The sequence below is a fragment of the Hyla sarda genome, chromosome 6 (assembly GCF_029499605.1).
Source record: "Hyla sarda isolate aHylSar1 chromosome 6, aHylSar1.hap1, whole genome shotgun sequence".
Lineage (NCBI taxonomy): Eukaryota > Metazoa > Chordata > Amphibia > Anura > Hylidae > Hyla > Hyla sarda.
This window is the reverse complement of record NC_079194.1, coordinates 36,210,690-36,473,211: the sequence shown is the minus strand read 5'-3', so window position 1 is coordinate 36,473,211 and position 262,522 is coordinate 36,210,690. Positions and strand designations below refer to the sequence as shown.

Sequence of the window (262,522 nt, the reverse complement as noted above, 5' to 3'; positions counted from 1 at the left end):
CCAAAGGACCCCCGTGATCTCCCTGCTGCTGCACCCTGCGTTTTGGAGCATTGGGTGCAGCGCCAGAGGCTCATGATGTACAGGCCTCGCCCCCCTCAATGCAGGTCTATGGGAGGGGGCGTGACTGCCGTCACGCCCCCTCCCATAGACTTACATTGAGGGGGCGTGGCCGTGACATCTCAAGCAGGGCATTGCCATGAACTCACGAGTCTCGAGTCCACATTGTCAGTCATCCAGCACAGAGCGAAGTTTTCTCCATGCACCGGATGTCTGAGGTTCCCTTTTGGATAGGGGATAAGATGTCTAGGGGCGGAGTACCCCTTTAACCTCCTATAAATATAGTGAATGTAGTCCGCACGCTTCTTTGTGCTATCTTCAGATCACCGAATTATGAACGCAGCCGAGACTAGCTATCTCCAGTGTGAAGGTGTAGCTCTGTGACACCCTATTGATCTCACATATGGAAGACGCAGTTTTACAAGGTTCTTCTCCCCTTTTGTCTCCTTGTTCTGCTCATCTTGTAGGACCTGGATGTGAAAGCTGGCGGAGGCTGCGTGATGACAATAGGAGAGATGTTACGTTCATTCCTTACCAAGCTGGAATGGTTCTCTACTCTGTTCCCAAGAATCCCTGTCCCAGTGCAAAAACACATAGACCAGCAGATTAAGAGCAAACCAAGAAAGGTCAAGGAGAAAGCTGCGGAGGAAGTAGAGGAAGTTCAGCGTCATGTGGAGAGGAGACGGTCCAGGTGATGTTTGTTCGCAATCCCCTTTAAAAAGAGCTGCCCGACTTTAACCTAACACTGTTTTCTTACCAATGTTTCTCAAGCTGATGCAAAACTACAACTCCCAACATCCTGGTTTTTGGCTGACCTGGCATTCTGGGAGTTATAGTTTTGGAACAGCTGAAGGCACCCTGGTTTGGAAACACTGACCGAACGTGCTGAAATGATATACTCTAAAAGGGGTATTCCTGACTCTTATTAAATCTACACATACTTACACACTACTGTGGCAGGGGAAAGGGGGGGGGGGTGGTAATACTTACCTAGTCCCAGTTCTCAGCAGCTCCTGTTTCTCAGTCTGGTCCCCCAGGACTTTTTTCCTGCTTTAGAGACGAGCATTTGTTGCAAGACCTGCCAGCTCAGCCAATCACTGGCCAAGATGTGGAAACTACCATGACCAGTGATTGGCCTGGCAGGTCCTGCGCTTGTCTCTGAAGCAGGAAGACAACAGATTCGGCGAACGAATGTCAACTGTGGGGGCCAGGACTAAGTGAGTTGTGTTTTTTATTGTATTTTTTTTTTTTGTTTGACAACTAGAATACCCCTTTAAAAGGGGTATGGGTTTCCCAAACTTATATATACATGCATTTTTATTGTGTGTGTATGTATAATATATTTTTTTCAAATTTAACTCTCTTGTTTTAACATTTTGTGTAGGTCTCCGAAAAGGTCCGCAAGTCCTCGAAGGTCTCCCAGGAGATCAAGGAGCAGAAGCCATCATAGGGAACATCACGGAACAACAAGTTTTGACAGGGAATTAGAGCGAGAAAGAGAACGACAGCGGGTAGAACGCGAATCCAAAGACAAACGACGATCGCGAAGCAATGAACGTAGACGAAGCAAAAGTCGAGAGAGGCACAGGACTAGGAGTCGGAGCAGAGACCGCAAGACAGAGCGCAGAGACAAGGACAGAGAAAAAGAAAACGAGAGAAGCAGAAAGCGGGACCACGAGAAAAAGGGCAACTGCAGGGAAAAGGATATGGAGAGACCCAGAGAGCGTTCCAAAGAGCGCAAGAGGAGTGAGGAAAAGAAAGATCGAGAGGAGCGACGGCACAGAGAGGACAGAGAATCGCGTAAGGAAAGAAGACACAGCCGGAGTAGGAGCAAAGAACGGAAGCAGAGAAAGAGTAGGAGCCCCAGCAAAAACGCCCGCGGGAGGAGCCGAAGCAAAGAAAAATCAAACAGGCAGAAAGATAAACCGAACAAACGTAGTAGAAGCAGTAGCCACGGGCGGGCGGACAGCGCAGAGAAGTCACGAAAGAGAGAACAAAGCTCAAGTAGGGAGAGGCCGCGGAAGAGAAGTCGTAGTAAAGACAGAGGCCACAAACGCGAGTACGACAGCAAGGACCACGACCGTCACAGCTCTGACAATGAGGAGAAGCAAAGAGTCAAAGATGACGCTCTGTGATAGTTCAACAAATGGATCACATTGAATCCTATTTTGTTTTTTTGTTTTGTTTTTTTCCCTAAAGTTCTACCCTGTTCCGTAGCACTCGTTTTTGTTCTGTTCTAAACAAGTTGCGATATCACTTGTATGTAGGGAAGTGCCTTTTTTTGGAAGCCTCCTGTAATTTTGGACAGTACTTCTACCTTCCCTACATTCGCTGAAGCTCTCATGAAGCCACCGTTGCGTTCTTATCAGTTCAGTGTTCCTGACAACCCACAGACTTGTACTTGGAAATGCCCTGATGTTTTAATTCTTTTTTTTTTTCTGGCACAATAAACCTGCTGGTCCAGTTTGTAAGCGGCATTAAATTTGTCACTTTTCTCATCCCGATGCTCGTGAGGTCATGGTTTACCTCCTGACGCTGCGTGCATGGCTTAGCTGACATTTCGATAGAATGGCTCTTTGTGGGGTTTATGTTTTTTTTTTTTTATTTTGTTGTTTTTTGTTTTTTTTTTGTTTTTTTTCTAAACTGATATGATTGCAAATATAACATTTAATTTTGTGTCATTGTCTAATTGTAAACAATTTTTAAAAAATACATTTTGATCTATTATATGATTGTTTTTCCTTGGTCTGACTTTTAATACGATTTTTTTATTTAAAAAAAAAAATATTCTGGATTTGGCTCAAACTGCATCAAACACCCCAGACCAGTAGTCTGAAAACTACAAAAACTACAACTTCCAGCATGCCCAGACAGTCATCGGCCCTCCTGATAGCTGGTGGCAGGTTCTCTTTAACCCCTTCCCACAATAGGATGTAAAGGTACGCCGTGGAAGGGGGAACCACTCTGACCCGTGGGACCACGGCCTGAATTAACAGCCAGGGACCACAGCTAATAACCTGCCACTGTTAGGCTATTAACCCTTGTGATCCCACAATAAAAGTCCATCGCGACACCTAAAGCCGGTTACTGTGTTGGTTGATATTGCTGATGAGACCACTGCGAGAGAGCGTTATAGATTTAACTAGTAAATTAAAATGAAACTCATAAGGACTCATTCATGATACCATTAGGACACGGTAGTGTGATGGCCCTCGGGGATGCCAGGGAAAATAGCGGGAGAAAAATACAGCTTGTGCTCATCAAAATGACGGCCATCAAACTCGGAGGGGGAAAAAGAGTTTGACAACCGTTTTTGACAGGTGCAATGACAGTGGGAAAGAAGCCTAAATTGGGTATTGTTGTAATCGTATGAATCTACAGAATAAAAAGAACGTGATAATTTTACCATAAAGTGCACTGTTAAAAACAAAAATAAACTAAAAGTTGCGTAATGGCATTTTTAGTTTTTTACTCCACAAAAAATTTTTCTTCATTGTACATATTGTGTTAAAATTAGTGATGATTGGGAGAGTTATGGATTTTAAAAAGCAAGAAGAAAAAAATGAGAGTTCCAGAAATGAAAAATGAGACATTAACCCCTTAAGGAACCAACCCATTTTCACTGTAGGACACGGCCATTTTTTTGCACATCTGACCACTGTTACTTTAAGCATTAATAACTCTGGCATGCTTTTACCTTTCATTCTGATTCCGAGGTTGTTTTTTCGTGACATATTCTACTGTATGTTAGTGGTAAATTTTTGACGATACTTGCATCATTTCTTGTTGAAAAATTCCAAAATTTGATGAAGAAAAATACAAAATTTCGCATTTTTCTAACTTTGAAGCCCTCTGCTTGTGAGGAAAATAGACATTCCAAATAAATTTATATATTGATCCACATATACAATATGTCTACTTTATATTGTCATCATAAAGTTGACAAGTTTTTACTTTTGGAAGACACCAGAGGGCTTCAAAGTTCAACAGCAATTTTCAAATTTTTCACAAAATTTTCCAAATCTGAATTTTTCAGGCACCAGTTCAGTTTTGAAGTGGATTTGAAGGGACTTCCTATTAGAAATACCCCATTATAAAAACTGCACCCCTCAAAGTATTCAAAATGACATTCTGTAAGTGTGTTAAAGGAGAACTCCAGAACACAAAAATTGTCCCCCATATTGCCGGCAGTAAAAAAATAAAGATGTACATACCTTCCTCCGCTCCCCCGGGGCATCCGGTAACCGTCTCCGGTCTCCGCCGTGATCCTCTTCCTGGGTGCCGGTGGTCGGAGAGTCTTATTGCACTCAGCCAATCGCCAGCTGCAGTGAAGTCCCGACTCGGCTGGCGATAGGCTGAGCGGCAGTGTGAGAACGTTTTGGGACATAATTTTTTACTACACCGGCACCTGCTGCCGGGGCCGAAAACGTCACTGCCGCTCAGCATACTGCGCTCAGCCAGCGATATGACTCGCCGACCACCGGCAACCAGGAAGAGGATCACGGCGGAGACTGTTACCGGAGGCACGGGGGAGCGAAGGAAGGTATGTATCTTTATTTTTTTACTGCCAGCAGTATGGGGGACAATTTTTATATTCTGGAGTTCTTCTTTAACCCTTTAGGTGTTTCACAGTAATAGCAGCAACACGAAGGAGAGAATTCAAAATCTTCATTTTTTACACTCGCATGGTTTTGTAGTTTTTGAATTTTTACAAGGGGTAATAGGAGAAAAAGCCCTCCAAAATTTGTAAACCAATTTCTCTCGCGTAAGGAAATACCTCGTGTATGTCAAGTGTTCGGCGGGCGCAGTAGAGGGCTCAGAAGGGAAGGAGCGGCAATGGGATTTTGAATTTTGATGAAATGGTTTTTGGGGGGCATGTCACATTAAGGAAGCCCCTATGGTGCCAGAGCAACAGAAACCACCCTCCCCCCCCCCCCCACGTGGCATACTATTTTGGAAACTACACCCCTCAAGGCACGTAACAAGGGGTCCAGTGAGCCTTAACACCCCACAGGTGTTTGACGACTTTTCGTTAGTCGGACATGTAAATGAGAAAAAAAAATTTCACCAAAGTGCATTTTTTTCCCCCAAATTTACCCTTTGTAAAAATGGTAATGGGAGAAAATGCCCCACAAAATTTGTAACCCCATCTGGAAATACCACATGTTAGGACTTAAAATGCTCTGCGGTAGAACTACAATGCTCAGAAGAGGAGTCACATTTGGCTTTTGGAAAGCAAATTTTGCTGAAATGGTTTTTGGGGGGCATGTCGCATTTAGGAAGTCCCTATGGTGCCACAACAGCAAAAAAAAAAAAACACATGGCATACTATTTTGAAATCGACACCCCTCAAGGAACATAACAAGGGGTACAGTGAGCCTTAACATTTCACAGATGCTGGACGACTTTTTGTTTTAAGTTGGATGTGTAGATGAGAAAAAAATATTTCACTAAAATGATGGATTTTTCCCCAAATTTTACATTTTTACAAGGGGTAATAGGATAAAATTACCCCCACAATTTGTAAACCCCATCTCTTCTGAGTATGGAAATGCCCCATGTGGGGGACATCAAGTGCTCTGCTGGCGCACTACTATGCTCAGAACAGAAGGAGCACCATTGAGCTTATGGAGATAGAATTTGGTTGGAATAGAAGTCGGGGGGCCTTGTGCATTTACAAAGCCCCCCGTGGTGCCAGAATAGTGGACCCCACACATGTGACCTCATTTTGGAAACTACACCCCTCACAGAATTTAATAAGGGGTGCAGTGAGTATTTACAATCCACTGGCATTTGACAGATCTTTGGAACAGTGGGCTGTGCAAATTAAAAATTAAATTTTTCATTTTCACGGACCACTGTTCCAAAAATCTGTCAGACACCTGTGGGGCGTAAATGCTCTCATCACCCCTTATTACATTACATGAGGGGTGCAGTCTCCAAAATGGGGTCACATGTGGGGGTCCATTGGCACTATGGGGGCTTTGTAAACACATGTGGCCTTCAATTCCGGACAAATTTTCTCTTCAAAATCCCAATGGCGCTCCTCTTCAGAGCATTGAAGTGCGCCCGCAGAGCACTTTACATCCACATATGGGGTATTTATATACTCAGAAGAAATGGGGTTACAAATTTTGGGGGGCTTTTTTTTCCTATTTTCCTTGAAAATAAAAAAATTTAGGGTAACACCAGCATTTTTGTGAAAATTTTTTTTTTTTTTTCATTTTACCGTCCAACTTTAACGAAAATTCGTCAAACACCTGTGGGGTGTTAAGGCTCACTATACCCCTTGTTACGTTCCGTGAGGGGTTTAGTTTCCAAAATGGGGTCACATGTGGGTATTTGTTTTTGTGTTTATGTCAGAACCACTGTAAAATCAGCCACCCCCTGTGCAAATCACCCATTTAGGCCTCAAATTTACATATTGCGCTCTCACTCCTGAGCCTTGTTGTGCGCTCGCAGAGCATTTTGCGCCCACATATGGGGTATTTCCGTACTCGGGAGAAATTGCGTTACAAATTTTGGGGGTCTTTTTCCTTTTAGCGATTGTGAAAATAAAGTATGGGGCAACACCAGCCCCAGTTAGTGTAAAAAAATTACAAAATTTTACATTAACATGCTGGTGTAGCCCCCAACTTTTCCTTTTCGTAAGGGGTAAAAGGAGAAAAAGCCCCCCAAAATTTGTAGTGCAATTTCTCCCGAGTACGGAAATACCCCAAATGTGGCTCTAAACTCTTTCCTTGAAATAAGACTCCGAAGTGAGAGAGCACCATGCACATTTGAGGCCTAAATTAGGGATTGCATAGGGGTGGACATAGGGGTATTCTACGACATTGATTCCCAAACAGAGTGCCTCCAGCTGTTGCTAAACTCCCAGCATGCCTGGACAGTCAGTGGCTGTCCGGAAATGCTGGGAGTTGTTGTTTTGCAACAGCTGGAGGCTCCGTTTTGAAAACTATGCTGTACAATACGTTTTTCATTTTTTTTTTTTTTGGGGGGGGGGGGGGAGGAGACAGGGTAAGGGTGTATATGTAGTGTTTTACCCTTTATTTTGTGTTTTAGTTTAGTGTAGTATTTTTAGGGTACATTCACACTGGCATGTTACAGTGAATTTCCCGCTAGGGGTTTGCGCTGCGGTGAAAAATGTGCTGGAGCTCAAACTTGAAGCAGAAAACTCACTGTAAACCTGCCAGTGTGAATGTACCCTTTAAACTTTAACGTGGTCATGGCAGAAAACAATCAACCCCAAGTGCAGTTGTGCACCTAAGCTGGGATGGTGGTCCTGCACTTGTGATCCGTTGCTATGGGTGATGCCCAGCATAATATGCATACAATGGAGGATGCCTGCAGACGGTCATAAGTACCACAATGACATCCTACACCAGATATATGTGTATGTGGATGCGTATTACATAATTTAGACATTAAACAACTACATTAGTGTGGTCTAAAGTGATAAGAGGTGCTCAACCCCAAGTGCAGTTGTGCACCTAAGTTGGAGTGGAGGTCCCGCACTTGCGGACCACAATATGGTTTCACTCCTTTGGTTGATGTAAACAATGATATTAACTAACCCTCAAAACTGATGTAAAATTGAGACATTCGCCAGTATATCCTTATAAGAAGTACACATCAGAGCCCGCACACCAACGCCAAAGGTTTCTCATGCTGGGAAATGTAGTTATGCAACAGCTGGAGGTATGCAATTACAACTCCCAGCATGCCGAGACAGCTGTTTGGGCATGCTGGGAGTTGTAGTTTTGCAACATCTGGAGGGCTACAGTTTAGAGACCACTGTATAGTGGTCTGACTGTAGCCCTCCAGATGTTGCTAGGCAACTCACCGGCTTCCGTTGGATCTAGGGAGCCGTCCTCTTCTGCCGCCGATCACTGCCTGCTGCTGCCGGATGGGTAAGTGGACTTCGGCGCTAGTCCCCTTCGGTTTCCCCGTTCTGCACCGCCTATTGTGGGTGAGCAGAACAGGGAAACCGAAAGTTAACCCCCCCACCGGCAATTTGTGCGGAGTGCCTGCTGATCGATATCAGCAGTCACCCCGATACGGTCCCCGCCTGGCACGCGGTGGGGACCGAAATGCCCACGGGCGTACAGGTACGCCCTGGGTCCTTAAGTTCCAGGGAGCGAAGGCGTACCTGTATGCCCTAAATGGTTAAAGGGGTACTCCGGTGGAAAACTTTTTTTTTTTTTTAATGAACTGGTGCCAGAAAGTCCAAACAGATTTTTAAAGTACTAATAAAAAATCGTTATCCTTCCAGTACTTTTTAGCAGCTGTATGCTACCAAGGAAATTCTTTGCTTTTTGAATTTCTTTTCTGTCTTGACCTCAGTGCTCTCTGCTGACACCTGATGCCGTATCAGGAACTGTCCAGAGCAGGAGAAAATCCCCATAGCAAACCTCTCCTGCTCTGGACAGTTCCTGACACGGACAGCGGTGTCAGCAGAGAGCACTGTGGACAAGACAAAAAAAGATTCAAAATGTCCTCGGTAGCATACAGCTGCTAATAAGTACAGGAAGGGTAAAGATTTTTTAATAGAAGTCATTTAGAAATCTGTTTAACTTTCTGGCACCAGTTGACTTATAAAGATCTTAAAAAAAATAAAATAAAAATGTTTTCAACCGGAGGTGATATGGTGATATTAACTTCCTGTTTGTGGCACATTAGTATATGTGAGGGGGGAAACTTTTCAAGATGGGTGGTGACCATGGTGGCCATTTTGAATCCAACTTTTGTTTTTTCAAAAGGAAGAGGGTCATGTGACACATCAAACTTATTGGGAATTTCACAATAAAAACAATGATGTGCTTGTTTTTAACGTAACTTTATTCTTTCTTGAGTTATTTCCAAGTTTCTGACCACTTATAAAATGTGTTCAAAAACACAAAAAGAAAAATAGCCAGCACAACTACCTGATACACGGGTGCATACTGCTCTGGCACATACAGAGTATATAGACAAAGAAGGTCAAAAAAAATGGAGGCTCTCAGCGCACCTTTTGTATGCTGCTGCAACCTTCTTTGTCTATATACTCTGTATGTGCCAGTATGCACCGTGTATCAGGTAGTTGTGCTGGCTATTTTTCTTTTTGTGTTTTTGTACAACACAGGGGGAATGGCACCTTCTGTAGCTGTGCACCCCTCCCCTTTTTCAAAGGAGGTGTTTTAATTTGGATTGGTAATGGATCCAGCATGTCACCCAGTCAGAGGCTATATGCCTAGCAGAGGTGAGTGGATACGAGCGTTAGGCTCAGAATTTGTGTTAGGGTCTCATCCTAAATGAGGCCACCTCCCCGTGGTGGATGGGGGGGGGGACACGTTTTGATCAAAAGGTGCGCTGAGAGCCTCCATTTTTGACCAATGTGTGCTGCTGCTGCTGCAACCTTCTTTGTCTATATAAAATGTGTTCAATGTGCTGCCCATTGTGTTGGATTGTCAATGCAACCCTCTTCTCCCACTCTTCACTCACTGATAGCAACACCACAGGAGAAATGCTAGCACAGGCTTCCAGTATCCGTATACACTGCTATATACTACTATATACACTGCAGGAGAAATGCTAGCACAGGCTTCCAGTATCCGTAGTTTCAGGTGCTGCACATCTCGTATCTTCACAGCATAGACAATTATCTTCAGATGACCCCCAAAGATAAAAGTCTAAGGGGGTCAGATCGGGAGACCTTGGGGGCCATTCAACTGGCCCACAACAACCAACCCACTTTCCAGGAAACTGTTCATCTAGGAATGCTCGGATCTGACACCCATCAGGGGCGGATCCAGAGTCGAGTCTCGGGAGGGGCACTATTAGAGTATTTTGTGTTGGCGGACAGAAAAAAAGATTACAGAACTTACAATATTATTAAATGTATCATACAGTCCTAACCTTGTTTAAGACTTTTTGCCCATGCTCATATGTCAGAATAATAATCAAATATACCAATTGCCACAGAATGGGAAAGTGCTAAAGAAATTTTTACCATTTAAAACTACAGCTCCCAGTATGACCTAAGCAGTGGTAAGGGGATGCTGGGAGTTGTTGTTTCACCCATCATAACTGCAGAACTTACAAGTAACTCCAGCTCTGATGGGACATAGTGAGGAGAATACACAATATCAGTGATTACAGATGACCTCTTCTCTATAGTGAGGAGAATACACAGTGATATCAGTGATTACAGGTGACGTCTTCTCTATAGTGAGGAGAATACACAATGATATCAGTGACTACAGGTGACGTCTTCTCTATAGTGAGGAGAATACACAATGATATCAGTGACTACAGGTGACGTCTTCTCTATAGTGAGGGGAATACACAATGATATCAGTGACTACAGGTGACGTCTTCTCTATAGTGAGGAGAATACACAATGATATCAGTGACTACAGGTGACGTCTTCTCTATAGTGAGGGGAATACACAATGATATTGACTACAGCTGATGTCTTCTCTATAGTGAGGAGAATACACAATGATATCAGTGATTACAGATGACCTCTTCTCTATAGTGAGGAGAATACACAATGATATCAGTGACTACAGGTGACGTCTTCTCTATAGTGAGGAGAATACACAGTGATATCAGTGACTACAGGTGACGTCTTATCATTGTGTATTCTCCTCACTATAGAGAAGATGTCACCTGTAATCACTGATATCATTATGTATTCTCACTATAGAGAAGATGTCACCTGTAGTCACTGATATCATTGTGTATTCTCACTATAGAGAAGACGTCACCTGTAATCACTGATATCATTGTGTATTCTCCTCACTATAGAGATCAGTGATTACAGGTGACGTCTTCTCTATAGTGAGGAGAATACACAATGATATCAGTGATTACAGGTGACGTCTTCTCTATAGTCTTTCCTTATCTAATTCAGCTGGTACATACCGCCAGGATTTGTTCCAGCTAAATCTTCTCTCTGCAGAACTTGATGCCCAGACGTCTCCTCACTATGTCAGCACATTCTGATCCTCTATATGAAAACAATAATTATTATAATACTGCCAAACACTGTATTCTTTGAATATAATACTGGCACACACCCTCTGAATATAATTCTGACACACTGTACCCCCTGAATATACAACACACTGTACCCTCTGAATATAATACCGCCATACACTGTACCCTCTGAATATAATACTATCACACACTGTGCCCTCTAAATATACTACCACACACTGCACTCTCTGAATATAATACTACCACACACTGCACCCTCTGAATATAATACTACCACACACTGCGCCCTCTAAATTTAATACTACCAAACACCGCACCCTCTGAATATAATACTATCACACACTGCACCCTCTAAATATAATACTATCACACACTGCACCCTCTAAATATAATACTATCACACACTGCACCCTCTAAATAGAATACTATCACACACTGCACCCTCTAAATAGAATACTATCACACACTGCACCCTCTAAATAGAATACTATCACACACTGTACCCACTGAATATAATACTAACACATACTGTGCCCTCTAAATCTAATACTATCACACACTGCACTCTCTGAATATAACTTGCTGTGCAGTGCACCCTCTGAGTAAAATACCGTAATGTATTGTGGCCCCTAAAAAATGTATCACCCCAGAAATTCCTCATAATATACACTATACTTCTGAAAGGCAAAACACTCTGTGCCTTCACATATAGTAATAATGCCCCATCTTGTACCCCTACATATAATAATTATGACCCGTCCTGTTCCCCCCACATAATAATGCCCTCTGTGCTGTGCCCCTCACATATAATGCTCCTGTCATGTGCCCCACACATTTAATGTCCCCTGTGCTGTGCCCTTCACATATAATGCCCCCATTCTTTGCCCCTCACATATAATGCCTCCATCATGTGCCCCTCATATATAAACCCCCCATCATGCGTCCCGCACATATAATGCCCCCATCATGCGTCCCGCACATATAATGCTCCCTGTGCTTTGCCCCTCACATATAATGCCCCCATCATGCGCCCCTCACATATAATGCCCCCTGTGCTGTGCCCCTCACATATAATGCCCCCATCATGCGCCCTTCACATATAATGCCCCCTGTGCTGTGCCCCTCACATATAATGCCCCCATCATACGCCCCTCGCATATAATGCCCCCTGTGCTGTGCCCTTCACATATAAAGCCCCATGTCCTGTCCCCTCAGGGGGCATTATATGTGAGGGGCACAGCACAGGGGGCATTATATGTTTGGAGCGCATGACAGGAAAATTATATGTGAGGGGCACAGCACAGGGGGCATTATATGTGAGGGGCGCATGATGGGGGCATTATATGTGAGAGGCACAGCTTAGGGGGCATTATATGTGAAGGGCGCATGATGGGGGCATTATATGTGAAGGGCACAGCACAGGGGGCATTCTATATGAGGGGCGCATGATGGGGGCATTATATGTGAGTGGCAAAGAATGGGGGCATTATATGTGAGGGGCACAGCACAGGGGGCATTATATGTTTGGAGCACATGACAGGAACATTATATGTGAGGGGCACAGCACGGGGCAATATATGTGAGGGGCGCATGATGGGGGCATTATATGTGAGGGGCACAGCTTAGGGGGCATTATATGTGAAGGGCGCATGATGGGGGCATTATATGTGAAGGGCACAGCACAGGGGGCATTCTATATGAGGGGCGCATGATGGGGGCATTATATGTGAGGGGCAAAGAATGGGGGCATTATATGTGTGGGGCACAGAACAGGGGGCATCTGTCCTGTGCCCCACACATATAATGCCCCCTGTGATTTGCCCCACACATATAATGCCCCCTGTGCTGTGCCCCACACATATAATGCCCCCTGTGCTGTGCCCCACACATATAATGCCCCCTGTGCTGTGTGCCCCACACATATAATTTATATGTGTGGCACAGCACAGGGGGCATTATATGTGAGGAGCGCATGATGGGGGCATTATATGTGAAGGGCACAGCACAGGGGGCATTATATATGAGGGGCGCATGATGGGGGCATTATATGTGAGGGGCACAGCACAGAGGGCATTATATGTGAGGGGCGCATAATGGGGAATTATATGTGAGGGGCACAGCACAGGGGGCATTATATGTGTGGGACACAGCACAGGGGGCATTATATGTGTGGGGCACAGAACAGGGGGCATTATATGATATAATGCCCCCCTGTCCTGTGCCCCACACATATAATGCCCCCCTGTCCTGTGCCCCACACATATAATGCCCCCTGTGCTGTGCCCCACACATATAATATATATGTGTGGCACAGCACAGGGGGCATTATATGTGAGGGGAACAGCACAGGGGGGCATTATATCATATAATGCCCCCCTGTGCTGTGCCCCACACATACAATGCCCCCTGTGCTGTGTGCCACACACATATAATTTATATGTGTGGCACAGCACAGGGGACATTATATATGAAGGGCACAGGACAGGGGGGCATTATAAATGTGGGGCACAGAACAGGGGGCATTATATGATATAATGCCCCCCTGTCCTGTGCCCCACACATATAATGCCCCCTGTGCTGTGCCCCACACATATATATATGTGTGGCACAGCACAGGGGGCATTATATGTGAGGGGCACAGGACAGGGGGGCATTATATCATATAATGCCCCCCTGTGCTGTGCCCCACACATATAATGACCCCTGTGCTGTGTGCCCCACACATATAATTTATATGTGTGGCACAGCACAGGGGACATTATATGTGAAGGGCACAGGACAGGGGGCCCCCCTGTCATGTGCTCTTCACATATAATGCCCCCTATGCTTTGCCCTGCAGACCCTCATGAAATATTCCCTTTTCTCTGACCCCCCCCTCCTAACAATGGCGCGTATCCTGTTTCCCTAATCCCTGAGCATACCTTTACTTCCAGTATGCAGGCCGCGGGGACGGGTCCTCCAGGCGCCGGCGCGATGATGTGACGTCATCGCGCCGGCCTTTAGTGGATCTCGTCCCCGCAGCTCACACGCTGTGTACGCACAGCGTGTGTGTAAGGTTAGTGAATGGTGGAGCCGGAGCTTACAGCTTTGGCTCCACCATGCTAGGGAGCGGGGGGGGGGGCAATTGCCCCGTTGCCCCCCCTCCCCCCCTGGATCCGCCACTGACACCCATAATGTGGTGGTGCACCATCTTGCTGGAAAAACGGAAAAACTCAGGGAACGTGCCAGCTTCAGTGCATAAAGAGGGAAACACATCATCATCTAGCAATTTCGCAGATCCAGTAGCCTTGCGGTTTCCATTGACGAAGAATGGCCCCACTATCTTTGTACCCCATATACCACACCTACCATCAATTTTTGTGTTCCAACCGTCTTGGAGGGATCTATCCAATGTGGGTTAGTGTCAGACCAATAGTGGTGGTTTTGTTTGTTAACTTCACCATTCACATAAAACTTTCCCTCATCACTAAACAAAATCTTCTGCGTAAACTGAGGGTCATGTTCCAATTTTAGTTTTGCCCATTCTGCAGCACCTGAAACTACGGATACTGGAAGCCTGTGCTAGCATTTCTCCTGCGGTGTATATAGTAGTATATAGCAGTGTATACGGATACTGGAAGCCTGTGCTCGCATTTCTCCTGCGGTGTATATAGTAGTATATAGCAGTGTATATGGATACTGGAAGCCTGTGCTAGCATTTCTCCTGCGGTGTATATAGTAGTATATAGCAGTGTATACGGATACTGGAAGCCTGTGCTAGCATTTCTCCTGTGGTGTATATAGTAGTATATAGCAGTGTATACAGATACTGGAAGCCTGTGCTAGCATTTCTCCTGCGGTGTATATAGCAGTATATAGAGAAGAGGGTTGCATTGACAATACAACACAATGGGCAGCACATTGAACACATTTTATAAGTGGTCAGAAAATTGTAAATAACTCATGAAAGAATAAAGTTACATTAAAACCATGCACATCATTGTTTTTCTTGTGAAATTCCCAATAAGTTTGATGTGTCACATGACCCTCTTCCTATTGAAAAAAACACCCATTTTGAAAAGTTCCCCCCTCACATATACTAATGTGCCACAAACAGGAAGTTAATATCACCAACCATTCCCATTCTATTAAGGTGTATCCCTATAAATGGCCCACCCTGTATATGCACGATCAATAGCTGTGAGTATACATATATTAACAGCTCAAACATAATATATCTGTCACGCCCCCTCCCATAGACTTGCATTGAGGGGCGGGGCTATGATGTCACAAGCTCCCGACTCCAGCGTTCAGAACAGTTTGTTCCAAACGCTGAGCAGCGGAGTACCCCTTAAGTGAAGTAAGAATAGTCAGGCAATGAGTATTAAGGAAAAACCAGAATCCATCCCTCATTGTCTACCTTGTAATAATCCTACATATACTCTTAAGTAAAACTACTTGTGTTTTCATAACTGTTTTACCCTCTAATTTGTAACATTAGTACCAAATCCTTGTGGTGAAGACCGGAGTCTTTATGGCTTTTGAGGACTGTCTTTCTTTTTTTTTTTTTTCATTTTATACTAGCTATTATCTCTGGTCATCTTTGGTATTGTTGGCCTCTAACAGTTAACCTCGAGCTATTTGTGTTGTGAGCTTCATGAGTCCTTTTTGTTTAAAAAGTACCTGTCCCCAAATAAACTTTTTCCTAACACTCCCCCCCCATCCATGCAGGAGAAAGTGAGTGTTTCCCAGCAGTCATGACATGACTGAAGCCTGCTGGGGGGACCACTTCCGCCCTCCCATCGTTGCAGCGCTGTGATTAATAGAAGACCTCAGGCTCTATGCAGCTTTTAATGAGGCTCTATGTAGCAGTCAATCATGCTCAGTGCAAAGAAACACTACCTGAGTTTGGACTCCTGCCAGGCTGGGAGGAGACCAAACGCACTGTATTAATTGTGGCAGGGAACAGAACAGAGCCACCTAGTGGCCGTTTTTTATATTACATTTTAAACCTATTCAAGTTGATAATTTTAAAAGCAAGTGAATGGGAAAGTGTCTGCTAATTACACAAGGAATTCTATATTAAAAGTTTTATTTGGTGAAAGGTACTCTCTAAATTTAATATAGTGAGTTTGGTCTCCTCCCGGCCTGGCAGGAGACCAAACTCAGGAAGTGTTTCTCTGCACTGAGCTAAAAGCTTGTCACAGAACTAGAGACTATAACCAAAGTGTCAGTCTAAACCAGAATCACAGAAAGACACTAAAATATAACTTTTAATGATCATCACTAAAACAACAAAATCAAAGAAAACCACCCAAAAATTATGAATGTTAATCCAAAACAAACTTGGAAAAATGCACGCAGTTATACAAAGATTACTCAGAGAAAAGCAGTAGAGAATTGATAACTATACTAAATATAAATAATATCAACGGACCATATGTGAGAATAATGGTAAAGTAGCCACACACATCACTCACTTGGTATAGTCCTTGACTACAATAGGTCAAAAGGTATAAAGCAAAGGGCACTTTTTCGTGCCAATGGACAAAAAAGGCTGGGACAGGAACACCAATGGATCCATATAGGACAGCTGGATCCGTCCAATAAAAGTGCCGGCCTGCTACATTCTCTTGGTTCAACTTATAATGTGCTAAATAAAAGATGTAAAAGAGAACTTCATTCATACCCAAAGGAGTGGACGATTTGAAACGATAAATCCAACGGGTCTTCTATTGAAGGAGTAGTCTGTCATAGTCGCCACCTCTCGGTGGGGGGCTTATGACTTCCAAAATTGAGAACCTAAGATTCTTTGAGTCACCATTATGTTTTTCATGTATTTGCCTAGACACTGGGGTGGAACGATTGTGTTCAATATCATTAATGTGCTCACACACCCTCCTGCGGAGTTTACGTATAGTCTTGCCAATATAGTCTAGGGGGCAAGTGCACTGGCACAAATAAACTACCCCTTTGGTTCGACAATTCCCAAAGTCCCTGATCTGGTAAGACGTACCAGTGACCAAGCTGGTCACTGTTTTGGTTCGTGCCATAAATGGACAGGCACGACAGCCACTGCACGGAAAATTGCCAGAGATTTTACCTTCTAGCCATGACCCAGGTGGAGTTGGGTGGGAATAATGGCTATGCACTAGACGATCCTGGAGACTTCGACCTTTACGATATGTGATAAGAGGTCGAGATGATATGACTCTATCCAAGAGTGGATCTGCCTGCAGGATCGACCAATGCCTCTGTAGAATTTGATAAATGGAAGCAGAATGATCATCATAAGTGGCTATAATGCGAGTGGCTGATTCGTCTTGTTCACGAACTTTAGGTACCAGTAAATCACTGCGAGATTGACTCTGTGCATGTTTAAATGCCAGGACAAGAACAGTGTCCGGATACCCCCTTTGACAGAAACGGTCCCTTAATTTTTTGGCCTCCTGGTGGAATTCAAGGTCTGAGGAACAGTTTCTCCGGACTCTGAGGTATTGGCCCTTGGGAATGCCTCTACGTGAAGCCTGGGGATGAAAAGAAGACCAGTGCAGTAAACTATTGGTGGCGGGGCTCTTGTGGAATAGAGTTGTGGATAGAAATCCATTGTCATCCTTGCAGACCATGACATCAAGAAAAGGTAAGCAATGTAGGTTCATCTCATAGGTAAATCTTAAACCCAGATCATTAGAGTAAAAAAAATTCAAAAAAGTGATGAAAACCTCTCTAGAGCCCGACCATAACACAAAAATGTCTTCTATATATCTCGCCCACAATAAAATGTGGGGAGTCCAGAGATTGTCATCTGGTGGGAAGACAACGGTGTCTTCCCACCAGCCCAGGAGGAGATTTGCGTATGTGGGGGCACACGGGCTCCCCATAGCTGTCCCCCTGAGCTGGTGGTACAAAAAGCCTCACTTAAAGATACACGGACTAAAAGCTGCCGCACAGAGCATAAGGTCTTATATTCATCACAGCACTGCAACCATGTGAGGGCAGAAGTGGTCCCCCAGCAGGCTTCAGTGATATCATACCTGCTGGGAAACACCCACTTTCTCCTGCCGGGAGATTGCACTAGGTGAGCAAGAAAAAAGGTAAGATACACTGCTTTTTAAAGGGGTACTCCACGGGCCAGCGTTCAGAATATTTAGTATTGAATGCTGTGCTCGCGCTTCGGGGGTTAGCCATGCCCCCTTGTGCCGTCAGGCCAGGCCCCTCCAATGCAAGTCTATGAGAGGGGGCATGGTGGCTGTCACGCCCCCTCCCATAGACTTGCATTGAGGGGGCGGGTCGTGATGTCATGAAGAGGCGGGGCCGTCCCCAGAAGAGCGTGCACAACATTCGGAACTAAATGTTCCGAACACCGCCAGTGGAGTACCCCTTTTAAAGCTCAGAATTTTTTATTTTAAGGTTGGGAGGGGTGTTAGGAGTAGTTAGGGAACATAGCCTGAGGTAGTTTAGAAAAGTGTATTTGGTGACAGGTACTTTTTAACCCAATAAAAGGAGGGTGGTTTATATCATGGGTTGGCACCCAAGGATTCATTAAAGAACTAATTTAACGATCAGACTGTATTACACATTTTGTGTGACGGGCGATAGTAACGGGAGAATTAGTTCATGCACTTTTTCTCCCGTTCATTCGCCTGTCACAAAATAACGGCCGTTATTAATAACGGGCGATAACGGGTTAAAATGGCTATTAGAAAATCCCATTATAGTCTAATTAGTGATTTTGTACCAGCCTAACAGGCGCTCAACACTCAACACTCACACAACACTCTTTGGCCGCAACAGGGGTCGCACAACCAAAGATTGCCATATCACACTGTGTGGATCACACTCCATCCCATCTAAGGTATGCATTGAGGGGGCGGGGCTATGACATCACGAGCCCCTGGCGCCGACTCCAGCATTCAGAATAGTTTGTTCCAAGCGCTGAGCAGCGGAGCACCCCTTTAACATACAGAGAGTCCACCACGTGCCTAGAATGAAAAATTTATTGAAATGTTTTTGTTTTTTTTATACAATATTAGATTAAACTTTAATAAAAACAATTCTAATTTAAAAGTAGTCCCGATGTTACAATAGTTTATTGATTTTCTTCATAGCAGCAATAAAGAAAAGATTCCACCGGAAGACGACTGGCGAATTATTAACGCATCGTTCCACCGTAACCTATAACAGAAACAAAATCCATGGTTAAGGAATTAATTATTAATGGTAAGCAATTTATTATTCAGATTTGGAAATCTATGTGGGATGCCGCAGAGGGAATATTAAAGGGGTACTCTAGTGCTAAGACATCTTATCTCCTATTCAAAGTATAGGGGATAAGATGCCTGATCGCGAGGGTTCTGCCGCTGGGGACACCCGTGATCTTGCACGCAGCACCCAGTTAGAATCAGTCCACCGGGGCCGGAGCATTGTGATGTCACGCTCCGCCCCCTCAATGCAAGCCCATGGGAGGGGGCGTGACAGCATCACGCCCCCTCCCATAGGCTTGCATTGAGGGGGCGGAGCATGATGTAACACGGGGGCGGAGCCGTGACATCACAATGCTCCATCCCCGTGATCGCCAGTAATCAGACCCGGAGTGAACGCGCTCCGGGGACTGATCCTACCGGGGTGCTGGGTGCAAGATCATGGGGGTCCCCAGCGGGATAGGGGATAAGATGTCTTAGCGCCGGAGTACGATCACGCTGATGCCCACCATTAACCCCTCAGATGCCGTGATCAATAAAGATCACGGCTTCTGCAGCAGTGCGGTACTTTAAATGGATGATCGGATCGCCCGCAGCGATGCCCTCACCTGCCTCCACCGTCTCCAGGGGTCTCCTGCTCTGGTCTGAGATTGAGCAGGCCAGAGCAGAAGATGACCGATAACACTGATTAGTGCTATGCCCTATGCATAGCACTGAACTGTATTAGCAATCAAGTGATATAAATCCCCTATAGGGACTATTAAAGTGTAAAAGAAAAAAAAAAAAGTTTAAAATAATGTAACAAAATGTGAAAAATCCCCTCCCCCAACAAATATGTAAATCATCCGTTTTCCCCATTTTACCCCTAAAATAGCGTAAAGAAATAATTAATAAACATATTTGGTATCACCACGTGCGTAAAAGTATGAATTATCAAAATATATTGTTAATCATCCCGTATGGTGAAGGGCGTAAACGTTAAAAATAAATAAATAAAAGCCCAAATTGCTGCTTTTTTGTCACATTTTATTCCAAAAAATATAAATAAAAAATGTATAAAAAAGTAAAATATAAGCAAAAGTGGTACTGATAAAAACTACAGATCACAACGCAAAAAATGAGCCTTCATGCCACCCCATATACGCAAAAATGAGAAAGTTATAAGTGGTCAAAATAGGGCAATTTCAAACATACTAATTTTGTTAAAATAGTTTGAGATTTTATTTAAAGCGGTACAATTATAGAAAAGCATATAACATGGGTATCATTTTAATCATATTGACCCGCAGAGTAAAGAACACGTCATTTTTACCGTAAAGTGTACGGTGTGAAAACAAAACCTTAAAAAATTTGCTAAATTGCGGTTTTCTTTTCAATTTCCCCACATAAATAATAATTTTTTGGTTGCGCCGTACATTTTATGGTAAAATAAGTGATGTCATTACAAAGTACAATTGGTGACACAAAAAAACAAGCCCTCATGTGGGTCTGTGGACGGAAATATAAAAGAGTTTTGGATTTTTAGAAGGCGAGGAGGAAAAAAACGAAAATGTTAACATAAAATTGGCCTGGTCCTTAAAGGGGTACTCCGCCCCAAGACATCTTATCCCCTATCAAAGGATAGGGGATAAGATGTCAGACCCCCGGGATCTCCTCTGCAGCACCGCGCTATCATTACTGCACAGAGCGAGTTCGCTCTGCACGTAATGACGGGCAATACAGGGCCCGGAGCATCGTTACGTCACGGCTCCGCCCCTCATGACGTCATGGCCCGCCCCCTCAATACAAGTCTATGGGTGGGGGCGTGGCGGTCGTCACGCCCCCTGCCATAGGCTTGTATTAAGGGGACGGGCCGTGATGTCATGAGGGGCGGAGCCATGACATCACGCTGCTCCGTCCCCTGTATTGCCCGTCATTACGTGCAGAGCGAACTTGCTCTGTGCAGTAATGATAGAGCGGTGCCGCAGAGGAGATCCCGGGGGTCTGACATCTTTTCCCCTATCCTTTGGTTAGGGGATAAGATGTCTGGGGGCGGAGTACCCCTTTAAGGCCAAAATGGGCCTCGTCCTTAAGGGGTTAACTATTTCGTTGTTGTTTTTTTGTGTCTATTATAGGGTTCATGTGTTGCGCCAATTTAAACCATTTACTTTGTGTGATCAATAACAATATATTTTAATAGTTCTGACAATTCTGCACACAGTGATACCAAATATGTATGTTTATTTTTTATTTTTTTTACAATATCTTTATTTGGAAAAGGGAAAAAATCTCAACTTAGTAGAAAGTAAAGTACGGTATAACTACACTTAAACCAAATTTATCAAAAATTGCAGTGTTCACTCTGGCCACTTAGTCTTGTAATAGGCTGCAAATTCCTGTTCTTCTCAGCAGTAATCTGTGTAGTCAACCAGGGGCTGTTACGCCGAGCGCTCCGGGTCCCCGCTCCTCCCCGGAGCGCTCGCAGCGTTTACCTGCTCGCAACGCCCCGGTCAGACCCCCTGACCGGGAGCGCTGCGATAGTGTCCCTAGCAGGGATGCGATCCGCCATGCGGGACGCGCCCGCTCGCAGTTCGCATCCCAGCCTCCTTACCAGCCTCCGTCGGTTCAGTCCCGACGCGCGCGGCCCCGCTCTCTAGGGCGCGCGCGCGCCGGGTCTCTGCGATTTAAAGGGCCAGTGCGCCGCTGATTGGCACCTGGCCCAAATTAGTGAATCCACCTGTGCACTGGTCTATATCACCTCACTTCCCCTTCCCTGTATTGCCGGATCTTGTTGCCTTGTGCCAGTGAAAGCGTTCCTTGTATGTCCCAAGCCAGTGTTCCAGACCTCCTGCCGTTGCCCCTGACTATGATCCTTGCTGCCTGCCCTGACCTTCTGCTACGTCCAACCTTGCTCTTGCCTAATCCCTTGTACCGCGCCTATCTCAGCAGTCAGTAGAGGTTGAGTCATTATCGGGTGGAACGACCTGGAAGTTACCTGCCGCTGCAAGTCCATCCCGCTTTGCGGCGGGCTCTGGTGAATATCAGTAACCCCTTAGACTCTGTTCCCCTGGTACGGCCCACGTCATCACCCCACTGACACAGAGGATCCACCACCAGTATCCTCACAGTACCTGGATCCTGACAGGGGCAATTCTGCCATGAGGCAAGTTGAATGGCTTGCCTCATGTAGTACAATCTGACTTCTTCTCCCAATTATAATCTGATTTGGTGCTCTCTGGCTAATGGGGACACCAGGACAACTTGATGCCCCCAACACTCTCCCACAGAAGTCAATGAGTCATCCATCTTCACACTAAGGGGGAGATTTATCAAAACCTGTCCAGCGGAAAATTTGCTGAGTTGCCCATAGCAACCAATCAGATCACTTTCATTTTTGAAAAGGCCTCTGAAAAATGAAAGAAGCGATCTGATTGGTTGCTATGGGCAAATCAGCAACTTTTCCTCTGGACTACTATCAGCAACTACAAGGGATAAACACATTATGGGGGAAGATTTTTCAAAAATTGGAGGAGCAGTGATGCAGTTGCCCATTGCAACCTGTCTCCAGTCTTAAAGGGGTACTCCACTGCCCCAGCGGCCCGGAACATTTTGTTCCGAATGCTGGGTGTGGGCTATGGGGGTCGTGACATCACGGCCACTCCCTCGTGACGTCTTGCCACGCCCCCTCAATGCAAGCCTATGGGAGGGGGCGTGGCTGTCACCACGCCCCCTCTCATAGGCTTGCATTGAGGGGGCGTGGTCATGACATCACAATCTCCCACACCCAACATTGAGAACAAAATGTTCCGGATGCTGGGGCAGGGAAGTTCCCCTTAAATTTTTTAAAACGCCTCTGAAAAATGAAAGCTGGAATCTGATTGGTTGCTATGGACAACTGTTTAACTGTTCCTTTGCCTATATACAGTATTTCTTGATAAATCCGTCCCAAGGACCAGTAGGATATATAAATAAGTTTTGGATGTTACCTGAGAGGTACGCCGGAGGGCTTTGTCCTGCTGCATTGACAGCGATGACCTGAAATGCGTTGTATGAGAGGTTGACCTGACAGGAAAGTCCTGGCGTTGTGCAGACGATGGTCGTGTTATCCGCCATCAGCACTCGGTACTCATCTGCATACGGGATCGGCTCCCAAGAAATCAACATTCTTCCTTCTGTTACTTCAAGTGGTTTTATTTGGGGAGTGCAAGGAGCTATGGGGAAAAAAAACAGCACCAGATTACGGCGAGTAATGGAACGTTTATTGATGCGCTAAGAATTTAATCTAAAACGTAGGATGTATCTAAAAATCATACAATTCTCATATTCTGTTTAGAAAAACATTTAGAAGGAGGAGATTTGTCAAGCTCCGTAGTAGATTTTTTTGCGTAAAAAAAGTTGCACGTACGACTTTTCTATACATGCTGCGACTTTTAGATTTTTGCTTATTCCAAAGCAAATTTCTGAAATCTGCTCACGTAGTAATTATTATTATTATTTTTTTTTTACTTTGCAGCGGTCGTGTATTTCTCAAATTCGATAGTCGCTATTTATGAAGAAAAAAAGTTGCATCTCCATTTAAGAGTTGCATATGTATTCCAGGTCCAACCTGGCTTACAGAAAGTGCATACGTCCGCAGAAAAGGAAATTAACACCCACTTTAAAGGGGTACTCCGATGGAAAACGTTCTTTTTTTAAATCAACTGGTGCCAGAAAGTTAAACAGATTTGTAAATTACGTCTATTAAAAAATCTCAATCCTTCCAGTACTTATTAGCTGCTGAATACTACAGAGGAAATTCTTTTCTTTTTGGAACACAGAGCTCTCTGCTGACATCATGACCACAGTGCTCTCTGCTGACATCTCTGTCCATTTTAGGAACTGTCCAGAGCAGCATATGTTTTCTATGGGGATTTTCTCCTACTCTGGACAGTTCTTAAAATGGACAGAGATGTCAGCAGAGAGCACTGTGCTGGTGATGTCAGCAGAGAGCTCTGTTTTCCAAAAAGAAAAGAATTTCCAATGAGTAGCCAATAAGTACTGGAAGGATTAAGATTTTTTAATAGAAGTAATTTACAAATCCGTTGAACTTTCTGGCACCAGTTGATTTAAAAAAAAAAAAAAAAAAGTTTTCCCCCGTAGTACCCCTTTAACAACTGTTCTTGTTCTGCATCATGCAACACATTAATGTTAATTATAGAATAAATAATTATATAACTAATAACTTAATTTTAAGGTTGAAAATACACACTGCACGCCTTGTTAATTTTAGGACACGTACATGCTGGTGTACCCACTACATTTTAAAATTAATGTTGTGTTAAAATAGAATAAGGCACAAAATAATTGTGTAAGAATTTTTACAGACTACGTAAATAATCCATAAGTGGCACTAAAATGTTTCCTTAAAAAAAGAAACCTCCATAGTAATACAGCTTCATGCACATTTTGGGGTGGGTAATGTACCGAGCAGTGTTTTTTTTTTTTTTGGGGGGGGGGGTTCACTATTGTTTATGTGCCTGTTGGTGCTGCGCTGTCTTCCTTCCTGATGTAAACTCCAGCCTCAGCGCAGCGACACGAGACTCCGCCCACCAACGTCACAAAATGCGGGCTCAAAATTAAACCAAAAAAAATCCTCCAGAGTACGGATATTCATGGACATCTTATCCCCTATCCAAAGAACAAAGAATAGGGGATAAGATGTGCGATCACGGGGTGGGGGGGGGGGGGGGGCCCTCCGCGATCTTCCATGCAGCACCCGGCCTTCTGAAAGTTATTTTCACAACGCTGGATTTGGGCAGCCATGTTCTTGACGCCACGCCCCCTGCATTCATGTCTATGGGAGGGGGGGTGACGGCTGTCACCCCCCCTCCCATAGACATGAATGGAGGGGCTGTGGCGTGACACCACGTCCGCCCAAACCCAGCATTCTGAAAGGTTCTGCACGTAGATCCAGCGGCAGGACCCCCGTGATCAGACATCTTATCCCCTACCCTTTAAGGAGATTTGATTTAATCTACTCCGTTTCATATGCACAATGCTACACCACAAATATACCATGTAAGCGTCTATGTATCTTGCCATACAAACCTGTGTAGCCTATTATGGGATCGGTTGGATAACTGGGTCCTGCTGCGTTCCGAGCAGTTACTGTAACATTATAAACTGAACTGCACGGCACAGGGATGTAAAAGTCCATGTATGATGTCCAGTACGAGTTCAGAACAAATGCAGATTCGGGATCATATCCTATTTGTCCTTGAATTGTGGCCATGTAATCGGAGCCGCAGTGACTCTCGTTCCAAGCTACCTCCACCTCCTGCGGTTTCACGCTCCCACGGTAAATGGACGACTCTACTTCACTTGGAGGACAAGGAACTGTGGGAAATAATCATAAGAAAGGAAAAAGAAATACAAGTCTTTCAGTTGCAGAGGATTTATATTAAGGGGGTATTCCAGGAAAAAACTTTATATTAAGGGGGTATTCCAGGAAAAAACTTTATATTAAGGGGGTATTCCAGGAAAAAACTTTCATATATATATATATATATACATATATATATATATATATATATATATATATATATATATATATATATATATCTTTACTGGCTCCAGAAAGTTAAACAGATTTGTAAATTACTTCTATTAAAAAATCTTAATCCTTCCAATAATTATCAGCTGCTGAAGTTGAGTTGTTCTTTTCTGTCTGGCAACATTGCTCTCTGGTGACATCTCTGCTTGTCTCGGGAACTGCACAGAGTAGAAGAGGTTTGCTATGGGGATTTACTTCTACTCTGGACAGTTCCCGAGACAGGTGTCATCTGACAGCACTTAGAAAAGAACAACTCAACTTCAGCAGCTCATAAGTACTGAAAGGATTAAGATTTTTTAATATGTCATTTACAAATCTGTTTAACTTTCTGGAGCCAGTTGATATATAATTAAAAACAAAGTTTTTTCCTGGATAACCTCTTTAAACTATTAGTAAAATAAATTACTGTCACCAATGGATGAGAGTGTGTTTACACCACGATTGTGCCTTCCGAGACACATCTACGTGGGCAACCAAGTATAGGATCCCTACGTATCTAAGCATGGACACTTGTGGGGCATGTGAATGTAGACACTTGGGGGGCGATTTATCAAAACCAGTGTGGAGAAAGTGTGTGGGGCAGTTGTCCATAGCGACCAATCAGATCGCTTCTTTCAGTTTTTAAAGAGGCCTGTGAAAAATGAAAGTAGTAATCTGACTGGTTGCCATGGGCAACTGTACCCCTCTTCCTCTGCACAGGTTTTGATAAATCTCCCCCTAGATGACTACATAAGGGCCATAGTATAAAGGATAAGGTGCAGAAAATGCAAGGTCTTTGGCGCAATCCGTGGTATAGAATCACAGCACGTGATATGTAGATTAAAGGTCCATTTATTAAGTACCAGAAACAGACGCGTTTCGAGGCCCAGCCAGCCTCTTTATCAATGTTACAAGTAGTATTTTTTATTTTAATTTAAAGGGCTGTCTGGACATACTGGGAGTTGTAGTTTTGCAACACCTAGAAGCGAACTGGTTGGTATAATATGTGAGAGAGGGGTTTCTAATCTGGGGCATATATATATATATATATATATATATATATATATATAGTCTTGCAACAGCTGGAGGCAAACTGGTTGGGATAAACCACTCTAGACCTAGAGGTGTTTCTTTGTACAGGCCTAGAGAAAGGGGATTCTTTACTGTAAGAGCAGTGAGACTAAGGAGTTCTCTGCCGGAGGAACTTGATAGGATAGTTTTAAAGGGGCCTGGATACATTTTGGTAGTGAAAGGATATTACCAGTAAGAGTTACTTGATTCTGCTGATCCAGGGATTTATCCTGATTGATAGATTTGGAGTTGGGATGGAAGTTTTCTCCCTAAAATGTGTAAAATTGCCTCTACCCTCCCCCCCCCCCCCCTTCTCTGGACCAATACTCTAGGTTAAAATAGGCTGCAGTAGATAAATGGGTGTTTTCTTTTCAGCCTTACAAACTATGGTACAATGCGATGTTAAATACAATTTTAAATGTATATAAAGGAATTACTATTCTTAAAGGGGTATTCCGAGTTGATTTTTTTTTTTTACTTAATGTGCTCAGCTTAAAGGGAAACTGACAGGCTGTTCACCCGCACTAAACCAAATATACAGGGTAGTAGTGCAGGTGAACAGCATTAAATTGCGGGGGTCACTTACTTGAATGAAGTATTGCAGGAGTTATAGCGCTTTTATCTTCCAGCTGCATTACATAGCTCTGCACAATGGAGGTCGGGGAGCCGACTTGCCGCGCTCCCCTGCCTCCTCCGTATCCACGCTCTGGCCCGCCTCCGTAATAAATATTCAAAATATTCACTAGGACGTGAGAGCCTGCGCTCGGATGCAGAGCTACACAATGCGACTGCAATATTTAATTAATACAGGTAAGTGACGCCGCAATGTAATGCTTTTTACCGGCATTATAACCCAGTTTATTGGGTTTAGTGCTGGTGGTGAACAGCCTGTCAGTTTTACTTTAAGGGTAAACTTAAAAAAGCATAAATTTACCTTGCTAACTCTCACCACCATTCTCCAGCAGCCAGTCCCATTGCAAAGCACATTCTGAGTTTAGAGTAAGGAGATAGGCGCATGTACTGCCCAGTAATTGGCTGTGTGAGCAGCGCATGTGCCATCCCAAAACACAGCAAGCACTGCGCAACAGGAGAATTGGGTTGGTTGCAGGAAAGTAAGTATATGTTTTTTTAGGTTTCCTCCTTAAAAGTAAAAATTTACTCTGAATACCCCTTTAAGCCATGCTTGTATAAGTACTGTAAACTAGACAATAAACCAAGAGTTCTCAAACTATGCCCATGAGGACCTCCTCTGCCAACCCTACTGAGCACCACAACAACAAAGACAAATTCTGTGGCATTACCATTAAAGGGGTACTTCGGGGAACTGAACTTTTTAAACACTTTCTGTACACGTTCTCGGAGCAAAGCATCCCCCACCTTCCTAGATGAACGCAAGGGGCGGCCTGCTTGGCCATTCACTGGCTGGAAGCCTCACAAACCCTTGACAAAGCCAGTGCTCTGGCGAAACATCGGGGAAGCTGATGATAGGTTTTAGACAGTGATCTTTAGGAATAATGTGACTCCAAGGAAAGGGATATATAGGGAAGAAAGAGCTGGTGTGATCTAATATAAAGAGAGCGAGCAAGAGACCCGCTCGGATAGGGAATGGTGTGAGAGACCGCCAAATAATTGTTACGTTATTTATCCACCAATTATACACCTGTTAGAGTTGAAGTAACAGCCATCCTAAGGACAGTCCATTTCAGGAAGATCACTAATAGTTTTAATAATATCTTAAGTATAAGAATACTTATAGTTCCTAGAGAAAGGGCTTTTTTCCCGTAGGGGGGGGGGGGGGGGGTCTCCCCCGAAGGGTTCTGTAATTATACTATTACCCTGGGACTCAGGGACTCTTAAGGGATGAGTTTTGATTAATCACTGGCTGCAGCTATTTTCTCAGCCGGTGATTGTCTGAGAGCGCCATCATTTGTCTGTCCAAGAAGGGGGGGACAAGTAGGTAAGATGGGCAATGTACAGGAGATTGTGTGGGGCCCCAGCAGTCGGATGCACGTACTACAATCAATAAGTATACAAAAAAATGTACCTGCACCAAAACCAATGGGTGTAGTATGTGAACTGTTGCATTCCACGTCTTTAGCCACCACAGAGAAGGAATAAGAAGCTCCACAAGTTAGATCTGGGACCATACAGCTTGTTCCTTCAGTGTCACAGGAGTGTACCAAGTCCTCATCATGCTTCACTGTGGCAACATAGTCCACGGCCCCTCTGCTTTCCTCCCAGGATAACACGGCCGAGTTGTTTGCACAGTTAACCTTTACTGCTGCATTCTGTGGTAGACAAGGGGCTGCAACCAACAAGCAACATCTGAGCTAAATATAGTAATGATAAAACCATTGCCTGTAAGAGCATTAAACTGTTCCTGTCACTGAAAAAAAGACTTTTGACAAGTCACACAGACATGTCTAAAGTCTTGATCTGTCGAGATCTGGTTGTTCAGACCCCCACAGATTGTTTGATATAGCCGGGAGAAGTGTGCAGCTGATGCTGCTTTCCTTGGCTCACTGTGCTCCCTATGTTGCTGCATGAGACAGTTCCGTAGACTTACAATGCAGCCCATCTCCTGCAGCAAGACCCGATTAGCAGTGAGCCAAGGAGTGAGGTGCACAGACATACGCTTCTCCTGGTTCTATATAGTGATTGCTAGGGGTCTGAGCACTGATGTGATACTGCCTGGAGCCTATTATGTGTGATACTGCCTGCAGCCTATTATGTGTGATACTGCCTGCAGCCTATTATGTGTGATACTGCCTGCAGCCTATTATGTGATACTGCCTTCAGCCTATTATGTGTGATACAGCTTGCAGCCTATTATGTGTGATACAGCCTGCAGCCTTTTATGTGTGATATAGCCTGCAGCCTATTATGTGTGATACAGCCTGCAGCCAATTATGTGTGATATAGCCTGCAGCCTATTGTGTCCGATACTGCCCAGAGCAGTGTTTCCCAACCAGGGTGCCTCCAGCTGTTGCAAAGCTACAACTCCCAGCATGCCCAGACAGCCTTCGGCTGTCTGGGCATGCTAGGAGTTGTAGTTTTGCAAAAGCTAGAGGCGCCCTGGTTGGGAAACACTGGCCCAGAGCATTGTACCTAAACCGATTCAGTGTGCTACTGCCCAGAGCCGTGTATGTAAACCTATTCAGTGTGATTTTGGGAGTTGTAGTTTGGCTACAGCTGGAGGCACACTACTTGGAAAACACTTCTCTAATGGTCATTTCATAGTAGAGCTTACCTGTGTTCAGAACCACTAAAGAGCTGGTGTTACTGGCGCACATCTGCCCTACAGCTTCCACTTTTACATTATATGACAATCCACAGTCTAAGCCCATGAGCCAGCAGCTGGTGTCGGTGCTATTACAGGACGTCTCCAATCCCCCAGCCGCGGTGGCCATTACAGAATACATGACAGCTCCTTCACTTGCTGACCATGTAACAGAAGCCATCGAAGTCGGGCAATTTCTTATGTATGTGACATTGAGTGGAGCACAAGGAGCTGGAAAACCAATAAAAACATTAAAATAGTTAAATATTATTCCATTATATAATTTCCTTTTAAATAACATATTTAAAAAAAAAAATACTATCACACAATTTAAGGGTTACAATCACTATTTCAATTTCAGTAATAAAAATACTTTAAAGGAAATGTTTCTTGTAATTAAAGGGGATTTCCAGGACTTTCTTTTTTTTATTGTTATCCTATCCTCAGTTTCCTGTTTGCCAGAGCTGCGTCACCTGCATATACAGAGAACATAGACTGAAAAGAAGACAGCGCCAGGCATTGTTTAGTGGCCATGTTTAGTGGCACATTGAAGTAAATGTGAGTTGAGCTGCAGTAACTTAGCACAACCGCTATACAGTGTATGGCATTCATCTCTTTTCACTGTCAAACAGCTGATTTGGACCTGCACTTACCAGATATTGACTACCGATTGGACCCCCACTTACCAGATATTGACTGCCTACTGGACCTGCACTTACCAGATATTGACTACCGATTGGACCCCCACTTACCAGATATTGACTGCCTACTGGACCTGCACTGACCAGATATTGACTGCCGATTGGACCCCCACTTACCAGATATTGACTGCCGATTGAACCCCCTTTTACCAGACATTTACTGCCTACTGGACCTCCACTGACGAGATATTGATTGCCGATTAGACCCCCAATGACCAGATATTGACTGTCGATTGGACCCCCACTTACCAGATATTGACTGCCTATTGGACCTGCACTGACCAGATATTGACTGCCGATTGGACCCCCTATTACCAGATATTGACTGCCGATTGGACCCCCACTTACCAGATATTGACTGCCGATTGGACCCCCACTTACCAGATATTGATTGCCGATTGGACCCCCTATTACCAGATATCGATTGCCTACTGGACCTTCACTAACCAGATATTGACTGCCTATTGGACCTGCACTTACCAGATATTGACTACCGATTGGACCCCCACTTACCAGATATTGACTGCCTACTGGACCTGCACTTACCAGATATTGACTACCGATTGGACCCCCACTTACCAGATATTGACTGCCTACTGGACCTGCACTGACCAGATATTGACTGCCGATTGGACCCCCACTTACCAGATATTGACTGCCGATTGAACCCCCTTTTACCAGACATTTACTGCCTACTGGACCTCCACTGACGAGATATTGATTGCCAATTAGACCCCCAATGACCAGATATTGACTGTCGATTGGACCCCCACTTACCAGATATTGACTGCCTATTGGACCTGCACTGACCAGATATTGACTGCCGATTGGACCCCCTATTACCAGATATTGACTGCCGATTGGACCCCCACTTACCAGATATTGACTGCCGATTGGACCCCCACTTACCAGATATTGATTGCCGATTGGACCCCCTATTACCAGATATCGATTGCCTACTGGACCTTCACTAACCAGATATTGACTGCCTATTGGACCTGCACTGACCAGATATTGACTGCCCATTGGACCCCCTCTTACCAGATATTGACTGCTGATTGAACCCCCTATTACCAGATATTGACTGCCTACTGGACCTGCACTGAGCAGATATTGACTGCCGATTAGACCCCCACTTACCAGATATTGACTGCCGATTGGACCCCCACTTACCAGATATTGACTGCCTATTGGACCTGCACTGACCAGATATTGACTGCCTATTGGACCCCCACTTACCAGTTATAGACTGCCTATCCTGAAGACAGGCCAGTAATAAAAAGAAGGATTAGAAACCCCCTTTAATTTTTGATTAAAGTGCAACTCTAACTTACAAAAACTTTTGACAAGTCATAGAGACATGTCAAAAAATGTGATCAGTCAGATATAGGTATTCAGACCCGACTGATTGCCAGAACCAACCAGGAGAAGCACTTGGCTTAGCGCTTTTTTCCCCACCTGACCGTTTGCTGCATAAGAAACTTTCTATAGGATCCTAAAGGAGAGAGATGGGAAGAAAAGGGCTTAGCCAAGCACCTCTCCAGGTTAGTTCTTGAGATTGGTGGAGGTCTGAATATCTGCAGTTGCAATAAATGGAAGTTCACAGACAAAAACAGGTCAATACACTAAAGATGCTCGTACACAATGGCTAAGCCCGATAATTTCGGAGGGAGGGGTGGTCTTAACTCCCCGCGATGTTAGTAAAAAGATGGAAAGGACATTTTGGTTTTTAGCATGCCCCATCCTTTTGTTCTCAGGGGAGATAAGCCACCACCAATGGTGTCTAACAGTGGCCTAATTCCCTTTACTCATCATGTACACTTGGTCAAGATTTCCTAAGGCCTTTAGGAAATGCCTTAGAACAACTCGGGTGCTTCCCCATGACACACACATTTTGGCAGGATTTACTGAAACCACACTCATTCATCTGGGCCAGTTCCTGTCTGCCCTAGCAAAATCAAACTGTTGGAAATTATATACCATCTAAAATAAGCCAAACAAGCAAAAAATTGTCCAGTTTCACCCATTGATATTTCTCACAAGCCGTACTTCAGTACCTGAGTATTCACGCATGGTAAGACTCCTTGAGCTGTTACACGTTCCCCCGATAGCCACCACAGAAAACATGTAAGTCCGGCCACAGGCTAGTACATCTGAGCGAAAGAAGGTACTAGGTGTATATGGAGATACCGCCCCATCCGTGTCTTCAATGAATACGGTATAACCTTGGGCTCCATCGCTCACTTCCCAGGACATGGATGCAATTTGGCTACTGCAGTCAAGATCGGTGATCAAACCTTGCGGCTGGCATGGAGCTTGATAAAAAGAGCAAAATAGTAAAAATTGTAAATGGTATGGAGTAGATGGGGGAAGTAACCAAATGAAGCGATTACAAAAATCATCTGATCTGCGGAGATATTTTCACATCCAACCTCGGTTATTGCTACGTAAAATTTCTGTATGGCATATGGCAAATTTGGGTAAATAGCAAATTTTGCTACCACTGGAACAAACATTTGACATAAATGAATTTTATGGTAATGTCAGTGCTTGGGAATGGTAAGTTCAGAAAATAACTTATCCTTATGCCAATCTTGGGTCATAAAACTCATACATAATCCAAGCCCAAGTATTTTTATAAAGGGTAGGGCCATATAAAACCTCTGTAAGGAAACACGTGACCTTTTCCGGTCCATTGATGACAACGTTAATCTTCAGAAAAAAAGGGGTTCAGTGGTGTACATAGATAAAAAGGGGCCGATAGCAAATGCTGAAATAGACCTCCTAATATGGCATCTGATTTCCCCCCAAAATCTCTGTTGTTTAGTTGCTTTTGATGACCCATTGGTCAATACCCCCTCTTTTTATTTGTTGACAATTTAGTTCCCTTGGAGAGAGGCCTTGCATAGTTTTTTTTTTTTACCAGTAGACAAAGCAAAAGGACCAACAATGGCTGGGCCCTCTCTCTCTCTCCAAGGGCCCCACGGCAGTCACATGGTTTGTCTGTTTGGTACATACACCCTTGGTGGTGTTGGCTTTGGACAGTCTTGATTTGTTATGTGGATCTTCCCAACTATAATTTGTTCCCAGGGTGTCCTGGAGGTTATGAATGAAGACCCACCCTCTGATAACTCAGAATTCCCGACCCTTTGATAAAGATTGCCTACTCATACTTACCTGTTTCGAACGTGCTCAAAGGGGAAAGTACACTGTCACACTTGTCATTTACAGCCATTACTGACACATTGTAGGTTTGTCCACATTGCAAACTCAGGTACGAGCAGTTTGTAGTAGTAGTATTGCAACTAGAGATTGTCCCATTTCCAGACAGTGTGGCCAAATAGTATATGGCGCCTCTGCTCTCTGTCCATGATATCAAAGCATCGTTGTTTTCACATTGCACGTTTGTTGTGATATTTCTGGGCTGACATGGAGCTGTATTTAAAATAAACATAATACCATTGGTGCATATGGATTAGTGGTTAATATCAAAATGTGCCTCCTAATATTTCATATGGTAAATTTATGTATATTATATATAGAATGTAGTGTATGCATGGTTAAATCATAATTGCTACTTGTAGCCTTTCCTCTAAGTATTGCGCACCTATACTTATTGAGTACTATATTCTTTTTGTTTAGTTACTTTAATGTATGCACACCCTAAAGGCATTCTATTGGGTAAAATCACTGGCACTGTCAGATCCAAAAACTTTTTATATGTTGTTACTGATGAAAATGAAATACCTTTTGTGATATGGTTGTTTAATAAAGAAAACAGCTCCTGAAAATCCCACCGCTAGGGGTCTCCATACCTACTGGGACACTAACCAGTCCTGCAGCAGCATCAGCTTGTCCATGAGTCATGGACAAGAGAGGACTCATGAACAAGGCTGCATGAGCAGATACACCAATCACATCCCACCTCCACAAGGAAGGGACACGCCCCCTCACACCACACACCAATCACCTCCCACCACCACAAGGGAGGGACACGCCCCCTCACACCACACACCAATCACCCCCCACCACCACAAGGGAGGGACGCACCCCCTCACACCACACACCAATCGCCTGACACCACCACAAGGGAGGGACACACCCCGTCACACCACTCACCAATCACCTCCCACCTCCACAAGGGAGGGACACGCCCCCTCACACCACACACCAATCACCTCCCACCACCACAAAGGAGGGACACGCCCCCTCACACGACACACCAATCACCCCCCACCTCCACAAGGGAGGGAAACGCCCCCTCACACCACTCACCAATCACCTCCCACCACCACAAGGAAGGACACGCCCCCTTCCTCAGAGAATTTCTAACACTGAGCTAATGAAAAGTGATTTTTATAATAAACATAAGAGATAGAGGCATAGAAATCAGATGTGAATTGTCAGGCTAAGGTGACAAATTACATTTTTTTTTGGGGGGGGGGGGGGATTCTGACAGGTACGCTTTAAAATGAATGTCAGCCCATAGTCAATATTCTTTGAGGATTCATTAAAAAATTGCCACAGCAATTTTGGGGGCTTGGGGGAGCGAAAACCGGGCGCTCCCGTATCCCAGACGGATCTGGCACGAACCCCATTCATTTCAATGAGCCAACCAGAATCAAACACTGATTCCAGTCGGCTCATTTTTGCCCCGTATACGATTTTCTGACTGGGCCTAAAACAGTGGTATACCATGGTTTTAGGTCCGGTTAGAGAACCGTATACAGGGAAAAAATGAGCCGACCAGAGTCAGCGTTTGACTCCGGTTGACTCATTGAAATGCATTACATACGGGCTGGGTCCGGCTGGGATACGCGAGCGCCCGGTTTTCGCTCTACCTAGCCGTATCCGGTTCCCGTATTGTCAAATCGTAGTGTGAACCGGCCCTAACTCAATGGGTGTCTGATTTTGCCCCTCAGGACAGAAGGTTCTCTTGTTTATTTCCCTTTACTTTCCATAACCCATTGGTCATTCCCCGCATCAATTAATTTGCTGACTCTTTGGCACGGACATGCCCTTGGACATATGGTAACAAAAATATTATTACAAAATACCTTCAGTACTGACCTGTCATGGATTTGTACACTGCGCTGTTCAGTGACCTGCATCTCCGGGTGGAAGAATACACATGAAAGCTGTACTCCAGTCCACACTCCAGGTCTGAGATTAGACAAGAGGTAGAAAAGCCACCACAGATGAGCTCGTTCCCAGAGGGGTCAATGGCGACTGCTGTATCATAGCCTGCGTAAGTGTTGTTTTCATTCCAGGACAACAGGGCTTCATAGGTCAAACAGTCGATGGTCACCTCCTTTATATTCGGAGTGCATGGAACTGCGTATAGGCCACAAACATAAGTAAATAGGTAACAGTAGCTGCATCATAGTAAGATTATAGTAAATTAGTTATGTGTTGTATTTAGGATCAGTCGAAGCAGGAAAAAGATCTGCGTTTGCTTGTAACTCGTGCAGTGAGATGGAACAGAACTAGGTTAAAAAAAAAATCTTTTTTGCAAACATTAAGCAGAACTAAATTATATGTGATACCTTTTATACCTTTCTATAGAGTTTGTTATCCTTGTATATATTTATGTGGAAGAAGCCCTCGAAGAATAAGAATATATCATCTAATACTGTCTAGTGTCTGAATCCATCCAGTTGTTCCCCAGAAGTTAATTCCATTCCAGATTCTTAAAGGGGTACTCCGCTGCTCAGCATTTGGAACAAACTGTTCCGAACGCTGGAGCCGTGACATCATAGCTCCCCCCCCCCCCCCGATGATGTCACACCATGCCCCCTCAATGCAAGTCTTTGGGAGGGGGCGTGACGGCTTTTTTTTTAAGCAGGGACCAATTTATGTAGGCGGGCAGGGACCTAAAAATGGAGCCGACAATATAAAAAATGTATAAAGGGGTCATTTAATTGTAAAAATAATGGATTTTTTATAATTTATTTTGTGAAACTTTTTATTAGTAATTAATTTTAATTATGTGTTTAATAAAGTGTCTGTGTTTTTTTTTACCTTTTTTAAAAAAATTTTTAGGTACAGACTGTTCCATGCTGGGAGTAGTAGTATCTGAACTAATAGACAGATCGTTCTGGGTGTCACTTCTGACACCCATTGCGATCCTCCTGTATAAGCTATAGAAGTGGGTGGCACAGCTGCACTTCTCCGCTCCCCTGCCCGGCACTGTACTCCTCTGTGGTGTGAAGTTCTCTTCACATCACAGAATCATATATGTAGCTCAGAGTGGTGATTGGCTGGCACCATCCGGCCAATCACCACTCTGAAAGGCAAATATGAATCAGTGATATGAAGAGAACTTCGCACCACAGAGAAGTACAGTGCCGGGCAGGGGAGCGGAGAAGTGCAGCTGTGCCACCCACTTCCATAGCTTATACAGGAGGATCGCAATGGGTGTCAGAAGTGACACCTGTTGCGATCTGTCAATAATGCAGGTACCACAGCTCCCAGCATGGAACAGTCTGTTCCATGCTGGGAGTAGTAGTACCTAAAAAATTTTTTAAAATGAAGAAAAAAAAGTAAAAAATACACACACTTTATTAAACACATACGGTAATTAAAATAGATTACTAATAAAAAGTTTTACAAAGTTAATTATAACAAATATATTATTTTTACAATTAAATGACCCCCTTATACATTTTAAATATTGCTATATTTTTATATCCCTGCCCGCCCACATAAATTGGTTCCTGTTTAAAAAATTTATAAAAATCTCGTTCTAAAAAATATAAATGTCGTTAAATACAATTTTTTCCATCCCTACTGTATCCCTTTTTGGATCGCTGAAGTCCAAAAAAGAATAAAAACAGCCTGCAAAAACGCCAAAGTTAAAACCTACATGCCGTTTTTTTCACCCCCATAGACTTCTATGGGAGAAAAACACCACAATCTCAGTGAAAAAAAAGTCCAAAGTCTCAACATGCTGCGATTTTGAAAAACTGCCAAGGATCAAGAAAATGTGAAAAAGTGAAAAAACACCAAAAGGATAAAAAAAAAAAAAACACCAAACTGAAAAACACCAAGTGGAAAAGGCATTTTGCATTTTCTTATTGACTTTTCACTGAAAAAATGCCATGCGGCAGAATGGGCGTTTTTATTGGCGTTTTTGAAAACTTAGCCATAAAGGAGTTAGCCAGGATTAGAAAAACATGATGGTTTTTACCAGGAGCAGCACCACTCTTATCCTCAGGTTGTGTGTGGTATTGCAGCTTAGCTCCAATTATGTAAATGTAGCGGTGTTGTAATACCGCACACAACCTGAGGACACTGTTTTTGGAAGAAATCAGTTTCCAAATCAGTTTTTTCTAATACTGGATAACCCCTGAAATCCTCAAGGGCATACTGATATATTTACATTGAGGGTCGATATATATAAGGGTATGTTCCCTTGACAAAATGTCAGTGGGGAATTCCGACGGAATTTTCTGCACGGACATTCCGCTGCAGCAGAGTCTCGAAAATCCTGGTTCCGGTGTGTGCAAAAAGAATAGACTTGTCTTTGTGAACATGGCCTTAAAGGATTTATTTTTTATTTTTATTTACTGGTGCCAGAAAGTTAAACAGATTTTTAAATTACTTCTATTAAAAAATCTTAATCCTTCCAGTACTTATTAGCTGCTGAATACTACAGAGGAAATTATTTTCTTTTTGGAACACAGAGCTCTCTGCTGACATCTCTGTCCATTTTAGGAACTGTCCAGAGCAGCATATGTTTGCCATGGGGATTTTCTCCTACTCTGGACAGTTCTAAAATGGCCAGAGATGTCAGCAGAGAGCACTGTGCTCATGATGTCAGCAGAGAGCTCTGTGTTCCTATGTAGTATTCAGCAGCTAATAAGTACTGGAAGGATTAAGATTCTTTAATAGAAGTAATTTACAAATCTTTGACTTTCTGGCATCAGTTGATTTAAAAAAAAAAAAAGAAAAGTTTTCCACTGGAGTACCCCTTTAAAGGGGTACTCCGCCCCTAGACATCTTATCCCTCATCCAAAGGGGATCTCAGCTGCAGCACCCCAGACATCCGGTGCACGGAGCCAACTTCGCTCCGTGCCAGATGACTGGCGATGCGGGTATGAGGCTTGTGACCTCATGGCCACGCCCCACTCCTGATGTCACGGCCCTGCCCCCACAATGCAAGTCTTTGGGAGGGGGCGTGACGGCCCTCACACCCACTCCCATAGACTTGCATTGAGGGGGTTTGACCGTGACATCACGAGCCTCCGGCGCAGCACCCAACACTCTAAACGAACACCAAGTGCAGCAGGAGAGATCGCGGGGGTCCCCCTGCGATCAGACATCTTATCCCCTATCCTTTGGATAGGGGATAAGATGTCTAAGGGTGGAGTGCCCTTTTAAGGCAAAATTCTTTGGGCCAAAAAAAAGCCAACACTGCCGCACAGCATTTTTTTTGCAGTGGGCAGATGTTGGCAGGGAGTCAATAAGAAACCCTTAAAGACCTAAATTTCCTGAATGTTTTGGGCTTAGACCAGTGTTCCCCAACCAGGGTGCCTCCAGCTGTGGCAAAACTACAACTCTCAGCATGCCCGCACAGCCTTTGGCTGTGTGGGCATGCTGGGAGTTGTAATTTTGACACAGCTGGTGGCACCCTGGTTGGGGAACACTGGCTTAGACAATAGCCTTTTTTCAGGCAAAAAAAAACAATAGTTTCAGCATCTATGTAGGTAAGCCTTTCGCTGTCTGGGAATGCTGGGAGTTGTAGTTTTGCACCAGTTGGAGGCTATCTGTTTGAGAAACATGGCCAAAAAATGTCCGTTCACATTATACATTTTTAACATGCCTTTTTTAAACAGAGCATCACTTGCCACCCCCGTTTCTGTCTGTAGTCCCGCTCCTAGTGATGTCATCACTAGAGGCGGGGCTACACCGGACCATGAACGAAGATGAGCAAGTAAACTTCTGCTCACTGTATACAGTATACAACCCTTTATAGCGCTGTTAACTCTTTCCTTTTCTTGCTGGGCCAGTGCATAGCGCTTAGCATAGCAAGGGGTTAAAGAAAACCAGCAATCTGCATTATAGTAAAGAAAATTCTTAAGTCCAGATCCATGTTAAAGGGGTACTCCGGTGGAAAACTTTTTTTTTTTACTTAAATCACCTGGTGCCAGAAAGTTAAAAATATTTGTAAATCGCTTCTATTAAAAAAATCTTAATCCTTCCAGTACTTATTAGCTGCTGAATACTACAGAGGAAATTCTTTTCTTTTTGGAACACAGAGCTCTCTGCTGACATCACGTGCACAGTGCTCTCTGCTGACATCTCTGTCCATTTTAGGAACTGTCCAGAGCAGCGTATGTTTGCTATGGGGATTTTCTCCCACTCTGGACAGTTCTTAAAATGGGCAGAGATGTCAGCAGAGAGCACAGTGCTCGTGATGTCAGCAGAGAGCTCTGTGTTCCAAAAAGAAAATAATTTCCTCTGTAGTATTCAGCAGCTAATAAGTACTGGACGGATTAACATTTTTTAATAGAAATCATTTACAAATCTGTTTAACTTTCCGGCACCAGTTGATTAAAAAAAAAAAAAAATTATAAGTTTTCCACCGGAGTACCATTTTAAATTCAGACAATACAAGACCACCCCTTTGAGAAGACCACCCAAAATTGCATTAAAAAGTGGTCACTGGGCATCATAAATGATGGACTGTAAATCTGTCGCACAAAATATGGTCTTGGTAATGGGGTGGTCTTCTCAAAAAGGTGGTATGTATTTTTGTTTGTCCTTAGATGGTAAGTGTTCACCTGTTTCAGTAGTAACTTCGGTGGAGGCGTTACTGCTGCAGTATATATTCCAGGCTGTAACCGATACCGAATAAGTATATCCACAGCGCGCTCCTTGGATAACACACATACTGGTAGTTGTATTACACGACAGCGTGTGGCCATTGTTCCCTTTGGCAACGACCACGTAGGATTGTGCTCCTCTGCTAGGAGACCAGGTAACATTCACAAGGTCCGGTGAGGAGCAGTCTATGTTGGTTTCTATGTCGGCGGGCGTGCACGGTGCTGGGAAGGAAAGAAAACCTTGTAAAAGCAAGAAAAACATGTAAAGTATCTAACATTTTATATGGCTGTAAACATTGCTGTCACCCTTGTTAGGCTGGGTTCACATCACGTTTTTGCCATACTGTTTTCAATCCGTTTTTCTAAAGAAAACCGTATGGCAAAAAAAAACGGATGGAACAGTATGGAAAAAAGTAAACAGTATGCTTTTTAAACCGTATACTGTTTTTAAAAGTGCATACAGTTCCGTCAGTTTTTATTTAAAAAAAAACAAACATAAGTTTTTGATAATTTTGCCCATTTTTAATGGGAGGGGTGTTGGGTGGGGACTTTAGGATGCACATGCACATGTGCAATATAAAAAATGTATACGGTTTCCCGTATGGAACCGTATACATGTGCGTTTCCCATTGACATCCATGTTAAAAAAACGTATGCGATTGCAGTACGGTTTTTAAACCGGAGTCAAAACCGTGGTATACGGTTCCATACGGGAAACCGTATACGGTTTTTACATTGCACATGCGCATTTGCATCCTAAAGTCCCAACCCCTCCCATTAAAAATGGACAAAATTATCAAAAACTTATGTTTTTTTTAAATAAAAACTGACGGAACTGTATGCACTTTTAAAAACAGTATACAGTTTAAAAACACATACGGTTTACTTTTTTCCCCATACTGTTCCATCCGTTTTTTTCCCATACGGTTTTCTTTAGAAAAACAAATTGAAAACAGTATGGCAAAAACGTGATGTGAACCCAGCCTTATCCCCAGTAAATATATATTTTATTGTACATATGCAACCACTTGTGTTGGTATTAATTTAGTATTGTATTTAAAGGGGTACTCCAGTGAAAAACATACATTTTTTCATATCAACAGGCTCCAGAAAGTTAAACAGATTTGTAAATGACTTCTATTTAAAAAATCTTAATCCTTCCAGTACATATCAGCTGCTGTAGTTGAGTTGTTCTTTTCTGTCTGATACCAGTGCTCTCTGCTGACACCTCTGTCTGTCTCAGGAACTGTCCAGAGTAGGAGCAAATCCCCCTATCAAACCTCTCCTATTCTATACAATTCCTGAGACAGACAGAGGTGTCAGCAGAGAACACTGTGGTCAGACAGAAAAGAACAAATCAACCTTAGCAGCTGATAAGTACTGGTAGGATTAAGAGTTTTTTTAATAGAAGTAATTTACAAATCTGTTTAACTTTCTGGAGCCAGTTAATATCAATATTTTTTTTTTTTTTTTTTTTACTGGAATACCCCTTTAATGAGAGATGTAAGAATCCCTGTGCAGTATACAGCTCCCCCTCTGCTCATTTTTATTTTAGCATTTTCGTTTTTTTTTCTCCCTGCCTTGTAAGAGCCATAATAATAATAATAATAATATTTTTTTCTATCCTCAGACCCATATTATGGCTTGTTCTTTGCGTGACCGATTGTACTTTGTAAAGACACCTTTTATTTTACCATAAAATATATGTCACAATCAAAAAAAGATTATTTGTGGGGGGAAATTGAAAAGAGAACCACAACTTTGCAACTTTTGGGGGGGGTTGTTGTTACACAGTGCATTTTACGGTAAAACATATGTTTTTTTATTCTGTGGGTCAATATGAAACCCATGGTTACACGCTTTCCTTTTAGTGTACTGTTTAAAATTGCCCTATTCTAACCCCTATCATTCTCTCATTTTCTCGTATACAGGGCTGTATTGTGCCGGAATCTGGAGTTTTTATCGGTACCACTTTTGTGTATGTCTGACATTTCGATCACTTTTTATTCCTTTTTTTTCTGTGAGGGGCTATCACCAAAAATCTGCAATTTTGAACTTTGGTATTTGTTATTTTTATGTTTACGCCGTTAACCGTGAGGGATAATAAACATGTTTTAAAAGGTTGGACATTTCTGCGTGGAAATACTAAATATATTTATTTATTTATTGTGTAAAATGTGAAATGGGGGGGGGGGGTCTAATTTTTTTTTACGGCGGGAGGGACTATTATTCATTTTTATTAATCTTTTTTTACTTTTTTTATTTGTTATATTACTTTGATTGCATATATACAGATCAGTGTTATCTGCAATCTATTTCTATGGTCTGAAGAAGGCAGAAGGCAGACCATAAAAGAGCAGGCCGTAAAATAGGATCGCGGGAGCTGCCATGGAGCTGGTAAGTGACGGCCATCTTGACATCTTAATACTTCAGATGCCTTGATCAGTATTGTGGGTCAAAAGGGTACGCCGCTGCTCAGCGTTTGGAACAAACTGTTCCGAACGCTGGAGCCGGGAGCTTGTGACGTCATAGCCCCGCCCCTTCGTGACATCACGCCCCGTCCCCTCAATGCAAGTCTATGGGATGGGGCCTGACGGCTGTCACCCCCCCCCCCCCTCCCATAGACTTGCATTGGGGGGGTGGGGGAGTGACGTCATGAAGGGGCGGGGCTATGACGTCACGAGCTCCCGGCTCCAGCGTTCTTAACAGTTTGTTCCAAACGCTGAGCAGCGGAGTACCCCCTTAATAGGGGCATCAGTGTAATTGCTGATGTCCGCCATTACTGGTGGTCCCTGGCTGCTGATAGCCCCAGCGCTCATTTCATAGTCTGAACAGCACTCAGGACGTACCTGTACATCCTGGTGTGCCAAGTACCAGGAGGCCAGAGCCTATCTCGTCCATTGGCTTTTTTTGGCCCCCTCCGGCCTGTTTACAGCAGCTGGAGGTGGTCAGGAAAGCCAAAAAGCAGCTGAAGCGGGGAAGTTGCGCAATTTGTGTAACTCCCAGTCACTTTAATACAAAGACCTCCAAGGAAACCACAGGATCAAGCAAGGCGCGTGGGTCTCGTGTAGAGTAAAAAGGTTTATTACCCACAATGCAACACGTTTCGCGGAGGACCGCTTCATCAGGCATCAGGATGCCTGATGAAGCGGTCTTCCGCGAAACACGTTGCATTGTGGGTAATAAACCTTTTTACTCTACACGAGAGCCACGTGCCTTGCTTGATCCTGTGGTTTCCTTGGAGGTCTTTGTGTGAATGCTGTTTTTTCCCAGGAGCGGCTGCCGGATCTGAGAGATCACCATCTCTATTTCCTTTACCATTGTTGTACGTGGTTCAGTACAACCACCAATGGTGAGCACCTGAACAACTGTTCATCTTTTCATTTCCATCTACGTTATCACACTATGGAGCACTTTCCTTTGTTCTAGTCACTTTAATAGGAACTATGCTATTCACATTCTCCCGGACTTCCTTTGCGAGTGATTTTGCTGAGAATTGTCCCTTTGGTGTTGTTCACGCTATCTAGTCAGCAGATTACCTACAAAAATAATCCTCTTCTGTTTTTTGTAGACAAGCATAAAAATACCGTATTTTTCGCCGTATAAGACGCACTTTTTCTTCCCCAAAACTGGGGGGAAAAGTTGGTGCATCTTATAAGGCGAATACACCCCTATCGCGGCGGTCCCTGCGGCCATCAACTGCCGGGATCCGCGGCTAATACAGGACATCACCGATTGCGGTGATGCCCTGTATTAACCTTTCAGACATGGCGATCAAAGCTGACCGGCGCGTCTGAAGCGAAAATAACACTAACCCGGCTGTTCAATCGGGCTGTTTGGGACCGCCGCGGTGAAATCCCAAACAGCTTACAGGACACCGGGAGGGACCTTACCTGCCTCCTCGGTGTCCGATCGGTGAATGACTGCTCAGTGCCGGGATCCCCTGCATGGCCGACGCTCTCCTTCGTCGTCATCATTATGGCGGCGACGGAGAGCGAGGATACCCGGCAGCAGAGACGTTCCGGAGCGATGGGGACACCCCGGTGACGCGGCGACAGCGATGGAGGGCGACATCCAGGGCAGCGGTGACGGGTCCGGAGAGGTGGGGACATGTGAGTACTACCTCCTATACCAGAGATCTTCAACCTGCGGACCTCCAGATGTTGCAAAACTACAACTCCCAGCATGCCCGGACAGCCAACGGCTGTCCGGGCATGCTGGGAGTCGTAGTTTTGCAACATCTGAAGATCCGCAGGTTGAAGATCACTGTCCTATACTTTACATTGTATTTGGTTCAGAATCTTTATTTTCTAGATTTTTATCGTATAAAATTAGGTGCGTCTTATATGACGAAAAATACGGTAAGTTACCTGTTGTAACAGTTGTGGCATTTGTTGTTATGCTGTGGCAGCTGCCATCGAATGCTGTGACGGTGACATTGTAATGCTGTCCGCACTGTAATTCAGACACAGAACACGATGGGGTCGAGGACTCACAGGAAACTTCACTTCCATCGGGCCCAAGAAATACTGCAATATATGACACTGCCCCAGCGCTTGGCTCCCATTGGGCTGATGCTCCATTTATTCCGCAATCTGGTGTCACAGTAAGGTGCATGGGGCTACATGGGACTGCAAGATTCAGGAAAATAGGTTAACCCAATCATCCCAGTCAACATATACAACGTATTCGAAAGTCTTCAGACCGTTTAACTTTTGTGACATTTTGTTATGTTGCCATCTTGTGCTAAAATCTACAAAATTCAAGTGCCCCTGAAAAAACTTAAATCCAGCAGTGACCTAATTCAGACCTTTTCCTCAGGACTCAGTTGAAGCCCCTTCAGCAGTGATTCCAGCCTCCAGTCTTCTTGAGGATGAGGACACAAGGTTTATACACCTGGATTTGGGGATTTTCCTCCATTCTTCTCAGCAGATCCTCTCAGCTCTGTCAGGTTGGATGGAGTCCATTGGTGGAAGCCATTTCCAGGTCTCTCCAGAGATGTCCCATTGGGTTCAGGCTCTGGCTGGGGCCACTCAATGACATTCACAGAGTTGTCCCTAAGCCAATCCTGTGTTGCCTTGGCTGTGTGCTTAGGGTCATTGGGGGATATGTATCAAAGATTTTACCCATGTTTTGTGTTAAAATTTTTTGCACAAACTGCTTCTACCATACACAAATAATGATACATGTCCCCCATTGTCTTTTTGGAATGTGGACCTTCGACCCAGTCTGAGGACCAGTGCACTCTGGATCCGGTTTTCATTACAGAGATCTCTGTCCTTTCCTTCATTCATCTTTCCCTCAACTCATGCTTCACTGTAGGGATGGTATTTGGCAGGTGATGGGCAGTACCTGGTTTCCTACAGACATGAACTGGCTTAATGTAGAGATGGTACAAGGTAAGTTAAGTAAAGTAAATGTAAGCAAATCTCCAGGGCCGGATGGACTAGACCCAAGAGTTCTTAGAGAGGTAAGTTCAGTAATATCTGTACCCTTGTTCATGATATTTAGAGATTCTCTGGTGTCTGGTATTGTGCCAAGAGACTGGCGCAAGGCTAATGTGGTACCAATCTTCAAGAAGGGCTCTAGGTCTTCGCCAGGCAATTATAGACCGGTAAGTCTAACGTGCATTGTGGGTAAATTGTTTGAAGGACTTATAAGGGATTACATACAGGAATACATAGGGGATAATAGTATTATAAGTGATAGCCAGCATGGGTTTACTAAGGATAGAAGTTGTCAAACCAATCTAATTTGCTTTTATGAAGAGGTGAGTAGAAGCCTTGACAGAGGAATGGCTGTGGATATAGAGGGGGGCTGTGTATATAGAGGGGGGCTGTGTATATAGAGGGGGGCTGTGTATATAGAGGAATGGCTGTGGATATAAAGGGGGCTGTGTATATAGAGGGGGGCTGTGTATATAGAGGGGGGCTCTGTATATAGAGGAATGGCTGTGGATATAGTGTTTCTGGATTTTGCTAAAGCGTTTTATACTGTCCCTCACAGACGTCTGACAGGTAAATTAAGGTCCTTGGGCTTGGAAACTTTAGTTTGTAACTGGATTGAACACTGGCTCATGGATCGTACCCAGAGAGTGGTGGTCAATGATTCGTACTCTGATTGGTCCCCGGTTATTAGTGGTGTACCCCAAGGTTCAGTACTGGGCCCGCTGTTGTTTAATTTATTTATTAATGATATAGAGGATGGTATTAACAGCTCTGTTTCTATCTTTGCAGATGACACCAAGCTTTGTAGCACGGTACAGTCTATAGAGGATGTGCATAAGTTACAAGATGACTTGGATAGACTAAGTGTCTGGGCATCCACTTGGCAAATGAGGTTCAATGTGGATAAATGTAAAGTTATGCATCTGGGTACTAATAACCTGCATGCGTCGTATGTCTTAGGGGGGATTAAACTGGCAGAGTCACTGGTAGAGAAGGATCTGGGTGTACTTGTAGATCACAGACTACAGAATAGCATGCAATGTCAGGCTGCTGCTTCCAAAGCCGGCAGGATATTGTCATGTATCAAAAGAGGCATGGACTCAAGGGACAGGGACATAATACTCCCCCTTTATAAAGCATTGGTACGGCCTCACCTGGAATATGCTGTTCAGTTTTGGTCGCCTGTTCATAAAAGGGACACTGCGGAGTTGGAAAGGGTGCAGAGACGCGCGACTAAACTAATATGGGGCATGGAACATCTTAGCTATGAGGAGCGATTAAAGGAGTTACAATTGTTTAGTCTTGAGAAGAGACGTTTAAGGGGGGATATGATAAACGTATATAAGTATATAAATGGCCCATACAAAAAATATGGAGAAAAACTGTTCCAGGTTAAACCCCCCCAAAGGACGAGGGGGCACTCCCTCCGTCTGGAGAAGAAAAGGTTTAGTCTAAAGGGGCGACACGCCTTCTTTACCGTGAGGACTGTGAATTTATGGAACGGTCTACCTCAGGAACTGGTCATAGCAGGAACAATTAACAGCTTTAAAACAGGGTTAGATACATTCCTGGAACAAAATAACATTAATGCTTATGCAGAATTATAAAACTTTATCCCTTTCCCTTATCCCCTTACACCCTTCCCTTCAATTCCCTGGTTGGACTTGATGGACGTATGTCTTTTTTCAACCATACTAACTATGTAACTATGTAACTATGATGCTGCCCCCACCATGATCACTGTAGGGATGGTATTGGGCAGGTGATGGGCAGTGCCTGGTTTCCCCCATAAATGATGCTTCCCCCACCATGATCACTGTAGGGATGGTATTGGGCAGGTGATGGGCAGTGCCTGATTTCCTCCAGACATGATGCTGCCCCCACCATGATCACTGTAGGGATGGTATTAGGCAGGTGATGTACAGTACCTGGTTTCCTCCAGACATGATGCTGCCCCAACCATGATCACTGTAGGGATGGTATTGGGCAGGTGATGGGCAGTGCCTGGTTTCCTCCAGACATGATGCTGCCCTCACCATGATCACTGTAAGGATGGTATTGGGCAGATGATGGGCAGTGACGGGTTTCCTCCAGACATGATGCTGCCCCCACCATGCTCACTGTAGGGATGGTATTGGGCAGGTGATGTGCAGTTCCTGGTTTCCCCAAGACATGATGCTGCCGCCACCATGCTTCACTGTAGGGATGTATTGGGCAGGAGATGGGCAGTGCCTGGTTTCCTCCAGACATGATGCTGCCCCCACCATGATCACTGTAGGGATGGTATTGGGCAGATGATGGGCAGTGCCTGGTGTCCCCCAGACATGATGCTGCCCCCACCATGATCACTGTATTGATGGTATTGGGCAGGTGATGGGTAGTACCTGGTTTCCTCCAGACATGATGCTGCCCCCACCATGATCACTGTAGGGATGGTATTGGGCAGGTGATGGGCAGTACCTGGTTTCCTCCAGACATGATGCTGCCCCCACCATGATCACTGTAGGGATGGTATTGGGCAGATGATGGGCAGTGCCTGGTGTCCCCCAGACATGATGCTGCCCCCACCATGATCACTGTATTGATGGTATTGGGCAGGTGATGGGTAGTACCTGGTTTCCTCCAGACATGATGCTGCCCCCACCATGATCACTGTAGGGATGGTATTGGGCAGGTGATGGGCAGTACCTGGTTTCCCCCATAAATGATGCTTCCCCCACCATGATCACTGTAGGGATGGTATTGGGCAGGTGATGGGCAGTGCCTGGTTTCCTCCAGACATGATGCTGCCCCCACCATGATCACTGTAGGGATGGTATTGGGCAGGTGATGGGCAGTGCCTGATTTCCTCCAGACATGATGCTGCCCCCACCATGATCACTGTAGGGATGGTATTGTGCAGATGATGGGCAGTGCCTGGTTTCCTCCAGACATGATGCTGCCCCCCACCATGATCACTGTAGGGATGGTATTGGGCAGATGATGGGCAGTGACTGGTTTCCTCCAGACTTGACGTTTATGAGACCAGAAAATCTTGTTCCTCACAGTCTGAGAATCCTTTAGGTGCATTTTTGCCAACTCCAGGCAGTTTTTATGTGTCTTTTACTGAAGAGAAGATTCCTTCTGACCACTCTGCCATAACCCCAGATTGGTGGAGTGCTGAGCAGTATGTCAACCACAAGAGCAAGGTGCCATACCACGTCCATATATTATATCTTAGAAAATACCACAGATGGAGAATTCTGGCTACCTAAGTAAAGTGATTATTTTCTTAAACAGATTTCTAATATCTCAAATATCATCCATTGTGCTGCACACTTACCAGATTTGACTTCCCTGGTCGCGCTCTCTGCGCTCTTACATTCATCATTCGAGGCCAGAATAGTCAAGCTGTAGACCTCTCCACACTGCAGGGGGGACAGCAGGCAGTAGTTGTCTGATACATCCGCGGTGACAACATCACCCTGTGCGCCCACAGCTGTAGCGGAATAGCTAGAAGCTCCATGACTCATGTCCCAAAACACATTGAGGGCATTTTCCTGGCACGTTACTGTAGTGTTGATATTCTGCGGAACACATGGCACTAGAATCAAAGGGAGATTACATTAACATTAGACAATAATTTGGGTCCTTTCAATTATATATATATATATATATATATATATATGTGTGTCTTCTACAGGGTGGACCATTTATATGGATACACCTTAATAAAATGGGAATGGTTGATGATATTAACTTCGTGTTTGTGGCACATTAGTATATGTGAGGGGGGAAACATTTCAAGATGGGTGGTGACCATGGCGGCCATTTTGAAGTCGGACATTTTGAATCCAACTTTTGTTTTTTTATTAGGAAGAGGGTCATGTGACACATCAATCTTATTGGAAATTTCACAAGAAAAACAATGATGTGCTTGATTTTAATGTAACTTTATTCTTTCATGAGTTATTTACAAGTTTCTGACCACTTATAAAATGTGTTCAATGTGCTGCCCATTGTGTTGGATTGTCAATGCAACCCTCTTCTCCCACTCTTCACACACTGATAGCAACACCGCAGGAGAAATGCCAGCACAGGCTTCCAGGATCCGTAGTTTCAGGTGCTACAGAATGGGCAAAACAAAAATTGGAACAGGACCCTCAGTTTAAGCAGAAGATTTTATTCAGTGATGATGCAAACTTTTATGTGAATGGTGAAGTTAACAAAACCCCCGCTATTGGTCTGACACTAACCAACATTGGATAGATCCCTCCAAGACTGTTGGAACACAAAAATTGATGGTATTGTGTGGTACATGGGGTACAAAGATAGTGGGGCCATTCTTAATCAATGGAAACCTCAAGGCCACTGGATATGCAAAATTCCTCCATGATGATGTGTTTCCCTCTTTATGCACTGAAGCTGGCACGTTCCCTGAGTTTTTCCAGCAAGATGGTGACCACCACATTATGGGTGTCAGGTCCGAGCATTCCTAGATGAACAGTTTCCTGGAAAGTGGATAGGTCATCGTTGGACAGTTGAATGGCCCCCAAGGTCTACCGATCTGACCCCCTTAGACTTTTATCTTTGGGGTCATCTGAAGGCAATTGTCTATGCTGTGAAGATATGAGATGTGCAGCACCTGAAACTACAGATACTGGAAGCCTGTTCTAGCATTTCTCCTGTGGTGTTGCTATCAGTGTGTGAAGAGTGGGAGAAGAGGGTTGCATTGACAATCCAACACAATGGGCAGCACATTAAACACATTTTATAAGTGGTCTGAAACTTGTAAATAACTCATGAATGAATAAAGTTACGTTAAAACCAAGCACATAATTGTTTTTCTTGTGAAATTCCCAATAAGTTTGATGTGTCACATGACCCTCTTCCTATTGAAAAAACTAAAGTTAGATTCAAAATGGCCGACTTCAAAATGGCCACCATGGTCACCACCCATCTTGAAAAGTTTCCCCTCTCACATATACTAATGTGTCACAAACAGGAAGTTAATATCACCAACCATTCCCATTTTATTAAGGTGTATCCATGTAAATGGCCCACCCTGTATAACTCTTAAAGAAGACCTGTCATCAAATCATATTTTCTAAACTAGCTCCGAGTGTATTCACTAACTACTCCTAACACCCCTCCTGCCCTTAAAAAATTTCCGAGCTTTAAAAAGCTGTGTATCATGCCCTTCTCCTTGCCCAAATTGTGTGAGCTCCCGGCAGGAGAAAGTGGGTGTTCCACAGCAGGGGCAACGTCACTGAAGCCTGCAAGAGCTGTGACTCACCATGCCCCGCACCCACTTCCTGAGTTTGGACTTATGCAAGTCCGGGTGGAGACCAAATGAACTGTTTGGGAACAGAACAGAGCCATCTAGTGGCCATTTTTTCAATCACATTACAAACATATAAAGGTTGAGAATTTTCACAGCAAGTAAATAGCAAAGTGTCTTATAATAAAATAAAGAGCAATATATTAAAAGTTTAGTTTGGTGACAGGTACTCTTTCACCCCTTCCCGCTATAGGACGTATGCATACGTCCCAGCACCCGACACATTCGCGCGATAGGACGTATGCATGCGTCATAGTGCTCTCCGGCACTGCCGCGGGCAGCGCAGGAGATCGGTGGAGGGACCCGGCTGTCAATCACAGCCGAAGTCCCGCCGCAGCTGCCAGAGCCGCGATCGTGCTGGTCCTGGCAGCATTAACCCAGTAGATGCCGTGATCAATCCTGATCACGGCATCTATGGTGTTGACAGGGGGAATGCTCTCTCCCTGTTCACCAACGGCGGAGCCGCGATACAATCGCGGGTCGCCGTTGGTTGCTATGGCAGCAGGAGGTCAGACCTCCTGTCTGTCTGCTACGGAAGCCTGTGAGATCCAGCCAGAGGCTGTAGTGTGTGCAGCTGATCAGGTCATACTGTGCTGCAGTACAAATGTATTGCAACATAGTATAACCTGTAAAAAGTGAAAAAAAAAGTTCAAAAACACAAATCATATACATAATAGGTATTGCCATGTCCATAATGACGTGTACTATAAAACAATAATGTAAGTTATCCTGCACGGTGAACACCGTAAAAAAAAGAACGCAAAGCGCAAAATTCGCCAATTTTGGTTCAAATAGCGGAATAAAAAATATCAAAAGGTAGCATGTAGCACAAAAATAATAACAATAAAAAGTTCAGCTCATCCCGCAAAAAATAAGCCCTTACTCAATGTCGTCGGACGAAAAAGAAAACAGTTACGGCTGTTGAAAAATGAATGGCAGAAAAAGAATTTTTGCTCAGAAAAGGAAAAAGAACATAGAAAGTGATATAAAATGGGTATCGCCATAATCGTACCGACCCACAGAATAAATATAACATCACTTTTACCGCACAGTGTACACCATAAAAATAAAATAAAAAAAAAACGTCACAAATTTTCCAGTTTTTCACAATATTTTGGAGTTTTTCACAAAAAATGCTGCATGTGTCAACAAAAATGCACCAGTTATATAAAGAACAATATGTCACGAAAAAACTCTCAGAATCGCTCCGCTCAGAAAAAGCCTTCTAAAGTTATTACCATTTAAAGAGATACATGTCAAATAAAAAAAATATAAAAAAGAGCCTGGTCATTGAGGTAAAAAATGGGTCCATCCTTAAGGGGTTAAAGGGGTACTTCCGTGACCCATCGTTCTGAACATTTTGTTCAGAACGTGACATCACGCCACACCTCCTCTATTCATGTTTATGGGAGGAGGCGTGTTGGCCCGCCGCTGGGGCCCCCTCGCGATCTCCCGCAGCACCTGGTGTCCTAAACAAATGGCGGGTTCCAGCAGCAGTGGTCGTGACGTCACGCCAGAGCCCCTCCATTAATGTCTATAGGAAGGGGCGTGACGTCACGACCACTGCTGCTGGAACCCGCCATTTGTTTAGAACACCAGGTGCTGCAGGAGATCGCGAGGGGGCCCCAGCGGCGGGACCCCCACGATCAGACATCTTATCTCCTATCTTTTGGTGGTCGCCCCGCTCGTAACGTCACGTCCATGCCCCCTCAATGCAAGTCTATGGGAGGGGGCGTGACGGCCGTCACGCCCCCTCCCATAGACTTGCATTGAGGGGGCTTGGCCGTGATGTCACGAGCCTCTGGGCCCTGCACCTGACGCTCTAAACGAACGCCGCAGTGAGATTGTGGGGGTCCCCAGCGGCGGGACCTCGGTGATCAAACATCTTATCCCCTATACTTTGGATAGGAGATAAGATGTCAAGAGGCGGAGTACCCCTTTAAGTTGTACTCCAGGGTTTAGTAATTATTTGCATTGATATCTCACCCATGGCTTGTTCACTCTACGTCGTTCCGTACACTTACCTGTTTTAAATGTAGTTGTTGTACTATTGGGCCCTGTGCATGTTCCATCCTCAGTCCAGACCGTCACTGTGTAATTCTGTCCACATTCTAGTTCAGGGGTCTCATACGCAGTGTTAGTTGTGTTTGAAGCCCAGGTAGTAACTCCTTCCACTACAACCCTATAGGACTTGGCATTGGGGCTAATCTCCCATTGTATAAAACCCAAATTATTATCACACGATGCATAGGCCTCTAATACCCGGGGAGGGCAAGGAACTAGAGAAACAAGAACAAAAAAAACAATAAAGATAGTAAGAAAACAAAATAGTTTTTCATCAATGTGGAGATTTTTCTGTTCCTTACTGACTTACTTGTCTTAATCTGGACAGAATTATTCCCGTTGCTGATGCAGTGTGCAGATCTGCTGGTCAGGATGACGTCATACTCCATGTCACATAAGAGGTGGTCAAACTCACAATACGTGTTTGTGGTTGTAATGGACGTCTCGTTCTCTCCTACACGAGCAGTGACGGTGTATGTCGTTGCCCCAGGAGCCACATCCCATGATAGAGATACAGAGGGATTCTCACAGGTCACAGATGTCACCAGATTGGTAGGAACACAGGGAGCTAAAACGAGACAACGAATGGTTAACACTGAATATAAAGGGGTTTTCCACCTTGGACAATGCCTAAAAGGGGTACTCCACTGGAAAACATTTTCTTTTAAATTCACTGGTGCCAGAAAGTTAAATAGATTTGTGAATTACTTCTATTAAAAAAAATAATAATAATCCTTCCAGTACTTATCAGCTGCTGTATAATACAGAGGAAGTTCTTTTCTTTTTGAATTTCCTTTCTGTCTGACCACAGTGCTCTCTGCTGACACCTCTGTCCATGTCAGGAACTGTCCAGAGCAGGAGAGGTTTGCTATGGGGATTTGCTCCTACTCTGGACAGTTCCTGACATGGACAGAGGTGTCAGCAGAGAGCACTGTGGTCAGAAAGAAAGGAAATTCAAAAATAAAAGAACTTCTTGTGGAGCATACAGCAGCTGATGCTTAAATGAAGAGATAAAAATGTACAGGGAGCACTCCCTGATGAGGTGTATCCGCTGGTGTGTACCCATCACCACACCCAGGTGATATATACCGACCTTATTTGGAGGCTGCACCGTAGTTGGCAGCAAGTTGCGTAAGTAACGGTAAATGCGATAATAGGCTGCTGCTCTCTTACCGGTATCGGACACCAGTAGTGGTGACCGATGTGGACAGACGAGAAGACGAAATGGGGTAAAGATACCGGTTTAGCAGAGGTGCTGCACAATTGTAGCCATGAAGAGAAGACTCGAGCAGCAGAGGACAAAATAACTTTTATTGATAGAATTTGGGATAACGCGTTTCAGGATACCCTAATGCCTTCCTCAGGTTCACTTATAGTTCCCAAGAGTTGATTAAGTTCTGTTCTGGGTCGCTGGTGGTGGACGTCCTGTCTCTTGCTGTCTCTGCCGCGGTCTCTTGCTGTGCTGCCGCGGTTGCTGTGCGACCGCGGCAGCACAGCAAGAGAGAGGACGTCCACCCCCAGCGACCCAGAACAGAACTTAATCAACTCTTGGGAACTAAAAGTGGACCTGAGGAAGGCATTAGGGTATCCTGAAACGCGTTGTCCCAAATTCTATCAATAAAAGTTATTTTGTCTTGTGCTGCTCGAGTCTTCTCTTCATGGTCTCTGCTAAACCGTTTTCTTTACCCCATTTCGTCTTCTCGTCTACACCAGCTGATAAGTACTGTAAGGATTAAGATTTTTAAATAGAAGTAAATCACAAATCTGTTTAACTTTCTGGCACCAGTTGATTTAAAAGAAAATGTTTTCCAGTGGAGTACCCCTTCAATGTTGGAGGGGCCCACTGATTTCAATATCATCCAATAACTATCTGTAATCTGTTGGGTAACACGTCAGTAAGTATTCAGTTTTCCTGCAGCGCCACCACAGGCAAAATGAATTATTACAAAGTGCCCATGTATATCAATGAGTTGTCTGTGTAATGTCAAGTCCTCCAGATCATAATGCTTTATGTAGCCGCTCTCTTCTCTGGCCAAGAGTAGAGGGTCGTAAACTGAGGACCCCCTCTATTTACTCAGAATTCACTTATAGGGTATACAAAAATTGGTTGTCTAAACCACACAACCCCTTTGAGCTGACATTCAGGTGGAGAGAGCATGAAAAGTGGAGAGAAGGCGTTTTACTCTAATCAGTACAGCAGGTATTTACACTCATATTACAGACACAAGTCCCAGCCCGACCGCAGGTCTACGGACTGGAACTAAAAGCATCATAGGTCCCAATGACACTGTCAATTTGGATCATTAGACCTGCGGTTGGGCTGGGATTTGCAGCTGTAATACAGATGGAAAGATGCAGCTATATTACGCTCGTCTGAAACCTGCCTAAGGGTGCGTTCACATTTTTGCTGCAGATCTGCAGCAGATTTGCTGCTGCAGATTTTGATGCCCATTGACTTCAATGGGCTGCAAAATGTGCTAAAACAAATCTGCAAAAAATAAGCACATATGAACGCACCCTAAGGGTACCTTCACACAGGCGGATTTTTTTGCGGGTTTCCCGCTGCGTATTTGAAAGTGGGTGGGCTCTTCTCGGCTGCCCGCAGCAGATTTTCTGCGGCGGAATTTACGCTGCGGAAAATCCGCCACAGTCCCTACTGACTTCAATGGGGCTTGTGGCGGATTTTCCGCAGTGTAGATTCTGCCACGAAATCTGCTGCGGATAGCCGAGAAGAGCTCGCCTACTTTCAAATACGCAGCGGGAAACCCGCAAAAAAATCCGCCCGTGTGAACATGCCCTTAGGGTACGTTCAGACGAGCGTATCCACAGCGTATTTTACGCTGCGGATTAGCCGCCAAAAGACTGCTACAAGGTGCCTTTCAGATGTGCCTGCTCAGAGCAGCAATATGCCACTACGAGCAGACACACTGTGATGAGCGAGTCACTGCGCGCATGCACAGTATACTCACACATCGCGGCTGCTCTGGCCCTAGCTCAGGGAGCAGGGGGAGTGGCCGCGATGTGTGCAAGTACACCACGCATGCGCGGCGACTCGCACATGAAATCAGTGTGTCTGCTCGTAGCGGCGTATTGCCGCTCCGAGCAGGCATATCTAAAGGCACCATGTAGCGGTCCTTCAACAGCGGATCTGCAGTGTACAATAGGCTGTGGATCCGCTTGTCTGAATGTACCCTAAGTGTAGGGACACATGGGCGGATTACATGCTGAATTTCCGCAGAGGATTTTGCAACCATTGGGTCCAAAGGAAAATCTGAAAATCTGCCTCTATTGCCGGATTTTCTCCTGACCCATTCAAGTCAATGGTAGAAAAATCCGCTGTAGAAATTCCGCAGGTAATCCACCCATGTGAACATACCCTAAGGGTATGAATTCGGGTAGAAAACAGGCATGGTCGCACATCTACAATCTTGTATAATGATCTGATTGCTTCTCAGCATAATATCAGAAACTAACATGTAGTTAGTATACATTTTTGATCAAAAAGTACAAAGCCCACTCGCCACGTCAAGGCCACCTATTTAGAGTGGGTCCCTAACGTCCCTAGCATAAAATGGCGTAGCATCGGGCGGCGACCACCACCGCCGCGACACCAGTGCCCATGGGGGGGGAACGACCCACTGGCAGAGCGGCCCCAATGCCACTCAAACCAGTCCATGGGTCAGCCTCCCAGTCTGACTGGGAGCACATGATAAGTGAGCTTTTGCACCCTGTTCACACTGGTGTGGAGCTGTGCGGTGTCCGTTGCTGCCGTGGCGCTGTGTCTGCGGGGAGGTGCGACCCATAGACTGGTTTGAGTGGCATTGGGGCCGCTCTGCCAGTGGGTCGTTCCCCCCCGTGGGCACTGGTGTCGCGGCGGTGGTGGTCGCCGCCCAGTGCTACGCCATTTTATGCTAGGGACGTTAGGGACCCACCCTAATTAGGTAGCCTTGACGTGGCGAGTGAGCTTGTACTTTTTGATCAAAAATGTATACTAACTACATGTTAGTTTTTGATATTATGCTGAGAAGCAATCAGATCATTATACAAGATTGTAGATGTGCACCATGCCTGTTTTCTACCCGAATTCATACCCTAAGGGTATGTTCACACGGGCGGATTACCTGCGGAATTCCCTCTGCGTATTTGCTGCGGAAAATCCACAGCAGATTTTGCTACCATTGACTTCAAAGGGTCTGAGGGAAAATCTGCAAATCTGCCTCTATTGCAGATTCTCTGCTGACCTATTAACCCCTTAAGGACAATGGACGTACTCCTACGCCCCCGTTTCCGAGTCCTTAAGGACCGAGGACGTAGGAGTACGTCCTGTCCTTTCCCGGCCCCCTGCCGCTAGCCGGAGGGGAGCCGGTGCCCGATGCCTGCTGAAATGGTTCAGCAGGCATCGCGGCATATCGCCCAGGGGGGTCATTATGCCCCCCCATGTCGGCGATGGCCGCAGATCGCTGGACAATTCAGTCCAGCGATCTGCGGCGATTCCGGGTCAATCGGGTCTCCAGTGACCCGGTGACCCGGAATTACTGGCTGATCGGGGCCGTCAGAGACGGCCCCGAACAGCCATAGCCAGCAGGGGTGAGGTGGCACTGGTGCCACCTCACGATCGCCCTGATTCGTCGGCCGGATTACCGGCCGACGAATCAGGGCGCCTGCTGCGGGTGTCACTCCCGCACCCGCTCCGCCCCTCTTCCGGAGGACGTGAGCGGGTGCGGGACGTGCACCCCTGGTGCTGGGGACCCCGATCCCCGGCGTTAATGTTGGGATCGGGGCCCCAGGAGCCACGACGGCGCCGGCGGCGGGACTGACCTGTGCGGCGATCAAGCAGCAGCAGGAGGTGAGTGACAGCCTCCTGCTGTTGCTTAGCAACAGCTCCCAGCATGCAAAAAGGGCATGCTGGGAGCTGTAGTTATGCAACAGGAGGAGGCAGACCACCACAACTCCCAGCATGCACTTATGGGCATGCTGGGACTTATGGTTTTGCAACAGCTGGAGGCACATTCTTTCTATGGAAAAATGTACCTTCAGCTGTTGTGTAACTACAACTCCCAGCTTGCACAAACAGCTTAAGTGCATGCTGGGAGTTGTAGTGGTGCATCTGGTGGTTGCATAACTACAACTCCCAGCATGCCCGTTGGCTGTCGGTGACTGCTGAGAGTTGTAGTTTTGCAACAGCTGAAGGCACAGAGTGAAGTAGCAAACCAGTGTGTCTCCAGCTGTTGCATAACTACAATCCCCAGCATCCCCAGCCAAAGTAGTATGCCTCCCGCTGTTGCATAACTACAACACCCAGCATGCCCTTCCGCTGTCCGTACATGCTGGGGATTGTAGCTTTTGCAACAGCTGAAGGCACACTGGTTGCAAAAGACTGAGTTTGTTGCCAAACTCGGTGTTTCACAACCTGTGTGTCTCCAGCTGTTGCAAAACTACAACTCCCAGCATGCACTGATAGACCGTACATGCTGGGAGTTGTAGTTTTGCAACAGCTGGATGTTCCCCCCCCCCAATGTGAATGTACAGGGTACACTCACATGGGCGGAGGATTACAGTAAGTATCCGGCTGCAAGTTTGAGCTGCAGCAAATTTTCTGCTGCAGCTCAAGCTGCCAGCGAGAAACTACTGTGAACCCCCCGCCCGTGCGACTGTACCCTAAAAACACTACACTACACTAACACACAATAAAATAAAAAGTAAAAAAACACTACATATACACATACCCCTACAATAAAAATGAAAAACGTCTGGTACGCCACCGTTTCCAAAACGGAGCCTCCAGCTGTTGCAAAACTACAACTCCCAACATGCACTGATAGACCGTACATGCTGGGAGTTGTAGTTTTGCAACAGCTGGATGTTCCCCCCCCCCCCCCCCCCCAATGTGAATGTACAGGGTACACTCACATGGGCGGAGGATTACAGTAAGTATCCGGCTGCAAGTTTGAGCTGAGGCAAATTTTCTGCCGCTGCTCAAACTGCCAGCGAGAAACTACTGTGAACCCCCCGCCCGTGCGACTGTACCCTAAAAACACTACACTACACTAACACAAAAAATAAAATAAAAAGTAAAAAACACTACATATACACATACCCCTACACAGCCCCCCTCCCCTCCCCAATAAAAATGAAAAACGTCTGGTACGCCACTGTTTCCAAAACGGAGCCTCCAGCTGTTGCAAAACAACTACTCCAAGTATTACAAGATAGCCACTGACTGTCCAGGCATGCTGGGACTTTTACAACAGCTGGAGGCACCCTATTTGGGAATCACTGGCGTAGAATACCCCTATGTCCACCCCTATGCAATCCCTAATTCAGGCCTCAAATGCGCATGGCGCTCTCACTTTGGAGCCCTGTCGTATTTCAAGGCAACAGTTTAGGGTCACATATGGGGTATCGCCGTACTCGGGAGAAATTGTGTTACAAATTATGGGGGGGTATTTTCTGCTATTACCCTTTTTAAAAATCTAAAATTTTGGGGAAACCAACATTTTAGGTAAAAATTTTTTTTTTTTTTTACATATGCAAAAGTCGTGAAACACCTGTAGGGTATTAAGGTTCACTTTACCCCTTTTTACGTTCCCCGAGGGGTCTGGTTTCCAAAATGGTATGCCATGTGTTTTTTTTTTGCGGTTCTGGCACCATAGGGGCTTCCTAAATGCGGCATGCCCCCAGAGCAAAATTTGCTTTCAAAAAGCCAAATGTGACTCCTTCTCTTCTGAGACCTGTAGTGCGCCAGCAGAGCACTTCTCACCCCCATATGGGGTGTTTTCTGAAGCGGGAGAAATTGGGCTTCAAATTTTGGGGGGTATTTTCTGCTATTACCCTTTTTAAAAATGTAAAAATTTTGGGAAACCAAGCATTTTAGGTAAAATTTTTTTTTTTTTTTTAACAGATGCAAAAGTCGTGAAACACCTGTAGGGTATTAAGGTTCACTTTACCCCTTTTTACGTTCCCCGAGGGGTCTGGTTTCCAAAATGGTATGCCATGTGGTTTTTTTTTGCGGTTCTGGCACCATAGGGGCTTCCTAAATGCGGCATGCCCCCAGAGCAAAATTTGCTTTCAAAAAGCCAAATGTGACTCCTTCTCTTCTGAGACCTGTAGTGCGCCAGCAGAGCACTTTTCACCCCCATATGGGGTGTTTTCTGAATCGGGAGAAATTGGGCTTCAAATTTTGGGGGGTATTTTCTGCTATTATCCTTTTTAAAAATGTAACATTTTTGGGAAACCAAGCATTTTAGGTAAAACATTTATTTTAATTTTTTACATATGCAAAAGTCGTGAATCACCTGTGGGGTATTAAGGTTCACTTTACCCCTTGTTACGTTCCCTGAGGGGTCTAGTTTCCAAAATGGTATGCCATGTGGTTTTTTTTTTTCTGTCCTGGCACCATAGGGGCTTCCTAAAGGTGACATGCCCCCCAAAAACCATTTGTCGCTCCTTCCCTTCTGAGCCCTCTACTGCGCCCGCTGAACAATTAACATAGACATATGAGGTATGTGCTTACTCGAGAGAAATTGGGCTACAAATACAAGTAAAAATTTTCTCCTTTTTACCCCTTGCAAAAATTCAAAAATTGGGTTTACAAGAACATGCGAGTGTAAAAAATGAAGATTGTGAATTTTCTCCTTCACTTTTCTGCTATTCCTGTGAAACACCTAAAGGGTTAATACACTTATTGAATGTCATTTTGAATACTTTGGGGGGTGTAGTTTTTATAATGGGGTCATTTATGGGGTATTTCTAATATGAAGACCCTTCAAATCCACTTCAAACCTGAACTGGTCCATGAAAAATAGCGAGTTTGAAAATTTTGTGAAAAATTTCCAAATTGCTGCTGAACTTTGAAGCCCTCTGGTGTCTTCCAAAAGTAAATAAATCATAAATTTTATGATGCAAACATAAAGTAGACATATTGTATATGTGAACCCAAAAATGTTTTATTTTGAATATCCATTTTCCTTACAATCAGAGAGCTTCAAAGTTAGAAAAATGCAAAATTTTCATTTTTTTCATCAAATTTTGGGATTTTTCACCAAGAAAGGATGCAAGTTACCATAAAATTTTACCACTAAGTTAAAGTAGAATATGTCACGAAAAAACAATCTCGGAATCAGAATGATAACTAAAAGCATTCCAGAGTTATTAATGTTTAAAGTGACAGTGGTCAGAATTGCAAAAAACGCTCTGGTCCTTAAGGTGTAAAATGGCCTGGTCCTTAAGGGGTTAAAGTCAATGGTCGCAAAATCCGCTGCGGATTTTCCGCAGCAAATACGCTGCAGAAATTCCACAGGTAATCCGCCCATGTGAACTTACCCTAAGGCTGGTTGTAGAAATGCGATGGTGAAAGCGGAACTCAAGCTAAAATCCTGAAATGGGAGCCTAATAGTTACCTGTTACAATGGTGACAGCGGGATTGTTGCCCCTGTGACACTGGTCATTATGTGCTGCAGAGGTCACAGTATACGGGCTACCGCACTCAATGCCGCTAATGTCACATCTCAGATCTGTAGTGTTACATGTCAGGGTCTTCCCGCTTAGATCAGTTAACGTTCCGGTGTAATAGTCGGCTCCTGAGGCGGCGCTCCACAATAGTGTAATATAGTCTGAAGCGCATGCAGGATCCGTGTCCAGGTGTTGAGGTGCGCAGGGACCTAGGAATGAGACATGAATAGTTAGCAAGAACAGTAGACATTAATAGTGTTGGGCGCGAATATTCGCATTTCTAATTTTTATCGCAAATTCGCGAAATTGCGAATATTGCGAATATATTCGCTATATATTCGAAATTACGAATATTCATTTTTTTTCTGCATATGCGCATATTCCTTCTTTTTACTTGTGGGCCAATTAGAATGATGCAAATACACTTGTCAGAGGTTAAAGAAGGAATATGCGAATATAGCAAATACGCAAATATAGTACGAATATTCGTCAGTATATTCGTGAAATATCGCAAATTTGAATATGGCCAATGCCACTCATCACTAGACATTAACAAACCAAGATCCAAAATATGGACCTAGCACTGATCGGTGATATCGGAGATCTACTTGTAAAGACTATACAAGATCCTCGAAGTGGTACAGAGCAGGTAAGTAGACCTATTGAGTCCATCCGTCCTCAGAAGCATTTAATTAACTCAAATCTGACACTGGGAGAGCAACAAGCCCTGGAGACACTGAGGGCGGACCCGTCCATAGTCATCAAGCCCTCTGATAAGGGGGGGAACATGGTGATTATGGACCGGTCTGACTATGTCTCCATGGCAATGGATCTCCTGAATGATAGGGGAAAATACGAAACACTATCAGTGGATCCTACTGGTGAATACCTGGCCCAATTTAAAATTTTACTGGCAGATGCCAAAGAACAATTACTTATTTCCACGGATGAACACAAATACCTCTATAATGCACATCCCACGATTGCAACGTTCTATGCGTTGCCAAAAACGCACAAGGACACTACACCTATTCGCAGGAGACCCATAGTGTCAGGCAACAGTTGCCTCACCCAGGGTGCCAGTGTCTATATTGATAAGATACTGGCCCCCTTTGTTGTCACTTTACCATCGTTTCTGAAAGACACCAAGGATACTGTATTAAAACTTCAGGACTTATCAGTAACAGAATCTATGACTCTAATGAGCTTAGATGTAGAGAGTCTATACAGTAACATTAGACACGACCTGGGTCTCACAGCTATTTCTCATTTTTTGAGCACTAAGAGCACTTTTTTCACAGCACACAACACTTTTGTTATTAATTTACTCCAATTTATCCTTACTCACAATTATTTTCTATTTAATGGCACTTTCTATCACCAAACACAAGGCACAGCTATGGGGGCTTCCTGTGCACCGACATATGCTAATTTATTTCTTGGGTGGTGGGAAGACACTATTGTTTTTGACGAGGTTTTTAGTTTTTTCACTGATCACATTATTTTTTGGGGGCGCTATATCGATGATGTCCTAATCCTTTGGGACGGAGATATTTCACTATTCACAGATTTTGTTCACCAACTTAACACTAATAGTATAGGCATGGTATTCACCAGCGAGGTAGGAGGCAGATCCATTAATTTTCTTGATTTGCACATCTACATAGATGAAGACCTCAAGATACAGACGGAGGTTTTTCGCAAACCTACATCAGCCAACTCACTCCTTCATTGGAACAGTTGGCACCCGGATCGCCTCAAGGCCAGTATCCCCATAGGACAATATCTACGAGCACGTCGTAATTGCTCAGAGGACGTTAAGTTTGAAGAGGAAAGTAAGAGACTTTTCTCCAAATTTAGACAACGACAATACCCCAGGAAACATCTAAAAAGAGCATACCATCGGGCAAAAGAAACAGACAGAAATTACACACTTAGGTCTGAAACCCGTAGAGATCAAGAAAACCAAATACGATGCATAGGATCCTATGATGGATATACCAACAAGATCATGGGAATCCTTCGCAAACACTGGCATTTGTTGTCGAATGATAGGGATTTGGCACCTGCGATAGGAGCGAAACCGAGCATAACTTTTAGGAGGGGACCTAATTTAAAAGATCTGTTGGTGCATAGTCATCTAGATGTATCTAACACAAACAAAAATTGGCTGAGCAACAAGACGGTTGGCTCATATGCATGTGGACATTGCACCTTTTGTACATATATCATTAAAGGCAAGACTTTTACGAACCCCATAGACTCTCGGACTTATGAGATTAGGCAATTTATGAACTGCAATAGCAAAAACATTATCTATGTGGCCGTCTGCTCATGCCCGAGAATCTATGTGGGTAAAACGACTCAAGAATTTAAGAGACGAATTTCCCAGCATCTAAGCTGCATAAGAACAGCAAAGGACACCCCTATATCTCGTCATATGCAGGCTTGTCATAACAGCAGTTTGAAAGACATATGCTTTGTAGGTCTCTGTCAGTTACGTCTAGGTCCCAGGCGGGGTAATATAGACTCATTACTACTGAAAGAAGAGGCGAGATGGATACATAGACTTAAAAGTATGGCCCCTTTGGGTCTAAATGAAGGGTTTTCCTTCGCCGCTTTTCTAGATCCGCAATAAGTTATTATGGTTTAAGGCAAATTTGAGATGACAATAAAACACCCCCCATGTATATTATGTCCACTCTGTTAATAAGATGGAAGGTCCCATGGAAACAGGGACTTTGAATGAAGCAGGAGTTAGAACTCTACTCTAAAATTGTTTGCCACTGGTCATTGATCTCCCCAGCACTAAAATTCGATTGAACAACATAGATAATACTTACCTTTATGTTTATGTTTATGTATGGTCATCCCATCATCTTTAAGATCGCATGATGTCGTTAACTAACTATAGGATCATAACCTATTGATTGTGTAATTAACTATATATATGAATATTCAATGCAGTTAGTGACTGAAAACACCAGTTGACCATATGGTGGTCTTATCCTATGGGACAAATATCCTCCGGGAAAATTTGATACATATGAGTCAGAGTAACTGTATATCTATGCTCCGGAACAGTAACATACATAGAAAATGAATGGACTGTAGATTTCTAAGTCCTAGCGCATGCGCCGCATCTGTCATTGAGTTACACACTGGAAGCGAGCGGAATATTTTCTAAGTCCCCGCGCCTGCGCACCAAATAGGAGGCGATGTTTAAGTCCGGGCGCATGCGCGGCAACAGGACAAGCGATCAACCGATCATGTGACTACTAGTGTTGCTCGCGAATATTCGCAATTCGAATATTATTTGCGAATATCGCGCTATACATTCGTAATTACGAATATTCGTTTTTTTTTTTTCTTCACAGTACACATCACATTGATCACCCCTCTCTGCTTCCAGCTTGTGTGGTGTAAAGAAGGCTGTAATACTACTGTGTGAGACTGGCGTGCGAAAATTCGCATATACGAAAATTAGCATATGCTAATTTTCGCATATGCGAATTTCCACATATGCTAATTTTCGCATGCGTGTATTTTCGCATACGCGAAAATAAAACGAGAATATAACGAATATGCGAATATTCGCGAATATATGACGAATATTCGTCCATATATTCGCGAATATTCGCGAATTCGAATATGGCCTATGCCGCTCAACACTAGTGACTACACACATGATCAGGACATCATAACAATGGCGCATCGTGATGATATTAGCTTACGTCATCAGATACGAACAGGTAAACATCAACCTGGTTGGCCATATTCCACACAGGTAAGTGAGGTGGAAAGCACCCATTGGATATAAGGAAAAGAATCAGGGATTGGCCCGGTAGAGTGTCGGGGAGTGATGAGGTAATTAACCTAGGATATAAAAGACAGAGTGAGACACGTGGACGGGTGTTTGCCGCATATTCCTCCTGAGGACGGCGCAGGTGCGCCAAAACTAGTAGAGGAGGCAAATTTCAGATTTTAATCTATTTCACAGATTCCATTTGTTTGGGTACTGCAGACCCATAAGACAGGAAACTACTGGGTTAATCCCAGAATTCATTACTTATCTGGAACTGTGAAATTTGGGGTTTTAATCACTTGTCATCATTTTATATGATAATACAATAAAAGTTATATTTTATTTTGGGGGGTTCACCCTATAGGGATTTGTGCTCTGGGCTTAGGCCCCAGGTTTGTGTGATATATAAAGTAGACCTCTGGCCACCATTTTCATTAGACCAGTGTTTCCCAACCAGGGTGCCTTCAGCTGTTGCAAAACTACAACTCCCAGCATGCCTGGACAGCCGAAGGCTGTCCAGGCATGCTGGGAGTTGTAGTTTTGCAACAGCTGGAGGCACCCTGGTTGGGAAACACTGCATTAGACACATGTGTGATGTCCCAGTGATGTCTACAGTCCTGTCAGGTTGAGTCCCTGTACGTCCTCAGGGCTCACCTGCAGTGTTCCCCCATACGTTATATATTAAGGGTAAAAGAACCTTTGATATGGTCACATGATTGTTAGTCACATGATAAGGGTTGTCACATGTTCACGTCAGATGTTTTGTTACCCAGAGAGCACCAGGTGACCAGGTGACCCGCAGTTGGCCTATGGGCTCCTTGCTCAGCCCCCCTTTATAATAGGGGGAGGTGCTACCATCTTTATCTTGTGTTTCACTTTCTGCTTTGGTCAAGTCCAGTCCAGACATCTCAGAGCCAGTGTCCAGCACATCTGGAGGCCTCAAGCCTAAATTACAGCCACAAGTCAGCAAGTCAAGTCATCTCTGTCTGCTGTCACTATCTTCAGTCAAGTCAAGTCAGTTATAGTCAGCGTGGCTGTGCTAGAGTCTGTAAAGTCACTGCAAGTCCCAGAAGGCTGCGAGGTCCCTTGTGTAACTGGTCACCTCTCTGGGAACCTCACTACCCTGTAAAGACTGTTTGACCTGTTCAACTTCAGTAAAGCTACCGTTAACCTTAACCTGGCCTTGGACTATTATTTGCCCCTGCCTAACCTAGGAGTAACAGGATTACCTTCGGCTGGTTACATAGGTAAACCACGCCCTGGCGTCACGAACACTAAGGAATTAACACCATCTACCCCTGGGAAACACCATCTGCCCCTATACCTCACATCGCACCCCCCTGTGGCTCACCACACATGCGACCTGCTGAAGGTGGTCCAATGAGTGTATTCAAGTAACAAGTAATATAACTACTTAGGTGCCCCATCCTTTGCTTTTTTTTTTTTTTTTTTTAGAAAAACGCTTGTATGTTTTTTTGTTTTTTTTTTACAGCTACAAACATGGCCTAAAATACAATACTAAGAATTAGACTTTTAGTAAATCTAGGCCACTGTTTTTTTTTATTAATATATGGATACTATTCCCTATTGTGTTTATGATTTATGAATTGTACTTTTGTATTTATGTATTTAATTATTATTAATGTATTTATTTATTTAGTTAATAAGTTAGTTATTCTTAATTTAATCAGGATTTATTTACTCTTCATTCACCATTCATTTATTGACTTATTTTATTGGTACATTTTTTGTCTTTTCTCTTTGGTATTATTTGTATATCTCACTTTGACTACCCTCCAGTTGCTATTTTATGTCCTATATGTGGCTGGTGCTACCATTTTGTCCTCAGCTGTGATGCCGACAGCATGAGAAATTTTATTAGTTATTTATTTTTCAATTCGTGTTTTTTTATGAAGATTTTTTTTAATTTTAAGAGATACAGTGCTCCCTCAAGTTACAATATTAATTGGTTCCGGGACGACCATTGTATGTTGAAACCATTGTATGTTGAGACCAGAACTCTATGGAAACCTGGTAATTGGTCCTGATGCCACCAAAATGTCATCCAAAAATAGGAAAAAGTGAGAATTAAAGAAAAATAAGTAGATAACTAATACAGATAAAGCAAATCCTTACATATAAAAGTAAGAAAGATCTGCTGGGAGCTGTAAATAATTGTCTATGTCAGTGTTTCCCAAGCAGGGAGCCTCCAGCTGTTGCAAAACTACAACTCCCAGCATGCCCGGACAGCCAAAGGCTGTCCGGGCATGCTGGGAGTTGTAGTTTTGCAACAGCTGGGGGCACCCTGCTTGGGAAACACTGGCCTATGTAGAGGACAGGAGCTTCTTCAAGGTCCTGTACAGTACAGGCAATGTCCTAAAAAAGTAACATGGAGCCGCCCTCACCTGGTGTCCAAAGGAGCAGCTAACCCTGGTACAGGTAAAGAGTACAGAACATGTAATACCTACCTGTACTGTAGGGGGCGCTACCAGACATCAGTCAGTGCATACGCTTCAGTAATACAAGTAAAGAGTACAGGACAAGTAATACCTCCCTGTACTGTAGGGGGCACTACCAGACATCAGTCAGTGCATACGCTTCAGTAATACAGGTAAAGAGTAGTACAGAACAAATAATACCTCCCTGTACTGTAGGGGGCGCTACCAGACATCAGTCAGTGCATACGCTTCAGTAATACAGGTAAAGAGTAGTACAGAACAAGTAATACCTCCCTGTACTGTAGGGGGCGCTACCAGACATCAGTCAGTGCATACGCTTCAGTAATACAGGTAAAGAGTAGTACAGAACAAGTAATACCTCCCTGTACTGTAGGGGGCGCTACCAGACACCAGTCAGTGCATACGCTTCAGTAATACAGGTAAAGAGTAGTACAGAACAAGTAATACCTCCCTGTACTGTAGGGGGCGCTACCAGACACCAGTCAGTGCATACGCTTCAGTAATACAGGTAAAGAGTAGTACAGAACAAGTAATACCTCCCTGTACTGTAGGGGGCGCTACCAGACACCAGTCAGTGCATACGCTTCAGTAATACAGGTAAAGAGTAGTACAGAACAAGTAATACCTCCCTGTACTGTAGGGGGTGCTACCAGACACCGGTCAGTGCATACGCTTCAGTAATACAGGTGTTTTACCAGTAAATTGCCCATTCTGATTGGTCAGTTCTTCCGGCCATTGACACGTTTCACAGATCTGGACTGTCCGTAACATTGTATGTTGAGTCTGGTTTCAACTTAAAATGGTCCAGAAAAGACCATTGTATGTTGAAACTATTGTATGTTGAGGCCATTGTAAGTTGAGGGATCACTGTATAGGAAAAGACATTTCTTCCCCATCTACTTGCATCCCATCTAATCCCATATAATGTAATGAAGCCATAGATGTAGACATACATTACCTGTATGGAATTCCACCGCTGTACTCTCGGTTTGACATTGTTCCCCGTGTGAAGTGACAATAACTTGGTAGGTTTGCCCACAGTTCAGACTCTCAATGTCACATGTTGTGTCTATTGTGGTGCAGGAATGTGTTTCTCCATCGCCTCCTGTGACTGTCGCAGTATAGTTTGTGGCTCCTGCCGTCTGATCCCACGACACTTTTGTTGTGTTTGACTCGCACATAACTGTTGGCTTAATGTTTTGTGGAACACAGGGGGCTAGAAAATGACATAAAGAAGCGAGTATGATTCACAATTTTCAGTTTAAAGGGTTAAAGGGTTACTCCGGTGGAAAACTTTTTTTTTTTTTTTTTATCAACTGGTGCCAGAAAGTTAAACAGATTTGTAAATTACTTCTATAAAAAAATCGTAATCCTTCCAGTACTCATTAGCTGCTGAATACTACAGAGGACATTCTTTTCTTTTTGGAACACAGAGCTCTCTGCTGACATCTCTGTCCATTTTAGGAACTGTCCAGAGTAGGAGAAAATCCTCATAGAAAACATATGCTGCTCTGGACAGTTCCTAAAATGGATAGAGATGTCAGCAGAGAGCACTGTGGTCATGATGTCAGCAGAGAGCTCTGTGTTCCAAAAAGAAAAGAATTTCCTCTGTAGTATTCAGCAGCTAATAAGTACTGGAAGGATTAAGATTTTTTAATAGAAGTAATTTACAAATCTGTTTAACTTTCTGGCACCAGTTGATAAAAAAAAAAAAAAAATGTTTTCCACTGGAGAACCCCCTTTAAAGGGGTACTCCGCCCCTAGACATCTTATCCCCTATCCTTTGGATAGGGGATAAGATGTCAGATCGCCGCGGTCCCGCTGCTGGGGAGCCCCGGGATCCCCGCTGCGGCACGGCGCTATCATTACAGCACAGAGCGAGTTCGCTCTGCACTTAATGACGGGCAATACAGGGGCCGGAGCATCGTTACGTCACGGCTCCGCCCCTCGTGACGTCACGGCCTGCCCCTTTCAATACAAGTCTATGGGAGGGGGCGCGGCTCCGCCCCTCGTGACATCACTGCCCGCCCCCTTAATGCAAGTCTATGGCAGGGGGCGGGCCGTGATGTCACGAGGGGTGGCGCCATGATGTCACGCGGCTCCGTCCCCTGTATCGCCCGTCATTATGCACAGAGCGAACTCGCTCTGTGCTGTAATGATAGCGCTGTGCTGCAGCGGGGATCCTGGGGCTCCCCAGCAGCGGGACCATGGCGATCTGACATCTTATCCCCTATCCTTTGGATAGGGGATAAGATGTCTAGGGGCGGAGTACCCCTTTAAGCTTCTGTTCAAATATTCATTGCCTGATCTAATAGCATAGACATGGCCATCAGGCTGCCAGCTGGTATAATGCACTACACGTAATCATGTGACTGGCACTGAAGTCACCCAGGAATAGAAAAACAGCTGATTTCTTCTGAAAACCGCACCACCCCTGTCCTCAGGTTATGTGTGATATTGTGCAATAGCGCACACAATCTGAGGACAGGGGTGGTGCTGTTTTGGAATAAAACAACTCTGTATTTCTATTTTTGGATTACACATTTAATCTGTGTGCAATAATAATACTAAGCAGCACCTACCGAATTTTACATGTGTAAAAGGACAACAATAAAATAAAACATGATTTTTCGATTTGCTGTCAGGAGTTGTGTCTATATGTGGCCACCTAGTGGTTGTGATATGAGTTGCATCCTGTTGGGGGCTTTTGGAGTCCTTAAATGGGCACTGTCAGATACAAAAACTTTTGATATGTTGTAAAGCATGTATAACCAATAGGTTTTGCAATTGCTTTCATTAGAAAATGGTCAGTATTTCCTACTGAAAAAGCCAGTCAAACAAATGCCCCCCCTGCCTGCTTGGACACATACTAGTCCTGCTGTGTCCATGCATCATCACCTATGTCATGGACACACTTCCTTGATTGACAGCTGTGAGTGCAGGGTTCACAGCTGGAGGAAAAATCCTCCCACTGTCATCTTGTGTCCGGCTACTGTCAGTGAGGACAAGCTGGGAGTTGTAGTTTTGCTAATGCTAGGGGAGATGTGAGCAGACAGCATAATGAGGGAGGGGGCGGAGACCTGCACAGTGAGGCCACGCCCCCTCCCTTTGAGAGGAATTCAGACTAGTGAGCTAAATTAAAAGTGTAATAAATAAATAAACAAAGGTGCTAGACACATAAAAATTAGATGTACATGGTCAGGATTAGGTACTGAGTGATATATTAAAAAAATGTTTTTTTGTTGGATCTGACGGGTACACTTTAAGGGGTTATCCAGCTTATCAAAATGTATCTTCTGTCTCCAGAACAGGGGCCTGAGACTCTCCGGTGAACCCTTTCACCCCCTCAGCAGTGACAGCCCACTTAGGCAATCCAATGGGATCCCATTTCAGTCAGTGATTGGCTGAGCAGGTTGGCAATCCTGGGATAAGTACATCTCAGAAGGTGGGGGCCGGAGGGTCCACCGTTAGGCCCTGTCCTGTGGATGGGGAATATGTTTTTAATAGCTGAATAACCCCTTTAATTAAATTTTCACACATCTAATTGTGGACACATCTGTATTTTGTACCTGTGTCCACTCCTCTGTATAAGGGTGCACGCACACCACGTTTTTGCTATCCAGTTCCCGTATACGGTTTTCCTTCAAAAACCGTTCTAAAACGTATTGAAAACCGGATGTAGTGACTTAACATTGCAAACCGTATTGCAAACGCATCATACGGTTACGTCCGTTTGGCGACTTTTACGGTTGGGCCCGGTTTTTCAGCCGTGTTCGCAACCGGAGTCTACAGCGTTTTTATTAACACGGAAGTCAATGAGAACCGGACTGAACCGTATGAATGTACGGTTGCATCCGTTTTAATCCCTCCGTTTTTATTATTGCACATGCGCAATGCAAGACGAAAACACCACCCACCTTCTAGAATGTTCTTTCTGGAAAAACTTTATTTAAAAACAAGGCGAACATTGACAGACGTATACGTTTTTTTAGAGTGAAAACGGATACAACTGGATTAAACCCTACGTCACGATTCAAACCGGATACAACCTGTGCACCTGATCTATGTGCAGACGGTTTAATACGGTTGAGTCCGGTTTTTGCCTATCCATTTTTTACAAAAAACCTGATACGGGAACTGGATAGCAAAAACGTGGTGTGCATGCACCCTGACATTGTCTGCATCCTGTTATTTTTTTCCACCAAACAACCGCTATAGACTTCTTTCACACTGACGTTCATCGGGGGAAACGGGGGTGAATAGCTGGAGATAAAATACTACTTGCGCCATCTTTTTCTCCCGCTGCAAAATAACGGCGCCCGAAGGATCCCATAATAGTAAATGGGATCCATTGGGACCCGTTATTGCCCGTTGTGCCCAGTCCTAATTAGGGCCGTAAAAAAAAAAAAGGGCCTAACAGCCGTTTAAGGACGGGGCACAACGGCTGTGTGAAAGTAGCCTTACATATACTGTCCAGGGAACATAATAATAAATCTTTATTTATGTAGAACACACAGATTGGTCCCTGTCCCCATTAGGGCTCACAATTTAAAGGGGTACTCCGGTGAAAACCTTTTTTCTTTTAAATCAACTGGTGCCAGAAAGTTAAACATATTTGTAAATTACTTCTATTAAAACATCTTAATCCTTCCTGTACTTATTAGCTGCTGAATGCTACAGAGGAAATTCCTTTCTTTTTGGAACACTGATGACATCACGAGCACAGTGCTCTCTGCTGACATCTCTGTCCATTTTAGCAGCCGTGCATAGCGGATGTATGCTAAGGGTAGTATGGTGGCTCAGTGGTTAGCGCTGCTGCCTTGCAGTGCTGGGGACTTGGGTTCAAATCCCACTAAGGACAACAATAAATAAAGACTTATTATTATTACAATAACGTCAGCAGAGAGCACTGTGCTCGTGATGTCATCAGAGAGCATTCCAAAAAGAAAAGAATTTCCTCTGTAGTATTCAGCAGCTAATAAGTACAGGAAGGATTAAGATTTTTTAATAGAAGTAATGTAAAAATCTGTTTAACTTTCCAGAGCCAGTTGATTTAAAAGAAAAAAGGTTTTCACCGGAGTACCCCATTAAATCAGCGGTCTTCAAACTGTGGCCCTCCGGATGTTGCAAAACTACAATTCCCAGCATGCCCGGACAGCCTTTGGCTGTCCGGGCATGCTGGGAGTTGTAGTTTTGCAACATCTGGAGGGCCACAGTTTGAAGACTGCTGATTTAAACCTATCAGTATGTTTTGAAGTGTAAGAAGAAACCCACTCAAACACAGTAAGAACATACAAACTCTTTGCAGATGTTGTCCTTGATGGGACTTGGCCCCAGGACCCCAGCGCTGCAAGGCACCAGTGCTAACCACTGAGCCACTGTGCTGCCTTCCTTTCTCTTTTTCAAAACAGTGCCACAACTGTCCATGGGTCAACTCTGGTATTGCAGTTTAGCTGGTTTTTTTTTTTTTTTTTTTTTTTGTAAGAGCAGGAAGGTCTCTAGTAAATCCTAATTTTACCTGTGTAAAAATCCAAGGTGCTGGGTGCGCTGCTGCAATGTGCATTTGATGCTATGAGGGTCACTCTGTACCCCTGTCCACACTGGAGGTCGCTGATCTCGCAGGTTGTGTTGCTCGAGCTGCAGGTCCCCCTCCAGGCATCTGACCCGGTCACCAGCACAGAATACGTTGCGGCTCCTTGTGCAGGATCCCACAGTAAAGTTGCAGAAGTGTTGCCACAAAGAAGCTCAGCCCGCAGGTTAGTAGGAATGCAAGGACCTGGGGTGAGAAAGAAAACAACTGAGGATCTCCCTTATAAAGTGTAGGGTGAGCGTCTTTTTCTGCATTAAAGGGAAGGGGGTTGAGCCCTATTACCACTCTTACTGTGCTCAATTTTAGAATTTTTGTCTTTGCACCTTGTGCAACTTAAAGAGTACCGGTCATGATCTTGTTAAATTTTATAATCCTCCCAGTTAACCGTTTTCTATCTTGATATTGCTCTGTAGTTTTTGCTCAGTCTCCGTCAGATTCACAGACCGGGAAGGGGCGTTTCCCAGCAGGAGTGACATCATCTGAAGCCATACAGGGGAGAACTTCCTCCCTCACTCTGCTAAACACAGCCCAGAGGAGTTCAGTGTGAGATGAGCTATGACTGGCTAAGGCTGCACACACACCCTCTTCAGCACTCCAGACTGCATTTCCTGCTTTTGGACTTCTGCCAGGCCAGCAGGAGTCCAAAGTCTGTGCAGGAGATGGGGGGAAATGTGCTCTGGAAAAGTAGGGAGACACCTAGTGGCAGCTTTTTATGGACTCAGCCCATTTGGGCCTTAAGGTCAATTTTATTTTTACGTTTTCGTTTTTTCCTCCTGGCCTTCTAAAAATCATAGCTCTTTTATATTTTCATCCACAGACTAGTATGCGCGACCAGTTTTTTTTTTTTTTAATCACTCGTTTTACCATAAAATGTATGGCGCACCCAAAAAAATACTATTTGTGTGGGGAAATTGATTTAAAAAAAAAACGCAATTTTGCTAATTTTGGAAGGTTTCATTTTCATGCTGTACACTTTATGATAAAATAGACATGTTTTCTTTAACGCAAACTTTTTAAACAAATTAGTACGTTTAAAATCCCTCTATTTTGCTGACCCATTACTTTTGAATTTTTCCGTATAAGCGGCGGTATGAGGGCTAATTTTTTGCACTGTGATCTGTACTTTTTATTGATACCACATTTGCATATGTAAAACTTTTAATACATTTATATCAGTTTTTTGGGGGAATAAGATATTGTAAAAAAGCATCAATTTAGAACTTTATTTTATTTTTATTTATTTTTTACGTTTACGCTGTTCATCGTACCGGATCATTAACGTTATATTTTAATAGTTCTGCTATTTACGCACGCGGCAATACCAAATATGTTTATCAGTATAATCTGCTATCTACTGCTCTGGTCTGCTCAATCTCAGACCAGAGCAGAAGACGCCGGGAGACGGCCGGAGGCAGGTGAGGAGACCTACGTCCACCATTATGGATGATCGGATCAGTGCTGCGGGCGATCCGATCATCCATCTTAGTGACCGCACTGTCGCAGATGCCGTGATCTGTATTGATCACGGCATCTGAGGGGTTAATGGCGGCCATCCGCACGATCGCGGATGTCGGCCATTACCGGCGGGTCCCTGGCGAGCTGCCACGCATGACACGAGCATCGATCCGAAGCTCGCGGTCATGTACAGGACTTAAATGTACATCTTGGTGCATTGAGTACCACCGCACCAGGACGTACATTTACACCCTGCGTCGTTAAGGGGTTAAACACAAATAAAACACGGAAAACTTATTTTTATTTATTTTTTAAGCCAAGTATAAAAGAGAGATTTTTTTTATTTACCATGAGGAGTGCAATAGCAAAAATTAGTTTTAATGACTAACGAGCACTAATTTAAAGGGGTACTCCGCCCCTAGACATCTTATCCCCTATCCAAAGGATAGGGGATAAGATGTCAGATCGCTGCGGTCCCGCTGCTGGAGAGCCCCGGAATCCCCACTGCGGCACCGCTCTCTCATTACAGCACAGAGCGAGTTCGCTCTGCACGTAATGACGGCAGTACAGGGGCCGGAGCATCGTTACGTCAGGGCTCCGCCCCTCTTGACGTCGTGGCCCGCCCCTTTCAATAAAAGTCTATGTGAGGTGGCGTAGCGGTAGTCACGCCCCCTCCCATAGACTTGCATTAAGGGGGCGGGCCGTGATGTCACGAGGGGCGGAGCCATGACATCACGCTGCTCCGTCCCCCGTATCGCCCTTCATTACGCACAGAGCGAACTCTCTCTGTGCAGTAATGATGGCGGGGTGCCGCAGCGGGGATCCCAGGGGTCCCCAGCAGCGGGACCGCGCCGATCTGACATCTTATCCCCTATCCTTTGGATAGGGGATAAGATGTCTAGGGGCGGAGTACCCCTTTAAATGAGCACAGTCTGAATCCAAAACTTTTTATAGGTTGTATAGCTATTTACATCAGTGTTTTCTAAACAGTGCGCCTCCAGCTGTTGCATAACTACAACTCCCAGCATGCCCGGACAGCCGAAGGCTGTCCGGGCATGCTGGGAGTTGTAGTTTTGCAACAGCGTGAGGCACACTGTTTGGAAAAGACTGACCTAAATAACTGTGACTGTGCCTCTGTATAGTGGTAGCACATTTCTCTCCTCCCTGCACTATTTTTTTGATCAGTTCAGGGAGAAAACAGGAAGCTGAACTATTAGCATTCAGCTTCCTGCTACAGATCTTGCGGTATCTTACTCGTGCTAAATGTCTGCTGCTCTAGGCTGACGTTAGCCAGATGGTCATTGAATACGGTGACGGTAACATTATACGTCTGTCCACACTGAAGTCCCCCAATGTCGCAGGTGGTGTTAGTCGTGTTGCACATATAATGTGTTCCATTAGGTGATATTACATTGGCCTCATAGCGCACAGCCCCTGCGGATGCCACCCACTGCACCTTGACCTCACTCGAGTTGCAGGGAGAAAATATCGACATATTTTGTGGGACACAAGGACCTAAAAAAAAGAGAGAACGAGTTACTTTTGGGACTCGATAATTTGAATTTTATGTCATATTTCAACAACAAATCTATTCGGATTTTAGACGGTAGACTAGAAAGTCTCTTACACGTTTGCAGCGTGGCGTCGCTGTTTTTTACACTGCGACAGATGTCGTTCTGAGCCATCATTGCTACGGTATATTCACCCCCACAGGGGACGTCTGTCACCCAGCACGACGTCTCCTGACTGCTGCAGTTGTACCTTTCTCCTTCAGGTCCGACCAATGAGGATGAATAATTTAAGGCTCCTTGAGATTCGCTCCAGGAAATCAGCGCTGAGTTACTAATGCAGTCCAGGGCTGTGTTCACACTCATTGGAATACAAGGGGCTGCAGATTTCATGATAAAAAATAAAATAAAAAAATAATTAAAAAAAAAGAGGACATAACCTTAATGTTATAGAATATAAAAAAAAAAAAAAAAAATGTCCTCTAGGTGCTATGATACTCACCCAAAGCCTCAAACATGTCCGTCCCACAAGTCCCTGGTCTCAGAATAGTAACATGCAGGAAACACCTGCTCAGCCAGTCACTGGCCTTAGCGGTAACACAGTGATTGGATGGATGGGTGCTTCTTGCATGTCAATAGGAAAGTTGCTTAGCCGGATCGGTTGAGTGGGAAGAGGTGGGGGATCAGGGCAGGTGAGTACATTTTTTTTTCTATGCCAGCTGGAGCCTGTTTATCTCAATTGTGTGGCATTGGAAAGAGTCCCGCTGGGATAGAAATAGCTAAATATATATAAGGGATCGACCGATTATCGGTTTGGCCGATATTATCGATTTTGGGCATTATCGATATCGGCAATTACCTTGCCGATAATCCGATAATGTCCCGCCCCCCGCACCGCCCCCACCGTACCGCGACCGACCCCTCCACCGACCCACCCCACCTCGCCACACCGCGTCGCACCCCCTTCTGGCTCCTGCTGCGTCCCGCGTTACGCGGCATCACCGTCAGTGCACACAGTGACAGCTCAGGAGGACGCCACCGGAGCCAGATGTAGAGTGGACCCCGGGCCCCGGGAACAGGTAATTATAAAACAGGGCATGGGGGAGGCAATGGGGCCGGGGCGGTGCGGTGGGGGGTGCGATGCGGGGCGGTGGGGAACGTGGCGCGGGGCGGTGGGGGGTGCGATCACGGTGATAGGACTCAGGAGGACCCCCGGACAGGCAGGGGGAGAGAAGCGGGTGGCGGTGTCGGTCTCTGGCCCGCAAAAGCCGCTGCAGTTCATTGATTTAAAGCGCCCGCTTTAAATCAATGATCTGCAGCGGTGTCGCCGGGGGGGATAAATAGCCGATAACTTATACCGGAATATTGGTATAAATTATCGGCTATCGGCCCTAACCGCCACAGATTATTGGTATCGGCCTTAAAAAAATCAATATCGGTCGATCCCTAACATATATATATATATATATATATATATATATATACACCCACCCAGATTCCCTGCCTCTTCCCCTCAACTGTTCCGGCTTAACAAAATATTCAATACAACAAGCCTTGAAGTGAAAAGGCTAAAACCGAAGAAGCCTACACTAGGCGTCAATCCTGGCAACTACAGACATAACTTACAGCGTATGGGTTGGATATCTGCCATCGCCTTAATCAGTGTTTTCCAAACAACATGTTGGGAGTTGTAGTTATGCAACAGCTGGAGTCACACTGTTTGGAAAACACTGACCTAAATGGCTGTGACTGTGCATCCGTAGAGTGGTAGCACATTTCTCTCCTCCCTGCACTAATTTCTATGATAAGTTCAGGGAGAAAATACAAAGCTGAACCATTAGCATTCAGCTTCCTTTTTATTTATTTATTTTTTCCTATGCCAGCTGGAGCCTGTTCACCACAATTGTGGGGCATTGGAATGGGTCAGACTGGGATAGAAATGGCAGGGAAAAAATAATAATATATATATATATATATATATATATATATATATATATATATATATATATATAACCGATTCCCTGTCTCCCCCACCCCAACTGTTCTGGCTTAAAGGAGTACTCCAGTGGAAAACTTTTTTTTTTTTTAAATCAACTGGTGCCAGACAGTTAAACAGATTTGTAAATAACTTCTATTAAAAAATCTTAATCCTTACAATACTTATTAGCTGCTGAATACTACAGATGAAATTATTTTCTTTTTGGAACACAGAGCTCTCTGCTGACATCACGAGCACAGTGCTCTCTGCTGACATCTCTGTCCATTTTAAGAACTGTCCAGAGTAGGAGAAAATCCCCATAGCAAACATATGCTGCTCAGGTCAGTTCCTAAAATGGACAGAGATGTCAGCAGAGAGCACTGTGCTCGTGATGTCAGCAGAGAGCACTGTGTTCCAAAAAGAAAAGAATTTCCTCTGTAGCATTCAGCAGCTAATAAGTACTGGAAGGGTTAAGATTTTTTTTAAATAGAAGTAATTTACAAATCCGTTTAACTTACTGGCATCAGTTGATTAAATAAAAATAAATAAAAATAAAAGTTTTCCACCGGAGTACCCCTTTAACAACATATCAAGCTTTGAAGTGAAGAGGCTAAAACAGAAGAAGCCTACACTAGGCGTCAATCCTGGCAGCTACAGATGTGACTTACAAGGTAGCTACCTATAGGTGGCCCTAGAGAGAGAATTTGTACTTCTGGAAGAAAGCTAATTTGCAAGCATTTCCCATGAAGCATTGCCTGAAGGACTCCCTGTACATCTGGCTCAGCTCAGGAAGAACCTCTTCCCTCCTCAGAGCACCTTTCAAAATCATTTTTACCCGTCTGGGCCTTTGCAGATGTGCTCATCGGTCCTCTACAGAGGCTGTTGGCGGCCCACACAGACACCATGAACTCATGTCCACACGGCAGGTTATAGAAGGTGCAGTTCATCTGGTCGGATATACAGGTCATGTTCCCGGTTGGTGTCCTTAGAATGGAGGTGAAGTTGTAGGTTCCATTATTCTGCATCCAGAAAAGGACAATAGCATTGGTGGCACAGTCCGTCTCTGCATGGACATGTTCTGGTGCACAGGGGGCTGTAAAAGGGTTAATAAAAATAAAATGACAAGAACAATTTTTCACATACACTTTTTCACATACACATTTATTATCCCCTTAAAGGGGTATTCCGCCCCGGGATCCCCGCTGCGGCACCGCGCTATCATTACAGCACAGAGCGAGTTGGCTCTGTGCGTAATGACGGGCGATACAGGGAACGGAGCAGCTTGACGTCATGGCTCCGCCCCTCGTGATGTCACGGCCCGCCCCTTTCAATACAAGTCTATGGGAGGGGGCGTGGCAGTTGTCACGCCCCCTGCCATAAACTTGCATTAAGGGAACGGGCCGTGATGTCATGAGGGGCGGAGCCATGACGTCACGCTGCTCCGTCCCCTGAATCACCCGTCATTACGCACAGAGCCAACTCGCTCTGTGCTGTAATGATAGCGCGGTGCCGCAGCGGGGATCCCGGGGCTCCCCAGCAGCGGGACCACGGCGATCTGACATCTTATCCTCTATCCTTTGGATAGGGGATAAGATGTCTAGGCTCGGAGTGCCCCATTTGGGCATTAAGGACTCAGACAATTTAATTTTTGTTTTCATTTTTTCCTCCTCACCTTCAAAAAATCATAACTCTTTTACATTTTCATCCACAGACTAGTATGAGGGCTTGTTTTTTGCGTGACCAGTTGTGCATTGTAATGCCATCACTCACTTTACCATAAAATGTATGGCGCAACCAAAAACATACTATTTGTGTGGGGAAATTAAAAAGGAAACTGCAAATTTGCAAATTTTTGAAGGTTTTGTTTTCCCGCCATACAATTTACGGTAAAAATGACCTGTGTTCTTTATTCTTTGGGTCAATACTTTTCTATTACTGTTGCGCTTAAAAAAAATTGCAAACTTTTTAACAACATTAGTACGTTTAAAATCCCCCTATTTTGAAGACCTATAACTTTTTCATTTTTGAGGGTATGAGGGCTCATTTTTTGCGCCGTGATCTGTACTTTTAATTGATACCATATTTGCTTATGTAAAACTTTTAATGCATTTTTTATCAATTTTTTGGGGAATAAAAAAGCAGCAATTTTGGCCATTTTTTTATTTTTTTTATTTTTTACTTTCACACTGTTCACCGTATGGTATCATTAACATTATATTTTAATAGTTTGGATATTTACGCACGTGGCAATACCAAATATATATATTCATTTTTTTTCACCCTTTTTGGGGGTGAAATAGGGAAAATGGGGCAATTTACGTTTTTATTGGGGAGAGGGTTTTTCAATTTTTTATAATTTTTTTTTACTTTTTTACTTTTATTTTTGCACTTTAATAGTCCCCATAGGGGACTATTTATAGCAATCATTCGATTGCTAATCCTGTTCAGTGCTATGTATAGGACATAGCACTGATCAGTGTTATGGGCTATCTTCTGCTCCAGTCTGCTCGATCGCAGACCAGAGCAGAAGACCCGTGGAAGGCAGTGGAGGCCGGTGAGGGGACCTCTGTCCAGAGCAGGATAGGTTTGCTATGGGGATTTGCTCCTGCTCTGGACAGTTCCTGACATGGACAGAGGTGTCAGCAGAGAGCACTGTGGACAGACAGAAAAGAAATTCAAAAAGAAGAGAACTTTCTCTGTAGTATACAGCAGCTGATAAGTACTGAAAGGATTAAGATTTTTTAATAGAAGTAATCTATAACTTTCTGGCACCAGTTGATTTAAAATAAATTATTTTCCACCGGAGTACCCCTTTAACTCGCTGAATCTGCTTTTCAGGTGTAGCAAAGTTGCAAACAAGATACTGCAGAGAGCTGGTACATAATGTAGCTGAAGGAGCTGGAGTAGCTCTCAATAAGCAGCATCACAGCCAACATAGGTGTGAACCCGTCCTATATATTTAATCAGCATAATATACATTGTCCCATACAGGGCCATAGCTCTAGATAATACCTGTGATCACTTCCACCTCAGCGCTGCTTTCACCCAGACACCGGTCATTACAGGCTGTTACAGTCAGGGTATAGGTGGCGCCACAGTTCAGCCCAGTGATGTTACAGGCAGTAGATGTGGTATGACAGGTATGGATGTCGCCGTCCGATGTAGTTATCAGTGCGGTATAATTTGTAGACCCTGGAGAGCTGGCCCATGATACAGCGACACTGTTAGTCTGACAGTCAATATAAACAGAGACATTCTGAGGCACACAGGGTCCTGGAGACATGAAAAAGAGTATTTATTATTCATTGCGCTAAGAATATAATATATTCATTTCAACATTATCACAAAAAGTAATACAGCACTATATTTAAACTTAAAGAAGCACTCCAGGTTGTTGTTGTTGTTTTTGCCCACATCATGCAAACACACCGTCATTAGTCCTACAGAACCATCTATTTTATTCCAGCACAGCTGCATATATGTGTTTCCTTACAGTAACTGGGTTATGTGATCACTAGTCTGACCCACAGAAATTCATTGTTTAATGCATTAGAGGAAGTGGTCAGTCCTGGGTCAGCTGACTTCTTGTGAACTACAGGAAGACTTTGCCACCTATCAATTTGCTCCTGCTAACTTCCATACCCGTCCCCACCAGCTCTATCTGTATACTGCTGCTGCTATCTCTATGGGACCAGGATATATAATAGTTATTCACCTCCTGTCCAACTCTGTTTGCAACTCTGTTTGCTGCTGCTATCTCAATGATATCAGTATAAATAGTAGTTATTCACCTCCCTCTCAGCTCTATCTGTATACTGCTGCTATCTTTATGGGATCAGGATTTATAGTAGACAAACACATTGCATGTCTTGTTGATTTTTTTCAGTTTTTGCCACGATTGTTCCAAAATACTGTATGTGGTGTCCCAGCACCAAAGGTTGTCCTGTGGGCTAGAGAGTGCCTCGGGCAGGCCTGCTGCTCCTGTGTTAGGCTCACTGCTCTGTTGTTTCATATGAGATTATGTAATGTGGAGTATTAATGTTTTATATGTGTTGATATGTGTGCTGTACCCTTAGGAGATAATGCAGAGTAACCAGGTGACCCTGATACCCAATGGGAGACCCCTAAATTGCTCTTATATAAAGTGTGTGGGGGGGGGGGGAGGGGGGTATTTAGTTAAAGGGGTTATCCAGGAAAAAAAATATTTTTATATATCAACTGGCTCCAGAAAGTTAAACAGATTTTTAAATTACTTCTATTAAAAATCTTAATCCTTTCATTAATTATCAGCTGCTGAAGTTGAGTTGTTGTTTTCTGTCTGGCAACAGTGCTCTCTGCTGACATCTCTGCTTGTCTCGGGAACTGCACGGAGTAGAAGAGGTTTGCTATGGGGATTTGCTTCTAAACTGGGCGGTTCCCGAGACACGTGTCATCAGAGAGCACTTAGACAGAAAAGAACAGCTCAACTTCAGCAGCTCAAAAGTACTGGGGACCTGGGACCGCCCGCATGCATCTAACCGCTTCTAGCCTCTGCCGGTGACTGCAGTGACAACACTTACCTCTAGCCACGCATCATATCTGGCGGCAAGAAGGAATACATTAAGGGATGCCTCATCACGGCACCGGGACCTGAAATCATCAGGCTCTGTATTATAAAGTATTCCATCCCTTATCTACCTATTTCTAAGGTGGCGGCTTGTGTTATATTATGCTACATCATCATCAAGCTACGCTGTATCTCCTCTTTTAGAGATCAGGCTACAACTGGATGCGACTCCTAGGTCATTTATTTTCAACAGGCATTCCATACCGTGACCCAAGCACACGCTTGTATATCTACACCTCCTTCATATGATCAACTTGATATTGTCTAAGTGAGAAGTTGGATCTAGATGTTGGCATCTTCCCATAGCATCTACCCCATCTGCACTACTCCCTGATGAGTTGTGCCGCTTTGTATTTGGCAACAACGAAACGCGTTGGAATTTATGCATTGTATAACTGTGTGCAAATATTACATATTATGCAAACTTTGTAAAATTGCAAGTTATATACCTCACTAGTGGTTTGGAGGTCTAATAACTATACACCACTGTTGACCAACATATCCTCCTGTCCTATTCCTAAATAAGGGTGAGGTAGGAGGTTCCAGCTGCAGGCTGGCCGTCGCAAGGAGAGCCTCCCTGCAGTAATAGGCAGGGGGCCTTGTGCCTAGCAGGGTCAGGTTAGTTGTGGTCACAGTGTTTGGCCAATATTTATTTGGCTAAGTACGGTGCCTTATAGTACTTGATTAACTTTGTGGACATTATATATGTTTTATGCCTGTTTAAATTAATAAAAGCTACATTTTATATCTGTGTTTTTCCCTAGTTTTTAATAGAAGTTATTTACAAATCTGTTTAACTTTCTGGAGCCAGTTGATCTATAAAAAAAAAGTTTTTTCCTGGATAACCCCTTTAATTCAATTTTTTTGTTCAGTGTGTGCCGAGCTCAGTGTGAGCTGCAGTGTGGAAAGGAGTTGGAAGGAGAGTGAGGTGATCCAAGGAGAAGCCTAAAGAAAATCCTAAACAAGCGACCAGGCTATTCTGAAAGTGTTCCCCACCCTCGATGAGTCAGAAATCCTTAACTGTGTGCACAGGAGCTGGTGAGTCGATGGGCCACCTTGTGCTAGTCCGGGATAGATACAGTAGAAAGCCACCGGCAGCTGGATCTCAAGGGCTAGTTCATACCCTGGCGGTGTCAGTTAGATTGGACCTTAGAACCCTAGTCAGCGTGGGATATCTCAAAATCAAGTCTAAAGTCTGTTCAATTCAAGTGGGTGTAAACCACCAAAAGTCCCAGCAAGGCAACAGGGCTCCAAGGGTTACACTGCATCCCTTCTACTCTATGATGTGCTGTAAGTATTGTACCATCTGCTCCTGCCTCAGTAAAAGACAGTTATCTGTAACCTGGCATTGGTGTGTTTATTGCCCCGCGCCTGGCCCAGGAGAAGCTGTCTCCACCTGAAAAGTAAACCTTGCACCCCCCTGTCACCACATTTACAAAGTATCGTATACAGAAATCAGATACATATTTTAGCGGGACAGTTCTTCAATATAACTATGTTAACCACACTATAAAAGTTACCTGTTTGAGTCAGTCCTGGAGAGACAGATCTGCTGCTGCTTTGCATCCCAAAGGAGTCCACGATCACGGAATAGACCTGTCCGCACTGCATATCGCTAACAGTACAGTTTGTGCCTGCAGTGCTACAGGTAACCACATGGCCGTGCTGCGTGCTGATAGAGGCCGTGTAGTTCATCGCACCGAGGGCTGCATCCCAGGCCACCACTGCATATTCCGCACCGCACTCATAATGTAATTCTATATTATCCGCCAAACATGGAGCTGTAGAAGAAAAAGTAAATGTCCTAAAATCCTGAAACTGCGTGTATATAGGTCAGGCCTTCCTTACCAAGAATTACCATAAAAATGTATATAATAAGTAAAGCATATGCAGTGTCCCACTACAAATATCTGCCGTCTCTACCATATCACACTGAGTATAAAAAGGATTGTACTGTAGTTACATTGCACTTTACATAAAACCGGAGATTGTTACTGTCATTTATATAAACTTATGACACTGCGGAATTATGCAACTTTGGGAAGTCAAAATCTTCAAGAAATCCACAGATTCTGCTGCAGCAACGCTTTCAAGTACCTCAGCGAAATTCCAATCTGCCGATTATTACTTGTATTTTCATCCTAATTTGCATAATCTGCAGAAAAGGTAGCGGCAGAAAATCCACAACAAAATCATCAAATTTAGTGTTAATTTTGGTGCAAGGTGTGTATGTTCCCTTAAAAAATCCAGATATTCCAGTACAAATTTTTTTTTTTAATTATCTGTTTTAAAGGGGTACTCCGGTGAAAAACTTTTTTATTTATTTATTTATTTATTTATTTATTTTTTTTTATCAACTGGTGCCACAAAGTTAAACAGATTTGTAAATTACTTCTATTAAAAAATCTTAATCCTTCCTGTACTTATTAGCTGCTGAATACTACAGTGGAAATTATTTTCCGTTTGAAACACAGAGCTCTCTGCTGACATCATGAGCACAGTGCTCTCTGCTGACATCTCTGTCCATTTTAGGAACTGTCCAGAGCAGCCTATGTTTGCTATGGGGATTTTCTCCTACTCTGGACAGTTCCTAAAATGGACAGAGATGTCAGCTGAGAGCACTGTGGCCATGATGTCAGCAGAGAGCTCTGTGTTTCAAACGGAAAATAATTTCCACTGTAGTATTCAGCAGCTAATAAGTACAGGAAGGATTAAGATTTTTTAATAGAAGTAATTTACAAATCTGTAACTTTCTGGCACCAGTTGATAAAAAAAAAGTTTTTCCCCAGAGTACCCCATTAAAGCATAACTGTCAGAACATAGAACAAAAATGCTTCTATATGTCACTCCAGGGGCGGACATATTGCCTATGCAGCCGGTTCAGCTGCACAGGGCCCAGTGTGTGAGGGAGCCCGCCGCCCTTCGCTGCACCGCCGCTGCTCACTGTTCTAAAGCGGCCGCAGCGCATAACAGCACCGCGGGCACTTTAGACAGTGAGTCTGCAGCCGGCCGGCCCGAGTCTGACGAGGGACGTTGCTCTGCGCAAGGAGAATGTCAATGACGCCACTCGTCAGGCCGCCACCGGAGAGGAGAAGCGCTGCCCAGGCCAGGTAAGTTTGTCTATGTGTGTGTCTCTGTGTGTGTGTATATCTGTGTGTGTCTGTGTCTTTCTGTGTGTGTGTGTCTGAGTGTGTGTGTGGGGGGGGGGGGGAACTGCTACCTAATGTGGGGAAACTATGCTACCTAATGCGGGGTAACTGCTACTGTCTGTGTGTCTGAGTGTGTGTCTTTGTGTGGGTCTGTGTGTGTGTGTGTTTGTGTGTGTGTGTGTCTGTGTGTGTCTATCTGACCTAATGTGGGAATGTGTGTCTGTGTCTGTGTGTATTTGCGTGTGTGTGTCTGTCTGCGTGTGTGTGTGCGCGTGTTTGTGTGTCTTTGTGTGTATTTGCATGTATGTCTGTGTCTGTGTGTGTGTGGGGGGTGGGGGGGAACTGCTACCTAATGTGGGGTAACTGCTACTCTCTCTGTGTCTGTGTTTGTGTCTGTGTGTGTGTCTGTGTGTGTGTCTGTGTGTGTCTGTGTTTGTGTGTGTGTGTGGAAACTGCTACCTAATTTTGGGAATCTATGCTACCTAATGTGCGGAAACTATGCTACCTAATGTGGAGTAACTGCTACCTAATGTGGGGAAACTATGTTACCTAATGTGAGGGAACTGCTGTGTGTCTGTGTGTGTGTCTATGTGTGTGTCTGTTTGTGTGTCTGTGTGTGTGGGGGGGGGGGGGGCTATGCTACCTAATGTGGGGAAACTGCTACTTAATGTGGGGAATCTATGCTACCTAATGAGGGGAATCTATGCTACCTAATGTGGGTAAACTATGCTACCTAATGTGGGGAAACTGCTACCTAATGTGGGGAAAGTGCTACCTAATGTGGGGAATCTATGCTACTTAATATGGGGAAACTGCTCCCTAATGTGTGGAATCTATGCTACCTAATGTGGGGGAACTGCTGCATACCTAATGCTGCAGATTAAAAGGAAAACTGTCAACTTGCTCCCCCACACTAACCAGCGGTACTGGATGGTAGTGCGGGGGTTGCTGATCAGTTTGATGCCTATCGTACCCAGATGCGCCGCCCAGCCGTTCGGCCGAAATCTTAGTTTTTCCATCTATGCTAATTAGGTGCTAACTGGCATAGGCGGGGTAACTGGCACTCTGATATCAGCACCACTCATCCGCAGCGCCTCCCAGCTCATCAATATTCCTCTCCTCCCTCCGCGTCTCCCTTTTCTCCCTGCTCTGTAATGAAGAGGGAGGGGAGGAATATTGATAAGCTGGGCGGCGCTGCGGACGAGTGGTGTTGACATCAGAGTGCCAATTACCCCGGCTGTGCCAGTTAGCACCTAATTAGCATAAACGGAAAAAGGAAGATCTCAGCCGGCTGAGCGGATCCGGACACAGTAGGCATCAAACTTATCAGCGTCCCCCGGCACTATCAGCCAGTACCACTGGCTGACCGTTTTACTTTAATGTGAGTTGTAGTGCAATTTTATAGCATTTTTTTGCACAGGGGCCTTCTGCTGTCTGTGTCCGCCCTTGTGTCGCTCACTAGGTGATGCTGATTTTTTATGTGTGTAGCTTCTGTATTTGGCTCACAAATCCCACTGCTCTGCTGCTCACTCATATTGTCATCCACTGCTCAGTAGTGTTGCTCGCGAATATTCGCAATTCGAATATTATTCCCGAATATCGCATATTCGCGAATTCGCGAATTTCGCGAATTCGCGAATTTCGCGAATATAGCGCTATATATTCGTAATTACGAATATTCATTATTTTTTTTTTTTTCTCACAGTACACATCACAGTGATCATCCCTCTCTGCTTCCAGCTTGTGTGGTGTAAAGAAGGATCTAATACTACTGTGTGAGATTGGCAAGTGAAAATTCGCATATACGAAAATTAGCATATGCAGATTTTCGCATACGCGAATTTTCGCATATGCTAATTTTGTATATGTTAATTTTCGCATATGTTAATTTTCGCATGCGCGAATATTCGCATATGCGAAAATAAAACGATAATATTACGAACATGCGAATATACGCGAATATATGACGAATATTCGTCCATATATTCGCGAATATTCTCGAATTCGAATATGGCCTATGCCGCTCAACACTACTGCTCAGGAAGGGGCATGTCTCAGGCAAGCACTGAGCTCGCCCTCACTTACCACCATACATTCACTTTCTCCCTGAGTCTGCTTTCACTGCAAGCTGCTCTGTAACCTCCTCCTCTATATTTTCATGCAGTCTGACAGGACAGGAGTGAGCTCAGAGGAGTGCTAGTCCCGTCCTCACTTTCTAGACTTTGTCCCAGCCTGTGCTTCAGCTAGGACGAAGATAATACTGCAGCCGGACAGGATTATGTTCTGGATGGTATGGGGACCCCTAGTGGTCTTTCTTATAAACCATGATTTCTATAAAAAGGAGCTGACATTTTCTAATGAAGTATATTATAAAGGTTAATGTTTTTCCAAGATGTACAACGTATAAAAATGTTTTGTTTTTGACAGCGCCCATTTAAGTAATTTTTATTAAAAGTTTATTTTTTTTCTTTGTCATTTTAATGTTCAGGCATTTTTTTTTTCTCATTGAGAACCGACGTGTTTTTTTTTTTTTTTGGTGCACTGTGATGTTTGGTTGGACATTAAAGGATTTTTTGGCTTCAGGCTTCATTTTAGAATTTAACACTATTAGATCACATAACGGTAACAGTTCTCTATTTAATTTGAAGTCCATATCAAGTTCTCCTTTGATGTTTCTGACCTACATAATAAATGTTGTGTTCTCCCAAGGGCAGTGCTGGTACAGGCCATTTACGTCACTTTTTTTTCAAGATTTTAATTCATAAGGAATCCATTTACATTAATAAGACCCTATCACATTTTCCGATGATAACATCAACAGACAGACATCTAAAAGAACATGTGAACACATTAGATTTTTCTTTTTACTCGGAGTTCCATCCCTGCACGACCCTCTTAAAATACATATACAAACACCTTTCTCTTTATGCTTTACACCTGATTGACCTGTTATGTGATCTGCAGAGCAACAGTGAACAACATCCAGTGCTGAGATATAAGCTATTTTCTTATTATGCAAATGATAACAGTCTGTCATTGCTTGGCTAAAATGATCTTTCTTTATTAAAAGGGTTGTCAGGCAAAAGAAACAACATGTGAATTGTGTCAAAAAGCAACTTATTAATATAATGTTATTAGCCCTAGTGCAGAAATATTTCATATAAGCTGTGCTGTCTGGTTTGTAGCTGTGACATCCCATCACACTCTCTGAAGGCAGAGCTACAGTCCCTGCTTCCCCTTCCCTCCTGTCTGCTCGGGATGAGACCAGAGATGTGAAGAGGGGAGCTTGTATTACTGCTTATTAGATTTATAACTCATTAGATAAGGCAGCAGTGAGTCTGTTTTGATGGAAACTACGGTGACTGAGAACAGCTTCTTGCTGCCTTATCTAGTGATTAATCAATCTAAGGAGCTGTAATAAGAGCTCCCCCTTCACATCACTGGTCTGGCCCGAGCAGACAGAAAGGGATGGGGGGGGGGCAGGTACAGGAGCTCTGCATTCAGAGAGTGTGAATTGACATCATAGCTACAAGCCAGACAGCACAGCTGATATGGAAGATCTGTGTACTATGGCTAATAACATTATAATAGTAACTTGCTATATTATACTTTTAGACACAGGTTGTTTTTGACAGGTTGTTTCAACTGACGAACGACAATTTTCAGTTGAAATTTTATATTTTCATTAACTTTAATCTAAGATGTATGGGCACCCTTAGACTCATTCACTGCTAATCACAAACAAATTCAAATAACTCATTGGCTCATATTGACACTAAAAAGGACACCACTTTAATTTAAAGGGGTACTCCACTGGAAAACATTTTTTTTTATTAACTGGTGCCAGAAAGTTAGACAGATTTGTAAATTACTTCTATGTAAAAATCTTAACCCTTCCAGTACTTATCAGCTGCTGTATGCTCCACAGGAAGTTCTTTTCATTTGGAATTTACTTTCTGTCTGACCACAGTGCTCTCTGCAGACACCTCTATCCATTTTAGGAACTGTTCAGAGTAGGAGAAAATCCCCATAGCAAACCTATCCCTGCTCTGGACAGTTCCTGACATCGACAGAGGTGTCAGCAGAGAGCACTGTGGTCAGACTGAAAAGAAATTCAAGAAGAAAAGAACTTCCTCTGGAGCATACAGCAGCTGATAAGTACTGGAAAGAATAAGATTTTTTAATAGAAGTCATTTACAAATCTGTTTAACTTTCTGGCACCAGTTGATTTAAAAAAAAAATGTTTTCCAGGGGAGTACCCCTTTAAGTGCAATTGCTTTAGATATCACTGTCACCATCTGCACCAAACATCATCTTTTATAGCTGTTGCCCAGTATGGAGAGTAGGATTAGTTGTGCATTTATGCCAAGAACAGTCTATTGTGTATGGCTAAAACATGAATTATAAACTCCAAGCTTCATTGCACCAACAAAGCAAAATGTAGTGAAAAGTTAATAAAAATAAAAGTGCTACAAAATGAATTCCTAAATGTAAACTAAAGATGTATAAAGAATTGACACTTTATAAACTACAGGCATGATGTATACAAAATAGTCTGTAGGTCCTTAAAGGGTACCTCTCATCAAATAAACTTTTGATATATTTTAGATTAATGAATGTTGAATAACTTTCCAATAGCATGTTAATGAAAAATATGCTTCTTTCTATTGTATTTTTCCCGATCAGTCCTGTCAGCAAGCATTTCTGCCTCATGCTGGGGTCCTAAACACTCAGAGCTGCCAGCCTGCTTTGTTCACAGCCAAACAGGCTGTGAACAAAGCAGGCTGGCAGCTCTGAGTGTTCTCCTTTGTGGACAAAGCAGACTGGCAGCTCGTAGTGTTTAGGACTCCAGCATGAGTCTGAAATGCTTGCTGCCAGGACTGGTAGGGAGACCCCTAGTGGTCATTTCTTCAAAGTGGAAAATTAAATAGAAAGAAGCATATTTTTTAATAACATGCAATTGTAAAGTTATTCTGCATACATTAATCTATAATATATCAAAAGTTTTTTTGATGAGAGGTACCCTTTAATATAAATAACTGCATATAAAATCTCCACTTACCTGTGTAAAATGTAATGGCCGGGCTCACTGTACTGCTGCATATCTTTCCGTTTGCAAGAATAGTTGCTTCATATTCCAGACCACATGATAGCTGTGTAAAGTTACAAGAGGAGTGGATTGAATTACAGTAATACCGCTCCATCTGAGGGCCGGTGACCACTGCGGTATAATCTTCAGCTCCAAATACAGTAGTCCAAGACACGGATGCCCAATGCGAGTCATAATCAACCTCAGCTTGTAGATTAGTTGGCACACAAGGCTCTGAAAAGAACAGACTTGTTTAACATTCATGGTTGTCGCCCCTCATCGGTACAACGCAAGATACTGGTTGGCTGGGTAAAGGGCCTTTGAAGTGCATATGAAGAAAAACATGTCTCCGTGTGAAGGCAAGAACCCTAAAACCGCTGGTGGGTCCTCTTCCTTTAGAGGGGATTCTAGTTTAGCTGCAAATCTTGTCATTTCAAACCTCTTTTATAGGGTGGCCATTGGATTACAGGGTAGCTATCTCAAATAGGTGGCACTAGAGGAGGCATTGCTTGGCCTATAAGACCATCTATACCATCCAAGGGGTCTCCACAAGGAGAAATACTTCCCAATCAGACCCACAAAGACTTCTGACCCAACCTGATGACCTGAAAAGACCCAGAATCTGCTGTCTACTGACAGGTACCGCCTGATGTCTGAGCAGTATTACACTGCGCACATTCACTTATTATTTATGTTTTTGTCACTGTGTCCACATTTGTGTTCTTTTTATGTACACTTGGAATGGTCGAGGTGCGGTAGCCTTCTGGGTGTCCCTCCTGCCGGTCTAGGGAAGGTGTGTGTGGCCATTAGGTTCCTAACCTTCCTGCCAAGCTTCGGGTATCCCTGCTTCGGCTGGAATGCCAAACCTGTTTTACTGGCTCCTTGGTAGCAGCTTGGTTAACGCCTAGTTGTTCGCCAGTAGCACATTCCATCCCTGAGTAGCTTCAGCGGAAGGGGACATTGTACCTTGGAACCTTGCAGGTGCTTTTTGTCCCGGAGGCAAAGGGTTTTGGTTATTGGGGGGCTTCTCTCCTTTCGGAGAAGGGCTCGCGATGGACCGCATCCTCGTGCACGGTTTTTATGTGAACACATTTTGCACTTTTTGCTTGCACTTAGGTGACTTGAGAACACGTACCGAGGCTGTTAAAAAAAAAAAAAACACTGGTCGTAGCAGTGATGGCGCCCTCAGCCAATTATCTGCTGAAGGGGGACACCGCTGTGGCTGGTGATTGACAGATAGATGGCAATTGCCCTAAACTAGAAGAAAAATTCTATCATGACCAGAAGAAATCCCAGAAATCTAGTACCCATAATTTGTAATATTATATTCTTCAAGGAAGGCATGCAGGCACCTGTTTAAAGGGGTACTCCACTGCTCAGCGTTTGGAGCAAACTGTTCCGAATGCTGGAGCCGGCGCCGGGAGCTCGGAACGTCATAGCCCGCCCCCACATACTTTAGAGGTGAAACCCATGCTGCAGCACATTTAAAGGGGTTATCCAGGAAAAAAACTTTATATATATATATATATATATATATATATATATATATCAACTGGCTCCAGAAAGTTAAACAGATTTGTAAATTACTTCTATTAAAAAATCTTAATCCTTTCAGTACTTATGAGCTGCTGAAGTTGAGTTGTTCTTTTCTGTCTAAGTGCTCTCTGATGACACCTGTCTCGGGAACCGCCCAGATTAGAAGCAAATCCCCATAGCAAACCTCTTCTACTCTGTGCAGTTCCCGAGACAAGCAGAGATGACAGCAGAGAGCACTGTTGCCAGACAGAAAAGAACAACTCAACTTCAGCAGCTGATAATTATTGAAAGGAGTAAGATTTATTAATAGAAGTGATTTACAAATCTGTTTAACTTTCTGGAGCCAGTTGATAAAAAAAAAAAAGTTCACAGCATCAAAGATGTAAGCCTACGTGTTGTCATTTTTTAACGTGCAAGTGCACCTTCTGCTATGGCATGCTTTTTTGTGCCAGAACATGGACTTTTCTACAATTTGTTGCCCTAATGGCGATGCTGAATCTCAGTTAGTCAGGTTGTATAAATGTAATGGTTAAATCTGATCACCTGTGTAATGTACAACTGGCACGCTGGGTGCACTCTGACATTCACTGCTGAATGCTGTCACCGTCACATGGTAGCTCTGTCCGCACTCCAAGCCAGGGATTTCACAGAAGCCGTCCGTACTATTACACCCAAAATTATCTCCATCAAGTGATGTCAACCTGGACACATAAGTCAGCGCTCCGGGGGCTTCATCCCAGGTCAGAAGAGTTGAAGAATTAGAACAACTGATGTTGGAGACCACATTCTGAGGTTCACACGGACCTGTAATAATGGATATCCATTAGATATTGAAAGAAACCCCCCGTAGTGGACAGCATGGGAGGGGGCACATGACAGGGGGTGTAGGTAGTGGTAGGGAATGGGTTAAAGTGGGTAGTTAAAGGATAGGGCAGGGTTAAGTGTGGGTTGGGGGGAGGAGCTTGTTCCAAGCCCAGGGAAAATACCCGGGAGCAGGAAGAGGAGGGACCAGTCGGGCTGAAGAAATCGTGTCCCACCTGCCCGCCCTGGCACATGTTGTTGTTCTGGGTTAGGTTGGGGGGGGATTTGGTCGTCGCAGCGGCGGGAGCTGGAAGGGGATTTGGAGGCATGCTGGAAGGTTGGTGGAGGTCCTGGTCATAAGGACCCGGGGGGGGGGGGGGGGGGGAGCTGGGTCGGTAGCCAGCTAATTATAGGGGTCCCTGGCGGAAGGGACCTGGGGTCTCCGAAGGTGGTGCCCTTGGGTCAGGTGCTGGTCAACCAAGGGCAAAGTAGGAGACCGGGTCTGGAACAGAAGCTGCCTTCAGGTCTCCTTCCAGAACGGGGAAGGTTGGATACATTTGGTTGGGAGGGTATGTTAACCCTGATTGTTTGGGAGAAATACTGTTTATGCTGTTATTTATTGTATTGTTATTTATATTGGAGGTTATTTATATGAAGATGTTTATTATAGATTTTGTATTGTTAAATAAAAGTTGGGTCCGCTGTGGCCTTTGCGCCATACTTCGAGTCAGTGATTCTTAAGGTAAAGGTTAAGGACTGGGGGAAGGAGGGGAATGGTTGGGGTGCATCGGTAGCGGAACTCTACACTCTCCTAGTCATGTATTATCCATTGAAAAAGTTGTCATAAAAACAGATGTGATCAGTTGTTACCAGTTGTAAGTGTAACCGGGTCAGACGCCGGACTGCTGCATTGTTCATTAATGGCGGTAATTGTCACAATGTACGGCTGACCACACGTTAACCCACTGATGGTGCATGTGGTGTCTTCTGTTTCACAGGAATATATGTCTCCTTCTGGACCAGTCATATTGGCAACATAACTGATGGCACCAGACGTGTTACTCCAAGCCAGAAAAGCAGAAGCATTATAGCAGTTGGGTTGGGGTATTTCCTGTACCGGGACACAGGGAGCTGGAAAAGAGAAAAATATAAAACATATGTTGCCCAAATAATATCCAATATACAAATAATACACTTTTCCAGAGGTATCCTCAGTTTTCCTGACATTTCTGTGTAGTAAATTCTCGCATTGCCAATAATTAAAGAAAAGTCTATGATTCGGCACAAATAAAAAAAAATTAAAATTTTTCATCACTTCAAAGAATCTGAAGCCTCTCAATATGGAGGCTGCTACTATAAGGCCTACACAGACACCGTCTTCTGTCTTGTCTATTTGGGTCCATACTGTCAGAACCCTTAGGGTTGATCTGGCCTGAGAGTTTTTTGTTTGCCTTGGTTGCTGGGACTATCCCTCTGTGTTTTGGTGTGGCAGCCTATTGGAGTCCTCCTGCTGGATACACAAGAAGCCTTTTCCATTCATGCTTCGCCAGTAAAAGAGCTTGTCTATGAGTAACCAGCATCATTTTCCTGTGTTTCCTGTTATTGATATTGATCTCGGCTTGGCTTTCTGACACCTCTTCTGTATTAGCGAATTTGTACCTCGACATATCCTGTTGCTGACTTGGTTAGTTTTTGACCCTGGCTTCATTGCGTGTTTGTTTAGTTTGATTTGTGTTAGTTTTGTGTGCCTCTAGCTTTTCCCGACCTTTATCTGTTTTTTTTTGTAGTTTATTGTTTTGACTACTGACTGCCATCATTTATTTAGTAAGGGACTTGCACCGTGGTTGTGGACCCTCTGCCTAGGGTGGTACACAAGTAGGGAGGGACAGAGAGAGTGGGTAGTTCAGGGCTGCACTCTATCCCTGCTCAAATGTGACACATCTTATGTGTATGGCTCCTGACTCTTCCCCCTGACACATTGGACAACAGGAGCCAGGATAGGTCTGAACTGAACATAGGAGGTACCCTATAGCTAGGTGTTTACACTTTTCTGCAACTGAGTGGTCTACCTAGCAGGAGCAGAGCTAGAAGATACTCACACTACTCTGGCTAGACTGCACTTGCTTTTTGAGTCAAGCCCTCTGGGGAGTGGGGGTTGGACTAGGTACTCCTCCCCCTCAGCTTTTCTAGAAACCTCTACTTAGAAGCTGTCTTGGGAGCATGTCATGTGACCAGGGATTCACTCATCTTATACAGGATATGCAAATATTAAACAATTACAGGTTTGTGATACCTCATGTTGTTATGGCAGTGAAAAAACAGTAATACGGGTGAACTTGCGATACTCCACTTTCAGATTTAGGCTATTTTCACGTGTCAGAATGTCACGTGCAGAAATTCTGCAGATTGCGGGTGCCGGCATGACATGCCAGCAATAGGACTGCTCGGAAATGCGCTGTCTCATAGATGGCAATGCATTCCGTGCAGAGTCTGCAAAAAGAATGAACATGTTCGTTCTTTCTGCGGACACTGGAATTTGAATTTCTGCGCTAGATGTTTCCAGCTCGGAAATTTTGCTATGTGCAGAGCGCAGCAGAATCCCCTTGAAAGCAATGGGACTCTGCTGCTGTGGAATCTCCGTGCAGAATTCTGCACGAAAATTCTGGTGTGCACGGAAATTAGGCTTAGATTTAATATTAAAACTCATAACATGAACTTGAATTCCTATATTTATGTATGTGTTCCACAGCCAGTCATTTATATTATAGAACAATCTGTAATTCTCCATTTGCAAAATAGTCAGCAATGGGTATGAGGTACTAAACTATGGCAAACTTACCAGTTGTGATTTCAATAGGAAAACTCGTCTCACTACTGCTTGCTTCATTGTTTGCTGTTACAGTAACCAGGTACAGTGTTCCACATGTCAAGTCAATGAAGTCACAGGATGTAGTTGTGGAGTTACAGATGGCTTTGGTGCCATTTGATCCAACAGCTTCAGAATAGTACCAGTCAGCACCTGAACTTATGTTCCATGAGACTGTTACTAAATTAGTTGTGCAATCCAGCTCTGTTAATACATTCTCAGGACAGCAAGGAGCTTAAGGGAAAAAAGGAATACAGTAAGAATAATATTATTAAAAATAATATATCAAATAGAAAGAAAGACAATGATCAGACCTGTGATCACAGCAGCCTCAGCACTATTTCCGGTAGGCAATCTTTGCAGTGTGAGAGGGGCTTGACCTTAGGAGTATACCAACAGGAGGAGGGAAAATGTAGTGACAATTGGAATGGGAAGGAGCAAGTATGTAGAATTAAGAAATCCAGTGAACTCCTGCACTGGAGGTGGATTAATTTAGACGGGAATGTGATTCGCTTGTCTTGATAAATCAGCCATAAATATGAATTTCAATGGAATGGGGGCATAGTTTTTTCATATATATTCTACAGCAGTTTCTAAAGCAGTTATGGGAGACTGTGGCTGTGGAGGTGTTCCTGTGTTCACTCTCACACAGTAAATTCATAGTCAAGGAATAAACATTCAATATATATCCAAATAAGGCTGAGAACTGTTGGCTGTTATATTCCGATCCAGTCAGGGTCCATTCGGCTCTTTTTTCTTGTGCCAAATGGACCCAGAAGGGGTCAGAGTACAACTGACACTGCCGGTGTAATGAAGAAAACTGTGTCCCTGTAGCGGAATGTAACCCACCGCACAGGGACACACTTTTCTGCTCTACGGCCAGCTCCCTCTCACTCCCTAACCTCTAATCCTAACCCCTATTGCTAATCCTAACCTCTAACCCTAATCCTAACCCCTATCGCTAATCCTAACCTCTAACCCTAATCCCTAATCCTAACGCCTAATCCTAACCCTTAAAGGGGTACTCCACTGGAAAAAAAATGTCATCAAGTGATGCCAGATAGGTAAACAGATTTGTAAATTACTTCTATTTAAAAATCATAATCCTTCCAGTATTTATCAGCTGCTAAATACTACAGAGGAAGTTTTTTTCTTTTTGAACTTCCTTTCTGTCTGACCACAAGTGCTCTCTGCTGACATCTCTGCCCATGTCAGGAACTGTTCAGAGCAGCATAGGTTTGCTAAGGGGATTTACTCCTACTCTGGACAGTTCCAAACATGGACAGAGGTGTCAGCAGAGAGCACTGTGGTCAGGCAGAAAGGAAACTCAAAAGTACTGGAAAGATTAAGGTTTTCAAATAGAAGTAATTAACAAAATCTGTTTAACTTTTTGGCACCAGTTGATTTTAAGAAAAATATTTTCTAGTGGAGTACCCTTATAATCCTTACCCTAATCCTAACCCCTAACCCTAATCTGAACCCCTAACAGTGATCGGCACTGAGAAGGGCTGGGAATGATGAACTCACACACATTCGGCTATAGGTCACAGGTTTTTCTCACTTCATCGGGTCCCGATGAATCCCATTGACTTGAATAGGGTCTGTCTGGTGTCCGGTATTTTACAGGAGTTGAGCGGAGAAAAACAATAGGACATGTAGTAAATTTTTTTCAGCTCAACTCCCATCCTTCCAACGGACTGACGAACGGAGCTCCCTCTAGTGGTGCAAGCCGGCAGTGTGAACGATCGATCCCTAATACAGCCATATAATTCGCATTCCATAGCATTGCACCAGGGTCAGAACAATGTTGTATTTAGTTTACATGACACAGCAACTCAGGGAGAATATAATCCAGATATAAAGTGGAGTTTCCATTAGATGTTAAAGTGTACCTGTCGTCAACATAAACTTTTTATATAATGTAGATAATACCATTATATGTATATTTGTAATATAACTTGATTAAAAAATGTGTATATTTTTTCCCTGCAGCTATTGCCTGTGTGTCTCTATGAGGAGTCCAAATACAGGAAGTGAGGGCGGACAAGCAGGACTCTGTGCAGCAAGAAAAAGCAGGACAGTGTGCACTGAGGCTCTTTAACATGCTCCTGGCTCATACAAGAGGATGATTAAAGGGGTACTCCGGTGGAAAACTTTTTTTCTACTGGTGCCAGAAAGTTAAACAGATTTGTAAATTACTTCTATTAAAAAATCCTAATCCTTCCAGTACTTATTAGCTGCTGAATACTACAGAGGAAATTATTTTCTTTTTGGAACACAGAGCTCTCTGCTGACATCATGAGCACAGTGCTCTCTGCTGACATCTCTGTCCATTTTAAGATCTTCCAGAGTAGGAGAAAATCCCCATAGCAAACATATGCTGCTCTGGACAGTTCCTAAAATGGACAGAGATGTCAGCAGAGAGCACTGTGGTCGTGATGTCAGCAGAGAGTACCAAAAAGAAAATAATTTCCTCTGTAGTATTCAGCAGCTAATAAGTACTGGAAGGAATAAGATTTTTTAATAGAAGTAATTTACAAATCTGTTTAACTTTCTGGCACCAGTTGATTAAAAAAAAAAAAAAAGTTTTCCACCAGAGTGCCCCTTTAACAAGTCAGGAGGCTGCACAGATCCCTGCTTCCTTTCCTGCCCTCACTTCCTGTATTTGGACTCCTCATTGAGACACACAGGCAATAGCTGCACGGACAGCATTGCTTCACCCAAAAATATACACAATTTTTAACCAATGTATATTACAAATATACATATAATAGTATTATCTACATTATATAAAAAGTTTTTGTTGATGACAGGTACACTTTAAAATAATGATCACTTGATAAATCCTAGGTAACATTTTCTATTCCCGGTAAATAGTAATAATATATAGATGTATCTTCCTCACCTGTTTGGAATACGTGATTCTCGCTGACTTTACTGCACCGGGGTCCAATAGCTGTTGCGGACATAGAGTACTGATGGCCACACTTGAGGTCTTCCGTTTCACATGACGTGTTGGACGTATGACACGTGTATACCTCTCCGTCAGTGCCTGTTACCTCCGCGGTGTAATTCACAGCACCATGCGCTTCACCCCAGGTCAGGACAACCAAACCAGAAGTAATATTGACTTGTAAATTCACCGGAGAACAAGGGGCTGAAAGATGAGCCAAAACACAATAATTTGTAGACCGTAACTGTGATATGAAGGCATAGGAAATCCAGAATGTGGTCTGAACCAATTACATTTATTGATAACTTGGCGGGATCGGTGGGAGTCCTCCACCTATAAGAACAGAGGTCAATTAATATTGGTGAATGGAGTAGCAATGAGCATGCTCCACCACTAGAGATGAGCGAACTTACAGTAAATTCGATTCGTCACGAACTTCTCGGCTCGGCAGTTGATGACTTATCCTGCATAAATTAGTTCAGCTTTCAGGTGCTCCCGTGGGCTGGAAAAGGTGGATACAGTCCTAGGAGACTCTTTCCTAGGACTGTATCCACCTTTTCCAGCCCACCGGAGCACCGGAAAACTGAACTCATTTATGTAGGAAAAGTCATCAACTGCCGAGCCGAGAAGTTTGTGACGAATCGAATTTACTGTAAGTTCGCTCATCTCTATCCACCACCATTCCATTCACCAGGGACTATTGACCTCCATTCTCCTGATCTTGACCCCTATCCCCAATCCTCCAGCTCAGTGTTTTCCAAACAGTTTGTCTCCAGCTGTTGCAAAACTACAACTCCCAGCATGCCCGGACAGCCTTTGGCTGTCCGGGCATGCTGGAAGTTGTAGTTTTGCAACAGCTGGGGGCACACTGTTTAGAAAACACTGACCTAGCTATAGCCTGACCTGTGGATAGGTAATAACTTTTAATTCCTTTTAAAGGGGTACTCCGGTGGAAAACATTTGTTTTTAAATCAACTGGTGCCAGAAAGTTAAACAGATTTGTAAATTACTACTATTTCAAAATCTTAATCCTTCCAGTACTTATCAGCTGTTGTATGCTAGAGAGGAAGTTGTATAGTTCTTTCCAGTCTGACCACACAGTGCTCTCTGCTGACACCTCTGTCCATGTCAGGAACTGTCCAGAGCAGGAGAAAATCCCCATAGCAAACCTCTCCTGCTCCTGACAGTTCCTGACATGGACAGAGGGGTGAGCAGAGAGCACTGTGGTCAGACTGGAAAAAAAAATATTCAAAAAGAAAATAACTTCCTCTGGAGCATACAGCAGCTGATAACTACAGGAAGGATTAGGATTTTTAAATAAAAAAACATTTACAAATCTATTTAACTTTCTGGCACGAGTTGATAAAAAAAAAATGTTTTCTGCCGGAGGACCCCTTTAAAGGGGTACTCCCATGAAAAACTTTTTTTTTAAATCAACTGGTGCCAGAAAGTCAAACAGATTTGTAAATCACTTCTATTAAAAAATCTTAATCCTTCCAGTACTTTTTAGGGGCTGTATACTAAAGAGAAATAAAAAAAAGAAATGCATTTCCTCTGATGTCATGACCACAGTGCTCTCTGCTGACCTCTGCTGTCCATTTTAGGAACTGTCCAGAGCAGGAGAAAATCCCCATAGCAAACATATGCTGCTCTGGACAGTTCCTAAAATGGACAGCAGAGGTCAGCAGAGAGCACTGTGATCAGGACATCACAGGAAATGCATTTCTTTTTTGGATTTCTCTTTAGTATACAGCCCCTAAAAAGTACAGGAAGGATTAAGATTTTTTTAATAGAAGTCATTTACAAATCTGTTTAACTTTCTGGCACCAGTTGATTAAAAAAAAAATTTAAAAAAAAGGTTTTTCACCGGAGAACCCCTTTAAGAAAGTTATTCTTACCTGTTAGAAGCTCGGTGACGCTGCTTTCCTTACTGCTGCAAACCTGATTCCATGCAGTGACTGCGACAGTGTAGACTTCCCCGCATTGCAAATCCGGAACCTGGCACATTATGTCCTCAGTGCCGCAGTAGGATCTGTATCCATAGGAGTCGGCCATTGACATAGTATAGTTAAAGGCTCCAGATGAAGGACCCCAAGACACCAGAACTGAGTTATCTGTACAGTTTAGGGAAGGGTGTATGTTCTCGGGTGCACAGGGGGCTGGAGATTAGAATAGACATCAGGTAAGCATAGGTAAAGTAAAGGCATTAGATGTAATAATATAACCTTTATCTATTACTACTAAAAAATATATACATGAGGACTTCAGAATTTCTGCTGTGTATTTCGTGTGGACATACCCTTAGAGTTAAAGGGGTACTCCGGTGGGAAAAAATTTTTTTTTTCAATCAACTGGTGCCAAAATGTTCAACAGATTTGTAAATTACTTCTATTTATAAATCTTAATCCTTCCAGTACTTATTAGCTGCTATTTGCTCCACAGGAAGTTCTTCTTTTATTTCCAGTCTGATCACAGTGCTCTCTGCTGACACCTCTGTCCATGTCAGGAACTGTCCAGAGCAGGAGTAAATCCCCATAGCAAATGTATCCTGCTCTGGACAGTTCCTGACAAGGACAGAGGTGTCAGCAGAGAGCACTGTGGTCAGAAAGAAAAGACATTCTAAAAGAAAAGAACTTCCTCTGGAGCATACAGCAGCTGTGAAGTACTGGAAGGATTAAGATTTTTACATAGAAGTAATTTACAAATCTGTTTAACTTTCTGGCACCAGCGGATTTAAAAAATATTTTTCCACCGGAATACCCCTTTAATGCACACTAGGCAGATTTGCTGCAGATATTTTGTGAACAAATCAGACGGGTTTTGATGCTGGGTTGTTGCATCAGACTTTTCTATTCACTAATAAAAGTACGTTTGAACTTCCTAAATAGCCAATTGTTATAAATACAAGGAAATCATATAGGAGTCTTTGTAAATCTGTGAAGGCTGGGGCTGTAACTAACATTCAGATTATTAAGATTTTCATCTAGAGAAATCCCCACAATACCACTTTTGTATTGTTTGTATTGTCCTTTCTAATAGTGGCTACAGCAAGTATGTCACACAATAAGAAGAGCTCTGTCAGATGAGGTAGAACTCCACTGCCTTACCGGATTGGATCTGGACATTTGTACTCGTTGGCCCATCACAGTATTTGTTGGTGCCATACACGGCCGCAGTGTATTCTCCTCCACAGGGCAGGCCAGGGAAGCTACAATTCGCTCCCATAGATTTGCATGTTCTGTTGACACCATCAGGTCCCATCAGGTTAGAAGTGAAATTTTCAATATCAGCCATCAGATTCCATGACAGAACCAATGATCCAGTGTCACAATCCATTTCTGTCACAATGTCATCCGGGGCACAAGGAGCTTGAAAAAAAGAGACGTGGATGTTTCTAAACCCTGCGCACATGTGAAGAGACTCATACTGGCACTTATACAGATCTAAGTAATATTACTCTTTAATGGCCTAACCACAATTTACCTTCACATCATGAGCCAATGTATAATATTATCTGAGCCTCATACACATGTCCCTTAAAGAGGTACTCTGCTGAAAACATCTTATTCCCTATGCAAAGGATAGGGAATAAGATGTCTAATCAATGGGTACCCCCGTGATCTCCGGGCCGGCGGCGGCGGCGCCTGGAACATGGATGCTTGGAGCTTCCGCGTTCATGATGTCATGCCACGCCCCCTCCATTTAAATCTATGGGAGAGAACGTGACGGTTAGTACGTAGCCACCACGCCTCCTTCCATAAAAATGAATAGAGGGGCGTGGTGGCCATGTTCATCAGTCATCGGGCACGGAGCGGAGTTCGCTCCATGCACCGAACGACAGTGGAGATCACGGGGGTCCCCAGCGGCAGGACCCCCACAATTAGACATTTTATCCCCTACCCTTTGGGGATAAGCTCTTTTCAGCGGGGTACCCCTTTATGGCCAAATCTTGGAGCCCAAGTTACGACCCACACATCGCATTCAAGCAATAGATTGAGGATGGGTACTGAGCAAATTGCAGGTGGGTTCAGTCCGCAACACTGAAATGGGTCCTAGTACCCCACAAGGAAGGAGAGGAGTCTCGGACCTACGCTGTCCACATTGCCCTTACCCTTTTAGCACCTGCCCTGTTGCTGCACATGGAAAGGACAAAGCTTAGTGGCTAGTAGGGAATTCTAATGGCACTGTTGAGGGGTGCCCTATTGATACTGTTAAAGCCAAAAAAAAATACAGTAAGAATATTCTGTCAAGTGTGAATTTGTTTTGGAGGATGAGGAGAAATAGCAACAAGTGTCCCAAGTCTCCCCAGATGGCAATTGGGGGAAGATAGATCAGGATTGTTGGCTTTTAAAAAGTACCTGTCACCAAATAAACTGTTCTCAACTACCTCAGGCTATGTACCCTAACTACTCCTAACAACCCTTCCACACTTAAGGACAATTTCAGGGCTTTAAAAAGCTGTGTATCTTACCTTTCTTCTTGCTCGCATAGTGCAATTTCCCAGCAGGAGAAAGTGGGCATTTCCCAGCAAGCCTGACATCACTGAAGCCTGCTGGGGGACCACTTCCGCCCTCACATCTCTGCAGCGTTGTGATGATGAATAGAAAATCTAAAGCTCTGTGCATGTTTCAGTCCTTGCAGTATTCATTGAGGCTCTCTTGCAGCTTTCAGTTTGTGCAGCTTTCTGTGAGAATCTGTGGAGCTTTCACTTTCTATGCAGCTGACAATCAAGCTCCGTGCAGAGAAACTGTCACGATGCCGGCTGGCAGGTAGTGGACCCTCTGTGCCAGAGAGGGATTGGCGTGGACCGTGCTAGTGGACCGGTTCTAAGCCACTACTGGTTTTCACCAGAGCCCGCCGCAAAGCGGGATGGTCTTGCTGCGGCGGTAGTGACCAGGTCGTATCCACTAGCAACGGCTCACCTCTCTGGCTGCTGAAGATAGGCGCGGTACAAGGGAGTAGGCAGAAGCAAGGTCGGACGTAGCAGAAGGTCGGGGCAGGCAGCAAGGATCGTAGTCAGGGGCAACGGCAGAAGGTCTGGAAACACTGGCAAGGAACACACAAGGAACGCTTTCACTGGCACTAAGGCAACAAGATCCGGCAAGGGAGTGCAAGGGAAGTGAGGTAATATAGGGAAGTGCACAGGTGAAAACCCTAATTGGAACCACTGCGCCAATCAGCGGCGCAGTGGCCCTTTAAATCGCAGAGACCCGGCGCGCGCGCGCCCTAGGGAGCGGGGCCGCGCGCGCCGGGACAGAACAGACGGGGAGCGGGTCAGGTAGGGGAGCCGGGGTGCGCATCGCGAGCGGGCGCTACCCGCATCGCGAATCGCATCCCGGCTGGCAGCAGGATCGCAGCGCCCCGGGTCAGAGGACGTGACCGGAGCGCTGCAGCGAAGGGGGTGAAGCGAGCGCTCCGGGGAGGAGCGGGGACCCGGAGCGCTCGGCGTAACAGAAACACTTCCTGAGTTTGGACTCCTGCCAGGCCGGGAGGAGACCAAACTCACTGTATTAATTGTGGCAGGGAACAGAACAGAGCCACCTAGTGTTCTGAAAGTGTATGCTAATTACACAATTTTATTTGGTAAAATGTGCTCTTTAACTGCTCAATCCATTTGTTTTCCGGGAGATAAACCACTTTCTGAAACATGCTGCAAAGACTTTCTCTATATTCTCCATTCAGAACATACTCAACTGAGTGTGCATGTGTTCTGAATTAAGGGGGGATTCTGGCAGGAGCTTATTCTCCCTAAAAATTGGGCATGTTGAAAATACAACTGCCCAAACCTTCTCTCCCTCCTATATTTTCCGTCAAGGAAGAGTCAAAAAGCCTTATAAAAATTCATTGGCCAGCCCATCCCAAAATCTGGTTTCAGTGGGACCCGATGACTATCTTATGTGTATGGAGGCCTCCTGACTCTACCCTAGCAAACAGTATGTGTAGATGCCAACAGTTAGGGAGTCACGTGCAATGAGATGGAAGTCCACTGGCTGGGGAACCCCGGATTATCCTGCCCTCTCCAGAAATGGTAGACAAACTCCAGTATTTCTACTGTTTGTACCTGTGACAAGTTGTGTGACGACGCTGCTTTCACCTTCACATTGTGCGTTGGATGCTGTGACAATGAAGTCATATGTGAGTCCACAGGTTAAGTGATCAATATTACAGGAGGTGGATGTTGTATTACAGGTAGGACCATCTACTTCTGGTCCTATAATGGATGCGGTGTAGTTGGTTGCCCCAGGTGTCCTGCTCCAGGACAAAGCAGCATGGTTGGTCTGGCAGTCAATGTCTGCGGTGACATTCTGGGGCTTACAGGGTGCTGGGAAGGAAATGATAAAGGAAATTAAATACTATATGTGAGTTTATAGGAAAAGGGACTAAAATAATGTATGCACGTTCCATATCCAACATTAACACTCCATCATACACCATATGTAAAATAGGTACATAGTAGATATGATTCCAATACATTACAGCATTATTATTATTAAAGGCTTTTCCCATGACTATAAAGCAGTTCTAGACCCATCAAGCAATGGAAACAAACTGTGAACGATGGACCCCAACAACTTATAATGGGGTCTGACGTGTTCTGTGTGGTTTTCGCTGTTTTGATGGAGGCTCTAAACAAAGTTCTGACGATAGTGTGGACAAGATTCCATCATTAGGGTATGTTCACACGTACAGGATCCTGCACAGATTTGATGCGCAGGATTTGTAACTGCAGATTAGAAGCTGTGCTCAGTCATTCAGTTTACATTGAAATCTGCAGCGTTCGTGTGAACGTACCCTTAAAGAGTACCTCTCATGATCTTGTTAAATTTTATAATCCTCCTAGTTCACTGCCCCATCATGATAACCCACCCCTTTATTTTTATTATTTGTTAGTTTTCTACCTTGATATTGCTCTGTATTTTCTGCTCAGTCTTCACAGACTGGGAAGGGGCATTACCCAGCAGGCGTGACATCATCTGAAGCCATACAGGGGAGAACTTCCTCCCTCAATCTGCTAAACACAGCCCAGAGCAGTTCAGTGTGAGATGAGCTATCATTGGCTAAGGCTGCATGCACCCCCCTTAACATTTCCTGAATTTGGACTTCTGCCAGGCCAGCAAGAGTCCAAAGTCTGGGAAAAAGATGGGGGAAATGTGCTCTGGACAAGTAGGGAGACACCTAGTGGCAGTTTTGATACAGCTGGAGACACAATGTCTGGAAAACACTTCTTGTTTTTAGTTGGCTAATGGTAGTAAGGATCAACCATTTCTAACATATATTGCCAGAAAGTTAAACAGATTTGTAAATTACTTCTATTTAAAAATCTTTATCCTTCCAGTACTTATCAGCTGCTGTATGTTCCACAGGAAGTTCTTTTTCTTTTTGAATTTCCTTTCTGTCTGGCCACAGTGCTCTCTGCTGAAACCTCTGTCCATTTTAGGAACTGTCCAGAGTACAAGCCAATTCCCATAACAAACCTCTCCTGCTCTGGACAGTTCCTGACATGGACAGAGGTGTCAGCAGAGAGCACTGTGGTCAGACAGAAACAAAATTCAAAAAGAAAAGAACTTCCTGTAGAAGTAATTTACAAATCTGTTTAACTTTCTGGCATCAGTTGATTTAAAAAAAAAATGTTTTCCAGAAGAGTACCCCTTTAAGGGTATGTTCACACTGAATTTCTGGATTCACCATTGAAATTAACCCCTGAAAATCGAAGTCCCAATGACTAAGGGTTTATACACACTATTGAAATCTCTGCCTGGATCAATTCTGCGCAGGCATTGCCAGTCTTCATAGCCAGTAATGCATTCCACATAAAATAGGATTGTACATGTTTATTATTTCAGTGGGTAAATTTCAGCCCTAAAGGGCTTTTCCAGGCAGATTGTGCCGAAAGAATGAACATGTTAATTCTTTCAGCGGAATCAAATTTCTCATAGAAAGTTCCGCTATGGAGCTTCCCTAATTCTAAGCGTAATGACTATAGTGTGCAAAAGCCCCAAAGCTACGTGGACACAATTGCACTGTGGCTTGATCCATCCTCCCAGCTGTACCGATCCGCAATACGGCTGCCATGGCATGTATGGGTGTTGTGGTGTTGTAGTTTTTTTTTTTTTCCTGTAAAATACCAAGTAATTTAGACGGAGAAAGCTTGTAGTATGATCTAAATAATCTTGAGAAACTTTTATAACTTTACAGGTACATTTTGACATAACTTGCTTGTACACAGGCTGAAGCTGTTTTACATCAGTCACTGTTCAGATGAAAATTGTGATACATAACAATATAATAGAACATATAGATGATTCACTGGAGTCTACATATTGATCTATGGATGGGGTGAGAGATTTTGAGATATAATAATGAAATTACCTGTAAAGACAAACTCTGTGGCGTTGACTGTACTGCTACAACTTGGCCCAAATGTCTCCACGGACACCGTGTATTTCTGGCCGCATTTTAAGTAATAAACAACACAACTGGAGACTGAGCTGTTGCATATACTTCTCCATCCGTCCTCACTGATGAGCATAGCGGTGTATGTGACTCCTCCTGGGGCGGCCTCCCAGGTGACATCCGCATAGTCGCTGCCACATTGGTACTGAGCGTGAATATTTCTTACTGCACAGGGAGCTGGAAGAATGGGAAAACAAGTACATTGTTACTAAAAAAATAAATAAATAAATAAATAAATAAAAAAAAAACATTTGACCATACATTCAGTCTACAGTAGTCCCTCAAGTTACAATATTAATAGGTTCCAAGACGACCATTGTGTGTTGAAACCATTGTATGTTGAGACCATAACTCTATGAAAACCTGGTAATTGGTTCTGAAGCCACCAAAATGTCATCCAAAAAATAGGAAAAAGTGAGGATTAAAGAAAAATAAGTAGATAACTAATCTAGACAAAGCAAGTCCTTACATATAAAAGTAATACAGAGCTGCTGGGAGCTGTAAATCACTGTCTATTTCAGTCATTTCCAACCAGGGTGCCTCCAGCTGTTGCAAAACTACAACTCCCAGCATGCCCGGACAGCCTTTGGCTGTCCGGGCATGCTGGGAGTTGTAGTTTTGCAACAGCTGGAGGCACCCTCGTGTGGAAACACTGGTCAAGGTAGAGGACAAGAACTTTTTCAGGGTCCTGTACAGTACACAAATTTCCCAAAAAAAAATTTTTAAATGGAGCCGTCCTTACTTGGTGCCAAAGAAGCAGCTAACCATGGCATAGGTTAAAAGTAGTACAGAACATGTAATACCTCCCTGTACTGTAGGGAGCGCTACCAGACAGGAATTCAGTACATGCACTTTAGGAATACAGGGGTTTTACCAGTGAATGCCCATTCTGATTGGTCGGATCTTCCAGCCATTGACATGTTTTGCAGATTCCATAGCATTGTATCTTGAGTCTGATTTCAAGTTACCGTACAATGGTCCAGAAAAGATCATTGTATGTTGAAACTATTGTATGTTGAGGCCATTGTAAGTTGAGGGATCACTGTATTATCCTAAAGTGTTGATTCAGAGGAAGGGAAAAGACTGTCCAGGCATGCTGGAAGTTGTAGTTTTGCAACAGCTATAGGCACACTGGTTGGGGAATACTGCACTAGACATGTGTTATATTTACAGTATTTATTCTTCTCTGTTCTAGAAGCCCTGCTTTCAGGGGTCCCTGTAACCCCCTGGGATTATTGTTATGTATCCAGCAATGACATAAAGTGTCCAGTAGATGGCAGACTGCACAAGAAAATAAAATGAACAGTGATTTTAGCTTGGGAAGGAGGAGTGTTTGTACACATGTGCGTGGGGCCATCTTGAATTTTTCTTCAATTCCAGCAGAGCCAGAAATGAGAGAGACAACCGAGAGGAAGTAGCCGACCAAAATTTGGTCCAAGAGTACTCCAGCAGCTGAAAGAAATCTGCTGGCAAGTAGGAAAGATCCTAAAGTGTTGATTCAGAGGAAGGGAAAAGACTGTCCAGGCATGCTAGAAGTTGTAGTTTTGCAACAGCTATAAGCACACTGGTTGGGAAATACTGCACTAGACGTGTTATATTTACAGTATTTATTCTTCTCTGTTCTAGAAGCCCTGCTTTCAGGGGTCCCTGTAACCGCCTGGGATTATTGTTATGTATCCAGCAATGACATAAAGTGTCCAGTAGATGGCAGACTGCACAAGAAAATAAAATGAACAGTGATTTTAGCTTGGGAAGGAGGAGTGTTTGTACACATGTGCGTGGGGCCATCTTGAATTTTTCTTCAATTCCAGCAGAGCCAGAAATGAGAGAGACAACCGAGAGGAAGTAGCCGACCAAAATTTGGTCCAAGAGTACTCCAGCAGCTGAAAGAAATCTGCTGGCAAGTAGGAAAGATCCTAAAGTGTTGATTCAGAGGAAGGGAAAAGACTGTCCAGGCATGCTAGAAGTTGTAGTTTTGCAACAGCTATAAGCACACTGGTTGGGAAATACTGCACTAGACGTGTTATATTTACAGTATTTATTCTTCTCTGTTCTAGAAGCCCTGCTTTCAGGGGTCCCTGTAACCCCCTGGGATTATTGTTATGTATCCAGCAATGACATAAAGTGTCATGTAGATGGCAGACTGCACAAGAAAATAAAATGAACAGTGATTTTAGCTTGGGAAGGAGGAGTGTTTGTACACATGTGCGTGGTGCCATTTTGAATTTTTCTTCAATTCCAGCAGAGCCAGAAATGAGAGAGACAAGTAGCCGACCAAAATTTGGTCCAAGAGTACTACAGCAGCTGAAAGAAATCTGCTGGCAAGTAGGAAAGATCCAGAGCTGCTTACAGGAAAACTGTAAAGTGCTGCAAAATCTGATGGCGCTATATACATAAATATTATTATTATTATCTATGAGGTGGAAACAATCGAGACCACGTTAAAATTGCAATTAGAATACAAATAAACAAACCTGTATAAAAAGGAACCGCTCCACTGAAACCACTGCTACAGCTATTTCCCACTGCAACAACTGAGACGTCGAATTTTAGGCCACAGGAAAGTTGTGTGTAGCTGCAGGAGGTGTTGCTGGATTGGCAGTAGAGCTGCTCTCCCTGGGGTCCGGCAGCGACTGTAGTATAATTCACCGCCCCTGCCGTCTGCGCCCATGATACAGTTACCACGTTGGACTCACAATGTATATCTGCTCGAACTAGACTTGGAACACATGGGACTGCACAAGAGAAACTTTGTTATTGCACAGAATTACCCAAATATTAAATGCATGTTTAAAAAAATTCTGTTCCAAACTTAAAATTAAATGGGTTCTGGTTGCTCCCAAAAACCTCCAGCGTACTTGTGTGTTCATCTCCTTTTGGCATTGGTTTGTTATCCTAGTCTATATGGCCCAGTCTGCTTTAGTGTCCAGTAGCTTAGGGGGAGATTTATCAAAACCTGTCTAGAGGAAAAGTTGCTGAGTTGCCCATGGCAACCAATCAGATTGCTGCTTTCATTTCTGAAAAGGCCTCTGAAAAATGAAAGAAGCGATCTGATAGGTTGCTATGGGCAGGTTTTGATAAATCTCCCCTTAGTGTTCCTATCCCAATCTAGTGGACCTTTTCACCTGTTTCTAGTGTTGGGTGTTTTAATGTCTTGGCTCCTGGTACCTTGTTGTTTTGTCTTCTTTTTTTTTCTATACTTATACAAACTGTTGCCCCTTTGTACTGCTGAAAAGTCATCCCATTCTGGCACGTTTTGGATGCTCATCCATTAAAGAAAATGTGCAGTACTAAGAAATTTATCCCCATCGCAGGATAGGGGATAAATGTCTGATCGCGGAGGGTTCCGACCGCTGGGACGCCCCGCGATCTCTTGTACGGGGCCCCAGCTCTGCGCTGCTAGAGTTTGGTTCGTACCCAGCGCGTCAGCTAGTCAAAACACGCCCCCTGAATTTATGAATTTGCACACGGCGAAATTTCCAGCATGGAAAATTCCATTTTCCGTGTTTGAACCTGTTCTTTCTTTCTGCAGACACTGCACAGAATGCATAGCTGTCTATCGACCGTCAATTCCTGTTCGGCACCCGCATTCTGCGTAATGTCCGCACAGAGATTTTCCATGCGAACTTTCGGATGTGTGAACATAGCCTTATGTCGCATGCTGGTGCAGCCCTGGTGGATACATGTCGTAAACAGCTTGGGACAAAAAAAATAAACTAAACCTGTTTTAGGGTCTATTCACACGTACAGAGTTCTGCGCAGGTTTGATGCACAGGATTTCAAGCTGTGATCAGTCATTCAGTTTACATTGAAATTTGCAGCAGAAAATCCTGCGCAGAATACTGTACATGTGAATAGATCATTAAAGTGCTTACTAAATAAGGGCCATTGTTGTTTAACAGCCCTATATTTTTTTTAGCCCACTTTTTTAAACTTTTATTTTAGATTTGTATTTCTGTTGTTGGAGTTGTAGTTTTGCAACATCTGGAGGTCCGCAGGTTGAAGACCACTGTTAGAGGAAGTTGTACTCACCTGTCCCCGCCGCTCCGGACCGTCACCGCACGTCACCGCTGCCCTGGATGTCGCCTTCCATCGCTGTCGCCGCGTCCCCGAGGTGTCCCCGACGCTCCGGCAATGCCTCTGCTTCCCCGATATTCGCGCTCTCCGTCGCCGCCATCACGTCGCTATGCACGCCGCTCCTATTGGATGATGGGACGGCCTGCGCAGCGACGTGATGATGACGATGGAGAGCGGCGACGATGCAGAGGATCCCGAAGAGGACGCGCCGGAGCCCCGAGGACAGGTAAGTGATCGTCAGCGGACCACACGGGGCACCGTAAACGGCTATCCAGCGGCAGCTGAAGCAGTCTGCGCTGCCGGATAGCCGCTTATGCGATGGCCCTGACATACAAAAGCATCGTATGTTGATGCTGCCTTCAACATGCGATGGCCTCTGAGAGTGATCGTATGGTGAAATGATCGTATGTCGGGGCCATCGTAGGTCGGGGGGTCACTGTACATGGATGGATATATATATATAGTTCCCATGTGGCAGTTCATCTTTTATAACACTGGTTAGGTATATCTACAATGTGAAGAGGTAAGACACATCCAACATACCTGTATACAATGCGGATGGAGAGCTGGGTTGACTCTCACACCGATCATTGACTGCCGTCACTGTCACGTCATAGGCCTGTCCACATGGTAGACCAGGGATATCACAACCAAGCTCGGTACTGTTACATATAAGATACTGGTTATCTGGTGTCCTCAGCATTGAATAATAACTCTGAGCTCCCAGAGACTCTTCCCAGTTCAGCTTGACCATTGAACTGGAGCAATTTATATCTGTAACTACATTACGAGGCTGACAAGGAGCTGAAATGACACAGCAAATAGAAAAGTCATCATTTCGCCAATGGGAAATACTCAAAATGTTTCATTGAGATGTCAGTAAAATGCATTGAGGAAATCACGTCACATGGGGATACAAACAAGAATCTTACCGGTTGGGATTTTAGCCGGGAGGGCAGCCGGACCCTTGCATTGTTGGTTGATCGCCGTCACTGTCGCATTGTAGGTCTGTCCGCATTTCAGCTGATGGATGATGCAGTTTGTGTCTGTTGTATGACAGGACAACTCATCTCCGGGACTGGACACATTGGCAATGTAGCTGATGGCACCGGAAGTCGGACTCCAAGACAGTGACACTGAATTGTTGGCGCAGATAAGCTGGGGTGTCTCCTGTAATGGGACACAGGGAGCTGGAAAGGCCAGGATATTATTAGAGTTTACCTGTTATTGTCCATTATTGCTATATATGCTGTATATACCTGCAGATGTTATCAAATACAAGAAGAATCCCCGCTATATCTACAACATTTAATATATACACTGGCATGATAATGCATTTTATTCTACGAAGACAGCAGAAGAAAGGTCAGCTTCTCCTAATCCAAGCGCACGGCAATCTCCACAAATAACAAGAAAGGAAAGGCAGGGACCAGCGCTGTAGAATCCTAAAGGGGTATTCCAGGAAAAACAATTTTTTATATATTAACTGGCTCCAGAAAGTTAAACAGATTTGTAAATTACTATTATTAAAACATCTTAATCCTTTCAGTACTTATGAGCTTCTGAAGTTGAGTTTTTCTTTTCTGTCTAAGTGCTCTCTGATGACACCTGTATCGGGAACCGCCCAGTTTAGAAGCAAATTCCCATAGCAAACCTCTTCTACTCTGTGCAGTTCCCGAGACAAGCAGAGATGTCAGCAGAGAGCACTGTTGCCAGACAGAAAACAACAACTCAACTTCAGCAGCTGATAATTATTGAAAGGATTAAGATTTTTTTAATAGAAGTAATTTACAAATCTGTTTAACTTTCTGGAGCCAGTTGATATAAAAAAGAGTTTTTTCATTGAATACTCCTTTAAGATTTATTGGAGGTTAAAACACAGAGAAGGATAAGAACACATACCAGCACACAGAAGAGGCAGTGACGCGTTTCAGGTCTCGTGACCCTTCAGCTGACAAAGGGTCACATGACCTGAAACGCGTCACTCCCTTTTCTGCCTGCCGGCATGTGTTCTTATCCTGCTCTGTGTTTTAACCTCCAATAAATCTGAAGATTCTACAGCGCTGATTCCTGCCTTTCCATTTTATTTTACATGTAAGATAACATTCAAAGGGGTACTCCGGTGGGGAAAAAAATGGTTCCAAAAAGTTAAACAGATTTGTAAATTACTTCCATTTAAAAATGTTAACCTTTCTAGTACTTATCAGCTGCTGTATACTACAGATATACAACAGAGAAATGTTTGAAGTTCTTTCCAATCTGACCACAGTGCTCTCTGCTGACACCTCTGTCCTTGTCAGGAACTGTCCAGAGCAGGAGAGGTTTTCTATGGGGATTAGTTTCTAATCTGGACAGTTCCTCACATGGACAGAGGTGTCAGCAGAGAGCACTGTTGTCAGTCAAAAAGAACTACACATCCTCTGGAGCATACAGCAGCTCATAAGTACTGAAAGGATTAAGATTTTGAAATAGAAGTCATTTACAAATCCGCTTAAAGGGGTTATCCAGAAAAAAAACACACATATATATATATATCTCGACTGGCTCCAGAGAGTTAAACAGATTTGTAAATTATTTCTATTAACCTCTTAAGGACCCATGACGTATGCATACGTCATGAGTCCCGGTCCTGCGATATAACGCGGGGTCACACGGTGACCCCGCATCATATCGCGGCGGGCCCGGCGTCATAGTGAAGCCGGGACCCGCCTCTAATAGCGCGCGGCACTGATCGCGGTGCCGCGCGCTATTAACCCTTTAGCCGTGCGCTCAAAGCTGAGCCGCGCGGCTAAAAACGAAAGTAAAAGTGCCCGGCTAGCTCAGGGAGCTGTTCGGGATCGCCGCGGTATAATCACGGCATCCCGAACAGCTGTAGCACAGGAGGAGGTCTTCTTACCTTCTCCTGTGCTGTCCGATCGCCGAATGAATGCTTCAAGCCTGAGATCCAGGCTTGAGCATTCAATCGCCGAAAACACTGATTGATCCATTCCTATGGAGATGGATCAATCAGTGTAAAAGATCAGTAAATGCAATGTTATAGCCCCTTATGGGAGCTATAATGTTGCATAAGAAAAGTGTAAAAAAATCATTAACCCTTTCAATTATCCCTTCCCCTAATAAAAGTTTGAATCACCCGGCATTTCCAAAAATAAAAAAAACATTATGTAAATAATAATAAAAATAAACATATGTGGTATTGCCGCGTGCGGAAATGTCCGATTTATAAAAATAAACCGCTTTTTAAACCGCTCGTTCAATGGCGTACGCGCAAAAAAATTCCAAAGTCCAAAATAGCGCATTTTTGATCACTTTTTATACCACAAAAAGGTGAATAAAAAGTGATCAAAAAGTCTTATCAGATCAAAAATGGTACCGCTAAAAACTTCAGATGATGGCGCAAAAAATGAGTCCTCAAAGCGCCCTGAACACAGAAAAATAAAAAAGTTATAGGGGTCAGAAGATGACCATTTTAAACGTATAAATTTTCCTGCATGTATTCATGATTTTTTTCGGAAGTGATACAAATTCAAACCTATACAAGTAGGGTATCATTTTAACCGTATGGACCTACAGAATAAAGATAAGGTATCATTTTTGACAAAAAATGTACTGCGTAAAAATAGAAGCCCCCAAAACTTACAAAATAGTGTTTTTTCATCAATTTTGTCGCACATTGATTTTTTTTCCCGTTTCACCGTAGATTTTTGGGTAAAATGACTAATGTCATTACAAAGTAGAATTAGTGACGCAAAAATTAAGCCATTATATATAATTTTAGCTGAAAATTTTTAAGAGTTATGATTTTTTAAAGTTAAGGAGGAAAAATTGAAAATGAAAAAACGGAAAAAGCCCGGGTCCTTAAGGGGTTAAAAAATCTTAATCAGTACTTATGAGCTGCTGAAGTGGAGTTGTTCTTTTCTGTCTAAGTGCTCTCTGATGACACGTGTCTCGGGAACTGTACAGAGTAGAAGCAAATCCCCATAGCAAACCTCTTCTACTCTGTGCAGTTCCCGAGACAAGCAGAGATGTCAGCAGAGAGCATTGTTGCCAGACTGAAAAGAACAACTCAACTTCAGCAGCTGATAAGTGCTGAAAGGATTAAGATTTTGAAATGGAAGTCATTTACATATCTGTTTAACTTTCTGGCACCAGTTGATTTGAAAACATTTATTTTCCACTAGTTTCCACCAGCGTTCCCCTTTAATAATGTAACATACACTGATCAGCTATAGCATTAATTCACCTGTCTAATATTGTGTACCCTCCCTAGCTCTGACCCATGAAGGACTAGCCTCCAAGTGACATCTGAAGGTGTCCTGTGATATCTGCACCAAGATGTCAGACGTCAAGTTTTGAGGTGCGGCCTCCATGGATGGGACTTGTTTTTCCAGCATATTCCAAAAATGGTTGATCACATTGGGATCTGGGGAATCTGAAGACCAAGTCACCACCTTGATCTCTTTGTCTTGTTCCTCATTCCTGAACAATGTTTATGGTGTGTCTGGGGCATTAACCTGCAGAAGGAGGCAACTGCAATAATGGGATCCTGCTGCCATAAAGGGGTGAACTTAGCCTTTACGATGGTTAAATATGTGGTTTTAGCCAGACGTTGCCCATCACTAGAGATGAGCGAAGTTACAGTAATTCGATTCTGCACGAACCTCTGCGAAGTACTGTAACTTCGCTCATCTCTACCCATCACACTTCTTCTGACAGCTTGTCTTCTTCCCATAGTACATATTGGTGCCATCTCTTCCCCAGGTAAGTAGAGTCTAGAGAGAGGGAGGAAGGCGCCTCATGTGCGGGATCAGCAGGTCTTGTTAGTGGGGGTGGGGGACGGTAATTCCCAAGCCGCTTACCACAGTTGGTTGTGCGCCCAAAGACAACAAGGTAAAGTATAGAATGAATATATGTATTGGTCCACTGCAGCCCTCCTGGGTAGAAGTAGAATCAAAACAGGATGACCGTAAATTCAGGAGTTAGTCCGGCGCAGAGAGGAACCATCAGGGAGCCAGATAAAATCAATGGATTTATTAGATGCAACGCGTTTCGCTGCGCATGCGCAGCTTCCTCAGGCAGGATGATGAAGCTGCGCATGCGCAGCGAAACGCGTTGCATCTAATAAATCCATTGATTTTATCTGGCTCCCTGATGGTTCCTCTCTGCGCCGGACTAACTCCTGAATTTACGGTCATCCTGTTTTGATTTCCGGTAAGTAGAGAGAAAGGACTTCGTAATACCAGGATTTCGTGGCGCTGATCAGGACCCAGGACTCACAGGTTAAAAGTAACGACCATCAGGTTTATTAACAATAATGCAACCCGTTTCGCTGCGCATGCGCAGCGAAACGCGTTGCATTATTGTTAATAAACCTGATGGTCGTTACTTTTAAAGGGGTAGTCCAGTGGTGAAAAACGTATCCCCTATCCTAAGGATAGGGGATAAGTTTGAGAGCGCGGGGGGTCTGACCGCTGGGGCCCCCTGCGATCTCTCTGTTCGGGGCCCCGGCTCTCCGGCCAGATAGCGGGTGTCGACCCCCGCACGAAGCGGCGGCCGACACGCCCACTCAATACATCTCTATGGCAGAGCCGGAGATTGCCGAAGGCAGCGCTTCGGCTCTGCCATAGAGTTGCATTGAGGGGGCGTGTCGGCCGCCGCTTCGTGTGGAGGTCGACACGCCCCCTTCCCATGGGCTGTCGGGGCTCCGTACAGGAGATCGCAGGGGGCCCCAGCGGTCGGACCCCCCGCGATCTGCAACTTATCCCCTATCCTTAGGATAGGGGATAAGTTGTTCACCACTGGGTCACCACTGGACTACTCCTTTAACCTGTGAGTCCTGCGTCCTTACTCCACAGGGACTGCCTTGGTTTTTTCATTTTCCCCCAGATAAGTGACACACAAGCACCCGGCCATCCATATGATTCATCAGACCAGGCCGCCGCCTTCCATTGCTCCTCGATCCAGTTCTGATGGGTCACATGCCCATTTTAGGCCCTTTCAGTGGTGAACAGGGTTGTCTCCGGCTACACAGCCCCATATACAGAAAGCAGAAAAGTCCTGAGTGATCTGACATCATACGCAGCAGGAACTTTTTCAGCAGTTTGCTTTACAGCAGCTCTTTTGTGGGATCAGACATACCCTCACGAACATCAATAAGCTTGGGCACCCATAACCCTGTCACCCGTCCTTTATTGTCCTCTCTTGGACTCTTTTGGTGGGTAGTAACTACTAGTGTTGAGAGGCAAAGGCCATATTCGAATTTGCAATATTTTGTGAATATATGGACGAATATTCAACATATATTCGCAAAATTTGCCTATTCACAATATTCGCAGCCTTTTTTCACTATGCGCCATAAAATTCGCCGGCGCATTCGCCATAAAATTTGCATGCGCATGTGCAATATCGCGTGATCTTCAGCAAACATGATCATTCTCATTGGCCCACAAGCTAAAAAAAGGGAGGGATCAATATTCGTGAATATTTGCATGTGCAAATTTTTGCGCGCACGCCAGTCTGACACAGTAACTAGTATTGGAGCCTTGTTTAGACCCCAAGCTGGATGTGTACTGTGGAAAAATAAAAAAAATGCGAATTTCCGTAATTGCGATATATATAGCGCTATATTCGCAATATTCACGATAAATATTCGAATTGTGAATATTCGCGCCCAACACCGGTAACTACTACATATCAGGAGCACGCATTTGTCTACACATCACAATTTCGTCCTTGTCAGTCGCTCAGATCCTTACACTTGTCCATTTTTTCTGCTTCCAACATCAAGTTTAAGAACTGGCCGGTCACTTGCCCCCCTGATAGGCGCTGTTGTCCACAGATCATTCATGTTATTCACTAGAGATGAGCGAACTTACAGTAAATTCGATTCGTCACGAACTTCTCGGCTCGGCGGTTGCTGACTTATCCTGCATAAATTAGTTCAGCTTTCAACTGCTCTGGTGGGCTGGAAAAGGTGGATACAGTCCTAGGAGACTCTTTCCTAGGACTGTATCCACCTTTTCCAGCCCACCGGAGCACCGGAAAGCTGAACTAATTTATGCAGGAAAAGTCATCAACTGCCGAGCCGAGAAGTTCGTGACGAATCGAATTTACTGTAAATTCGCTCATCTCTATTATTCACCTATAGTATTATGGCTAATCTGTGTACATACAGTAAGGGTTGGGACCAAAAATTCTGTATTTTTTATCCTAATGCTGGGCTACAGAGCCTCTTGTATAGAACCTTTGGTTACTTACATATCCACCTTGTACATGCACTCACCAGTGAGCAGCTCGATGGGCAGGCTTGCTTTACTGCTGCCGTAATTATTGGCGGCAGAGACAGTTATTTGGTATTTCTGTCCACAAGTTAACCCCGCAATGTCACAGTGTGTCGTGGTGGAATGGCAAACATAATTTCCCCCATCTGGTATCATTGCTGAAGCAGTGTAATTTTCGGCTCCAGGGCTCGGACTCCATGCAATAGTCGCAGCATTGGTCACACAATCCAAGTTTGCAGTCACATTTTGTGGAGTACAAGGGGCTGAGGAGCAAGAACACAGATAATAAGAAAAGAGATATGGAACAACATAGTCTAATATTTTTGCGATAAAGTGGTAAGAAATTATCTATAACCATCTATATAACATCTCACATGAAAAAATGAATTTTATCAATATTATGGATAATATCGACAATCTACAGTAAACTTGCCTCCAGTATTCACAGAATATAGAATGTGGAGTCCAGTCAGGTTTTAAAGGGGTACTCCACTGGAAAAATAAAATTTAAATCAACTGGTGCCAGAAAGTTAAACAGATTTGTAAATTACTTCTATTAAAAAAAATCTTAATCCTTCCAGTACTTATTAGCTGCTGAATACTACAGAGGAAGTTTTTTCTTTTTGAACTTCCTTTCTGTCTGACCACAGTGCTCTCTGCTGACATCTCTGTCCATGTCAGGAACTGTCCAGAGCAGCATAGGCTTGCTATGGGGATTTACTCCTGCTCTGGACAGTTCCTGACACGGACAGAAGTGTCAGCAGAGAGCCATTGGACCCATTGCATCGGTTCTTAAAATCCAACTTGTTTCTCTCTGTAACAATTTCCTGTCTCGCTGTTCTCCTGGCCTAGCATGTACTTGCTCTATACCAGCAAACCTAAGTAATTCCGGGTTACCTCTGTGAACATCGTTCACGTGGGACAGGAGACGAGGCGCGCCTTTACCAGAACGGAAGGAGTAAAAATGCTCCCTAATGCGGATCTTCAGTTGCCTCGTCGTCTTGCCCACGTAATAATATCCACAGTGCTCTCTGCTGACACCTCTGTCCATTTTAAAGGGGTACTCCCGTGGAAAACTTTTTTTTTTTTTTTTTAATCAACTGGTGCCAGAAAGTCAAACAGATTTGTAAATCACTTCTATTAAAAAATCTTAATCCTTTCAGTAATTTTTAGGGGCTGTATACTAAAGAGAAATCCAAAAAAGAAATGCATTTCCTGTGATGTCCTGACCACAGTGCTCTCTGCTGACCTCTGCTGTCCATTTCATGAACTGTCCAAAGCAGGAAAAAATCCCCATAGCAAACATATGCTGCTCTGGACAGTTCCTAAAATGGACAGCAGAGGTCAGCAGAGAGCACTGTGGTCATGACATCAGAGGAAATGCATTTATTTTTTGGATTTCTCTGTAGTATACAGCCCCTAAAAATTACTGAAAGGATTAAGATTTATTTTAATAGAAGTGATTTACAAATCTGTTTAACTTTCTGCACCAGTTGATTTAAAAAAAAAAAAAAAGATTTCCACGGGAGTACCCCTTTAAGAACTGTCCAGAGCAGGAGAGGTTTTCTATGGGGATTTGCTCCTACTCTGGAAAGTTCCTAAAATGGACAGAGGTGTCAGCAGAGAGCACTGTGGTCAGACAGAAAGGGAATTAAAAAAAAAAAGAACTTCCTGTGGACAATAACAGCAGCTGATAAATACTGGAAGGATTAAGATTTTTTAATAGAAGTAATTTACAAATCTGTTAAACTTTCTGGAATCAAGTGGATTTATAAAAAAAAAATGTTTTCCAGCGGAGTACCCCTTTAACCCCTTAAACAGGGGTTTTCTGTTTTTGCACTTTCGTTTTTTCCTCCTTACCTTTTAAAAATCATAACCCTTTCAATTTTCCACCTAAAAATCCATATTATGGCTTATTTTTTGCGTCGCCAATTCTACTTTGCAGTGACATTAGTCATTTTACCGAAAAATGCACGGCGAAATGGAAAAAAAAATCATTGTGCGACAAAATCGAAAAAAAAACGCCATTTTGTAACTTTTGGGGGCTTCCGTTTCTACGGAGTGCATATTTTGGTAAAAATTACACCTTATCATTATTCTGTAGGTCCATACGGTTAAAATGATACCCTACTTATATAGGTTTGATTTTGTCGCACTTCTGGAAAAAATCATAACTACATGCAGGAAAATTTATACGTTTAAAAATGTCATCTTCTGACCCCTATAACCTTTTTATTTTTCCACGTACGGGGCGGTATGAGGACTCATTTTTTGCGCCGTGATCTGAATTTTTTATTGGTATGATTTTTGTTTTGATCTGACATTTTGATCACTTTTTATTCATTTTTTAATGTTATAAAAAGTTACCAAAATACGCTTTTTTGGACTTTGGAATTTTTTTGCGCGTACGCCATTGACCGTACGGCTTAATTAATGATATATTTTTATAGTTCGGACATTTACGCACGCGGCGATACCACATATGTTTATTTTTATTTTTTTTACACTGTTTTATTTTTTTTATGGGAAAAGGGGGGTGATTCAAACTTTTATTAGGGAAGGGGTTAAATGACCTTTATTAACACTTTTTTTTTTACTTTTTTTTTGCAGTGTTATAGGTCCCATAGGGACCTATAACACTGCACACACTGATCTCCTATGCTGATCACTGGCGTGTATTAACACGCCTGTAATCAGCATTATTGGCGCTTGACTGCTCCTGCCTGGATCTCAGGCACGGAGCAGTCATTCGTCGATCGGACACCGAGGAGGCAGGTAAGGGCCCTCCCGGTGTCCGATCAGCTGTTCGGGATGCCGCGATTTCACCGCGGCGGTCCCGAACAGCCCGACTGAGCAGCCGGGATACTTTCAGTTTCACTTTAGAAGCGGCGGTCAGCTTTGACCGCCGCTTCTAAAGGGTTAATACCGCACATCGCCGCGATCGGCGATGTGTGGTATTAGCCGCGGGTCCCGGCCGTTGATTAGCGCCGGGACCCACGCGATATGATGCGGGATCGCGGCGCGATCCCGCTTCATATCGCGGGAGCCGGCGCAGGACGTAAATATACGTCCTGGGTCGTTAAGGGGTTAATGGAGTTACGCCTGTCATTTGGACAACATAAAAGGAGCAGCCCATCATCTTCTCCTTTGTGTACCAGATACCAGTCAATGGCCCTGATTTCAGGGCTGGTGCAAGGATTTTTGCCACCCTAGATGAAGGCTAATTTTGCCGCCCCATGACCCCGCCCATTGGCTCCACCTGATGTATGGAGGCGTGCGCGATGTCCGGATGTTGGACTGACTTGACCTTAGTGATCGCCCCTGTCTGCCTCAGAGGTGGCGCTGAGCTCCTCCAGCAGGCTGAAAAAAGCAGATTATTATAGTACGGGTGGGGTGCGGTTAGGGTGGCAGGGTTTTGCTTGATGGGCAGGTGCTTCAGATGGGCGGATTCTTCGAATGCTGGCTAAGTTTATTGTTTATTGCAGCAAGCAGAGGGCGCTCTAGGCCCATCAAGAGGGCGCTCTAGGCAGATGCCTATTTGGCCTATAGGCAGAGCCAGCCCTGCCTGATTTACTATTGTAAACCTGACATGTTTTGTCAGGTTGTGCACCAGATTCTGCCGTATTGCACCAGAAATTCTGTCCGGCCCAGAATGTGCGCCAGAATTGAAAAAAAAAAAACGACTAACTCTCCATTTTACTGAGAAAACCCAGAAAAAAGGGCGTGGGCGTTGGGGAAAGTGGGCATGGTCACTGAAGAGGGGGCGTGTCCCCGACCTTTTCACAAAAACCCAACATATTTACTAAGGTTTCCACAGAAAATGTAATAGATTTGAGCCGAGGAAAATCCCACAGATGTGTAAAAAAAAAAAGCAAAATGTAGGAAAAGTGCAAAATGTAGGGAAACCTTGTAAATACCGTGGAAAAAAAATTGTAGGGAATTAAAACCCACAAAGAAAACTACACAACACTCTTAGTAAATGAGGGCCAATATGTATAGGTATTCCTCTTACCCCCAGTGACATAAGAACCACTGCTCACAGTCCAGTTAGAATTGATATAAAGATTATTTCTAGTGCATATGTTCTTACCCGTTTGGAAGGCTTGTGTGTCACTACGGTTACTGCTGCAGTATCGGCCATTCGCTGTCACAGTCATACTATATTGGGAGCCGCACATCAGTTCTGTCACCGAGCAGCTTGTGTTGGTAGTGTGACATTCATATTTGTCACCACTGTCTCCTGTAATGACGGTCGTGTAATTCATTGCGCCATTTGAGCCCAGCCAGGATACATCCACAACTTCAGCACTAACCAGGGGTCTCATACTAGTGGGGGTGCAAGGTGCTGGAACAAAAGCAAAAAACGATCAGTCAGTAGGTGGAGAGAACACACTATATATATGATGCACAGTTGTCGTTATACCATTTCATATTGAAAAAACAAGACAAGGCAATGTTTCCAGTTGGGAAATAGTCCAATGCATGTGCAGTGTCCCACTGCATACCCTGTGTGACTAGAAAATTGGTTGTTGGATATTCGTCCTTTGTATTCATACATATTCATGTTGTTTTTCAGTTTTTTGCACTGTTTAATATTGTTTTTGTGTTATTCTACTGGTTTACCCTCCCATAAGACAGAAAATTCAGAACATGAATATTTACAACATGACTGTATACTATGCTGTACACTGCAACCCCTATAGAACAGGAAAAATGGGAACAGAGCCTTAGCAATTATTACAAAATACACTGTCATTTAAACAAACTGTGCATTGATTAAAAAGTACAATGAAACATAAGAAACTTTGTAATACATCCTATTGGACATAAATGCTTCTTTCTTCAGGTATTAAGCTTCTTCTCTAGCCCCACTTCTGTAAATCTGTATTCCACTCTGAAAATCAGCTCCGCTTTGTCCTGTGTCTGCATGAGGAGCCATTACAAGTCTATGGAGGGGTGAAGAGGGAGTTCCCCGTTCACCAGCTGTGGGAAAACTCTGAATTATAGATGAAGCCTGCAGAGCAGAAATCTGCTAGAAAACACAATATATATATATATAGAGAGAGAGAGAGATATTATGGGCAGCATTGGTGCTGCTAATATATACACACAGGTCAGCTAATCCTAAAAAGTTGCCTGAAGTGAACATTTACTTGAATTTCGCATAGAACTTGTCATGTACAATATAAGGAGTTATAATATAAATATATAATTAATCATTGTTTATACACAATATATTCAATTTGGGAGCCTACATGCACTCACCAATTAGCAGTTCTACTGGCAGGCTCGCTTTACTGTTGCTGTACTTGTTAGCTGCTGAGACAGTTATTACATATATCTGGCTACACATTAACCCCGCAATGTCACAGGATGTTGTAGTGGAACGGCAAGTAACATTTTCCCCATCAGAAGCAACGGCCAAAGCGGTATAATTTTCTGCTCCCAGGCTCTCGTCCCATGACACGGTTGCAATATGATTCGTACAATCCACTTCAGCAGTCACTACCTGTGGACTACATGGTGCTATGGATATAACATACAGATTATTGTTACGGATAGTCAATGGCATACATTTTAGCCAACTAGTAACTGAGCAATAATAAGCTGTACTGTTTGTGTCTGTTATTGTGTATGTTGAGTAAACATCCATAGTGCAGGGAGAAAAAAGTAAGTGAAATGTTTGGAATTACCTGGATTTTTGCATTGATTATCAGTAAAATGTTCTCAATATAACTAAGATAAAGAGCTATAATGTATATACTGTAACTACAATGTGGAAACTGTACTGTAACAGCGAATACAGATAGAGCAAAGCTCACAAAGTACATGTAAAGTGGTACTCTGGGAGGAGGGGGGGGGGGGGCAAATGTTTTCAAATCAACTGGTGCCAGAAAGTTATACAAATTTTAGTTAATTACTTCTAGATAAAAATCCTAATCGCTGTATGCGCCAAAGGAAGTTGTGTAGTTCTGTCCAGTCTGACCACAGTGCTCTCTACTGCCACCTCTGTCAGTGTCAGGAACTGTCCAGAGCAGGAAACGTTTGCTATGGGGATTTGCTCCCACTCTGGACAGTTCCTGTTATGGACAGCGGTGGCAGCAGAGAGCACTGTGGTCAGACTGGAATGAGCTACACAACTTCCTCTGGAGCATATAGCAGCTGATAAGTACTGGAAGGATTAAGATTTTGAAGAAGAAATAATTTACAAATGTGTAGAACTTTCTGGCACCATTTTTCTCCTCCAGAGTACCTCTTTAAAGGGATTTTCCAGGCATAGGATTACTATCTGATTGTAAGGTACCACTACCGTTCATCTGTACTACAGAGCTGCCATGGCCAGATCTATGCTGTGAATAGGACCAGAAGCAGTCGGCTCCATTCACATAGTGGCTGTCAGCAGAGAGCACTGTGGTCAGACTGAAAGGAAATTCAAAAAGAAAGAACTTCCTCTGTATTATACAGCAGCTGATAAGTACTGGAAGGATTAACATTTTTAAATAGAAATAATTTACAAATCTGTTTAACTTTCTGGCACCAGTTGATTAAAAAAAAGTTTTCCAGCGTAGTACCCCTTTAAGTACTGGATCAGGATATGAAAATTCTCACCTGTATTAAAGCTTTGGGGGTAACTACTGTTACTGCTGCAGTACTGGCCATTGGCTGTGACAGTCATTCTATACTGGGAGCCGCACATGAGATCCGTCACTGAGCAGCTTGTGTTCGATGTGAGGCATTCATGGTTGTCTCCATTGTTTCCCGTGATGACGCTGGTGTAGTTGACAGCTCCAGTCGAGTCTGACCAGAGTACGTGCACAACTTCAGCACCAACCAGAGGTGGAAAGTTCGTGGGGGTGCAGGGTACTAAGAGTAAAGCAAGAAGAGTTACAGGTAAAATTGCTAAAATATAGTGCAAGCCAAGGGATAGGGGACAAGATGTCTGATCATGGGGGTCCCACCGTTGGGGACCCCTACAATCTTCACCACGGCATCCCAGTCATTCAGCCACCACGCCCCCTCCATTCATGTCTATGGGAGGAGGCGTGACGGCTACGTAGTAGCCGTCACACCCCCTCCCATAGACATGAATGGAGAGGGCATGGCATGACGTTACAAACACAGTAGCTCCAAGCTTCCGTGTCCCTGACTCCACCGCTGCGGGCCCGGAGATCACGGGACACCTGCGATCAGACATCTTATTCCCTATCCTTTGGATAGGAAATAAAATGTTTCCTGGCAGAGTACCCCTTTAAGGGAAAATGACGCCTTCATTCAGGCACTTAGGCTATGGCGCAGGGTACTAAGAGTAAAGCAAGAAGAGTTACAGGTAAAATTGCTAAAATATAGTGCAAGCCAAAGTATAGGGGACAAGATGTCTGATCACGGGGGTCCCACAGTTGGGGACGCCTACGATCTTTGCTGAGGCATCCAAGTCATCCGGCCCCCTCCATTCATGTCTATGGGAGGAGGCGTGACAGCTACATAGTAGCCGTCACACCCCCTCCCATAGACATGAATGGAGAGGGCATGGCATGACGTTACAAACACAGTAGCTCCAAGCTTCCGTGTCCCTGACTCCACCGCTGCGGGCCCGGAGATCACGGGACACCTGCGATCAGACATCTTATTCCCTATCCTTTGGATAGGAAATAAAATGTTTCCTGGCAGAGTACCCCTTTAAGGGAAAATGACGCCTTCATTCAGGCACTTAGGCTATGGCGCAGGGTACTAAGAGTAAAGCAAGAAGAGTTACAGGTAAAATTGCTAAAATATAGTGCAAGCCAAAGTATAGGGGACAAGATGTCTGATCACGGGGGTCCCACAGTTGGGGACGCCTACGATCTTTGCTGAGGTATCCAAGTCATCCGGCCCCCTCCATTCATGTCTATGGGAGGAGGCGTGACGGCTACGTAGTAGCCGTCACACCCCCTCCCATAGACATGAATGGAGAGGGCATGGCATGACGTTACAAACACAGTAGCTCCAAGCTTCCGTGTCCCTGACTCCACCGCTGCGGGCCCGGAGATCACGGGACACCTGCGATCAGACATCTTATTCCCTATCCTTTGGATAGGAAATAAAATGTTTCCTGGCAGAGTACCCCTTTAAGGGAAAATGACGCCTTCATTCAGGCACTTAGGCTATGGCGCAGGGTACTAAGAGTAAAGCAAGAAGAGTTACAGGTAAAATTGCTAAAATATAGTGCAAGCCAAAGTATAGGGGACAAGATGTCTGATCACGGGGGTCCCACAGTTGGGGACGCCTACGATCTTTGCTGAGGCATCCAAGTCATCCGGCCCCCTCCATTCATGTCTATGGGAGGAGGCGTGACAGCTACATAGTAGCCGTCACACCCCCTCCCATAGACATGAATGGAGAGGGCATGGCATGACGTCACAAACACAGTAGCTCCAAGCTTCCGTGTCCCTGACTTCGCCGCTACGGGCCCGGAGATCACGGACACCTGCGATCAGACATCTTATTCCCTAACCTTTGGATAGGAAATTAAAAAGGTTTTCCGGCGTAGTGCCCCTTTAAGGGAAAATGACACTTAGCCTATGGCGCACAGTCATTTTTCATAAGATTAAAGGGGTACTCCCATGGAAAACTTTATTTATTTATTTATTTTTTAAATCATCTGGTGCCAGAAAGTTAAACAGATTTGTAAATCACTTCTATTAAAAAATCTTAATCCTTCCATTACTTTTTAGGGGCTGTATACTAAAGAGAAATCCAAAAAATAAATGCATTTCCTCTGATGTCATGACCGCAGTGCTCTCTGTTGACCTCTGCTGTCCATTTCATGAACTGTCCAGAGCAGGAGAAAATCCCCATAGCAAACATATGCTGCACTGGAGAGTTCCTAAAATGGACAGCAGAGGTCAGCAGAGAGCACTGTGGTCATGATATCAGAGGAAATGCATTTCTTTTTTGGATTTCTCTTTAGTATACAGCCCCTAAAAAGTACTGGAAGGATTAAGAATTTTTTAATAGAAGTGATTTACAAATCTGTTTAACTTTCTGGCACCAGTTGATTTAAAAAAAAAAAAAAGTTTTCCACGGGAGTACCCCTTTAAACATGCTATTGGAGGTACGCTCTGTAAAGAACCTGTGGTCAGTCCCAAAAAATTTCGTTTTATGTATATCATTCTATAGCCTCTGGTGCCCTGATTACTAATGTGCTTTTACTTTCTTGCTATGCCTTCCCGTTCCTGAGATATAAGAGTTTTGACTCTCTGTACTGTTCACTGAATAGTCAGATGGGCGGGAACTTTATTGCAAAATGGGGGATGGGATTATGAAGCTCCTAATTACTCCCCCTTAGCATATCATTTACACTCCATTTTGTAATAGCGCCCCCAACCAGATGACTGTTCAGTGAAAAGTACTAGAGATGAGCGAACTTACAGTAAATTCCATTCGTCACAAACTTCTCGGCTCAGCAGTTGATGACTTTTCCTGCATAAATTAGTTCAGCTTTCAGGTGCTCCGTTGGGCTGGAAAAGGTGGATACAGTCCTAGGAGACTCTTTCCTAGGACTGTATCCCCCTTTTCCAGCCCACCGGAGCACCTGAAGGCTGAACTAATTTATGCAGGAAAAGTCATCAACTGCCGAGCCGAGAAGTTTGTGACGAATCGAATTTACTGTAAGTTCGCTCATCTCTAAAAAGTACAGGTAATTCACAAAAGAATGAAACCCCTATATGTCGAGGAACTGGGAGAATTGACCTGACCACAGGTCCTCTTTAAATTGCTGGTGACCTGTGACAGCAATCATTATTGAAGTGGCAATGAAACCTACAATTTACTACATTTTATGGATAAATATGAATTGTGAAATGACACTGAAATGAGTCAAAAATGATCATTGTAACATACATATATTAAAGGGGTACTCCGGTTCTCCAGCGTTCTGAACATTTTATTCAGAACGCTCGGAGCCGGAGACCGTTACCGTGATGCCACGGCCACGCCTCCTCATGATGTCACGCCATGCCCCCTCCATTCATGTCTATGGGAGGGGGCGTGTCGTTTGACACGCCCCCTCCCATAGACATGAATGCAGGGGGCGTGGCGTGACATTACGAGGGGGCGTGGCCGTGACGTCACGACCACTGCCGCAGGAACCCGGCGTTTGCAGGAGATCGCGGGGACCCCAGCATCGGGATCCTCGCAATCAGACATCTTATCCCCTTTGCATAGGGGATAAGATGTCAAGCAGCGGAGTACCCCTTTAAAGTGAACCTGTTGCTTGTTTTATGCTGCCAAAACCATGAGCAGCATGAAACAGGTGCAGGCAGTGCGGTCCCGTAACACTAGAGACGTGCTAGGCTGTGTTCGAACGACGGAATTTCCATGTAGGATCCAGTGGAAAGATTCTGCTCGGAAATTCTGTTGCAGCAGAGTCCATTGTTGTCAGTGGGATTCTGCTGCACCCTGCACAGGGAGGAATTTCCGCGCAGATGTTTCTGCTGCGGAAATTCAGATTTTGGTCTCCGCAAAAAGAATTCTTTCAGCAGAATCCCCTTTGAAATGCATTGACATCCGACTGCTATTGGTAGAATGTCTGCCTGTGTTTTCCGGATGGACACTCTGCAATATTTCTGCCATGTGAACATGGCCTAACTGAGGGTCGGCAGGTTGGAGAGCAGCTGCCAGGTTCCGCCCCAGAAATGATTTCTCCGAAACATCTGAGCATTCCAGAGTGGATCATAGTGTTCTGGGACCCTGCTCCCTGCACTTGTTTCATGCTGTTCCCAGTTCGGGCAGGATAAAACAAGTGACAGTTTCCTTTTAATATGACAATAGGGGAGATTTAAACCTGTGCAGAAGAAAAGTTGCCCAGTTGCCCATAGCAACCAATCAGATCGCTGCTTTCATTTTGCAGAGGCCTTGTTAAAAATGAAAGAAGAAATCTGATTGGTTGCTATGGACAACTGGGCAACTTATCCTCTGCACAGGTTTAGATAAATCTCCCACAATAGCCCTGATTTACTTAGAGTGTTGTGTAGTTTTCTTTGTGGGTTTTAATTCCCTACAATTTATTTTCCACGGTATTTACTAAAGTTTCCCTATATTTTCCACTTTCCCTCCATTTTTCTTTTTTTACACATGCTCTGATCTGTCGGGTTTTCCTCAGCTCAAATCCACCACATTTTCTGTGGAAACCTTAGTAAATATGTTGTTTTTTGTGAAAATGTCAGGGACACCCCCCCCCCCTTTTTTTTTTTTTGTGACCACGCACCCTTCTACAGATGACCACACCCTTTTTCGAGTTCTCTCAGTAAAATGGAGAGTTAGGCTGGGTTCACACTACGGTTTGTAATTACGGTTCCCGTACATGACTGGGAGGAGGGGGGGGGGCAGGGCTTAATCGCGGCGCCCGCACTCAGCCGTATTCGGGAACCGTAGTTAATGTATGCCTATGAGCCGACCGGAGTGAACCGCAGCCTCCGGTCGGCTGCTTTTTCGGCCGTATGCGGTTTCCCGACCGCAGGCAAAAACGTGGTCGACCACGTTTTTGCCTGCGGTCGGGAAACCGCATACGGCCGAAAAAGCAGCCGACCGGAGGCTGCGGTTCACTCCGGTCGGCTCATAGACATACATTAACTACGGTTCCCTATACGGCTGAGTGCGGGCGCCACGATTAAGCCCCGCCCACCCCTCCTCCCAGCCATATACAGGAACCGTAATTACCAACCATAGTGTGACCCCAGCCTTAGTCTGGTTTTTTTCAAATCTGGCGCAAATTCTGGCTCATACAGAATTTCTGGCGCACAACCCGACAAAACATGTCGGGTTTGTAACAGTAAATGAGGGTCAATGTCTTTCATAATCAGGGTTCTTTTAAATCACTTTATTCTTTTTTAATTTTTTTTTTTTGTCTGACGTGAATAGTGCACCAAATTTACAACATAGTTGCATGATGTTTGACAAATGTGGCCCAATTTACACATGTAACCCCCTAAGCAAAGATAACCCTAATGGGGAGACTGATCAATAATGGTGTCTAGGACATCCCCTGAATTGGCATAGTAGTGGGCATAAACTTTGCAACTTTTAAATAAAGCTACAATGAATAAATGTGCCATGTGGCCACTTTTCCAGACACAAATCGAAAGAAATGAGCGAGGCACAAATATGCTGAAATGCGGGTCAACATGATGCGCCATTTCTGATAGTCCACTATTATTTCTGAACTCGGTTTCTGGTTTGAAACTTTGTTTTGTTGCTTTTCGTGCTTTACAAATTTCTTTTAGATTTAAAAACATACCCTTTTTCGTTGCTACACTCCTGGTGCCCATCCAGAAAGCAGATCCATATCCAAATAAAGAAGGTAAGGAGGCACTTGGATCTTCAGAGATTCAGAGAATAATTATCTTTATTGAATTCAGGTCTTCAGGCATTGTGAGACGACCTGAATTCAATAAAGATAATCGCTTAAATGGACACTGTCACCAACTTTATTTTTTGATATGTTGTAGTACTTATGTACTACAACATATCTCTAATATACTTTTATTTTTATTTTTTTCATTAAAAAGGTTTAATTTACATTTAAAAACCGGCCACTGAAAAAGGACTGATTTTGGAGTGGCAATCAGTCCTTTTTCAGTTAGGCTGTACTCGCTCCCTGCCTGTCAATCAGACAGGCGGGAGCGAGCGCATTGGCTCCCCGGCCACTGGCTGGGAGGCCACTCCTCCCGCACATCGCCGCCGCCGCCTCGTTGCCGCCGCTGTCCCTGCACGCCCGCTGCCGGACTCTGCAGTAACTACAAGTGTAATGAGGGAACAGGGTATGCAGGGCGGGGGGGTTGGGGGGGAGGAGTGAACGGGCTAGTGCCGTAGCGGGGGGAGGGGAAACGGGCTAGCAAAAAAAAATAGGATGGTGGGAGCTACCCTTTAAGATCCGATGCCTCCTTACCTTCTTTATTTGGATATGGATCTGCTTTCTGGATGGACACCAGGAGTGTAGCAACGAAAAAGTTCCACTCAAGATGATAATAGAGGTGCCCCAACTCATGTGTTGCTTCTGTACCAGCCACTAGCTCCTGCTGTGCACTGCAGGTATAAGCTAGATGGTGTCTAGTTGGACTATTAGCTTATTTTATTGCATTAGGCCCAGTGGAACTGCTATTAAAACAGAAAACTGTCACACCCCGACATGTTTCGCCACTGATGTGGCTTTATCAAGGCGACAACTGACATCTGTCTCCTTGATAAAGCCACATGAGTGACGAAACATGTCGGGGTGTGACCGTTTTCTGTTTTCATAGCAGTTCCACTGGGCCTAATGCAATAAAATAAGCTAATAGTCCAACTAGACACCATCTAGCTTATACCTGTGGTGCACAGCAGGAGCTAGTGGCTGGTACAGAAGCATTACACATGAGTTGGGGCACCTCTTTTATCATCTTGAGTGGAGCATATATATATAGTACAGCAAAATATATATATATATACCTGTAATTAGGTTCTACCACAACGTCCATAGACCCACGCACCGCTCAATATCGCAATTTGTCAATAAGCAATATTAATAGACCTATCAACTCCTGTGGCTGCAATTGTTGAGGTCCTGATTGGACCCTTCTAATATTAGCATAGGGATCCCAGTGGCACTGTGTTTTTAAACGTGTGTTTCTCACCTTATTAATTTATTAGTTAATACACAAATAAAAGTTATGTTTTATTATTATTGACACATGTAATATAGAGGCCTTATCTAACCCCTCGGGGTTATATTGTTGTGATTTACCTCTACATGTGTCATTGGGCCCGAATTGAGTAGTATGGTTTAGCAACGGAAAAGGGTCCGTGATTAGCGGTTGCAGTGCGGATTTGGCCATTACGGTGTGGCAGTGCCAACAGTAAACTATCCTCTTGTTGGTTTACTTTTAGATTTAGTATAAATTAAGATTTGCCTAAGGTAGAAATCAATGGCTTTAATTCTATGAATTTCAATGTCATGGTTGCTGGTACCTGGTATCACTGAAGATGCATTGGACACGGTCTGGCATCTGGTACCCACGGCCGTGACTGTTGCTTTGTACACTTCTCCGCACTTAGTGCCCTCAATCACACAGGTTCCTGTTGTCGATTGACACATGAGCGGAGCCGCACCGTCACTGCTCTGCATCTGGCCCACGTAGGTCTCTACACCTATTCCGGAACTATTTGTCCAGGATATCTGGGTGCTGCCATTAGCGCAGATACTTACAGCAGACACATCGGTTGGTTTGCAAGGAGCTGTAATAAAAGGCAGAAGGAGATGTTGTTGAGAGAGGGATCTAGAGGTTATTGAACTCCTTAAAGGCAGATCTTATATATAAACCCTTCCAATTAATCAAATTGGTAGTTCACAGTCTTATGTGCTGGAAAATAAATGTTTTTTCATAAAAAGTTTTATAATAGTTGACATTCATGGCGCTTTTACTGGGCATGACATAAAAGTCAGACCAATGGGGGTCAAACTCCTTGGATCTCCATCAACCCCTAACAAGAGCTACTTGCCCCTGTAATGCTGGCCCAAGACTTGTTCAGGCACTTACCGCCATAATGGCTTCTCTCTGCCACCCTGCCATTTGGCCTAGGCTTCCTCCTTCAGTCTCCCTCCTGCTTACTTCTCCGTGGCTGCAGTTCCTAGTTTGCCCCATTGGGGAAGCGTTTTGGCTATGGCTGCAGCTTAGAGGGCCAGTGCGCATATCTCTAATATGTCCTCCACATACCTCTGCCTAGCATTACCTATTTAAAGCTTTTTCACCTGCTCAACTGTGCCTGAGGAATAGTGTGTTTTTTCCGTAGTAAAGGTATGTTGTTTCTGATCTCCTATCCTGTATCTGACCCGTGCCCATAACTAGACCATGATTTTATTACCTTTTTTTAACTTTGATTGGAACCCTTGCTCTTTCTGTGCTTGGGAGTCCAGGGGGCGGTCTCACTCAGTGATTGTAGGAGTAGGAATGCAGGAAAATTTCCGGGTACCTGGCGCGATCCACTATGGAAGGACTTAGTCCAAGCAGGTTATCTTGAAAGATGACGTTTATTAGCCAGTGAGCACAGACGCGTTTCGGGGTTGTTACCTCGAAACGCATCTGTGCTCACTGGCTAATAAACGTCATATTTCAACATAACCTACTTGGACTAAGTCCTTCCACAGTGGATCGCGCCAGGTACCCGGAATTTTTCCTGCATTCCTACTCCTACTGTCTACACTTCGGCCCGGAGGATCCTTGGCGCTGACTACCGGGAGGCAGCACCACTAACATCTATGCGCTTTATGTTGTTGTGTCTTGCCATACACAACAACTAAAGGTGAGCAGTTTATTCAATGTAATAACGCTTGCATCACCACCTATTTTAACAATACTACTCTATGGGAAACTCTGCTTATCTTTTTTGTCTATAGTCCGGAGAGGTCAATCACTGATGACGATGGCCGAGAATAGATACAGATTTAACTGGACTTATCATGGTTCCAATAATTTAGTAAGCAATTTTAGAGAAAATTAAAGGGGTTATCCAGGAAAAAACTTTATATATATATATATATATATATATATATATATATATATATATATATATGTAGATATCAACTGGCTCCAGAAAGTTAAAAAGATTTGTAAATTACTTCTATGAATTTTTTTTTAATCCTTTCAGTACTTATGAGCTTCTGAAGTTAAGGTTGTTCTTTTCTGTCTAAGTGCTCTCCGATGACACGTGTCTCGGGAACTTGCAAGTTTAGAAGAGGTTTGCTATGGGGATTTGCTTCTAAATTGGGCGTTTCCCGAGACGTGTCATCAGAGAGCACTTAGACAGAAAAGAACAACCTTAACTTCAGAAGCTCATAAGTACTGAAACGATTAAGATTTTTTAATAGAAGCAATTTACAAATCCGTTTAACTTTCTGGAGCCAGTTGATATATATATATAAAAAAAAAAAAAAAAAAAAGTTTTTTCCTGGATAACCCCTTTAAAATCAGAAGAAAAGAAAATATAATATAAATATAATAAAAAAAATACCTGAATAAAATGGAGCGCTCTGATTGGAGGAAGAGATGCACTGACTGTTATTGGCATGAACCAAAACAGAGAACATCTCTCCACAGCTTACATTGCTGATTTCACAATGACTTTCCTGGGTCCTACAGTGGTAATGTCCAAAATCACTCCATGCAGTGGCTTCAAATGTTATATTTCCAGTGTCCTCAGTCCACGTGACGAGTACCGTGTTTTGACTGCAGAATAATTCGGTGCTGACAATCTGTGGAGTGCAGGGGACTGCAAACACAAACATGCTGTTTCAACTTATACATACAACTAAGGTACTGTGTAGCGTCGTCCCTTGCGTCACTGACACCAAATAGTACAAACAGCCATATAAATACTGCAGAGGCTGCAGCGATCACCTGACTGCCTCAACCTCTTCAAGCTGATTGTTGAATTGGGGGATTATGAGAGTGGAGCCTGCCTATTATAAATGACAGACTATAAAGGCCATCAAGTTTTAGACAATTGATAACAACTCTAACTTTAGAAATATACTGGAGTTTCTTAAGTGTTAAATAAGATCATAAGATTAAAATAAGATTAAATAAATCCATTGCAAGGCAAGAAGATGATCCACTTCCAAAGAGACATGTTGTCCTATCTGCCAGCATCATGGTAAAGAGCAGGAGTAACTGAGCAGATTGATATATCACAGGTCTCCAAACTGTGGACCTCCAGCTGTTGCAAAACTACCATTGGCTGTCCAGGCATACTGGGAGTTGAAGTTTTGCAACAGCTGGAGGTCCACAGTTTGGAGACCATTGATATAAAGATTTGTAGGAAAAGATTCAGAAAAAATTATTAATTTTAGTTCTTGGTCTTTCTAGGCTTAGTAGTCCAATAGGCAGTCTTACTGGGTGACTGACAGCCTCCCATGAAAAAGAGTGCATACAAAGTTAGCTGCCACTCATTGATAAGGACTGCCCACTTGACTCTAAAGCAAATAATTTATTAAAATGCATTATGAGTTCTAATAAACCTTTTTCCTCTAACCTATATATATATATATATATATATATATATATATATCTACAGTATGTATATATATATATATATATATATATATATATATCTGCTCAGCTCCCCCTGCTCCATAACAGGGTACCCACACATCGGATCTTATGTTCAAACCGGTTCCCTTTAAATAGGAAGATAAACTGTATCTGTATTAGGTAAAAGAAAACATCATAGACCATTGGTCTCCAACCTGCAGACCTCCAGATGTTGCAAAACTACAAATAAATAAGTAGATAACTAATATAAGTAGATAACTAATATAGAAAAAGTTGGTCCTTACATATAAAAGTAAGAAATTGCTGCTGGGAGCTGTAAATCACAGTCTATTTCAGTGTTTTCCAACCAGGGTGCCTCCAGCTGTTGCAAAACTACAACTCCCAGCATGCCCGGACAGCCGTTGGCTGTCCGGGCATGCTGGGAGTTGTAGTTTTGCAACATTTGGAGGTCCGCAGGTTGGAGACCACTGTCATAGACAGTGGTCCTCCTTGGACCACCCATGTGCCAGTAGGCCACCATTTCCACTAGGATATATCAGCTGTTCACTAAGGGTTTCTGGAGCCTGGCCGATCACCTGACTAGTTTGTGTTTAATAAATGGAAGACTTATTAAGACAAAAATAATTCGATACATCCTCTTTAACCAATAATAGTTGCATTAAATTATGCAAAGTTCATAAGGTTGAAAAAGGACAAGCCTTTATCCCTATTGTGCCTATACTGTGTTGATCCAGAGAAAGGCAAAAAACCCTTATGAGCCTGATGCCAATTGCCCCATACCAGGGGAAAAATTCCTTCCTGACTCCAAATGTGGCATCAGAATAAATCACCGGATCAACGTTTTGTCCCTAAAAATCTAGTGTCCATAATCTGTAATGTTATTACTCTTCAGAAATGTATCTAGGCCCCTCCTGAACTAGAGTTCACCATGACCATGTCCTGGTTCATGGTTAATCGTTAGGATTACTCACCTGACTTGACCTCCACCGGTGGACTGTAGGGGCTCATGCACTGGTAGTTGTCGGCAGTGACATAGACCGTGTAGGTTTGACTGCAGGGTAGTTCATTAAAATGGCAGTGTAGATTATAGGATTCACAGGAATATTCTGAGCCATCGCTTGCTTTTGCTTGTGCGATGTACCGGACTGCCCCTTCACTGTAGTCCCATTGGACGAGCGTAGAATGGGTATTACAATCCGTTGTGGCTGAAACGGTTATGGGTGCACATGGAACTGTAAGGAGAGCACATAAATAAATAAATAAATGATGTTGTAGATGATATTACATTTTTAAGACATTGTGGCTGGCATTTATCATTGTAGGTGTAAGTGAAGCATTTATCATTGTAGGTGTAAGTGAAGCATTTATCATTGTAGGTGTAAGTGAAGCATTTATCATTGTAGGTGCAAGTGAAGCATTTATCATTGTAGGTGTAAGTGAAGCATTTATCATTGTAGGTGTAGGTGAAGCATTTATCATTGTAGGTGTAAGTGAAGCATTTATCATTGTAGGTGTAAGTGAAGCATTTATCATTGTAGGTGTAAGTGAGGCATTTATCATTGTAGGTGTAAGTGAAGCATTTTTCTACACCTTTTTTGTGTGTGCTGGTAATGTGTAGGAGAACCAAATTTATTAAATGGTCGCAGAGCATTTGATAAATTTTGTGCAGGTCACATTTTCAAAAATTTCACTCTTCACATACACCAAAAAGCTAAGTCTGGACTGGTGTAGTTTTGGGGACTTTTCAGTGGCTTTGCGCCTTTTTTGCGCCTTTTTTGCACCTTTTCACAAAAAGGCGCAGTTCATAAAACCCTTCCATATCATGTGTATTGCCAAAATCAGTGGATTGCTACTCAAAATCAGCAGAAACGTGTAAACCAAAAGGCGCAAACCACTTGCGTCATTTTTGCGTCTATTCTAGACACAAAAAACAGTCTAAAGATAATGATAAATGTCTTGCGAAATTAGAAGAGTAATTTTTTTTTTAATTCCTAAATAAGTTAAAGGGGTACTCCGCTGCTCAGCGTTTGGAACAAACTGTTCCGAAAACTGGAGCCGGCGCCGGGAGCTCGTGACGTCATGGCCTCGCCCCCTCATGATGTCACGCCCCACCCCCTCAATGCAAGTCTATGGGAGGGGCGTGACAGCCGGCGCCGGCTACAGTGTTCGGAACAGTTTGTTCTAAACACTGAGCAGTGGAGTACCCCTTTAATATACAGTTAAAGTCTTAAGTTTCCATACACTTAGGTGGAAGACAGAAAAAGTCATAATTCTCTCCGCCACATTAGAGTTTCTGCAAGTTGTTTCAGATCTCTACTTTGTACAGGACACAGTCAACTTTTCCCAAAACTGTTTACAGACTATGTCACAGATCCAGCGGTGCAGGAGTTAACTGTACTGGAAATAGTTTGGAAATTTCCAGAAATTAATATCATGGATTTAGAAGCTTCTGATAACCTTTATTCATATCACATGATTGGAGGCAACCTGTGGCAGTAGTACGAATGGGTACTGTCACTTTAAAAAAACTTTGATATGTTGAAAGTTTAGATTGGTCTAGGTCTGAGTGTTCAGACTGCGACCAATAGCTAGAATATGTTGGAAGAAGACTTTGCACTACAAACTTACAATGTAAGTCTATGGGATTGTCTCTGTCAGCTGCACTTTTCTCCCCGCTCATTCTAACAATTGGTTGGGGTCTGAACACTCAGACCCCAACCGATGAAAACTTTTTTTTATGTCTCTAGGACATGTCAAAAGTTTATTTTAACGCGACAGGAACCCTTTAAAACTTATTTGCCTATTTGCTTGACATCATGTGAAAATTAAAGGGATACTCCGCTCCTAGACATCTTATCCCCTATCCAAAGGATAGGGGATAAGATGTCAGATCGCGGGGATCTCGGCTGCAGCACCCACCCCAACGGCTTCCGGCAACGCTGGAGGCTTCGGATCCCAACCACGCGAGCGAAAGAGCGAAGAGCGTGACGTCACGACTCCACCCCCCGTGTGACGTCACGCCCCGCCCCTCAATGCAAGTCTATGGGAGGGGCCGTGACGGCCGTCACGCCCCCTCCCATAGGCTTGCATTCAGGGGGGCGGAGCGTGATGTCACATGGGGGCGGAGTCGTGGTGTCACGCTCCGGCCCGTGATCGACAGTAATCAGACCCGGAGCGAACACGCTCCGGGGGACTGATTTGAACGGGGTGCGGCGTGCAAGATCACCAAGGTCCCCAGCGGCGGGATCCCCACGATCAGGCATCTTATCCCCTATCCTTTGGATAGGGGATGAGATGTCTAAGCGCCGGAGTACCCCTTTAAAAGAAATCAGCCAAGATATTAGAAAAGGAATTGTGGACCTCCAGAAGTGGGGTACATTCTTGGGAGCAATTTCATCACATTTGAAGGTCCCACATTTATCTGTTCAGATAATATACAAGTTTACACCCCATGGGACCGTACAGCCATTATACTGTTCAGGAAGGAGATTCGTTCTGTCTCCAAGAGATGGACAACAGCAAATCCAAGAACAGCCAATGACCTTGAGCCTGGAGGAAAAAGGTGCAAAAGTATCTACATCAACAGTAAAACATATATCGAAATGGTATAAAAGGCCACTCAGCAAGGAGAAATAATAAATTGCATTTGCATATGGGGACATAGGGGGGGGGGGGTATTTATCATTTTTACCTGTTGGCAGTTTCTTTTTTGTTTCTTTTTTACTTTGGTTTTTACAGACATGCGCCAAATTTATCATTTGGCACACATCTTTTAGTAATTTTTGGCGCATACTAGATTCTTCCTTTGGTATGTGTGTTTTCCGTGTCAGAATATTGTTGGCGGTGATTTGCGTCAAACATGCGTCAAAAACAAGCAAATTAGCGCCAAAATACAATTGACGCAATTGATAAATTACTGACCACTGCAAAAATCCTACACAGGACCGTCAAAATCCTAGCAAGTTTACAATTTGATAGAGGTGAGAAGGCACCAAATATTGGCGCAAAAAGACACTGCGCCAAAGAAATGCGCCAGAAAAAACGCAATAAAAACATTCATAAATCTGTTGATAAATACCCTCCATAGATCTTACTTTTTGGAGAAATATCCTCTAAGGAAACAAACATGGAAGTCATTGGCCATTATACCCATAGGGGGAGGTTTATCAAAACCTGAGCAGAGTAAAATTTTAGATTGCTTAATTTAAAAAAAAAATAAAAAATGCCTCTGCAAAATGATAAAGTGATCTGATTTGTTGCTATGGGCTACTGGTCAACTTCTCCTCTGCACAGGTTTTGATAAATCTCCCCCATGGTCATGTATAGAGGAAATAGGCGGGGGAGGCTTTGAATCAACATCTGAAGGGATCAGCCCAGAAGTTAAAGGGGTATTCCAGGAAAAAACTTGATATATATATATGTATATATATATATATATATATATATATATATATATATATATATCAACTGGCTCCAGAAAGTTAAACAGATTTGTAAATTACTTCTATTAAAAAATCTTAATCCTTCCAATAATTATCGGCTGCTGAAGTTGAGTTGTTCTTTTCTGTCTGGCAACAGTGCTCTCTGCTGACATCTCTGCTTGTCTCGGGAACTGCACAGAGTAGAAGAGGTTTGCTATGGGGATTTGCTTCTAAACTGGGTGGTTCCTGAGACACGTGTCATCAGAGAGCACTTAGACAGAAAAGAACCACTCAACTTCAGCAGCTCATAAGTACTGAAAGGATTAAGATTTTTTAATAGAAGTAATTTACAAATCTGTTTAACTTTCTGGAGCCAGTTGATATATATATATTAAAAAAAAGTTTTTTCCTGGATAACCCCTCTAAAGCATGAGCACAAGTTGGTCATCCAAATGGACATGACCTCAAGCATACTCCAAGGGTGGGACAAAACAATGTGAAGTTAATGGAGCAGCCATTACAAAGCCCAGACTTCACTGAAAAGTTGGGCTAAACTGAAAAGGTTTGTGAGCAAAGAGGCCTTTAAACCGGACTGAGTTAGGCTGGGTTCCCACTACGTTTTCTCCCATACGGGAGCGCATACGGCAGGGGGGAGCTAAAACCTCGCGCTCCCGTTTGCCTTCGTATGCGCTCCCGTATGTCATTCATTTCAATGAGCCGGCCTGAGTGAAACGTTCGGTCCGGTCGGCTCATTTTTGCGCCGTATGCGCTTTTACGACCGGACCTCAAACCGTGGTTGACCACAGTTTTAGGTCCGGTTGTAAAAGCGCATACGGCGCAAAAATGAGCCGACCGGACCGAACGTTTCACTCCGGCCGGCTCATTGAAATGAATGACATACGGGAGCGCATACGGTCACATACGGGAGCGCGAGGTTTTAGCTCCCCCCTGCCGTATGCGCTCCCGTATGGGAGAAAACGTAGTGTGAACCCACCCTTACACAAGTTCTGCTAAGAGGAATGACCAAAAAGTTTTAGCAAGTTATTGTAAGAAGCTTGTGGAGGGCTCCAAAACAAGAGGCCCAAGGTAGACAATTTAAAAGCAATTTTACCAAGAAAAGGATGGAGGGATGTAGTCTTAGTTGAGCTGAAAATTGCACAAAATTCTGGTGTAAGTTTAAGCCAAACAAGCAGTATCTCCCCTGAAAAACTCTGTGTGATCAGTTTTTCATCTGAGATAAAACATAACTTTTCTTAAGTATTTTTGTAAAAACAATCCCCTCAGACACAGTGCATCAAAATTAACTATACACAATGACAGAATAAAATAATGACAAAGGAATGACTCAAAGGAATACAGAAAACAGAACATGTATTCGGGAGGAGTGTACACTGAGAAATGTCTAAGAGTATGCAGGCCACAAGGTAGGATGTGGGTTACCAGAAGACCTTCTTAGTTGACAAATAGGTCTAGCCCTAAAAGTCTCCACCCGGACCCACTGTTCCTACCTAACTGGAGCACCCGCCCTGATAAGGGAGACCACCAACCTGAAGACTACCCCTCCCTCAGTGATGTCCCTATTAAATCGGAGTAAGCCCGATGGGAGAGAGAGAATAAGATATATAGAATGTTGTCCTAATTGTTAGCCCCAAAAATGAATCACTATGTTGATAAGTATGGCATCGGCCATGTTGTGAATGTCGGCTAATTTGCATGTGTACTAGTAGGCCCAAGAAAGTTCATGAAAAGGCCACAGTTTATTCTAGAGTCTATTCTCTACAAATGTGCCAGAGAGAGGAATGTACTAGATGTCTCCTTAGATATTTATGGCTGTTGAGATAAGACAGGAGAGGGGGCTAGTTACATTCTCTAGGCACTGGTACAATTCACCCAAGTTAAAGGGGTACTCCGGTGAAAACCTTTTTTCTTTTAAATCAACTGGTGGCAGAAAGTTAAACATATTTGTAAATTACTTCTATTAAAAAATCTTAATTCTTCCTGTACTTATTATATGCTGAATACTACAGAGGAAATTCTTTTCTTTTTGGAATGCTCTCTGATGACATCACGAGCACAGTTCTCTCTGCTGACGTTATTATAATAATAATAACGCTTTATTTATTGTTGTCGTTAGTGAGATTTGAACCCAAGTCCCCAGCAGTTAGCACACATCTGCTATGCACGGTTGCTAAAATGGACAGAGATGTCAGCAGAGAGCACTGTGTTCGTGATGTCATCAGTTCCAAAAAGAACGGAATTTCCTCTGTAGCATTCAGCAGCTAATAAGTACTGGAAGGATTAAGATTTTTCAATAGAAGTAATTTACAAATATGTTTATCTTTCTGCCACCAGTTGATTTAAAAGAAAAAAGGTTTTCACCGGAGTACCCTTTAAGGGTGGTTGACATGTAGAAACTGTGAAAGGTATATGTCTATCCAAGTGCAATTGGTTCTTTATATATAAATTAAATCCATAGGACATGTGGTATCCTCATATATACGATCAAGTATTGGTTCATGACATTACACATGCCTACTCCATCACAGACACATTGCATATGGTTATCCTCTAAATGGTTAACACTTATGCGTGTTGCCCAGGGTTTACGTTCATAAGGCAAGGTGGAAAGGTGATAACACATCAAGTATAGACTTTGATAATGAATTGTAAACACAGAGAAGACCAGCAGACGGCACTCACCATCCAGGGTAGTGCTTTATTCGGTCAGGAACAGCATGACAGGTGCAGGCGGGTATGGCAGCGTTCGGCAGGGGGCAACGGAACAGACCATTTCGTGCGTATGACGGTACAGCGTCAGCTAGTGCTACTCCGATTTATATATGGGTGGCGCCAGAATGCCGCTAGGTCACATGATGCATAAACTGAACCAAATGACAGTGTACACATGGAAAGAGCAAGCAAAGAACAAACATATAAACAATAAACATATAAACAAACAAGAATGTACATTAATTGAAGGAAGGAGCTGAACTTGTTACTATCGTTCAGACCAAGCGTACCGTCGGTGGCATCAAGTCTGGCAATCCAACAAACCTCCTTCTGCAACAACATCCTATTTCGGTCTCCACCATAGATAGGTGGGGGACTTTTTAAAAGCGGGCAAACTTGAGGTCAGTGCAGTCATTCTGCCAGACTCACACGGATTGTATTAAAAAATAGTCAACCCAAATACAGCACGGTTACTACCGTGTTGCGTAAGACCAAGACAGAGTACCGAACCCGAGTGAGCGAATCCACAGCCAATATGTTTATGAAGAAATTGCTAGTCACCCAAGCTGAGATCAAAGAGTGCAAGAGGGAGAAATTCATACGAGATAAATTGGATTTTGACAATGCCCAGGTGTTCACGTGGAACAGAAAGAAGCCATCTAAACGCTGTAGACCCTCTAACAACAAATGTTGTGGTAACCCTCGGAAGCATCCATCTGATTACTGCACCTCAGATTATGATGCCGAGACAACCCAGTGTCAAACCTCTGCCCCCGGTTCCCTCCCTTTGAGGGGAGAATCAGAAGGGGTCGAGGGAAAAAAAGACACCATGATAATGAAAAAGTGAAAGGGGGTCTCTTGGAGGGACTAGAGACAGTCACTGATCCCAGCAATGTGATGAATCTCACAGACATTGCTTTGTCTGAAGACCGCATTTCATTACTTTCCAAGTGCTTAAACTTCGGACTGTGGGAGTCATTTGATTTCGCACAGTTCAAAGTAGATCTTTTTAAAGCCACACGCAAAGTGGGTTTACATAAGATGTTCCACAAAATCGAACACCCTGTTGAGAAAGAGGGGCAAAAAGAGGATAAATTACCAGCCATTGTAGGTTCCTTGGGTTTCTCCCCCATATCAAATCTCACTAGTGAAGAGACCAGGACTCTGAATGATTTGTGCCTATTAGCTGATGAAGGTGGCTCATCCATTGATTTTCCATACGTGGAGGTGTTACATGTCCAGGTTTTCTCCTCCTATCTCTGTGGGTAGCTCTATTGATCTATTCACGAGGGCTGTAGTACGAGACGTAAAGTCCTTGACATTCCCTAAAGTTGAGAGCAACATGCATGAAGAATGGGCTACTGAAGTGGTTGTCCTCCATAAAAGACCTCAAAATAGTGTGAGCTGACAAAGGCGGCTGTACAATCGTTATGACTCTAGAGGCTTATGACACTGAAAAAAGGCATCTTTTAGGAAATACTTTCACTTATAAACCCCTTCTTAGCAATCCTACGCTTAAAACCATAAATCAGCTCAGGTCCTTTTTCAGGGAGCAATGTGACAAGGGAATGATCTTGCTGAGGACTGCTGAGAGGCTCCTTCCAACTGCTCCCCAACATCCCAAATGGATTTACCTGCCCAAGGTGCACAAGTTGCAGAGTTGACCCCCTTAATGCCACATCGTGGCTGTGATCGGCTCTGCAACTGAATACCTTTCGCAGTACATTGAGTGGCTATTAAAACCCCTTCTTCCTTCTACCCCTACCTATGTAAAAGACACTGGTGTCCTTCTTACTTCCTTGGACAGTTTTGACTGGCATGAAGATTACAGACTAGCTGCTATTGATATTGAGAGCCTGTACACCCGTATCCCTCATGATGTGGGTGTACAGGCTATCAGTGAATTTTTGCAAGAGACGGACAAGACTGATGATTTCATCTCTTTCTTTTGTGACTCCCTTCTTTTTATTCTGACTCACAATAAGTTTAGGGATGGAGAGGATTGGCACAGGCAGGAGACCGGCACTGCTATGGGCACGCTGGTCTCCTGCACTTATTCCAAACTCTTGCTTGTAATTTTTGAGCGAAGGTATGTCTTTTCCACCGAGAACCCTTTCTTGAAATGTGGTAACCCAGTACAGAATCTCGTGTTCTTCTATACTCCTGCCCATCCTGTGTGGCAGATGCTGCTTCAATGTCCGTGTTGGGCCCACTCTCCTCAGAACTCTCTCTGATGCAATGTTATATAATGATTAATGCATGAGTATTTTCTATGCACTTGTTACTTTAAGAATCCCTTTGCTATGAACCTTGTTGTTAGGGGAGTATGCAAAGGTGAACCAAGTGACTTATCCGGTCAATGGGATCTCTCTAAATTGCTCCCTTATATAGTGAGGTCAGGATTTAGCTCTCTCTCCTGAGCTCGTAGTGCTCTTGCTGTGGTACAGTTTGGTGAGGAGTGACGTCTGTCTGGGAGGTGATCCTGAAGGAGGCCTGAGGCCTAGTCCAGCAACCACACATCTATGACCTGTTAACCCCACTACCCAGGTCAAAGTCAAAGCATTGCGGTAAGCACTAAGTTCGGGAAATTTAATACAAGTCAAGTCCAGCAAATTAGTCAAGCTCAAGTCACTAAAGTCTAGCATGGGCTGCATACAAGTCAAGTCAGTCATATACAGCACAATCAACAAGTCCCAGCAAGCCGATAAGCTTCACAAAGTTCACCCTGCATCTCCTTCATGCTAATCTGAGCTGTAACGGATTGTACAATCTTTCCAACCTCAGTAAAGCAAACCAGTTACCCATAACTCGCAGTAATTATTTGCCCCGTGCCTGGCACAGGAGAAGCTGGTCTACCTTGGGTGGTGTATAGGTCAATCACACCCTGGCATCACGAAACAGTAACTACACATTACCCTCACCGACACCACAGAAACATATAAAGGGTTTCCTGAGGTATGTGGATGACATACTGGTCATTTGGGATGATTCTGAATCCACCTTTTTTGAGTTCGTAGCCTATTTGAACCATTCTAATAAAGAGAATATGTTATTCACCGCCGTGTTTGGGGGGATGAGCTGGATTTTTTAGATGCAAAGTTGAAGGCGACAGGTTTCAGTTTGACCACCCAAGGTTTTTGCAAGGCTACTGCTCGTAATGCATTGCTACATTATCACAGCTCGCACCCCACACACACCAAAAAGAGTATTGCATATTCTCAATATTTGAGGTTCAAGAGAATCAACAGTGAAGATCACGTTTGAGGTACAAGCAGAAGACCTAAAGACATGATTACTTGCTAGACAGTATCCAGAGAGAGTCATTGACGAGAGTCTCCAACATGTCAGAGCATTAAAGAGAATTGATATAATAAAGAAAAGCAATAGATGTCTCCCTAATCCCAAACGCTTTACTTTCTCACTTGCCAACTTGAACAGGAGGAATTCAGTTGTAGCAACTGCCATTCGCCGCAACTAGTTAATTCTCGATTCTGATAGCAAATTAAAAGATGTCACTAAATTTCCCCACTCATTACTTACAGAAGGAACATTACACTGGGGGACAAGTTGAAAAGATTAACCAGCACTGGACGTATCGGGCCATTGGAACATTCAGGGACTCACTGGTTGACTAAGCATGCCTTAAAGGGTAATCCTCCTTACAGGACATGCTCATTCTGTTCGCATGTCCTACTGGGAAGCAATATAAAAATAGGTGCGTGGGACCAACAAGTAGAATAATTATTCACTTGCCGCACTTCATTTGCGGTTTACGTCTTAATCTGTCCCTGTGGCCGTTTTAATGTGGGCAAGACTATAAGCCAGCTCCACGTCTAGTTTCGTGAGCATTTGCACTCCATACAAACTGGGAGTGGGGCTCCAAGGTTTATTGCCCACATGATGGAGGAGGCACACGGGGGGGTCTGCACTGATCTCAGGTTTGCCGGCCTTGAAAAAGTCCCCCCAACCTCCTATGGTGGAGACCGAAATAGGATGTTGTTGCAGAAGGAGGCTCATTGGAGCACCAGACTTGATGCAGACTTCAACAATTGCAGTGAGTTCAGCTCCTTCCTTTAATATTGTGCATTTTTCTGTTTATATGTTTGTTCTTTGCTTGCTATGTACATGTATACACTGTCATTTGGTTCAGTTTACGCATCAGGTGACCTACCGACAGTCTGGCGCCTCCCATATTTAAATGGGAGTAGCACTTGGTGACCCTGTACTAGCTAGAGGAAATGTGTCATACGCAGGAAACGGTCTGTTCCAGTTGCCTGCGCCAAACGCTGCCATACTTGCCTGCACCCCTCATGCTGTTCCTGACCGAATAAAGCATTACCCTGGATGGTGAGTGCCGTTTACTGGTCTTCTCTGTGTTTGCAATAAGTTCTCTGTATTTGGACTGGGCACCACCTATACTAGTTTGGGTGTTTGTGCTGGAGATGTCTGCAAGGACAGGGCACACTTATTCATTGTTGGTGGACATGTCCACTAATACGGTCAGTATGGAATGAAATAAACCTTCTGTTAAAAAATATTCTAGGGAAACAAATAAAGTGGGGCCCTGAGTTGGACCTTCTAAATATAGGTCTAGAAGTACTTCCATACAAGGATAGACTTATAAGTTTTCATTTGTTATCTGTGACACGTACGGCGATAGCGCTTAACTAGAAATCATCAAATATACCTAAAACAATAGAAATTTTGAATTCTTTAAGCCATGCATGTGTTATGGAAAGGTTAAGATTAGATAAGGTGGTTAGTACACAGTATAACAAACGGAAGATATGGGAACATTGGAGAACGAAAGTCACAGAAATAAGAGGGGTGTAGGGACGGGGAATATGAGGGATGATAGGGTTGTTCCCCCCCTCCCCCCTTTTTTTTTTCTTTCCCCTTTTTGCATCTTGGCGGAGTATAGAATTACAATAGGGGAGTGAATGAACGAGAGAGTGTGAGAGGTGTGAGGAGAGGAAGTTATAAGAGTAGGTGTGAATGTAGGTATGCACTTTGGCTTGGTAAATCATTTGAGCCTTTCTTCTTGCTGTGTCCTGGCTAGCTTGATTTCACCACCACCCCCCCCCCCCCCCCCCCCTATGTTGTCCTGGGTGGGGTGGGTGCTGAAATGTAATTTTCGTAAATGTACTGTAAGGAAAATACTAATAAAACAAATACTAGTTTGTTCTGGGCCAGCAGCGCACTCCTCCTCAACTAACTAACTAACTAACAATGAATTGATATATATATGTATATATATATATATATATATATTATACAGGGTGGGCCATTTATATGGATACACCTTAATAAAATGGGAATGGTTGGTGATATTGACTTCCTGTTTGTGGCACATTAGTATATGTGAGGGGGGGGGGGAACTTTTCAAGATGGGTGGTGACCATGGCAGCCATTTTGAAGTTGGCCATTTTGAATCCAACTTTTGTTTTTTCAATAGGAAGAGGGTCATGTGACACATCAAACTTATTGGGAATTTCACAAGAAAAACAATGATGTGCTTGGTTTTAACGTAACTTTATTCTTTCATGAGTTATTTACAAGTTTCTGACCACTTATAAAATGTGTTCAATGTGCTGCCCATTGTGTTGGATTGTCAATGCAACCCTCTTCTCCCACTCTTCACACACTGATAGCAACACCGCAGGAGAAATGCTAGCACAGGCTTCCAGTATCCGTATTCACTGCTATATACTACTATATACACCGCAGGAGAAATGCTAGCACAGGCTTCCAGTATCCGTAGTTTCAGGTGCTGCACATCTCGTATCTTCATAGCATAGACAATTGCCTTCAGATGACCCTAAAGATAAAAGTCTAAGGGGGTCAGATCGGGAGACCTTGGGGGCCATTCAACTTGTCCACGACGACCAATCCACTTTCCAGGAAACTGTTCATCTAGGAATGCTCGGACCTGACACCCATAATGTGGTGGTGCACCATCTTGCTGGAAAAACTCAGGGAACGTGCAGCTTCAGTGCATAAAGAGGGAAACACATCATCATGTAGCAATTTCACATATCCAGTGGCCTTGAGGTTTCCATTGACGAAGAATGGCCCCACTATCTTTGTACCCCATATACCACACCATACCATCAATTTTTGTGTTCCAACCGTCTTGGAGGGATCTATCCAATGTGGGTTAGTGTCAGACCAATAGCGGTGGTTTTGTTTGTTAACTTCACCATTCACATAAAAGTTTGCCTCATCATTGAACAAAATCTTCTGCGTAAACTGAGGGTCCTGTTCCAATTTTTGTTTTGCCCATTCTGCAGCACCTGAAACTATGAATACTGGAAGCCTGTGCTAGCATTTCTCCTGCGGTGTATATAGTAGTATATAACAGTGTATACGGATACTGGAAGCCTGTGCTAGCATTTCTCCTGCGGTGTTGCTATCCGTGTGTGAAGAGTGGGAGAAGAGGGTTGCATTGACAATCCAACACAATGGGCAGCACATTGAACACATTTTATAAGTGGTCAGAAACTTGTAAATAACTCATTAAAGAATAAAGTTATGTTAAAACCAAGCACATCATTGTTTTTCTTGTGAAATTCCCAATAAGTTTGATGTGTCACATGACCCTCTTCCTATTGAAAAAACAAAAGTTGGATTCAAAATGGCCGACTTCAAAATGGCCACCATGGTCACCACCCATCTTGAAATGTTTCCCCCCTCACATATACTAATGTGCCACAAACACGAAGTTAATATCACCAACCATTCCCATTTTATTAAGGTGTATCCATATAAATGCCCCACCCTGTATATATAAACATATAGGGGGAGATTTATCAAAACCTGTCCAGAGGAAAAGTTGCTGATTTGCCCATAGCAACCAATCAGATCGCTTCTTTCATTTTGCAGAGACCTTGTTAAAAATGAAAGCAGCGATCTGATTGGTTGCTATGGGCAACTCAGCAACTTTTCCACTAGACAGGTTTTGATAAATCTTCCCTATAGTATATATATATATATATATATATATATATATATATTGATCTATAAGGATATAGAACTCGCCAACCTAAGTGTTATAAAATGTAATTCACACAGGAAACTTGATTCAAGTTCTTCCTATACTAATATAGAAGAAACACCAAGAGTAGGTACCTGGGTATGCTGCCGACTCTGAGCTCTCCCATGTCATCTGGATTATTATTGTGGACTCTTGATTTGCCAGGATTTTTATCTCCCCAATTGGGTGGTCTCTGATATTGTTATTATCAGTGGGTGGATGTGGCATCATTTTAACCCCACTCTATTGGCTGGCATCTATACCATCTCAGTTCTGGTGTGTTCCAGTTATATGTCATCAGTAAAGTGTGGATGTTCCATGTCACTAATTCTATGGGATTTATCTATATCGGCTTCTATGTATTGACTTATGCCTGACATATATTGACAAGACATATGAGATGTATATCCACCAGACTTCATGGGAATTTACATATACCCATATTGGACATTGACCAATTATCCTACCATGCGTCTTATACTCTTGTAAATATTATTGTTTGCACAGTACCATTTAGCTATCTGCTTGTTCCCTGATGAACCTGGTTTATTATCCAGGAGAAACACGTTGGATAGGGGAGTAGATCTAATTGTTTGATTGTACATATTATTTATTTGTGTTGTTATTCCCTACCCTAATTTACACAGTAGAGTAGGGAGGGATAAATGTAGTGAGGTAGGATTAGAATATTGTGGTGTTATGTTAGAACATTCACCTGTACCCTTTTCCCTATTCTCCTCCACCCCACTAGTCCAATGAGATTTCTTTACTCTATCATTATTGTGATGTTATTTTATCCTTTCCAGTAAAAGTTAAAGGAGAACTGTAATGCAATATAACTTATCCCCTCTCTGAAGGGCCGACATGCCCCCTCCATGTATCCCATAGAGATACATGGAGGGGGCTTGTCTGCCGCGGCATCCTGCTGGGGACGACACAGCGCTTCCTGCAGACTGCTGTGGCCCCATACAGGAGATCGCGGGGGGGAAGGGGTCCCCCATACTGCTGGCAGTAAAAATAATAAAGATGTACATACCTTCCTCTGCTCCCCTCTCTGCTAACCGGCTCCAGTCTCCGCCGTGATCCTCTTCCTGGTTGCCGGTGGTCGGCGAGTCATACTGCACTCAGCCAATCACCGGCCGCAGCGAAGTACTGACTCGGCCGGTGATAGGCTGAGCGGCAGTGTGACGTTTTTGGCCCCGGCAGCAGGTGCCGGTCTAGTGAAGAATTTTGTGTCTTGAAGCGTTCTCACACTGCCGCTCAGCCTATCGCTGGCCAAGTCTGACTTCACTGCGGCTGGTGATTGACTGAGTGCAGTATGATTCTCCAACCACCAGCAACCAGGAAGAGGATCGCGGTGGAGACCGGAGCCGGTTACCAGAGGCCCAGGGGAAGCGGAGTAAAGTATGTACATCTTTATTTTTTTTTTACTGCCGGCAGTATGGGGGCCAATTTTTATATTCTGGAGTTCTCCTTTAAGGTCACCTCCTCCGAGTTATTTTCCAAATTTTCCGATGTCCATCACTAAAATGGTTAAATGCCGTGATCATTAGCGATCATGGCATTTCAACATAAAATGCCTGTCACGATGCCGGCTGGCAGGTAGTGGACCCTCTGTGCCAGAGAGGGATTGGCGTGGACCGTGCTAGTGGACCGGTTCTAAGTCACTACTGGTTTTCACCAGAGCCCGCCGCAAAGCGGGATGGTCTTGCTGCGGCGGTAGTGACCAGGTCGTATCCACTAGCAACGGCTCACCTCTCTGGCTGCTGAAGATAGGCGCGGTACAAGGGAGTAGGCAGAAGCAAGGTCGGACGTAGCAGAAGGTCGGGGCAGGCAGCAAGGATCGTAGTCAGGGGCAACGGCAGAAGGTCTGGAAACACTGGCAAGGGACACACAAGGAACGCTTTCACTGGCACTAAGGCAACAAGATCCGGCAAGGGAGTGCAAGGGAAGTGAGGTAATATAGGGAGTGCACAGGTGATAACTCTAATTGGAACCACTGCGCCAATCAGCGGCGCAGTGGCCCTTTAAATCGCAGAGACCCGGCGCGCGCGCGCCCTAGGGAGCGGGGCCGCGCGCGCCGGGACAGAACAGACGGGGAGCGAGTCAGGTAGGAGAGCCGGGGTGCGCATCGCGAGCGGGCGCTACCCGCATCGCGAATCGCATCCCGGCTAGCAGCAGGATCGCAGCGCCCCGGGTCAGAGGACGTGACCGGGGCGCTGCAACGGAGGAGGTGAAGCGAGCGCTCCGGGGAGGAGCGGGAACCCGGAGCGCTCGGCGTAACAGTACCCCCCCCCTTGGGTCTCCCCCTCTTCTTGGAGCCTGAGAACCTGAGGAGCAGACTTTTGTCAAGGATGTTGTCCTCAGGTTCCCAGGATCTCTCTTCAGGACCACAACCCTCCCAGTCTACTAAAAAAAAATTTTTTCCTCTGACCTTTTTGGCAGCCAAAATCTCCTTGACCGAGAAGACGTCCGAGGAGCCGGAAACAGGAGTGGGAGGAACAGATTTGGGAGAAAAACGGTTGAGGATGAGTGGTTTGAGAAGAGAGACGTGAAAGGCATTAGGGATACGAAGAGAAGGAGGAAGAAGAAGTTTATAAGAGACAGGATTAATTTGACACAGAATTTTGAAAGGACCAAGATAGCGTGGTCCCAACTTGTAGCTAGGGACACGGAAGCGGACATATTTAGCGGAGAGCCATACCTTGTCTCCAGGGGAAAAAACGGGGGGAGCTCTTCTTTTCTTATCCGCGAACCTCTTCATGCGTGAAGAAGCCTGTAAGAGAGAATTTTGGGTCTCTCTCCATATAATGGAAAGGTCACGAGAAATTTCATCCACAGCGGGCAGACCAGAGGGCAAGGGGGTAGGGAGGGGGGGAAGAGGGTGACGGCCGTACACCACGAAAAATGGGGATTTGGAGGAAGATTCAGAGACCCTGAAGTTATACGAGAATTCGGCCCATGGAAGGAGATCTGCCCAGTCATCCTGGCGGGAGGAAACAAAATGTCGCAAATAATCACCCAGGATCTGGTTAATTCTTTCTACTTGTCCATTGGACTGGGGATGATATGCAGAGGAAAAATTTAATTTAATCTTGAGTTGTTTACAGAGAGCTCTCCAGAATTTAGACACGAATTGGACCCCTCTATCCGAGACAATCTGCGTAGGCAACCCGTGAAGACGAAAAATGTGTACAAAAAATTGTTTAGCCAACTGAGGCGCTGAAGGAAGACCAGGAAGAGGAATGAAATGTGCCATTTTGGAGAATCGATCAACGACCACCCAAATAACGGTGTTGCCACGGGAAGGGGGTAAATCAGTAATAAAATCCATACCAATCAGAGACCAAGGCTGTTCGGGGACAGGCAGAGGATGAAGAAAACCAGCGGGCTTCTGGCGAGGAGTCTTATCCCGGGCACAGATAGTGCAGGCTCGCACAAAGTCCCCAACATCCGTCTCCAGAGTCGGCCACCAATAGAAGCGGGAGATGAGTTGCACAGATTTCTTGATGCCCGCATGACCTGCGAGATGGGAGGAGTGACCCCATTTGAGGATTCCGAGGCGTTGGCGTGGAGAAACAAAGGTCTTTCCTGGAGGAGTCTGTCTGATGGAGGCAGGAGAAGTGGAGATCAGGCAGTCAGGTGGAATGATGTGTTGCGGAGGGAGATCAACTTCTGAGGCATCCGAGGAACGAGAGAGAGCATCGGCTCTAATGTTCTTATCGGCAGGACGAAAGTGAATCTCAAAATTAAATCGGGCAAAGAACAGAGACCACCGGGCCTGGCGAGGGTTCAGCCGTTGGGCCGACTGGAGGTAGGAGAGGTTCTTGTGGTCGGTGTAGATAATAACAGGAAATCTTGATCCCTCCAGCAGATGCCTCCATTCCTCAAGTGCTAATTTAATGGCTAGAAGCTCTCGATCCCCGATGGAGTAGTTCCTCTCCGCTGGAGAGAAGGTCCTAGAGAAAAAACCACAAGTGACAGCATGCCCGGAAGGATTTTTTTGAAGAAGAACAGCTCCAGCTCCTACTGAGGAGGCATCAACCTCCAATAGGAAGGGTTTGGAAGGGTCAGGTCTGGAGAGCACGGGAGCCGAAGAAAAGGCAGACTTGAGTTGTTTAAAGGAGTCTTCTGCTTGAGGAGGCCAGGACTTGGGATCAGCATTTTTCTTGGTTAAAGCCACGATAGGAGCCACAATGGTAGAAAAATGTGGAATAAATTGCCTGTAATAATTGGCGAACCCCAAAAAGCGTTGGATAGCACGGAGTCCGGAGGGACGTGGCCAATTTAAGACGGCAGAGAGTTTGTCTGGATCCATCTGTAGTCCCTGGCCAGAGACCAAATATCCTAGAAAAGGAAGAGATTGGCATTCAAACAGACATTTCTCAATTTTGGCATAGAGTTGGTTGTCACGAAGTCTCTGAAGAACCATACGGACATGCCGGCGGTGTTCCTCTAGATTGGCAGAAAAAATTAGGATATCGTCCAGATATACCACAACACAGGAGTATAATAGATCACGAAAAATTTCATTGACAAAGTCTTGGAAGACGGCAGGGGCATTGCACAGTCCAAAGGGCATGACCAAATACTCAAAGTGTCCATCTCTGGTGTTAAATGCCGTTTTCCACTCGTCCCCCTCTCTGATGCGGATGAGGTTATAGGCGCCTCTTAAGTCCAATTTAGTGAAGATGTGGGCACCTTGGAGGCGATCAAAGAGTTCAGAGATGAGGGGTAAGGGGTAGCGGTTCTTAACCGTGATTTTATTAAGACCGCGGTAGTCAATGCAAGGACGTAGGGAGCCATCTTTTTTGGAGACAAAGAAAAATCCGGCTCCGGCAGGAGAGGAGGATTTACGGATAAAGCCCCTTTTTAGATTCTCCTGGACGTATTCGGACATGGCAAGAGTCTCTGGGGCAGAGAGAGGATAAATTCTGCCCCGGGGTGGAGTAGTACCCGGGAGGAGGTCGATAGGGCAATCATAAGGCCTGTGAGGAGGTAGAGTCTCAGCTTGTTTTTTGCAGAAAACATCCGCGAAGTCCATATAGGCCTTGGGGAGACCGGTTACTGGAGGAACCACAGAGTTACGGCAAGGGTTACTGGGAACCGGTTTTAGACAGTTCTTGGAACAAGAGGACCCCCAACTCTTGATCTCCCCAGTGGACCAATCCAGGGTTGGGGAATGAAGTTGAAGCCAGGGAAGTCCAAGGAGAATCTCCGAGGTGCAATTGGGGAGGACCAAAAGTTCAATCCTCTCATGATGAGATCCGATGCTCATAAGAAGGGGCTCCGTGCGGAAACGTATGGTACAGTCCAATCTTTCATTATTTACACAATTGATGTAGAGGGGTCTGGCGAGACTGGTCACTGGGATGTTGAACCTGTTGACGAGAGAGGCCAAAATAAAATTTCCTGCAGAACCAGAGTCCAAGAAGGCCACTGTAGAGAAAGAGAAGGCAGAAGCAGACATCCGCACAGGCACAGTAAGACGTGGAGAAGCGGAGTAGACATCAAGGACTGTCTCACCCTTGTGCGGAGTCAGCATACGTCTTTCCAGGCGGGGAGGACGGATAGGACAATCCCTCAGGAAGTGTTCGGTACTAGCACAGTACAGGCAGAGGTTCTCCATACGGCGTCGTGTCCTCTCTTGAGGTGTCAGGCGAGACCGGTCGACCTGCATAGCCTCCACGGCGGGAGGCACAGGAACAGATTGCAGGGGACCAGAGGAGAGAGGAGCCGAGGAGACGAAACGCCTCGTGCGAACAGAGTCCATATCTTGGCGGAGTTCCTGACGCCTTTCAGAAAAACGCATGTCAATGCGAGTGGCTAGGTGAATAAGTTCATGTAGATTAGCAGGAATTTCTCGTGCGGCCAGAACATCTTTAATGTTGCTGGATAGGCCTTTTTTGAAGGTCGCGCAGAGGGCCTCATTATTCCAGGACAATTCTGAAGCAAGTGTACGGAATTGTACGGCATACTCGCCAACGGAAGAATTACCCTGGACCAGGTTCAACAGGGCAGTCTCAGCAGAAGAGGCTCGGGCAGGTTCCTCAAAGACACTTCGGATTTCCGAGAAGAAGGAGTGTACTGAGGCAGTGACGGGGTCATTGCGGTCCCAGAGCGGTGTGGCCCATGACAGGGCTTTTCCGGACAGAAGACTGACTACGAAAGCCACCTTAGACCTTTCAGTGGGAAACAGGTCCGACATCATCTCCAGATGCAGGGAACATTGGGAAAGGAAGCCACGGCAAAACTTAGAGTCCCCATCAAACTTATCCGGCAAGGATAAGCGTATCCCAGGAGCGGCCACTCGCTGCGGAGGAGGTGCAGGAGCTGGCGGAGGAGATGACTGCTGAAGCTGTGGTAGCAACTGTTGTAGCATAATGGTCAGTTGAGACAGCTGTTGGCCTTGTTGCGCAATCTGTTGTGACTGCTGGGCGACCACCGTGGTGAGGTCAGCGACAACTGGCAGAGGAACTTCAGCGGGATCCATGGCCGGATCTACTGTCACGATGCCGGCTGGCAGGTAGTGGACCCTCTGTGCCAGAGAGGGATTGGCGTGGACCGTGCTAGTGGACCGGTTCTAAGTCACTACTGGTTTTCACCAGAGCCCGCCGCAAAGCGGGATGGTCTTGCTGCGGCGGTAGTGACCAGGTCGTATCCACTAGCAACGGCTCACCTCTCTGGCTGCTGAAGATAGGCGCGGTACAAGGGAGTAGGCAGAAGCAAGGTCGGACGTAGCAGAAGGTCGGGGCAGGCAGCAAGGATCGTAGTCAGGGGCAACGGCAGAAGGTCTGGAAACACTGGCAAGGGACACACAAGGAACGCTTTCACTGGCACTAAGGCAACAAGATCCGGCAAGGGAGTGCAAGGGAAGTGAGGTAATATAGGGAGTGCACAGGTGATAACTCTAATTGGAACCACTGCGCCAATCAGCGGCGCAGTGGCCCTTTAAATCGCAGAGACCCGGCGCGCGCGCGCCCTAGGGAGCGGGGCCGCGCGCGCCGGGACAGAACAGACGGGGAGCGAGTCAGGTAGGAGAGCCGGGGTGCGCATCGCGAGCGGGCGCTACCCGCATCGCGAATCGCATCCCGGCTAGCAGCAGGATCGCAGCGCCCCGGGTCAGAGGACGTGACCGGGGCGCTGCAACGGAGGAGGTGAAGCGAGCGCTCCGGGGAGGAGCGGGAACCCGGAGCGCTCGGCGTAACAATGCCAGTAATCCCTGGGGTCTAGGGGACCCATCTGCAGCTCCGCAATGTAATAGCAGGCTGCAGAGGGGTTGCCGAGGAAAAAAGGGGACTTACCCGTCCTTCATGGTCCTCGGTGGATCGATGATTGCTTAAGGCTGCCTTTGGCAGCCCTAAGCAATCTAGTGCCGAAAACATAGATCAATGTAATGCAAAAATGAGTCGACCGGAGTCACCGTTTGACTCCGGTCGGCTCATTAAAGTAAATGGATTTTAGCGCCGGTCCGGCTGGGGTTCGGGAGCACCTTGTTTTCCCCTCCCCCAGCCGGATCCAGCAACCGTAGGCTGAAAACGAGGTGTGAATGCAGCCTAAATGAAAGTGGATGATGGCTGTCCCAACTGAGAAGGCTGTTACCAGCCGTGGGAGTACAGTACAGGTACACAGGGTTTGATTAGATCTGAATGGTGCAATTTTATTATTCGGATGTTCTATATATGTTTTCTATGCTATACTACGTATATACTATACATTAGGTTACTATACTATACACAGGTTGTATATGTTTTATGTTATGCAAAATTCTTTCTAGCTTGGCCATTGTGTATGTGGTGTCCTAGCGCCAATGGCTATCCTCTGGCTTCAGACTGCTTTGGGCAGCCTGGCAGCACAACTGTTGGGCCCACCAAGAGACTGATCGTTATAATAATTATGTTAGAAGGTACAAGCAAGTAGAACCAGCTCCACCCCAGGCTTCTGTGCACGGACAGGACCAGGACTAGTCCAAACATATGCAAGAAAGGAAGAATGTCCAGCGCACACACGTGTAAAACCGAGCTGCTTTATTGCATGGTTGCCATAGGATACATCGGACACTCAGGTAACGTAACCTGAGTGTCCGATGTATCCTATGGCAACCATGCAATAAAGCAGCTCGGTTTTACACGTGTGTGCGCTGGACATTCTTCCTTTCTTGAATAATTATGTTATGTACTTTATTGAGAAGTAATATATTTTTCTAATTGATTCTGTTGTTGTTACCCTAATGTATGTTATTTATGTGTTACTGTACCCTTAAGAGAGGAGCTGTGTAAACACCATGTGACCCTGCCTGCCAATGAGAACCCCTAAATTCTTTCCCATATAGTGTAGGGGGGGGGGGTGGAGTTGCACCAGTTACTGCAGAGCAGCAGTGTGGTAAAGGTGTAAGGTGTGTTGTGTGCTCTAAGGGAAGACCCAGATCAAATTTACTTTATCCGGTCATTTTGCAAGGATCACCCGCACGGTGGAAGTTCATGCCCTAGCGGAGGAGGCTACAATACCTTGACAGAACCCTAGCTACCAGGATCAATCTTCAAGTTTCTCAAGTCAGTATCAATTCAATTGGTGAAAGCACCTCAAGTCTCAGCAAGGCAACAGGGCTCCCAAGGGGTTATACTGCATTCTCTCACTCTGAACCAGACTGTCTGTGTAATACCATCTGCACCCAGCTCAGTAAAGACAGTAATCCGTAACCTGATGTTGGTGTGTTCATTTACTCCCCGTGTCTGACCCAGGAGAAGCTGTCTCCAACCTCTGATCTTGTATAGGATAACGGTGCCCTGGCGTCACGAAGTGATAAGGTATTTCTCCTAACACCCTGTGGTACCACATGTATATACCTGTTACTATTGTCTCTGTAGAGCTGCTCATACTGGCACACTCATCGTCATAGGCGATCACAGACACCGACACGCTTTCTCCACACCGCAGCCCTCTGATCCGACAGCTGGTATTAACTGAGGAACAGTTGTAGGAAACGTCGCTGCTTCCTAATGCTGATGCTGTGTAGTACGTGGCCCCGACCGATGGTCTCCATGACACCACCAATGTATTGTCTGTGCACTGAACAATGGCCTCAACATCATGAGGGTCACAGGGGGCTAGAATTGTAAAGAGACAACTAATGTGTAAGAGACACAATATTAATATAAAGAAAAGAGACAAAATATTAATATACAGTGAAACCAGACAACCATCGAAAATTGCATTAAAGAGTATCTGTCACCAAATAAAACTTTTAATATAGAATTCCTTGGGTAATTAACACTTTCCCATTCACTTGCTTTTAAAATTATCATCATAAATATGTTTAAAATGTAATTAAAAAAAAAATGACCACTAGGTGGCATCATAAATATGTTTAAAATATAATAGACAAAATTCCCACTAGGTGGCCATCGAAAATTGCATTAAAGAGTATCTGTCACCAAATAAAACTTTTAATATAGAATTCCTTGGGTAATTAACAGAATCAAAACAGAATGACCGTAAATTCAGGAGTTAGTCCGGTGCAGAGAGGAACCATCAGGGAGCCAGATAAAATCAATGGATTTATTGGATGCAACGCGTTTCGCTGTGCATGCGCAGCGAAACGCGTTGCATCCAATAAATCCATTGATTTTATCTTGCTCCCTGATGGTTCCTCTCTGCGCCGGACTAACTCCTGAATTTACGGTCATTCTGTTTTGATTCTACTTCTACCCAGGAGGGCTGCAGTGGACCAATACATATATTCATTCTATGCTTTACCTTGTTGTGTGTGGGCGCACAACCAACTCTGGTAAGCGGCTTGGGAATTACCTTCCCCTTCCCCCACTAACAAGACCTGCTGATCCCTTACATGAGGCGCCTTCCTCCCTCTCTCTTGGGTAATTAACAGACACTTTCCCATTCACTTGCTTTTAAAATTATCAACATAAATATGTTTAAAATGTAATAGAAAAAATGCCCACTAGGTGGCTCTGTTCTGTTCCCTGCCACAACAGCTTTCAGTGAGGCTGCAAAGAGCCTCACTGAAAGCTGCACAGAGCTTGAGGTCTTGTATTCATCACAGCACTGCAACCATGTGAGGGTGGAAGTGGTCCCCTAGCAGGCTTCAGTGATGTCATGCCTTCTGGGAAATGCCCACTTTCTCCTGCTGGGAGATTGCACTATGTGAGCAAGAATAAAGGTATGATACACAGCTTTTTAAAAGCTCTGAATTTTTTTTTAAGCATGGGAAGAGTGTGAGGAGTAATTAGGGAACATAGCCTGAGTTAGTTTGGAAACGTTTATTTGGTGACAGGTACTTTTTAAAAAGTGGTCTTCTAGGTAGTTGGTCTTTTCAAAGAAAATATGCACTGTTTATAATGTATGGTGGACTAAAAATTGGTGACACAAAATCTGGTCTGTATGGGGGTAGTTTTTGCAAACAGGAGGTATTTTGGGGAGGGTTCATGATCTTACACATATGTACAATAAGGAGTTGCTTGTTCCATTTTTCTCACCTGTCCTTATTTTAATTCCTGGGCTCCTGGAACCATTGACTTTGTCACTGACAGCAAATACACTCATCTCATACTCGGTCCCGCACTGCAGGTTGATGAAGAAGCAGTAGGTGTCCCAGTTCACACATTCTTCTTTAGTGCCATCTGGGGCAAAGGCATTCGCAGTGTATTTAGTGGCGTTCACTACAGGGTTCCAGGAAAGGCTGACGGTATTTATCTGGCACTGACGGACTACTGTTACGTTCTGCGGAGCACAAGGGGCTGTAGATCGGGAAAAAAAGGTTAAACACAAATAAATTTAAAAAACAATTTAAATTGTTTTTCGGGGGTCTTTAGTTTAGGGTTTAGCCCTAAAGTAGTGTTGAAAAATTGTTGTTGTCCTTGAGATCCTCTGGGGATTTATGGTTAAAGGGATAGTCCAGGCAAAAACATCTTATCCCCGATCCAAAGGATAGGGGATAAGATGTCTGATTGTGGGGGGCCCACCACTAGGACCTACGCGATCTCCCTGGAGCACCCGCATTCTGTGTGGGGCTGCACCTCCAGTTTCGGAAACCTCCGGGTTCATGTCTATAGGAGGGGGCATAACGGCCATGAATGGAGGGGGCGTGACGTGACATAGACATGAATGGAGGGGGCGTGACGTGACATCATGAGGGGGCGTGGCATTACCAAAACTGGAGATGCAGCTCCGCATAGAATGTGGGTGCTGCAGGGAGATCGCGGGGGTCCCAGCGGTGGGCCCCCGCGATCAGACATCTTATCCCCTATTCTATGTTTTTGCCCAGAATACCCCTTTTAGTGCTAACTAGAGACTAGAGTAAAATAATGGGATCAAGACAATGGCAGTTGTAGTTTTGCAACAGCTGGAGGCACCCTGGTTAGGAAACACTACCCTAAGGACACAGATGAAGTTTAAAGTGTCCATGTCCACACTGGCCAAAAGGCAAAAGACTTGGGGGACACTTATACCTGAGCCTAGCCACACCACTGCCGAATACAATCTAACATATCAATGAAGTCAAGGTTTAAGGCATCATCAATAGTTTACCTGTTTGTAGAGTCAATGGGTCACTGTTATTACTGCTGCATCCATTGATGAGAGCTGTGACGGTCACCGTATATGTCTGTTCACACAGAAGGTTCTGTATATTATAACTGTTAGAGGTCGAAGGATACAGCATCACTTGCCCGTTGTTTGATATTGCAGAAGTCTGGTATAAAGTGGCTCCAATACTCGACTTCCAGGAGAGTAATGCCGTCCCCATATTACTGTCGTACTGAATGGTGACACTCTGAGGGGAATCCAGCTCTGTCAACAACAGATTATTATTTTGTTTTCATTAACATGTAAAAAAAAAAAAGTCAAATCATCACCAACAATGCATTAAAGGGGTACTCCGGCGCTAAGACATCTTATCCCTATCCAAAGGATAGGGCATAAGATGCCTGATCGTGGGGGTCCCGCCACTGGGGACCCCCGTGATATTGCATGCAGCACCCCGATATCATCAGTCCCCAGAGCATGTTCACTCCAGGTCTGATGACTGGCGATCACGGGGCCGGAGCATGGTGACGTCACGCCCCGCCCCCTCAATGCAAGCCTATGGGAGGGGGCGTGACAGCGATGGAGGGCGACATCCAGGGCAGCGGTGACGAGCGGTGACGGCAAACGGCTGTCCGGGCCTGCCGGGAGTTGTAGTTTTGCAACATCTGGAGGTCTGCAGGTTGGTATAGGAGGTAATACTCACGTGTCCCCGCCACTTCGGACCCGTCACCGCTCGTCACCGATGCCCAGGATGTCGCCCTCCATCGCTGTCGCCGCATCCCCGGGGGGACCCTGTCGCTCCGGAGCGTCTCTGCTGCCCGGTATCCTCGCTCCCCGTTGCCGCCATCACGTCGCTACACCTGCCGCTACGCCCGCCGCTCCTATTGGATGACGGGACAGCGTGCGCAACGACGTGATGATGATGAAGGAGAGCGCAGGCCATGCAGGGGATCACAACACGGAGCAGACACCGAGGAGGCAGGTAAGGTCCGTCCCGGTGTCCTGTAAGCTGTTCAGGATGCCGCGATTTCACAGCAGCGGTCCCGAACAGCCCGACTGAGCAGCCGGGTTAGTGTCACTTTTGTTTCAGAGGCGGCGGTCAGCTTTGATCGCCGTGTCTGAAGGGTTAATACAGGGCATCACCGCGATCGGTGTTGTCCTGTATTAACCGCGGGTCCCGGCCGTTGATGGCTGAAGGGACCGACCCGATAGGACAGGGTTTTAATGTGTATTTGCCGTATAAGACGCATCAACTTTTCCCCCCCAGTTTTGGGGAAGAAAAAGTGCGTCTTATACGGCGAAAAATACGGTAACTGTTTTTAGATTATCAATAATAATAACAACATGATAATGTTAATAATGGCGTACCAGACATGTATTTTTACTTACGTCCAGTTTGTTGCGATACCCGATTTTCTTCCCCAGCTGTGTAAAACCAGTTATAAGATGTTAGGCCAAAAATATATCTAGTGCATGGAAGGAGATTATCCAGTAAGATGGTGGTGGAAGTGGTTTTCCTGATAAAGGTCAGTGTAGGGGTTGGTCCATCTTCATATATAAAAATCCCATACATTAGCGCCTTGTCAACCACTAACCAAGATAAGGTGACGGAGTAACTTGAAAGTGAAGTCACTGTGACATTCATGGGTGGTGGAGTTACTAAAAAAAAATACATAATATCAGATTTAGCATTATGGAACACATAGAATGATCTAGTGATCATGACACATCTAGGTGCCAGGTACAATGCGACATAATGGCTGCACTGAAAAGGTAGCTTACTTACTTGTTTTTGTAGTTTTAGTCTTTTTTTTTTTTTTTTTGCTTGGCCTGCACTCTGCCCCTCCCCCTCAGCCCAGGCTTATATAATTGGCAGCAAGCTCCATTAGGGCCCTATTTCTTTCTGGCAGCCTCGCAGTCTCATACTGGGAGCACATGGTGAGTGGGATTTTTACATCTGTTCCTCCTGGTGCGGTGCTTTTTGGCAACCGTTGCTGCCCCGGCACTATGTCTGTGGGAAGGCGCGGCCCAGGGACTGGTTTGAGTGGCTTTGGGGCTGCGCTGCCAGTTGGGTTGTTCCCCCTGTGGGCATTGGTGTTGGGGCGGTGGTGGTTGCCACTCAGTGCTGCGCCATTTTATGTTAGGGACCCACTACTTACAGGTGGCCATGACGTGGCTAGTGGGCTTGCACTTCATGATCATAAAGTACACTAATGACCTGTTAGTTTAATAAATGTTTCTGAGAAGCATTAGATCAAGGAGCATGTTGTGGATGTGCGACCATGTCTGTTTTTTCTCAAGTTGAATTCACTTACTTACACTAGTATTTGCTAGTATAGTTTTCAACCTCATAGGGTAAAATTTGCTGTTGTACATCTCGGTAATACATTAACCTTTCCAATATACTTCACAAGAAGATGGTGATCCACCCCCCCCCACACACACACACACACACAAACAGCGGGATCGCGGGGGGCTTACCTCTGCTTCTGTCTCTGTCCCGGCTCTGTGATTGATAGAGCATGGCTGAACCTGGCTTTATCAATCAAGCTCAAAGCACACAGATCAATGTGGCTCTATGAAACCACATTGATCTGTATGAGGAATCTACTGATTCCTCCTAAAAGTCCCCTAAGAAGATTAAAAGTATAAAAAAACTGTTGAATAAAAGTTTTAAAAAAAACATTAACCCCTTCCATATTAAAAGTTTGAATCACCCCCCTTTTCCCAAATTCCATAAAAAAAAAAATATGTGGTATCGCTGCATGTGTAAATGTACAAAATAATAAAATGTTAATTAAACCGCACGGTCAATGGCGTACACGTAAAAAAAACTCCAGTTTTTTTTTTGTGTATTTTTGGTCACTTTGTATACCCTAAAAAATTTTTTTAAAGCGATCAAAAAGTCTCATCAAAACAAAAATGCTTCTGATAAAAACTTCAGAACATGGCACAAAAAATGAGACCTAACATATACCAGTATATGAAAAAATACAAAAATTATAGGGGTCAGAAGATGGCAATTTTACACATACTAATTTTGGTGCATGTAGCTATAATTTTTTTAAGTGTTAAAATAAAATAAAACCCATATAAATTAGGTATCCTTGTAATCATATGGACCTACAGAATAAAGATATGGTGTCATTTTTACCAAAAAGTGCACTGCGTAAAATCAGAAGCTCCCAAAAGTAACAAAATGGCCTTTTTTTCCAATTTTGCCCCACAAATATTTTTCTTCTGGTTTTGCCGTAAATTTTGTGGTGAAATGATTGATGTCATTATGAAGTAAAATTGGTGGCACAAAAAAAAGCCCTCATATGGGTCTGTATGTGCAAAATTTAAAGCATTAGGATTATGAAGCATTATGAAGGTGATGAATGCAAAAACGGAAAAACCCTGCATCCTTAAAGGGGAACTTTTTTTAAATCAGCTGGTGCCAGAAAGTTAAACAGATTTTTAAATTACTTCTATAAAAAAAAAAATTAATCCTTCCAGTACTTATTAGCAGCTCTATACTACAGAGGAAATTCTTTTCTTTTTGGATTTCTTTTCTGTCACAACCACAGTGCTCTCTGCTAGCACCTCTGTCCATTTTAGGAACTGTCCAGAACAGCATTTGTTGGCTATGGGGATTTTCTCCTACTCTGGACAGTTCCTGACATGGACAGAGGTGTCAGCAGAGAGCACTGTGGTCAGACAGAAAAGAAATTCAAAAATAAAAGAATTTCCTCTGTAGTATACAGTTGCTAATAAGTACTGGAAGGATTAAGATTTTTTAATAGAAGTAATTTACAAATATGTTTAACTTTCTGGCATCAGTTGATTATAAAAAAAAGTTTTCCACTGGAGTACCCCTTTAACCCCTTAACGACGCAGGACATTTACGTCCTGAGCATAACCGCGGGCATCGGAGCGATGCCGGCATCATGCACGGCAGGTCCCAGCTGTGGATCGCAGCCAGGAACCTGCCAGTAATGGTGGACACCTGCGATCCCGCGGATGTCCGCCATTAAGCCCTCAGATGCCGTGATCAATACAGATCACGGCATCTGCAGCATCGCGACCACTTAACAGGATGATCGGATCGCCCGCAGCGCTTCCACGGCGATCCAATCATCCTGCACGGCAGCCGGAGGTCCCCTCACCTGGCTCAGCTGTCTTCCGGGAGTCTTCTTCTCTGATCTGCCTTCCAGCAGACCAGAGCAGAAGATGACCGATAATGCTGATCAGTGCTATGTCCTATACATAGCACTGAACAGCATTAGCAATCGTATGGTTGCTATAAATAGTCCCCTATGGGGACTATAAGAGTGTAAAATAAAAGTAAAAAAAAGTAAAAAAATTAAGTAAAAAAATTAGAAAAACCCCCATCCCCCAATAAAAACGTAAATTGTCCCATTTTCCCTATTTTACCCACAAAAAGTGTAAAAAAAAAAAATTTTATATACATATTTGGTGTCGCCGCGTGCGTAAATATCCGAACTATTAAAATAAAATGTAAATGATCCTGTACGGTGAACGGCGTGAACAGAAAAAAAAAAGTCCAAAATAGCTGCTTTTTTATAACATTTTATTCCCCAAAAAATTAATAAAAAATGTAATAAAAGTTTTGTATGAGCAAATATGGTATTAATAAAAAGTAAAGATCACGGCGCAAAAAATGAGCCCTCATACCGCCGCTTATACGGAAAAATGAAAAAGTTATAGGTCTTCAAAACAGGGGGATTTTAAACGTACTAATTTGGTTAAAAAGTTTGCGATTTTTTTTAAAGCGCAACAGTAATAGAAAAGTATGTTATCATGGGTATCATTTTAATCGTATTGACCCAGAGAATAAAAAACACATGTCATTTTTACCATAAATTGTACAGCGTGAAAACAAAACCTTCTAAAATTTGCAAAATTGCGGTTTTCTTTTTAATTTCCCCACGTAAATAGTATTTTTTTGGTTGCATCATACATTTTATGGTAAAGTGAGTGATGGAATTACAACGGACAACTGGTTGCGCAAAAAATAAGCCCTCATACTAGTCTGTGGATGAAAATATAAAAGAGTTAGGATTTTTTGAAGGGGAGGAAGAAAAAAAAAAAACGTAAAAATAAAATTGTCTTAGTCCTTAAGCTCCAAATGGGCTGAGTCCTTAAGGGGTTAAAAGGGTTTTATATATATATATATATATCGACTGGCTCCGGAAAGTAAAACAGATGTGTAAGTTACTTCTGTTAAAAAATCTTAATCCTTTCAGTACTTATGAGCTTCTGAAGTTAAGGTTGTTCTTTTCTGCCTAAGTGCTCTCTGATGACACGTGTCTCGGGAACCGCCCAGTTTAGAAGCAAATCCCCATAGCAAACCTCTTCTAAACTGGGCGGTTCCAGAGACAGGTGTCATCAGAGAGCACTTAGACAGAAAAGAACAATCTTAACTCCAGAAGCTCATAAGTACTGAAAGGATTAAGATTTTTTAATAGAAGTAATTTACAAATCTGTTTAACTTTCTGGAGCCAGTTGATATATAAAAAAAAAAGTTTTTTCCTGGATAACCCTTTTAAAGTTACCTACAAACCTAGTCAATAATATTCAAATAATACACGTGTGCTCCGTCAATTCATAGAGTAACAAGAATTTTTGTTTTCAAACCTACTATTGTGGAAAGAATAGAAAGATAATAGTAAATCGTGTAGACTGGAAAGCGTTTCAATTTGAAAAAACATAAATACTCACAGGTGAGAACGGTGATCCGCCTGCTTGGCGCACTAGCTCCAGCCGAATTGACAGCGTATAATGTGAGGCTGTAGAGGGATGACGGCTGGAGGCCAGAGATGCTGCAGTTCAAGGTAGTGAAAGTCCGATTAATAACGTCCGTGCCGAGTGACACCATCAGAAAGTAGTAATCTACCCCGCCTTGAGATGACCATCCAACCGTGATTTCAGAGCTGGAGATGCCGTTTGACGTTGCGATCTGTGGAGTTGCAGGTACTTAAAATAGGGGCAAAAAAGGTAGAGTTTAATTGAAGAATGGAATAACCAATTTATGAGATAATATAGTTACTTGAACAACTTTAATATATAATTTATATATATTAAAATAATTATTATTATAATAATAGGCAAGCTAGGATCTAGTACAGTGTTTCCCAACCAGAGTGTCTCCAGGTGCCTCCTACTATTTTAGCAGTGTAATTTGTTTCATCCCAGCTCAGTTGCTTCCAAAAATGACATGCTCTACTACAGTGTTTCCTAACCAGTGGCATGCTTGGAGATGTAGTTTTGCAACAGCTGGAGTCACACTGGTTGGGTATACTGTTATACTGTAAAACTACAACTCCCGGTATGCCCGGACAGCCTTTGGCCTTTGTAGTTGTAGTTTTGTTACAGCTTCAGAAGCCCTAGAGGTTTCCTCCACAGGGTTTTTTCTCTCTTCTGTTTGCTAGAGGGTGACTCTTTGTGAGTTTAGGATTTGTCATTTGCTCTCTGGGCATGCTGGGAGTTGTAGTTTTCAACAGCTAAAGACACACTGTTTGGAAAACACTCATATAGCAACTGAAGCCTGATACTATAACAATCCTTTGGAGATACAATTATCATCTTCTTTACTTAAAGGGGTACTCCAGTTTAAAACAATTATTTTTTTTTTTTTAAATCAACTGGTGCCAGAAAGTTAAACAGATTTTTAAATTACATCTATAAAAAAAAATCTTAATCCTTTCAGTACTTATCAGCTGCTGTATGCTCCACAGGAAGATGTGTAGTTCTTTTCTGTCTGACCACAGTGCTCTCTGCTGACACCTCTGTCCATGTCAGGAACTGTCCGGAGAAGGAGCAAAATCACCATAGCAAACCTCTCCTGCTCTGAACAGTTCCTGACATGGACAGAGGTGTCAGCAGAGAGCACTGTGGTCAAACAGAAAAGAACTACACAACTTCCTATGGAGCATACAGCAGTTGATACATACTGGAAGGATTAAGATTTTTAAATAGAAGTAATTTACAAATCTTTTTACATTTCTGGAACCAGTTGATTAAAAAAAAAGGTTTCCACCTGAGTACACCTTTAAACTCGTGTATTCCTCCCTGTGCATTAAATAATTAAAGATGGCATACTTACCTTCCCCCATTTCCCAGTCACTGCCGCTGTCAGATTTTCCAGTCCCTACTGTAGTCCTCTTCTTTCTCCTTCCAATGACGCTTCATTCCCACCCAACCAGTCACTGGGCTGAGCAAGCAGTTGTTGTGGGCTCATGCACGCTCCAAAAGTCCAAGATCAAATATTTATTGTCATAACAGATTTACCTAACAATAACGCGTTTCGGGTTTTCACTCCATCAGATTATTAGGGTGAGGTTGTTACCTTTTCTTAAAAAGCCAATGAAGGATCAGGTGAACCTGTTAGGATAATAAATATTGGATCCTGTACTTTTGGAGCTCGGAAGAGTCCTTTCTCTTTATGGTGTGCTGTACATTTTGGATAAGTGGAGAGGCTAGGCGGGGAATGTTGACGAATCTAATGGGCTAAGTCCAGCTCCATGCCAATGTGAAGCTCCCCAAGGTGAGCAGTCCAGCTACCCTCTTTGATGCATAAGACCAAGGTCACACAGCTTAAAATGTGCCGGATGTATGTCCAGGAAATGTGGGCGGACATTCTGCACATATAAAAGTTCCGGCGGGCGCAAGGACCACTCAGAAATGCGCCGGGAATGCATTTCCGAGCATAAATCCGCAGAAAGAATAGACAAGTCTAATCTTTCAGCAGATTCCAGAACCGGGATTTAACAGTGCAGCAGAATCCCATTGAAATAAATGTGACATTCCCCTGTGTGAATATAGCCTAAGTAATTCCTCCGGACGTTACTACACTATGTTGTGCACAACCTCTTATTAGGCTAAGTTTCCACTTGGTTTTTTTTCTGGCAGTTTTTGGAGTACTGCCACTGCAGTTTTTTGAGCCAAAGCCAGAAGTGTATTCAAAAGGAATAGGACATATGAAGGAAGAACTTAAACTTCTCCACCCTTATGGATCCACTTCCGACTTTGGCTCAAAAACTGCCAGAAAAAAAACCAAGTGGAAACTTAGCCTTACAGTTCTTGTGGGTGTCATCAGTAGAAAAGGACCATAACGGCGAGGGAGAGGGTGAGATCAGCATGCCTCCGATTAGGCAAATAAATACTATTTTAGTAAATACTATTTTAGTAGTGTAATGTGTTTCATCCCAGCTCAGTTGCCTCCAAAAAATGACATGCTCTACTACTTTATTTCCTAAGTAGTGTTCCCTCCCACTGTTGCAAAACTGCAACTCCCAGCATGTAAAACTACAACTCCCAGCATGCCCGGACAGCCATTGGCTGTCCGGGCATGTTGGGAGTTGTAGTTTTAAAACAGCTGGAGGCAACACTGGTTGGGAAATACTGTTCTACTGTGTAAACAGGAAATTATCTGTCCTGTGTGGCCCTTCCCCATCCAGCGCTACAGTCCTTGTTTCTCTGCATGTGTCCCCATACATAGTGTATTGCCTTTTCCATAGAGACAATTATAGAGTAGATGAGTCCAGTATCCTATTCGCTGATGTCTGATCAGTGGCGGATCCAGGGGGATCCGCCACTGTGTCTGATGTGGTAAGATGATCGCGCTCTGGTTATAGACAGCCATAACATTGCCAGAATCAATAGAATAAGTGGACTAACAATCATCAAATAGGGACATACTTAGTAAATAATGTAAATGTCTTGTGTTTTTGTAAACCTTTTAACCAATGAACAAAATACAATATTCATAAATGTCAACATTTATTTGGACCAATACATTAGAGAAGTCTTTCCGGACCGCTGTTGTCTAGGTATTGTTGCTTTGCACCAGAATGCACACTGACCTGTCTGTGACTGCACCCAGCTTATTGCGAGCACAGCTCCATTAGCTTGATAGCTTCTTAGTGTTATATTATAAAACGTCCCTGTTCGTAGACCCTGGATTAACCTGGACCGGGTAGAAACGCTGGTGATGGCGGTGATGGGAGCGATGGTTGCATTGTTCACCACACGTAGATCGAGCATAAAGAAGGACACCAAGGTAGAGCTGGAGGTCCATGAGACCAGGAGTTGAGCAGAGGATGGGCTTGTAACATTAGTGATCTTCAGATCTTAATGGAAAAGAAGATTTATATCCGTCAGAGACAGAAATAGATTTAATAGATTTAAGATAGATAGATATGAGATAGATAGATATGAGATATATAGATATATATGAGATAGATAGATATGAGATAGATAGATGATAGATAGATATGAGTTAGATAGATAGATAGATATGAGATAGATAGATAGATAGATAGATAGATATGAGATAGATAGATAGATAGATAGATAGATAGATAGATAGATATGAGATAGATAGATATGAGTTAGATAGATAGATAGATATGAGATAGATAGATAGATAGATAGATATGAGATAGATAGATAGATAGATAGATAGATATGAGATAGATAGATAGATAGATAGATATGAGATAGATAGATAGATATGAGTTAGATAAATTGATAGATAGATAAATAGGAGATAGATAGATAGATAGATGATAGATAAGTTGTGCAGTGTCCCACTGGGGAATTGGTTGTAGGACTTGTGTCTTATTCCAATGCCTATTTATATTGTTTTATTGTTTATGTAATACTATACATTGTGGCTTGCATTTTGGTTTGCACATGTACAAGAGGAGCCCCATTAACTTCATAGGTTCATAACTTAACCCTTTAACGACGCAGGACGTATATTTACGTCCTGCGCCGGCTCCCACGCATCGACGGCCGGGACCCGCGGCTAATACCACATATCGCCGATCGCGGCGATGTGCGGCATTAACCCTTTAGAAGCGGCGGTCAAAGCTGACCGCCGCTTCTAAAGCGAAAGTGAAAGTATCCCGGCTAGTCAGTCGGGCTGTTCGGGACCGCCGTGGTGAAATCGCGGCATCCCGAACAGCTGATCGGACACCGGGAGGGACCTTACCTGCCTATTCAGTGTCCGATCGACGCATGACTGCTCCGTGCCTGAGATCCAGGCAGGAACAGTCAAGCGCCGATAACACTGATCACAGGCGTGTTAATACACGCCTGTGATCAGGATGAGAGATCAGTGTGTGCAGTGTTATAGGTCCCTATGGGACCTATAACACTGCGGAAAAAAAAAGTAAAAAAAAAGTGTTAATAAAGGTCATTTAACCCCTTCCCTAATAAAAGTTTGAATCACCCCCCTTTTCCCATAAAAAAAATAAAACAGTGTAAATAAAAATAAACATATGTGGTATCGCCACGTGCGTAAATGTCCGAACTATAAAAATATATCATTAATTAAACCGCACGGTCAATGGCGTACGCGCAAAAAAATTCCAAAGTAAAAAAAAAGCGCATTTTGGTCACTTTTTATACCATTAAAAAATGAATAAAAAGCGATCAAAAAGTCAGATCAAAACAAAAATTGTACCGTTAAAAACTTCAGATCACGGCGCAAAAAATGAGCCCTCATACTGCCCTGTACGTGGTAAAATAAAAAAGTTATAGGGGTCAGAAGATGACATTTTTAAACGTATACATTTTCCTGCATGAAGTTATGATTTTTTCCAGAAGTACTACAAAATCAAACCTATATAAGTAGGGGATCATTTTAACCGTATGGACCTACAGAATAATGATAAGGTGTAATTTTTACCGAGATATGCACTGCGTAGAAACGGAAGCCCCCAAAATTTACAATGATGTCGCACAATGATTTTTTTTTCCGTTTCGTCGTGAATTTTTGGGTAAAATGACTGATGTCACTGCAAAGTAGAATTGGTGGCGCAAAAAATAAGCCATAATATGGATTTTTAGGTGGAAAATTGAAAGGGTTATGATTTTTAAAAGGTAAGGAGGAAAAAACGAAAGTGCAAAAATGGAAAAACCCTGAGTTCTTAAGGGGTTAAAGGGGTACTCCGCTGCCCTGGCATTTGGAACATTTTGTTCCGAACGCTTGGAGCAGGCGGCAGGGGGTCGTGACGTCACAGCCACGCCCCTGGAGAGGTCACACCACGATGGTGTGACATTACGAGGAGCGTGACCATGATGTCACGACCCATGCTGCCCACACCCAGCATTCTAAACAAATGCCAGGTGCTTCACCCAGCTCGCAGGGGTCCCAGTGGCGGGACCCCTGCGATCAAACATCTTATTCCCTATCCTTTGGATAGGGGATAAGATGTCTAGGGGCTGAGTGCCCCTTTAATATTGGGAATGTTCTAGTCAGTGGGAGGGGCCTGTTTTAGCCCAGCCTCTTTTCCCTAGAGAGAAGTAATTCTGTTAATGCTAATGAGTGAACAAGTGCATTGTCAAGGGCTAGAGCAGAGCATAGAGAGAGAGTTACTGAGATCCCTATTTTCTACCTCAATTCCTCAAGGGTGGTCCCGTTTCTCCAGCCATTTCTTGCCCTGCAGGAGACGCCTCTATTCCATTGGATGATTTGCCAAGTAAAGACTATGCTATACTTTCCATACATCTGTGTCTGGCTCATCATCTGCACTGCTAACACCAAGGGTACCCAAATTACCATCCATGTGCCCTGGGAGTACTTACTATCTACACCACCATCTGTGCCGCTTCCCTTCACTATGCCAGATTAAGAAGCACAGGATTATCCTGTGAAGCCCTCGTGTCATGTGACAAAAGCCATAAAAACTGTGACCAATTATGGAACTACTGGTCCCAGCCATACCACAGGTGTTTCCCCTCTACACAGCCAGCCAATCGATAGTTCACAGATAGAAAGAGACAAGTAAGAGCAGAACAACCAGTCAATGTCCACAAGGATGCGGGTGCAAGCGGAACCAATCGCAGCCCTGGCCGGTGGCAGCAGTGGTAGATAGGATAAATAATGTAGCCCACAGAACTCCAGTTCAAGTGAAAAAACATGAAGGTTTATTTCCTCATAAGAAGTGATCCAACGTTTCGACCGTCTGCACAGTCTTTATCAAACATTGATACTGGAGCATTGATGCTTGATAAAGATGTGTAGACGGTCGAAACGTTGGATCATCTCTTATGAGGAAATAAACCTTCATGTTTTTTCACTTGAACTGGAGTTCTGTGGGCTACATTATTTATCCTATCTACTACTGCTGCCACCGGCCAGGGCTGCGATTGGTTCCGCTTGCACCCGCATCATTGTGGACATTGACTGGTTGTTCTGCTCTTTCTTGTATCTATAGATGGATGGATATGTGGTGTCCCGGTACCGCATCCTATACGGTACCTGTTTATAGGTCCCCATAGCCAGAGTCCCTAGGACGTTGGGGGTCCTTGTGACGTAATACACCCACCATCCTTTGTGACGGTGAGTGACAGATGGCTGGACCAATCAAAACCGCCTCGCCCCGCCCCTGCCAATATAAGGGAGCGGCGGCCATTTATCACTCTCTTTCCTCGTGGGCTGTTGACAAGAAAGGATCTGCGCTGCTGTCATCAGGGATTCTAGGCCTTAGCCTTGCGGCGACGGCTGTTCTCTTCTAAATGGTGAGTGTATCAATCCCTAAACACTCTGCAAGACCCCCGGACCTTATCTATCCCCTAAATCCGGACGGATCTTCGCAATATCCCCTAAATTCAGAGACTATTATCTATAGTCAAGGTCCGCAACATCTGTCAGTCACTGAAATATATAGAGACTGTTTGATTGAGACTGTTACTACTCTATGGATGTACCGCAAACTGTTAAGTTAAGTTTATGCAAGTTCAACTTCAACTACCTTGTGGACCTTCAGTCTTTGTTCATATGCACCTGTCGTTACTGGGAAGGGCGGCGATAGGCCGGAGAATCATCTCAGCATACTAGCCCTCAGCCTGGCGTCACAAACTATAGGGTTAACATTGACTCCTGATATACCAAAGCAATTCCCTGATTGTACTACCCCTACTCCTGAGGCCTACCACAGATAGATGGATGGATAGATGGATAAACAGATAGATAGAAATGAGAGCAAGAAAGATAGGAAATAGATAGATAGATACATAGATAGATGAAATGAGGTGAATAGATAAATAATAGAAATACAGCTAAACTAAAATGAGAAATACAAATAAGATGATCATAAACATAAACTGTATTACCTTGTCCAGATGAAAACTAGAAAACAAAAATGCAGAATTTATTAGAAACAAAAGTTCAATTGACCCAAATGTAACATTTTAAATCATGTTCAAACAGTCAAAAAATCAGAGGTGTTTTTTAAGCAGTTTTTGAGGCAATTTTTTAGAAGCTTTTTTGTAACCATGTGAACACATCCTACAGCTGGTCCTGGGAGGGGAGAACTTTCCAAATTCTGGAAATGATAATACAGAAAAAAGGACAGCGCAAAAGTGAAGTGATTAATTTATAGTAACCTCAGTGGTGAATGGCAGCTGACATTCAAGCAAAATTGGTTTAGTTGCCCATAGCAACCAATCCCAGCCCATAGCAACCAATCCCTGCACCACCCATAGCAACCAATCACATCACAGCTGATAGCAACCTATGAAAGCACAACGTATAACAACCAATACCATCTAAAATCATAGCAACCAATCATAGCACAACCTATAGCAGGCAATCCCCCCACAACCCATAGCAACCAATCACAACACAACCCATAGCAACCAACCATAGCACAGTTTATAGCAACCAATCACAGCACAGCCTACAGCAACCAATCACAGCACAACCTATAGCAAACAATCACAGCACAGCTTATAGCAACCAATCACAGAACAGCCCATAGCAACCAATCCCAGCACAACCCATAGGGACCAATCGCAGCACAGCTCATAGCAACCAATCACAGCACAGCCTATGGCAACCAACCCCAGCAAAGCCTATAGCAACCAATCCCAGCACAGTCCATAGCAACCAATCGCAGTACAGCTCATATCAACTACCGTAATCACAGAACAGTTTACAGCAACCAATTACAGCACAGGCCATAGTAACCAATCACAGCATAGTGTATAGCAATCAATCACAGTACGGCCCATGGTAGCAAAGTCCAGCACAGACCACAGCAACCAATCCCAGCACAGCCCATAGCAATCAATCACAGTATGGCCCATAGCAACCAATTTCAGCACAGGCCACATCAACCAATCATAGCACAGCTCATAGCAACCAATTCCAGCACAGCCCATAGCAACCAATCCCAGCACAGCCCATAGCAACCAATCCCAGCACAGCCCATAGCAATCAATCACAGTATGGCCCATAGCAACCAATTCCAGCACAGGCCACATCAACCAATGATAGCACAGCCCATAGCAACCAATCCCAGCACAGCCCATAGCAACCAATTCCAGCGCAGCTCATAGCAACCAATCCCAGCACAGCCCATAGCAACCAATCCCAGCACAGCCCATAGCAACCAATCCCAGCACAGCCCATAGCAACCAATACCAGTACAGCCCATAGCAAGTATTATTATTTTTTATAATGGTTTGTTTCAACCCGATTGGAGTGTAATGCACCCAAAGCAGCATGTGCCAATATTCCTAAGAAATGCACCAAATGAGTAAATCTGGTGGGGGAAAAAACTGAAGGAAGAAAAAATGATATCAATACTAAATCTGAGACACTGTGTGAACACATCCTAATAGGGGTGCAAGTCATGTCATCCAGTTTTTTGGTGCTAATTACTGGTGCATTCGCAATAGTAAACATGCCCCAATGTATGCACTGACTTTACACTATGTAAGACAGTGTATTCCAGCCAGGGTGCCTCCAGATGTTACAAAATCACAACTCCCAGCATGCCCAGACAGCCAACAGCTACAACATGCTGGGAGTTGTAGTTTTCCAACCCTGGGGGCATCCCGATCTCTGAACGTTCTAAAAGTGAAGTATTCAAGTGCAATGCAGCTATGTCTAAAGTTATTATATTATTGCTCAGTCATTATGAGAATTAATATACCTCTGCATTGTCCTTATACTATGCAGCTCAAAGGGCTGTATTCATTATAGTTACATCTAGTGCCCTAAAGGAATATTCCCATCTTAGACTCAGGTCCCACCTCTGAGACCCTCACCTGCTATTGCTATTTCCGTAATTTCCATTCCCTTCTATGACAGTTAGGCTGGGTTCACACTGCCGAATCTCTGGGCAGAATTTCTGCCAGGGATCGACCCAGCGGCACTAGGACCGCGCGGACTGTATTGCCGTCCCCATAGACGGCAATGCATTTCTGGGTGGATCTTTTGCGAGATCTGCTCAGAGATGCATTGACATCTATGGGGACGGTAATGCAGTGCGCGCGGTCCTAATTCTGCCGGCTGGATCTCCGGCAGAAATTCTGCCCAGAGATTCCACAGTGTGAACCCATCTATGGGTCTATTCACACGGCAGAATTTCCGCTTGCGGAATTCCGCTTTCAGAATTCTGCCTCAAATTAAAGCCCATAGATTCCGCACCCGAATTCACACTTCTCAATTTCCGCAAGCAGAAATTCCGAAGTGTGAATAGGAGTGCCCAATCCCATAGAAGTCTATGGGCTTTAATTTAAAGCGGAATTCTGCAAGCGGAAATTTTGCCATGTGAATAGACCCTTACAGAACCAGTGGAACACAGCTATCGTGGCTGTTTCCGTAATTCCACTTCTCTGCTCAGACTCTGCCTGGACGTGGCAGCCAGCAGCCATCCCACCAGGCTGGACCGGAGTCAAGGGACCCTCATTCTGGACATAGATGCCGATCCCAGAAGTGGGACCCCCATCTATAAAATTGTTTATCAGGAATCAATTTTAACGAACCACAAATAACACATCCCATAACAACTAACATAAAGTGATAGCTTCTAAGATCAGGCCTGGGGGGATTGCTTATGTACATGCCACTTATAGAAGTGATACCTGCTTTCATCTGAATACACACAATAAAGTTCATAATATTAAGATAAAAGAATAAGATGTTAGTACCGTATTTTTAGCCGTATAAGACGCACTTTTTCTTCCCCAAAACTGGGGGGGAAAAGTCGGTGCGTCTTAAACGGCGAATACACCCCTATCGCGGCGGTCCCTGCGGCCATCAACGGCCGGGACCCGCGGCTAATACAGGACATCACCGATCGCGGTGATGCCCTGTATTAACCCTTCAGACACGGCGATCAAAGCTGACCGCCGCGTCTGAAGGGAAAGTGACACTAACCCGGCTGTTCAGTCGGGCTGTTCGGGACCGCCGCGATTTCACCGCGGCGGTCCCGAACAGCCCGACTGAATAGCCGGGTTAGTGCTTACAGGACACCGGGGGGGACCTTACCTGCCTCCTCGGTGTCTTCTCCGTTCAGGGATCCCCTGTATGGCCGTCGCTCTCCTTCCTCGTCATCACGTCGTCGCGTACGTGCGTCGACGTGCGTAACGACGTGATGGCGGCGACGGAGAGCGAGGATACCCGGCCGGCAGCAGAGACGTTCCAGAGCGACGGGGACACGGCGACAGCGATGGAGCGACATCCAGGGCAGCGGTGACGGGTCCGGAGCGGCGGGGACACGTGAATATTACCTCCTATGCAGTGGTCTTCAATCTGCGGACCTCCAGATGTTGCAAAACTACAACTCCCAGCATGCCCGGACAGCCAACGGCTGTCCGGGCATGCTGGGAGTTGTAATTTTGCAACATCTGGAGGTCCGCAGGTTGAAGACCACTATTGGGTTCAAAATCTTTATTTTTTTAGATTTTGCCCCTAAAAATTGGGTGCGTCTTATACGCCGGTGCGTCCTATAGGACGAAAAATACGGTACGTATTTTTTTTATGATTTCCCTATTTTCACAACTGAATCATGATTCTAGCAGTAAAGCAATGTAGAATTAAAGAAGTGAATTAAGTGGAGTTTTAGGGCACATGCACACAAGCTGAAGTTATTTTGTACATATTTGCACATATAAAAAAAAAAATCAGCTCCAGACTACAGTATCTAATATTTGTATGAGATCAGAACTAATCCATATAGCGCCGACATTTTTCATGTAGAAATTGACCTGTGCTGTAATTTATTTATTTATTTTATTTTTTTATTTTATTTTTAAATCTAAATCATGTTCAGTTTTTTTCCCCATTGACAGTAAAAAAAATCTGCAAAAAACATCCGCTCGCAACCCTGTTGATACAAATTTTGCATGAGATAAAATGTGGATGCTGCACAGAATCCACAACGTCAGATTATAAATTATTGATTTTCTTTTTATCAGCAAATTCACACCAAATCCACATACAAGTCAACAGGATTTCCTGACAGATTCTTTTTGGAATTACTGAAGAAACTTTCTGCAGCAAATTCTAATCCATTTGCATTTATCGTTAATATAAGAAAATGGAAAAAAAAATCGTATTTGCTACATACATTGTAAATAGAATTTGGTTATATCCAATATATAATAGGTTTTGTTTTTTTTTTGTGTTGTTTTTTATGAGATTTTCAACCTTAGTAAATCTTCAAAAATTGGTGATACAATAAATAGTCATTGCAAAGTAAACCAGCAGGTTTCATATTTTGACTTACGGATCTCTCTACCATACCACTATCCATGAAAAGAAACCTTACATATACTGACATCCACCTACCTGATATAAAGCTGAAAACTGGACCAGAGAACATAAAATCCACACGTTGGTCATTTCTTGTATTCTTCAAATATTACTTGAGAATTCTCTAAAAGACACATTAGTAGTCGCTTTCAGGAATCCTTTAGCACGGTGTAGTGTTTATTGGTTGATATGGGGGCCAGTCCTAAATGACAGGTAAGAAGATATCGGGTGGAGGACACCATCCCTCCCAATGATGAAAATAAATCTGACTTTTTGTTCCCCAATGTATAAGAGGTGGGAGAAATCTCATTGTGCGCTGGGGTATTGTAAAGCAAGGAATATAAATCATCAACTATCATACACAAAAGGAAATTGAAGAACAGGGCAGAACATGTATATAAGCACAAGGTGGCAGAGGTCAGAGGAAAAGACCAGATTTCCACCCGTATTAAAATAAAAACTTTTTGTTAGGGGATGGCAATGGAATGATAGGAATGTTTGTAGCATGTGGGGTTTTGTCCTATTTTTCCCAGAACACCTTATGTAAATGAATTTTTATTATACTGTTACAATAGTGGTATATGATATTTATAGCTATACGGTTCTTGCCCCTTTTATGTTGTTTAAGTATCACTTTTCTCTTTTGTGTAATACATAAAACGAGAAACCGCAGAGCGCTCCGTAGTGCAAGAAATTAGGGTGAGAGAATCTCAAACAATAGTGATTGAAAATTGCTCACCCCGTGGGTTGTGCTACCAGTCAGGCACAACACTGATGTCAGCATTTTAGTAATGGTTCCACCATGCAGCCGATCCCACCACCAGAGGTTTGGTGTCAAAGTACAATGAAACAGCCTCCAACCACTCAGGGATTTAAAATGGCGCAACAGGTGAATAGCAGCAATGGCCACAAGGATACTCAGGCAGTAGCGAGATACGGTAAAAAATAGATTTAATCCGAACAACGCGTTTCAACGCCAGGACCGGCGTCTTCATCAGGTTCACAAAGAAAGAATGACCACAATACATATATATATAGGAAGAAAATACAATAAAATTAATGACTTGATTGACTTACATGTCGATCCAGGAATGTAAGGTCAGCTGACAAGGCAGAAGTGACGCTAAACTCATTCACGGACCATATGATCAGCTGTCCAAACGGAAGCAAAACAAGGGTCACGGAGCAACAAGAGGTCACAGCAATTTTCCAATTTTCCAGAAAATTGCTGTGACCTCTTGTCGCTCCGTGACCCTTGTTTTGCTTCCGTTTGAACAGCTGATCATGTGGTCCGTGAATGAGTTTAGCGTCATTTCAGCCTTGTCAGCTGACCTTACATTCCCGGATCGACATGTAAGTCAATCAAGTCATTAATTTTATTATATTTTCTTCCTATATATATGTATTGTGGTCATTCCTTCTTTGTGAACCTGATGAAGACGCCGGTCTTGGAGTTGAAACGCGTTGTTCGGATTAAAACATTTTTTTACCGTATCTCGCTACTGCCTGAGTATCCTTGTGGCCATTGCTGCTATTCACCTGTTACGCCATTTTAAATCCCTGAGTGGTTGGAGGCTGTTTCATTGCTCTTTTGTGAAATGTAATGTATTCCTTTATATAACAGAACAAAGGAAGAGATGAGCAACAAGCATAGGAAATCGTCTACATTAGAGGTCCCCAACCCAGTGCTCAAGGCCCACCAACATTCCGTTTTTTATTTAAATTACTCCATTGGAAAAGAAAAGAGAAAAATTCAAATCCTCGACTGTTCTGGGTCCTTTGGGCCTGGTTTGGGGACCCCTAGTCTACATCTTTACTTTGAGTCTGTACAAACAGCTACTGCCAAATTTAGTCAAAGGAGTTCTCTTATATGGGTAAAGATCATATATGGTATAATAATCTAATTTTTGCTAAATAGTTGATCTACTATGTGATAGAGGGGCCATTGGGCCCCATCAGATGCTAAAGCTGGCCATACACATTATCAGCCAACACCTATCTCCCAGACTGCATGTACATGACTTATGTCAAGGTATGTGCTGAAGATACAGTCTCGCTTACTAAATAACCACACGGCACAACAATAAACCTTTGCTGGACTTCTGGGGGTCGGCCACTGTGTTTATTATAAATAACATGTATAAAACTGTAAATATATTCTTGGAGATCCAGAAACTAAGCGATATGCTGGTCGCCATGTCGGTGGGCAAATCCGCCCTTTTTCCTCCAACTCCTAACACACTCTGAACATGGATAAGCATTCATGTGTTCTTAAAGGGGTACTCCGCTGCTAGACATCTTATCCTGTATCCAAAGGATAGGTGATAAGATGTCTGATCGCGGGGGTCCCGCTGCTGGGCCATCCCGTGATCTCCCTAAACGAATGCCAGGTTCCTGTGGCAGTGGTCATGACGTCACAGCCACACTGCTTGTGATGTCACGACACGCCCCCTCCATTCATGTCACGCCCCCTCCCATAGACATGAATCGAGGGGACGTGGTGTGACTTCATGCGGGGGCGTGCCCATGATGTCATGATCACGGCATCTGGCTCCGAACGTTCTGAACAAAATGTTCAGAACGCTGGAGCAGCAGAGTACCCCCTTTAATTGGGTAAGGTTGGGGTAAGCTGCTGACAGACTTCCCTGGTGGAATTGCACCTCCTCGAAAACAAAAGGATCAGCACTTCAAAATCCAATATGTCATTTCCTTCCATTCCTTCAGGGCAGAATCATGGAACCGCTATACACATCCTATGCTTGGCCGGTTCTGGGTTTAGCCAACACTTATCTAATGTATGTGGTGTTTGTTCTCATCTTTAAGGCTATAAAGACCTTTTAAAAAAAAAAAAATTCTTGTTCTATATTTTTTTTATGTACTCAGAGGCGTAGCTATAGGGGGTGCAGAGGTAGCAGTCGCACCAGGGCCCTGATGCCTAAGGGGGCCCCAAAGCATCTGACCAGTATTATAATTGGCAAAAGGGGCCCAGAAGCTAAAATATACTTTTATTTTTATTTAAAAAAAATATTTACTCTCCAGAGTCCTGTGACATCCATAACAGAAGCCCTGACCTAACTCATTGCTTTGCATATATCTGATTTCAAATAGTGCCACCAAAGTTGGTCCCTTTTTTTGTCTGTGTCAAACATTTATGCAGTATAATTATACTTTAGTCCATGCCCAAGTAATTTTTAGGGATATTAATAAAATCAAAATCTTCTTGCAAATGTTGTCAATTTTTTTTTATTTAGATCTTCTTAAAAAAAAATTGAAATTGTCAAATTGTATTCAAATTTTTATCCTGATCCACATTTTTATATCAAACTTTATTAAAATGTAAACATTGGTGCTTGCTATTGCCTTGTGAAACAGATGTCAGTACATCACCTCCATGATGTGACTTATTGTGTTGCACATATTCAGTTGCTAATAGTGCTACCAAAATTGTCTTTTTTTTTTTTGCGTCAAGCATTTATACAGTGCTGTATACTTCAGCCTGTGTCCAAGTGAATTTTTTTTTCAAATTCTATTCAGATTCAACTAATTATACTAATAATTTTTGTGACTTTATATGACTCCATCATAGTCCACAGCTCTGAAATTGACAATTTTGTTTTGCCCATATTTAATAAAAAGTTATTATTTATGCGGATTGTGAGCTACTGCCGCTACAACACCTTCACAGCCACACATCCACTACATTATCTATATTGTTCCTTACTGTATTGCTGCTGCTGTAGCTATTACTATTCTTGCTGCCTCTACTACTGACATCACCTACAGAGCCACATAACCAGCCTTGCCCATTCTGTTTAATACTGTTCCGCTGCTGCCATCATGGCAGCTACTACTCCCCCTGATGTGCTACAATCATTTGTACACAGCCACATATCTCCTGCCTTGTCCATCACGTTCCATGCTGTATTACTGCTACTAGGATCCCTACCTTTAACAACATTCATAGTGTGTTAGTTATCATGGGTTAAGATCTGGCGACCAAAACTTTCTTATTGGTATGTATTTCATATCTAAGAAGAATTTACAGAATTATTGGATTTGTAAATTATTTCTTGGGAAGCATTGAGGAAATAGATGGTTTTAGAGAGTTGTTTTGATATTACTTTCCTTTGGATGAAAATTTTTTGGATGAATAAATAAACTTTGAAAATGCAAATTGGAGTGTCATTAACTATCTACTAGTATATTGTCAGGATTCGGCAGGCTGGAGGTGGATCCTCTGTGTCAGAGAGGGATTGGCGTGGACTGTGTCGGTGGACCGGTTCTAAGTTGCTACTGGTTTTCACCAGAGCCCGCCGCAAAGCGGGATGGTCTTGCAGCGGCGGTAGCAACCACTTCGTATCCACCGGCAACGGCTCAACCTCTCAGACCGCTGAGATAGGCGCGGTACAAGGGATTAAACAAGAGCAGGGTCGGACGTAGCAGAAGGTCAGGGCAGGCAGCAAGGATCGTAGTCAGGGGCAATGGCAAGAGGTCTGGAACACAGGCTAGGAACACACAAGGAAACGCTTTCACTGGCACAATGGCAATAAGATCCGGCAAGGAAGTTCAGGGGAAGTGAGGTAATATAGGGAAGTGCACAGGTGAAGACACTAATTAAAACCCATGCGCCAATCAGTGGCGCACCGGCCCTTTAAATTGCAAAGACCCGGCGCGTGCGCCCTAGGGAGCAGGGCCGCGCGCGCCGGGACAGCACAGACGGGGAACGAGTCTGGTAAGCGGGTCGGGATGCGCACCGCGAGCGGGTGCGTCCCGCATCGCGAATCGCATCCCGGCTGGGGACATTATCGCAGCGCACCCGGTCAGCGGGTCTGACCGGGGCGCTGCGAACAGGAGAACGCCGTGAGCGCTTCGGGGAGGAGCGGGGACCCGGAGCGCTCGGCGTAACATATATCTACTAGTATATTTACAAGCCTTTAAAGGGGTACTCCGCTCTAAACACCTTATGCCCTATCCAAAAGTTTTCAAAGGAGTACCCCTTTAATAAGCATCTATCGGTTGGTGTGCATGGTTACATTGTTTGAATGATACCTTGGCATGTCATAAACACCTTTTCAGTTTGGGCACTTCCTAATTTTAATTACACCAAATATTTATTTCGGGAAGTTCCCATAAAGGATACACCACCAAAACCACCAAAGCAAGAACCTGTTTATTACTGTCGCAAAAAAAAGTAGCAGGAGAAAATTAAACCACCAAACAGGAGCAGTCAAAGTTTATTTAAACTCAAATTGTAGAAGGAAAAAAATACTATCCACAGTGCTGGTCCTCTGGTATAAACAGGAGCTAAGGGATCTGGTATTGTTCTTAAAGATGAGTTTACTTAGCACAAACAACGCGTTTCTAGTCCATAACGGACTCTTCGTCAGGCTAGTACATATATACTGAAGTAAAAGAGCCGGCTTATATGTACCAAGTATAACAAAGGTTACGTGCATCAGGGTATTCACAGTGACACACGTAGCGTATCTAAAATAATTAACATATAAAAGGATTTAATAAAATCAAAAACCTAGGGGCGCATTTTTTCATTTTTTTTTTCTTTTTCCCTAAAGTTTATTTAAAGGAAGTGGAATTTAAATGGATTTTTGAGATACTTGTATATACAATGCATTGAAAAAATTCTTCAGTCTTCTATTTACATTTTCTTATGTTGAGGCTCAAATTTTCCCCATCACCCTGCACTCAATACGCCATAATGAGAATGTGTTAATTCATTTTTTTATGTATTAAAAACAGAAAAAAATAAAATTTGGCATGATCATTCAGATGCTTTGATATGCCACTTAAAAGTAAGCTCTGGAGTAGAGATGAGCGAACTTACAGTAAATTCGATTCGTCACGAACTTCTCAGTTCAGCGGTTGCTGACTTTTCTTGCATAAATTAGTTCAGCTTTCTGGTGCTCCGGATACAGTCCTAGGAAAGAGTCTCCTAGGACTGTATCCACCTTTTCCAGCCCACGGGAGCACCTGAAAGCTGAACTAATATATGCAGGAAAAGTCAGCAACCGCCGAGCCGAGAAGTTTGTGACGAATCAAATCTACTGTAAGTTCGCTCATCTCTACTCTGGAGGCCTCCTTTTTCTCTTGATCATCTCGGAGATGTTTCTACACCTGGGATAGAGTCACTTGTACTAAATTTAGCTGATTTGACAGGATTTGGAAAGACACAGCCCTGTCTACATAAGGTCTTACAGCTCACAATGTATATCAAAGCAAACACTTAGCTATGAGGCGGAAAGAGCTGCCTGTAGAGCTGAGAGATCTGGAGAAGGGTTCAAAAACCCATTGGCCATTACCTAGATATATGCAATGATTACTAGTAAAATGTGAGGTCTGAGGTGACGGTCTCTAATGGTCAGTGTTACGCCTAGCGCTCCGGGTCCCCGCTCCTCCCCGGAGCGCTCACGGCGTCCTTCTCCCTGCAGCTCCCCGGTCAGCGCTGACCGGGAGCGCTGCTCTGCCATGGCCGTTGGGGATGCGATTCGCACAGCGGGACGCGCCCGCTTGCGAGTCGCATCCCAGGTCACTTACCCGTTCCCGTCTCCTGCGGTCATGTGCTGGCGCGCGCGGCTCCGCTCTCTAGGGCGCGCGCGCGCCAGCTCCCTGAGACTTAAAGGGCCAGTGCACCAATGATTGGTGCCTGGCCCAATTAGCTTAATTGGTTCCCACCTGTTCCCTGCTTATATCTAGTCTCCTCCCTTGCACTCCCTTGCCGGATCTTGTTGCCTTAGTGCCAGTGAAAGCGTTCTTTGTGTGTTTATACCCTGTGTACCAGAACTATTGCTATCTCCCCTGACTACGAACCTTGCCGCCTGCCCCCGACCTTCTGCTACGTCCGACTTTGCTTCTGCCTACTCCCTTGTACCTCGCCTATCTTCAGCAGCCAGAGAGGTGCCGTTGCTAGTGGATACGACCTGGTCACTACCGCCGCAGCAAGACCATCCCGCTTTGCGGCGGGCTCTGGTGAAAACCAGTAGTGTCTTAGAACCGGTCCACTAGCACGGTCCTCGCCATCCCTCTCTGGCACAGAGGATCCACCTCCTGCCAGCCGGCATCGTGACAGTAGATCCGGCCATGGATCCCGCTGAAGTTCCTCTGCCTGTTGTCGCCGACCTCCCCACACTGGTCGCCCAGCAAGCCCGACAGATTGCCCAACAAGATCACCAGCTGTCGTACTTGACCACCATGACTCAGCAACTCCAGTCGCAGCTACAGCAGATTCAGTCTCAGCTACAGCAGCAGCAACCATCTCCTCCGCCAGCTCCTGCACCTCTTCCGCAGCGAGTGGCCACTCCTAGCCTCCGCCTGTCTTTGCCGGACAAATTTAATGGGGACTCTAAGTTTTGCCGTGGCTTCCTTTCCCAATGTTCCCTGCATCTGGAGATGATGTCGGATCAGTTTCCTACTGAAAGGTCTAAGGTGGCTTTCGTAGTCAGCCTTCTGTCTGGAAAAGCCCTGTCATGGGCCACACCGCTCTGGGACCGCGATGACCCTGTCACTGCCTCTGTACACTCCTTCTTCTCGGAAATTCGAAGTGTCTTTGAGGAACCTGCCCGAGCCTCTTCTGCTGAGACTGCCCTGCTGAACCTGGTCCAGGGTAATTCCTCCGTTGGCGAGTACGCCATACAATTCCGTACTCTTGCTTCTGAACTATCCTGGAATAATGAGGCTCTCTGCGCGACCTTTAAAAAAGGCCTATCCAGCAACATTAAGGATGTTCTGGCCGCACGAGAGACTCCTGCTAACCTGCATGAACTCATTCATCTAGCCACTCGCATTGACATGCGTTTTTCTGAGAGGCATCAAGAGCTCCGCCAGGAAAAGGACTTAGATCTCTGGACACCTCTCCCACAGTCTCCACTGCAATCTGCGCCTAGGCCTCCCGCCGAGGAGGCCATGCAAGTGGATCGGTCTCGCCTGACCCTGGAAGAGAGGAATCGCCGTAAGGAAGAGAATCTTTGTTTGTACTGTGCCAGTACTGAACATTTTCTGGTGGATTGCCCAATCCGTCCTCCACGTCTGGGAAACGCACGCTCGCACTCAGCTCTCGTGGGTGTGGCGTCTCTTGATGCCAAGTCGGCTTCTCCACGTCTCACGGTACCTGTTCGGATTTCCACTTCAGCCAGCTCTCCCCTCTCAGCCGTGGCCTGCCTGGACTCTGGAGCTTCTGGGAATTTTATTCGGGACTCCTTTGTGAATAAATTCCGGATTCCGGTGACCCGTCTTGTCAAGCCACTCCACATTTCCGCGGTCAACGGAGCCAGGGTGGACTGTACCATACGTTTCCGCACGGAGCCCCTTCTTATGAGCATCGGATCTCACCACGAGAGGATTGAACTTTTGGTCCTCCCCAATTGCACCTCGGAAATTCTCCTTGGACTTCCCTGGCTTCAACTTCATTCCCCAACCCTGGATTGGTCCACTGGGGAGATCAAGAGTTGGGGGTCCTCTTGTTCCAAGAACTGTCTAAAACCGGTTCCCAGTAACCCTTGCCGTAACTCTGTGGTTCCTCCTGTATCTGGTCCCCCTAAGGTCATTAAGGACTCTGCCTACCACAGGAAATGCCCCTCCCCCCCTCCCAGTTCCATCAGGCAAGCTTCTGTGTCCCCTCATGGCCCTCGTCCTGGTGTCACACTGCCCCGTGCCAGGTCCCGCCCTCTGCCCTCTCTCCCCATTCCTACTCCTGCGGTTCTGCCTGCCGTTGAGGAATCCCTCCATCCTTTCCCGGTGTCCTCATCCCAGGGGAGGCAGTTACCCGATAAAGAGAAGGGGAGACCTAAGGGGGGGGGTACTGTTACGCCTAGCGCTCCGGGTCCCCGCTCCTCCCCGGAGCGCTCACGGCGTCCTTCTCCCTGCAGCTCCCCGGTCAGCGCTGACCGGGAGCGCTGCTCTGCCATGGCCGTTGGGGATGCGATTCGCACAGCGGGACGCGCCCGCTTGCGAGTCGCATCCCAGGTCACTTACCCGTTCCCGTCTCCTGCGGTCATGTGCTGGCGCGCGCGGCTCCGCTCTCTAGGGCGCGCGCGCGCCAGCTCCCTGAGACTTAAAGGGCCAGTGCACCAATGATTGGTGCCTGGCCCAATTAGCTTAATTGGTTCCCACCTGTTCCCTGCTTATATCTAGTCTCCTCCCTTGCACTCCCTTGCCGGATCTTGTTGCCTTAGTGCCAGTGAAAGCGTTCTTTGTGTGTTTATACCCTGTGTACCAGAACTATTGCTATCTCCCCTGACTACGAACCTTGCCGCCTGCCCCCGACCTTCTGCTACGTCCGACTTTGCTTCTGCCTACTCCCTTGTACCTCGCCTATCTTCAGCAGCCAGAGAGGTGCCGTTGCTAGTGGATACGACCTGGTCACTACCGCCGCAGCAAGACCATCCCGCTTTGCGGCGGGCTCTGGTGAAAACCAGTAGTGTCTTAGAACCGGTCCACTAGCACGGTCCTCGCCATCCCTCTCTGGCACAGAGGATCCACCTCCTGCCAGCCGGCATCGTGACAGTCAGTATGTCTCTTAATGGTATGCTACAGCTGTAGAGCAATTTGCTGGTGTATTTATCAATTCTTGTTAATACTAGGGGGGGAGATTTATCAAAACCTGTCCAGAGGAAAAGTTGTTGAGTTGCCCATAGCAACTAATAAGATCCCTTCTTTCATAGATCTGTACTCTGACCATGTCTGGTTTATGATGCACCAAACAGCAATGTTTGTTTGAGCACATATCCTGAGTTTTAACCATGATTATCTGTCCTGTTTGATATATAGATTTTAGCCTGCTTTGTCTTAGCACATTTGTCAGGTTTTAGTATTTGTGTATGTTTGTTCTGCATTTGCTTTGTGTTGCCTTAGGCCCCTTTCACACTACAGGTATCATCCTGTAAAAACATCCTGTTATTACTCCCGGCAAAAAGTCCTGAAAACGGGCGTCAAAAAATCCTATTCATGTCAATGGGATTTCTTGACCATCCTTTTGAATCAGGTATGTCTGTTTTTGCTAATATCCGTTATCTTTGCCGGCAGAAAAGACAGCGCATGCACAAATTTTTGGTCCGGTAAAAATAATGGTGAAAAAAACAGCCGTTAAAATAAGTCTATGGGAAACGGATGTTTAAAAAAAACATCCGTTATCATCTGTTATTGTCTGTTTTTTTAACATCCTTTTTTTTGTACTGAGCATGCTCAGTACAGCTTTACAAAAAAAGGGGTTAAAAACCGGATTAAAAAAAAACCTGGATGTAACTGGTAATAACAGATGATTAAGGATCATAACGGATGAAGAACATCAGGTTTTTTAAGAAAAAAACATTTAAAAATAACTGATGATGGTCATCAGTTATCATCCGTTATTGCATCCGTTTTCTTTTTCATCCGTTATTCTAAAATAACGGCAGTAAAAAAGAAGGATGATACCTGTAGTGTGAAAGGGGCCTTAGTCTGTATTCACACTGTGCGTTTTGGCAGTCCTGTTTTGGCCTTTTGATTCTGCTACTCCGAGGATAGAATCCTGTTCTGAGCTTTGGGCTATTCTGTCTATCTAGGAGTGAGTGAGTCTTTTGCCTGTACCCGTGTTTGCTTGTATTTAGGATTTTTTTTCCTCTTAGGCGAGTATCCTGATCACTTGGTGGAGAGTAGCCACTGGCTAGGAGCCTATTTGGCTTTGGTATTGATGTTGCTCCATGCTTGGAGTGGGGTGTCTAATGTGTTCCTTGTTTTGAGTCCAGTGTGAACAGTGCTCTTGATTTCCTGATCTGTTAGTATGCTATTTCCTGCCTTGTCTGTATTTATTTATCTGTTTGTTGGTTTTTATTCCCATTATGTTCCTGATTTGTCCCCGACATTTCTGACACCCATGCACTCCCAGGAAGGGACCAGCTCCAAGTTGTCATTCACCGTTAAGGTGTCTAGGCAAGTAGGCACTTCTTAGGGACGGCTTAGGGCTCACTTCTCCCTGCCCCAGTTCATGACAGATCTAGAGGGAGTTTCTTCAAAACTTGTGCAGAGGAAAGGTCAACCAGTTGCCCATAGCAACCAATCAGATTGCTTCTTTCATTTTTGAAAAGGCCTCTGAAAACTACAAGAAGCAATTTGATTGGTTCCTATGGGCAACTGGTTAACTTTTCCTCAGCACAGATCTTGATGAATCTCTCCCGTAGTTTTTATAGTTTAGTTGGGGTGTGTGCTACAATAGACTGCTTACAATGAATTTTACATATACAGTATTTTCTTTTACATTGCTGAATCATGCCTTGACCTCCACACCTCCAGATGCACTTATATATTTTAAGTGATTTTAAATGTCTGCTTAGATTGTTGTTTTCCATAAAAATGATTTATATTTCAACTTCTATATGTTTTGATGAGCACTTGTAGTATCTTGAATTTTCTTAGATGTGTAGTTACTAATTTGCACATAAAAACCAATTACAGATAAACACAAGCTAACTAAACGGTTGTACAGTTCATGTCATTTATTGAGCACATTGAATAAACCTCTACAGTGCAGGGAGAAAAAGCGACTTCTCCAAGAGCTAATGGGCAAAAGGTAATTCAATTAAATTCTATATAAAAGACTCATGAGGACAGTATCATAGCTCTATGTACGTTATTTTAGTCATTCTACAGTAAAGTGATCCTTGTATCTATCCTTGTATTGTGAGGATATCACAATGCAAATGGGAAATAACTGAGACTTGTGTCATGTGGGAAATCACCCCAGGTGCTTCCTGTACCTAGGACACAGACAGAATCGTTCCATTGTTCAGAAGTGTTACAAGATGAATATTTACTGCTTTTATGTCCGAGATATGTAACTTCAAACTTCCCAGAAATGTCCCCTCTTTAGAAAACAAATATAAATAGCACGACAAAGTCAATACACCTGAAATGAGATATACCCCATCTCCTACCCCATTATTGTCTGCAGTATCTGGTATTTGGTCTTCCGCAATAACAAATACATCACAAATGGAACATCATGCAAGGAGGTTTATTTCTACAAACTACTTAACATTTCCAGTACATTTCCAATAAAACTCTGAACCAACATGAGTTAAAACTTTAAGGTTTGCTGAGTAATAAATTAGATATAAATTTGTATTAACAGCATTTTAAACATTCTTAGTAATAAAACAGATGTAGAATTATCAAGGATACACTAAAGGGATATTCCAGTCCTCTATTCACAGGTCAGTATTTCACCTCCATGATCTCCAGAACGGAGCCCACTATGGGAATCGGTGGATTGGCATGCACTCCATGCATTGTCTATGGGAGCACTGGATATGTACTCAGGTATCTCGTAGACAATGCATGGAACGCATGCCAACTTAACGCTCTATGCAGTAGGGAGAGTCAGGGCCCGTTCTAGATATGTTTTTAGGTTTGGATCTGGGTTAAGTGGTACGAACCATATGAATAATGTGAACCATAGTGCTCTAAATAAGGCTACAGATTTATTGAACCTAAAAGGGAACCTGTCACTTTGAAAATTCTGTGCAGGCAAAATGTTATATAGAAAGAGATGCTGAGGAGATCGATATACATATTTGTGGGAAAAGATTCAGTGTAACCAGTCATTTAATCATTTTATATGTCTGCCTGTTCTGAGCTTAGAGGTCCAATGGGCTGTCCTAATCAGTGGATGACAGTAGGACGACCCACTGGACTCCTAAGCCTAGCAAGAACAGATATTTCATGGATATTACAGGTTCTGCTAAATATTTTCCCACAAAACTAAATATCTATCTGCTCAGCTCTTCCTAATCTAGAACCCACTACCTAGAAATCGGGCTGCATGTTCATTGTAATGGTCCATTATTTTATCCACCACCAAGTCATGTATTATAATAGCTAAAAACAAATACATGAACTCACAATCCTTAAAATGTCAAAAAAGGCTGGACCATATTTGTTTGTCAGATATGGTTCTATATGTACTAATTCTATAGCTTAGATTGGAATCTGTGATTTACCCATACGAGGTACGAAGGTTATAGTCATCTCCATGTTTGGTGGACCTAAAGGTTCTTCTGCAATTTTGCATTGAATCCCAGTAGTAGAACAAGACTCTTCTATGATACCTGCCACGCCAATAAAAATCTATGACCACCATTATCCACTGGTCACCATTGATTATTACATCATACACAGTTACAAAGTGTTTAATTTGCTGTTGTGTCTTTGATGCACATTTATCCATACTGTTGGTTTTAGGTATTTGTTTGGGGGCGTCCAGTTTTGTTCATGCCAGAATTGTTGTCAAGAAGTCTACGAAGGGAATAATATGAAGATCTAGATAGAAGAAAATAATGTCAGTAAATCATGACAGACAAAAGACTTTACATCCATTTGCCACTGATTTGTCTGCTGTAGTGGCAACCATCACCGAGCCTCAACCCAAGGAGCATCAATGGAAGGATTGCGTAGGCCATTGACACAAAGAGTGGCGGAGTGGCGGCATCCCGGTCCCTGCAGTCTTTGTGTGATCTTTGCATCCTGTTGTGGGTATTATGCAATATTTATTTCTTATTATTATGTTGGTGTATAGGTTCTATACATCTTAGTATACAGCACCTTGTTCAACTTGCACTTTGCACTTCTCATACTGTTTTAATACTATGCTCTTATTGTATAGATTGGTGTCTGTATTTATTTATACTGCCCAATAATTGGCATATGTGCAATACCCCCACATTACCATCCCTGCTGCAGGGTATCCGGTTTTGCCACTTTTTGTGATGCATTGTCTTCCTCTTTATGTGTGTATCTAATTTTAGTGCATATCAATAAAATCTATTCATTTTTATTTTTGTACAAGTGACTCTTTGGGCTTCTTTTTGCTTCTTTTTTTCATGTTTATTTTGGAGTCACACTTAGGGGTTTAATACTAGTAGGGAGGGTGTTACAGTGGTTTCTTTGTTATTTCTATACCACACACTTATTTTCTCCCTGTATTAGTCTGTCTTTTGCTACAATCATTGACATCAGAGCCAAATCATCAAACCTATACTACACAAATACCCTAAATTTACCAACCAAAAAACAATAAGTGCACTATGCAATCTTTAATATTTGTGAAAAAACATGCACAAGATCAAAAACTATACTGTGTGCATACTGCCCCCTCTTATCATTGAGGAAAAGAACGATAGTGAGCTAAATTAGCTGCCACACATTAGCATTTGAATGTATCATAACTTATTTTTACATCTACAGTAGATGCTTCTCAACAGGGCTAATGCACACCGTATTTTTCGCCCTATAGGACGCACCGGCGTATAAGACGCACCCAATTTATAGGTGCAAAATCAAAAAAAATAAAGATTTTGAACCCAATAGTGGTCTTAAGCCTGCGGACCTCCAGATGTTGCAAAACTACAACTCCCAGCATGCCCGGACAGCCGTTGGCTGTCCGGGCATGTTGGGAGTTGTAGTTTTGCAACATCTGGAGGTCCGCAGATTGAAGACCACTGCATAGGAGGTAATACTCACGTGTCCCCGCCGCTCCGGATCCGTCACCGCTGCCCTGGATGTCGCTCCATCGCTGTCGCCGTGTCCCCGTTGCTCCGGAATGTCTCTGCTGCCGGCCGGGTATCCTCGCTCTCCGTCGCCGCCATCACGTCGTTACGCACGCCGACGCACGTACGCGACGACGTGATGACGAGGAAGGAGAGCGCCGGCCATACAGGGGATCCCTGAACGGAGAAGACACCGAGGAGGCAGGTAAGGTCCATCCCGGTGTCCTGTAAGCACTAACCCGGCTATTCAGTCGGGCTGTTCGGGACCGCCGCGGTGAGATCGCGGCGGTCCCGAACAGCCCGACTGAACAGCCTGGTTAGTGTCACTTTCCCTTCAGATGCGGCGTTCAGCTTTGATCGCCGCGTCTGAAGGGTTAATACAGGGCATCACCGCGATCGGTGATGTCCTGTATTAGCCGCGGGTCCCGGCCGTTGATGGCCGCAGGGACCGCCGCGATAGGGGTGTATTCGCCGTATAAGACGCCCCGACTTTTTCTCCCCAGTTTTGGGGAAGAAAAAGTGCCTCTTATGCGGCGAAAAATACGGTAGGTTTGAGAGTCATTCACCCCTTTCTATACATATTTGTGGATTGCTTCTCTCTGGATTTGGAGCACCCCGGAGACCGGAGGGTAATGTTGGAGCGGAGTGTCTGACATAAAAGGGGCTGTTGTGTAGTGATTGATTGCAGTGCTGAGCGCAGTCTCTTCTAACAAAAATATAATGTACTATTCATATACAGACTTACCTATAAGGGGAATTGCTATTATGTGATGCTTCTCTTTCCTCTATAGATCACTAGAAAAATCAAGCAGATTATTCTGTCATTGCTAAGTAATGATGATATAAGTACATGCCCTCGATACCATAAGAGTAGAAAATAATTCATGGTGCACTGACTATATGTCCAATAGTTATCCACTACCCGCATGATAGGGTAGTGATGATGGGTGAGGCTCAGACTGCTGGGATGACCACCGAACTCAAGAATGGAGGTAAATTATATGTCGGGATGAATGAACCACAACGAATGTTCACTGTCAGCGCTCCATTTATTCTCTATAGGGCATCCAAATAGTTCTCATGACTGGTGGTGGTCCCAACAGTTGAAACCCTGGATAGGGAATAACTATTAGAGATTTATATACCCTATGAACCTTACAGGTTACCTAAAGCATAGTAGATGTGCTGTAGCAGACAAGGGGTAACCTGGCAGGGTTATCCAGATGTCTGGGAGAAAATTCTGCCTTCTTTGGCAAGTATGGCGCACAATCGAGGAGTCACATAAGTGGTGATAAAGAAACGGCTTTATTTAGTGCAGAACAATGTGTTTCGAAGGTTCCACCTTCTTTGTCAGGTTCATTGAATTTTCTCCCAGACATCTGGATAACCCTGCCAGGTTACCCCTTGACTGCTACAGCACATCGGCAACCCCACCGCTTGCTTAGCGGGACCGATGGCAGGCTGCCTCCCGACTCTTCTGTCTATTCAAAGTGTTAATCAGTGTTGTGCCTGCCCGCACAACACTAAAAGGTGAGCATATTACAGTTAATTTCCATATGATGAATGCTTACACCCCCAGATGAACTGCACTATTGTAGCTGCTTCTCTGCTTCCTTTTTTCTCCCTCTCCCTACATCTCTGCTTCCTTTTTTTCTCCCTCTCTTCATTACCTAAAGCATAGTGTTTTTTGGGGGATTTGTTTACACATGGCAGCTTTCACATACAGAAATTTCTCTAATCGCATCATACACTGATCAGCCGTAACATTAAAATCACTGAATATTAGGGGAATAACATCAACCATCTTGTTACAATGGCGCTCTCATGTAGGGCACGGACTAGTGCAGCCCTGAGCTTACCAAGAACCCCTTTCCCTGCCTACGTGCATATCCGCCCTATACAGTAGATCCACAACTGGGCGGCAGTTCCTCCACTGGACTTAAGTGCAGGGGGGACACAACCCAAAATAAACAGAACTGTAGGGAGGTCAGGGAAACAAGCAAGGATATGAAGGGTTAAAGAGCTAGAACAAACAGACAGGAAACCAGGATAATATATAATGGCAGGATTACAAAGTAGTTAAAGAGGTATGTCAGAGAGCTATAGCAGCAGGTATATGGCATACTGAATGACAGCCTCAGAATCAAAGCAATATACGGCATGTGTGAGAGAAATGACAAAACAGGTTACCAAGAGATATAGCAGCAGGTTAATCAGGAATGAAGGTGAGTAAACAAATAACTGATCAGGATACACAGGTTATGGATCAAACAATACTAAACACAATAGAACCACACCAGGTATATGGGGAAACCAAGAAGCAATGGATAAGGACCTATACCGTGGTGGAGAACACAACACAAACAGGTCTGAATACAAGTCAGGACAACAAGTTAAAGGGGTTATCCACCATGTGATTTTAGTATGTACCTGCCAAACAGTAATGGATATGTTCAGAAAAGATCTGTGCTTGTCTTGGGGATAAATGGCTATGTTGTGAGATTACCATAATGCTGTGGCTAGCTTTTTGTTAACTGGGTGTTTCCTGTTGGAGTTTATTCTCTCAAACTACAAATCCCATAGTTCCTTGTTTGTAAGTGTGAGGTCACTTTCCTCCCTTCCACACATCAGCCACCCCACCCATTGAAAAACAAATGAGCTGTCTTCCATTCAAAAGACCAATGTTTTCGAACAAGGGTGCCTACAGCTGTTTAAAAAATACAATTAGTTGCTGAATGATCTTTCTCCCACTCAGCGGTCGCTCCATCCATTGAAGCAAGACAGGCTCCCTTTGCATACCGGACTAGTGATGTCATGTCTCAGCCACACTACAACCTGGGAAAAGCTGAGACCTAAGTAATCTTGTATGCTATTAAAAATAAATATTGGGGCGAAAATCACAGAAGAATTGCGAGACCATCGTCACACACAGGTACAGACACTATAATAAGTCTAAACTGAAACCAACAGGACAAAAACTAGAACAAAGCCGAAATCAAGAGCACCGCCAGAAGGCTGTGGAGGAATCAAATACCCCTCCTCAGCTGCTGATTGGCCCGGGCATGTAACTCCTCATTGACCAGAGCGCAGTTTGCAAAGCCTAGCCAGGTGCGATCAGTACAGGCGCCTATCAGGGATGAGGTATATTAGGCAGCAAGTGACCAGTCAGTTCTTGAAGTTGATGTGTTGGAAGTGGGAAAAATGGAGAAGTGGAAGGATCTTAGTGACTGCGACAAGGGACAAATTCTGATCTTGTGGGCTGCACCCAGTATGTAGTGGTTAGTACCTACTAAAAGTGGTCGAAGGTTGCCAAAGACAACAGGTGACCAGGGACAGGGTCATGGGTATCCATAGCTTATTGATGCTCATATGGAGCGAAGGCTAGCATGCAGTATCTAATGTAATCATACAGGAAGGAATGAAGCACAAATTGATAAAAATGAATGCCAGATACATTCAGAGATCTTGTGGAGTCCAGGCCTCGATAGGTCAAAGCTGTTCTGGTAGCACAAGGATGACTTACACAATATTAGACAGATTTTAATGTTATGACTGATCTGTGGCCACCAACATGGGGTTTGTAAAAGTCATTGACACATGCTGCAAAAGCAACCCCCTTAGATTTAGTGTTGAGCGGCATAGGCCATATTCGAATTTGCGATATTTTGCGAATATATGGATGAATATTGGTCATATATTCGCTAAATTCGCATATTCGCAATATTCGCGTTTTATTTTCTCATATGTGAAAATTTGCTCATGCGAAAATCAGCATATGCAAAAATTAGCATAAACGAACATTCGCATATGCGAAAAGTAGCATAAGCGAAAATTCGCATATGCGGAAATTAGCATATGCAAATTTTCACATATGCGAAAATCCGTACGCCAGTCTCACACACTAGTATTACAGCCTTCTTTACACCACACAAGCTGGAAGCAGAGAGGAATGATCACTGTGATGTGTACTGTGAAAAAAAAAAAAAAAAGAAAGGTCAGGTGACTTACCCATTCCAAGAGAGCTTCCCGAACAGGTAACTGTAATGGAATAAGGAAAAATTATAATACATTCAAGGTTCTATGTGAATATTACATTGGGTGATGCATGTACCTGTACAAAGAAAAACTCAGCCAACTTACCTTGAAACTCAGTGGCTATGGTGCATTTATAAGGTGAACCAATGAGAAAACACAGCTTTACCATCCCCACCCCCTAGGTGTCATAAATGTAACATGACTGGTGTGCTGTGTTTGGGGAGGTGGTTATCGGAGCCTCTCAGCTATAGTATTTTGAGGTACTTACTGGAGGCTTTTAGTGATGGGATGTTGTGTAAAGGCAAAAAAAAAATTGTCTCACCCTATGAATGCACCATAGCCCCTATATTTCAGTGGGTGAGTGTTTCTTTGTATAGGTTCATGCATCATCTGGACTAACTCCGCCCACCCCAATAAGTTTGACAAAAAAAGAGAAAAGACACGCCCCCCTAGTGCAATACTTCAAAATATAATGGTAAGGGAAGGGTTAATATTCCACTTACCGGATGGTGTTTCGCTATGGGCACAACACCTAGATGAGCGTGGGTATATAGTATTATGCTGAATGCAGCCTGGATCCTCCGGTAACAGCTTGGCTGGCCGGCATGTAGTAGTATCAGGAACAGGAAAAGAAAAACGATCCTTGATAGGCGCAGTTAACAGCAGTGCAGACGACATCAATGGTCATGAATATTTCATGTGGGAATTTATTAAACACACAATAGCAACGCCTTTCTTGCCCGGATCGGGCACTTCCTCAGGCAATATGCACATTTGCCTGAGGAAGTGCCCGATCCGGGCAAGAAACGCGTTGCTATTGTGTGTTTAATAAACTCCCACATGAAATATTTATGACCATTGATGTCGTCTGCACTGCTGTTAACTGCGCCTATCAAGGATCGTTTTTCTTTTCCTGTTCCTGATACCACCCCAATAAGTTGTCATAGCCCCTGATGAACTATGACATTTGCACACGAAACATGTCAAAGTAGATAAAAATATCGTTTTTGGATGCCCTTTATAGGTAGGGTGAAGTAAATAAGAAATGCAGTGCTGAGGATGCAGTGCTTCTGAGTTTATAGTAAAATACTTAGACCATGTTGAGAATGTCTGTGGCAACTGAGTGTCACAGTAAGGAAAACATATCTTACCCGAATAAATTTTTTGAGGGCAGAATGATATTTGGTTATGTTCATCACTGACAGGAGACACCACCACGGTGTACACATCGCCACACGGTATTTCGGTGACGTCACAGTAACTTAAGCTGCCGTTTGGACTACAGGTAAAATTCCCCTTTGTTCCATAGATGTTGACTGTGTAGTTAGCCGTAGTGGCTGATGTTCGCCAGGAAACTCTGATGCCGGTGTTGGACAATCTATATAGCTTGACTCCTGATGGACAGCAAGCACCTGAGGAATACAAAGACACTGGTGTACGGCTAGGGTTGCCACCTTTCTTGCAAAAAAAAAAAATACCGGCCATGCTAATTTGCACAACTAATTATATATGCGCAGCATCACAGGATACACATATGCGGGGGAATTTTGTCCTATTCTGACCCCTATAACTTTTTTATTTCTCCTTATATGGCCAGTGTTGGGGCATATTTTTTGCGCCCCAGTCTGTAATTTTTAACAGTAGCATTTTTGTTTTGATGTGACATTTTGATCGCGTTTTTTTTTTTTAAAGGGGTACTCCGGTGGAAAACATTTTTTTTTAGGTCTTTATAAGTCAACTGGTGCCAGAAAGTTAAACAGATTTGTAAATGACTTCTATTAAAAAATCTTTACCCTTCCTGTACATTTTAGCAGCGGTATGCTACAGAGAAAATTCTGTTCTTTTTGAATTTCTTTATTGTCTTGTCTACAGTGCTCTCTGCTGACACCTCTGTCCGTGTCAGGAACTGTCCAGAGCAGCATAGGTTTACTATGGGGATTTTCTCCTGCTCTGGACAGTTCCTGATACGGGCATCAGGTGTCAGCAGAGAGCACTGTGGACAAGACAAAAAAAGAAATTCAAAAAGAACGGAATTTCCTCTGTAGCATACAGCTGCTAAAAAGTACAGGAAGGGTAAAGATTTTTGAATAGAAGTCATTTACAAATCTGTTTAACTTTCTGGCACCAGTAAATTCAGGAGTTGCAGTTACTTACTAACTACAACTCCTAGCATGCCCTGATACAGCCTGTGGCTCAGCATCTGCCCCAAAGGAAAACTACAACTCCCAGCATGTTGGACTATATAGTAGTATATAGTATAGGTCAGTGTTTCCCAACCAGGGGTGCCTCCAGCTGTTGCAAAACTACAACTCCCAGCATGTTGGACTATATGGTAGTATATAGTATACGTCAGTGTTTCCCAACCCCCAACAACCAACGGCTGTCCGGGCATGCTGAAAGTTGTAGTTTTGCAACAGCTGGAGGCACTCTGGTTGGGAAAATCTGGTATAGGTTATGGTGCAACATTCCGGGAGTTGGAGGATTTGGTTGGATAAATAACGGCCATTTCATTGCCGGTATTTGTAATATAAAAATACCGGCAGGGTGGCCAAAATACCGTCTGTGCCGATAAAATACCGGCCAGGTGGCAACCCTATAGAGACATACTCTATGCCAGTGTTTCCCAACCAGGGTGCCCCCAAGTGTTGCAAAACTACAACTCCCAGCATGCCTGGACAGCCTTTGGCTGTCCAGGCATGCTGGGAGTTGTAGTTTTGCAACACCGGGAGGCACCCTGGTTGGGAAACACTGCTCTATGCTCATATGTATGAAATCCATTACGTTGGGTTCACGAGTTACTGATAGCAAAAATCCAAGGCCGGCCCGCAGGTATTGACCTTTGACCTGTGCAAAACATTTTCAATGCATGTGAACCTGATTGCAGGAATGGGCTGACTTACTGGATGAGTAGCCATGATAAGTACACTGTGTCCCCAGGCCGGTCTCACTGACTGCTTCCAGGGATACCGAGTAGCTTGTCCCACATGTAATGCATCCCAGCAGGCAGTGCTCCTCCTGGGTGTGGCATTTGGCCTGTCCCTTTGGTGACTCCAGCACGGTAGTGTACGTCTTTGCTCCGGTGGCGGCGGACCAGCTCACATTGGTCACGGACTGTGTGACCTGGACAACACTGAGGTTTGTTGGACAGCAAGGAGCTTTAAGAGAAATAAATGAACTTTGCTGTGAAAAAAAATTATCTCTTTATATTTTAGGTAATAAAATGCAGTATTATTTTGTAGGGAATATACCTGTTTCCAAGGGCACGCTGTAACCGGGCAGACTCATTCCTTCAGATGTATACGCCACTGCACTGACCATAAACATGGACCCACACGGAAGGCTTTCCAATATACAAGAAGAGCCCGAGCTGGTACAATTCCACAATCTATTCTGTCCTCGGACAGTCACGGCGTACACGGCATTATAGTTACTGGAGTCCCAACGAATCATATACGAGCTTGCATCAATGTTTGTGATATTGGTGATTTCGGGACTACAGGGACCTGTAAATAAAGAATAGTGATGAGCAGAATAGGCCATATTCGAATTTGCGATATTTCGCGAATATTTGGACGAATTTTCGTCCTATATTTGCGAATTTCGCATATTTGCTATATTCGCATAAAAAAAATGAATATTCATCATTACGAATATATATCACTATATTCTAAATATTGGCGAAATCGCAAAGTGACGATATTCGCGGTAAAAATTTGCATTTCGAATATTCGCGCTCAACACTAGTAAAGAAGTGCCATCTTATAAGAGATGAATTCTAGAGCACAATATACATGCATTAAAGTGAGAATCTTAATCTTTGTCTAATTTTATAAAGTCAGGAACTATATATATATATATATATATATATATATATATATATATACATATATATATAGACTTGTCTACTAATATTAAAGGGGTTCTCCGGTGCTTAGACATCTTATCCCCTTTCCAAAGGAGGGGATAAGATGCCTGATCGCGGGAGTCCCGCAGCTGGGGACGCCCGGGATCATGCACGCGGCACCCCGTTTGTAATCAGTCCCCGGAGCGTGTTCGATCCGGGTCTGATTACGGATGACCACAAGGGCGGCGGCGTGTGACGTCACGCCGGCGTGTGACATCACGCTCCGCCCCTCAATGCAAGCCTACGGGAGGGGGCGTGACAGCTGTCACGCCCCCTCCCATAGGCTTGCATTGAGGGGCGGAGCGTGACGTTACACGCCCCCGGCAGCGTGACGTCACACACCGCCGCCATTGTGGTCGTCCGTAATCAGACCCGGATCGAACACGCTCCGGGGACTGATTACAAACGGGGTGCCACGTGCATGATCCCGGGCGTCCCCAGCTGCGGGACTCCCGCGATCAGGCATCTTATCCCCTATCCTTTGGAAAGGGGATAAGATGTCTAAGCACCGGAGTACCCCTTTAAGCAACATCACACTATGTCATCAAGTGTTGTGGAATAAGAATAGAGATGGAAATAAAGTGAAGTCCATTACAGGGTGTACACCACAAAGGAAGTTGGGCTAATATAGACAACAGAGCAGATCATTTGCATTAAAACTAGGAGGAAAAATCCAATCCATGTCATTTTACATGTCCATATCAGACTCTCTACATAACTGTCTTCATGGACTCCTCCATACCTTTTCTGATAGATTTACCATTTGATTTGTCATGTGATTGTTACCCAGGAGGTATCAGTGACCAGGTGACCTAGAGGTGACCAATGGGACCCCACCAGAGCCTCCCCCATATAAGCCCTGGGTGGAGCCTCTGCTCTCTCTTAGTCTTTGCTGAGGTCCAGTCAAGTCGAGCCTAAGTGTGTGTCCGGAGTCATAGGAGGCCTCAAGTCCAGTCTGCAGCCACAAGCTACAAACCTGCAAGTAAGTCAAAGTCACAGTCTTGTCAGTCACAAGTCAGTCAAGTCAAAGTCATCTGTCTAGTCAATGTGGCCTGCACTAAATTCTCCACCTCTACTACAAGTCCCAGCCAACCCTTAAGGTCTCTGAAGTCACTGGTCACCTCCGTGGGCCTGACTACACTGTATAGACTTTTCCACCTGTCTAAACTCAGTAAAGCTACCATTGTCCGTAACTTGGTGTCGGAGTCATTGTTGCCCCCCCCCCCCCCCCCCCCCGTGCCTAGTCCAGGATCCGGCGGTATACCTTCGGGTGGTATTGAGGATAAACCCCGCCCTGGAGTCACGAATACAATGGGTTAATGCCATCTGCCCCTAGGGTAATTCCAACTGCCCTTTGCATCACACCCCATACCATACCTGTTTTCATTAGGTTTCTACATACCTGTTTTGATGGACTCTACATACTTGTCTTCATGGACACTTTACATGCCTGTTTTGATGGACTCTATTTACCTCTCTTCATGGACTCTCTACATACCTGTTTTGATGGACTCTACATACCTGTCTTCATGGACTCTTTACATACCTGTTTTGATGAACTCTATATACCTGTCTTCATGGACTCTTTACATACCTGTTTTGATGGACACTATATATACCTGTCATCATGGACACTTTACATACCTGTTTTGATGGACTCTATATACCTTTCTTCATGGACTCTCTACATAGCTGTTTTGATGGACACTATATATACCTGTCTTCATGGACTCTTTACATACCTGTTTTGATGAACTATATATACCTGTCTTCATGGACTCTCTACACAGCTGTTTTGATGGACACTATATATACCTGTCTTCATGGACTCTTTACATACCTGTTTTGATGGACTCTATACACCTGTCTTCATGGACTCTTTACATACCTGTTTTGATGGACACTATATACCTTTCTTCATGGACTCTCTACATATACCTGTTTTGATGGACACTATATATACCTGTCTTCATGGACTCTCTACATACCTGTTTTGATGGACTCTACATATACCTGTTTTCATGGACTCTCTACATATACCTGTTTTGATGAACTCTATATCTATCTATCTTGATGGACTCTCTACATACCTGTCTTCATGTATTTCGATGAGCATGAGGTGTTGCTGCCTCTGTTCTCACTGTAGGAAAACACTGTGACATTGTACTGTGTGTTACACTGCAGACCAGACAGGGCACAGACTGTAGCGGTGTCATTACAGAGGATTACGTTGGTCCCGTCGTCAGCCTTCGTCTCGTACATTTCTGCACCTCTCACGGCAGACCAGACAATCTCCAGGGTATCACTCGACACGTACGCTGTGCTGAAGTCACTGGGACAGCAAGGGGCTGGAGACAAAACCATCAACATTAAGAAATATGTAGTCAAATATATTTCTAGCATAGCGATAAAGAGAAAAGAAGATCGTGCACTCACCCTTCAGATTTAAAAGATGAAACTTTATTCCATATGCTCAGCAACAAAAGTCCAAAATCTCAGGGAGCAGAGTATGCGTGCAGGCAAGAGCGTCTCACCGGGCCCGCCCGGTGAGACGCTCATGCCTGCACGCATACTCTGCTCCCTGAGATTTTGGACTTTTGTTGCTGAGCATATGGAATAAAGTTTCATCTTTTTAATCTGGAGGGTGAGTGCACCGATCTTCTTTTGTCTTTATCGCTTGTTCATGGACTTTATTTATCGAGTAGCACTGCCTGATATTTTTTCGAGCCGCTAATTCACCACTCTGGTTGCAGTTAGGGTGGGTTCACACCACGATTTCACTCTACAGCTGCCGGATCCGGTTGGGGGGGGAGAGCTAAAACCGAGCGCTCCATATCCCAGCCGGACCTGGCCTGTATCTAATTCATTTCAATGAGCCGACAGGAGTCAAACGGTGACTCCGGCCGGCACATTTTTGCCCTGTATCCGGTTTTCTGACTGGACCTAATACCGTGACATACCACAGTTTTAGGTCTGGTCAGAAAACCGGATACGGGGCAAAAATGTGCCGACCGGAGTCATCGTTTGACTCCTGTCGGCTCATTGAAATGAATTAGATATGGGCTGGGTTATGGGAGATACGGACTGTAGATAGATATGGACTGTAGATAAATACGGACTGTGCCCGGTAGCTTCTACTAATATAGTATTTCTAGCATAGCATAACGCATATTATAATGGATCTTTATGATACATGATATATATGATGAATGTGATGGTCATAAATACCCACCTGTGGTGTAATTGAGAAGCTCACCCAGAGGGCTTTGCCCTGCTTTATTATATGCAAAGACGCTCATGAAGTAGATGAATCCACACTCAGCGGGAAAGTAACACGGTGACTGGGTGGTGTTGCAGTGAACCTCAAAGCCGTCGTCACTCTTTACAAATACAACATAATACTCGGAGAGGGTTCCACTGGCCCACGACACTGTGAGGTTGCCAGGGTTTTCTTCCACGACAGAGATTCCACTTGGTGCACATGGAACTATTGTGAAGAGATTATAGTCACTATCATCAGATATTAACAACAAAACCAAGAACACAGAAAAATTAATGGTGAATTTGCAGATGGACCCGGTCAAGGAAAATGTGGACCGTCATAGTGTAACCCATAATACAAGATAGCTGGCAAAGCCTGTATTCTAGAGACAAATCCATACCTGACATAAGACTCCAGGTCTTTGCAGATGGAGTAGATCCGGCTTCATTGGTCGCTAACAGAGACACGTTATACTCGATCCCACAATGCAGCGAAGAGATTGTACAGGGAGACACTGACATGGTGCAGTTAGCACTGGCCTCTGAGGTGGCTCCACTGTAAAGTAACATTGTATAGTTGGTCGTGGCATCAGCTCCAGATACGTAGAACGTGGCCTCTAATGCTCCACTGTTAAATGTTATCTGAACATCCGATGGAGCAGAAGGACCTAAAATAAATACCACAAAAACAGAAACAATTTAATATAAATATAATATGAATAATTACTACTATTAATTGTGATATGCATATGAACCTAATCCTTGTCAATCTGTTGTCAAGCTGCATGTGTTGTGTCACGCTATACTTTTACCCCTATAGCAAAGTAATCACTGGAAAAAGCGCACACCACTAGAATATATACAAAAATACAGCAACTTTATCATGACACAAATGCAGAGTAACATATCAAAAAACATATAATCAGAGACATTTAAAACCAATTAAGATTGCTCATACAGAGCACAGCACAAACCTGGAGAAGGGCCATGAACCCCCTCCCACAGGTAAAGTGACCCCGTCCTAGGTAAACTAATGATAATCAAGTTACCCCAAGATATGGCAAATAATGGTGTCTCAAATTTACCTAACTTGCACCTCAATAATCAAATACATAAGAAAAATAAGGGTAGTTCTACTATAATACTTAGGCAAGAGAAAAAGATGGACATCCAGTCAATCGGGATGGGGTCACTCCAGAACCCCACGCGTTCCGTCGCTGAGCGGCTTCCTCATTAAATTTGAGACACCATTATTTGCCATTCCTTGGGGTAACTTGATTATCATTAGTTTACCTAGGACGGGGTCACTTTACCTGTGGGAGGGGGTTCATGGCCCTTCTCCAGGGTTGTGCTGTGCTCTGTTATGGACATTTATCAACGGGTTTAGTCAGGTTTTCTTTACTATAAATGTGGCAAAATTGTCGCAACTGCGACTACACGATTTTTCATGCGACATTTTGACTGGAAAGCGAGAAAAGCAAGTTTTCCAAAAATGAACTACGTAGTAATAATTTTAAAATGGACTACGGGTAGTCAGGTATTTATTAACTGCGACAGTCGCAACTGCGCAAAAAAAAGTCGCAGCAGGGTGAAAAATTGACTAAATTTACTCCAGCTCAAACATGGAGCAGAAAAAGCTACTACCAAAGTAAAAAAGGAAAAATTGCTTACGTGAAAGAAAATGATCAACAGGCTGAAAGCAGTTGATAAATACGTCACACATAAGCAAAAAAAAGTAAGGGAAAAATTACTAAAAAAAAGAATACATAAGCAAACATTGATAAATGTCCCTCTGTATGAGCAATTTTAATTGGTTTTAAATGTCCCTGATTATATGTTTTTTGATATGTTACTCTGTTACTTTGTGTCATAATAAAGTTGCTGTATTTTTGTATATATTCTAGTGGTGTACGCTTTTTCCAGTGATTACTTTGCTATAGTGGTTGTTGTGTGTTTTTTCACTATAGCAGCACCCCCATTCTACTTGCGTAGTCGAGCCCCCCTTTTTCTATTTTTTGTTGACACTATACTTTTATGCGCTTAGACATTGGAGACTCTACTCGATCCCTTGTAGTGGAGTCAGCTGCCTATGATTATGTTAATTTTCAGCATCTGAATCGATCCTCAAACCTTTCTGTGATTTTGTTCAGCCTATCTCACACTAACCCCTGTGGGATCCACTATACATGGTTATGCATGCCACATATTCAACTTTTAAATAGGAAATTCCAGGGGGAGACCAAGGGATAGATCAGGGCAGGGGTCACCCTTTTTAGGGTGGGAGTAGGGGTAGTCCCATCACACATTCCCTGTCAGGGATTACTAGGGTGACCATACCCATGGTACAGTGGATTGACCCTATTGATTGTACTGCTCCCTTGTTCACATACACCTTGTGTTGCATTTTTTGGCAGATGCATGGGTCTCATTAAATGGGCACTCTCATTAAAACAAATTTTTGCTATTGCACTCCTTATGGTAAATAAAAAATCTTTCTATTGTACTTTGCTGTAAAAAATTAAGTTTTCTATGTTTTATTTGTGTTTAACCCCTTAAGAACTCAGCCCATTTGGGCCTTAAGGACGCAGACAATTTTATTTTTACGTTTTCATTTTTTCCTCCTCGCCTTCAAAAAATCATAACTCTTTTATATTTTCATCCACAGTCTAGTATGGGGGCTTGTTTTTTGCGCGACCAGTTGTCCGCTGTAATTCCATGACTCATTTTACCATAAAATGTATGGTGCAACCAAAAAAAATACTATTTGTGTGGGGAAATGTAAAAAAAAAAAACGCAATTTTGCTAATTTTGGAAGGTTTCGTTTTCACGCCGTACAATTTACGGTAAAAATGACATGTGTTCTTTATTCTTTGGATCAATACAATTAAAATGATACCCATGACTAGATACTTTTCTATTACTGTTGCGCTTAAAAAAAATCGCAAACTTTTCAACCAAATTAGTATGTTTAAAATCCCCCTATTTTGAAGACCTATAACTTTTTCATTTTTCCATATAAGCGGCGGTATGGGGGCTCATTTTTTGCGCCGTGATCTGTACCTTTTATTGATACAATATTTGCTTATATAAAACTTTTAACCCATTTTTTTTATTAATTTTATTTGGAATAAAATGTTATAAAAAAGCTGCTATTTTGGACTTTTTTTTTTTTATGTTCACTCCATTCACCGTACGGTATCATTAACATTTTATTTTAATAGTTCAGATATTTACGCACGCAGTGATACCAAATATGTACATAAAAAAAATTTTTTAACACTTTTTGGGGGTGAAATAGGGAAAATTGGACAATTTACGTTTTTATTGGGGGAGGGGGTTTTTCACATTTTTTTTTACTTTATTTTTTTACTTTTTTACTTTTATTTTTACACTTTAATAGTCCCCATAGGGGACTATTTATAGCAATCATTCGATTGCTAATCCTGTTCAGTGTTATGTATAGGACACAGCACTGATCAGGGTGATCGGTCATCTTCTTCTCTGGTCTGCGGGAAGGCAGATCAGAGCAGAAGACTCCCAGAAGGCAGCAGAGGCAGGTGAGGGGACCTCCGACTGCCGTGCTGGATGACCGGATCGCCGCGGCAGCGCTGCGGGCGATGCAATCATCCATTTTAGTGACCGCACTGCCGCAGATGCCGTGATCTGTATTGATCACAGCATCTGAGGGGTTAATGGCGGACATCCGCGGGATTGCGGGTGTCCGCCATTACGGGCGGGTCCCTGGCTGCGATCAGCAGCCGGGACCTGCCGCGCATGATGCGGGCATCGCTCCGATGCTCGCGGTTAGGCTCAGGACGTAAATGTACATCCTGGTGCGTTAAGTACCACCTCACCAGGACGTACATTCAAGTCCTGCGTTGTTAAGGGGTTAAAAAAGCTGCCACTAGGTGTCTCCCTATTTGTCCAGAGCACATTTCCCCCCATCTCTTGCACTGACTTTGGACTCCTGCTATATCTCCTGGATATCAAGGTAAAAAACTAAACAATAATAAAAATAAAGGCAAGGGGTGGTTTATCATGATGGGGGCAGTGAACTGGGAGGATTATGAAATTTAACAAGATCATGAATAACTCTCTAACTCACCCATCTGAGTGGCATTACTCATGTGTTTTGAAATGACCTTTTTTGTTGGGGGGGGGGGGGGGAGTTCTTTTATTGATAATTATTAGACACTAATTTTTAAAGGTCTGTGTACCCCCTCTGTGAATTTATTACTTGTGGTAATTGAGGATCACTATTGTGAGTGGTTCCATTATCTACCTTCTGTGAATTATTTTCAGTATCATGATGACACGCGGTGAGCACTCTCCCTTGACTATGACATCACTGTGCACATTATCCTCTTATTGTGACATCACGGTGTGCATTATCTCTGTAGTATAACATCACTGTAAGCATTAGCCATTGTGTGACATCACTGTGAGCATTATTCCTGTACTGTGACATCACTGAGTTCATTATCAATGTACTAAAACATCACTTCGAGCAGTATCCTTTATGTGATATCACTGTGAGCATTGTAACTGCACTGTTACATCACTGTGTGCATTACTTCTGTACTATAAAATCTCTGTGAGCATTATCCATTTCAGTGACATTACTGTGACCATTATCCCTGTACTGTGGCACCACTGGGTGAATTACACCTTTACTATAACAGACTGCGAGCAATATCCCTTACTGTGACATCACTGTGTGCATTACTCCTTTACTATAGCATCTCTATGAGCATTATCATTTTCTTTGACATCACTGTGTGTATTATCCCTGTACTGTGACATCACTGTGTGTATTATCCCTGTACTGTGACATCACTGTGTATATTATCCCTGTATTGTGAAATCACTGTGTATATTATCCATGTACTGTGACATCACTGTTTATTATCCCTGTACTGTGAAATCACTGTATGTATTATCCCTGTACTGTGACATCACTGTGTGTATTATCCTTGTACTGTGACATCACTGTATATTATCCCTGTACTGTGACATCACTATGTATTGTCCTTGTACTGTGACATCACTGTGTGTATTATCCCTGTACTGTGACATCACTGTGTATTATCCGCGTATTGTGCCATCACTGTGTACATTATCCCTGTACTGTGACATCACTGTGTAAATTATTCCTGTATTGTGACATCACTGTGTACATTACCTCTGTACTGTGACATCACTGTGTATATTATTCCTATACTGTGACATCACTTTATACATAATCCCTGTACTGTGGCATCACTGTGTATATTATCCCTGTACTGTGACATCACTGTTTATATTATCTCAGTACTGTGACATCACTTTATACATAATCCCTGTACTGTGACATCACTGTGAGCATTATTGGGGAGATTTATCAAAACCTGTGCAGAGAAAAAGTTGTCCAGTTGCCCATAGCAACCAATCAGATCACGTCTTTCATTTTTCACAGGCCTTCATGAAAAGGAAAGAAGCAAGCTGATTGGTTGCTATGGGCAACTGGGCAAGTTTTCCTCTGTACAGGTTTTGATAAATCTCCCCATATGTGTTTACTACAACATCACTGGGTGCTTTATCCCGTTCTGTGACATCAATATGTGCATTACCCCTGTGCATTGGTTGAGACCAAATCATAAGCTTATCAGATCTGAATTTGCTATTGAAAGACATCTTGGTTTTGCTACAGGGCCTTATGGTTACTTGTTATACTCCTGCACCAACATGAATTTTCCACACAAAAAAAATGTCTATAAACTAATTAAACATGTGCATGGGGGAGATTTATCAAAACCTGTCTAGAGTCTAGAGGAGAAGTTGCTGAGTTGTCCATAGCAACCAATCAGATGGCTTCTTTCATTTTTGAAAAGGCCTCTTAAAAATGAAAGAAGCAATCTGATTGGTTGCTATGGGCAACTTAGCAACTTTTCCTCTGGATAGGTTTTGATAAATCTCCCCCCATGGTTAATACAGTCAAATAATATAAACAGGTTATCTAAGGTAAAAAATCTAAAAATAAATGATTGTTGTCCTTACGTGTTATCTGGTTGTAGGTGATATCGTCTCCTGGAATCCCATTGGCATCCCATGCATGGACTTTAATAGTATAGGTACTGCCCGGATCCAAGGAGGTGAAGTTAAGTGATAGCGCTGTGGTGTTTTGGTTCCATCTGGTACCAGATCCATCTGATCTCATCACAGAAACCGAGTACAGAACCGATGACGGTACCGAAGTCCAGCTAACGCTGATAGAGTCACTGGTCGGAGAGTCCACGGTGACCGAGGGAGCCTCCAGCACTGGGTTATTGGAGTAACAGTTTAGTTAGGGATGTAGAAAGTAAAAAAATAAAATTAAAGAAAGGCCATGGAGCCTTTGGATAGGGGATAGGTTTTCCGCTATCACCTTCAAAAACACAAACTAAAAATCAACATGAACCAATACAATAACATTTGTTTCTACCATTTTCTTACTATTACTCTTTCTTTACAGTAATAATAATACCTGTTGTTGCCCACTTAGGAGGAGAAGGTTGACTCTTTCCAGCTGAGTTGATGGATCTCACGGTGATTTTGTAGGATGTAGCAGCTTGCAAACCGGTGACGGTTCCCGGGGAACTGGTTACAAAAGAGTCAAAGAAGGACTGTCCATCCTGAGCGATGACCTGGTAACCTGTAGCCCCCGACACCTCGGCCCATTCCACTGTAATACTATTACTCAGCTTGGAATATGCCTGTTCAATAACCGGAACTTCTGGAGCTGGATGAATTGGGAACCAAAACCAGATTAGGACCTCACCAAATAAGGGTAGAATATGATCGAGGGAGAAAAACTAGTAAATAACATACTAACCTGTCAGCTGGAGAGTCTGAGCCTGAGCCAGAGTGTTGCCATCTTGGTCCATGGCTTCTACCATTACTGTGTAGTTAGTGTTAGGAAGTAAAGTGTTTACCGTTCCTATAATGGTGCCCGGATTAAAAACAGCAAATGCAGACTGTGCTGCCGACGTGAAAGGGGATGCAGTGATTCCATAGGATGTGGCACCGGCAACTTTTGTCCATTTAACATATATACTTCTTGATGTGACGTCATATGTAGATACTGAAAAATCTGGAGAAAGAATATAGTAGTCACCAAGGTTTTGTTTGTAATTTTCTGCTGTGTATTGTGTGGTGTCCCGGTACCGTATTGCATACCGTACCTTGGGTGGTCCCCAAAGTCAGAGTCACTACGTTCAGGTAGGGTTCCCCAGGTGGGACAGCCCCTAGTCGCCTCATCCTTTCCTAGTTTTATGATGTTTTATGTGTATACATTTAATAATGTGTATATTTAATATAATGCATATTAGCGTGCTTACCTTGTTAGCGTCGCAGGACCTTCAGTCATGTGACTATGTTAATTCCTCTATGGTATGTTGGAGGACCTTTGGAGGTCCTTGGGTCACATGTTACCCATAACCCTTTGTAAAGGTGATTGACAGAAGTATTGGACCAATTAGCTCTAATCCAGCCCCTGCCCATATAAGGGAGCTGTAGACAATTATCGCTCTCTTGGGTTGCTGCTCTCGTGGATGCCGGACTAGCAGGACGGATCTGCGCAACTTTCAAAGACAAGCTAGGCCAGAAAACCTGCGGCCTCAGCCTAAACTAAACCGCGAGTCCTACTACTGGACCGAAACTAATCCCCTAAATCCAGTGGAACAGCACATATCAGTCTACGGACTCTAAAACGCTTAAGGTCCCAACCTTTGTCAATCTATAAGAGACTTTGCATGTATAGAGACCGTTCCGGTTATGAAGCTTGCATCAAATCTTCAGTAAAGTTCCGACTGTTTTCAGCAAACTCTCCGGTTGTGGACATTCAATTATTCTCTACCTCCCTATCGCTCTTGGGAAGGGTGGCGGTAGGACAAGCATTACAGAGGAGCCCCCACCCTGGCGTCACGAATAGAAAGGGTTAACTATACACCCTTTAGTAACCGCACAGCTAAACTCCCATATACCCTACTCCCCCAAGCTACCACATAGCTTTTTGGCGTCCTATGAACAGGATACGGGTGTGTGCCTTCAGCTGTTGCCACCAGTTAAAGTGTACTCCCCCTATGTAAAGGACTGTATTTATGTACTGTGAATCTCATTCAAGACTACGGGACTATGTTTCTGGTGTTGTGTGCAAAAAGTGCGCACGAAAAGTAAGGGGGGAGGCGAAAAGTACAGCGGAGCAAGGGGTTAAAGACACCGCTGGGCCTTCCCGCAAGTGCGATCCTGAAACTCCGCCCACGAGATTTCCGGAGCCTCAAACAGAAGACCTAGAGAAAAGCACAGCCAGAACAACAAAGAAACACAGAGTGCTGCAGAGGACTGAAAGCTTTATAGAGCCAGAACAGTATAAAACCCTGAAGTACCAGATCACTAAGCTAAGATCTTGCCTGGACTCACTACAACTCCCGATCGTCGCACTCAAGTTCCAGCTCAACGCACTCAATTTCCAGATCAGCGCTCTCAAGTTCGAGATCTACGCACTCAAGTTCCAGATTAAAGAACAGCTGCGTCTCTTAAAGGGACCAACGTTCCTGAGCTTCATTTAAAGGGGCAACTCCGTTTGCCGAAATGTCTTATCCGGCAGCACAAATACCGCTTCCAGGACCTGCTCCACCTCCAGAACCTGCTCTAATGCCTGCTCCAGCGCCTGCGCCACCTGCACCCCCTAGTCAGCAAGATGGTGGTGCTCCGGTGGTTTCATCAGCAGAACTTGCGCAGTCAGCAGGACACGTTCAACCTGATTCATCTCCAGCTGCTGCACTCATCTCAAGAACATCTACTGCCACAACGGTGACCCTTTTACATTGAGGGACTTAAAGGAGAAGATATCCAGCCTCTTTGGTTTCTATGCTTTCCCCCCTCATCAACAGGTGCAGTTACTTACAGGGCAGTTGCAGTTGCAATTAGAGGAGGTACGTACCTGGCCACCGGCCGACAAGGCTACAGTATAGAAAATCTTTGAGGGACTCTATCAAGTGTTCGAGTCCCACTCCCCCTCTGAAGTACATCTGAGACTGTATGAGCGACGTCAGAAGCCAGGTGAGACTCTTCGGGCCTATGCTGTAGCCCTACAAAACGCTTTGGAAGCAGTACAGAAGCTAGATGGTATTACACCCGATCAGGGTAACAGGGTGTTGATGGACAGGTTCATAGATGGGGCAAAGAATAAGTGGGATAAGGATGTTGGCAAATTGTGCAAATTGTGGTAGAAGGTATTAAATTGCAAGCTTTGATCGACACTGGGTCCCAAGTGTCCACTATTCCTCAAGGGGTGTTTTACAGATATTGGGGTCCTGAAATGTTATGCGAACCTAAAGATGTAGACTTTCGGGTGATGGCAGGAAATGGGAAACCAGTACCCAAGCATGGCTACTGGGAGCCCACAGTGCAAGTAGGGAGTCATGTCCTTAGGGGACAAGGTGTTATTATTACTAGTGTTGGTGATGAACATGCAGCTGAGTTTATTTTAGGAATGAACATCATGAGACACTGTTTTGATGACATAGTTAACTCATTGCATGCCTCTCTTCCCTACATGTCACCCTCTGGCCGGCGAGCCGCGCAACACCACCTCAGGACACTCCAAGCTGAGCAAAAGTTCATTAACTCTCGAGGAGAGATCTGCAGGGTGAGAATCCTAGACATACGGGCTGTTACCCTGCGGCCGCAGATGGAGAATATTATCTGATGCTGTGCCCGACCAGGGGTGAAGAACCAAGATTACCAGGCACTCTTTGAACCCATGCAACTAGAAGACTACCCTTTGGTATGTGCAGATAGAAGCCTTGTAACTGTGAGTAATGGAAGAGTCCCGGTCCGAGTGGTTAACCTCTCCCAAGCTGTTACCAGATTAACCAAGTTTACTCCCATAGCTAAGTTACATCATGTGGACTCCCGAGACGTGATGTCAAAGCCGCAAGTTGCTAGACAGTGGACTGCTAAGGCTGCCCAGGGGGCCGACAAGGGCCCTGTGGAACCATGGTGGACTCAGTTGCTGATAGGAGATGAAGATACTCCCCAGGACCAGGTTGGAGGAGTTATTCAAGTGGCTAAACAATTCCAGGAAGCCTTCAGTAAACACCCCACCGACTTTGGCTGGACCACGATGATCCAGCATCAGATACTAACTGGAGATAGTTCTCCCATCAAAGAGAGGCACCGGCTCGTCGCGCCTGGGATGTACCAGACAGGGAAGAAAATGCTGCAGGAAAATAAGGAAGCTGATGCCATTCAGGAGAGCCAGAGTCCCTGGGCTGCTCCTTTGGTTCTTGTTAAAAAGAAGGATGGAACCATTCGATTTTGCATGGACTACAGGAAGTTGAATGATGTAACACACAAAGATGCCTACCCTCTTCCTAGGATAGAAGAGTCTCTCACTGCTTTGGGATCCGCAGCCTATTTTTCTACACTAGACCTGACCAGTGGATACTGGCAAGTAGCCATGGCCGAGGAAGATTGGGAGAAGACGGCGTTTGTGATCCTGATGGGGCTCTTTGAATTCAAAAGTATGCCCTTTGGAATTTGCAACTCACCGGCTACCTTTCAACGCTTAATGGAGAGATGCCTTGGACACCTGAACTTCCAAAGTGTTCTTCTTTACCTGGATGATGTCATTGTCTACTCTTGGACATACCAGGAACACCTGGACCATCTCAGAGAAGTCTTCCAAGTCTTGATACAACATGGACTGAAAGTCAAGCCCTCCAAGTTCCATTTATTGAAACCCAAAGTCCACTATCTGGGATATGTCATCAGTGCCGAAGGCGTACAACCTGATCCTGATAAAGTGAGTGCTGTGAAGGATTGGCCTACGCCTAGAACTGTACGTGACATATGGAGTTTCTTGGGATTTGCAGGCTATTACAGGCGGTTCATCTCTCACTTCGCTCAAATTGCTGGCCCCTGACTGCTCTGTTGCAGGGAGTTGCCAAGGAGAACTACAATGGAAGACTCCTGATATAGTGGGATGAAGATCAGTAAATAGCCTTCCAGGCCCTGAAGCACCTCCTTACTGAATCCCCCATCCTAGCGTATCCTGACTACAGCCAGCCATTCCGACTGTACATTGATGCCAGCTTTGAAGGTTTGGGGGCCATTCTGTCGCAGATACAGGATGGTAAAGAGAGAGTTATAGCATATGCCAGTAGGCACCTACGGAGCGCAGAAAGAAATGATGCTAACTATAGTTCCTTCAAGCTAGAACTTCTTTCTTTGGTCTGGGCCGTCACTGAAAAATTCAAGGACTATTTGGCAGCTACTCTCTTTACGGTCTACACCGATAACAATTCTCCGGCACACCTGAACACTGCCAAGCTGCGAGCCATTGAACAACGCTGGGCCTCTCGATTGGCCAACTACGGCTTCAACATCAAGTATCGAAGTGGGAAGACCAATGTCAACGCGGATGTGCTCTCCCGTATGGCCCCCGGTAAGGAACCACCCATGGAAGATGTGTGGGAAGATGTAGAGATGCCACCCTTTTACCAGAGGTTCGTGAGTCAGAGTACTCTGACAACTCAAGAAGGTGCCGACCCTGGGCCTCCTAAGGTTCCTGAAGATCTGTATACCTGGAAGACCTTGCAAGATGAGAGTCGGGTCGTGGGAGATCTTATAGACTATCTATTGCAGAAGAGAGTGCCGACTAGGCTCCGCAAAGCACAAGTGGACTTGGAGTTGAAGCAATTGTGGTGACAGAGAAATCGCCTGTTCCTCTACAAAGGACTGCTATGCAGAAATTCCTTGGATCCGGTCTCCGGAGATCTTAGTCCATAGAAGGGACGCAGCCATGGTTCTTAACGCCTATCACGACCAGTTGGGACACTTTGGGGTCCACAAGACCGAGGCTACCATCAGAAGAAGGTTCTATTGGGTGGGGATGCGTGGAGATATTGAGAAGTGGTGTGCCGAGTGCACCATCTGCAGTGTCACCAAGAACGCAAGAGCACGTCTACACCCCATCCATACTGAGAGGCCTAACCAACTGGTTGCTCTAGACCACGTGAAGTTGTCCCCTACCCGATCAGGATATGCCTATGCCCTAACTATGGTGGACCATTTTTCCAAGTGGGTGGTCGTTGTGCCCGTCAAGGATCTGACTGCCAGGACAGCTGCCCAGGTCTTCTACAGCCATTGGGTCCAACCTTTGGGGTGTCCTGAATCGGTCCTCACTGATCGAGAGACTGCGTTTGAAGCACAGTTATTTCAAGAACTCTGCCAGTTCCATGATTGCAAGAAGCTGCGGACCACTGCATATCACCCTCAGGGGAATGGGTTGTGTGAAAGGATTAATCAGGTATTCATCCACATGCTAAGGGCAGCATCTGTTTCAAAACATGAAGAGTGGTCCCGACTTCTGCCATAACTGTTGGAGATCTACAATAATACTATCCACTGCTCCACAGGATACACTCTTTTCATCCTTATGATGGGCGACATGGTCAACTGCCCAAGGATAGAGCCTTTGGGTTGCAAGCACCTTTCAGCAATTCCCCTCAGACCTCTCAAGATTGGGTTTCTGAGCATCGAAGGAGGATCGAAGAAGCTAAAGACATTGTGGAAAAGAAAATGGGCGAGGCTCAGTACAGGCAGCAGAAGGATTACAATCGACATGCCTCCACTCAGCCACTGCAACCTGGAGTGTGGCTCAGAAAGTTTCCTCGGTCGCATAAGCTGGATTCTCTGTGGGAGATGGAGCCTTACAAATCACTGATATATGGAACATGAATCCAATTTAGCTAATTACTAATTCAAAACCAACCAAAATAGCTAAAATTTAACAACTTTTATTAAATCCAGTTAAAACCTATATTTACTGTAAAATGGATACAGAGTCATCGGTCTACAGTATATAAAGACTCAAAACAGGGTAAATTCCCTCCAGGGTCAATCCCCTATTTAACACCCTTGTCAAAACCCGACGCGTTTCCCCGTGGGTTAGATAAGTCCACGGTTCATCAGGGGTTATACTTAAACCCCGGATACACAGTGGAGAAATATACCTTATTCTATTCAATGTGTAACAGACAGGATAGGCACATAAAACATATAGCATATAGCAAGCAGGGTTAGTTAGTGTGCAATATAGTTTCTGTGGGATTCCTCTTCGTATCTAATCTCCAAAGATGTATTTGATAAACAATAGAACCAAGGTCCTTGATATGACCTCCAGATTTAGTTCCACTTCCTGAAAAGCAAAAAAGCAAAAAAAGCAAACTAGCAGGGAAGTGACATCAAGACATATAGCCGTTAAAAAATAAATAAAATAAACGGACTAAGATCAGACAAACTGAAGAAAGCAAATAAAAAATAATAAGCACACATATTGCTCAAGCACATCAAGCACATATAACAAAGAATATCAAATGGCAGAATACAAATACACAAACAGTTAGGCACAAAGAATAGAATAATTATGAAAAGTACCTGAATATCAAAATACAGCAAGGAATGCCCATATGATATGAAGTGGGCTAATAAATACAATTATTTTCTTCCTCAACGATGGCCCCTTTTAACTTAAGGAAAATATAATGGTATAAATTAATAAACTATAATTTATCAATTCAGTTTGCATATCAGCTCAACTGTGCTATTTAGATTTAAATTACCTCCGTGTGTATACATTGATAATAGCCATGGTAATGTTATGGTTCCCACAAAATCCACACTAAAAATAATAATAGATAAATAAATAAACCACTCGTCAGTAAGACCCCATTAAATACCAAGTAATGTGACAATATGATAATATAACATTACCTTTAAAGATAGGTTTCCTCCATATGAGGGACTAAATAGCCCATAATAATTCATACACTTCCTATCCTTCACTGCTGAAAGGCTAATGAAAGAAGGGGAGGAGAGTGGGGGGGGGGGGGAGAAGGATCCACAACTGTATTATTACCAGTAATCTCTACCAAGACATATACCATGATGCCACAGAAGAATTCAATCTTACCTCAATATATCCCTGACTGCCACAAATCCACACAGGTCAAACTCCCCTGCTTACTTGGGGTCTACCCTGTCTGAATAAAACATATGCTATAATGGAACCAGATAGTATGAATCCTGTATAATAAGACCGCCAAAGTAATCCTCACCTCCACTATGATCCGGGTGTAGATAATGACCATACCAGACTCCGATCCAGGCTGGCGGCATCTATGCGGAGCTCACCTGCTCCTTATATATGCCTCCTTCCATGTGTTGATACACGCACCGGATCAGGACGCCAACTGCGTCACTTCCGGTCGTGTATCGTGATTGAATGTCACTAGCTGGGTTGCATGCGTTCCACACCTCACTCCTATTTAGGCCTCTATTTCCGGTTTCCGCATCAGAATGAACTATTGCGTTCCACAACTCCCTCTCGTCAATGTTTGCGTGTCAAATGATCTAAGTGTGTTCTACACCTCACTCGTCTGTACTTCCCCACCACGAATAAACTAAATGGTTAAGTATGGTATAAGTACTGATTTCACTATATCATTATAGACACACGGAGGGATTAATAATTTAGATACAGGGGCCATTGATGATTACAAATGAAACATAACTAGTGACATTAACTGATCAAAATATACAAATAAATACTGTACATGTGGAAGTGAGAGGGCTCTCAGATCTAATTGCTCCTCTCCCCACCAACCTTTTAATCGACTTATAAATAGGCATTGGTATAATATTATGATATACTGGGGTGTAAATTTCCCCACCCTCATTGGTAACGATACATTTTAAACTATAACTCTGATTAACGCTCATTTGAGCCAATTATTAACACTCACTCACTACATCAGAGAACATGGGTCTGTGTATGATACTGTTTTGCCAAATATCGATACTCTAAGTATCCCTAAGGTCTTCAAATATATACACAATGAACAAGATACATTAACTTGAATGCTGAAGACGTATTCAAATAAAACAACTAAACGACAATTGCTCATTTAGTCCTTGTGGTGTCACTGATTTTAACCTATGAATCCACTCTGCTTCCTTTTGTAATATCCTCCTATCCCATTTTCCCTTCCTCGGGGATTTCCGGACCACTTCCATCACACAAAACGAGATCTCCCCCACATTGCCCCCATGTTTATTAAGAACATGTACAGCAAGTGGGGTATCTCTTTGATTTTCAATGTCACAAATATGCTCCCTCACACGTTTCTTGAATGCTCTCCTGGTCTTCCCTACATATTGTCTTGGGCATGTGCATGTGCACAAATAAACTACCCCCTCAGTGTCACAGTTAGCAAAATCCCGAATCTGGTAGATCTTATTTGTTACTGCACTGAAGAAAGTTTTAGTTTGTAACACAGAGGCACATGCCTTACATTTCCCGCAGCGGAACGTTCCCAAAGGGCGTCTTTCTAGCCAGGTACCCTCCCTTTTGATACCTTGGAAATGGCTGCGTACTAGTCTTTCTCTCAATGATCTTCCCTTTCTAAACGTAATGGAGGGGTATGTAGGTAGCACATCACTGATGTCCTCATCGTGTAAGAGGATGGGCCAGTGTCTCCGTAGAATCGCCTGAACCCTATCAACCTGGTTGTCAAACGTCCCAATCAAACGTATTTGATTATTTTCCTCCTCCTTCTGTTTAGGAGTAAGAAGATCTTGTCTCTCCGTAAATAGGGCTCTTTTATACGCTGAAGATAATGTCCGAATAGGGTAACCTCTCTGCAGAAATCTATCACGTAGGTCTCTGGATTGAGATTTAAATGAGGCCAGCGATGAACAATTACGACGAACTCGTAAATATTGCCCCGTTGGGATACCCTTCTTCAGGGGATGTGGATGATAACTTTCCCAACGGAGCAAGCTGTTCGTCGCTGTGGATTTTCTATGTGTGGAGGTCTCAAGAAAACCCAAATTGCCCCTCCTGATGTATACATCCAGGAATGGCAATTCATCTCTATGGATCTCGAAGGTAAACTTCAAATCCAGAGGATTATCATTGAGATGTCTAACGAACCTCTTAAAGAGGTCCTCAGTTCCGGACCACACAATGAACACGTCATCTATGTAGCGTCCCCAATAGATGATATGTGGGGACCAGCTACTCTCCTCCTCAGAAAAAACGATGGTACTCTCCCACCAGCCCAGGGTGAGGTTTGCATATGAGGGAGCCACTGGGCTCCCCATTGCAGTACCCCTGAGCTGGTGGTAGTACTTTGAATCAAACAAAAAATAATTATGTTTTAACAAAAAATCGAGGAGTTGGATGACGTATTCATTGTGTGCCCGGAACTGGACACCTCTGGTCTGCAGGAATGATGCGACTGCTCTGATGCCATTCTCATGATGGATGGAACTATACAAGGCTTCCACATCTATCGATGCCAGAAGCATATCAGCATCCAATTGGATGCCATCGGTCTTTCTGAGCAAGTCGCTGGTGTCACGTATATATGACGGTAAAGAGGACACATGGCCCCGCAATACCCGATCCAGATAGATACCAACATGATGTGTTATGGAGTCCACCCCGGACACAATTGGGCGTCCCTTCAATGGGGACAACCCCTTGTGAACTTTGGGGAGAGAGTAGAAGGTAGGAATTTGTGGTTCCTCTGGGAGCATAAATTTATGCTCATGGCAAGAGATAAGTCCCTCATTTAGACCCCAATCAAGTAGATGTACTAGTTTAGATTTAAATATTTCTGTAGGGTCTCTTGGAATAATCCTATAGGAGGCTCTATCCTTGAGTAAGGAGAGGGTCATTTCCCGATATCTTGATGTATCCATAACCACCAAATTCCCCCCTTTATCGGAGGGCTTGATGGTTATGCTGGAATTCTTTTCCAGGGTTTGTAACGCAGACATTTCAATTTCTGTCAGATTGGATTTCACCTTGTGATTCCAAGGGGGTATTTTTTCCAGCTCACTCGTCACTATATCAAGGAATACATCCAAATTGGATGTCTCCATCTGAGGTGGAGTCTTTGTGCTTTTGACTTTTAGATCGGTGAACGGACCTCGTCCACTCACCCTCTCACCTTCCTCTAGTAGATCAACCAAAGTCATAACTTCAGTCATATCTTCCTCAGAGATACCAAATTCCTCACATTTCTCACGATCATTCTTTCTAAAGAATTTTTTCCATTTAAGCTTCCGAATGAACAAGTTAATGTCCTTGATCCACTCGAATGCTTTATATTGTGTGGTAGGCACGAACCCCAGTCCTTTAGTAAGGACTGATAGCTCTGAGGAAGACAGAGTCTTTGAGGATAGATTTAGGACTTGGTTTTCTGTGTGACCGTGGGATATGGTTTCTCCCGTAAGCCGTATGGGGTTCCTCTCCCCTCTAAAAAAGATGAAGTAGAGGATGATGGGACTGAAGAAGAAGAGGGCGAGGAGGGATAGCCTCCCCTCCCCCTTCGATTTGCCCATCTCCCTCTGCCCCTACCTCGACCGCGGTTCCTTCGGTCCCGTGGGGATGCTGATGGATGACCAAAATCCCTTCTCTCTGAATCCGAAGATTCAATGTCCGAGGTGGAGACCTCCCCCGCTGTTCTCTCTCTGACTGGTTTGTCTTGGAAGTGAAAGGCCCTTTTCTCCCTAAATTCCGCTAGGTCCCGTACAAATTGTTTATGCTTACGGGTTTTTAAGGAAGTGTAGAATCTGTCTACTGATGATTCTAGTATCGCCTCCCTCCTTGTATAATCAGAATCTGACTTATGTTTAATAGTCTCCTCAATCAAATCACTCAAGCGTTTACTAGTTTTTTCCAATGTAATTTTTTCCTCCTCTAACAGGAGATTCATAAACCTGAAGGAGCCTATCATAGACTCCTGTTCCCACTTTGTAAGCAAATTCGCTGACCGGGACCTCTCAGCGGGTAGAATATTAATTCTAAGACCTTTAGGTATTATGTTATTTTTTAGATAATTCTCAAGGGATTGAACTTCCCAAAATGACTTCAAATTATCCTTGTAGGCCTCATACAGTTCTTTAAATAAGGCCTTCAATGATATAACAGAACCATCCTCAATATCTGTCTCTTGTTCCGAGAATACGTCTACAGCATCCGCTGTCCATTTTTGAAAGTCCACAGACCCCGTGAGAAAGCTTGCCATATCACTCAACAAATCACTGATATATGGAACATGAATCCAATTTAGCTAATTACTAATTCAAAACCAACCAAAATAGCTAAAATTTAACAACTTTTATTAAATCCAGTTAAAACCTATATTTACTGTAAAATGGATACAGAGTCATCGGTCTACAGTATATAAAGACTCAAAACAGGGTAAATTCCCTCCAGGGTCAATCCCCTATTTAACACCCTTGTCAAAACCCGACGCGTTTCCCCGTGGGTTAGATAAGTCCACGGTTCATCAGGGGTTATACTTAAACCCCGGATACACAGTGGAGAAATATACCTTATTCTATTCAATGTGTAACAGACAGGATAGGCACATAAAACATATAGCATATAGCAAGCAGGGTTAGTTAGTGTGCAATATAGTTTCTGTGGGATTCCTCTTCGTATCTAATCTCCAAAGATGTATTTGATAAACAATAGAACCAAGGTCCTTGATATGACCTCCAGATTTAGTTCCACTTCCTGAAAAGCAAAAAAGCAAAAAAAGCAAACTGGCTAGAAAGACGCCCTTTGGGAACGTTCCGCTGCGGGAAATGTAAGGCATGTGCCTCTGTGTTACAAACTAAAACTTTCTTCAGTGCAGTAACAAATAAGATCTACCAGATTCGGGATTTTGCTAACTGTGACACTGAGGGGGTAGTTTATTTGTGCACATGCACATGCCCAAGACAATATGTAGGGAAGACCAGGAGAGCATTCAAGAAACGTGTGAGGGAGCATATTTGTGACATTGAAAATCAAAGAGATACCCCACTTGCCGTACATGTTCTTAATAAACATGGGGGCAATGTGGGGGAGATCTCGTTTTGTGTGATGGAAGTGGTCCGGAAATCCCCGAGGAAGGGAAAATGGGATAGGAGGATATTACAAAAGGAAGCAGAGTGGATTCATAGGTTAAAATCAGTGACACCACAAGGACTAAATGAGCAATTGTCGTTTAGTTGTTTTATTTGAATACGTCTTCAGCATTCAAGTTAATGTATCTTGTTCATTGTGTATATATTTGAAGACCTTAGGGATACTTAGAGTATCGATATTTGGCAAAACAGTATCATACACAGACCCATGTTCTCTGATGTAGTGAGTGAGTGTTAATAATTGGCTCAAATGAGCGTTAATCAGAGTTATAGTTTAAAATGTATCGTTACCAATGAGGGTGGGGAAATTTACACCCCAGTATATCATAATATTATACCAATGCCTATTTATAAGTCGATTAAAAGGTTGGTGGGGAGAGGAGCAATTAGATCTGAGAGCCCTCTCACTTCCACATGTACAGTATTTATTTGTATATTTTGATCAGTTAATGTCACTAGTTATGTTTCATTTGTAATCATCAATGGCCCCTGTATCTAAATTATTAATCCCTCCGTGTGTCTATAATGATATAGTGAAATCAGTACTTATACCATACTTAACCATTTAGTTTATTCGTGGTGGGGAAGTACAGACGAGTGAGGTGTAGAACACACTTAGATCATTTGACACGCAAACATTGACGAGAGGGAGTTGTGGAACGCAATAGTTCATTCTGATGCGGAAACCGGAAATAGAGGCCTAAATAGGAGTGAGGTGTGGAACGCATGCAACCCAGCTAGTGACATTCAATCACGATACACGACCGGAAGTGACGCAGTTGGCGTCCTGATCCGGTGCGTGTATCAACACATGGAAGGAGGCATATATAAGGAGCAGGTGAGCTCCGCATAGATGCCGCCAGCCTGGATCGGAGTCTGGTATGGTCATTATCTACACCCGGATCATAGTGGAGGTGAGGATTACTTTGGCGGTCTTATTATACAGGATTCATACTATCTGGTTCCATTATAGCATATGTTTTATTCAGACAGGGTAGACCCCAAGTAAGCAGGGGAGTTTGACCTGTGTGGATTTGTGGCAGTCAGGGATATATTGAGGTAAGATTGAATTCTTCTGTGGCATCATGGTATATGTCTTGGTAGAGATTACTGGTAATAATACAGTTGTGGATCCTTCTCCCCCCCCCCCCCACTCTCCTCCCCTTCTTTCATTAGCCTTTCAGCAGTGAAGGATAGGAAGTGTATGAATTATTATGGGCTATTTAGTCCCTCATATGGAGGAAACCTATCTTTAAAGGTAATGTTATATTATCATATTGTCACATTACTTGGTATTTAATGGGGTCTTACTGACGAGTGGTTTATTTATTTATCTATTATTATTTTTAGTGTGGATTTTGTGGGAACCATAACATTACCATGGCTATTATCAATGTATACACACGGAGGTAATTTAAATCTAAATAGCACAGTTGAGCTGATATGCAAACTGAATTGATAAATTATAGTTTATTAATTTATACCATTATATTTTCCTTAAGTTAAAAGGGGCCATCGTTGAGGAAGAAAATAATTGTATTTATTAGCCCACTTCATATCATATGGGCATTCCTTGCTGTATTTTGATATTCAGGTACTTTTCATAATTATTCTATTCTTTGTGCCTAACTGTTTGTGTATTTGTATTCTGCCATTTGATATTCTTTGTTATATGTGCTTGATGTGCTTGAGCAATATGTGTGCTTATTATTTTTTATTTGCTTTCTTCAGTTTGTCTGATCTTAGTCCGTTTATTTTATTTATTTTTTAACGGCTATATGTCTTGATGTCACTTCCCTGCTAGTTTGCTTTTTTTGCTTTTTTGCTTTTCAGGAAGTGGAACTAAATCTGGAGGTCATATCAAGGACCTTGGTTCTATTGTTTATCAAATACATCTTTGGAGATTAGATACGAAGAGGAATCCCACAGAAACTATATTGCACACTAACTAACCCTGCTTGCTATATGCTATATGTTTTATGTGCCTATCCTGTCTGTTACACATTGAATAGAATAAGGTATATTTCTCCACTGTGTATCCGGGGTTTAAGTATAACCCCTGATGAACCGTGGACTTATCTAACCCACGGGGAAACGCGTCGGGTTTTGACAAGGGTGTTAAATAGGGGATTGACCCTGGAGGGAATTTACCCTGTTTTGAGTCTTTATATACTGTAGACCGATGACTCTGTATCCATTTTACAGTAAATATAGGTTTTAACTGGATTTAATAAAAGTTGTTAAATTTTAGCTATTTTGGTTGGTTTTGAGATGGAGCCTTACACTATTACGGCAATGCCATATCCCGACACAGATGTTTACAAATTACAGAAGGAGGGGTTTCAACCACAGGTGGTCCACCGAAATAGAATAAAATTGTGTGTGAAGGACGACTTGCTAGAGCCGCCTCCTCCTGCTTCCCCAGAAGCAAGGCCAATGAGAGAGTATGTTCCAGGAGAAGGAATTCATCCTACAATGGACGTTCCACTGTTCTCCCCTCATCAGCCTGCAGTGTTCTGTGGCCTACTGTGTCCAGCTTTAGCCCAGCCGTCCTTGATCTCCTCGCCCGGCACCAATTGCACTCCAGTGACAGCTCCAAGTGCTCCAGTGACAACTCCAAGTACTCCAGGATTCTCCTCACCAAGCCTCATGGGTCACACCAGTCCTGGAAAAGATATGACTCCTGTTTCCAGCCCTCAAGTGGGTCCCTCGGGGACTGAAGTTTCCAGAGAATTGTCTTTTGATGAGGTTCCTGAGAGTCAAGAAGTGGTGTTGCGTTGGTCTCAATGGTCTACACAGGATAAACTACCCCTAAGGTATCAAGACTGACCTTTCACGTATTACTGTACACATAGTACCTCAAAATAATCACTTAAGTGTACTTACCTCACTTAAACTTAGTACACCAAACACAAAAATATCTCACACCCAAGTAAATGTGTTAGGAATTGTAGCCTATGTCATTTTCCAATTCCTGCCACTGTTATGTACACTAACTGTTCTCTTCTTCCTCTTACGTGTGCGAGATGCCCTGCCCGGCCAGTAGGTGCTCTTGCGAGCTAAAAATAATACACGTAATCAAAAGGTAACCTAGGTAAGGTTTATCTGTTGTGTTCTAGGGATAAGAGCGTGTAGCCAAAGGACCCTAGTAGCCTGTTTATGGGTAGAAAGCCTCAGGCAAGCCAGTAAAATCCTCAGTGTACTAAACAGGTAGCTAATGTGGCAAAAATGTCTAGTGAGATTCAGAAATATCTAGTAAGCTTTAAGAATGTTAAGTAGGATGTATCTCATGTACAATAATGTCATCCTGTTACTTAATTCATGAACTAAGTAATCCTGTTCACGAGTTTACCCATGTATATGCTTGTAACTAAAAGGTTATTTAACTTCTTGAAGTGTTTATACAGCCTGACTAATGGACATTTGAAGAGTTATGCCCAGGACTGTTATAAAGCAACCTTCACTTCGTCCTTCTGTCTTAGGGGACAGACGTCGAGGATGACTTATTTTAAGTAAGGGGGTTTGTGGTGTCCCGGTACCATATTGCATACCGTATCTTGTATGGTGGTTCCCAAAGTCAGAGTCACTACGTTCAGGTAGGGTCCCCCAGGCGGGACAGCCCCTAGTTGCCTCATCCTTTCCTAGTTTTATGTAATGATGTGTATATTTAATATAATGCATATTAGTGTGCTTACCTTGTTAGCGTCGCAGGACCTTCGGTCATGTGACTATGTTAATTCCTCTATGGTATGTTTGAGGACCTTTGGAGGTCCTTGGGTCACATGTTTACCCATAACCCTTTGTAAAGGTGATTGACAGAAGTATTAGCACCTTGACCCTTGATAAAGCCGGTTACGGCCGGCGAAACGTCGGGGGGGGGGGGGGTGTCTGTGTCTACTTTTTAACAGCAGCATTGGGACAGAATAATATAAAGAGAACTGAATAAAAAGGAGAATAATCCTGTAAAGTTGATAATGCCTCAGAAATAGAGGGATCACTTTGAACCAAACGGGAGTCTAATAATTGAACCCGAAACTGAACCAATGACTGTGGTTTTAACCCACATTATTCAGTTTTTCTCACAAATCACCTTTTAATTTAGAAGAATAAAGGTTAAATTTTAAATTTAGGGTTCCCGAGTTTGGGAAATTAGTCCCAGGAGGGCGCAAGCCTGAATGGGAATTTGAGATTAATGTAATTGTATCCTGGGGAAACCCTCATGGGTAATTTTCATTTATGATAGAAGTATTGGACCAATTACCTCTAATCCAGCCCCTGCCCATAGCCGTAGCCAATTATTAGTGTTGCTCGCGAATATTCGCAATTCGAATATTATTCGCGAATATCGCATATTCGCGAATTCGCGAATTTCGCGAATATAGCGCTATATATTCGTAATTACGAATATTCATCTTTTTTTTCTTCACAGTACACATCACAGTGATCATCCCTCTCTGCTTCCAGCTTGTGTGGTGTAAAGAAGGCTGTAATACTACTGTGTGAGACTGACGTGCGGAAATTCGCATATACGAAAATTAGCATATGCGAATTTTCGCATGTGTTAATTTTGTATATGCAAATTTTCACATATGTTAATTTTCGCATACGCGAATATTCGCATATGCGAAAATAAAACGGGGATATAACAAATATGCGAATATTCGCGAATATATGACGAATATTCGTCCATATATTCGCGAATATTCGCGAATTCGAATATGGCCTATGCCGCTCAACACTACCAATTATTGCTCTCTTGGGTTGCTGCTCTTGTGGATGCTGGACTAGCAGGACGGATCTGCGCAACTTTCAAAGACAAACTAGGCCAGAAAGCCTGCCGACCTCAGCTAAATTAAACCGTGAGTTCTAAACTAAATCCTCGCTAAAGCTAGCCGAATGGACCGAATCTAATCCCCTAAATCCAGTGGAACAGCGCATATTATCCTAAAGACTCTAAATTGCTAAAGTCCCAACCTTTGTCAATCTCTGAGAGACTTTGCATGTATAGAGACTGTTCCGGTTATGAAGCTTGCATAAAATCTTCAGCAAAGTTCCAACTGTTTTCAGCAAACTCTCCGGTTGTGGACATTCAATTATTCTATACCTCCCCATCGCTCTTGGGAAGGGTGGCGGTAGGACAAGCATTACAGAGGAGCCCCCACCCTGGCGTCACGAATAGAAAGGGTTAACCATACACCCTTTAGTCACCACACAGCTACATCCCATATACCCTACTCCCCCAGGCTATCACAGATGGATAGATAGATATGAGATAGATAAATAGATAGATAGATAAATAGATAGATAGATAGATAGATAGATAGATAGATAGATAGATATGAAACGTCCATTGTGTTTCATTAATGCAACTTAAAAGGAAAGCAAGCATGAAGTGCACCAAAATTTCCTGGTAGACGGATGCGTTGACCTTGGACTTAATGAAGCACAGTGACCAACACCAGCAGATGACATGGCTCCCCAAATCATAGTAATTGAGGGGGGGGGGTGCTCTGGGGTTTTAATGAGCTGTAAACCATAATCATCACAGTTATGATAAATGACGGCTTGTACTATCTTGCTTTGCATGTAATGAATCTCTCTCATATATTAGTTTCACCTTTTAAGTTGCATTACTGAAATAAATGAACTTTGCACGATATTCACATTTTTCGAGTTCCCCCTGTAAATATTAGATATATAGATAAATAGATGAAGTTACCTGTGTCCAGAGACGTCGTCTGAAAAAAAAAAAATATTACAAAAGAATCAGTATAGTTTAGCTTTCATATTAAATGGAAAATCTAGGCTACCTCACATATCCTTTATCCACAAAACAGGGGACAAGTGTGAAGTAGTGGGGGTCCAATCTCAGGGACACACGTGTTGTTTTAAATGGAGCTGCCAGTCGCACATGTGGATGCTGCTCCATTCATTGTCCATAAATCTGCTGGAGATAGGTAAGTACAACGCTCAACTATATCCATCAATGCCATAGACCAGTGGTCTTCAACCTGCGGACCTCCAGATGTTTCAAAACTACAACCCCCAGCATGCCCGAACAGCCGATGGCTGTCCGGGCATGCTGGGAGTTGTAGTTTTGCAACATCTGGAGGTCCGCAGGTTGAAGACCACTGCCATAGACTATGAAGGGAGGGGCAGAGCTAATGACTGCTCCATTTAGTCTGCTCCATTTAGTCTCCTTCAGTACAGGGGGGGATTGAACCCCCATTATAGCAATCAGTGGGGTTCCCAGTAGAGATGAGCGAACTTACAGTAAATTCGATTCGTCACGAACTTCTCGGCTCGGCAGTTGATGACTTTTCCTGCATAAATGAGTTCAGCTTTCAGGTGCTCCGGTGGGCTGGAAAAGGTGGATACAATCCTAGGAGACTCTTTCCTAGGAATGTATCCACCTTTTCCAGCCGACCGGAGCACCTGAAGGCTGAACTAATTTACGCAGGATAAGTCATCAACTGCCGAGCCGAGAAGTTCGTGACAAATCGAATTTACTGTAAGTTCGCTCATCTCTAGTTCCCAGCATTCAAAACCCAGTGATCATACATCTGCAAACAAGTGAACAATAGTCTTTATGCAATTACCCTTTAAAGGGGTACTCCGCCCCTAGACATCTTATCCCCTATCAGAAGGATAGGGGATAAAATGTCTGATCGCAAGGGGTCCCGCTGCTGGGGACCCCCGCAATCTCTCCTGCAGCACCTCAGTCATCAGCTGCATGGAGTGAAGATCGCTCCATGTCTGAGGACTCACGATACAGGGGCCGGAGGATCGTGATGTCATGGCTCCGCCCCCTCATGACATCACACCCCCTCCCATAGACTTGCAATGAGGGGGCGGACGTGGTGTCAACCTTATACATTCAGACTGATTCTAAAACAATGAGGAAAAGGGGGCTCATCCTGATCAGGCTCCTTACTGACAAAGTGGGGCCATGTAGCGGATGCAGTTATATCAGTGTTTTCCAAACAGTGTGCCTCCAGCAGTTGCAAAACTACAACTCCCAGCATGCCGCGACAGCCAAAGGATGCAGTTAAATAAGTGTTTTGAAAATGATGTGCCTCCAGCTGTTGCAAAACTACAACTCCCAGCATGCCCCCACAGCCAATGGATGCAGTTATATCAGTGTTTTCCAAACAGTGTGCCTCCAGCTGTTGCACAACTACAACTCCCATCATGCCCCCACAGCTCATGGATGCAGTTAAATAAGTGTTTTGCAAATGGTGTGCCTCCAGCTGTTGCACAACTACAACTCCCATCATGCCCCCACAGCCCATGGATGCAGTTAATTAAGTGTTTTGCAAATGGTGTGCCTCCAGCTGTTTCAAAACTACAACTCCCAGCATGCCCCAACAGCCAAAGGATGCAGTTAAATAAGTGTTTTGCAAATGGTGTACCTCCGGCTGTTGCAAAACTACAAATCACAGCATGCCCAGACAGACAAAGGATGCAGTTAAATAAGTGTTTTGCAAATGGTGTGCCTCCGGCTGTTGCAAAACTACAACTACCAGCATGCCCGTACAGCCGAAGGATGCAGTTAAATAAGTGTTTTGCAAATGGTGTGCCTCCACCTGTTGCAAAACTACAACTCCCATCATGCCCCGACAGCCAAAAGATGCAGTTAAAGGGGTACTCCACTGGAAAAAAAAAATTCTAAATCAACTGGTGCCAGAAAGTTAAACAGATTTGTAAATTACTTCTATTTAAAAATCTTAATCCTTCCAGTACGTATCAGCTGTTGCATGATCCACATGAAGTTCTTTTCTTTTTTGAATTTCCTCTCTGCCTGACCGCAGTGCTCTCTGCTGACACCTCTGTCCATGACAGGAACTGTCCAGAGCAGGAGAGGTTTTCTATGCAGATTTTCTCCTACTCTGGACAGTTCCTGATATGGACTTAGGTGTCAGCAGAGAGCACTGTGGTCAGACAGAAAGGAAATTAAAATAGAAAAGAACTTCCTGTGGATCATACAACAGCTGATAAGTACTGGAAGGATTAAGATTTTTTTTTTTATAGAAGTAATTTACAAATCTGTTTAACTTCCTGGCACCAGTTGATTTAAAAAATATATATATTTTCCAGTAGACTACCCCTTTAAATACCGTATTTATCGGGGTATACCACGCACCGGCCTATAACACGCACCCTCATTTTACCCAAATATCCATGGTAAAATGAGGGTGCGTGTGTGCGCGTGTATACCCCGATACACCCCCAGGAAAGGCAGGGGGAGAGAGGCCGTCGCTACCCGCTTCTCTCCCCCTGCCTTTCCTGGGATCTAGAGCGCTGCTGCCGGCCCTTCTCTCCCCCTGGCTATCGGCGCCGCTGCCTGTTCTGTCCCCCTGACTATCGGTGCCGGCGTCCCATTGCCGGCGCCGATAGCCAGGGGGAGAGAAGCGGCGCCGACAGCCAGGGGGAAAGAAGGGGCTGCGGCACCCATTGCCGGCGCCGCTGCCCCGTTGCCTCCCCCCATCCCCCGTGGCATAATTACCTGTTGCTGGGGTCGGGTCCGCGCTGCTTCAGGCCTCCGGCGTGCGTCCCATGCGTCGTTGCTATGCACTGCGCGGCGCACTGACGTCATGCGCCGCACCGTGCAGCGCATAGCAACGACGCAGGGAACGCACACCGGAGGCCAGAAGCAGCGCGGACCCGACCCCGGCAACAGGTAATTATGCCACCGGGGATGGGGGGGGGCAACGGGGCAGCGGCGCCGGCAATGGGTGCCGCTGCCCCTTCTCTCCCCCTGGCTCTCGGCGCCGCTTCTCTCCCCCTGGCTATTGCAATGGGGCGCCGGCACCGATAGTCAGGGGAAGAGAACGGGCAGCGGCGCCGATAGCCAGGGGGAGAGAAGGGCCGGCAGCGGGGCTCTAGACCCCAGGAAAGGCAGGGGGAGAGAAGCAGGCAGCGACGGCCTCTCTCCCCCTGCCTTTCCTGGGGGTGTATCGGCGTATAACACGCACATAGACTTTAGGCTAAAAATTTTAGCCTAAAAAGTGCATGTTCTACACCGATAAATACGGTAAGTGTTTTGCAAATTGTGTGCCTCCGGCTGTTGCAAAACTACAACTCCCAGCATGCCCGGACAGCCGAAGGCTGTCCGGGCATGCTGGGAGTTGTAGTTTTGCAACAGCTGGAGGCACACTGTTTGGAAAACATTGAATGATATGATCATTTTTCATTTGCAATTTGATACAATAGAGGCATTTGGAATCCTAATAGACTTTTAGTTCCTTGCAAAATGTATAATTTATTTTTTTTCTTCTTTTTCTTATAATGCTATACAAATTTGTATAATTTTTTTTTTAGCTAAAACAATAATTGCGGTGTATGTGCTTTTAGAATTTGCATTGCAAGGAACCTACCACTGCCAGGAATGGTAAACCTCAGCAGATGTAGACAAGGTATTGAAGTCATATTTCCGCTGCATAGTGGTTTTCTGAATCTGCTCATTCATGAAAACCAGAAAGTTCCTATCTGGTGACAGAGCAGATAATACAGATTTGGCTCAGTATTAGCCAATGACCTTTCCACCTTCCTACTGTAATTTGTAACAAATGAAGCCTTGATATCCCATAATACTCTTACTAAGAATAGTTCTGATCAATGAAGGTAGAAAATAGGCTTTAGAGCCACTTCAATGGCTCATATAAACCATATTCGTATACATACTGTATATAGTTGTGGTAGAGGGTGTGATGCAAGGCAGATTGAATCACCCTAGGAGCAGATGGCATTAACTTCTTGTGTTCGTGACGCCAGGGCGTGGTTTATCCTCAATACCACACGAAGTTATACTGCTGGATCCTGGGCTAGGCACGGGGGCAATAATGACTCTGACGCCAAGTTACGGACAACGGTAGCTGTACTGAGTGACAGATGGAACAGTCTATACAGCTTAGCCAGGCCCATGGAGGTGACCGGTGAATTCAGAGACCTCAGGGCTTTCTGGGACCTGCAGTGGACTGGGACAATATTGATGCAGGCCACGCTGACTGAAGACAGAGGACTTTGACTTGACTGACTTGAATGGGACTGACTATACCCCAATTGTAGCTTACTTTGAAGACTTGTGGCTGCTGGACTGACTTGAGGCCTCCTATGGACTCCAGACACATTCTTGGACTTGGCCTTGATGCAACTCAGAATAAGCAGCAAGAGAGAGAGCAGAAGCTCCACCCAGGGCTTATATGGGGGAGACTCTGAGGGGTCTCATAGGTCACCCTAAGGTCACATGGTCACTGATACCTCACTGGGTTACACTCACATGACAACTGGTAATCACATGTTAACAATTCTTAAAGCTATAACACCTTTTACAAACATTATGCAATATAATACAGGCAATAGACATATACAAGGGGACAGGTGTAGAGGGGGCCAAGGGGTCACTGTAGGGAGGCTGCCGGACAGGGCAGCAGGGGTACAGGGGTACAACTCCCATACTGGGCCACTATATATATATATATATATATATATATATATGTGTGTGTGTGTGTGTGTGTGTGTGTGTGCTGAATTCACAGCTTATGTTGTTCAGTACTGCTCTATAATGTCATCTGTGCTGCTGCTGCTTAGGAAAAGGGCCCCATTTTCTATGTGTGCAGTGTAGACATCATAGCAGCTAGTATAAACCTACTAGCTCAGGGAAAACTACAAATTAAAGATGGAGTCTACAGAGGGGGAAATTGGGGAAAAAATGCCAAATAAAAGTTATATAAAGGCCAGAAATATTGCTGTTTCTCATATGCACACAGGGCAGCTTATCCTAAAAAGTCTGATGGAAAAAGTTAATACAAGACATGACAATTTTAATGCAAATATAGATTGTGCCTCCAAGAATTTGGATTAGATTTTTTCTCTGGCAAGAAAGAAGTAAAATAAGTAAAGACAAAGAAATAAATAATAAATAAATAAATGAAAATACAAAGTAAAAAAAAATTATATATATATATTATAATAATTGTCTGTTCAGTTATTATTAGCGCAGCTGAGACCTTTACAGGCACATATATTATTCATTCTTCCATATCTTGGTGCAGATAATCTTTCTCTTAGGATTACTGGAATTCCTGGTCTTTCTTCACCTTATACATTCAGCAAATTTGTCATCAATGAAATTCTGCCAACAAATAGGACACTTGGATAATATTGTAACTATGTTGTCCCTGTGATCACTGCTTCCTCCACATAAGACATACACGGGGTATCTCTGTGCACCTTATGCTTATACACGTGCCGGTATTTATGCTGTATAATCATAGCCTCTGTGCCGTGGAGTTGTTGCTTGTTTAGTGTACATTGACACATACGTACCTTATCCGCTGCAGATTTGATGCTTTGTTTAACTATTTGTTTTGATTTATTTGCATCAGGCTATGTTTTCATATTGAGGGTAAAAAAGCGAAAGAAAGCCACATTCTCCGCGCAGCATTTTTTTAAACTAGTAGTCCAGTGCTGAAAAAACTTATCCCCTATCCTAAGGATAGGGGATAAGTTTCATATCGCAGGGGGTCCGACTACTGGGGCCCCCCGTGATCTCCTGTATGGGGCCCCGGTTCGCTGGCCAGATAGCGGGTGTCGACCACTGCACAAATCGGCAGCCGAAACACCCCTCAATACAGCGCTATGGCAGAGCCAGAGATTGCCAAAGGCAGCGCTCCGGCTTTGCCATAGAGTTGTATTGAGGGGGCGTGTCAGTCGGCGCTTCGTGCGGTGGTTAACACGCCCCCTTCCAGTGGGCTGCCGGGGCCCCATACAGGAGATCACAGGGGGCCCCAGCGATCTGAAACATATACCCTATCCTTAGGATAGGGGATAAGTTTTTCAGCACTGGACTACTCCTTTAACACAAAAAACGCAGGGGCCAGATATTAGCAGGGAGTTAAAGGGGTACTCTGGAGGGGGAAAAAAAATTTGTGAAATCAACTGGTTATAGAAAATGATAGAGATTTGTAAATTACTTCTTTTTAAGAATCTTAAGCCTCAAAGTCCTTATAAGCTGCTTTATACTTCAGAGGAAGTTGTGTAGTACTTTCCCGTCTGACCTCAGTGCTCTCTGCTGACATCTCTGTCCGTGTCAGGAACTGTCCTGAGCAGGAAGAAATTCCCATAGCAAATTTTTTCATTTTCGGACAGTTCCTGTTGCAGACAGAGGTGTCAGCAGAGAGCACTGTGGTCAGACTGGAAAGAACTACACAACTTCCTCTGTAGTATACAGCAGCTGATAAGTACTGGAAGGATTAAGGTTTAACTTTCTGGCACCAGTTGATTTTAAAACATTTCTTTTCCTCCAGAATACCCCTTTAATAGTGAAATATAAAACGTCAAACCTACTTGGTGTTTTTTTTTTTTTTTTCTCTTTAATAGTATTTAGGTTCATTCATTTAGGGTAGGGTGTTTTTTTTTTTTTGTTTTTGTTTTTGTTTTGTTTCTTATAAACAACTTTTGGCATTTTGTTTTCCCTTAAACTTAAAAAAAAAGGCCATGTGTATTGATATTGGAATTTTTCAATAGAAAACCTTTATTCACATGGTGAAAGAATCACATGACTTGTAATGAGAAAAAAACATGCAGGCGTCCAAAGCCGTAGGGGGATTTTACAAACAGTTTTGCAACAGCTGGAGGCACTCTAGCTGGGAAACACTGTACTATATATTCAGGTAGAAACTTTGTATCTCGTTAGAATTTTGTAGACTTCTAATGTGCAACTGTAACACTTTGTAAGGGGGCTTTCACATTACATTTATATATACCACGGTCCTAGGTCCGGTCAGAAAATCGTATACGGGGAAAAATGAGACAACCGGAGTCAGCATTTGACTCCGGTCAGCTCATTGAAATGAATGGGGTTCGGGCCGGATCCGGCTGGGATACAAGAGCGACCGGTTTTCGCCCCTCCCAACCGGATCCAGCAACCATACACTACAAACGTAGTGTGAAAGCCCCCTAAGAAATGTAATGGTGGTATAAGGTTTTTGCTATACAGTTCCCGTATACGGTTTCAAGTTAAAAACCGTACGGAACCGTATAGAAAGCCGTATGCATTGACTTAACATTGTAAACGGTACGTCAAACGCATCATCCGGTTTAGTCCATTTTGCGTCTTACACGGTTTTGTCCGTTTTTTTTTACCCCCGTACCCAAAACCGTAGTCTACCACGTTTTTTCATCCGGGTGAAAAATCGTATTAAAGGGGTACTCCGGTGAAAACCTTTTTTCTTTTAAATCAACTGGTGGCAGAAAGTTAAACATATTTGTAAATTACTTCTATTAAAAAATCTTAATCCTTCCTGTACTTATTAGCTGCTGAATACTACAGAGGAAATTCTTTTCTTTTTGGAATGCTCTCTGATGACATCACAAGCACAGTTCTCTCTGCTGACGTTATTATAATAATAATAATAATGCTTTAGTTATTGTTGTCCTTAGTGGGATTTGAACCCAAGTCCCCAGCACTGCAAGGCAGCAGTGCTAACCACTGAGCCACCATGCATCATTGCTAAAATGGACAGAGATGTCAGTAGAGAGCACTGTGCTCGTGATGTCATCAGCGTTCCAAAAAGAAAGGTATTTCCTCTGTAGCATTCAGCAGCAAATAAGTACAGGAAGGATTAAGATTTTTTAATAGAAGTAATTTACAAATATGTTTAACTTTCTACCACCAGTTGATTTAAAAGAAAAAAGGTTTTCACCAGAGTACCCCTTTAAACCCGCATACGTTTTTTTTTTTAACATGGGAGTCAATGGGAACCGTACAGAACCGTATGTGCATACGGTTCCATCTGGTTTTCACCATACGGTTTTTGACTTTGCACAGTTGTTTTTTTTCTTGGAACTTCAATCAAACAAGTGAAACTTCGTTCAAAATGGAGTGAAAAGTTAAAACCGTATACGTTTTTTTCTTAAAAAAACGAATGCAGCCGGACATCCTTTTTTCAAACCGTATACGGTTTTTAACTGTATACGGGTTGAAATTTGTACACACGTTTTGATACAGTTTAGTCAGGTTTTCAGAAATCGAATGAGACGGGAACTGTATTGCAAAAACGTGGTGTGAATGCAGCCTAATGTAGGATTCTGTTCTAACACTCTAGTGCATGTAACCGGCATACAAATAATACGATTATTACTTACCCCTAATAAATAATAATGTAATAAAATCCCAATAAAAAATCCACGTGGATAAATCCAGACAGTTATATAAAGTTTATTGGCTGTGATGATTTACAGTGATTTTACAAATACACACATATATATATATATATATATATATATATATATATATATACCGTATTTTTCGTCGTATAAGATGCACTTTTTCTTCCCCAAAACTGGGGGAAAAAAGTCGGTGCGTCTTATATGGCGAATACACACCTATCGCGGCGGTCCCTGCGGCCATCAACGGCCGGGACCCGCGGCTAATACAGGACATCACCGATCGTGGTGATGCCCTGTATTAACCCTTCAGACGCGGTGATCAAAGCTGACCGCTGCGTCTGAAGGGAAAGTGACACTAACCCGGCTGTTCAGTCGGGCTGTTCGGGACCGCCGCGATTTCACCGCGGTGGTCCCGAACAGCCCGACTGAATAGCCGGGTTAGTGCTTACAGGACACCGGGAGGGACCTCACCTGCCTCCTCGGTGTCTTCTCCGTACAGGGATCCCCTGTATGGCCGGCGCTCTCCTTCCTCGTCATCACGTCGTCGCGTACGTGCGCCGGCGTGCGTAACGACGTGATGGCGGCGACGGAGAGCGAGGATACCCGGCCGGCAGTAGAGACGTTCCGTAGCGACGGGGACACGGCGACAGCGATGGAGCGACATCCAGGGCAGCAGTGACGGGTCCGGAGCGGCGGGGACACGTGAGTATTAACTCCTATGCAGTGGTCTTCAATCTGCGGACCTCCAGATGTTGCAAAACTACAACTCCCAGCATGCCCGGACAGCCGTTGGCTGTCCGGGCATGCTGGGAGTTGTAGTTTTGCAACATCTGGAGGTCCGCAGGTTGAAGACCACTATTGGGTTCAAAATCTTAAATTTTTTAGATTTTGCACCTAAAAATAGGGTGGGTCTTATACGCCGGTGCGTCCTATAGGGCGAAAAACACGGTATATGTATATATATATATATATATATATATATATATATATATATATATGATCTATTATTGTTATTTATTTATGTAATTACTTTTATATTTGTTTATTTATTTATTTTTGTCAGAGAAAATTTCAAAATTCAATTTGTGTGTGTGTATATATATATATATATATATATATATATATATATATATCTTATACAAAACTTTCAACAGACTTTTCAGGATCAGCTGCCCTGTGTTTGTACACATGAAAAATTATAATTTCTAGCCATTATATAACTTTTTTTTTTTTTTTTACTAATTTTCCCCTCTGTAGGCTCCATATTTAATTTGCAGTTGTCCCTGAGCTAGTGTGTGTAGACTAGCAGTTATCATGTCTCTCATACACTGCACACACAGAAAATGGGGTCCTGTTACAAAGCAGCAGCAGCACAGAGGACGTTATAGAGCAGAAATGTGCAGGTTTTTTTTTTACAAACAGTAGTTTTGCAACAGCTGGAGGCACTCTGGTTGGGAAACGCTGCCCTGGGGATAAGTTTTTAGGGGTTGGGATAAGAAGTAGCACGTTAGGGAACATTGTAATAAATGATACGTGAAACAGTTTTTTTTTTTTTTTTTTTTAAAGGGTACCTCTCATCAAATAAACTTTTGATATATTTTAGATTAATGAATGTTGAATAACTTTCCATAGCTTGTTAATGAAAAATATGCTTCTTTCTATTGTATTTTTCCCGATCAGTCCTGTCAGCAAGCATTTCTGACTCATGCTGGAGTCCTAAACACTCAGAGCTGCCAGTCTGCTTTGTTCACAGCCAAACAGGCTGTGAACAAAGCAGACTGGCAGCTCTGAGTGTTCTCCTTTGTGAACAAAGCAGACTGGCAGCTCGTAGTGTTTAGGACTCCAGCATGAGTCTGAAATGCTTGCTGCCAGGACTGGTAGGGAGACCCCTAGTGGTCATTTCTTCAAAGTGGAAAATTAAATAGAAAGAAGCATATTTTTTAATAACATGCAATTGTAAAGTTATTCTGCATACATTAATCTACAATATATCAAAAGTTTTTTTGATGAGAGGTACCCTTTAAATAATAATTACAGATATAATCTATTAGGCACACATGCAAAATAAACTACACTATACATCCAAAACAAATTAATAAGTCGTGCTTGCTTTACATATCAATGGCTTATAAAAAAAAAATGCACTTGCACCAGTGTGTATGACATATTGTATCACATACTATAGCAGTGTTTCCCAAGCAGTGTGCCTCCTGCTGTTGCAAAACTACAACTCCCAGCATGCCCAGACAGCCGAAGGCTGTCTGGGCATGCTGGGAGTTGTAGTTTTGCAACAGCTGGAGGCACCCTGCTTGGGAAACACTGTACTATATATTCAGGTAGAAACTTTGCATATTGGTAGAATTTTGTATACTTCTTATGTGATACTGTAAGAAATGTAATGGTGGCATAATGTAGGGTTCTATTCTAACACTCTAGTGCATGTAAAATAAAATTATTACTTACCCCTATAGATACGTGAAAAAACAGGTGAAGGAAGCAAAGATACGAGAAGCTTCTTGATACCATTTTCCGTCTTCTATGGCATCGATTCTTTTATAAAAAAAAAAAACCCGGCTCGCGGCTGCTATAAAGAATGCTCTGTAAGTCTCCTATCCTGCTCTAAGGTTGTTGATAGAATGTGGGTGGAGGCTACAAAGGTATATACTGGGGGATACTGTATCCTAAAGTGAACAAATCTCCTTTCAAGGGAAAATCAAGCTATTGTGTAAGAAAAAGGAGTACGGTAAGTATTAGCTCCGGTGTTCAATGTCACAGAAAAGACGTATGTGGTTGTTGTAATAAAATCTCAATAAAAAAAAGCCATGTGGATAGATCTAGACAGTTTTATAAAGTTTATCGGCTGCGGCGATTCAGGATGAGTTTCGACTTGGTTTTTTGTCCTGCGTTTTTTTTTGTGAAAAAAAAAAACGCCAGAAAAAATACCTGAAAAAAACGCCAATGCAATTTCCTGCATCTGGCGTTTTTTTTCATTTGTGCGGAAAGTGCATATTTTGGCATCTTGGCAGTTTTTCCAGCCTTCCCAAGTTGGATTTTGGACACAGCTAAAAGGGATTAGCGTATTTCACGCTGCGCAGCAGCGGGAAATACGCTCACTATACACACAGGGCTATCCGGCGGCAGCCCTATGCGTGTAGTGAGTTTCGGAGGCGGAGCCGCGTGCCGGCGTGACTGGGACGCGCGACTCCGCTTCCAAAACTCACTGCACACATAGGGCTGCCGCCGGAAAGCCATGTGTGTAAACTGAGCGAGGAATACGCAGCGTATTTTCCGCTGCTGCCGTAAATTTCCCACGCCAGGTGGGAACGCACATCTTAACCCCTTAAGGACCCAGTTCATTTATACCTTAAAGGGGTACTCCGCTGAAAACAATGTATCCCCCTATCCAACGCATAGGGGATAAGATGTTAGATTGCAGGGATCCAGCTGCTGGGGACCCTCACCATCTCCGCTGTGGCAGCCCTGTCATTCGGACTCCGCTCCATGCCCGATGACTGGCGATGCCAGCCACCACACCCCTTCAATTCTTGTCTATGTGAGGAGGCGTAACAGCTATGTACTAGCCATCACACCCCTACCATAGCCATGAATGGAGGGGGTGTGGCTCGACGTTATGAACGTGTTCCTGACGCTGCTGTCGGCCCGGAGATCACAGGGGTCCCCAGGACCCCCACAATTTAACATCTTATGGATAGGGGATAGAATGTTTAGAGGGGAGTACCCCTTTAAGGACCCGGCCATTTTTTGCACATCTGACCACTGTCACTTTAAGCATTAATAATTCTGGGATGCTTTTACCTTTCATTATGATTCCGAGATTGTTTTTCCATGACATATTCTACTTTATGTTAGTGGTAAAATTTTGCCGATACTTGAATCATTTCTTGGTGAAAAATTCCAAAATTTTATGAAAAAATTGAAAATTTTGCATTTTTATAACTTTGAAGCTCTCTGCTTGTAAGGAAAACAGACATTCCAAATAAATTATATTTTGATTCACATATACAGTATGTCTACTTTACATTTTCATCATAAAGTTGACATGTTTTTACTTTTGGAAGACATCAGAGGGCTTCAAAGTTCAGCAGCAATTTTCCAGTTTTTCACAAAATTTTCTAAATCGGAATTTTTCAGGGACCGGTTCAGTTTTGAAGTGGATTTGAAGGGCTTTCTTATTAAAAAAAAAAAAAATACCCCATAAATGACCCCATTATAAAAACTGCACCCCTAAAAGTATTCAAAATGACATTCCGAAAGTTTGTTAACCCTTTAGGTGTTTCACAGGAATAGCAGCAAAGTGAAGGAGAAAATTAAAAATCTTAATTTTTTACACTCGCATGTTCTTGTAGACCCAGTTTTTGAATTTTTACAAGGGGTAATAGAAGAAAAAGCCCCCCAAAATTTGTAACCCAATTTCTCTCGAGTAAGGAAATACCTCATATGTGTATGTCAAGTGTTCGGCGGGCGCAGTAGAGGGCTCAGAAGGGAAGGAGCGACAATGGGATTTTGGAGAGTGAATTTTGCTGAAATCATTTTTGGGGGGCATGTCACATTTAGGAAGCCCCTATGGTGCCAGAACAGCAGAAAACCCCCACATGGCATACCATTTTGGAAACTACACCCCTCAAGGCACATAACAAGGGGTCCAGTGAGCCTTAACACCCCACAGGTGTTTGACGACTTTTCATTAAAGTCGGATGTGTAAATGAAAATAAATATTTTTCACCAAAGTGCAGTTTTTTCCCCAAATTTATAATTTTTACAAAGGGTAATGGGAGAAAACGCCCCCCGAAAATTGTAACCGCATCTATTCTGAGTATATAAATACCCCATGTTAGGACGTAAAATGCTCTGCGGGCGAACTACAATGCTCAGAAGAGAAGGAGTCACATTTAGCTTTTGGAAAGCAAATTTTGCTGAAATGGTTTTTGGGGTGCATGTCACATTTAGGAAGCCCCTATGGTGCCAGAACAGCAACAAATAACCACATGGCATACTATTTTGGAAACTACACCCCTCAAGGAATGTAACAAGGGGTACAGTGAGTCTTAACACCCCACAGGTGTTTGATGACTTTTTGTGAAACTCGGATGTGTAAATGAAAATAATTTTTTTTTTCACTAAAATGCTGTTTTTCCCCCAAATTTTACATTTTTACAAGGGGTAATAGGAGAAAATGACCCCCAAAATGTGTAACCCCCATTTCTTCTGAGTATGGAAATACCCCATGTGTGGACGTCAAGTGCTCTGCTGGCGCACTACAAAGCTCAGAAGAGGAGGAGCGCCATTGAGCTTTTTGAAAGAGAATTTGTGTGGAATGGAAGTTGGGGGCCATGTGCGTTTACAAAGCCCCCGTGGTGCCATGACAGTGGACCCCCCACATGTGACCCCATTTTGGAACCTACACCCCTCACAGACACTTGTGGGGCGTAAATGCTCATTGTACCCTTTATTACATTCTGTGAGGGGTGTAGTTTCCAAAATGGGGTTACATGTGGGGGGGGGGGTTCCATTGTTCTGGCACTATGGGGGCTTTGTAAATACACGTGGCCTTCAATTCCGGACAAATGTTTTCTTCAAAATCCCAATGGCACTCCTTCTCTTCTGAGCATTGTAGTTCGCCCGCAGAGCACTTTACATCCACATATGGGGTATTTTCTTACTCAGAAGAAAAGGGGTTACAAGTCCAGCTGTTGCAAATATACATCTCCCTGCATGCCTGGACAGCCTTGGACATGCTGGGAGTTGTAGTTCTGCAACAGCTGAAGGCACAATGGTTTGGAAACACTGTTTTATACAATTGTCCAAGTGATTAAATGTATGCATTATTTATTACTTAAATTCCTGAATGTTGAAATGCAGTTTAAGGCTGCATTCACACCACGTTTTTGCAATACCCGTATAGGTTTTCAATGTGAAAACCATATGGAACCGTATTGGAAACCGTATGCATTGACTTTCCATTGAAAACCGGATGCCAAAAGATGCATCAGGTTGTGTCCGTTTTGCATCCTGTACGGTTTTGTCAGTTTTTTTTTCCTGTACCCGAAACCATAGTCTACCACGGTTTTTGGTGCGGGTGAAAAACTGTATTAAACCGTATACTTTTTTTCTAACATGGGAGTCAATGGGAACCGTGCAGACCTGTATGTGCATACGCTTCCATCCGGTTTTCACCATACATTTTTTGACTTTGCACAGTTTTTTTTCTTGGAATTTCAATCAAACAAGTGAAACTTTATTCAAAATGGAGTGAAAAGTTATAAACGTATAAGTTTTTTTCTTAAAAAACGGATGTAACCTGACATAATTTTTCAAACCGTATATGGGTTGAAATTTGTACACACGTTTTGATACAGTTTAGTCCGGTTTTGAGGAATCCTTTTTTCATCAAAAAACTGATACGGGAACTGTATTGCGAAAACGTGGTGTGAATGCACCCTAATGTATTGTATGAGGGTGCGTTCCCACGGATTTACTCAAGTAATTCCTCTTGAATTCTCCGCTCCAAATTAATGCACATCTCCTCTGCCCATTGACTTTAATGTTATTTCTGCTGTCCTGTTCACACTGCGGAAATTCTGCTAGCAGAATTCCGACGCTGAATTCCGTTCCGCTTGAAGAAAGAACATGTTCATTCTTCAAGCGGAATCCGCTAGCAGAAATCAATTGAAGTCAATGGTTAAAAAAAATTCCGCCCAACATCGTTTTCGTGCAGAATTCGCGCGAAATTTACGTGGAATTTGTGCGGAAATGGCTGAAAAACCCTTCACTTCTTTCTCCCCCATTTCTGCGTGCAATTCCGCTCAAATTTCACGCAAATTTCAGGAAAATTTTGCACGAAAATAAAATTCTTTTTTCCGCCCGTAAATTTTTTGCCGTGAATTACTCTTCATTTACTCCGTGTGGACGCACCCTCAGGCTTCTAAATAATATAAGGATTTCAAAATCAACACATTAGATTTCATTCAGGACAATGGCCCAGGTACTTACAGATGTGATATACAGAGAAGTCTGACAGGAAGGTAACACTTGTATTGCTTTCTATTCCTGTGCTACAGATCACGCACAGGTTTAATTTATGGTTAACAGGTAAAATTCCTTTGATCTAAATCAGTGGTCTCAAATAGAGATGAGCGAATCGAAGCTGCCGAATCCAAATTCGTCACTTCATTTCAGGTAAAATTCGATTTGCAACAAATGCAAATATCGCCGTGATTCTATTGCGCAAATCACTTCATTAAACTCCATTTAGTGCGGTCAAGGCTCCAGGGCATCTAAAATGGCGGATCCACATGTGAGGAAATGGGGCAAGGAACTCTGGGAAGGCAAAGCGTGAAGGGAAGTAGGCGGGATGACCGTGGCAGGATGCAGGCTATCAGCAGCCAGTCACCCTTGTGATGTCACAGCCCTTTATAATCGGCAGCCATATTGCAGCCAGTCACTTCATTCATTACACTGCAGAGAGATAGGACGGACAGTGTGTGTGTGTGTGTTACACAGGAAAGCTTTTTCCAGCAGTGTTTCACATCCTAGTCACATCAGCGATCTGGTGGACAGAGAGCAGTGCTTTTTCCACTGAAAAGGATTTTTACTGCAGCCAGTAACCTCCCAGTTACATTCTACAGCATGTGTTTCTTCATACTGTTACGCCTAGCGCTCCGGGTCCCCGCTCCTCCCCGGAGCGCTCACGGCGTCTTTCTCCCTGCAGCTCCCCGGTCAGTCCCGCTGACCGGGAGCGCTGCACTGTCATGGCCGTTGGGGATGCGATTCGCACAGCGGGACGCGCCCGCTCGCGAATCGCATCCCAGGTCACTTACCCGTTCCCGTCCCCTGCTGTCATGTGCTGGCGCGCGCGGCTCCGCTCTCTAGGGCGCGCGCGCGCCAGCTCCCTGAGACTTAAAGGGCCAGTGCACCAATGATTGGTGCCTGGCCCAATTAGCTTAATTGGCTTCCACCTGGTCCCTGACTATATCTAACCTCCTCCCATGCACTCCCTTGCCGGATCTTGTTGCCCTTGTGCCTAGTGAAAGCGTTTTGTGTGTCTAAAGCCTGTGTACCAGAACTTCTGCTATCCACCCTGACTACGAACCTTGCCGCCTGCCCCCGACCTTCTGCTACGTCCGACCTTGCTTCTGTCTACTCCCTTGTACCTCGCCTATCATCAGCAGTCAGAGAGGTGAGCCGTTGCTAGTGGATACGACCTGGTCACTACCGCCGCAGCAAGACCATCCCGCTTTGCGGCGGGCTCTGGTGAAAACCAGTAGTGACTTAGAACCGGTCCACTAGCGCGGTCCTCGCCAATCCCTCTCTGGCACAGAGGATCCACTACCTGCCAGCCGGCATCGTGACAGTAGATCCGGCCATGGATCCCGCTGAGGTCCCTCTGCCTTATATCTCTGATATCACCACGGTGGTCGCCCAGCAATCCCGACAGATCGCCCATCTAACCCACCAGCTGTCGGAAATGTCCACCATTGTGCACCAACTTCAGTCTCAGCTACAGCAGCAGCAACCATCTCCTCCGCCAGCTCCCGCACCTCTTCCGCAGCGAGTGGCCACTCCTAGCCTCCGCCTGTCCTTGCCGGACAAATTTAATGGGGACTCTAAGTTTTGCCGTGGCTTCCTTTCGCAATGTTCCCTGCACATGGAGATGATGTCGGACCAGTTTCCTACTGAAAGGTCTAAGGTGGCTTTCGTAGTCAGCCTTCTGTCTGGAAAAGCCCTGTCATGGGCCACACCGCTCTGGGACCGCAATGACCCCGTCACTGCCTCTGTACACTCCTTCTTCTCGGAAATTCGAAGTGTCTTTGAGGAACCTGCCCGAGCCTCTTCTGCTGAAACTGCCCTGCTGAACCTGGTCCAGGGTAATTCTTCCGTTGGCGAGTACGCCATACAATTCCGTACTCTTGCTTCTGAACTATCCTGGAATAATGAGGCCCTCTGCGCGACCTTTAAAAAAGGCCTATCCAGCAACATTAAAGATGTTCTGGCCGCACGAGAAACTCCTGCTAACCTGCATGAACTCATTCATCTAGCCACTCGCATTGACATGCGTTTTTCTGAGAGACATCAAGAGCTCCGCCAGGAAAAAGACTTAGATCTCTGGACACCTCTCCCACAGTCTCCACTGCAATCTGCGCCTAGGCCTCCCGCCGAGGAAGCCATGCAAGTGGATCGGTCTCGCCTGACCCTGGAAGAGAGGAGTCGCCGTAAGGAAGAGAATCTTTGTCTGTACTGTGCCAGTACCGAACATTTTTTGGTGGATTGCCCTATCCGTCCTCCACGTCTGGGAAACGCACGCTCGCACCCAGCTCTCGTGGGTGTGGCGTCTCTTGATGCTAAGTCGGCTTCTCCACGTCTCACGGTGCCTGTACGGATTTCTACTTCAGCCAGCTCTTCCCTCTCAGCCGTGGCCTGCCTGGACTCTGGTGCTTCTGGGAATTTTATTCGGGAGTCCTTGGTGAATAAATTCCGCATTCCGGTGACCCGTCTTGTCAAGCCACTCCACATTTCCGCGGTCAACGGAGCCAGGTTGGATTGCACCGTGCGTTACCGCACGGAGCCCCTCCTAATGTGCATCGGACCTCATCACGAGAAAATTGAATTTTTTGTCCTTCCCAATTGCACTTCCGAAATTCTCCTTGGACTACCCTGGCTTCTACACCATTCCCCAACCCTGGACTGGTCCACTGGGGAGATCAAGAGTTGGGGTCCCTCTTGTTCCAAGGACTGCCTTAAACCAGTTCCCAGTACTCCCTGCCGTGACCCTGTGGTTCCTCCTGTATCCGGTCCCCCTAAGGTCGTTAGGGACTCTGCCTGCCACAGAAAATGCCTCTCCCCCCCTCCCAGTCCCTTCAGGCAAGCCTCTGTGTCTCCTCTTGGCTCCCGTCCTTGTGTCTCCCTGCCCCGTGCCAAGCTTCACCCTCTGCCCTCCCTCCCCATTCCTACTCCTGCTGTACTGCCTGCCATTGAGGAAACCATCCATTCCTTCCCGGTGTCCTCATCCCAGGGGAGGCAGTCACCGGACAAAAAAAAGGGGAGACCTAAGGGGGGGGGTACTGTTACGCCTAGCGCTCCGGGTCCCCGCTCCTCCCCGGAGCGCTCACGGCGTCTTTCTCCCTGCAGCTCCCCGGTCAGTCCCGCTGACCGGGAGCGCTGCACTGTCATGGCCGTTGGGGATGCGATTCGCACAGCGGGACGCGCCCGCTCGCGAATCGCATCCCAGGTCACTTACCCGTTCCCGTCCCCTGCTGTCATGTGCTGGCGCGCGCGGCTCCGCTATCTAGGGCGCGCGCGCGCCAGCTCCCTGAGACTTAAAGGGCCAGTGCACCAATGATTGGTGCCTGGCCCAATTAGCTTAATTGGCTTCCACCTGGTCCCTGACTATATCTAACCTCCTCCCATGCACTCCCTTGCCGGATCTTGTTGCCCTTGTGCCTAGTGAAAGCGTTTTGTGTGTCTAAAGCCTGTGTACCAGAACTTCTGCTATCCACCCTGACTACGAACCTTGCCGCCTGCCCCCGACCTTCTGCTACGTCCGACCTTGCTTCTGTCTACTCCCTTGTACCTCGCCTATCATCAGCAGTCAGAGAGGTGAGCCGTTGCTAGTGGATACGACCTGGTCACTACCGCCGCAGCAAGACCATCCCGCTTTGCGGCGGGCTCTGGTGAAAACCAGTAGTGACTTAGAACCGGTCCACTAGCGCGGTCCTCGCCAATCCCTCTCTGGCACAGAGGATCCACTACCTGCCAGCCGGCATCGTGACACATACATTTCAACAAGCTGCCTCAACTTCATAAACCTAAGCAGAGGAGGCAGGAATAATTTTTCAGCGCAATTCTGTGTCTTTGTTCCACAACAAATCATCTGCTGGTTATACTAGTCTGTAGACGGTATAATACACAGTAGTCCATTCCTAATAGTCTTTGACAGAGTGCAATTTTGTGTTGAGTACACAGCTTTTGTGTGCTCCAGCTGCTGGTGTTGTGCAAAAATACGTTTTTTTTAAGCGTACTGTAACGCATTTTTCGGCCCTCATAAGTGCATACCACATACATATAACTAAGTAGTGTACTATTTTGTACCTGCTAATCTGTCAAGGGCCTAGATACTGTGAAAGGACAGACAAAAGTACACACCTGCTGCTGTTCTAGACAAATTCTGTTTTAAGCGTAGTGAAGCGTATTGTACTCCCCTCATATACGCACTAAGTATGTCAGGCAGAGAAGTGCCAGGACGTGCACAGAGGAGTGGCAGAGGCCTAAATTCATCATGCAGAGGTCGCAGCAGACTAGGGGCGAGTGGCAGCAGCAGTCGCAGCAAGAGGCCTGAGCTCCCGTTATCAGCCAGCGGTCATGTCTCGACAAACAACCCATCTGCCACCGTCGATTGGTTAACACGCTCATCTACTTCATCACAAGTGACATCTGACGCCCCCAGTCAACAGTCGGTGGGTTCCTCAGACACAGCCCTCAGTTGGCATGGCCCGGGAGCAGTCCCTGTTCTCCCATTGCCTCTGTCCTATGCTGTTCTCTCCCCTATAGAAGTATCTTATGCTGGGGGTTCAGCTCCACTATTCAGTGAGGACGATCTAATAGAGGACAGTCAGCAGCTACTGCCCAGCCAAGAAGGGGAGGAGACATGCGCCGCTTCCTCCGCTAGGTGGCCAAGTAGTGATGCGGAGAGTGACGTGGGAGGCGGTGTTGCCAGTGTCAGTGATGTGCAGACACTTGTTGATGATGATGAAGCTGATCGCAATTGGGAGCTGGGTGCAGAAGGGGCTTCGTCATCATCAGGAGAAGAGAGTTGCAGATTTCCTGTGAGGCAGCAGCTGAGCCAGCAAGGCGGTAGCTTGGTTTGCAGTCAGCGTGGTGGCAGAAGTAGAAATTCTGGAGCCAAATGTGCCTGGGGGAGACCACCTGCTTCGCGACAGCCTACCTTACCGGGAGGTAGTGGAACAGGGGTTCCTGGAGACTTTGGTAGTCGCAGTAAATTAGTGCGGACTGTTGGTGGGAAAATCAGCTACTCAGTGGTGTGGCAGTTTTTCATGAAGCATCCGGAGGAGGTTCACGTAGCCACATGCAAGATATGTCAGAATCCTGGTTCAAGGGTTTAGAAGCAATCCTCAATAAGTTGATATGGGGACGGGGTCGAGTAAGAAAAAATTACTCATCACTCACTCTTCAGGAAGGGAAAGGAGGATGGGCATTACCAAACTTTAAATTCTATTTTATGGCGGCAAAAGCACAGGATATAAAGCAGGGGAGTAAGAATAGTATCTTGGAGCATAAGATAAATTTTTACTCAAGGGAATACGAAAATGTTTTTGAAATTTATAATCACAACCAAGGGAACACTTATTAAAATTACCCATTGTACCCATTGCTGCTTTTCCAAACCTCTATTAAGTTCTGTAAATTTATAGTTCCCCCAAATCCTTGTGCATCGAAAACTGTGTTTTATTTCACAAATGCGTTTAATTTGTAATCAATTCCAAAAATAGAAAATAATTTTAATAAGTGTTCCCTTGGTTGTGATTCTAAAATATCAAAAATATTTTCATATTCCCTTGAGTAAAAATTTATCAAATGCTCCAGGATACTATTCTTACTCCCCTGTTTTATATCCTGTGCTTTTGCCGCCATAAAATAGAATTTAAAGTTCGGTAATGCCCATCCTCCTTTCCCTTCCGGAAGAGTGATTGATAAGTATTTTATTCTTACTCGAACCAGTCCCCATAAAAACTTATTGAGGATTGCTTCTAAACCCTTGAACCAGGATTCTGGTATCCACACTGGGGATGCCCTAATAACATACAATATCTGCGGTAGAAAGACCATTCTCAATGCTGCCACTCTGTCTGCCTGCGATAGCGGTAATTTACCCCCGTATGTTCACGTTTTTCCTAATTTTTTCTTTCAGTGGCTTAAGATTTGATTCCAAAAAAGATTTACAACTTGCTGTGATTTCTATTCCTAGATATTTTAGGGATTCACCTGTTTTTAAACATGTTACCCCCTGATCTAATATCTTTGTACCTTCCACTACTGGTAATAAGAAGGATTTCTCACATTTACCTTCATTCCTGATATTCTCCAAATTCATCCACAATTTCCATTACTTTTATCATTGGGCTTATCTAGGAATAGAATCATATCATCGGCATATAAGAGGATCTTATTGTTCTCTCCCTTTATCCCAAACCCTCTTATATCAACCAACCTCCTAATTGCCTCAGCCAGAGGTTCTATAAATAATACAAAGAGAAGCGGGGAGAGGGGACAACCCTGTCTAATTCCCCTTGAGAGCGGAAAGGAGTCAGTCAGTCTTCCATTAATAATAATACTAACAATTGGGTCGTTATATAATAGTTTCACCCATCTTACAAACCTTTCACCAAAGCCAAACCAGTCCATAATGCACCAAAGAAATTCCCATTCCACCCTTTCATTGTGTCCAATGACAGGGCGGAGCGGGAAGAATCCCCTTCCATTTGCATGCTAGCCAACACTTTTGCTATATTGTCATGAATTTGCCTACCTGGAATAAAGCCGGACTGGTCTGCATGGATCAATGTCGGTATTACCTCAACTAGTCTACGTGCCAACATTTTTGCTAATATTTTCACATCCACATTTAACCTCTTAAGGACCCAGCCATTTTACACCTTAGGACCCGGCCATTTTTTGAACATCTGACCACTGTCACTTTAAACATTAATAACTCTGGAATGCTTTTAGTTATCATTCTGATTCCGAGATTGTTTTTTCGTGACATATTCTACTTTAACATAGTGGTAAAAAAAATTGTAACTTGCATCCTTTCTTGGTGAAAAATTTGAAAATTTTAGAAAAAATTTGAAAATTTTGCATTTTTCTAACTTTGAAGCTCTCTGTTTGTAAGGAAAATGGATATTCAAAATATTAAAAAAATTTTTCACATATACAATATGTCTACTTTATGTTTGCATCATAAAATTGACGTGTTTTTACTTTTGGAAGACACCAGAGGGCTTCAAAGTTCAGCAGCAATTTTCCAATTTTTCACAAAATTTCCAAACTCACTATTTTTCAGGGACCAGTTCAGGTTTGAAGTGGATTTGAAGGGTCTTCATCTTAGAAATACCCCACAAATGACCCCATTATAAAAACTGCACCCCCCAAAGTATACAAAATGATATTCGGTCAGCCTTTTAACCCTTTAGAGGTTTCACAGGAATAGCAGGAAAGTGAAGGAGAAAATTCACAATCTTCATTTTTTACACTCGCATGTTCTTGTAGACCCAATTTTTGAATTTTTACGAGGGGTAAAAGGAGAAAATGTATACTTATATTTGTAGCCCAATTTCTCTCGAGTAAGCACATACATCATATGTCTATGTAAAGTGTTCGGCGGGCGCAGTAGAGGGCTCAGAAGCGAAGGAGCGACAAGGGGATTTTGGAGAGTACGTTATTCTGAAATGGTTTTTGGGGGGCATGTTGCATTTAGGAAGCCCCTATGGTGCCAGAACAGCAAAAAAAAAACACATGCCATACCATTTTGGAAACAAGACCCCTTGAGGAACGTAACAAGGATTTAAGTGAGCCTTAATACCCCACATGTGTTTCACGACTTTTGCATATGTAAAAAAATAAAATAAAATTTCACAAAAATGTGTGTTTCCCCCCAAATTTCACATTTTTGCAAGGGTTAATAGCAGAAAATACCCCCCAAAATTTGTAACCCCATCTCTTCTGAGTATGGAGGTACCCCATAAGTTGACCTGAAGTGCACTTCAGGCGAACTACAATGCTCAGAAGAGAAGGAGTCATATTTGGCTTTTTGAGAGCAAATTTTGCTCGGGGGCATGTCCCATATAGGAGGCCCCTATGGTGCCAGGACAGCAAAAAATACCCACATGGCATACCATTTTGGAAACTAGACCCCTTGAGGAACGTAACAAGGAATTAAGTGAGCCTTAATACCCCACACGGGTTTCACGACTTGCATAGGTAAAAAAAAAAATTCATTAAAATGGGTGTTTCCCCCCCAAATTTCACATTTTTGCAAGGGTTAATAGCAAAAATACCCCCCAAAATTTGAAACCCCATCTCTTCTGAGTATGGAGGTACCCATAAGTTGACCTGAAGTGCACTACGAGCGAACTACAATGCTCAGAAGAGAGGGAGTCATATTTGGCTTTTTGAGAGCAAATTTTGCTCGGGGGGGGATGTCGCATTTAGGAAGCCCCTATGGTGCCAGGACAGAAAAATAACCCCCACATGGCATACCATTTTGGAAACGAGACCCCTTGAGGAACGTAACAAGGGGTACAGTGAGCATTTACCCCCACTGGTGTCTGTCAGATCTTTGGAACAGTGGTCTGTACAACATTTTTAATTTGCACAGCCCACTGTTCCAAAGATCTGTCAGACACTAGTGGGGGGTAAATTCTCACTGCACCCCTTATTACATTCCGTGAGGGGTGTAGTTTCCAAAATGGGGTCACATGTGGGGTTTTGTTTTTTTTGCGTTTGTCAAAACCGCTGTAACAATCAGCCACCCCTGTGCAAATCACCTCAAATGTACATGGTGCACTCTCCCTTCTGGGCCTTGTTGTGCGCCCCCAGAGCACTTTGCGCCCACATATGGGGTATCTCCGTAGTCGGGAGAAATTGCATTACAAATTTTGGGGGGCTTTTTTCCCTTTTACCTCTTGTCAAAATGAAAAGTATAGGGCAACGCCAGCATGTTAGTGTAAAAAAATTATTTTTTTACACTAACATGCTGGTGTAGACCCCAACTTCACATTTTCATAAGGGGTGAAAGGAGAAAAAGCCCCCCAAAATTTGTTAGGCAATTTCTCCCGAGTACGTCGATACCCCATATGTGACCCTAAACTGTTGCCTTGAAATACGACAGGGCTCCAAAGTGAGAGTGCCATGTGCATTTGAGGCCTAAATTAGGGATTTGCATAGGGGTGGACATAGGGGTATTCTACGCCAGTGATTCCCAAACAGGGTGCCTCCAGCTGTTGCAAAACTCCCAGCATGCTTGGACAGTCAACGGCTGTCCAGCAATACTGGGAGTTGTTGTTTTGCAACAGCTGGAGGCTCCATTTTGGAAACAGTGGCGTACCAGACGTTTTTCATTTTTATTGGGGAGGGGAGGGGGGCTGTGTAGGGGCATGTGTATATGTAGTGTTTTTTACTTTTTATTTTGTGTTAGTGTAGTGTAGTGTTTTTAGGGTACAGTCACATGGGCGGGGGGTTACAGCGAGTTTGAGCTGCCGCGCAAAATTTGCTGCATCGCAAACTTGCAGCCTGATACTCACTGTAAGCCCCCTCCCATGTGAATGTACCCTGTACATTCACAGGGGGGACCTCCAGCTGTTGCAAAACTACAACTCCCAGCATGCACAGTCTATCAGTGCATGCTGGTAGTTATAGTTTTGCAACAGCTGGAGGCACACGGGTTGGGAAACACTGAGTTAGGAAACAGACAATGTTTCCCAACCAGTGTGCCTCCAGTTGTTGCAAAGCCACTACTCCCAAACATTCTCAGGCATGCTGGAAGTAGTAGTTCGGCAACATCTTTAGAGCCAGATGTTGCCAAACTACAACTCCCAGCATGCTTGGAGTTGTAGTTTTGCAACATCTGGAGGACTACAGTTTGCAGACCACTAATACAGTGGTTCCCAATCTGTGCCCTTCCAGATGTTGCAAAACTACAACTCCCAGTATGCCAAAACTGTCCAGGCATGCTGGGAATTGTAGTTCTGCAACATCTGAAGGGCCAGATGTTACAGAACTACAACTCCCAGCATGCCTGGACAGTAAGGGCATGCTGAGGATGTGTAGTTTTGCAACATCTGGAAGGGCACAGTGGTCTCCAAACTGTGGACCTCCAGATGTTGCAAAACTGCAACTCCCAGCATGCCCAGACGCCAAGGGCTGTCTGGGCATGCTGGGAGTTGTAGTTTACAGGGTCCCATTACAGCAATGCATGTCACTTTACGGCGACGTGCATTGATGTAAAGGGCCCGACCGCGGCTGAAGATCTACTCACCTGTCGCCGCCGCCGTCTCCGCCGCCAGGATCCGGGTCTTCAGGGACGAGGTAAGTATCGGGGCTGGTCCCCAGCACTCCCCCGTCCCTCACCGCGTCCTCCGGTCTTCCTCCCGTCCTCTACGGACTTTCAGGGGCCGGGCAGGACGGGAGGAAGTAACCGCCCCCCCTCCTGCGATTGGTCGGTTAACTAACCGACAGATCGCAGGGTATAGGAGGAGGTGGCAGGCTTGCCAACCTCGCTCCTATACGTTAGCATGGTCCTGGCTGTCTGTGACAGCCGGGATCATGCGAAATTACCGGGCGGTCGGGTCCCAGAGACCCGATCAGCCCGGTATCGCCGCAGATCGCAAGGGAGATTTCCCTTGCGATTTGCGGTGATCGCCGACATGGGGGGCCTACATGGCCCCCCTCGGCGTTTGCCCTGGATGCCTGCTGAAGCATTTCAGCAGGCATCCAGTTCCGATCTCTGCCCGGCGCGCGGCAGAGACCGGAAAACGCCAGGGCGTATGGATACGCCCTGGGTCCTTAAGGCCCAGGGTGTGAGGGCGTATCCATACGCCCTGGGTCCTTAAGAGGTTAATAGTGATATTGGTCTTAAAGCAGTCAGTTCTATTATGGATTGTTCTTTCTTAGGAATTAATGTAATATTCGCCTCCATCATATATGGGGGAGTTTGCCACTCTGCCAGGATTCATTTAATACATTCAATAATTTAGGCAGCAATATTTCCCCCCATTCCTTATATGTCCAAACCGAAATTCCATCCGGACCTGGAGCTGACTTCTCTGATAGAGAGTGGAGGGCAATTTTCACCTCCTCCAGATTCAGAGGTCTTTCCATGTGGTCCCTCAATGTTTCCCGAAGTTTTGATAACTCTATCCGCCCCATAAACAGTTTCCAATTTTCCTCAGAAGATTTAATTTCTGATTTATACAAACTAGAGAAGAATTCAACAACCTTCTGCCATATCTCTTTAGATTGAGTTATTATCTCACCTTTGGATGTTGCTATACTTCCAATATTCATACTGCTCCTTTGTCCTTTAAGTAATTTAGCCAGCAAACTACCCTGTTTGGCCCCCTCCATAAACTGTTCTTGACCCCGAAAGAAGGCTTTATGTTGCGCTTTTTCCTGCAGAAATTTCGTAAAACTATTTTGAGATTTTTTTCAGAGATTCATACTGTTGTCATTCCGGCTTCCTGGCAAACTCCCTCTCACACTCCACTACCTCTTCCCTCAATCTAGTTTCCATTTCCCCAAATTCCTTCCTCTTATGAGATATTTCCCTAAATAACAACCCTCAAATATATGCTTTAAGCGAATCCCAAAACATTTGTATAGACGCTGATGTATCGTTTATATCTAAAAAATCTTTAATCTGAGCTTCGATGATAGTCAACCAGTAGGGATTTATTCGGATGTTACGTGAACGTCCCAGCAAATCCCCCTTGATCAGGATTTCTGTTACCACTAATCCTTGATCCGATATCGATTTGGGGTGATATGACATATCTTTAGCCATTGAGAGACCAGTATCATTACAAAATCCTAGATCTATACGGGAGGCTCATTGATGGGAGGTTGAATAGCATGAAAACACATCAATTGTTGGATATCATTGGGGAGATTTGTCAGAAACTGTGCAGAGGAAGAGTGGTGCAGTTGCCCATGGCAACCAATCAGATTGCTTATTTCATTTTTAAAGAGACCTGTGAAAAATGATAGAAGCAATCTGATTGGTTGCCATGGGCAACTGCACCACTCTTCCTCTACATAGGTTTTGATAAATCTCCCCCATTGTCTCCAAATGTCCTTCCAACCTAATTCTCCCATTAGTCTAGCCAAGTATGTTTGTGGTGTTTTAGACAGATCTTTACTAACCCCAATCCTCCTCCATCTCTATCCTTTTCCATTACGTAGTTAAATAGGCATCGGAATATCCTCTTTCCCCTTTAAAAATTTCGAAAAGGAATTCAATGGCGCCACCTGGAATGGTGGAGGGATATAGAAAAACGCTAGTATCAACATTTGCTCTCTATATTTCACATGTACAAACACATTCCTTCCCCGATGGTCAATAGATTTTTCAATTATTTCAATTGGGAGACTCCTATGAAAATATAATGGCACCCCCAAGAAGAACTTAGAGAATCTAGAATGTAATACAATTTTTGCCCACCTCCTATTCAGTGACTGCTCTGTTTCAGTAACTACATGAGTTTCAACCAGAGCTATCACTGCAGGAAGGAATTTTTCTACATGGTCAAAAACTGCCTGTCTTTTCTGTCTGTCTCCCATCCCTTGAACATTCCATAGAATGATTTTAAGCGCCATTTATCTAAAAAAAAATTTTATAATAATACCCACACAGGGTCTCCCCCCCTCCATCCCCCCTAGCCATAATTCTACCAACCCAGCAGATCTCTTCCTCACGTCAACTTCCGCACCCCCCAACTTCCCCCCTCCGCTCACTACTGCCGAAATCTCCAGGAACCCCTGTTCCACTACCTCCCGGGAAGGTAGGCTGCCGCGAAGCAGGTGGTCTCCCCCAGGCACATTTGGCTCCAGAATTTCTACTTCTGCCACCTTGCTGACTGCCAACCATGCTACCACCTTGCTGGCTCAGCTGCTGCCTCACGGGAAACCTGCGACCCTGTTCTCCTGATGATGATGAAGCCCCTTCTGCACCCGGCTCCCAATTGCGATCGGCTTCATCAGCAGCAGCAACAAGTGTCTGCACGTCACTAATGTCCTCCTCAGGTTCCTCAACAGTGTCTGCTTCAGGACCCTGAACGCTGACAACACCGCCTCCCATGTCACTCTCCGCATCACTACTTGCTCGACTAGCGGAGGAAGCGGTGCATGTCTCCTCCCCTTCTTGGATGGGCAGTAGCTGTTGACTGTCCTCTATTAGATCATCCTCACTGAATAGTGGAGCTGAACCCACAGCATAAGGTACATCTTTAGGGGAGGGAACAGCATAGGACAGAGGCAATGGGAGGACAGGGACTGCTCCCGGGCCATGCCAACTGAGGGTTGTGTCTAAGGAACCCACTGACTGTTGACTAGGGGTATCAGATGTCACTTGTGATGAAGTGGATGACCATGTTGTTAACCAATCGATGACGGCAGATGGGTTGCTGGTCGAGACATGACCGCTGGCTGATACCGGGAGCTCAGGCCTCTTGCTGCGACTCCTGCTGCCACTCGCCCCAAGTCTGCTGCGACCTTTGCCTGATGAATTTAGGCCTCTGTCACTCCTCTGTGCACGTCCTGGCACTTCTCTGCCTGACATACTTAGTGCGTACTTAGGGGAGTACAATACGCTTCACTAAGCTTAAAACATTATTTGCCTAGAACAGCAACAAGTGTGTACTTTTGACTGTCCTTTCACAGTATCTAGGCCCTTGACAGATTATCAGGTACAAAATAGTACACTACTTAGATGTAGGTATGTGGTATGCACTGATGAGGGCAGAAAAATGTGCTACAGTATTCTTAAAAAAGTATCTGAGTACAACACCATCCGGTGAGTACTTTTGCCTGGACTTTCACAGTATCTAGGCCCTTGACAGATTAACAGGTACAAAATAGTACACTACTTAGATGTATGTATGTGGTATGCACTTATGAGGGCAGAAAAATGTGCTACAGTATGCTTAAAAAACGAATTGGAGTAAAACACCAGATGGTAATTACTTTTGCCTGGGCTTTCACAGTATCTAGGTCCTTGACAGATTAACAGGTACAAAATAGTACACTACTTAGATGTAGAAATGTGGTAGGCACTTATGAGAGCAGAAAAATGCGCTATAGGACGCTTAAAAAAACTTATTTTTGCACAACACCAGCAGTACACAACAGTGCTGGAGCACACAAAAGCTGTGTACTAGACCCAAAATTGCACTCTGTCACAGACTTTTAGGAATGGACTGCTGGGTACTATACTGTCTGAAAACTAGTATAACCAACAGATGATTTGTTGTGGAAAAAAGACACAGAAATGCACTGAAAAATTATTCCTGCCTCCTCTGCTTAGGTTTATGAAGTTGATTCAGCTTGTTGAAATGTATGAGGCAACACACAGCTATCTGCCCCTCTCTGTAATACAATGCTGTAGAAAGTGACTGGGAGGTTACTGGCTGCAGTAAAAATTATTTTCAGTGAAAAATGCACTGCTCTCTTTCCACCAGAACGCTGATGTGACTAGGATGTGAAACACTGCTGGAAAAAGCTTTCCTGTGTAACACACACACACAGACTGTCCGTCCTATCTCTCTGCAGTGTAATGAATGAAGTGACTGGCTGCAATATGGCTGCCGATTATGTAGGGCTGTGACATCACAAGGGTGGCTGGCTGCTGATAAGCTGCATCCTGCATGTGATTCCGGGTCATCCCACCTACCGTTGTTCCCGCCTTCCCAGGATTCCCTGCCCCATGTCCTCACATGTGGATCCGCCATTTTAGATGCCCTGGAGCCTGGACCGCACTAAATGAAGTTTAATGAAGTGATTCGCGCAATAGAATCATGGCGATATTTGCATTCGTTGCAAATCGAATCTTTCCTGAAATTCGTAACGAATTTGGATTCGTCAGCTTTGATTCGCTCATTTCTATTTGAGACCACTGTTTTAGATTAAAGAAATTTTACCTGTTGATTATAAATTAAACCTGAGTGTGATCTGTAGCACAGGAATAGAAAGCAATATAAGTGTTACCTTCCTATCAGACTTCTCCGTATATCACATCCGTAAGTACAGGGGACTATTGTCCTGAATGAAATCTAATGTGTTGATTTTGAAATCCTTATATTATTTAGAAGCCTCATACAATACATTAACCCCTTAAGGACCCAGCCAATGTTCACTGTAAGACCCGGCCATTTTTTGCACATCTGACCACTTTCACTTTAAGCATTAATAACTCTGGTATGGTTTTACCTTTCTGATTCCAAGATTGTTTTTTCGTGACATATTCTACTTTATGTTAGTGGTAAAATTTTGTCGATACTTGCATAATTTCTTGGCGAAAAATTCCAAAATTTGATGAAAAAATTGAAAATTTAGAATTTTTTTTTACTTTGAAGCTCTCTGCTTATAAGGAAAATGAATATTCCAAATACATTATATATTGATTCACATATACAACATGTCTACTTTATGATTGCATCATAAAGTTGACATGTTTTTACTTTTGGAAGACATCAGAGGGCTTCAAAGTATAGCAGCAATTTCCCAATTTTTCACAAAACTTTCTAAGGGTACATTCCCACACGGCGTATTTGCTGCGTATTTGCTGCTGCGTATTTTATTTTCTCTGTTGAAGTCAATGGGTAGGAAAATACGCAGCACCAAATACGCAGCAAATATGCAGCAAAATACGCCATGTGGGAACGTACCCTAAATCGAAATTTTTCAGGGACCAGTTCTGTTTTGAAGTGGATTTGAAGGGCCTGACATTCAAAAGGTTTGTTAACCCTTTAGGTGTTTCACAGGATTAGCAGCAAATTGAAGGAGAAAATTAAAAATCTTCATATTTTACACTCACATGTTCTTATAGACCCAGTTTTTGAATTTTTACAAGGGGTAAAAGGAGAGAAATCTTTCTAAAATGTGTAACCCAATTTCTCTCGAGTAAGGAAATACCTCATATTTGTATGTCAAGTGTTCGGCGGGTGCACTAGAGAGCTCAGAAGGGAAGGAGTGATAGTGGGATTTGAGTGAGTTTTTCTGAAATGGTTTTTGGAGGGCATGTCGCATTTAGGAAGCCTATATGGTGCCAGAACAGCAAAAAAAAAAAAAAAAACACATGGCATACTATTTTGGAAACTACACCCCTCAAGGCACGTAACAAGGGGTACAGTGAGCCTTAACACCCCACAGGTGTTTGACGACTTTACGTTAAAGTTGGATGTGTAAATGATTTTTTTTTTCACTAAAATGCTAGTTTTCCCCAAAATTTTTAATTTATACAAGGGGTAATAGGAGAAAATGCCCCCCAAAATTTGTAAACCCATCTCTTCTGAGTATGGAAGCACCACATATGTGGAGGTCAAGTGCACTGCTGGCGAACTACAATGCTCAGAAGAGAAGGAGTTACATTTGGCTTTTGCACAGCAAATTTTGCTGAAATGGTTTTTGGGGGGCATGTCCCATTTAGGAAGCCCCTATGGTGCCAGGACAGCAAAAAAAAAAAAAAAAACACATGGCATACTATTTTGGAAACTACACCCCTCAAGGAACGTAACAAGGAGTACAGTGAGCCTTAACACCCCCCAGGTGTTTGACGACTTTTCGTTAAAGTTGGATGTGTAAATGATTTTTTTTTTCACAAAAATGCTAGTTTTCCCTCTACAAGGGATAATAGGACAAAATGCCCCCTAAAATTTGTAACCCCATCTCTTCTGAGTATGGAAATACCCCATGTGTGGACATCAAGTGCTCTGCTGGCGCACTACAATGCTCAGAAGAGGAGGAGCACCATTGAGCTTTTGGGAAAAAAATTGTTTGGAATGGAAGTCAGGGGCCATGTGCGTTTACAAAATCCCCCGTGCTGCCAGAACAGTGGACCCCCCACATGTGACCCTATTTTGGAAACTACACCCCTCACAGAATTTAATAAGGGGTGCAGTGAGTATTTAAACCCCACTGGCATT

General features: G+C 44.0%; 3 protein-coding genes across 9 annotated transcripts in view; 1 reads left to right on the top strand and 2 right to left on the bottom strand.

Moving 5' to 3' along the window:
• The window catches only part of PRPF38B (pre-mRNA processing factor 38B), a 25,186-nt gene extending 22,413 nt beyond the window's left edge, over positions 1-2,773 (top strand). The window contains exons 5-6 of the mRNA XM_056523515.1: positions 525-748; positions 1,442-2,773. Of these exons, the coding sequence (XP_056379490.1) occupies positions 525-748; positions 1,442-2,192 (975 nt within the window). The 3' untranslated portion in view covers positions 2,193-2,773. The remainder of the gene's footprint in view (positions 1-524; positions 749-1,441) is intronic.
• Positions 2,774-19,003: 16,230 nt separating this feature from the next.
• On the bottom strand, positions 19,004-176,582 carry LOC130275479 (uncharacterized). 7 transcript variants are annotated; one of them, XM_056523508.1, is made up of 48 exons: positions 175,724-176,581; positions 175,451-175,466; positions 171,190-171,456; positions 168,047-168,301; positions 163,712-163,981; positions 162,326-162,586; positions 161,275-161,535; positions 159,628-159,888; positions 137,569-137,829; positions 135,558-135,815; positions 133,518-133,784; positions 126,144-126,398; positions 124,800-125,060; positions 123,625-123,879; positions 119,537-119,797; positions 113,187-113,444; positions 112,798-113,058; positions 110,652-110,912; positions 108,094-108,354; positions 105,785-106,045; positions 102,831-103,091; positions 101,622-101,882; positions 99,676-99,927; positions 96,744-97,004; positions 94,775-95,035; positions 93,647-93,907; positions 91,541-91,801; positions 84,850-85,110; positions 81,736-81,996; positions 79,559-79,816; positions 76,865-77,125; positions 76,492-76,752; positions 73,711-73,968; positions 69,151-69,408; positions 61,877-62,137; positions 53,788-54,045; positions 53,438-53,692; positions 49,416-49,676; positions 45,017-45,277; positions 40,605-40,868; positions 35,890-36,153; positions 33,997-34,254; positions 32,877-33,134; positions 30,089-30,349; positions 28,883-29,143; positions 25,284-25,571; positions 23,183-23,407; positions 19,004-19,191 (listed from the first exon to the last, which is right to left on the bottom strand). In XM_056523508.1, exons 1-48 carry the CDS (start codon positions 175,793-175,795, stop codon positions 19,169-19,171), a joined length of 11,817 nt encoding a protein of 3,938 aa, XP_056379483.1. In that variant the 5' UTR covers positions 175,796-176,581; the 3' UTR covers positions 19,004-19,168. The 7 variants fall into 7 exon arrangements, with proteins under 7 accessions (XP_056379483.1, XP_056379485.1, XP_056379487.1 ...); XM_056523510.1 differs by lacking the exon at positions 69,151-69,408 and having other exon boundaries at positions 175,724-176,582; XM_056523512.1 differs by lacking the exon at positions 91,541-91,801 and having other exon boundaries at positions 175,724-176,582.
• Positions 176,583-192,074: 15,492 nt separating this feature from the next.
• On the bottom strand, positions 192,075-242,299 carry FNDC7 (fibronectin type III domain containing 7). Its single transcript, XM_056528093.1, has 14 exons — positions 242,258-242,299; positions 230,344-230,362; positions 212,464-212,721; positions 212,116-212,370; positions 211,650-211,910; positions 206,015-206,281; positions 205,585-205,839; positions 204,443-204,700; positions 201,697-201,951; positions 201,349-201,603; positions 199,600-199,860; positions 198,422-198,451; positions 195,159-195,208; positions 192,075-193,187 (listed from the first exon to the last, which is right to left on the bottom strand). The coding sequence occupies exons 1-13, from the start codon at positions 242,297-242,299 to the stop codon at positions 195,177-195,179; spliced, it is 2,448 nt and encodes an 815-aa protein (XP_056384068.1). The 3' UTR covers positions 192,075-193,187; positions 195,159-195,176.
• Between the last annotated feature and the right edge of the window lie 20,223 nt (positions 242,300-262,522).

Excerpts from the sequence above, each read along its gene's own strand:
- FNDC7 (XM_056528093.1), bottom strand. The coding sequence starts at position 242,299 with ATGGAGCGGAGTCCGAATGACAGGGCTGCCACAGCGGAGATG. Across the intron at positions 201,604-201,696 it reads CAGCGTGCCCTTGGAAACAG|CTCCTTGCTGTCCAACAAAC; the intron begins GTATATTCCCTA and ends TTTCTCTTAAAG. Across the intron at positions 198,452-199,599 it reads CCCTCAAAAAATTTATTCGG|TTACCTGTTCGGGAAGCTCT; the intron begins GTAAGATATGTT and ends ATTCCATTACAG.
- LOC130275479 (XM_056523508.1), bottom strand. The coding sequence starts at position 175,795 with ATGGGCTGGGATTGGTTGCTATGGGCAACTAAACCAATTTTGCTTGAA. Across the intron at positions 135,816-137,568 it reads ACCGGTGGAGGTCAAGTCAG|TCCCCTGCACTCCACAGATT; the intron begins GTGAGTAATCCT and ends TTGTGTTTGCAG. Across the intron at positions 106,046-108,093 it reads CACAGAGTTTGTCTTTACAG|CACCCTGTAAGCCCCAGAAT; the intron begins GTAATTTCATTA and ends TTTCCTTCCCAG.